The 275,214-nt window shown below is 42.2% G+C and overlaps 6 protein-coding genes and 1 non-coding gene across 13 annotated transcripts in view; 3 read left to right on the forward strand and 4 right to left on the reverse strand.

Moving 5' to 3' along the window:
- Positions 1–9,727: 9,727 nt before the first annotated feature.
- Positions 9,728–106,133, forward strand: obscnb (obscurin, cytoskeletal calmodulin and titin-interacting RhoGEF b). Of its 6 annotated transcripts, XM_055883582.1 has the most exons (78): positions 9,728–9,910; positions 17,482–18,580; positions 24,021–24,290; positions 24,675–24,935; positions 25,154–25,459; positions 25,675–25,941; positions 26,207–26,313; positions 26,540–26,708; positions 27,469–27,741; positions 27,949–28,227; positions 29,396–29,674; positions 29,978–30,247; positions 30,909–31,184; positions 31,595–31,876; positions 32,443–32,718; positions 33,562–33,837; positions 34,217–34,492; positions 34,792–35,061; positions 35,153–35,425; positions 35,561–35,827; positions 36,047–36,316; positions 36,900–37,169; positions 42,923–43,192; positions 43,304–43,416; positions 43,558–43,711; positions 46,693–46,854; positions 47,046–47,150; positions 47,992–48,258; positions 48,518–48,787; positions 48,968–49,234; positions 49,336–49,602; positions 49,720–49,986; positions 50,099–50,368; positions 50,591–50,860; positions 51,059–51,325; positions 55,763–56,029; positions 56,193–56,459; positions 58,357–58,623; positions 59,108–59,374; positions 67,304–67,570; positions 67,780–68,046; positions 68,196–68,462; positions 69,027–69,296; positions 71,884–72,147; positions 72,606–72,884; positions 73,393–73,650; positions 73,945–74,211; positions 77,157–77,423; positions 78,044–78,319; positions 78,468–78,740; positions 83,994–84,284; positions 84,533–84,805; positions 85,303–86,622; positions 90,429–90,710; positions 90,805–90,886; positions 91,782–91,903; positions 92,074–92,271; positions 92,427–92,459; positions 92,760–92,858; positions 93,060–93,278; positions 93,508–93,675; positions 94,566–94,622; positions 95,708–95,847; positions 96,160–96,360; positions 96,510–96,586; positions 96,821–96,991; positions 97,170–97,329; positions 97,473–97,589; positions 98,736–98,900; positions 99,141–99,299; positions 99,561–99,738; positions 100,241–100,354; positions 100,549–100,716; positions 101,060–101,162; positions 101,372–101,501; positions 101,911–102,004; positions 102,237–102,279; positions 102,923–106,133. In XM_055883582.1, exons 2-78 carry the CDS (start codon positions 17,491–17,493, stop codon positions 104,058–104,060), a joined length of 19,581 nt encoding a protein of 6,526 aa, XP_055739557.1. In that variant the 5' UTR covers positions 9,728–9,910; positions 17,482–17,490; the 3' UTR covers positions 104,061–106,133. The 6 variants fall into 6 exon arrangements, with proteins under 6 accessions (XP_055739557.1, XP_055739558.1, XP_055739559.1 ...); XM_055883583.1 differs by lacking the exon at positions 94,566–94,622; XM_055883584.1 differs by lacking the exon at positions 77,157–77,423.
- A 2,708-nt stretch (positions 106,134–108,841) lies between these two features.
- Positions 108,842–146,740, reverse strand: LOC129824166 (guanylate kinase-like). Its single transcript, XM_055883591.1, has 7 exons — positions 146,603–146,740; positions 111,896–112,009; positions 111,765–111,806; positions 111,370–111,605; positions 111,127–111,211; positions 110,929–111,014; positions 108,842–110,768 (listed from the first exon to the last, which is right to left on the reverse strand). Exons 1-7 carry the CDS (start codon positions 146,634–146,636, stop codon positions 110,733–110,735), a joined length of 633 nt encoding a protein of 210 aa, XP_055739566.1. The 5' UTR covers positions 146,637–146,740; the 3' UTR covers positions 108,842–110,732.
- A 23-nt stretch (positions 146,741–146,763) lies between these two features.
- LOC129824165 (multiple myeloma tumor-associated protein 2 homolog) lies at positions 146,764–161,218 on the forward strand. Its single transcript, XM_055883589.1, has 8 exons — positions 146,764–147,348; positions 150,186–150,339; positions 150,425–150,470; positions 150,771–150,853; positions 151,139–151,211; positions 156,191–156,279; positions 156,393–156,506; positions 160,552–161,218. Exons 1-8 carry the CDS (start codon positions 147,252–147,254, stop codon positions 160,805–160,807), a joined length of 912 nt encoding a protein of 303 aa, XP_055739564.1. The 5' UTR covers positions 146,764–147,251; the 3' UTR covers positions 160,808–161,218.
- Positions 161,219–162,391: 1,173 nt separating this feature from the next.
- On the reverse strand, positions 162,392–168,962 carry LOC129824167 (ADP-ribosylation factor 1-like). Of its 2 annotated transcripts, none has more exons than XM_055883593.1 (5): positions 168,777–168,962; positions 166,831–167,012; positions 166,530–166,640; positions 164,828–164,952; positions 162,392–164,653 (listed from the first exon to the last, which is right to left on the reverse strand). In XM_055883593.1, the coding sequence occupies exons 2-5, from the start codon at positions 166,973–166,975 to the stop codon at positions 164,492–164,494; spliced, it is 543 nt and encodes a 180-aa protein (XP_055739568.1). In that variant the 5' UTR covers positions 166,976–167,012; positions 168,777–168,962; the 3' UTR covers positions 162,392–164,491. The 2 variants fall into 2 exon arrangements, with proteins under 2 accessions (XP_055739568.1, XP_055739567.1); XM_055883592.1 differs by lacking the exon at positions 168,777–168,962 and adding an exon at positions 167,592–167,696.
- Positions 168,963–224,512: 55,550 nt separating this feature from the next.
- Positions 224,513–224,589, reverse strand: trnav-uac (transfer RNA valine (anticodon UAC)). The gene has a single exon. It is a non-coding gene; the product is annotated as a tRNA-Val (tRNA).
- Positions 224,590–227,324: 2,735 nt separating this feature from the next.
- LOC129824168 (protein Wnt-3a) lies at positions 227,325–262,087 on the reverse strand. The gene is made up of 4 exons (XM_055883594.1): positions 261,605–262,087; positions 242,374–242,612; positions 233,414–233,679; positions 227,325–233,258 (listed from the first exon to the last, which is right to left on the reverse strand). The coding sequence occupies exons 1-4, from the start codon at positions 261,697–261,699 to the stop codon at positions 232,779–232,781; spliced, it is 1,080 nt and encodes a 359-aa protein (XP_055739569.1). The 5' UTR covers positions 261,700–262,087; the 3' UTR covers positions 227,325–232,778.
- Positions 262,088–274,078: 11,991 nt separating this feature from the next.
- The window catches only part of LOC129824169 (protein Wnt-9a-like), a 30,236-nt gene continuing 29,100 nt past the window's right edge, over positions 274,079–275,214 (forward strand). Inside the window, exon 1 of the mRNA XM_055883596.1 lies at positions 274,079–274,325. Within this exon, the coding sequence (XP_055739571.1) occupies positions 274,123–274,325 (203 nt within the window). The 5' untranslated portion in view covers positions 274,079–274,122. The remainder of the gene's footprint in view (positions 274,326–275,214) is intronic.

Below are 275,214 nucleotides of genomic sequence, written 5' to 3' on the forward strand. Positions count from 1 at the left end.
ACCTACGTAACTGTGTCAAGTCTCCTCTTAATAACGGCAGGTTCTACACTGAGCGTACAAAACATTACAAACACTTGCTCTTTCCATGACATAGACTGACCAGATGAATCCAGTGAAAAGCTATGATCCCTTGATTGATGCCACTTGTTAAATCCACTTAAATCAGTGTAGATGAAGGGGAGGACTCAGGATGAAGAAGGATTTTTAAGCCTTGTAACAATTGAGACATGGATTGTGTATGTGTGGCATTCAGATGGTGAATTGGCAAGACAAAAGATTTTAGTGTGTTTGAACGGGGTATGGTAGTAAGTGCCAGGCGCACCGGTTTGAGTGTGCCAAGAACTGCAACGCTGCTGGGTTTTTCACGCTCAACAGTGTCCCACGTGTATCGAGAATGATCCACCACCCAAAGGACACACAGCCAACTTGACACAACTGTGGGAACCATTGGAGTCAACATGGGACATCATCACAGTGTAACGGTTTCGAAAAATGTAGAGTCCATACACCGACGAATCAAGGCTGTTCTGAGGGCAAAGGGGGGTGCAACTCAATACTAGGATGGCGTTCCTCATGTTTTATACTCTCAGTGTATATACGGTAGTACTCCTGCATAGTATACTGCTGGATCATCACGTGGGACTGTCTCATTCTCGCCACATCCTGGACATGCAGTGATATATTTAATCCTGTTATCTTGTCAAAAACACGTGCACGGTGCACTTTTGAACAGCCAACATGATACAGACTTGACCTCACTGTAGATGGCTGAGAGGTCGCTTGAAAGGCCAGAAGAGGGTCAGATCCTCTGCAACAAAGGCATTTCAACCACTTTGTGTCTTTGGAGAACACTTTTATCTTGTCTAAAACAACATGATAATTTAAAAAATCTATTTTTTTTCACACACATTCCCATTAAGTTGAAATCTACACATATAGATGTGTCATTATAAATAAACAGTCATTGAATATAGTTCATGGTAAAAACATCACAATGAAAAAAGGATACAAAGATACTGTAGGCAACATGTAACAGCACTGCTGTAGTATTTTCATTGAAGTTCTGCCTGGAGGTGTCACACAGTAGATAATACACTGCATTCGGGAAGTATTCAGACCCCTTGACTTTACCACATTTTGTTACATTACAGCCTTATTCTAAAATTGATTAAGGAGTTTTTTTCCCTCATCAATCTGCAGACAATACCCCATAATGACAAAGCAAAAACAGAACTTTGTTGAAGCACCTTTGGCAGCGATTACATCCTTCAATCTACTTGGGTATGACGCTACAGGCATGGCACACCTATATTTGGGGACTTTCCCCCATTCTTCTCTGCAGATCCTCTCAAGCTCTGTCAGGTTGGATGGGGAGTGTCACTACACAGCTGTTTCCAGGTCTCTCCAGAGATGTTCGATCGGATTCTTGTCTGGGCTCTTGCTTGGCCACTAAAGGACATTCAGAGACTTGTCCCAAAGCCACTCCTGTGTTGTCTTGGCTGTGTGCTTAGGGTTGTTGTCCTGTTGGAAGGTGAACCTTCGCCCCAGTCTGAGGTCCTGAGCGCTCTGGAGAAGGTTTTTTATCAAGGATCTCCCTGTACTTGCTCTGTTCATATTCGCTCAATCCTGACTAGCCTCCCAGTCCCTCCCACTGAAAAACATCCCTACAGCATGATGCTACCACCACCATGCTTCAGCGTAGGGATTGTGCCAGGTTTCCTCCAGACGTGATCCTTGGCATTCAGGCCAAAGAGTTCAATCTTGGTTTCATCAGACCAGATAATCTTGTTTCTCATGGTCTGAGAATCCTTTAGGTGCCTTTTGGCAAACTCCAAGTGGACTGTCATCTGCCTTTTACTGAGGGGTGGCTTCCGTCTGGCCACTCTACCATAAAGGCCTGATTGGTGGAGTGCTGCAGAGATGGTTGTGCTTGCTTAATGCACACACAATTATACTGTGATATTACCTTACAGATTAGTGTATTTACTATTCCTGTGATATGTGGTTGTCCCACCTAGCTATTTAAGATTAATGCAATAACTGTAATTCACTCTGGATAAGAGCATCTGCTAAATGACTAAAATGTCAAATGTAGTGCTTCTGATAATCTACTGTAATAATATACAGACACTTTTTATTGTTCAGAAGTACAACACATGGTCAGTATTACATTTATCCAAAGCATTGCATGTCTAAAAACAATCCACATAAAGTGACCCACAATTGGTTTGCGTGATTGTGATTGTGCAACTTTCAATTTCCATCTTGAGTTGTTATGATTGGGAATGTTATCAGAGCTGGCCTTGCATATAAAACCAGCCGGTCTAGAGCGGCATTGTAAATCTTTTCCACACCCCTCAGAAAAAATCAGCAAACGACCACCCCTTCTAAAGCAACTGAGGTGCCATTTGTCCCTTTACAATGCTGCACAGGTATGTCTGAGTGAAGGAAAAGATTCATGACATTGAAGTGTCGGTCTCATTAATAATAAATAATAACTGTTCATGTGCTGACAGTCTGTAATTCTAAAAGCAGATATAGTACAAATGTATTTAGTTTATGTGACCCTATCCAATTCACCTATCCCCAATCAGGGACAGTATTGGCATAAAAATGTACACATCTTGCCTTGTCACCGAAGCATAGTATTAGCCTTTGCATGACTGTCAGTTAACAATATTACTGACTCTGGTTTAATACTCAACATGAGTATTACATCTCTATATTACAGGGTCATATAAGACAGATTATTCTCAAGTTAGCTCAGGACATGCAGTAAAGACCAGAAGTCAGAATTCAAGTAGTCCGTGGCAACAGAGAGTTAGTAATGTCAAGATTACCCTCCGCTAGAGTTTCAGAGAGCTTAAATAAGAGCCATGGGAGGCCTCCTGCTGTTGTCAGTCACACAGTAAGCTAAGCAGAGCAGCCATGGGGGAAAGCCCACAGTGGGAGGGATACACTCTTAGAAAAATGGTTCCAAAAGTGTTCTTTGTCTGTCCCCATAGGATAACCCTTTTTTTGGTTCCAGGTAGAACCCTTTCGTGGAACCAAAATATAATAACATAATATGATTCTGCTTTGAACTATTTGGCCCTGCCTTTACTTTCTAAGATTGCAAGAATTAATTCTCAAGTGCATGACTCTATCACAACTCAAGACCGGTGAAACAGATCAGGATTGATTGATAGAATCAATGTAGATAAAGGCACATAATAGTTTATTTTGTTTGCTGACCCACCTCCTTTTATTATTATTTGTGTTTCTTTATTTGTGCCTATTGGCCTTGATTTATGGTTGGAACGCCTCTCTTCATTCCCAGAATGTTTCTGTGGTGGCAGTGCATTGGTGCTGTACAATTTTCGAGGTACAATACAATTTAATTGGCTGACCCTTCAGCACATACTGTATGTTACCGGCATTATAGTTGATGGGGTTATACAGTTGAAGTCGGAAGTTTACATACATGTCACGACTTCTGCCGAAGTCGGTTCCTCTCCTTGTTCGGGCAGTGTTCGGCGGTCGACGTCACCGGTCTTCTAGCCATCGCCGATCCATTTTTCATGTTCCATTTGTTTTGTCTTGTTTTCACACTCACCTGGTTTCAATTCCCTAATTACATGTTGTATATGTTCCCTCTGCTTCCCCCATGTCCTTGTCGGGAATTGTTTATTGTAAGTACGTGTGCATTGTGTGACTTGTGCGATATGGGTTTTGTTGCCCATGTGTTTGTTGTTTTTTGTATGCCGGTAGTTATGTTTATTAAACGGCTCCGGCTATTTACCAAGTTCTGCTCTCCTGCGTTTGACCTCACTGGGGTGCGTAACTCACCAGTTACGCACCCCTTACAATACACCTTAGCCAAATACATTTAAACTCAGTTTTTTAATAATTCCTGACATTTACTCCTTGTAAAAAATCCCCTGTTTTAGGTCAGTTAGGATCACCACTTCATGTTAAGAATGTGAAATGTCAGAATAATAGTAGAGAGAATTATTTTTTTCAGCTATAATTTAGTTCAATTAGTATTTGGTAGCATTACCTTGGGTCAAACGTTTCGGGGAGCCTTCCACAGGCTTCCCACAATAAGTTGGGTGAATTTTGGCCCATTCCTCCTGACAGAGCTGGTGTAACTGAGTCAGGTTTGTAGGCCTTCTTGCTCGCACACGCTTTTTCAGTTCTGCCCACACATTTTTTATTTGATTGAGGTCAGGGCTTTGTGATGGCCACTCCGATACCTTGACTTGTTGTCCTTAAGCCATTTTGACACAACTTTGGAAGTTTGCTTGGGGTCATGGTCCATTTGGAAGACTCATTTGCGATCAAGCTTTAACTTCCTGACTGATGTCTTGAGATGTTGCTTCAATATATCCACATAATTTTCTTTCCTCGTGATGCCATCTGTTTTGTGAAGTGCACCAGTCCCTCCTGCAGCAAAGCACCCCCACAACATGATGCTGCCTCCCCCTACTTCACGCTTGGGATGGTGTTCTTCGGCTTGCAAGCCTCCCACTTTTTTCCTCCAAACATAACGATGGTCATTATGGCCAAACAGTTCTATTTTTGTTTCATCAGACCAGAGGAAAGGACAAGGTCCTTTGCTGTTGTTCTGGGATTGATTTGCACTTTCGCACCAAAGTACATTAATCTCTAGGAGACAGAACGTGTCTCCTTCCTGAGCGGTATGACGGCTGCGTGGTCCCATGGTGTTTATACTTGCGTACTATTGTTTGTACAGATGAACGTGGTACCTTCAGGCATTTGGAAATTGCTCCCAAGGATGAACCAGACTTGTGGAGGTCCACATTTCTTTTCTGAGGTCTTAGTTGATTTCTTTTGATTTTCCCATGATGTCAAGCAAAGAGGGACTGGGTTTGAAGGTAGGCCTTGAAATACATCCACAGGTACACCTTCAATTGACTCAAATGATGTAAATTAGCCAATCAGAAGCTTCTAAAGCCAGGACATAATTTTCTGGAATTTCCCAATCTGTTTAAAGGCACAGTCAACTTAGTGTATGTAAACTTCTGACCCACTGGAATTGTGATACAGTGAATTATAAGTTGAATAATCGGTCTGTAAATAATTGCTGGAAAATTTACTTGTGTCATGCACAAAGTTGATGTCCTAACCGACTTGCCAAAACTATAGTTTGTTAACAAGAAATTTGTGGAGTGGTTGAAAAACGAGTTTAATTGACGCCAACCTAGGTGTATGTAAACTTCCGACTTCAACTGTATCTTTAATCCGATATTTGTAGAATAAAGCCCTATTTGCACTTGACTAGTGTTCCTAGAGAACATTGGTTATGTATTTGTGCTGTGTTGGAATTTATTTAAGTTATAATGCCAGAGAAGCTGGTGTTTGGAGGATATATTGGCACTGGTGTTGTTCGTCGAGGGTTGGCAAACCGTGTCAATATATCCTCCAAACACCAACTTTGAGGGCATTATCATTTTTATACAACTGGTTACCAACATATTCAAATAATGATTGAAATATTTTAATTAAACATTATTTCGATGAATTTATTTATGAATACTAGATTCAGCAAAAAAAAGAAACGTCCTCTCACCATCAACTGCGTTTATTTTCAGCGTAAATATTTTCATGTGTAAATATTTGTGTGAACATATTATATAACAAGATTCAAGAACTGAGACATAAACTGAACAAGTTCCACAGACATGTGACTAACATAAATTGAATAATATGTCCCTGAACAAAGGGACATATTCCACCAAGGCACCTGCAAGTTCCCGGACATTTCTGGGGGCAATGGCCCTAGCCCTCACCCTCCAATCCAACAGGTCCCAGACGTGCTCAAAGGGATTGAGATCCGGGCCCTCCGCTGGCCATGGCAGAACACTGGCATTCCTATCTTGCAGGAAATCACACACAGAACGAGCAGTATGGCTGGTGGCATTGTCATGCTGGAGGGTCATGTCAGGATGAGCTTGCAGGAAGGGTACCACATGAGGGAGGATGATGTCTTCCCTGTAACGCACAGCGTTGAAATTGCCTGCAATGACAACAAGCTCAGTCCGATGATGCTGTGACACACCACCCCAGACCATGACGGACCCTCCACCTCCAAATCAATCCCGCTCCAGAGTACAGGCCTCGGTGTAACGCTCATTACTTTGACAATAAATGCGAATCCAACCATCACCCCTGGTGAGACAAAACCGCGACTCATCAGTGAAGAGCAGTTTTTGCCATTCCTGTCTGGTCCAGCGATGGTGGGTTTGTGCCCATAGGCGACGTTGTTGCCGGTGATGTCTGGTGAGGACCTGCCTTATAACAGGCCTACAAGCCCTCAGTCCAGCCTCTCTCAGCCTATTGCAGACAGTCTGGGCACTGATGGAGGGATTGTTCATTTCTGGTGTAACTCGGGCAGTTGTTGCCATCCTTTACCTGTCCCGCAGGTGTGATGTTCGGATGTACCGATCCTGTGCAGGTGTTGTTACACGTGGTCTTCCACTGCGAGGACGATCAGCTGTCCATCCTGTCTCCCTGTAGTGCTGTCTTAGGCGTCTCACAGTACGGACATTGCAATGTATTGCCCTTGCCACATCTGTAGTCCTCACGCCTCCTTGCAGCATGCCTAAGGCACGTTCACGCAGATGAGCAGGGACCCTGGGCATCTTTCTTTTGATGTTTTTCAGAGTCAGTAGAAAGGCCTCTTCAGTGTCCTAAGTTTTCTTAACTGTGACCTTAATTGCCTACCGTCTCTAAGCTGTTAGTGTTTTAATGACCGTTCCACAGGTGCATGTTCATTAATTGTTTATGGTTCATTTAACAGGCATGGGAAACAGTGTTTAAGTCCTTTACAATGAAGATCTGTGAAGTTATTTGTATTTTATGAATTATCTTTGAAAGACAGGGTCCTGAAAAAGGGACGTTTCCTTTTTTGCTAAGTTTATTTAATCCTTCCACATCTAGGGTTGCTACCCAAGCTGGATGGTAGTTTGTTCTATCTGTTTGGTTGCTAGAGGCCTGGCATAGAAAATTTGCTCACTCGTCAGGACACTGTTGTTCAGAGGATCTAGCCAACAACACAGCTAACACAATCACTTCAATCTGAAGCTGGAAAGACTGCAAACTAGCTGCACTTCATTTCATTTTACCTTTTTCAATGGACATTTCTTTGTACATATCCATGAAAATTATGCCAGCTGATTCATGATTTCCATTGGCTGAGAAACACTGTGTAACGGCTGTTCTCCTCCTCTTCGTCCGAAGAGGAGGAGTAGAGATCAGACCAACATGCAGTGGGTTTAGAAAACATAATGAATTTATTAAACGACGAAGGCGAACACGAAACAACACTTGGAATAATTACAAAATAACAAAACGAACGAAGACAGACCTGAACTGGAGAACTTACAAATAACACGAAGAACGTACGAACAGGTATAGACTACAAACCAAAACGCTACAGTCCCGTGTGGTACAAACATACATACAGACACGGAAGACAACCACCCACAAACAAACAGTGTGAACACCCTACCTTTATATGGTTCCCAATCAGAGGAAACGACAAACACCTGTCTCTGATTGAGAACCATATAAGGCTAACTACCAATGGCCTAAACATAGAAACACAAAACATAGAATGCCCACCCCAACTCACGCCCTAACCAACTAAACACATACAAAAATAACAGACAACAGGTCAGGAACGTGACACACTGTCTGCCTGTCTGTCTCTTCCCTACCCCTGACAAGTTCATTATGAGACAGCTGGAGATCCAATTTGAATATTGAAACAATGTTAAAAATGTTGGATAATCAGACAGCAAGATTTATACAAATCTCCATAGTTGAAAACTAAAAAAACTAATGTGAGATAATGTCTAGATGCCTTTTATAGTAGAGATCAAGTTTTATAAAGTGCTTGGCTGGGCTGGTGAGACAGTGGATTGCACAGTCAGATTGAACAGAGTAAATAATCATTTTAATATCATAGCTTTAGCCGGTGGTAATTTGTCGAATGGACACCGGTTGGAATGCGGTTTTAACCAATAAGCATTCAGGATTAGACCCACCGGTTGTGATATATCCCAGAATGTAAATTATTCCAGAGGACGATTCGGACGGGATTCGTTTTTTCCAAACTGCCCCCGTAATGCTCTTTTTTATTTATCTATACATAAATGGACAGTTATGATGGAAGCCTCCAGGTTTTTTTCTAGGCCTGAAGATATCTCAACAAGTCAGGGCGAAAACTGGCTACACTGATAACTGGAGTGGAGTTCCCACATTTCGAAACCATCTTTGGTATAGTGTCCCAATGTTTTTTGAATTGAGGAAGTGTGATCATAATCATTAGGATATTTTAGCGATCCGCAGTAGAAGACGTTTTAAATGCCCCCCAGCCTTGTGAGCTAAACAGCACAATTGCACTTGACATGCGTCTTTAGGCTATGAATAAAACAGTGAACTCCCATTTTTTGATGATCCATTTGGTGGTGTATAATTTTAATGCGTACAAAACGTATAAACAAAAGCCTTCACTGTGAAAGTTGCAACACAATCTTGCAACACAAGTTGCATATAGGCTATGCGCAGAACTTCGTTCAATGTATCGAACCAGTTATTGTTTTCTTGCTCAAACCATGAGCAACACCTGTCAAACTCAGACATTTCTCTCAAAAAACAGGGATGGGGGCCTCCTGGGTGGCGCAGTGGTCTAATGCACTGCATCGCAGTGTGCCGCCAGAGACTCTGGGTTCGAGCATGGCTCTCGACCTTCGCCGAGCATGGCTCTCGACCTTCGCCGAGCATGGCTCTCGACCTTCGCCGAGCATGGCTCTCGACCTTCGCCGAGCATGGCTCTCGACCTTCGCCGAGCATGGCTCTCGACCTTCGAGTCCGTGCGGGTGTTGTAGCGATGAGACAAGACAGTAACTACCAGCAATTACTCCCACAAAAAGGGAGGTAACAAAAAAACAGGGATGATGATTTGCACAGAACTAGTATTATCAAAGGATCTTGGAGTTTGCCAAAAAACAGTAGGTTATTCTGGCTGGTATTACCCGACCTACCCAAAAGATCCCTTCCGAATAGGGCTAGACAGCTACTTCCATCCAATGAAATGGTCTTTCCTCTGATTTTTATACCAATTATTTGAATTGCTCTGTGGGTTGATTTGAATGAGTTTTGGTAAACTGCTCCAAATGGAGACAAGAGAATTTAGTGCTCTAGGCAATGCGTGCCTCTGTAGTTTTTTCTATTTTCATTTTTTTTCTGGAACTCAGTCGGAGTCTTAAATTACTGTTGAGAGTTAGAATAGTAGAGTACACAAAGTGCAATTTCGAAAATTGGTTGTCCATCAGTAGTTTTCCTCTTTTTATATGTCACTCACTGACAGCCACTCAATAAGCCCATGTCATTTTTTAAAATCGGTTAATTTGTCTAGCCAGCTATCTAAACTTGTAGTATTCATGGCCGAAAAATATCGCACAGGGTTGATTTTGATTTTGTTAGTCACTTTCATTCCGATATCATATAAACACGGCATGAGTAATGTTTCAGGATAGTCAGATAGATAACCTATAGCAGCCTGTCCAGACCCATGCTCCAGCACCTAGGCTATCTCTACATTAAATGACAAGTCTATTTTGGAATGGAGGCTGCACCAAAATAGGAATGTTAGCTATTTGGCATCATGAGGTACCACATTAGAAAAAAGAAAGCGTAGTCAACCACCCACGGCAGGAGACTGGGGGATGTTACACTTTCCTGGATACACAATCATCATTGTAGGGACATTGATACGCACCGGGCATACATTTATTGGATCTCAACGGCAAAGATTGGATTATTTTACGGACTGTAAAACCTTGTTGAAGTTTTAGTTCACATGTTTCAGCGCTTGTTTTATCAGAGTGGCTGAAGACTCAAGGTGAGCAAATCATTGCTGAAGTTGAACTAACCCAGTTCCCAGTTTAAGTAACCTAAAAGGACATTCAATTTGCAATCACTGATCAATTTATCATTTAATAAGGCATGAGTCATATATTTTTTGAATGGGAATCGAGTGTCGTCATTTTAGAGGAGTCGTGTTTATTAATGTGCTTTATGTTTGTGGTGGCAGTTTTACCTTCGCCAAAAAGTATGTTTTCATAACTTATTTATTTAATTATAATGAGCACTTTGTTGGTCCGAGAATACCGTCCGTAAAACGTTTTTGCCGACTATCTAGCCTACACAAAACCAACTACATAAAACATGTATGATCAATTTGCATAGGCTAATGGTATTGGCAAGTTTATTAAACAATATAGAATAAAGAAGCGTTTCCTTCAGTTGTGGTGCCCTATCAAAACAGTTGATCCCTCTTCGCTTCTACAAATGGCAATGGACAGAGACACGCGGCCCGACAGCTGAGGTTATTTTGGGTACAGGCAGCTCAGGGGAGTGAGGTGACAAAGATGGCAAATGTCACCCTTTCAAAGACACATATCTGTTCTATTTAACCGTGCTAAAACATAATTTGTCCCAATCTGGCGGTGCGTTGATGTCAGTTTAGCTTCGTCATTTCAACGTGGATAATTGACTAATATTTGTTTAAGATGTTGATCAATCAACAACCTATATTCACCCACTCAAAAAGACAGCCAAACGTTTGTTGAATTTCCATGTGTTATCACTCTGCTTTCAACCTTCTTAAAGCACAACCAAATTTCAATGGAAAAACAATGTCTGGTTTTTGGTTTAGTTGTCACCCAAATGTATATCACTGCGCTTTCAATCATTTAAAAGCAGAGTTAAAATGGGAATTCAATGTCAGATATGTTATTTTTTTACATAACAGATGAATGTGTTATCACTGTGGTTCATCTAATAGCAGAACCAAATTACCTGGATTGCAATTGAGATTAGCCTACATTAAAAGTACATAATGCTAGTAATCAATGAAGTTCGAGATTCTGCGCAGATTATTACAGGAATTGTGACCTATGCATGTTATCTTGAACATGCACGCTTTATATGATTACATTAGAAGAAATGTATAGTTAACAGTAACCTCAAAATGTGGCCATGGATGTGTTATTCATTGTAAAGTTGACTGTTACATTAGTTTGTAAAATGGCCTTAACTTTAGGGTATTTATCGGATTACAAAAGTAATATTGAATTGTGTTTGGTTGACAATGCAACCAAATATCAACGTTTAAAGGAGATGTATCTAGTGCTTGGAAAGTTTCATTTGAGCCAATGGCTTAATCCCATTCTTTAACTTGTATTTTCCGTTGAGTTGGAGATGTGAATCCAATATATCATTTGTTAACTTTAATAGTTAATTGGATATGTATTATAAGGTATTTATTGTATTTCAAAACTGATATTGTTTCAAGTTTCACATTTTGATGGTACTATGTACAGGATACACGTGGTATACACCATCCAACTAAATCCTTATTTGCAGGTTCCTTCTCGACAATGCAACAACAATAAGAAATATTAAAAGATAAGAATATGAACATAAAGTAAATGGTTCAGTAGAATAGAATAAACATTTTAGTATAATACAGGAAGGTACAATTTATAGTCCAATATTTACACATGACTTGTATCAGAGAATAGGGGGATTTGCAAGTGTTTAAATTGTGCAATAGTACATATGAGTCTGGTAACAGCAATTGTAAGGTGGGTATATGTAACAGTATAACTTTAAACCGTCCCCTCGCCCCGACACGGGCGCGAAAAGTGATGTAACTGATTGAAACGCTAGTAGCGCGTACCCGCTAACTAGCTAGCCATTTCACATCCGTTACATATATTACAGTGTTTCTGTGTCTGTCTGTGTGTGTGTGTGTGTGTGTGTGTGTGTGTGTGTGTGTGTGTGTGTGTGTGTGTGTGTGTGTGTGTGTGTGTGTGTGTGTGTGTGTGTGTGTGTGGATGTGAGTATATCCACACAGCCTTATACTAAAATTGATTAAATTGTTATTTTTCCTCATCAATCGACACATCATGACAAAACAAAAACAGGTTTCTAGATTCTTGCTAGCTTAAAAACTGAAATATCACATTTACATAAGTATTCAGACCCTTTTACTGTGTTGAAGCACCTTTGGCAGCGATTGCAGCCTCAACACTTCTTTTGTATGACTCTACAAGCTTGGCTCACCTGTATTTGGGGAGTTTCTCCTATTCTTCTCTGCAGATCCTCTCAAGCTCCGTCAGGTTGGATGGGGAGCGTTGCTGCACAGCTATTTTCTGGTCTCTCCAGAGATGTTTTTTTTTTTTTTTTTTTTTTGTATCCCATTTTCTCCCCAATTTTCGTGGTATCCAATCGCTAGTAATTACTACCTTGTCTCATCGCTACAACTCCCGTACGGGCTCGGGAGAGACGAAGGTCGAAAGCCATGCGTCCTCCGAAGCACAACCCAACCAGCCGTACTGCTTCTTAACACAGCGCGCCTCCAACCCGGAAGCCAGCCGCACCAATGTGTCGGAGGAAACACCGTGTACCTGGCCCCCTTGGTTGGCGCGCACTGCGCCCGGCCCGCCACAGGAGTCGCTGGAGCGCGATGAGACAAGGATATCCCTACCGGCCAAACCCTCCCTACCCTGGACGACGCTATGCCAATTGTGCGTCGCCCCACGGACCTCCCGGTCGCGGCCGGCTGGGACAGAGCCTGGGCGCGAACCCAGAGACTCTGGTGGCGCAGTTAGCACTGCGATGCAGTGCCCTAGACCACTGCGCCACCCGGGAGGCCCCTCTCCAGAGATGTTAGATCGGGTTCAAGTCCGGACTCTGGCTGGGCCACTCAAGGACGTTCAGAGACTTGTCCCTAAGCCACTCCTGCATTGTCTTGGCTGTGTGCTTATGTAACAGTATAGCTTCCGTCCCTCTCCTCGCTCCAACCTGGGCTCGAACCAGGGACCCTCTGCACACATCAACCACAGTCACTCACGAAGAATCGTTACCCATCACGCCACAAAAACCACGGCCCTTGCAGAGCAAGGGGAACAACTACTTCTAGGTCTCAGAGCGAGTGACATCACCGATTGAAACACTATTAGCGCGCACCACCGCTAACTAGCTAGCCATTTCACATCAGCCACACTTAGGGTCGTTGTCCTGTTGGAAGGTGAACCTTCGGCCCAGTCTGAGGTCCTGAGGGCTCTGGAGCAGGATTTCATCAAGGATCTTTCTGTACTTTGCTCCGTTCATCTTTGCCTTGATCGTGACTAGTCTCCAAGTCCCTGCTGCTGAAAAACATCCACACAGCATGATGCTGCCACCACCATGCTTCACAGTAGGTATGGTGCCAGGTTTCCTCCAGACGTGATCCTTGGCATTCAGGCTAAAGAGTTCAATCTTGGTTTCATCAGACCAGAGAATCTTGTTTCTCATGGTCTGAGATTCTTTAGGTGCCTTTTGGCTTACTCCAAGTGGGCTGTCATGGGCCTTTTACTGGGGAGTGGTTCCGTCTGGCCACTCTACCATAAAGGCCTGATTGGTGGAGTGCTGCAGAGATGATTGTCCTTCTGGAAGGTTCTCCCATCTCCACAGAGGAACTCAAGGAACTCACTCTGTCAGAGTGACCATTGGGTTCTTGGTCATTCTCATAGTCGCACATTTGGTAATACTCAGTGAAAACATCATAGGTAAGCAGGGCTGGGCTTGGTTAAAACCCTGGATGGTCTCTCGGGTGGCTTAGCGGTCTAAGGCACTGTTGCGGTGTCACTACAGCCTGGGGTTCTATCCCAGGCTGTGTCACAACCAGCCGTAACCGGGAGTCCCATACGGTGATACAATTGGCCCAGCATCGTCCGGTTTAGGGGAGGGTTTGGCCGGGGAGGGGGGGCTTTACTTGGCTCATTGAGCTCTAGCTACTCCTTGTGGCTGGCCGGGCGCCTGGAGGCTGACTTTGGTTGTCAGTTGAACAGTTTTCGTCCGACAAATTGGTATGGCTGGCTTCCGGGTTAAGTGTGCGGGTGTTAAGAAGCGAGGCTTGGTGGGTCATGTTTCGGAGGACGCATGACCTCTCCTGAGCCCGTTGGGGAGTTGCAGCGATGAGTCAAGATCGCATTTGGATATCACGAATTTGGGTTGGAAAAGGGGGGAAAATTACAACATAAAATAAAAAATAAAACCCTGAATGGTAGACCAAAGGGTAGCTCTATATAGATATATTCTCCAGTAGTAGGTGCTGCTCAACCTATAGTTTTTTATTCTGATAGTGGATATAATGTTGAAGAGCTGATGTTGTTTTTAAGGTACAAATTCAACATATGTTCATGTGAATATTCAGAAATCCATATAAAGACAATATGTACATTTTCCCACCAGTGGTGTTTCCACCAAACTGACTTCTTGCAGATAAAAGTCCGTGCTTAATGACTTTTGAGTTTTCATCTACCGATTAAAAATGTTAAGTTCATTTCCATCATGTTTCAACTCTACCGATAGTTTTGGCTCAAAAACGGTTGTGTTAAATAGCAAATGTGCATACTCTGGTCTTGGCATGTACGCTCCACCCAACAGCTCTCAGATGCAGTGCGGGTTGCTGTGCAGGTTGGCTAGTCTACATGATGAGATTATGATAGATAAAAGAGAGAATATTTTTATCTGTCAAACGGCAGCCAAGCATTGATCATGTCACCAGAATAAGTTTCTCAATATTTATTGGAAAGGAGCATCAAGCTCATCACCGTACACTTTCACCACCATGTGAAGTTCATCATAATTTATGTCTTCTGTAGCCTAATAAACTGCATGGTTTCCAGAGTCGTAGTGTGAGGATCACACACCATATTATCACGTGACTGCTTTCTAGATTGCTAGCTAAGATTTTGAAAGTATGATGTTGACAGGATCAGTCTAATCAAAGCTACGGTATATATAATATGATTTGACGTAATTTTATTTTGTGGCCAATGACCTTGAGCCTTCTTGGATAGGCACTTCTAATGTAAATCTATGGCAGCACCCAAGGGGCTTGAACTTCGAGTTCTCTTCGTAGATTTTGCGGTGACGTAGTGTTCCCATGAGTGACAGGACACTGAGCCAATCACGGCGCAACTAGAGAACGTTACCAACCCCTACGCTCCGTATTTTCCGCTGGCTTCCCCATCACCACAGAAAGCACTAAGCTAGGCTGAAACACCTACATTTTGCAGCTGCCTTACTCAAGAAAGCAAAAAAGAACCATGTTTCTATGCAGCTTTATTAACTCTATGATTGTTTGCGAAATTATATGTGACACGTATTAATGACAAAATAACAGGCACAATTTTTTTTTTTAAATGTGATGTTGTTACTCTGTATCACAGTGTTTTACATTTACATTTACATTTAAGTCATTTAGCAGACGCTCTTATCCAGAGCGACTTACAAATTGGTGCATTCACCTTATGACATCCAGTGGAACAGCCACTTTACAACAGTGCATCTATGGTTCTCTGTCCAGTGTTGGCAAATGTGCTTTACAAAATGATAAAAATGCAGATTGTTACATTGAATGTCACAATTTGATGTAACCTAGAAACATTATGTGCAATGTGTTCTTAAAAGTCACCAAATTTACAGCATGCTTTGTGTATTTTGTCGTTGAATTTTAAGTCAGCATTGTGTAGTGGTAATGTAATTGTAAACAGATAAAGTAAAGACCTGTAAAACAACTCTCTACTAGGCTGAGGGATTTGCTCTATAAATGTTTTAACTACTGAGATACTATTGTTATCTACAGAAGTCTGTAGATAACAAAAGGACATATTAATAAAAACAAATAGTTCCCACGTTATATTGAGATAACAACTTATTTAACTCATGATCACTACATAACAAAAGTTGTTTTATCGAGATCACAAAATAATTGTCTCGTGATCACAACTTAATAAAAGTTGTTTTGTGGAGATCAAGAGATAATCAAAGTACCACACATGATCCATTAATTTGTTCAGATGCATGATAACCACTTCATCAAGGAGCCCTGTCGCTGTGTTGACCCCATTTAAGCCCTGAACGATGCCTGACCAGCAGCCCTGTCTCCCAGGCTGTGTGCTGCACCCAAGACCACAGCCAATCGCATGCAAGGAACAAAGCAGCTAACTTGGCTAGTCTTGTGAGCTAGCTAGTTAGCTAGGTAGTCTCGTTAGCTAGGAAGAAAGCTAGCAAGCTAGTCTGTTATCTATGCTGGTTGTTAGCTTGCATAACTGATATGGCAGAGCCCCACCTGTTTTGAGCCACATGTGTTTAGCTAAAAAAATATATATAATATATAGAGTACCAGTCAAAGTTTGGACGTACCTACTAATTAAAAAATAAATAATTATGTTTACTATTTTCTACATTGTAGAATAATAGTGAAGACATCAAAACTATGAAATAACACATACGGAATCATGTAGTAACCAAAAAAGTGTTAAACAAATCAAAGCATATTTTATATATGAGATTATTCAAACTAGCCACCTTTTGCCTAGATGACAGGTTTGCACAATCTTGGCAACCTCTCAACCAGCTTCATGAGGTAGTCATCTGGAATGCATTTCAGAGGGATTAGATGCCCCAAGAGCTCTTACTTAGCTCAAGGTCAGGGACATTCAGTTTGCTAACATTCTAACTTATAAACTGATAATGAGCTCCAAACACAAATGAAAGCAGGATGTTAGCATGAAATGCACCATCCTTTAGTGTAGCAATCAATAAAAACATATGCGCTGATCCACTGTGGGCTTTGCCACCCCCCCAGCCATACAGTCCATCTATCATCAATGCGTCCACTCCTATTTAAGGAGTTTATCTCGTGATCTCAACAAAACAACATTTGTTATGCCGTGATCGTGAGAAAATTATCTTGTGATCTAGAAAAAACAACTTTTGTTATGTCGTGATCTTGAGATGAATAAGTTGGGATCTCAACATAACGAGATAATTCTTTTTTTATTAGTATGTCCTTTTTGAACCGTAGTAATCAGTCAACAATGCATATCTTACATTTTGTTGACTTCCATGGCAGACAGACTTCACTAAAAATATCTGAGCCATGTGTGACACATGTTAACACATTCTTCCAATTTCCTATGAAAACTATCTCAATTTGCAGCAAACAATTCACTCCATAGTGGCCCACTCAAACACATTATGCCTCTACGTGAGAACAAGGTTTTCCAAACCTTCAAGTCATTACTTCCTGGTGTAGTGTTATTACATGATCATGTTAGGCATTAGTGTCAGGCATGAGAAGGATGAGACACTAGAGGTCGTGTAGTGTCATACATGTGTGACATTGTAGTTCAAGAGGCAAGTGATTTAAATTATTGACAACAACAATAGAAGGACATTTTGCTTTTTTTGCCTCATGATCTTGATATATCTTAGTATTCTTCTATAAGTGTATCTATATTACCCTCACTTACTGGATATATTATTCTATACTTCTATATTCTATACTCATGTATTGATTCCTTTCAATTGTGTGTTACTATTCTAAATGGCATTATTTCCTTGGTAATCTAGGAACCAGTAATGGACCAGAACCTGTTTGGAGGGGCCCCCAGATTCCTCACGCGGCCCAAAGCGTTTGCAGTGTGCGTGGGCAAGGATGCCACTCTAAGCTGCACCATCGTGGGCAACCCCACCCTATTGATTACCTGGGAAAAGGAGAAGCTACGTCTGACCTCTGGGGGCCGCTTCAAGACGGTGGATGATGGTAATGTCTACCGCCTCACCATCTACGATCTAACCCTGGAAGACAGCGGCCAGTACATGTGCCGGGCCAAAAACAACGTCGGGGAGGCATACGCATGTGTAACCCTTCATGTAGGCCTCCCACAGGAGATGGTGGAGAGGGCCCCCGTCTTCATGGTCAAGCCTACCTCTGTACGCGTTGGCCTGGGGGGCGATGTGGTCTTCCACTGCCGGGTTGCTGCTTACCCAGAGTCTAAATTTGACTGGGATAAGGACGGGCGTTACCTAGCCGAGACAAACCGCATCAAGGTGTCCTCGGACGGCGACAGCAGCTCCCTGAGGATCCAGAGTGTGCGCAGCCTAGACAGCGGCACGTATACCTGCCGCGCCCAGAACTCGGTGGGCCGCTCGAACTCTGCCGCCACCTTGGTCATAGACACCCAGGACTCCCGTCACCTGGGCCAGGACAAGAGCACCTCCCTCCTCTCCCACATGCAGAAGCGTAAAGAAGGGATCTCCATTTACCGCACAGCAGAGACCCACAGCTCCTCTCACAACTCCACCATCACCTCTTCCACGGCCAACACTACGGTCACAGACGGGCTGAGCGGTCTGGATCTGGCCCACGGCAGCGCAGCACTGGTCAGCCAGCTACCCAAAAGCGTCTTTACCCGCACCTGCACGGTGACTGAGGGCAAGCATGCCAAGCTCAGCTGCTTCGTGACGGGTCACCCCAAGCCTCATATCATCTGGAGGAAGGATGGGGGGAACATCGGCGAGGGACGAAGGCACATCATGTATGAGGACCAGGCCGAGAATTTCATCCTCAAGATCCTGTACTGTAAGCAGAGCGACAATGGCCTGTACACCTGTAACGCCTCCAATATGGCTGGACAAACCTACAGCGCTGTGCTGGTGATTGTTAAAGGTAAGAAGAGCTTTTTTGAAACCTTTTGACAAGCTTGATATACAGTATGCTCACTGGTGTAGCACACGCCCCCGCAGCCCTCGTGGTTGGGGTTCCCCCGGAGGTCGGGCCTCCCCAGATAGCATATGAACACGTCATAAATCATGATTTCATTTTTTGGAATGATGAGAAATTAGCTTTTAAACTTCAGATTTTTCTCTCAGCCTCATGGCAAAATGTGTAAAATAGCACGAAATGAGCTATTAAACAGATTTTTGGGGGTCTATACCCCATTGCAAAAAAAAGTACAATGTTTTTGTTTTATTTTTTTGCAATGGGGGGACCTTGCGGGGGCCCCACTAAAATGCTCTACGCCACTGAATATGCTGTTTTGTTGGTTCAGTATTTCAATATACTGTAAATTATGTAAAATAGTGAATTTACTCTATGTTTGATCATTTCAATTTCTCCATTCTAAAATAAAATGTTGAGCATTAGTTTTTACATATCTCGCATTGCCATACTCCCAAGTCTACTTCATCAATAGGCTGCTGAGGAAAAAGTGAGGGTAGTTTTTCCATGAAATTATTCATGACACATGGAGGGACATGACAATGCTTGTCATGTAGGGAGATGACCCTCGATTAACTCTCATGGCTCTATATAAATTGCTGATACTAGACTAGTATATATATTATAAATATATATATTTAAATATAACTGTCTGCAATGCAAGCCTGCATAACAGTTTGTCATTCTTGTGATGTCAAGGTCCCCCTGTATTGGGCTTGTGTACTTCAAAACATTGGTTTCAAAGAGTGTATAAACATGCTAGCTAAAGGAATCTGAGGTTAACTGAGTGTTTCCCTTGAGATAGTGTATAATGTTATTCAGTCATGCTCTTTCTGAAATGAATCTCAACAAGTCTGTCTACACCAATGACTGTATATATGAATGGACAAAACCATCGATCACGTGACACCATTCATTCCTATGTAAAGACTCAATAGCGCATTTAAGATGGCGTCTCATGGAGACATAACATGCGCAGTTTGAGCTAGTCCAGGTAGTGGCGTTGCAGGCTAGCTCAGTTCTGCCCCTTTTCATTGAGTTAGATTGACAACAAAGATTGCCATTTCCCCATTCACTATAATGGGGAATCTTGTTTTGTGCAAACAATGCTTGCAGTACCGCTGTCAGCCTTGAATTTCATGACTTGATGTGCGGGGGCAGTCGTTCTCCCCTGGTCTACACTACCAGAATTAACCAAAGTAAGCTAAAACGTTCACCTGAGCACAGTTTTACTTTTCTCCAACATACTGTATACTTAAACTGCTCAACTAAGTGGTGGAATGCTGGCAGCGATATGAAGGAGGAGTGTTGTGTTTCATCTATTTTCTGCCGGTGATGAGTATTTCACAGTGGCTATTAGCCCGCTGTAACCCCCAGGCGCCAGGGCTAGGGTGACTTTCCATGAGCCACCCCTGATTGGCTAGAAGCCTGGAGCATGAATTATCAATGGCGGTTGTTAATCTCTGTCTCAATTTGACAGCGAGTGCAGAGCCCATGGCAGGCATTTGGTTGTGTCTGGTTATAATTGACGCCACATAATGGATACTCGACATGCCTGCCTTGTTGTTGTGTTGTTGTTTTATAAGATTTTGTCGGGGGATTTGCAAAGGTGAAGGGCTGTATCCCTCTGCCCTGTATGCACCAGTGTTCCTATTAATACCAGATCATTTGATAACCCCCCTGGGACGCAAGAAGCAACTTTGGAAAAGGTCATAATAGAAACCTACTCAGTAGTCAAAGTCCCAGCCAAACATTCAAAACACACACCTTTAGATGATACGATATGTGGAAAGATGAGAGCCAGCACATAAAGAATTACCCAAAATGTAAGTGAATATGATTTTCCCAAAAGCATAAGGCACTATTTTGAACCCATTGTAAATTGCCTTGTGAACTCATTCCATAATAAAGTAAACAGACAGTTACATCGTAGAGAACTAAAGCATTATTAAACAGTGGTGGAAAAAGTACTCAATTGTCATACTTGAGTAAAAGTAAAGATATCAAATCAAATCAAATTTATTTATGAAGCCCTTCTTACATAAGCTGATATCTCAAAGTGCTGTACAGAAACCCAGCCTAAACCCCCAAACAGAAAGCAATGCAGGTGTAGAAGCACGGTGGCTAGGAAAAACTCCCTAGAAAGGCCAGAAAATAGGAAGAAACCTAGAGAGTAACCAGACTATGAGGGGTGGCCAGTCCTATTCTGGCTGTGCCGGGTGGAGATTATAACAGAACATGGCCAAGATGTTCAAATGTTCATAGATGACCAGCAGGGTCAAATAATAATAACCACAGTGGTTGTCGAGGGTGCAACAGGTCAGCACCTCAGGAGTAAATGTCAGTTGGCTTTTCATAGCTGATCATTCAGAGTATCTCTACCGCTCCTGCTGTCTCTAGAGAGTTGAAAACAGCAGGTCTGGGACAGGTAGCACGTCCGGTGAACAGGTCAGGGTTCCATAGCCGCAGGCAGAACAGTTGAAACTGGAGCAGCAGCACGGCCAGGTGGACTGGGGACAGCAAGGAGTCATCAGGCCAGGTAGTCCTGAGGCATGGTCCTAGGGCTCAGGTCCTCCGAGAGAGAGAAAGAAAGAAAGAAAGAAAGAAAGAGAGAATTAGAGAGAGCATACTTAAATTCATACAAGACACCGGATAAGACAGGAGAAATACTCCAGATATAACAGACTGACCCTAGCACCCCGACACATATATACTACAGCATAAATACTGGAGGCGACGATACCCCCGGACAGGGCCAAACAGGCAGGATATAACTCACTTTGCCAAAGCACATCCCCCACACCACTAGAGGGATATCTTCAACCACCAACTTACTAGCCTGAGACAAGGCCGAGTATAGCCCACAAAGATCTCCGCCATGGCACAACCCAAAGGGGGTGCGTCAACCCGGACAGGAAAATCACGTCAGTGACTCAACCCACTCAAGATACCATTATAGAAAATGACTCAAGTAAAAGTGAAAGTCACCCAGTAAAATACTACTTGAGTAAAAGTCTAAAAGTTTTTGGTTTTAAATTTACTTAAGTATCAAAAGTAAATGGAATTGCTAAAATGCACTTAAGTATCAAAAGTAAAAGTATAAACCATTTCAAATTCCTTATATTAAGCAAACCTGGCGGCACAATTATTATTATTATTTTTTTACGGATAGCCAGGGGCACACTCCAACACTAATTTACAAACAAAACAATTGTGTTTTGTGAGTCCACCAGATCAGAGGTAGTAGGAATGATCAGGGATGTTCTCTTGATAAGTGTGTGAATTGAACCATTTTCCTGTCAAAATGTAACGAGTACTTTTGGGTGTCAGGGAAAATGTATGGAGTAAAAAGTACATTCTTTTATTTAGGAATGTAGTGAAGTAAAAGTAAAAGTTGGCAAAAATATAAATTGTAGAGTAAAGTACAGATACCCTAAAAAACGACTTAAGTAGTACTAACTTAAAACCTCTCTGGGATATGTGGGACGCTAGCGTCCCGCATGGCCAACATCCACTGAAAATGCAGAGCGCCAAAAATATCACACATGCAATACACCAAATTAAAGCTACACTTGTTGTGAATCCAGCCAATGTGTCAGATTTCAAAAAGGCTTTACGACGAAAGCACACCAAATGATTATGTTAGCATGAAAACGATTATGTTAGCATAAATAGCCACAGAAAAACACAGCCATTTTTCCAGCCAAAGAGAGGAGTCACAAAAAGCATAAATAGAGATAATATTAATCACTAAGGCATGTTCAGCTCATGGCAGACCTTACTCAATCCCCTCTTATTCGGCCCCACTTCACAGTAGAAGCATCAAACAAAGTTCTGAAGACTGTTAACATCTAGTGGAAGCCTTAGGAAGTGCAACATGACCAATATCCCACTGTATCTTCAATAGGGAATGAGTTGAAAAACGACCAACCTCAGATTTCCCACTTCCTGGTTGATTTTTTTCTCAGGTTTTTGCCTGCCATATGAGTTCTGTTATACTCACAGACATCATTCAAACAGTTTTAGAAACTTCAGAGTGTTTTCCATCCAAATCTACTAATAATATGCATATTCTAGCTTTTAGGACAGAGTAGCAGGCAGTTTACTCTGGGCGCATTTTTGTCCAAGCTATTCAATACTGCCCCCCTGTCCCAAAGAAGTTAAGTACTTTACACCAGTGTTATTAAGCCTAAATGGAGATGATTCCTTTTGTTTCTGTAATTTGCTCTCTAAGGATTGTACATGTTTTTTTATACCCTGAGTCATTTATTGGAGCCCATAGACAGCATAAATCATGTGTGTATCACATTTTTACACTTCTTGTTTGAGGTGGGTTGGTTTGAGATTATTGGGTTGTTAATGGATTACAGATGAAATACATAAGTGATTGAAGCTCTACTACTGTACACATACTTGTTTAAAGCGGTGCATGGAGTGTTCAGAGATACTGTAGATACATTAGCTAATTTAATTACTGGAGTCACTCACCTTTTGAAAATATTTCTGTAATCTTCCTGTGTCAGAGCCCAAGGCATTCTATGGTACAGTGTATTCAAAGAAAGACACCTTCATTGAATAGGCAAAAACAAAAAGAGATTGACTTTTTGAGCAATTGACTTATGTATTGATGGGGTTCACCTTGGGGTCATGATAGGGGCTGTACCAAATGATTGATGTATTATAATAATTGATTATGCTTATGTTGTATTAATAGAAGGGGAAGGGCTATAAGACCCGTCCCACACTACATTTATAGGGTCCTGGACTACAGATTAGCAATATATATATATGCATTATAAGGTTTAATATTGTTCCACAGTTCTTTTCTAGTCTCTGACTCTTATAAGAAACAGTCTGAGAGTTGTGTGAGTTATTGCAGTAAAAACAGGGTGTCTGTGAGAAAGCGCCTCAAGGCTAAAAGAGATTCATAGACACAGAACCCTGCAGGGGAGTAAAAGAGATAAGAGACTAGTCAGACATACCACTATAAAGCAACTTGGGGAGTGGAAAATTACTGCTGAGCCCTTAGAAAACACTCAAACGAATGTCTCTCCTGATGCATGGGCTTGGTCTCATGAGTAGAAGGTGTTGACGTAGGCAGTTACATCACTAGGGGTTGACTGCAAGCATATTAAAGCAACTTGGACCCATTCCTATTTTGCAGAACTTACTCGGAAACATGCGTGCTATGTTCCCGTTGTCAACTTCTGTCTGCAATTACATTCATTAATTAATGATTGAATTACTTAAAGATATTGTCTGATTGCTGATTTCACCCATAAGCAAATGATTGACAACGAACAAGGAACCTACCCCAACAGTATCTACCAATATGCATAACTTTCCTCACCTTTTGAGTATTATTCTGCGCTCTTCCCATGATCCTCAGAGCCCAAGGTGCCATTCAGGAGGAAGCTGCAGGATGTGGAGGTCCAGGAGAAGATGACGGCCATGCTGCTGTGTGAGGTGCCCGTTTCGGCTAGCCAGGCCAGCTGGTTCATGGAGGAGACACGTCTGGAGGACAGCTCCAAGTACTGCATGGAGGAGGAGGGGACCATGCGTCGCCTCACCATCCGCAATGTCACCACTAATGATGATGCCGTCTACATCTGCGAGATGAAGGAGGGGAGCCGCACCGTAGCCGAGCTCACTGTGCTGGGTACGAGAGCCATTTTCTTGTCTCTCTAGTCTTCTGACAACCTTCTGATGCATCCATTAACAGATAAGGCAACATCATCAACCTTGAGATCATTCCTACATATACTTTGATGGGAAACATGTAAGACAGAAGTTAACACTGCTTTAGTTTACAACGCCATGTTGTGCAGTCTTGTCAAGGAATAGGCATTACTGCATATTACTGTCAAACGATACTGTGAAAATACTGTCAAAACATTTAACGGTGCAAAGGGGTATCCAATTTCATTTATGACCTCCCCAGGGGACAATAACCTTGGTATTCAGTTTACACAGTGTTAGTGCTGCAGCGTTATAGACCACACTACACCTGCCCTTTGGTGACCCCTGTGCTTGTCACTTCCAGGGAACATCACTAAGAAGCTTCCCAGGAGGACTGTAGTGTCAGGGAGTGATACAGTGATCTTCTGCGTTGAGCTGGAGCACCCCAGTTCTGACGCCTACTGGACACGCAACGGCGAGCGTCTGAAGCCGGACACACGGATATCCATTGCCTGCACCCTCAGACAGTACACGCTAACCATCAGCCACTGCCAGGCCGACGACTCAGGAGAGGTGGCCTTTGTGGCTGGAGACTGCAAGACCTCCACACGATTCTCTGTCGCGGGTGAGCTACAGACATAGACCTAGAACACAGACTCAAAGCCCTTTTCCTATCACGACACTAAATAAGGGAATCCTAAATTAGAGTACACTTTTGAATAATCCCATCACAAAGGTTAACTCTTATGTTATGTACATTTGCAGATGCATCATATCACTTAGAATTATCTCAGGATGTGTCATACATACATAAGCCTAATCGAACTACATCTCCCTCCGCAGCTGCCAGAAAGCACCCTCCAGATCCCCCTATCGACGTGGTGGTGCGTAACAAGACCGACTCGTCCATCACCCTCCACTGGTCCCCCCCAGATAGTGACCGCCCCGTACCCATCAAAGGGTACATGGTAGAGAGGAGGAAGGTGGGTGCCCAGACCTGGCAGAGGTGCAATGGCATGGAGGTCAGCCCCTTTACTGAGATCACGATCCAGAATATCACAGAGGAGGCCAGCTACCAGTTCCGCATCTCCGCAGTCAACGACTACGGCCAGAGCCAATACATGGAGGTGCCTGGGACCTTCTACCTCGGTGAGACAGAGAAACATCTCATTATTATTACTCCCCCATGTGTCATTTATTTCTCTCCGTCTCAACAATACGAATAATAAACACGAAACCCCTAGCTGTGAGACAATACATCCTATAAACCACGCCCTCTCCAGAGTTTATCACTTCAGTAAAACCCCAGCATGCTGCTTTTGAATGAAGCATAAGGACGTGATTTATTTGACTGTTTCTTCCAGAGCCCTCTGCAGAGGTGAAGACAGGCCTGATGAACAGCACAGCCATCTCAGGCGAGGAGGCCTCCCTCTCCGTGGAGCTGTCTGCCGTGTGCTCTGGCTCCTGGTCTATCAACGGCCGCCTCCTGCGGAGTGGGGCTGACTACCTCATCACACGCCAAAAGACCACACATACGCTGACGATCCGAACTGTCTTGATGGAGATGAATGGAGCAGTGGTCAAATTTGTGGGCGGTGGCTCCGAGAGCACTTGTATACTCCACGTGAAGGGTAAGCACTGGAATAGAGAGCAATGCCAATAATAAGATCTGTGGGTTGAATGTGCATGTCTTCATTAGATTGATGCTTAGACTTGCCTTTATAGATGCTCTATATACAGTGTCTTTATGAGTCCTTTTGTATTCATGCTATATAAGCAGTTAGGAACCTCAGTTCCTAACTTCAGTCCCTCAGGTGTTTTCTGTTGGTAGACAGTCCTCATCGTTCCATTAGATTTTACACAAACAACAGCTACAGGTGAAACCTCTATTTGTAGCTCCAGCTATCCGGTTCACCAGTAAGTCCGCTCACACTGAGGTGGTGACCTGCAGCGCCCAGTCCTCCGCCCAGCTGACCACAGAGGTGTCCGATTATGATGCTCAGGTGTGTAGTGGGAAAAGTCCAGATGACAGAATTAATGCATGTGCAAAGTAATGCTTTATTGGTCTGTTAGGGTTAGGAAACTTAAAAGGGGTAGTGTAATAAATACCAAAATAACGTAACTCTTTAGAATTGTTCTGATTCAATTCACTGTGTTAATGAATGTGTTACGCTGACTCTTATGTGGGTTGTGTTCAGCCGAATTTGAACGTTTCCTCTAACTCTGTAGGTGGTCTGGATGAAGAATGGACGGGAGCTGAAGATGGGCAAGAAGTATGAGTGCATAAGCACCGACCGCAAGAGGATCCTGGTGGTGCACAATGTCACCGAAGAGGACACGGGAATCTATGAGTGTGTCTTAAATGAAGACCGAATGTCCCTGCAGCTTTCTCTAAAAGGTACAACAGTCGAAAGATCAAGAAAAAAGATTCACCTCAACTCCTGTAGTAATCTGTCATGCTAGAAAGAAGAAACCACTCCAATGAGTACATGTATACAACTTATTAATAACTTGTTGGCACCCGGTGGAAAGTGGAAACCTGGTACCTCAGATCCCCATATCCTTTCATTAGAGTTGCAGGAACAGCATATACTTTCACTGAACACCGTTTTTAATTTTTAATTTAAATAAAATAAAATAAATCTAAATCCAGTGGGTTAGTCAGACCCCGAGTCTTAAAGTGACACAGTGTATCAAATGGAACCTCTAACCTACATTGCCTACAGAAAGCCCCTCTCACACCACGTGACACACAGGGACAGACTGGGCTGTGACAGCTAACACCAGGTGGTAGTGAGTCGTCTAGCATGGAAAAGAGCTCTCTGTCATCCTGTAATAAAGTCCAATGTGTCACTGGTACCGTCCCCCATCTTCCAACCACGCACAGGCAGACACCCACTTATCATATGATGGTGTATGAAATGTAACTGTTTGATTATAATAGAATAATCCAGTATTTGAAAAAGCGAATAAATCATCACAGATAATTCTGTCATTGCATTATTTTTTTTCATATTCAATTCCATATGGTCCTTTGTTAACATTTAATTATAAATTTAAGGTTTCGATGGATTGCTGCCACATTTTTATGAATAAAAAAAGTGGACAATTCAAGTTTTTGTTCTTGATGACAAATCCCATCCCTGTTTCTCTTCCAGATGAAGCCAAGTTCCTGAACAAGCCCAGGGGTCCCATGGGGGTGGCGCCTGCCCTCAGCGGGGACCTTGAGTTGAACTGTGAGGTGTCGTCTGCAAGCGGGGTGGTGGTGTGGAGGAAGGATCAGACATTGGTCACTGAGGACCAAAGAACCACCATCGTCTCCAAAGGGACACAGAGGAGACTGGTCGTCAAGAATGTCAAGAAGAGTGACGAGGGACACTACTCCTGCGAGACAGTCGAGGACAAAGTCACATTCCAGGTCAAGATAAAAGGTAAGAGAGAAGGGAATGTCTGTCGAGCACACTGGACAAATAATATCATTGCATTTCAGTTTGTTTAATAACCTAGGCAAATCTACAAAAACCATTGGCCCTTCAGAATCCCAGACTGCCTATGCAAATATTGTTCCTGTTTTTAGTGTTCAACTCTAAAATAAAGGTTCCTGATTTTACTGTGCCATTCTATGGTTGTTCCCACAGAAGCCCAACAGGCAGTCTTCACCAACATGGACGCTGTACAGAAGGAGGTGAAAGTTACTCTCTCCCAGAAAGCCACTCTGAGCTGTGAAGTGTCCGACCCCAAGACAGAGGTGAAATGGTACAAGGATGGCAAGCTGCTGACTTCCAGTGAGACAGTCTCCACGGAGACAAAGGGCAGGAGTCGTCTGTTGATAGTAGACAAAATTGAGAAGAAGGATGCTGGAGATTACACCTGTGAGGCTAGAGCAGAGAAGCTGGTCTTTAAAATACATGTTTCAGGTAATATTCTGACTGTCTATTATCTGCTTTTGACAAAGGGTTGCTGGAGTGGTTGTCCATGTGCGAGTCATTCAAATGTAAAACATTTTCCCTCTCAGTCCTTGGAGATGGTTTGGAAAATGAACAACATTTGAATTGCTTCCGCTCTGCTCGTTATCTTAGAAATGTATGGTTGTTTTGTTAATTTCAATATGTTATAATTGAGAATGAAATCGGTGAGCTTATCAGATAAAACATGGTTTGTAGATTTTGGCTTTGAAGTTGTTTCATTGGGTGAATATCATGGCTTCTCAGGACACCTCAATGGTGCTCTGTGTCTGTCTCTGAAATATTAGAGTTGTCGGTGGTTGGCATGCTTAACTATCAGTCAATGCCACCCATGTCAATCAATCAATCAATCAATCAATCAATCAATCAATCAATCAATCAAATGTATTTATAAAGCCCTTTTTAAATCACCAGATGTCACAAAGTGCTTATACAGATACCCAGCCTAAATCCCCAAACAGCAAGCAATTTAGACATAGAAGCACAGTGGCTAGGAAAAACTCCCTAGAAAGGCAGGAACCTAGGAAGAAACTTAGAGCGGAACCAGGCTCTGAGGGGTGGCCAGTCCTCTTCTGGTTGTACCAGGTGGAGATTATAAGAGTATATGGCCATAAGCCCAGATCGTTATTCAAGTTGTTCAAACGCTCATAGATGACCAGCAGGGTCAAATATTAATCACAGTGGTTGTAGAGGGTGCAACAGGCCAGCACCTCAGGAGTAAATGTCAGTTGGCTTTTCATAGCCAAGCATTCAGAGGTTGAGACAGCAGATGTGATAGACAGGAAGGGAGAGAGGGAGAGGGCGAGAGAGAGGAGGGGAGGGAGAGAGAGGGTAAAAAAACAGCAGGTCTGGGACAAGGTAGCACATCCAGTGAACAGGTCAGGGTGCCATAGCCACAGGCAAAACAGCAGAAACTGGATCAGCAGCACGACCAGGTGGACTGGGTAACAGGACTGCCAGGAGTCATCAGGTCAGGCAGTCCTGAGGCATGATCCTAGGGCTCAGGTCCTCCAGGAAGGGAGAGAAAGAGAGAGAGACAGATGTCCAGAGTCGAAAGGTCATGTTTTTAGTGTTTAAACCCTTGTGATGCAACTTTGCCTCTCCATGATTGTTCCCTTAGAAACCCAACAGTCTGCTTTCTACAACAAGGAGTCTGTACAGAAGGAGGTGAAAGCTACTCTTTCCCAGAAAGCCACTCTGAGCTGTGAGGTGTCTGATACCAAGACAGAGGTGAAATGGTACAAGGATGGCAAGCTGCTGACTTCCAGTAAGACTGTCTCCATGGAGACAAAGGGCAAGACTCGTCAGCTGGTGATAGAGAAGGTGGAGAAGAAGGATGCTGGAGAGTACACCTGTGAGGTTGGAGCAGAGAAACAGGCCTTCAAGATACAGGTGGCAGGTATGAAAGCTGGTTGTCTATATTGATATCTCTCTCAAGGCTTTGGATGCTGAATGGTCCCCCCCCCCCAAAAAAAAAATGTTATATACTCAAGCCGATGTCCTCTGAATGCCTGTTTTTGTTGTAGATTTCTGTCTCTCGGTTTCATATTTGTGTCTATCTAAAACTATATTTGAATTGCTGGTTATTGACTCCCAGTCCCATGTATATCCTATGTAGAGATATGCTTCCTGTATTTTTTGTGTTCCACCCTAAATGAAGGGTTTCTAATATTACTGTGCCATTTCATGATTTCTCCTTCAGAGACTGCCTTCTCCAACAAGGAGTCTGTACAGAAGGAGGTGAAAGCTACTCTTTCCCAGAAAGCCACTCTGAGCTGTGAGGTGTCTGATACCAAGACAGAGGTGAAATGGTACAAGGATGGCAAGCTGCTGACTTCCAGTAAGACCGTCTCCATGGAGACAAAGGGAAAGACTCGTCAGCTGGTGATAGAGAAGGCGGAGAAGAAGGATGCTGGAGAGTACACCTGTGAGGTTGGAACGGAGAAACTGGTCTATAAGATTCAGGTGACAGGTAAGGAGGATCTACTCGCTGTCTGGTTTGCTTTTGCTGGAATGGTTGTCTGATATGCGCATTTGACATGTTTATCTTAGGAAAATATAACTGTTATATATTTATCTGTCCTCTGGGAAGCTTTGGCAAATGTACTGTTAAATTACATTTAGATTTAGTCTCAGTCAGAAACCAATGCCTATTTTGTTGTTGCCATAGTGTTAAAATTTCAATTTTAGGATTAGTTGATTCTATCAGACAAGGGGGTATACTGACAAGGGGGTATGATCTTAATTTGATCACCCTGTTGCATGACAACTTTCCTGCAATACAGGAAATGTGAAACTTGTAGTGTATTTGAAGTTGAAAAATGCTTTTAAAGTTTGTAATTTCCACTTCGACATTTCAGACTTTATTTTGCCTTACGAAAAATGTAGCAACCCCTACAAATAATTCCCATTTACTGTTGCTGCAGGATTATTTTCCTGCTGAAGCAAACTGGCAAAAATCCTACACCTGTATTTGGCGCATCAAGGTTGTTTCTTTGCTTGATTTGGCTCTGGTTGTTTTGACCTCTGGCTTGATATTGTTGCTTATTGGGACGTCTCACTGGTCTCTGCCCCTTCTGGCGCTGTGTGTCTATTCCCATTCTATATTTGAATTGCTAATGGTTGATTTACAGAAGCCCAGGCTGTCTTCTCCAACAAGGAGTCTGTACAGAAGGAGGTGAAAGCTACTCTTTCCCAGAAAGCCACTCTGAGCTGTGAGGTGTCTGATACCAAGACAGAGGTGAAATGGTACAAGGATGGCAAGCTGCTGACTTCCAGTAAGACTGTCTCCATGGAGACAAAGGGCAAGACTCGTCAGCTGGTGATAGAGAAGGTGGAGAAGAAGGATGCTGGAGAGTACACCTGTGAGGTTGGAGCAGAGAAACTGGTCTATAAGATTCAGGTGGCAGGTATGGATGTTTTGTAACTATTGGATTTACTGTCCGTCTATCGTCTGCTATAGGGCTTATAGTGGGAGGGATGGTTGTCCATATGCCTGTCCTAAAGATATTTATCCAATAAAACGTGTTTGACAAAGGTTCTTTCATTTGTTGAGTTGTCTTCCCAAGTTGATGTCTCCAGCAATCTGTGTTGCTGCTCTAGCTCATATTCTGTCTGAAAAGTCTCTTTCCATCTTTGTTGCATAGTTTGTTTGTCTCCGTATCATGTTAGAATTGTTGACTCCCGGTGTACGTTCTGTAGGTCATTGTCCCCATGTCTGTACAGGACAGTAAGGGATGTGTCCTGTGTTTGGTGTTGATACTGTTTGACCCTAAATGAAATATTTCTGCCATTGTGCCCCTCCATGATTGTTCATCAGAAGCACCACAGGCTGCATTCACCAACAAGGACTCTGTACAGAAGGAGGTGAAAGCTAATCTCTCACAGAAAGCCACTCTGAGCTGTGAGGTGTCCGACACCAAGACAGAGGTGAAATGGTACAAGGATGGCAAGCTGCTGACTTCCAGTAAGACCGTCTCCATGGAGACAAAGGGCAAGACTCGTAATCTAGTGATAGAAAAGATGGAGAAGAAGGATGGTGGAGAGTACACCTGTGAGGTGGGAACAGAAAAGCTGGACTTCAAGATACAGGTGACAGGAGGTAAGGAGGAGTTATTTTTTAGTTACATGCCATTTATGCTTTGGTTGCTGGAATGGTTGCCCATTTGTCTGTCCTACGAATTCACATTGTATTATTCTTATTTCAAGAAGAGATTTACAGTACCTAGTTCTGAGGAGATGTTAAGGGGCAGACACAGTTACATTTTTAGTTCTGTTTTTATCTTACAAACTTTCAGCTATTTTGTTATTTTCAAAGTGTCATAGGGACCATAGAATTTGTAAGTTCTATCTTACAAACAGATAGGTCTGGGGAGTTTTTTAATTGGTCGTTTTGATTCCTCACAACAATGTCCTTTTAATATTGTGTCTTGTTTGACTGATGTTGCTCATGGGGATATCGGAGTGCTCTGTTTCCTTGCTTGTTGTTCTGGTGTGTGTGTACGTCTCCATAAAGCATTTGAATTTCCGATGGTTGACTTTGCGAGGCTGCTCAATGTCCAATGCCTCCCGTATTTGTTCAGTCTACAGATATGGTTCCTGTTTTGATGTTATATTGAGTGAAAGGTTTTTCATTTCCATTATATCCTTCAACGGTTTCTCCTTCAGAAACTCAGGCTGCCTTCTACAACAAGGAGTCTGTACAAAAAGAGGTGAAAGCTACTCTCTCCCAGAAAGCCACTCTGAGCTGTGAGGTGTCTGATACCAAGACAGAGGTGAAATGGTACAAGGATGGCAAGCTGCTGACTTCCAGTAAGACCGTCTCCATGGAGACAAAGGGCAAGACTCGTCAGCTGGTGATAGAAAATGTGGAGAAGAAGGATGCTGGAGAGTACACCTGTGAGGTTGGAGCAGAGAAACTAGCCTTCAAGATTCAGATGGCAGGTAAGGACATATAAAAGTGCTGTCTATTATTGTTCCCCAGAAGGCTTTGGAGGCTAAATAGTTGTCAATATACACTGAGTGTACAAAACATTAGGAACACCTGCTATTTCCATGACGTAGACTGACAAGGTGAATCCAGGTGAAAGCTATGATCCCTTATTGATGTCACTTCAATTAGTGTAGATGAAGGGGAGGAGACATGTTAAAGAAGAATTTCTAAGCCTTCAGACAACTGAGACATGGATTGGGTATGTGTGCCATTCAGAGGTTGAATGGACAAAACAAAATATTTAAGTGCCTTTGAAAGGGGTATGACAGTAGGTGCCAGGTGCACCGGTTTAAGTGTGTCAAGAACTGCAATGCTGCTGGGTTTTTCACGCTCAACAGTTTCCTGTGTGTATCAAGAACGGTCCACCACCCAAAGGACATCCAGCCAACTTGACACAACTGTGGGAAGCCTTGGAGTCAACAATGGGCCAGTATCCCTATGGAACGCATTGTGGCTGTTCTGAGGGCAAAAGTGGGTGCAACTCAATATTAGGAAGGTGTTCCTAATGTTTTGTACACTCAGTGTATGTATTCTCTACATTGTCTATAAATGTTTTCCCTAAAGAAAATAGATATTATACTGTTGTGTTGTTTGATTGGTTTGAAATGTCTGTTTTGATTAATTGTCTTCTGCTTTAGAAATGCAGATGGTTAATTTATCTAGCAATTGTATATATTTATATCCTATGTGTCTGTTGTGTGTAAGATATGGTATCTGGTTTGGTTATTAGGATTATTTGACCTTGAATGTAATGTTTCTGGTACTACCATGCGTCTCCATTATTGTTTTCTCAGAAACTCAAGCAGCTTTCTCCAACAAGGAGTCTGTACAGAAGGAGGTACATGCTACTCTCTCCCAGAAAGCCACTCTGAGCTGTGAGGTGTCTGATACCAAGACTGAGGTGAAATGGTACAAGGACGGCAAACTTCTGACTACTAGCAAGACAGTTCATATGGAGACAAAGGGCAAGACTCGTCAATTGGTGTTGGACATTGTGGAGAAGAAGGATGCTGGCGAGTACACTTGTGAGGTTGGAGCAGAGAAAGTTGCCTTTAAGATACAGGCGGCAGGTAGGGACAATATGAAAGCTGGCTGTCTATTGATGTTTCTCTCAAGGTTTTGGTGGTTGAATGGTTGTGAATATACAGTGTGTGCTCTACATTGTCAACATGTGTTTTCTCCCAAGCGAAGAGATGTTATACCGTTGTCTATTATGATTGTTTTGTTCATGTTGATGTCTGATTTGTCTGTTTCTGTTTGTTGAATTGTCTTTGTCTCATAATGCTTGAGAAATGCTGATTTTTAACTTACTCTGGCAATATCACTTGATGTCTCCTTTGTCTGCCATGTACAAGATTATGTTAATTGTTTCTGATTTGGGGTTGGGATTGTTTTACCCTGAATTGGAGGTTTCTGATTTTACCATACCCTTGATTGATCCCCATTCAGAGGTCCAGGCTGCCTTCACCAACAAGGAGTTTGTACAGAAGGAGGTGAAAGCTACTCTTTCCCAGAAAGCCACTCTGAGCTGTGAGGTGTCTGATACCAAGACAGAGGTGAAATGGTACAAGGATGGCAAGCTGCTGACTTCCAGTAAAACCGTCTCCATGGAGACAAAGGGCAAGACTCGTCAGCTGGTGATAGAGAAGGTGGAGAAGAAGGATGGTGGAGAGTACACCTGTGAGGTTGGAGCAGAGCAACAGGCCTTCAAGATACAGGTGGCAGGTATGAAAGCTGGTTGTCTATATTGATATCTCTCTCAAGGCTTTGGATGCTGAATGGTCCCCCCCCCCAAAAAAATGTTTTATACTCAAGCCGATGTTCTCTGAATGCCTGTTTTTGTTGTAGATTTCTGTTTCTCGGTTTCATATTTGCGTCTATCTAAAACTATATTTGAATTGCTGGTTATTGACTCCCAGTCCCATGTATATCCTATGTAGAGATATGCTTCCTGTATTTTTTGTGTTCCACCCTAAATGAAGGGTTTCTAATATTACTGTGCCATTTCATGATTTCTCCTTCAGAGACTGCCTTCTCCAACAAGGAGTCTGTACAGAAGGAGGTGAAAGCTACTCTCTCCCAGAAAGCCACTCTGAGCTGTGAGGTGTCTGATACCAAGACAGAGGTGAAATGGTACAAGGATGGCAAGCTGCTGACTTCCAGTAAGACCGTCTCCATGGAGACAAAGGGCAAGACTCGTCAGCTGGTGATAGAGAAGGTGGAGAAGAAGGATGCTGGAGAGTACACCTGTGAGGTTGGAGCGGAGAAGTTGGCCTTCAAGATAGAGGTGGCAGGTAGGATGTCATTGACTTTCAACAATAGTTGTTGTACCCAAATGTCTTTGCTATCACCTCTATATTAACAAGTCTCCTTTTTTGTTTCTAGAATCCTCTGCCAAGTTTAAAAAAACTGCAGTGAAGGGTGCATGCAGTGTTCAAGCAAGTGAGAAGATTGTTTTGACCACTGAGTTGACTTCGGAGAGTGCCAGTGTTAAGTGGTTCAGGGACGGTGTGGAGTTGAAGGAGAGCTCTAAGTATGACATGAAGAGAGAGGGACATTCTCGTACCCTGATTGTGAAGTCCACTGAAGTCAAAGACAGTGGCACCTACTCATGCCACACTGCTGACGACAAGCTTGAGTTCAAAGTTCAAGTCAAGGGTTAGTTTGCTTTTCATTCGTCAGAACAATTGATTGACGGGCTAGTGTTGTATGTTTCTGTGAGTATAGTCAATACCTATGAAGATCCTACATATTCCATTTAGCTAATGAAATGCTGGCCATGTTTCCCTTCAGATTCACCGCTGAAGTTTGTGGTGCAGTTGCAGCCTGTAGTCACAGAGCTGGGTGGTACACTGACCCTGACCTGTGAAATGAACCGAGCCTTAGGGGACGTGCTCTGGCGCCACAACAGCTGTGAGGTCAAACCCGGCGGCAGGTTCTGTGTCAGCACTGATGGTCCCAAGCGGGTCTTTACTGTGACAGGAATGGCAAAAGAGGATGAGGGAGAATACAGCTGTGAATGCAAAGATGATAAGACCTCTGCCAAGGTCTCCACCAAAGGTAGCTGAGGCTTTGTTTTTATTAGATTTACAACTTGGTCACTGACTACTACAACATGAACTGTAGTTACAGACATATACAAGATACAGCATACAGTAGTTACAGACATATAGTCAAACACACTAGATGTTAAGCCATTTATTTCCATATTAACACATTTTCTGTGTTCCTGAGTCTAATTATGTCTCCAAATAATATATTATTTTCTGTCCTTTTCAGCACCCAGACTGGTGAAGCTGACTTCCAAGCTGAGCAACGTCGCTGCTGTGGAGGGGAAGGAGGCCATCTTCAAGTGTAGTGTCACCCCAGCTGACGTCAAAGTGAAATGGTTCTGCAACAACGTGCCCATCACTGCTGGGCCTAAATATAAGATTGAGCATGGGGGCACCAGCCACTCCCTCACCGTCACCTCAGTGAGTCAGGATGATGCTCAAGAGATCAGCATTGATGCAGAGGGCAAAACCTGCAGTGCTACCCTCCAAGTGCAACGTAAGAACCAACCTCCATTCGCTTTAAAGGTGCACTATTGAGAAATAGCTCCGCAAGTTCCTGTTTGATAAAATTCGAATAGTTTGCCTAATTTCAGTTTTATGTGACCAAAAGAGCAAGTATAGTGTAGAGAATCATTTTACCATCTAAACCGCTGTGTAATATCTTTTCCATAACCAAAAATATTGTATTTTCAACTGTTTGAAGCTGGTGTACAAAACCAGAAGTAAAAGATGCAAAAGCTAAACTTAAGAACGAGAAGCATAGAAACAGAACAGATGTACTGCTTCTTGGACTTGCTTTCAATGAGAATGACATCTATAATGCACATTTCTATGTGAATTTGGTCAGGTTGCCCAAAAAGTTACATATTGCAGCTTTAACACTTACAATATAAAAAATATGCACATTTCCCATGGATATGCTTCTGTTCTGTAAAATCCTCTGATTATCTTCATTGATTGATATACAATTACAGCCATTGTTTACAAAAATGTAGAAGCCTTCTAAGCAACTTTGCTTAGAAGGGCTACAGTTTTCAGAAAGGAGTTGTAATATCTGTGTTTTCTTTGTGCCCTGACAGTGGAGCCGGTGATGTTCAAGAAGAAGCTGGAGAATGTGATGGTGGTGGAGGAACAGAAGGAGGTGAAGCTGGAGGTAGAGCTGAGTAAACCCTCTAAAGAGGTCAGGTGGATGAAGAACAGCGTGGTGCTACAGCCTGGAGGCAACATGGAGATCAGGGTGGACGGAGCCAAGCAGACCCTGGTCTTTAAGAGTGTGACTACGGCCGATCGTGGCTACTACTCCTGTGAGACCCTGGACGACAAGACCCAGGCCAAACTCACAGTGGATGGTAAGTAAGAATGGTGTCCTATTTACAGCTGCGGTAGTTTTATGGTTATGTAGAGTACCGCCAGAAACTATTCACACCCCTTGACTTTTTCCACATTTTGTTGTGTTACAGCCTGCATTTTAAATGTATTAGATTTTGGTCACTGGCCTACACACAATACCCTATAATGTAAAAAATATATACACTGCTCAAAAAAATAAAGGGAACACTTAAACAACACAATGTAACTCCAAATCAATCACACTTCTGTGAAATCAAACTGTCCACTTAGGAAGCAACACTGATTGACAATAGATTTCACATGCTGTTGTGCAAATGGCATAGACAAAAGGTGGAAATTATAGGCAATTAGCAAGACACCCCCAAAAAAGGAGTGATTCTGCAGGTGGTGATCACAGACCACTTCTCAGTTCCTATGCTTCCTGGCTGATGTTTTGGTCACTTTTGAATGCTGGCGGTGCTCTCACTCTAGTGGTAGCATGAGACGGAGTCTACAACCCACACAAGTGGCTCAGGTAGTGCAGTTCATCCAGGATGGCACATCAATGCGAGCTGTGGCAAAAAGGTTTGCTGTGTCTGTCAGCGTAGTGTCCAGAGCATGGAGGCGCTACCAGGAGACAGGCCAGTACATCAGGAGACGTGGAGGAGGCCTTAGGAGGGCAACAACCCAGCAGCAGGACCGCTACCTCCGCCTTTGTGCAAGGAGGTGCACTGCCAGCGCCCTGCAAAATGACCTCCAGCAGGCCACAAATGTGCATGTGTCTGCTCAAATGGTCAGAAACAGACTCCATGAGGGTGGTATGAGGGCCCGACGTCCACAGGTGGGGGTTGTGCTTACAGCCCAACACCGTGCAGGACGTTTGGCATTTGCCAGAGAACACCAAGATTGGCAAATTCGCCACTGGCGCCCTGTGCTCTTCACAGATGAAAGCAGGTTCACACTGAGCACATGAGCACATGTGACAGACGTGACAGAGTCTGGAGACGCCATGGAGAACGTTCTGCTGCCTGCAACATCCTCCAGCATGACCGGTTTGGCGATGGGTCAGTCATGGTGTGGGGTGGCATTTCTTTGTGGGGCCGCACAGCCCTCCATGTGCTCGCCAGAGGTAGCCTGACTGCCAATAGGTACCGAGATGAGATCCTCAGAGCCCATGTGAGACCATATGCTGACACATGCACATTTGTGGCCTGCTGGAGGTCATTTTGTAGGGCTCTGGCAGTGCACCTCCTTGCACAAAGGCGGAGGTAGCGGTCCTGCTGCTGGGTTGTTGCCCTCCTACGGCCTCCTCCACGTCTCCTGATGTACTGGCCTGTCTCCTGGTAGCGCCTCCATGCTCTGGACACTACGCTGACAGACACAGCAAACCTTTTTGCCACAGCTCGCATTGATGTGCCATCCTGGATGAACTGCACTACCTGAGCCACTTGTGTGGGTTGTAGACTCCATCTCATGCTACCACTAGAGTGAGAGCACCGCCAGCATTCAAAAGTGACCAAAACATCAGCCAGGAAGCATAGGAACTGAGAAGTGGTCTGTGGTCACCACCTGCAGAATCACCATTTTTTGGGGTTGTCTTGCTAATTGCCTATAATTTCCACCTTTTGTCTATGCCATTTGCACAACAGCATGTGAAATGTATTGTCAATCAGTGTTGCTTCCTAAGTGGACAGTTTGATTTCACAGAAGTGTGATTGACTTGGAGTTATATTGTGTTGTTTAAGTGTTCCCTTTATTTTTTTGAGCAGTGTATATATATTTTGACAAATTAATAAAAAATGATAAGCTGAAATGTCTTTAGTCAATAAGTATTCAACCCCTTCTTATATGGTAAGCATAAATAAGTTCAGGAGTAAAAATTTGCTTAAAAAGTTACATAAGTTGCATGGACTCACTATGTGTGCAATAAAAGTGTTTAAAATCTCTTTGGGATAGGGGGCAGTATTTTCACGCCCGGATGAAAAGCGTGCCCAAAGTAAACTGCCTGCTACTCAGGCCCAGAAGCTAGGATATGCATGTAATTGGTAGATTTTCAATAGAAAACACTCTAAATTTATAAAACTGTTAAAATAATGTCTATGAGTATAACAGAACTTATTTGGCAGGCGAAACCCCGAGGACAAACCATCCAGGAATTTTATGTTTTGAGTTCACTGTGTTTTCTATTGGTTTTCTATGGGAAACTAGATTTATGAGGCGCCTGGTTGCAGTACCTATGGATTCCAGCAGAACATCTACCCTTAACGGGTTTGATTTTTGAATGACTACATCATCTCTGTAGCTCACACATACAGTACAGTACAGTTACCTGTATGGTCCCTCAGTCAAACAGTGAATTTCAAACACAGATTCAACCACAAAGACCAGGGAGGTTTTACAATCCTTTGTAAAGGGCAACTATTGGTAGATGTGTAAAACAAAAAAAGCATTGAATATATCCAATATATGCATTTGAGCATGGTAAAGTTATTATTTATGCTTTGGATGGTGTATCAATACACCCAGTCACTACAAAGATACAGCCGTCCTTCCTAACTCAGTTACCCGAGAGGAAGGAAACCACTCAGGGATTTCACCATTAGGCCAGTAACTGTGACAGAAAAAAACTGAGGATGGATCAACATTGTAGTTACTCCACAATGCTAACCTAATTGACATAGTAAAAAGAAGGAAGCCTGTACAGAATAAAAATATTCAAAAAAATGCATCCTGTTTGCAACAAGGCACTATAGTAATAATGCAAAAAATGTAGCAAAGCAATAAACTTTTTGACCTGAATACAAAGTGTTATGTTTGGGGAAAATCCAACTGAGTACCACTCTCCATTTTTTCAAGCATAGTGGTGGCTGCATCATGTGCTTGTAATCGTTAAGGACTGGGGAGTTTTTTCAGGATAAAAAATAAACTGAATTGAGCCAACCACAGGCAAAATCCTAGAAAACCTGTTTGAGTTTGATTTCCACCAGACACTGGGATATGATTTCACCTTTCAGCAGGACACAAGGCTTAAGCTGGAGTTGCTTACCAAGAAGACAGTGAATGTTCCCGAGTGGCCGAGTTAACGTTTTGACTTAAATCTGCTTGAAAATCTATGGCAAGACCTGAAAATGGATGTCTACGACCAATTTGACTGAGCTTGAAGAATTTTGACAATAATAATGGCCAAATGTTGCACAATCCAGGTGTGGTAACCAGAGTGTGAATTACACCATGACATTGGGGGGGGGGGGGGGGGGGGGGGGAAATTCGGGACATCTGAAATGGGTCTGAAACTGTCTCTGTGAAAAAACGGGATGGTCACCCTAACACACACTACCAATTTACTAGGCTAGGCTACAATGTATGTGTATTACCATAAACTTCAAATAGGCAGTAGCCAGTGACGTAGTGTAAAAAAATAACAATAATAGGTGAGTAAACTCTGATTACCGGTCACGGTGAAAAAATTCACTCTCCCTATGCTTTCAATGCATTTAATTTTTTAAAAGGTGGGTGAACGGTGTTTACTTGCGTTTACCCTCCACTAGGCCTACACCACTGCCTGTAGCCTACCCTCTCAGCCAACGCAATTTTAAACACATGAACACACGCAGAACAGGTAGCCTACATTCAATGTAATACATGAGTTGAACCAAAACATGTTTTACACCCTAGTTCATGAGTTAATACTTGGAGTCTTCACAGATCTTGTGACATAAAACACGACTTTTCTTTCCTTACATTTATGACGGTGTTATTTTTCATTATTTACCGTTTAACAATTGAAATAGAATATTGATCTTAAACCCTGTACCTATCATGGATCTTGGAGATCTCGGAAAATGCTCTGTAAGTGTAACTGTAACAGTCTAACTTCAGTCCCTATCCTTGCTCTTACCTGGGCTCGAACCAGGGACACTCTGCACACATCGACAACAGCCACCCTCAAAGCCGCGGCCCTTGCAGAGCAAGGGGAACCACTACTTCAAGGTCTCAGAGCGAGTGAGTGACGTCACCGATTGAAACGCTGTTAGCGCGCACCCCGCTAACTAGCTAGCCATTTCACATCGGTTACATAACTATGCCAACGTAAGATTTCATTATGTTTCACCGTTTAAAACAGTTCCCATGGGGACACAAATCCAAAATAATGTAGGCCTATCCCACTGCAAAATTGAAAGCTTCTAAACGAGAGTCAACTATAGGCCTACTGTCATTAACGTCTACTTGTTGGATGCACATTGATGTCTAGCTGTAGGCTAGCTGTCTAGTGATATTGTTGACCATCATCAGGTGATGCAGTAAAGAAAACAAATATTCATATAAAATAATAACGCTAAATAAGTGGTCTACTACTACAGGAGAATGGAGAACACCAGTACCAGAACACACCTGAGAAACAAAGCAATGAGTGCTCTATGTGTAAAGGTGTTCAGCTGAGACTAGCAGCGCTGCCACATATAAATAAATGGTTTAAACCATGAGAGAGAGGTGGGGGTATTTCGTTCTATTGGAAGGTTTTATTTTCATGTTTACCACTGTGCAACATATTTACCACTGCATTTTAAACAAATAGGAGAATGGTTAAATTAGCATTATTTAGAGACCCCACCCAAAGTCTGACTTTTGTTACATTTAGAGGAGCTAACGTCTCATTCAGGGTAGCTGAGGCCCCCCTGGTTCTCCTGTAATTTGCACCATGTGGAACGCTCTTAGAGACTTACCCAGAAAAACTCACAGCTGTAACCGCTGCCAAAGGCGATTCTAACATCATCGGACGTGCTACATTGTCATGCTGCTGCTCCAGTTTCAACTGTTCTGCCTGTGGCTATTGAACCCTGACCTGTTCACCAGACGTGCTACCTTGTCCCGAACCTGCTATTTTTGACCCTTTCTCTCCCTCTCTCTAGCTCTCCCTCTCTCTCTCTTCCTCTCTACCGCACCTGCTCTCTCGACCTCTGAATGCTCGGCTATGAAAATCCAACTGACATTTACTCCTGAGGTGCTGAACTGTTGCACCCTCTACAACCACTGTGATTATTGTTTGACCCTGCTGGTCATCTATGAACGTTTTAAACATCTTGAAGAACGATCTGGCCTTAATGGCCATGTACTCTTATAATCTCCACCCGGCACAGCCAGAAGAGAACTGGTCACCCCTCAGAACCTGCTTCCTCTCTAGGTTTCTTCCTAGGTTCCTGCCTTTCTAGGGAATTTTTCCTTGCCACTGTGCTTCTACTGTACATCTGCATTGGTTGCTTTATGGGGTTTTAGGCTGGGTATCTGCTGATGTAAAATAAGGGATTTATAAATGCATTTGATTTATTAACATGTATTGACTCAGGGGGTTGAATATGTATCTATGAAATACTTTTTTATTTAAAAAAAAATTGAATTTTTATTCCAATTTGAAATTTCAGAGCATTTTAGTAGATTGTTGACCAAAAAATGACAATTAAATCCCTTTTAATCCCACAACAAAATGTGGAAAAAGTCAAGGTTTGTGAATACTTTGATGGCACTGTACATGTATACAGTAATTACTATACCCCTATTGAGTATAGTAAGTCACAGACATTATTCTCTAATATTACATGCAGTTTGATAGAACATTTGATCCCCACCCAGATACTCAGACTATTTATATCTACAATTTCAGTGCCAAGAAGAGATGACTTAAAATGTACAGGACACTTACTGATGATGCTGTGTAGCCTATCATTTTATGCATATTCCAACACTCCTAAACATTCCCTCTGTCTGTATTTCACAGTGAAAAAGATTGAGGTGGTGAACGGCCTGCTGCCGGAGGTCAAGGCCCATGAGAAGGAGACAGTGACCCTAGAGGTGGAGCTCAGCCTGGCTGACGTGGAGGGCTCCTGGACCAGGGACAGCGTCAAGCTCAAGGCAGGGTCCAACTGCCGCATCACGGCCCTGGGAAAGAAGCACGCCCTCACACTATCCCAAATCAAGATGGAGGATGCAGGAACAATTGCCTTCCAAGCAGAGGGGGTCAAAACTTCTGCCAAACTCATTGTTACAGGTAGGTTATATCCATTTTCGACGAACAGTAAACTATTCATCGAGTTGAGTGCTAATTGAGGTGGCAGCTGTTATTTGAAGGTTGTGCTTATTGGTGTTGGGGGTTTCATAGAACCTGTGGCTATGATCTCTAAACCCATGGAGGATGTCAAAGCCCCAGAGAAGGAGAAGGCAACACTTGAGTGTGAGGTGTCCAGAACTAATGCTGAGGTCAAGTGGTTCAAGGTGAGAAAACATATTCCAGTATGTCATGGATCTGTAGTCATGAAAAGTGAGAAAGTGTTCAAAGTCAGCAATTTTATTTGCATAATTGCATAATTGTGTATACAATTAAGTCATTTTTACTAAAAGACCACTGTTTCTTAGGGTGACATGGAACTGAAACCAGGAAAGAACTTTCGCATCCTCTCCCAGGGGCGCACACGCAGCCTGCTAATCCACAAATGTTCACAAGAGGATGAGGGCATATACGTCTGCCAAACGTCTGATGACAACACATCAGCTAAACTCACTGTTCATGGTATGAGTCCCCATATGTTATTCATATGGTACAATACACTGTATATTATGCAGTCCAGTGATACTGATTGTGTAATGAAATGAAATAATTTTATAGGCTTGTCAATGATAGTTGTACAGTACTTTGTTGTACAGGTAGTTAAAAATAGTGCGTGTCACACTTTGAAATCCCCGACCTTCTTCTTACCAGATACGGTGGGGTCCGATCTTATTGACAGACTTGATAAAGATGAGCAAAATTGACTGTATAAAATAAATAATTAAAATGTTAAGCTATATTGTATGCTCCAAAAAAAATGAAAATATATTTATTTATACGAATACAATTGCTCAGAGAAATTGATTTTGTTTAACAAGTGATTAAAACAAATGTCAAAAAGGTGGGGGTCAAAATTATTGACACCCCTTTTTTCAATAACTGTCAATACCTCACCTTGCGAGGATAACGGCACGGAAGCTTTTTCAAAATTGTTTTATGAGAACACATTGACAGGGATCTTAGAAACATTCCTCAGAATCCTTCCAAAAAAAGGATAGCAAGAATCTGGAAGGATTCTGTACGTAGGAATGGTCTACGATCCCTTACAATTGAGAAATAATGTGACTAAACTGAATACAAAGAATAACAAACTATACTATAAAACAAAGACAATTGATATAAAGAATGATAGTAAAAAAATAAAAAAATTGGGACAAAAAGGCAAACTCCGCTCTATCATTCATTGAATCAGATGGCTCATTCACCACAAAACTCACTGATATTACCAACTACTTTAATGATTTTTCTATTGGCAAGTTTAGCAAACTTAGGCGTGGCATGCCAGCAACAAAGGTTGACACTACACATCCAAGTATAACTGACCAAATTATGAGTACTGTAAAGTGAGTGTGGAAGAGGTGAAAAAATATTGTCTATCAACAATGACAATCCACCGGGGTATGACAACGTGGATGGAAATTACTGAGGATAATAAGGTATGATATTGCCAATCCTATTTGCCATATCTTCAATCAAAGACTGATAGAAAGCGTGTGCCCTCAGTCATGGAGGGAAGCAAAAGTCATTCCGCTACCCAAGAATAGTAAAGCCCTCTTTACTGGCTTAAATAGTCAACCAATCATTTACATTTTTACATTTTAAGTCATTTAGCAGACGCTCTTATCCAGAGCGACTTACAAGTACATACATTCATACTTTTTTGTACTGGTTTTTTGTACTGGTCCCCCATGGGAAACGAACCCACAACCCTGGCGTTACCAATCAGCCTGTTACCAACCCTTAGTAAACTTTTGGAAAAAATTGTGTTTGACCAGATATAATGCTATTTTACAGTAAACAGATTGATAACAGACTTTCAGCATGCTTATAGTGAAGGATGTTCAACAAGCATAGCATTTACACAAATGACTGATGATTGGCTTAGAGAAATTGATGATCAAATTATTGTGAGAGCTGTTTTGTTAGACTTAAGTGCAGCTTTTGACATTATCGATCATAGCCTGCTGCTGGAAAAACGAATGTGCTAAATTGTGGATAAAGAGTTATCTGTCAGATAGTTTTCTTTAATGGAAGCCTCTCCAACATAATCCAGGTAGAATCAGGAATTCCCCAGGGCAGCTGTCTAGGCCCCTTACTTTTTCAATCTTTACTAATGACATGCCACTGGCTTTGAGTAAAGCCAGTGTGTCTAAGGAATGCGGATGACTCAACACTACACACGTCAGCTACTACAGCGACTGAAATTGAGCAAGTTGAGGTGTCTAAATTGCTTGGAGTAACACTGGATTGTAAACTGTCATGGTCAAAACATGTTGATACAACAGTAGCTAAGCTGGGGAGAAGTCTGTCCATAATAAAGCACTACTCTGCCTTCTTAACAACACTATCAACAAGGCAGGTCCTACAAGCCATAGTTTTGTCGCACCTGCCACAGAGGGACCTCGGAAAATTACAATTGGCTCAGAACAGGGCAGCACTGCTGGCCCTTAAATGTACACGGAGATCTAACATTTAATAATATACATGTCAATCTCTCATGGCTCAAGGTGGGGGAGAGATTGACTTTGTCACTACTTGTTTTTGTAAGAAGTGTTGACAAGCTGAATGCACCGAGCTGTCTGTTTGAACTACTGGCACACAGCTCCGCCACCCATGCATACCCTCCAAGACATGTCACCAAAGGTCTCTTCACAATACTCAAGTCCAGAACAGACTATGGGAGGCACACAGTACTACACAACGCAATGACTACACATAACTTTATTCCACATCAGGTAACTGATGCAAGCAGTCGAATCAGATTAAAAAAACAGATAAAAATACGCCTTATGGAACAGTGAAGACTGTGAAGAGACAAACACAGGTACAGACACACGCATACGCACACACACGCTAGCACACTCACTCTACACACACGTACAGTATATTGTAATATTGGTGTGTGGTGGTATTATACATTTTTTATTGTAGATATGTAGTGGTGAAATAATGTTATATGATGTACTGTTTAATCTTTTGTTTTATGTGTGATATAAGTGCCTTAATGTGTTTGGACCCCAGGAAGAGTGATGGGGATCCATAATAAATACAAATACAATGGGTTATTCAACTCATAAAAAGGCTCAGTGCTGTTATCCTTGCAAGGTGAGATATTGAAAACACGTGTCAATAATTTTGACCCCTTTTTTTTGCGAAAAAAATATATTACTTGTTAAACAAAATATCTTCGTCTAAGCAATTGTATTAGTTTAAAATAACATACTTTCACACTTTTTTCAGCCTACAATATAACACAGTATTTGAATAATTTATTTTATACAGTCATTTTTGCTAATCTTTATCAAGGGTGTGAATCATTTCAGACCCCACTATACATAGCTAAAAATCTATGTAAAAGAACGGCCATATTCCATTCAGCATTAGATGTGTTGAAGATTTTCTAATGTCTCTTTTTATTGTCTCTTGTGCTTCTCGCTCCACAGCCCGAGACATTCAAATAGTGAAGAAGCTTGAGGACGTGGAGGTGATGGAGAAGGAGAGCGCTTCGTTCTTCTGTGAGATCTCTCACGATGAAGTGGACTGCCAGTGGTTCAAAGGCAACACCAAACTCAAAGTCGGTGACAACATCAAGATGAGACAAGAGGGTGAGGAGAATACACACATTTGCCATACTTTCCAAACACATGTTTAGATGTCCATTTTTGTGATAAACACTCATACATTTTAGTAATACACCGTTTTTAAATAATTATCATTGATCAATTAGGACAAATTTACTATTTCAGTGTTTTAGCATTCAGTACTGTTCTTATAAGTTGCCTTCTTTCAATTAAAGGTAAAATCTATGTGCTGCTGTTTAAGTCGGTGACCCCAGAAGACGTGGCTGAGATTAAATTCACAGCTGAAAAGGCCTCTTCAACAGCCAAACTGACAGTGAAAGGTAAAGTCTATTTCCAGCATGCTTTCTCTATAGCATGGCATTTACGGCATGATTGCTAAGCGACATAGGCTATAATAATATATTCAGGTCAGCACATCACAATATACTGTACATAACAAATTCAAATAATTCACCAGCACTCATTAAACATGCCAATGGTGAACGCAGTTCTCTATCCATAACTCAAATCTGAAAAATATTATGTCAACTGATCCAGTTAGTCAATTGCTCAGCCAGTCAGACTGTCCTCTGTGTCTTCAGAGTTATTTTCCTGAGATTTCTTTTGGTTCAGCAGCCAAACGTCTGTGGGGATGATACTGCATTGGCCTCTTTTAGACCGGAATATTGGTGTTTTGTATCCCTGGCCAGAGGGCTACATCCTTAACAATTTGTAGAGGTTTCTCTGGGAATCCATGGTGCTGTCTTTCTTTGACGTATGGCTGCTATACATCCTCTGGGAACCTGAACCACAGAACCTAGATCCTAGGGTGACCTAACTACCCTCGGGAACTTTCTCTTCTGTTGTTTATGGTGATCCCTCTGTACCAGGCCAGGAATGTTAAGGTCATGCAGTGGCTATCTGAGCCCCTCAGGATGTTGGAGTTGATGGAAGACAGCACATGACAAATCACTGTTCCTTGGGAGAGCCTGTGGATGTGAATTGCACAGGGAGATGTGGAATTGTTTTCTTTGGCGTACTGACCCCTGTTGAGTACTTTCTGTTCCCTGTCTTAGTTTAGTGCTACTTACTGCTTTGATGTATGATAGTGTTTCGATATGTTTCTGTGGTACTGCTAAGTATGGCTTCCTTGTATTGATACGGTTGTTATTGTTACTGTAGAGCTCCCTGTCCAGTTTGTGAAGAAGCTCAGGGATAAGTTAGCCTTGTATACACACCGTGGGTTCTTGGAATGCCAAGTGTCCCGGGCCAGCGCCAAGGTCAAGTGGTACAAGAACAAGAAGGAGATCAAGCCCAGCAAGAAGCATGAGATCAGCAGCGAGGGTATATACCGCAAACTCACCATAAACGACGTGGGCTCGGATGATGAGGATACTTACACTTGTGACGCCATCGATGACAAGACATCCTGTAAACTTCTTGTGGAAGGTAACAGGAGGAAATCCAGGACATTGTCTATTGTAAACATGTAAGAATTTTCTTTGAAGTGTATTTTTATAAAGTATGATGTGGCTTTATAAAAATATACTTCCGAATCTCTTTTAGCACATATCAATACTTCAGGACACAGGACTACCAGTCAATGAGTGAATGGAAATAGCACTCTTAACAGATCCCTAAAGAGTGTAATTAAGAGTGATTTTACCTCAAGTATGACCTAAACCCTCTGTATCTGTGGTCCCTCTAGAGCAGGCCATCAGCATCGTACGGGAGCTAAGTGCCGTGGAAGTGACTGAGCCCTTTGCCGCCTTCTTCGAGGTGGAGATCAACATCGACTCAGTCAAGCCCCCCAAGTGGACCCTGAATGGTGTGGCCGTGCAGGAGAGCGTTGACGTGGAGATGGATAAGGAGGGCTCCATGCACCGCCTCACCTTTAAGAAGACCAAGGCGTCCATGACAGGACCTGTCCAGTTCATGGCTGGCAAGAGCAAGTCTGTGGCCCAGCTTACTGTCAAAGGTCAGAGGCTTCTCCATACACAGAACATGGAACCAAATGGTTATGTCAGACTACCATGTTCTCAGTGGGTATAGCTGGTTGAAATTACGTTATCATAAACAGATTAAAGTGGATTAGGAGCATGCTATATGACTTGCCTATGATCAGAGCTGTTTGTTCTTCTTATTCTCTCAACTACAGAGCGCCCTCTTGAGGTGGTAGAGCCCATTAAAGATATGACAGTCAAGGAGAAGGGCTCAGCCACTCTGAGCTGCAAGTTCTCCGCCGCACCCAAAGAGGTGAGCTGGTTCAAAGGGCAAACCCTCCTGGATGCTTCCGACAAGTACAACCTGAAACAGGACGCTGTGAGGGCTCAGCTGACCATACAGAAGCTGACTGGGGAAGACACTGGGGAGTACCGCTGTCTGTCGTGTGCTGCCGAGACCAAAGCCACTCTCACTGTAGAGGGTACGTTTTGTATCAGATTTCGGTGTTGATTTGACTTCAATGCTGATTGCTTTGCTGAGCGTTGATGGTTCAAATTAGATGTGTGCTGTGTGTTATTGCAGTTCGGAAAGTGGAGATCACCAAACACTTGGTGGACACAGAGGTGGATGAGGACAGTGACGCAGTGTTCACCTGTGAGATCAACTACACTGATGAGGAGGTGCAATGGCTACTCAAGGAAAAAGCACTCTTCTCCAACGAGGTCAACACCATCACACACATGGGCAAAGTGCACACGCTCACACTCAAGAATCTGGCACCTGAGGATGGGGGCACCATCATCTTCAAGGTTAGGGAAATCAAGGAAGGTGTGACCCTAAAAGTCAAAGGTAAGGACTCATGAGCTAATTTGGTCCAAGTGAAAATACTGTAGTGTGGAAGTGGGACTAAAGAATATGTTAAACATCTTTGACTGGTGCTTGTGATCTCAATTTGCATTCCTCCAGAGAAGCGTGCAGTGTTCCTCAAGTCTCTGGATGATGTGGTGGGAGAGGTGAAAGGTATGATCACCCTGGCTTGTGAGGTCTCCAAGCCCAGGGTCTCCCCCGCCTGGAGGAAAGATGGTACTATCCTTACCACTGGCTCTAAGTATGAGGTCCTGCATACAGGCAAGTCCCTGGGTCTGATCATCAAGGATGTTACCAAGGAAGACGCAGGGGAGTACAGCTGCGACCTGGGAACTGAGCTTTCCAAGTCAAAGGTCACTGTGAGAGGTGTGTATGACAAAGCTGCATACCTTGCAAACAAATTACTATAGTGTGCTGAAGCAGCAATTGTGTCATCGTGTCTTTGAAACAAAAACTTCTCCCTCCACCCTTTATGTAGACCTGAGCGTAGGTATCACCAAGCAGTTGAAGTCCGTGGAGGCGATGGAGGGAGAGACATGTAGCTTTCAGTGTATTCTGTCACGGGAAAGCACTGACGAGTGTTCCTGGACCTTCAATGGCCAGACCGTGGCTAACGAAGGACGCTTCCAGGTCTCCAGTACAGGTCGCAAGTACATGCTGGTTATCAAGGATGTGACACCAGCCGATGCTGGTGAGGTGGTCTTCAACATCAAGAACCTGAACTCCAAGACTACCTTAGCTGTTGAAGGTCAGACATCTTTACCAGTTGAGGTTCTAACGTCAATCTGCATGGGTTTTAGCGTTCATGGTTTTGAGACTTTGGTCAACTGATCCCTGAGGTTATCGCAAAGTTGGGTATGTAGACCATTGAGATAAAATATATCACATTTCTGAGTTTGTTTGTTGCATGTAATTGAAAGGAAATTGAGCCATCCTCAGAATTATAACAAATAATTGAAATTTGTTCCAGGCAAAGCTCAATCTGTATCACGGGAGCTGCAGAGCATTAGTGTAGTCTCAGGGGAGGATGCTGTGTTCACCTGTGAGGTCACACAGACCAGGGCCACTGTCCAGTGGGCCAAAGATGGGAAGGACATCAGGAAGAGTGAGAAGTATGAGATCAGTAAAGAGGAGAGGGTCATGAAGTTGACCGTCCACAGTGTCACTGTTCAGGACTCTGGGGAATATAGTTGTGAGGTTATCGGAGGGGCCACTACCAAGGCCAAGCTGGAGATCAAAGGTAAGTCTGACAAGTTCCCTTCACAGACACCTTCAATTGTTTAACGGTTGTTGATTACTGGATATTCATGTATCATTAACCATGAACTACCACTTTTAAACCGTGACTGCTTTTTAATGTTAATAAATAACAAAAAGTGTTCCCTCTCCTACCTCAATGCTCTCTGCTGTGCTCCTACCTGAATGTACCTTTCCTCAGAGCCAGTCCACAAGTTTACCAAGGAGCTTAAGGACAGCGAGGTGGAGGAGGAGGGCTCAGTGACCCTGCAGTGTGAGACAGCCCAGCCTGCCTCCAAGGCCACCTGGTCCAAGGGAGGCGTGGAGCTGAAGGCCGGGGGACGCTATGAGATGAGTCAGAAGGAGACCGTCCTCCACCTCACTATCAAACAGCTGGAGGAGAAAGACGGCGGCACTTACACCTGTGACGTGGGCACTGCGACGATGACGGCGAAGGTGACAGTCAAAGGTAAGACCTTGGTCTATATACAGTATAGATCTTTTCTTTATAGTGCTTTCAATTACTATGAGATCACCAAACAATTTATAGTGAATTGATATTACTTTTGACTGAAATTGTTGTATGGTTTTGCAAATTCCTACTGTATGTTAATAACTTTTTTTAATGTAGTAATTACAGACACTGAAAATGAAAGATTTGCTGACATGCTGACCGCAGTTTATAGCAGGGCACAGAGCTTTGAATTAATGTTGAGAATTTAGATGCTTCTTCAAAAATGTTTTGTGAGCGATTAGGTTGTCTCCGTCAACTTTTATTGATCGGTACTTGAATAATATTAGGAGTTATATGAGCAATAGTTTGTTTTTGAGATCTTGGAGCTGACATTTTAACATCTAGTAAGAATGACTCTCCTGCTTATCTTCTTGAACAGACAACATTCATACGTTGCAACTGTATTGACTGAGCATTATTCATGTCCCTTTGTTTTGCCTTATTATATGCTGAATGTTTTAACATTTGGGAGATCATTCCTTCCAACTGTCTAATCCCATTCTGGTTGGTGGACAGGACACACATTATGCTCAGAACAGCATGTGTCTCTTGTCTCTGCTTTCCGTCATGGTCTAAGATCTGTTTCATCCAGGTCAGACAGTGTTCATAGTGGAGCCACCCCAGGACGTTGAGTGTTTCAAGGGGGACCTGCCCTATCTGGCGCAGTGGTATCTAGACCAAATCCCTCTGCAGCCCACCCCCCTCAATGAGATCCAGGTATCTGAGGGGGGTTTCTACTCTCTCGCCGTGAGCGAGCTGACGCCTATGGACTCAGGCACCGTCTATGTGGTGATTGGGGATAAGAGAGCGTACGCCTCGCTAATGGTCAAAGGTAACTCCCATGGCCGGGGCCATGGTTCGAATTATGTGGAGGCTAGAGGGGGCTGGGCACTCTCATAACAATCCTGCCCCCTCCCCCTGTCCTATCTAGCAGATCTATAACTGTGGTAGAGACGAGAGACAGAAGTGCATCACTGCATTTTCTCTCTTCTTTAGTTTCTCTGAAATTGAAATGATACTTGCTTGACCATTAACGTCCATCTAGACTCGTCGTTGCAGTGTGCATTTTCAAATGCACAATTTATGCAATATCATAAGTGACCACGGCTGGTGTCCTCGATGCCTGTGGCACCATTCATACCATCAGATCTCAGTCAACCATTCTGTAATGATCTTTGTTGGTCTTGTTCATCATTCTCTCATCTTTGGGTCTATCATCCTCAGAGTAAAGAGAGAAAGATTAGATTATTGAAGGATGCATACTTTATGTACAGCGGCGTCCCTGATTCTTAGACTCTTAGATGTCCAGTTTATTAGCTCACCAGATTTCATCTATATTTTTTGTAGCCATCTATTTACCACCACAAACCGATGTTGGCACTAAGACCGCACTCGTCGAGCTGTATAAGGCCATAAGCAAACAAGAAAAAGCTCATCCAGATGCGGCGCTCCTAGTGGCCGGGGACATTATTGCCGGCAAACTTAAATCTGTTTTACCTAATTTCTACCAGCATGTCACATGCAACCAGAGGAAAAAAAACTAGACCACCTTTACTCCACACATAGAGGCACATACAAAGCTCTCTCTCGCCCTCTAATTGGCAAATCTGACCATAATTCTATCCTCCTGATTCCTGCTTACAAGCAAAAATTAAAGCAGGAAGTACCAGTGACTCACTCAATACGGAAATGGTCAGATGACTCGGATGCTACGCTACAGGACTGTTTTGCTAGCACAGACTGGAATATGTTCCGGGATTCATCCAATGGCATTGTGGCATATACGACCTCAGTCACCAGCTTCATCAATAAGTGCATCAACGACGTCATCCCCACAGTGACCGTACCTACATTTCCCAACCAGAAGCCATGGATTACAGGCAACATCCGTACCGAGCTAAAGGTTAGAGCTGCCGCTTTCAAGGAGCGGGACACATCTATCCGGATGCGTATAAGAAATCCCGCTATGCACTCAGATAATCCATCAAACAGGCAAAGTGTTAAAACAGGACAAATAATGACTCATACTACACCGGCTCTGACACTTGTAGGATATGGCAGGGCTTGCAAACTATTACGGACTACAAAGGGAAACCCTGCCGCAAGCTGCCCAGTGACACAAGCCTGCCAGACGGGCTAAATGCCTTTTATGCTCGCTTCGAGGCAAGCAACACTGAAGCATGCATGAGGGCACCAGCTGTTTCAGACGACTGTGTGATCACGCTCTCCGTAGCTGATGTGTGCAAGACCTTTAAACAGGTCAACATTCACAAGGTCGCGGGGCCAGACAGATTACCAGGATGTGTACTCAGAGCATGTGCGGACCAATTGGCAAGTGCCTTCACTGACATTTTCAATCTCTTCCTCTTCCTCAATCTCTTCCTCTTCCTGTAGTACCTACATGTTTCAAGCAGACCACCATAGTCCCTGTGCCCAAGAAAGTGAAGGTAACCTGCCTAAATGACTACCTCCCCGTAGCACTCACGTCGGTAGCCATGAAGTGCTTTGAAATGCTGGTCATGGCTCACATCAACACCATCATCCCAGAAACCCTAGACCCACTCCAATTTGCATACCGCCTCAACAGATCCACAGATGACTCAATCTCAATGGCACTCCACACTGCCCTTTCCCACCTGGACAAAAGGAACACCTATGTGAGAATGCGGTTCATTGACTACAGCTCAGCATTCAACACCATAGTGCCCTCAAAACTCATCACTAAGCTAAGGGCCATGGGACTAAACACCTCCCTCTGCAACTGGATCCTGGAATTCCTGACGGGCCGCCCCCATGTGGTAAGGGTTGGCAACAACACATCTGCCACACTGATCCTCAACAAGGGGGCCCCTCAGGGGTGCGTGCTTAGTCCCCTCCTCTACTCCCTGTTCACCCAAGATCGAGTGGCCAAGCACAACTCCAACACCATCATTACGTTTCCTGACAACACAACGGTGGTAGGACTGATCACCTTCATATGGAGAAGGTCAGAGACCTGGCAGTGTGGTGCCAGGAAAACAAAGGAGATGATCATGGACTACAGGAAAAGGAGGGCCGAACAGGCTCCCATTCACATCGACATGGCTGTAGTGGAGCGGGTTGAGAGTTTTAAGTTCCTTGGTGTCCTCATCACCAACAAACTATCATGGTCCAAACACACCAAGAAAGTTGTGAAGAGGGCACGGCCATGCCTTTTCCCCCTCCGGAGACTGAAAAGATTTGGCATGGGTCCCCAGATCCTCAAAAAGTTCTCCAGCTGCACCATCAAGAGCATCCTGACCAGTTGCATCACCGCCCGGTATGGCAACTGCCGTAAGGCACTACAAAGGGTAGTGCATACAGACCAGTACATCACTGTGTCCAAGCTTCCATCCAGGACCTATATACTAGACGGTGTCAGAGGAAGGCCCATAAAATTGTCAAAGACTCCAGTCACCAAAGTCATAGACTGTTCTCTCTGCTAGCGCACTGCAAGCGGTACCGGAGCTCCATGTCTAGGTCCTAAAGGCTCCTTAACACCTTCTACCCCCAAGCCATAAGACCGCTGTACAATTAATCAAATGCCCCCCCCCTTTGTTTTTACACTGCTGCTACTTGCTGTTTATTATCTTATTATCACTTTACCCATACCTACATGTACAAATTACCTCAACTAACCTGTACCCCTGCACATTGACTCGGTACCGGTACCCCCTGTATATAGTCTCGTTATTGTTATTTTACTTTTTTTTTAACTTTCGTTTATTTAATAAATATTTTCTTAACTCTATTTCTTGAACTGCATTTTTGGTTAAGGGCTTGTAAGTAAGCATTTCACGGTGAGGTTGTATTCAGGGCAAATAAAATTTGATTTGAAGTCACTCTGCTGTATTAGCATGTACGCTCGGTTTTACATCCAAGGTAATGAGTATGCTTCTATTGTGTCCTGGAAAATACTGCAGGGTCACAAACTAAGAAATTAATCCTATCTGAAAACTGTTCTGAATATTGTTAATGTGTAGATGGGTGCCTCAATGCAAAGGTATGTTGCATAAGTTCTGCCAAAAGCTCCAAAAATGCCTGTGTTTGTATGTTGCTGATCCTTTGTGTATTTTGGAAGGATTTCATTTTGTTTTGTGGTTGTGTTCAGCTGTGAAGGCCATGTTTATTGCATGTACTGGTTTGATTACCATCTTCGTTTAACAAGTGGTCTGTTTCATTGACCAACCCAACCATTGGAATCATATTTAGGTTCCAAAGGACAGCATGAAAAAATCTGGATCACTATCATCATCCATTACCCATTGTTCTCCACCATTTTGCTTCTGTTCCACTTCCATCACAACTGAGGATTTTAAAGAGAATGTTTTGCCTACTTGTTAATGAATTTGGGCCCGTTCGTCTTTTTTCTAGCCTTGCCTGCCAGCTTTAAACAAAAGCTGAAGAACCAGCAGGCCAAGGAAGGGGAGAGTGTCACTCTATGCTCTGTGTTATCCAAACCTGGGGCCAAGGTTCAGTGGAAGAAAGGCACTGAGCATCTCAAAGCTGGAGACAAATATGAGCTGAAACAAAAAGATGCCTACTGCGAGCTTCAGATAAAGCATCTGAATGTTGAAGACAGTGGAGATTACTCCTGTGAGTGTGGAGACCAGAAGACCACAGCGACTATAAACGTCAATGGTATGGATACCTAGTCTTGGTCAATGGGAATGTTGGGAAGTTTGTGTTTACAGGGGCTCAGTCAGTCAAAAATGATATATGTAATGTTATGTGTTGGTAGCATTATTTAGTTTTGTTATTGTAAATTCTGTATAATTGCATATTTAATCCAATGGTTTGTCAGCGTTACCTGTGACCTTCAAAAACAAGCTGGAGAGCCAGGAGGCTGAGGAGGGGGGCAGTGTTACCCTGCACTGTGAGCTCTCTAAACCTGGAGTCCCTGTGGAATGGAGGAAGGGAACACAGGTGCTGAAGTCTGGAGAAAAGTACCAGATGAAGCAGAAAGAATCTGTGAGTGAACTCCTGATCAGCAAAGTAGTACCAGAGGACAGTGGAGACTACAGCTGTGTGTGTGGAGACCAGAAGACTACAGCCGGTCTCAAGATAAAGGGTAGGAGGCAGATTGGTGTCATTGAATAGCTACTGTATGTTCTGCTGAAGTTGTTCTGTACTGTCTTTTTTCACTGCCGTTATCAAGGTTCAAGTGTGAATCAGTAGATTATTTTCAAGAAGTTGGTTTGGTATAACGGATTTGATTGTGTTGAGTAGTTGTCATCATGGCTTAAGGATCGGCGTCCCGTCAACAGGACAGTTGTAAATCATGCAGCGCGTTATGTCAAGATCGCAGATTTTAGAGAACAACAAAATGTCGGTACATATAAGTGTTTTACATCGTCTGAAAGCTTAAATTATTGTTAATATAACTGCACTGTCCAAATTACAGTAGCTACTACTGCGAAAAAATACCATGCTATTGTTTGAGGAGAGCTCCTAACAACAAAACACTTTTTCACCACGATAGGTTTGATACATTCACCTCTGAAGGTGAAATGTGTACTTACATTCTGAAATCTTGCTCTGATTTATCCTCCAAAGGGTCCCAGAGATACCATGAAGTGTCATTTTGTTAGATAAAATTATTTTTCATGTCCTAAAAAGGTCCATATAGCATGCACGATCGATTTTGTATTTCCACCCGTTCACACTCGTTTGCAACGAAAGGAATCTGTGAAAATCTCACCCTAAACGTTGTTTCAACGAGTCAAATCACGTTCGTATGTATTCCTCAGAGATCCTAGAAGGTAACAAGACTTCACTATGTCATTAGGGGTGTAGTATATCCTATAGGACACCATATCTGGTCAGAGAGCGACGCCTTCATGGCACGCTGATGACGTGGGCGGTCATCACTTGAACGACTGTATCTTTGTCAAATAAGCACCAATCGGGTCAAACAAAGCTAGCTAAATAGCCAATGATCTGGGCTTTACGGGAGTATCCAGAAACCATGTATATGTCATAAAATGTAGCTACTAACCTTGTACGACAGCATGCCTTTTCATTTAGGACAACAATTGTAAGAATATTCAGAGGTATGAAGTGATGAGAACTGGTTGTTTTGCAAATGTTGAACTTATAATATGGCTACTAATACTTCGAAAGCTAAATTAAAATTCCAAGTATATAGATTTGACGATTTTCTTGCAGAGAAATGTAATATGAATGCGAATGTCTCCTTCATGATTTGCCCAAATGTACCTGGGGACTTCACACTAAAAGTCTTGTCGTTCACTCATACTTCAAGTTATCCATCTGAAGCGTTTCACATACACTGCTGCCATCTTGTGGACACTATCGGAATTACAACCAGAGTGATAGCTAGAACTGTGACCTTTCTCTTGCATTTCAAAGATGGTGGTAGAAAAAGACATGTTGGTTTTTTATTTGTATTTTCTTCTACCGGATCTATTGTGTTATATTATCCTACATTCAATTCACATTTCCACAAACTTCAAAGTGTTTCCTTTCAAATGGTACCAAGATAATGCATATCCTTGTTTCAGGGCCTGAGCTACAGCCAGTTAGATTTGGGTTTGTCAGTTAGGCGAAAATTGAAAAAAAGGGGGCTATCCCTAAGAATAATTTTGTATGTTTTATGATTCAATGTCAGCAGCAACTTCTGCAATGCCTGAAAACCCAGTGGTTAAGCTTAGAAGTATTCCCAGACATTTTTCTCTAACTGTCTCTGTGTGTTATCTGTCTCTGTTCAGTTGATCTTTGTGTCTTTGTAGTCTTGTGTGTCTTCATTGTGCTGATCATGTTGTTAGTCTTTGTTAGTGATCATTCTGTCTCTGTTTCTGTGTTTCGGTTCATTATTGAAGTAGCTGATTTTTAAACTGTGCCATTCTCATGGTTTTAGAGGATGCACTCATGTCTGATTGCCTCGTATCATTGGTTAGGCATATTGTTTTTCAATGTATTTTATATGGTTTATTTTGAATCCCCAGCCCAACCTGTTACATTCAAACACAAACTGGAGAGCCAGGAGGCTGAGGAGGGGGGCAATGTTACCCTGCACTGTGAGCTCTCTAAACCTGGAGTCCCTGTGGAATGGAGGAAGGGAACACAGGTGCTGAAGTCTGGAGAAAAGTACCAGATGAAGCAGAAAGAATCTGTGAGTGAACTCCTGATCAGCAAAGTAGTACCAGAGGACAGTGGAGACTACAGCTGTGTGTGTGGAGACCAGAAGACTACAGCCGGTCTCAAGATTAAGGGTAGGAGAAAGACATGTAATAACTATTTATCATACTGTATATGCAAAGCTGTTGTGCTTTCATCTCCGCGACGCCCTGTTACTGGTATGCAATGTTTCAAATGGAAGTTCAGTGTTTTGTCAAGTAGAATGTTTATTTTTATTTTTTAACATATGGGTGTCCAGCAATTGTTGATTAGGATGTTCATTTATTGGTTGACTTTGGCATGTTTTAGGAAATGTTATGTGTGTCTTTGTTTCTATCTCTGGGTTGTATCTTTGTGTCTGTGGGTAGTCTGTTTCAGTGTTGTCTGTGAGTTTTTGTCTGTATTGGTTTGAGTCATGGTGTTACAGATTGGTTGTCTCTATAATTTGTTTGTATTTGTATTGCTTTGTTCCTTGCTCCTTTGTGGGTGTTCCATTGACTATGCTACAGTGATTTTAGTTGTTCGTTTAAAAAAAATAGTTTAATTCAAAACTAACCACCTAATGGTTCGGTTCCACAGCCCAACTTGTGACCTTCAAACACAAACTGGAGAGCCAGGAGGCTGAGGAGGGGGGCAGTGTTACCCTGCACTGTGAGCTCTCTAAACCTGGAGTCCCTGTGGAATGGAGGAAGGGAACACAGGTGCTGAAGTCTGGAGAAAAGTACCAGATGAAGCAGAAAGAATCTGTGAGTGAACTCCTGATCAGCAAAGTACTACCAGAGGACAGTGGAGACTACAGCTGTGTGTGTGGAGACCAGAAGACTACAGCCAGTCTCAAGATAAAGGGTAAGAGAAAATTGATACATTCAGAAGTGCCTTTGTCACTTAATACATTTTAATTGAATATCACAAAAATGTTCTTATGTTCACAGGTGTAACCTTTGTTGTACTGTATTGAATGTTGTCTTCAAATTCATTATTTGTTTCTGTTTGTTTCTGTCATTTTATATGTGTTCTGAAATGGAGGAATGGTGAAGGCAAATAACCTTTTACTAAAATAAGGACAAATATTCAGGAAAATGCTACTTATCACCTTGGTGCATTTGAACGACAGTTGTGTTGGGCTTCATATTTGAACTCCGATGACATTATTTGCCGTTCATTTAATGAGCAAGGGACTTTGATGAGTACAAACACTGTTATCTCTATGTATTCTTCCTCAAGGTCAAATCATATGGGATGATATATAGGTCAACTTGAATCCCATCATATTGCGAAAAGCTTCCCACCATCGTAGCCCTAAAGGGTGAATGTTACACCAGCTGTGTTCTTAGTAGACTTGCAGTTATATTGTTTGCCTTGCCATTCAGTTGGATGTTTTATCACAGCTGTGAAGCCCCCAGCTACCCCAGCAGGATACCAAACTGGAAGAAGGTAGGGAGGGAAATGGACATGGAGAACCGTTTAGTTGTCTGCTTTCACTTACCATATGTGCAGTTTGTGTTGCTGCTTGGTCCTGATGATGGTGTTGATAGTCTTCGACGTCCTTTTACAGTGAGTGCATATGTCACTATGCTACAAGTTTGTTGTGGTTTGTTTGTTGAGCTAAAAAAAGGAAACAAGATGGGCATCTTTTTATAATTTGGATCAGTGTTGTAAACTGCTCTCTGTATTCTGTTTGCAGTCAATCCACATGTTCTTGAGTCTTTGCTCCGTTACTTCCGCTGTTCGCGGTTTTAAAGAAATCTCTTTATTTAAGACTTGTGTGGTACGTCCTTTGTTGCCAGTTGGTTCGGTATATCCCTCTGTTGGCTGTTTTTCTGTTACGGTCGATCTTGTCATCAAAGGTTTGGTTATGAGGTTTTGTATTCGAAGTTCAATGTTTTAATCGCAGCTCTGAAGCCTACAGCTCTTCCAGTAACTCCCAAACAGGAGGAGCCACAGAAGGAAGAAGGTAGGGAAGGACAAGGAGATCACGTTTGGTGTACTGCTTGGCCCTCTGTCTTCATGGTATGTCTGTAAGTGTTTTGTTGCTGTTAGTTTGTGCCGCTGTTGAATATTTTACTGTATGAGGGAAGATTTCTTCTCCCGCTTTATTTGTTGTTCATACTCTGGATGAATTTTCGAATGGCCTGAGGCGTTCTCTCTGTAGAGCTTTTCATCTGTAAGTTCATGTCAGGCTATGTGTCAGGTGTCAAGTTGTGTGGGCATTATTATGTTCTTTATGGTTGCTCATGTATGCTCCATCCATGTTGTCTGATGGTTTTCAGTTACTTTATTTGTTACGCATATTCTGGATACTGACTAGTATGAATCATCTGAGTTACAGGTGTAATTTCATATGTCTAGTGTCTGGAGACAGGTATCTCTGAGGTATCTCTACAGATTGTGCTCCGTCTCCTTTGTCAATCAAGGGCGTAGGGCGGTACTATTATAGTAATTTGCTTCTGATTAGCCAGCTGTAGTTTATTTTATCTGTCAAGAATAAACCCTTAACCAGGTTATAACTGAGTCTTAGAAACAGATATATACTACAGATAGTGTTTATTGCTGGGGTCCATCTTTCTATGTTTTAGGTGTGTATGTAAACCTTGTCTGTTCACAATGTCACTTTAGCTTAGTGGCCTGTCCTTGTTTTGCAGTCTCTGCTTCCCTTTGTGGGCTTGCCTTTTGTGAGCATACTCAGCTTAGAGTTGGATCTAAAGTGAAATGTTTCAACCCCCAGCTCCTCCAATCACTTCCAAACAACAGGAAACCAAAGAGCCCCAGAAGGCAACCGTAGAAAAGAAGACAGCGGTAGAATCCCATGGTAGGACAAGATGAGATATGCTCTCTGTTGAGATCCTTCTGGAGTTTAGCTATAGAATATTGAGTTATTTGTCGTAGCTTTGAAGCCTGCTGTTCCTGCTGCACTCAAATCAGAACCCCAGAAGGAAAAGACAGTTGAAAAGACAAATATTTCTGGTTACTTGTTGAAGAATGTTTTTTTTTTCTTTCTTTTTTCCCCCCACCTTTATTTAACCAGGTAGGCTAGTTGAGAACAAGTGATCATTTGCAACTGTGGCCTGGCCAAGATAAAGCAAAGCAGTTCGACACATACAACAACACCGAGTTTCACATGGAATAAACAAATATACAATCAATAATACAGTAGAAAAATCTATATGCTTTCATGTGCAATTGAGGTAGGATAAGAAAGGTAAGGCAATAAATAGCCCATGGTGACAAAGTAATTACAATATAGCAATTAAACACTGGAATGGTAGATGTGCAGAAGATGAATGTGCAAGTAGAGATACTGGGGTGCAAAGGAGCAAGATAAATAAATACAGTATGGTGATGAGGTAGATTGGATGGGCTATTTACAGATGAGCTATGTACAGGTTCAGTGATCTGTGAGCTGCTCTGACAGCTGGTGCTTAAAGCTAGTGAGGGAGGTAAGAGTCTCCAGCTTCAGAGATTTTTGCAGTTCGTTCCAGTCATTGGCAGCAGAGAACTGGAAGGAGAGGCGACCAGTGAGATATACCTGCTGGAGCGCGTGCTACGGGTGGGTGCTGCTATGGTGACCAGTGAGCTGAGATAAGTTTGGGCTTTACCTAGCAAAGACTTGTAGATGACCTGGAGCCAGTGGGTTTGGCGACGAGTATGGAGCGAGAGCCAGCCAACGAGAGCATACAGGTCGCAGTGGTGGGTAGTATATGGGGCTTTGGTGACAAAACGGATGGCACTGTGATAGACTACATCCAATTTGCTGAGTAGAGTGTTGGAGGCTATTTTGTAAATAGTTATTATGGTGTTTTGTAATAGTCTCTAAGCCTGTGGCCCTATTGCTCCTGCCACGCCCAAAACGGAGCCTCAGAAGGAGAGAAGAGGACCATGGTAGAGAAGAAGACCATGGTAGAAGCCTCTGGTAGAAAAAGATGAGCTACACTATTTATGCAAATGTATGTGGACACCCCTTCAAATTAGTGGATTTGGCTATTTCAGCCACACCCGTTCGTTTCTGACAGGTGTATAAAATCGAGCACACAGCCATGCAATCTCCATAGACAAACCTTAGCAGTAGAATGACCTTAGGATGCCACCTTTCCAACAAGTCAGTTTGTCAAATTTCTGCCCTGATAGAGCTGCCGGGGTCAACTGTAAGTGCTGTTATTGTGAAGTGGAAACATCTAGGAGCAACAACAACTCAGCTGCGAAGTGGTACAGTGGGCCACACAAGCTCACAGGACGGGACCACCGAGTGCTGAACAACACTCACTTCCGAGTTCCAAACTGCCTTTGGAAGCAATGTCAGCACCAGAACTGTTAGTCGGGAGCTTCATGAAATGGGTTTCCATGGCCGAGCAGGGCTCTTTTTAATGGTTCGGGCTAGGCCCCTTAGTTCCAGTGAAGGGAAATCTTAACACTACAACATACAATGACATTCTAGATGATTCTGTGCTTCCAACTTTGTGGCAACAGTTTGGGGAAGGCCCTTTCCTGTTTCAGCATGACAGCATGACAATGCCCCCATGCACAAAGCGAGGTGCATACAGAAATGGTTTGTCGAGATCGGTATGGAAGAACTTGACTGGCCTCATAGAGCCCTGACATCAACCCCATCGAACACCTTTGGGATGAATTGGAATGCCGACTGCGAGCCAGGCCTAATCACCCAACATCGGTGCCCGACCTCAGTATCGCTCTTGTGGCTGAACGGAAGCAAGTCCCCGCATCAATGTTCCAACATCTGGTGGATAGTCTTCCTAGAAGAGTGGAGGCTGTTATAGCAGCAGAGGGCGAACCAACTCCATATTATTGCCCATGATTTTGGAATGAGATGTTCGACGAGCAGGTTTCCACATATTTTTTATCATGTAGTGTATCTCTTGTTCGTTGAGCTCATACCTTTTTTTCTAGTGGGTCTGTTGAGCTCATACCTTTTTTCTAGTGGGTCTGTTGAGCTCATACCTTTTTTTCTAGTGGGTATGTTGAGCTCATACCTTTTTTTCTAGTGGGTCTGTTGAGCTCATACCTTTTTTTCTAGTGGGTCTGTTGAGCTCATACCTTTTTTTCTAGTGGGTCTGTTGAGCTCATACCTTTTTTTCTAGTGGGTCTGTTGAGCTCATACCTTTTTTTCTAGTGGGTCTGTTGAGCTCATACCTTTTTTCTAGTGGGTCTGTTGAGCTCATACCTTTTTTTCAAGTGGGTATGTTGAGCTCATACTTTTTTTCTCGCGGGTAAATGTTGTAGTCACATGAACTGCTACCTCTTTTGTCAATCTGTTCAAGTGAACATTTGTGGCTTTAGCATTGTGTGGCTCATTTTTTGCTGGTCTTTTGGTGTAGTCTCTTAGCCTGCTGCTCCTACCACCCCTAAACCGGAATCCCAGAAGGATGAGACGGTACAAAAAAGACAGATCTATTGCCTGTTGAGCTCATAATCTACCTGTGCATTGTGTTGCATTCACGTAGGATCTGGTGCTGTTAGGCCAACTTAATAAGCTGTTTTATCATTGTGGCTCATTTTCTAGGTCTCTGCTTCATTTTGTGGTCTTGTCCAGGTGTTGAAGTTAAGTTAAGGCTACCCCCCGAATTCGCTACATTGGTGTCCGAAGTGGGATGGCACCCCTGAGGCCATTGGAGAGGTGTGTACACATGAGGGACTTGGTATAGAGAAGCGTGGGGACACACTCTCCCAAGGAACGGGGTAATGTAGCGACCTCAAAGGATATATATATATTTTTTTAATGTATGTCTCCGAGCGATGTTCTATCGATTCCCAGGGTAATTTCATGTTTTCATGTGTATCTGAGCTATTGCCGTTCAAGCAGGTAGAAATTCGACCAGTATGACGTAGCATTACAATAAAGCTGCTTTCACCACACTGGAAGTTAATAGAAATACGACTTTGAGATCGCAAAAACGTCTATCATACATGTTAGATTTCAATACTGGCCAATGTCATAATGCGGGAGGTTGTCTTTTCTCGAATGAGCCATTGATCATATTTCTCTGATATTTCTACCTCGATAAATGTGTAATTTAACAGATGGTCCACCACATTTCTCCTACAGTATTTGTCTGCCTCTTCAGTCCAGAGTGCATTTCATGGTGTCGTTGCATGGCCGTTGTGAATGTCAGGCTCCACTCTGTGCGACATATCAACCTGTTGGTTGAACATGGTGAGATTGTAGACTCCTATATTGATAGTGCAGTTTTAGGCGATTTTACAACTAGCTACTTCACATGCTGATATTTACTTTGGTATTATTGTGTGTAGCTACATTTGCTTGCTAGCTAGCTAGCCAGACAGCCCATAAAGAGAGCATTGCATTGTGGGTTGTATAGTCGACTTGAGCTGCAACAGATTTCCACAATGATTTTCACATGTTGCTATTATAACGACAAAATAAAACAATGGTTCACAAAAAAAATATCTCACATATTACTGTTATTTAACATTGTAAAATGTAGAAATTTGTGGTTTGGGTGGATTTTTCCTTTAAACCAACACCTAGCGACACCCTCAAGGAGTTTGACCTCTTGGTGTAACGGTTAAGGTATAGGTTTGACGGTCGCTGGACCTGAGTTCGAGTCGAGGCTACCCCAAAATTCACTACCGTATGTAGGGGAATGTGGGGTAAGGTGAGCCAAAGGGTTAAATTAAGCCACACTTTTTTTCATGATGCTTGTATCTAAACCAAAGAAAAATCATTTTAAGATTGTTCTATATATCAGTTGGGGTCTCTATGAGGTCTTAAACCTAACATGGAAGTGGATCCTTGTAGCTGTGTGGGCTAATATAGTCAAAATGTTTGCCTTAGGTTAAGTTGAGCCATTGGTAGAGCCAATGGCAAGTTGAGCAAATGTATGTATTTTCTTCCCAGGATCAATGTAAGGCATTATCGCTGGGATATGAGTTAACAACAGGGCTTGGCCTAAAACTGCAAGTGTTTTTAAAAAATGACATAGTGCCTCCCGGGTGGCGCAGTGGTCTAGGGCACTGCATCGCAGTGCTAACTGCGCCACCAGAGTCTCTGGGTTCGCACCCAGGCTCTGTCGCAGCCGGCCGCAACCGGGAGGTCCGTGGGGCGATGCACAATTGGCATAGCGTCGTCCGGGGTAGGGAGGGTTTGGCCGGTAGGGATATCCTTGTCTCATCGCGCTCCAGCGACTCCTGTGGCGGGCCGGGCGCAGTGCGCGCCAACCAAGGGGGCCAGGTACACGGTGTTTCCTCCGACACATTGGTGCGGCTGGCTTCCGGGTTGGAGGCGCGCTGTGTTAAGAAGCAGTACGGCTGGTTGGGTTGTGCTTCGGAGGACGCATGGCTTTCGACCTTCGTCTCTCCCGAGCCCGTACGGGAGTTGTAGCGATGAGACAAGGTAGTAATTACTAGCGATTGGATACCATGAAAATTGGGGAGAAAATAAGATAAAAAATAAAATAAAATAAAAAAAATGACAGTGTTTGTTAGGTGTTAAAACATGCTTAGTGTTATTCTGCTCGTTGCCAGTGTTCTTCTGCTGTAGCCTATAGTTTGTATTTGTCAACAAGTGCATTGTTCATTGTTCATAATGAGCGGGCAGAATTTGTTGAATTTGGGCTGTGTGTTTGCTCATGTGCATTTTTAAATGCAAAAGTTATTAAACTCCTATTGTATCTGTAATAGTTTCTATTCATTCCATCTTTCAGTCGACAAAGTACACTCTTTATTGAAAAAATATTCTGTTGATTTTGGCACATTGCTACAAGTATTGTTTTGACTGGATAATTTGCGATGCTTCTAAATGATAGTCGATAGAAAGGAGCCTACACTGACGGTTGTCATGTGAATAGGTAAGATGTGTAGATCTGTGGACATTGGGCTTTGTTCGATTCCGTCTGGTTCGCTCAGGTGCGCAATTTTAAAGTTATGTTATGAAAAGGAAACGGTGGTAAAAGCCTGTGGTAGGAAAGGACACGCTTTCTGTTTCAGTAGCTTGCAGTTGTGGTGTATATATTTTTTTTCTTGCCCTTAAATGGGAAGCTACCGTAGGTCTTTATTTTGTTGTCTTTTCAAATAAAATGTTATTTGTCACATGCTACGTAAACAACATGAGTAGACTAACAGTGAAATGCTTACTTACGGATCCTTTTCCAACAACGCAGAGCTAAACAAAGATTAAAAAAATACACACAGAAATAGTGTAAATAAATACACAGTGAATAACGGATAAGAATAACGAGTAAAAAATAACATGGTGATATACAGGGAATACCAGTCCTGAGTTGAAGTGCAGGGCGACGAGGTAATTGAGGTAGCTATGTACATACTGAATACTGTAGGTTGGGGTAAAGTGGGGTAAATTACTAGGCAACAGGATAGATTTAGCTTTGTTGTCTATTGTTGACCTTGCAGGAGTGTACTTGTTGTGGATTCTTTGTAGTTTGATTCTGATATTCTAATGGTATTCTGCATACAAAATATCAAATTTAGTCAGAGACCAGGACTCTTCATGCAGTGCTGTACACAAATCATCTTGGTTATGTGTAAACCCATAGTTCAAATCTCACTTCCAAGGTGGTGGTGGTGGGTCACACACCAAATCCTTTTTACAGCTGCTGGTCTGGACTGATGGACACCAAGCAGAGGAGAGTGCATATATAAATGGTCATTGAAAGTGTTTACCATACATAGAGACATCGTTCCATTGGGAACATCTTCACCATATGGTTTAGCAATATCTCTTTTTGAGGCATTGTAACAGTGAATGCAGCCTGCAGATACTTTTTTAACCCTTTAATTTCTCAGCTCTTCCAGTCATATTCAAACAAGATCTGCAGAGTCAGGAGGTTGAAGAGGGGGGCAGTGTTACCCTGCACTGTGAGCTCTCTAAACCTGGGGTCCCTGTGGAATGGGGGAAGGGAACACAGGTCCTGCAGTCTGGAGCAAAGTACCAGATGAAGCAGAAAGATTGCAGTGTGGAACTCCAAGTCTGTGATTTGAAACCTGAAGACACAGGAAGCTACCACTGCAGGACTGGAGACACAGAGAGCTCAGCATACCTGAAAGTCAATGGTAGGATGATGAAGACCTTTTCACTGCTGCCCCGTTCCTCACTAGCACAACACTTAAACTGGAGCACCACATGTATTAACAATAAACAGTTAGTCAAAGTTAAAGTTATGGAACAAAACAGTTACCTTGGAATAATGCCTACCATTTTTTATTAAAGCTTTTTGGATCTGTAGACTTATAATTCATTTTTGGGGATTTTTATTTGTCAGCTCTCCCAGTCATTTTCACTAAAGAGCTGCAGAACCAACAGGCTGAAGAGGGGGGCAGTGTTACCCTGCACTGTGAGCTTTCTAAACCTGGGCTCCCTGTGGAATGGAGGAAGGGGGAGGTGGGTCTTTGCCCCTGTGCCAAGTATGAAATCATCCAGGAAGGGCACAGCGCTAGGCTAGTCATCCAAAACTTAGACCCAGAAGACTCAGGCAGCTACACCTGTGACAGTGGTGACCGGAAAACCACAGCACACCTTGCTGTGAAGGGTAGGCTGAGAAAAAAAGTATTCTGTTTTAGCAGTTGTGCTGTTTTGAAACCAAATTCCTTTGTGTATTAATTGTGGTTTGGGGGCATAATTCTGCTCTCAAAACGTTTCACTATCTCACCTCTCCCAACCTCTACCGTTCTTACCTAGCCCTGCCCGTTTACTTCAAAACTCGACTACAGAATCTAGAGTGGAACGCAGGTGAGATCGCCATCCTCCGCTGTGAGATCACCAAGCCTGGGGCCAGCGTTGTCTGGAGCCGGGGCGACAGGGTCCTGGAATCTAACAACAAGTATCAGCTGAAACAGGAAGGGGACATTGTGAAGCTTATCATCTATAGCCTACAAGGGGCTGACTCTGGGGAGTATATCTGTGACACAGGTTACCAGAAGACCTCCTCCATGCTCACTGTACAGGGTAGGGAACAAGATGAAAGTCTGCTATTGTCTTCTGTCATTCTTCTCAATCATTCTCTCTACACACCTCTTGAATCATGGCACTTATCTTCTAATTCACTCTATCCCTACCAACCACTTTCCATCCTGAGAGATTCCCACAAGACTAATGTCACGCTAGGCTTTAGAGGACCAAAGGCCTTAAAGGGCACGGAATTAAGGCTTGGGGATCTTCATACTTTTCTTCAGTCACTTAAAACTTCCTATGTCCTTCATACCCTTCACGCATCTTCCTCTACACTTCTACCGTCATAACCATTCCACATGAGCGCTCTGCTGTTAAGGGAAATGGTCTGTCTCACACTTCCATTTCATCTGTTTTCTGTGTTGACAGGAGCAACCTTGTGTCTTTTTCACAACCGTACTCTTAACAGTTGTCTCTGTACTGTAACTGTACTGAGTGTACATGGAAAGGTGCCCTATTTCTGTTGGCACCTAACCATTAACACCATATAGACATTAGCTGTCCTTTAGAGAAAGATTCACATCTAGCCAGTAACAACACATGACTGGCTTTATCAAACAGACGTGGAGGTGACCATAGTGAAGGTCTTGAACAGCTGTTCGGTGCACGAGGGGGAGGATGTCCACTTTGAGTGCCATCTGTCCCACGTTGATGCCAAGGAGGTCCAGTGGAAGCTTGCGGACGTCCCTCTGCAGAACAATGAAATGAACCTGATCCGTGCCCAGGGCAAGGTGCACAGCCTCACCCTCAGGGGGGTCACCCAGGCCGACTCAGGCACAGTCACCTTCACCGTGGGTCACCATACCTCCACCGCAAGCCTGACCGTCCGAGGTAAGGAGCCAAAACCCGTTTTATACCCTGTCTGTTTAAGATAAGGGGTACATTAGGCCTATTTATATATATATATATATATATTTATATATGTATATATATATATATACATATATATATATATACATACATACATACATACATACAATTGAAGTCGGAAGTTTACATACACTTAGGTTGGAGTCATTAAAACTTGTTTTTCAACCACTCCACAAACTTCTTGTTATCAAACTATAGTTTTGGAAAGTCGGTTAGGACATCTACTTTATGCATGACACAAGTAATTTTTCCAACAATTCGAGTGGGTCAAAAGTTTACATACACTAAGATGACTGTGCCTTTAAACAGCTTGGAAAATTCCAGAAAATTATGTCATAGCTTTAGAAGCTTCTGATAGGCTAAGACCTCAGATTTTTTTTTATAGAACTCCACAAGTCTGGTTCATCTTTGGGAGCAATTTCCAAACGCCTGAAGGTACCACGTTCATATGTACAAGCAATAGTACGCAAGTATAAACACCATGGGACGTGTTCTGTCTCCTAGAGAAAAAAGTCCTTGGGTGCAAAAAGTGCAAATCAATTCCAGAACAACAGCAAAGGAGCTTGTGAAGATGCTGGAAGAAACAGGTACAAAAGTATCTATATCCACAGTAAAACGAGTCCTATATCAACATAACCTGAAAGGCCGCTCAGCAAGGAAGAAGCCACTGTTTCCAAAACTGCCATAAAAAAGCCAGACTATGGTTTGCAACGGCACATGGGGACAAAGAACATACTTTTTGTCCTCTGGTCTGATGAAACAAAAATAGAACTGTTTGGCCATAATGACCATCGTTATGTTTGGAGGAAAAATGGGGATGCTTGCAAGCCGAAGAACACCATCCCAACCGTGAAACATGGGGGTGGCAGCATCATGTTGTGGGGTGCTTTACTGCAAGAGGGACTGGTGTACTTCACAAAATAGATGGCATCATGAGGAAAGAAAATTATGTGGATATATTGAAGCAACATCTCAAGACATCAGTCAGGAAGTTAAAGCTTGGTCGCAAATGGGTCTTCCAAATGGAATGACCCCAAGCATGTTTCCAAAGTTGTGGTAAAATGGCTTAAGGTCAACAAAGTCAAGGTATTGGAGTGGCCATCACAAAGCCCTGACCTCAATCCTACAGAAAATGTGTGGGCAGAACTGAAAAAGCACGTGCGATCAAGGAGGCCTACAAACCTGACTCAGTTACACCAGCTCTGTCAGGAGGAATGGGCCAAAATTCACCCAACATATTGTGGGAAGCTTGTGGAAGGTTACCCAAAACGTTTGACCCAAGTTAAACAATTTAAAAGCAATGCTACCAAATACGAATTGAGTGTATGTAAACTTCTGACCCACTGGGAATGTGACAAAATAAATAAAGGTTGAAATAAATCATTCTCTCTACTATTATTCTGACATTTCACATTCTTAAAATAAAGTAGTGATCCTAACTGACCTAAGACAGGGAATGTTTACTTGGATTAAATGTCAGGAATTGTGAAAAACAGAGTTTAAATGTATTTAGCTAAGGTGTATGTAAACTTCTGACTTCAACTGTATGTCATCTTATGTAAATGGTGACTGTATATAGTCTAAGGTGAGGGGTTATATACTATATATAGACTCATGTACAGTATGAGTCTGCTGATCAGTACAAACCCTTTTCCATTCTTTCCTAATACTTGGAGCCATTCTGAATCAACAAGTCTGTTGATCACCTCTTATCCTCTCCCATTGTACCCGATACCTGGATCCCTTTTGTACATTCCAAACCCGTTTCATAGCCTGACCATCCAAGGTAAAGGGTACATATACTGTATAGTCTGAGGTAAGCGGTTATATAATATATGTATAATATGAGTCTCTTAATCACTCACCTTTACTAGACCTAACCATTTTACCTCAATTCCCGGAGTCCATTCCAAACTCATTTTACAGCCTGACTGTCCAAGGTAAGAGGTGCATATACCCATATAATGAAAGTAAAGGGCACTTATACTGTAAAGTCTGAGGTAAGGGGTTATATAATGTATGTCTCCTAGTCACTCAACTTTACTAGGCCTAACCATTTTTTATTGAACCTTTGTTTAACTAGGCAAGTCAGTTAAGAACAAATTCTTATTTACAATGACGGCCTAGGAACAGTAGGTTAACTGCCTTGTTCAGGGGCAGAACGACAGATTTTTACCTTGTCAGCTCGGGGATTTGATCTAGCAACCCATTCTGGATCTCTCAATTCATGGTCATCTTGTTGTGGACATCGATTGGTAAAGCGGTGCATGCCATTGGTAGGCCACTTGTTCATTTCACTCACATTACAGAATAGCAAGAAACAATAAATCTCCCTGTTTTTGTCCTTTGAGACCTATGCTATTTGAAACCTATAGTGGATAAACGTTTTTCTAGCAAATGCTTTTAAATGTTGTACTGAATGTTTCCTTTCAAGATATTGGATGTGCTTGAATGTCCGTCCCGTCCGTGTCCACTCCCTAAACAGTTTAACGTCTCCATCCATCCTAACCTTGTGGCGGTCTGTATCTATCTTGCTGTGTCCCGGCAGGGGCCCCTGTGGTGTTCAAGAAGGAGCTGGAGAGCCAGGAAGCAGTGGAAGGAGGCAGTGTTTCCCTGACCTGTGAGATCAGTGCTGATGGCAAGGTGACCTGGAGAAGGGGCTCTGTGCTCCTCACCCAGGGGGAGAAGTATTCCATGGAGCACACAGGTTCTACCTACATCCTGATTGTTCACAAGTTAAAGGTTGAAGATGCTGGAGAGTACACCTGCGATACCGGGGATAAGCAGAGCACAGCCACCCTGATAGTCAAAGGTAATGAAACGTACTGGTTTGCTGTCACTCTACATTATCCTCTGCTTTCATTCTGTGTGCCAACATACTAAGACTATGCATTTGTGTTGGTTTTGCTGTCATATTCAGACCTATACTGTGTATTTTGTCAGAGATCATTTTTTTGTACTTATGTCTACCTTCCTACACGTTAGCCATCACGTAGGAAGTGAAAATGTGTTTTTGTGTAATATTGTACTCTTTAATTGAGAAAGAATTCTAAACATTGAGTAGACAAAAAATAACCTCAGCAAACTCCATGAACTGGTGTTTCCTGGAGTGCAATTGTCCATCCTCTTTATATCTCACTTTTAAATCAGGATACCAATGGTGGTGCTCTAATGCCTGAGTGTTTCACCTTAATGAATCCCCTGGGAAACCCTGACCCTGGGAACCTTTAGATCTCTCACTCCCCCATCATCACATTCATTCACCTCCAGAGTCTGTACGCATCACTCGGGAGCTGCACGACATCACAGTGACCACCGGGCAGAATGCTGTCTTTGCGTGTGAGTTGTCCCAGGAGGGCGTGACCAACGGAGAGTGGTGGCTGGGCGATAACCTCCTCCAGAACAACGACCTGAACCAGATGACCTGCCAGGGCCGGGTACACCGGCTGACACTGCAGATGGTCACCCCCGATGAATCAGGGGACGTGGCGTTTGTGGTGGGCGAGGAGAAGACCGTTGCTTGCCTACTGGTGGAAGAGAAGCCCAAAGGTAATAGAGACGTTAACGGAGATGTTAAAGATGGCCTCCTAGTCCTCCCCCATCTCCATCTCTCCATCTCTGTCTTCCATCAAACAGCTTTGTCTTGGCACGTTAGAACACCGTCTGTTCATCTGCTGTGCGGCATCATCCATTCCATTCCATCCTTTCTTTAGACGTGTGTTGGTCATCCTCCTGCCTTTCCTTTTTATAGCATCTCTGTCTTTAAAGATACTATAAAATGAAGTTGACAACAAGACGTTTGTCGCTGATATAAACATATCACTCTGCTGACTTCAGTATCAATTTGACTATCAATTAAGTGATGCATGCCTAATGGACATAGTCTTTGTGGTTATCATTGGCATGCTACTGTAAGATCATACAAGAGATTGTAGACCTGTGGAAAAAGAGACACATTAAATACTGCACATATAAAAACCATACAAGTTTGACATATGACACTTGACACTCAAAGTGCATTACACTGTACTTAGCTTGGGATTTCCCATATCTACAGCCTTAATCCTTGAGAAGCCTCACGATACAGTGGCCTTGGAGGGTGAGACAGTCACCCTGTCCTGCACTGTCTCCGACCCCACGGCAACCGTCACCTGGAGCAGGAATGATGTGGCTATCAAAGCAGGACTCAAGTACGACCTGCGGAAGAATGGAGCTCTCCTGCAGCTGCGCATCCACAACCTGGAGATGGAGGACTCTGGAACCTACTGCTGCGATACCGGGGATGCACAGTGCACCGTCACCTTGATTGTGGAAGGTAAAGAATGATGCCGGCACTATAAAAGTTTGGACCCTCTACACTGCATCTAATACCACAAAATAGTTACCAGCCCAATCCTCACAGTGAATGCTCTGGATCAAGATAAACTCAGGATGAGTTCCCCCACAATATTCTTCTTGACTGTTTTGCCCTCTACAAACTACCATGCACCGAGTCTTCCATCAACATACACTAACAGAGCCATCTTACTCCCCTGTCCACGCCGGCCACTGTCACCTACACTTTACGTCCTCTGTCCAACACATATGTCATGTCTCTTACTTCCACCAGGTGCCCCGGCATTCTTTCAGAAAGAGCTGAAGAACCAGGAAGCCCAGGAGGGTGATGATATCACTCTGCACTGTGAGCTCTCCAAGGCGGGCACTCACGTGGAGTGGAGGAAGGGAGGCATGGTCCTCCAGGCTGGTAAGAAGTACGAGATGAGGCAGGAGGGCTGCGTTCAGGAGCTCCACATTCGCAACCTGGAGCCAGAGGACAACGGCTACTACACCTGTGATGCTGGAGACCAGCTCACCACGGCGTCAGTGGCAGTGCAAGGTATAATGTCACTACGCCATCTGTCTCTGACAGTGTTCATTTTTGTATGGTCTGGTCTTTTCTTTTCTCAAGGATGAAGGAATTAATTCCTAACGGTTTTAGATCGTCATTGTGGTTTCAACAAGTGTACTGTATGTTATGTCAGCAAGTTAAAGATGATCAGTTGTAGGATGTCATTTTGAAGTTTCCAGTCTTGATGGAATACATATGGTTAAAGGGATAGTTCACCAAATTACAAAGTGACACGTTGGTTTCCTAACCCTATAAGCATGGTATGACATGGTATGACAGTAATCCATGCTTTGGTTTAGTTTCCCTGGCACCCTTTCCACATGCTAACATTTAAGCATTAGTGGCACAAATCCCATTGGCATTTTTCGCGCATTATGTCACATCAGCTGAACAAACTATAGATTGTATCATGGAATGTGTAGGGAATAAATAACACAATGAAGTGTGTAAGAATGCTTGCCTACTTAAAGTCAAAGTTTAAATGAGGAATGAGACAGGTCAAGGTCAAAGTCATCTTTATTATCGCAAAGCATCAATGCTCATTATTCACACACACTGGGGGACTGTCAATGAAAGATTTTTGTTATACTTTTGGTGTACTTTTTCCTCTATAAAAAAATCCACACTGAAAATTGTGATTAGATACAATTTTAAATTCTGATATTTATTTCATTTTCAGAGTGACCACCAGAGCAATTTCAATCAATTACAGCTATACATTAGGAAACCGCATTGGTAGTACACTAAGAATGTCTACTCTTTTCTCACGTTTTGTCCAAGGCTAATGTTATTCTTGACAGTTTTATGTAGGCGTTCTCAAAAGAGTTCAAAACTCCTCAGTAGTGGGAATGACTAGATCAGTAGGTAATGACTTTTTGTTCCTCATCCATGCATGCTTTCATGCATGAACATACATTTGAGTAATTTCACTAATAGAATTAGAATGAGAGTTTTCATGCTGTGTACTTTAGATGAGACCAAAACATACCGGCTGGTACGGCATTAGATGAGGTTTCCACCAGTTTCTTAGTGATATGCAGCAAGCGCTATGCTAGTCAATGAGGATTCACACCCTCAGTTCAATTGTGTAGCTATACTTTTAGCTAATAATGGCAAATGGTACATAACAGTTGTGGTTTACAGATACACAGTATCTACAATAATCGGAATAGAGTAGGACTGGTGGACATACACTGAACAAAAATATAAATGCAACATATGAAGTGTTGGTTTTCATGAGCTGAAAGAAAAGATCACAGAAATGTTCTATACGCACAAAAAGTTTATTTCTCTCAAATTTTGTACACAAACAAGTTTATATCCCTGTTGGTGAGCATTTCTCCTTTGCCACGATAATCCATCCACCTGACAGGTGTGGCATATCAAGAAGCTGATTAAACAGCATGATCATTACACAGGTGCACCTTGTGCTGGGGAAAATAAAGGCCACTCTAAAATGTCTAGTTTTGTTACACAACACAATGCTACAGATGTCTGAAGTTTTGAGGGAGCGTGCAGTCAGCATGCTGACTGCAGGAATGTCCACCAGAGCTGTTGCCAGAGAATTCAGTGTTCAAGCCGCCTCCAACGTTGTTTTAGAGAATTTGGCAGTACGTCCAACCGTCCAACCGTCCAACCGGCCTCACAACCACAGATCACACCAGCCCAGTAACCACACCAGCCCAGGACCTCCACATCCGGTTTCTTCTGCCCTGGGATTTCTGTCTATAATAAAGCCTTTTTGTGGGGAAAAACTAATTCTGATCGGCTAGGCCTGGCTAGGCCTGGCTCCTCAGTGGGAGCCAGTCGCAAGACTGGGCAGGGGCGCCGCCATGGGTGGGCCTAGGGGGGCATAGGCCCACCCACTTGGGAGCCAGGCCCACCCATGGCGGCGCCCCTGCCCAGTCTTGTGAAATCAATAGATTAGGGCCTAATGAATTTATTTCAATTGACTGATTTCCATATATGAACTGTAACTCAGTAAAATCTTAGAAATTATTATATGTTATATTTTTGTTCAGTATATTTTAGTCATAATGTACAGTTCTAGCAAGCATCCACTATAATATTATTCAGAATTATTGAAATCTTATCTGCCTACGGTAGTATACTCACATTGAAATAGATTGCATATGATGTAGTTTTAATAATTTTGTGGCAGTATGTGTGATGTATGATTGTTGTTAAGAAGTAATGTGTGCACATTAGTTCAAAAATAACAAAAGACAACGTGTGCACTGAGTGTTTTACAGAGTATTTTAACTAAGCTTGGCTTTGACCTTGTAGTCCTGTGGCTTCAGTAGGAGAGATTTGACCTGAAAACAAACGTTTGCTGCTGTATGAAGAGAAGCAGCAGTAGTTGGGCAGTGCTGCTCCATCCATCCACCCTGGCCGGCCACTTTCCCTTATTTACTCTCAGCCTCACCACCCTGCAATGCACCGCCCCTAGCCTGCCTAAAACCAAAACTCTCTAACCCTTCCTGCCTTTGCTCTGTAAGGCATCTCTAGCCACCCATTGGCATATTTCCCCTGTCTCATTGGTTGGTTAGTGGGCAGTAGTTGTGTCCAACCCCCCCTGCCTCTTGAGACATTTTGGCTTTTCACTCCCCCTTCAGTTTGGAGTAACAAAAACAACTGTCACAGTGTAAACATTCACATTCTGTATCTAAGTACATACTGTATTTGATGTACTGTGGATCAAGGCAACTCTATGCACATTACTAAAATGCTAAGCCACCTCTGATACCACCAGTAAATCTATGATGTATACAATTTCTCCAATGGGGATAAATAAAGTTAATTCAATTAAAAGTAAAATAAACCAAAATACTTCAAGGTGTACTGGAGTGTTTATAAAGCCCAGGTGTCGTTCTTCGCCATGTCAGTCATGATGACCTTGTCATATGACCCTTGACCACTGCCCCCACTCTCAGAACCCACAGTAGAGGTGGTGAGCGAGATGCAGGACCTTTGTGTGGCTGAGGACCAGCCGGCTGAGTTCATCTGCCAGTACTCCCGGCCGGTCCAGGCCCAGTGGAAAAGAAACGGGCGGCCATTGCAGCCTGACGGCAGGAGGGTGGTAGTGGAGCAGGACTGGACCGTGGCTCGCTTGTACATTAGCCACGTGTCCACTGAGGACATGGGGACGTACTCCTGTGAGGCAGAGGGGACCTGCGTGGTCGCCTCACTGGAGGTGGAAGGTGAGCTTCTCTTCTCTTAGGAAAGAGTACCTAGCTACCCTCCCCTCCCCATGAGCTTCAAACTATCTTTATTTCTGCTGTTTTTATTGTTGTGTTCAGTTATGATTAGCAGATAGCAATTTGAAGCAGGTCTTTTTTTAATCATTATTTTATTATTGTTTTATGTATGCAATCTTTCCCCCACCCCTCTTTTGCACTCAACCCAGCCAGGCAAAGCAAAATGAGAAATGTGCATGGCTTTTAAACCATGACACCTGATCAGGAAAAACTCTGGGCCCTAGTTATAGCGATCAACGAGGGCTCAGAGATTCTCATGATCAGGTCACATGGACAGGAAAATGGCCCTAGTGTCAAAATGGATATCAGAATGTTCAAAACAAAGCTTCCTAAAACTGACCGAAGACTATGTAATTTCATGCAGGTTGGCTGGTTTTCATTGTGAGTTTCAGCTTGAATACTAGCAAGTGTCTAGCAATAAAAAATCCACTTGTCCAACAGGCCAACGTGAACATAAAATCCCCACCAACAGTGGGGAAAAGGCTTGTTTTATGACACATTCTCCCCTCTCAGTTAAAGCTATTATCTTACAGTAAACCCTGCTCTCCTCTTCTCCCCTATAGCCAAACCCATAGAAATCCTCCAGGGCCTGGAGAACATGGACACCATCGACGGCGGCGAGGCCCTGTTCGAGTGCTCGATCTCTCGTTGTGAGATCAAAGACAGCTGCTGGCTCATTGACGGCAAGCCGGTGAAGGATTCGCCAACCACTGAGATTGTGTCCTTCGAGAGTGGCCGCCGCCACCTGCTGCTGCTAAAGGATCTGCACGTCGGGGACAACTGCAAAGTGACCTTCCAGGCTGGCACCGCATCGACCTCCGCCCTGCTCAACGTCAAAGGTTTCTCACCCCCTTATGTTTGTTTGTCAGGAAGTTAGTTATTGTTTTTGTGAAGCCTGGTCTTATGGTGAACAATACTGTGACATACTACAGCTGAAAATAAGGGAGAACTGCCATATATGATATGAAGTGGCTTTTGTGTGCGTAGGCTGGCAGCTGGATGTGGTGAGCGGTCTGGAGGATAAGGTAGCTGTGGTGGGAGAGAAGGTAGAGTTCAGCTGCATACTGACTGAGCCTGTGCCTAAAGCGGAGGTAGCCTGGTACTCTAACGGAGCCGAGCTAAAGAATGATAACACCTGGGCCATGCAGGCTGACGGTTGCTCCTACCACCTGGTGCTGAGACAGGCCCCAGCCATGCCACCACAGGAGATCACCTTTGCTGCCAGGGATGCCATTTCCATGGCCAAGCTCACTGTCATCAGTAAGTGTGTGATCTCACTACAATGCATTTGAATAGAAAGTTAGCAAAAATACGTACGATCTTGCTACCATGGAAAGATAAATGCCTGTCTATTTGTGGAAAAATCACCCTCAGTAATTATTTAGTAATATCCCAGTTTTCCTATTTACTTATGGCTCTGCCTACACCAAACAACTTATTTTTGAAATTAAATGAACAAAATGTTTTAAACTTTATTTGAAACGGCAAGCCAGACAAAATAAACTGGCCTATTTACAGTAGCAGTCAAAAGTTTGGACACACCTACTCATTCAAAGGTATTTCTTTATTTTTACTATTTTCTACATTGTAGAATAATAGTGAAGACATCAGAGCTATGAAATCACACATTTGGAATTTTGTAGTAACCAATAAAGTGTGTAACAAATCTAAATATATTGTATATTTCAGATTATTCAAAGTAGCCACCCTTTGCCTTGATGACAGCTTTGCACACTCTTGGCATTCTTTCAACCAGCTTTATGAGGTAGTCACCTGGAATGCATTTCAATCAACAGGTGTGCCTTGTTAAAAGTTAATTTGTGGCATTTCTTTCATTCCTAAAGCATTTGAGTCAATCAGTTGTGTTGTGACAAGGTTGGGTGGTATACAGAAGATAGCCCTATTTTGTAAAAGACCAAGTCCATATTATGGAAAGAACAGCTCAAATAAGCAAAGAGAGACGACAGTCCATCATTACTTTAATTAAGATGTAAAGGTCAGTCAATGTGGAAAACTTCAAGAACTTTGAAAGTTTCTTCAAAGTGCATTTGTAAAAACCATCAAGCGCTATGATGAACCTGGCTCTCATGAGGACCGCCACAGGAAAGGAAGACTCAGAGTTAACTCTGATGTATAGGATAAGTTCATTACAGTTAACTGCACCTCAGATTACAGCCCAAATAAATTATTCACAGAGTTCAAGTAACAGACACATCTCAACATCAACTGTTCAGAGGAGACTGTGTGAATCAGGCCTTCATGGTCGAATTGCTGCAACAACAAAAAACACTACTAAAGGACATCAATAAGAATTAGAGACTTGCTTGGGCCAAGAAACACGAGTAATGGACATTAGACCAGTGGAAATCTGTTCTTTTGCCTGATGAGTCCAAATTGAAGATTTTTGGTTCCAACCGCCGTGTCTTTGTGAGACACAGAGTAGGTGAATGGATGATCTCTGCATGTGTGGTTCCCACCGTGAAGCACGGAGGAGGAGGTGTGATGGTGTGGGGGTTATTTGCTGGTGACACTATCTGTGATTTATTTAGAATTCAAGGCACACTTAACCAGTATGGCTACCACAGCATTCTGCAGCGATACGCCATCCCATCTAGTTTTCGCATAGTGGGACTATCATTTGTTTTTCAACAGGACAATGACCCAACACACCTCCAGGCTGTGTAGAGGCTATTTGACCAAGAAGGAGAGTAATGGAGTGCTGCATCATGACCTGGCCTTCACAATAATCCAACCTCAAACCAATTGAGATGGTTTGGTATGAGTTGGACCGCAGAGTAAAGGAAAAGCAGCCAACAAGTGCTCAGCATATGTGGGAACTCCTTCAAGACTGGTGTAAAAACATTCAATTTGAAGCTGGTTGAGAGAATGCCAAGAGCTGTCATAAAGGCAAAGGGTGGCTACTTTGAAGAATCTAAAATCTGAAATGTATTTTGATTTGTTTAGCACTTTTTTAGTTACTACATGATTCCATATGTGTTATTTCATAGTTTTGATGTCTTTACTATTATTCTACAATGTAGAAAGTAGTAAAAATAAAGAAAAACCCTTGATTGAATAAATGTCCAAACTTTTGACTAGTACTGTATATAATGAATATGTAAAAGGCTGAAATGAATAAATATTCAAGCATTGAACCTCTCACGAAAGACTTCAGTCACACAAAAATTGTATTTAATCCGAACTGGTTTTCCATCAGATTAGTAAAAATGTCTCTCCCAGTATTAAAATTGTTATTTTTCCCTTTTTACAGATTATATCCTCTCACTTTCAGTTATTTAAAATGAAATGATCTCCAGAATATCGCAATTTTTTTAAACAAGCCATAGAAAGCTGGTTGCATTTTCTGTTTAATCCACCAGAAAAGACAGAACAAATCTTACAACAAATATTATGGTTAAACACAAACATACGTTCTAATAGATTTTTTTTTAAACATTATTTTAGTGAGAGAAAAAAACAATAAACTTTGTTAATTATAACATTAATAGAACTGGTGGAGTTGTCACACAAAAATATATGGAAATGTCTGCTCTATCCAAAATTATAACCAACTGATTGCAGCGTTACCGCAAAAATGGAAGAGGCAAGTAGAAGGGGGAGAAAGTAAGGACCTTGTCTGCCGGCACTACATTAAAGACCAAAATTGGTTAAAGAAAATTGTGATAAATAAAGAAGTATACCAGTTTCATTTAAGGACCAAACAATTGACAGCTGCACCATACAAGTTGGAAAATAGTTGGGATGAGATTTTCAATGTGCCGATTTCATGGCACGTGGTTTATGAACTGACACACAAACCAACGCTGGATTCAAAACAGAGTTTTTCAATATAAATTAGTATACAAAATTCTTCCAACTAATATAATGTTATGTACATGACGGATACAACCATTCTAGCTCTGCAGACGTTGCTGTGAAGAGACAGAATCATTAGATCACTTGTTTTGGTTCTGCCCATATGTAGCTTGTTTTTGGTCGCAGGTTCAGCAATGGCTGAAGAATTGCAACATATACCTGGAGTTAACTCTGTAAATAGCACTGTTGAGTGACTTGAAAAGCAATAGTCAATCGATCAATAATATAATAATACGCTTAGTAAAAAATGTAATCTTTCATTTACAATCTGTTGAAACTATGAGAATGATTCAGAATTTATAAGGCAATTAGGAAACTGGATGGTTTTCAGAGATAATGGGAGGGGTGGAGGGTAGCTCAAAGGGGGACTAAAAACAAATAAAAGAAGATAACTAATGTACAATATACTGTGTTTATAAAATGTATATAGTATGTATATACTGGAAGCAGAAGCCCAAGTATTGTTTTCCCCAAATATATGGGAGATTGGAAATGATGCCTACAATTACATAGATTTTCAAAATGTATTGTACCTTTTTTTAACTAGGCAAGTCAGTTAAGAACAAATTCTTATTTACAATGACAGCCTAGGAACAGTGGGTTAACTGCCTTGTCAGGGGCAGAACGACAGATTTTTACCTTGTCAGTTTAGGGATTTGATCTAGCAAATTTTCGGCTACTGGGCCAACGCTCTAACCACTAGGCTACCTGCCGCCCGCAACAGAACCCACAATCTATCTGCAATATTAAAGCTGATCTTCCTCACTGTGTGTTTGGACTAGATACACCTGCGTCCAATACCAGGTCAATTTTACCGGTTTTAAACTTCTTAATTGTTGCCCTAATGGTGGTATATAAATTATGTTTGCAAAGTTTTTGTACCTATTGCCTGATTTGTGAAGGTCAGCAACCATTTGTCTCTTCATTTGTGAGCTCTTTGCCTTTTCCCATGCTGATGAATGACAAAGGAATTTTACACACCTGTCAACTCATTTTTATACCCCAGTGAAACGGGAAGCCACAATATAGTTCCTTAAACTGAGATTAACTTAAAACGTTGAATGGTTTCATTTTATTTATAAAATCTTTAGGGGTGCTTGTTAAAAAAATATATTTCTGAGCAATTGTATTATACAGTGCATTAGGAAGGTAATCAGGACTCTTGACTTTTTCCACATTTTGTTACGTTACATCCTTATTCTTATTTAAATTCTCATCAATCTACACACAATACCCCATAATGACAAAACCAAAACAGGTTTTTAGAAATGTTTACAAAAAATAACTTTATAAAAACTCTGACCCTTTACTCAGTACTTTGTTTAATAAGCACCTTTGGCAGCTATTACAGCCTCAAGTCTTCTTGGGTATAAACGCTACAAGCTTTGCACACCTGTATTTGGGGAGTTTCTCTCATTCTTCTCTGAAGATTCTCTCAAGCTCTGTCAGTTTGGATGGGAGTGTCACTGCATATCTGTTTTCAGGTCTCTCCAGAGATGTTTGATCGGGTTCAAGTCCGGGCTCTGGCTGGGTCACTCAAGGACATTCAAAGACTTGTCCCGATGCCACTCCTGCATTGTCTTGGCCGTGTGCTTAGAGTCGTTGTCTTGTTGCCCCAGTCTGAGGTCCTGAGTGCTCCGGAGCAGGTTTTCATCAAGGATCTCTCTGTACTTTGCTCCGTTCATCTTTCATTCGATCCTGACTAGTATCTGCCACTGAAAAACATCCCCACAGCATGATGTTGCCACCACAATGCTTCACTTTAGGGATGGTGCCAGGTTTCCTCCAGACGTGATGTTTGGCATTCAGGCCAAAGAGTTCAATCTTAGTTTCATCAGACCAGAGAATCTTGTCTTTTAGGTACCTTTTGGCAAAGTCCAAGCGGGCTGTCATGTGGATTTTAATGAGGAGCGGCCAGCTCTAGGAAGAGTCTTTGTGGGTTCCAAACTTCTTCCCTTTAAGAACGATGGAGGCCACTGTGTTCTTGGGGAACTTCAACGCTGCAGAATTATTTTGGTACCCTTCCCCAGATCTGTGCCTCGACACAGTCCTGTCAGGGAGCTCTACGGACAATTCCTTCGACCTCATGGCTTGGTTTTTGCTCTGACATGCACTGTCAACTGTGGGACCTTATATAGAAAGGTGTTGCCTTTTTTTACCCCAGGTGGAATCCAATTAAGTTGTATAAACATCAAGGAGGATCAATGGAAACAGGATGCATCTGAGCTCAATTTCGAGTCTCATAGCAAAGGGTCTGAACACTTATGTAAATAAGGGATTTCTGTTTTTTATTTTTATTATGTGTAGATTGATGAGGACATTTTTTATTTAATCAATTTTCGAATAAGGCTGTAACATGACAAAATATGGGAAAAGTCAAGGGGTCTGAATACTTTCCGAATGCACTGTAAATATTGTATTTTTTTGAGTATACAGTATAGCTCAGAATTTGAATGATTTATATTTATACAGTCTTTTTTGCTCGTCTTTAACAAAGGCGCCAATCATTTTGGACCAGACTGTAGCTTTCTCCAGGGAAGTGAAATGCAATCTTTTTAAGTCCATTCCCCTCTCTTTCTCCTATTCATCTCTCTTTAAACCCACCACTGACCTATTCTCCCTCCCTTCCTTATATAGCCGTTCCAGACCCCCCGGAGGACCCAGAGCTGGTCAGTAAGCATAAACAGGGGGTGACCCTGTCCTGGTTCACACCTCTCAGCGATGGAGGCAGCCCCATTTTGGGTTACAGGGTGGAGATGAGGCTGGCGGACAGCGCCCTCTGGCTTCCGTGCCATGCAGAGCCTGTGTGTAACACAGAGTTCTCTGTGGATAACCTCATCCCAGGGAGCGGCTACAGGTTCAGGGTGGCAGCTATCAACCGAGCTGGGACTGGAGAACCTGTCCAGCTGCCTCAGACCGTTCAGCTGGGTGAGTTGGCTATATGATGCGCTCAAACCTGAGCCAAACAAATATATTTCTATATGGCTCTGTCTCAAGCCCAGCATGTTGAACAACATACTTATAACCTAGTCCTAGATAATGTATGTGTTAGTTACATAATTTGCATACAACCCAGGTGAGTGCAAAACATTTTCCGTTGGCATGAATTGTCTATGTAGTGTCCCATTTATTGGAAAAAATATATAAATCGATCGATCAATTGTTTTGTTCCACAGAGGCTCCAATCACAGTTACCCAGCAGTTGGCCAGTCCAGACTTGCAGGAGGGTAAGATGGCCCGTGTGGAGTGCCAGCTCTCTGCTGCGGGCAGCTCGGTCACCTGGCTCAGAGACAACAAGGAGCTGGAGTTTGGGGTCAAATACCAGGTCACCATCGAGGGCAAGACACAAGTGCTGCTGATCAAAGACTTTGAGTCTGCTGACCAGGGCGTGTACACCTGTGTGGCCTCAGACGAGGCAGAAAGCTCCATTAATCTCAACCTACCAACAGGTACAGACTCCCAAACAAGACAGAATATTATACCCTGTAACTTGGTAATTCCATCTGCTGACATTTATTTATTGTGAAATTTGTAAGCTATTTTCCTCAAACCAAACTGGAAGCTTGGTGGAGAGGTGTTTGTTATTTAAGGGGTAAGTTAAGGTAAGTTGGTCAGCTAGTCCTAGCAGATAGTGATGGTGAGCTCATTCCTCAAAAAGATGTGTGGACACACTTCTCCTATCAGAAAATAATCTAGTCCCACAGTTATTTACCACTACATGATCAAAGTTCTTACAAGTGTGTGTGTGTGTGTGTGTGTGTGTGTGTGTGTGTGTGTGTGTGTGTGTGTGTGTGTGTGTGTGTGTGTGTGTGTGTGTGTGTGTGTGTGTGTGTGTGTGTGTGTGTGTGTGTGTGTGTGTGTGTGTGTGTGTTTTGGGGCTGCTATACTATAGATGTTACAGGTGTCAGTTTGCTGCAAATAACATTCCATTGTGCCCTGGTTGTAGGTGGAGATGGGGTTAACTTGGAGGGGGCCCAGCCCAGCCTGCCTCCTGAGGCTGCCTCCGAGGGTGATGTCCACGCGCTGTGGGAGGCCCTGGCCAAGAAACGCCGCATGAGCCGAGAGCCCACCCTCGACTCCATCTCTGAGCTGCCTGATGAGGAGGACAAGGAGCCGAAAACACCCAAGGAGCCAGTCAAGGAGAAGAAAGCCCCAGAGAAGGTGAACGAAAAGGAGAAGGTTGTGGAGCCTGTCATCATCGCAAAGAAGAAGGAGTTGGATACCAATCTACACACCAGCTCTGAGGATGAGTCCAGGGTTCCAACGCTGGTGTCCTACCTGAAGAAGAGCAGCAAGTCCTCCTTCTCTGCATCCGACCAGACAGAGTCCATCTCAACTGAGAAGTTCTATGCACAGACCTCAGTGCAACAGACCACAGTCCTACAGACCTCATCTTCGGGACAGAAGATCACAGCACAGACCACAGAGATCACTGAGTGCGGAAGTGAGGAGGTTGAAGAAAAGGGGCTGCTGGATGCTGCTGTCAAGATCCAGGCTGCGTTCAAGGGCTACAAGTCCTGCAAGGACATGTGTCCAGTCTTCAAGGATGTCTTCAAGGACCAGACCAAGGAGCCCAATGGCACCATCCACCTGGAGTGCGTGGTTGAGGGCAAGCCCGACAAGGTGCGCTGGCTGAAGGACGGCGAGCCCCTTGTGGACAGCAAACACCATCACATCGACATCTACAACGATGGCACCTGCTCTCTGGTAATCACCGCCGTTACCACCAAGGACACGGGCATCTACACATGTGAGGTCACCAACAAGTTTGGCGTGACCATCCACAGCGGCAAGGTGACAGTAGGCTCGGCACGGGAGGCATCTGGAAGGAGGCCCCTGACCATGGGCTACAGCGCTGACAGCGAGGCGGAGAGCTCGTCTGCAGAAAGCGAGATGGATGAGTCTCTGAGGCAGGCCAGCAAACGGCTTCGCCGCCTCCTCCGCACACGCCTTCCGGCCACGTCGGAGGAGGAGTCGTTCGTCAGCTGTGATGATGAGGCTGAGCTGCAGGCCCCCGAGCCCAAATCGTACCGTGAGGACGAGCGCTACCTCTACATCCGCTTTGACACGCGGTCTGAGGCACAGGTGGCGTCGCTGCACTTTCAGGAGATGTTCACTGCCCAGGGGATGCGTGTGGAGACCACCATCCAGGAGGCAGGACCTCTCAAAGTGGAGCTGCGCATCATGAAGATGGGATACACCCAAGATGGCTCTGCAACACCCACACAGGAGAAGCAGCTGCCCGCGTTCATGACAGGAGCCCCTGGTAGGAAAACACGAGAGTAGGGGAGACCTCGGACGAAAGTAACAGTTTTTTTCCAAATTACTCAGAGTTCGATAGACCTAGAGACACCATATTTTATTACAAACAACTTATATATGTCCTCTAGCATTAGCAATTGTAATTTAATTTCTAGGGTATGTGAGTTTAAATGAAATAGACACAGAACAGAGCTACTTTTGTAGCTGCCGGCGGGGCGGGAGTAACACAATCTTTCTTATCTACATGTTTCTGGTTTGTAATGCTCTTCCTTTCAACAAATGTACTATCAGCCATAATTTAATGTTTGTATCGATTTTAATAATTGATGCTCTAGGTTTGAAATGTATGAAAATTAACCATGTGTCAACATCGCAATGTTGCACAAACACAGTATTTTGCTTTACAATATTAATCGGACTACAATGGATCATATAATAGCTATATTATGCATAATTTTCTCATCACATTTGAATCCACCTGGAGTGTGTGGCGGAGGGCAAGCTTGACAAGGTGCACTGGCTGATGGATGGCGAGCAACCAATCAGGTGCGCTCCAGATGTCCTTGTCATGCTCACTCCTCGTGTCTTGATAGAATGATTGTTTTTATTCTCTTCACGAAGGGTAAACTCAATATGCTTATCACGTTTCAATGGCTTGACACAAGGCAATTGACCCCCAGAGTCATAAATGTATTTATTTTTAACCAGAAACCCGTCGATAAAAGCTTTACGTGAGAAGCTGACCATCAAGTCAATTGATTAAGGCATAATTCTATTGATGTTTTTTACTTACATCGTTCAAAACCACTTTTTGTTGATAACTTGACGTAACATGGTCGGACTGGGCAGTGTTTCTAGCTTCTGTGTTATCTGAGAAAATGGCCGTGTTACTTTCATCCCGGCTCTCCCCTACTCTTACTGTATATACTGTATTAGATCGTTTGAAAATCATTTGGAATTAAATAGTAATTTAATGACTATTCAATTCAATTATTTTGTAGCCCATTCCATTCAGTATGAAAAATTAACAAGTTAAAACACAAAAAATACTTTGTAATTCAGGGAAGGTCATATTGATTTTTATTCAATAAATGTATGACAGTGTTTATTTTGCTCAAATAATATAATCCACGTTTCAATGTGTTTTAATTCCCCTAAAAATTTCTCATTAATGGGAGCTTTTGCTTTTTAGCTAAGACGTAAGTTTGTACTTGCTAAATGAATGTTCACGTTGTCCTCATCCAGCCTTTCATCCTGCTTTTCCTTGTGTGTTCCGTGTGATTACTACTGTTAGCTTGGTGTGTGGCTTAATGTTAGGTTTCTCTTACCAAAAAGTAGGTATTTCAGTCTTGTCAATGTGTGGTTTATTTGATATGTTTGTTTTGGATGTAGTGTTTTTATGTTCTCAATTTTGTCCCAAACATTTGTGTTTGTTTGTCTTTGTTGTAATTTAATAGTTGCTTCAATTTCCCTAACAATTTCTCTTTTTGCCCACCTCTTTCCAGTATTGACACACTGTATCCATTCATTCTATCTCTCTATTGACACTTTCCTTCCATTCAACTCTCCTTTACCCACTTCATTCCAGTATTGACACAATCCTTTCCGTCCATTTATCCTCATGTTGTACTGCCTGCCATCACACCCTTTCATTATGTGTGCTTTTCGTTGCTGTATTGTAAGAGCACATATTTATACAGAAAGAAAAATCACTATCAGTAAGAATTACACATGGAATACCAGTGGATTTAAAGTAACTGTCGAGTGAAAATCTAATTTTTAAAAGTTTAAAACTTGTCTTATTCTCATGTTTGTGGCCAAAGCATAAATTGGAGAAAAAAACACTTAAAAAACCCCACCTCAAACTTGTATCTCCAAAAGACCATTAATATGGTAATACAGTAATATTATCATCCTTTTTATTTGGATGATGTCATCCTGCCTCATTGGTTGAGCTGACCAATCAGCTATTTACTCACATGAATATTTTTAATGACCGGTATACTGTGCCTTCGGAAAGTATTCAGACCCCTTGACTTTTTCCACATTTTCTTACGTTACAGCCTTATAAATACATGTTTTCCCCAGCAATCTACCCACAATACCCCAGCATGACAAAGTGAAAACACATTTTTGCAAGTTTATAATCAAATAAAACAGAACCTTATTTACATAAGTATTCAGACCCTTTGCTACGAGACTCAAAATTGAGTTCCGGTGCATCCTATTTCCATTGATCATCCTTGAGGTGTTTCTACAACTTGATTGGAGTCCACCTGTGGTGAATTCAATTGATTGGACATGATTTGGAAAAGCACACACCTGCCTATATAAGGTCCCACAGTTGACAGTGCATGTCAGAGCAAAAACCAAACCATGATGTCGGAGGAATTGTCCATAGAGCACACAGTCGAGACAGGATTATGTCGAGGCACAGATCTGGGGAAGGGTACCAAAAACATTCTGCAGCATTGAAGGTCCCAAAGAGCACAATGGCTTCCATCATTCTTAAATGGAAGAAGTTTGGAAGCACCCAGACTCTTCCTAGAGCTGGCCGCCCGAACAAACTGAGCAATCGAGGGAAGGGAGGGCCTCTGTCAGGGAGGTGGCCAAGAACCCAATGGTCACTTTAACAGAGCTTTAGAATTTCTCCGTGGAGATGGGAGAACCTTTCAGAAGGACAACCATCTCTGCAGCACTCCACCATTCAGGCCTTTATGGTAGTGGCCAGACGGAAGTCACTCCTCAGTAAAAGGCACATGACAACCCGCTTAGAGTTTGCCAAAAGGCACTTAAAGACTCTCAGACCATGAGAAACACGAATCTCTGCTCTGATGAAATCAAGATTGAACTCTTTCGCCTGAATCGAAATCCTGGCACCATCCCTACGGTGAAGCATGGTGGTGGCAGCATCATGTTGTGGGGATGTTTTTCAGCAGACTGGGAGACGAGTCGGCATCAAGGCAAAGATAAACGGAGCAAAGTACAGAGAGATCCTTGATGAAAACCTGCTCCAGAGCGCTCAGGACCTCAGACTGGGCAAAGGTTCACCTTCCGACAGGCCAACGACCCTAAGCACACAGCAAAGACAACATAGGAGTGGCTTCAGGACAAGTCTCTGAATGTCCTTGAGTGGCCCAGCCAGAGCCTGGACTTGAACCCGATCAAACATCTCTGGAGAGACCTGAAAATAGCTGTGCAGCAACACTCCCCATCCAACCTGACAGAGCTTGAGAGGATCTGCAGAGAAGAGTGGGAGTAAGTCCCCAAATATAGGTGCGCCAAGCTTGTAGCGTCATACCCAAGAAGACTCGATGCTGTAATCGGTGTCTAAGGTGCTTCAACGAAGTACTGAGTAAAGGGTCTGAATACTTGTAAATGTGGTATTTTAGTTTTTGAAAAACCTGTTTTTGCTTCGTCATTATGGGGTATTGTGTGTAGATTGATGAGGGGAAAAAACGATTTAATCAATTTAAGAATAAGGCTGTAACGTAACAAAATGTGGGAAAAGCCAAGAGGTCTGAATACTTTCCGAAGGCACTGTACGCCCACACCATTCTGTTGTTGGGGTATGCCCACACCATTCCAACACAGAAAATATGCTTTTTAACATACTTAATTAAACATTTAAAAAGTATACATTTGAAAGTATTTGACTCTTATTGTAATTAATTATAGGTCATACACTATTTTATAGAAATCTTGAAACACTGGACAGTTACTTTAAACTCCTGCATAATTAAAAAAACTCCTAACCTATTGTTGTGCCTAACTGATTGCCCCTCTCCCCTGTCCCTGTCTCTCCCCCAGCGGCCCCAGTCTTCCTGACCGAACTCCAGAGCCAGGACGTGCTTGACGGTTACCCGGTCAGCTTTGACTGCGTGGTGATCGGAAAGCCTACACCCAGCGTGCGTTGGTTCAAGGACGGGAAGCTCCTGGAGGAGAATGACCACTACATGATCAACGAGGACCACGAGGGCTGCCACCAGCTCATCATCACCACTGTGCTGCCTTCTGACATGGGCGTCTACCGCTGCATGGCCGAGAACACCAGTGGCATTGCTGCCACTAAGGCTGAGCTCAGGGTTGACAGTGAGTACAGAAAATATTTGATTGATTGATTGGTTGGTTGCTTAATTGATGGATTGATTGCGTGTCATTGTGTAATACATCTCTCTTTCCTCAGTGTCTTGCAGTTCAGACTACGATACTGCAGCTGATGCCACTGAGACAGGCTCCTACATCAGCGCCAAGGGCTACATGTCAAGGTGAATGAGAGAACCAGCGAACAAGGCCTTTGACTTTGACTTCAACCTTCGTTACAATTCAAACCTGATTCCTAATAGTACCTGAAACGTTTCACTGGTCGTTTTACTCCTTTACTGTGTTAGGTTCTTATTTTTCAGAGTAAATAACCCATGGACACTAGAGAAGATTTAACCAAGTTTAATTATTCCCAAAGGTTCTGTACAGCTGTAACCAGACAACCCAACATTTGTCCCATCCAGATATTTCTATCCCACTCCCTCTCTCCAATCCTTACAGTTTACTTGCACATGATCATCTGATAATTTATCACTCCAGTGTTAATCTGCTAAATTGTAATTATTCGCTCCTATGGCCTATTTATTGCCTACCTCCTCATGCCTTTTGCACACATTGTACACATTTTTTCTTTTTTTTCCTACTATGTTATTGACTTGTTTATTGTTTACTCCATGTGTAACTCTGTGTTGTTGTCTGTTCACACTGCTATGCTTTATCTTGGCCAGGTCGCAGTTGCAAATGAGAACTTGTTCTCAACTAGCCTACCTGGTTAAATAAAGGTGAAATAAAAGAAAATAACAAAAAATGCCCAACAGGAAGGTAACCAGATACTACCCTGATTACTCCCTTAAGGGGAACTGACCTCACCCCTCATTTGCTGACCTCAACCCCTCCTTCACCTAGTCCACAGATATCCATCTGTCTTCCCTATATCAATACGTCGCTCTCCTCTCCTTCATCAAACACATTCCAAAGCCTTCTGGCTTTCTACGGAGAACCCTTAACTTTCTCCTTTGATTCTATGCTTCTTCTCTATTATTTATTTAATATCTCAGTGTTCAAAATGTCGAACCCAACAACTGACAGCTTTACTCTCCGCCTATCTTCTCCCCTCAGGGAAACGGAAGCGTTTGAGTCTGTGGCAGAGGATGAGCAGATGCCACAAGTACTGGATGAGCTCCATGATGTGCACGTCAGCCCAGGCTCACCCATTGCTAAGATGCAGCTGAAAGTCAAAGGTTGGTCTGTGGGTTACTCTCCACCACTTCTGTATTAATCACACCAAGACCCTGCTAGACTACATTGCCTCTGCACAGGAACGTCAGAGGTCCATTCCATAAGCTAAATAAAGAGGAATTACTGCCCCCCAGGGTAAGTTAGTTGTTTACTTTCCGTTGATATTTCCCAGGTTTCCCCGCGCCCAGAGTGTACTGGTTCAAGGACGGTATCACGCTGCGTTCATCAGACAGGATCCTGCTGCTGGACAAGAGAAACGTCCACAGTCTGGAGGTCCTGGAGGTGAAGAGGGAGGATACAGGAGAGTACTCTGCCTACATCAGCAACGCTGCTGGATCAGCATACTCCTCTGCTAGGATACTGGTTCTGGGTAGGTCTACTCATGACTGAAAGGTTTATATTGAGAGGGATCCCTGTCTTCTACTTTGGATAAAGTCTTTAGTCTACATTGCGATGTGCATGTTATTTTATACACAACACAACATTCTTGTGTTTCCCGAATTCATGATGACCCTCTTTCAACAGGTCCAGGAGAGCTCCCACCTGTAGAAAAGCACGGTATGGAATTATCATTAAATAATACCAATTGATTCATTTATTGATTGATTCTTACGCTGCTACCTATTTAGTTTTTTACATTTGACATGTTAGTCATTTAGCAGACGCTCTGATCCAGAGCAACTTATTGGAGCAATTTGTCATCTAGTTCGGCTCAGGGATTCGAACCAGCAACTGTTGGTTACTGGCCCAACGCTCTTAACCGCCCAGGCTACCTGCGCCCCAATAACATGTCACACTGTTCTGAATTGTGAGCTATGTGATGATGACACTGTTCTGCATCCATGTTTTACTTCCTAGATCCCAAGGTGCCTCTGGTGCCGCCACGGTTCCTGGAGAAGTTTAGCAACAGGAAGGTGAAACAGGGAGCCAGTGTCACCCTGTCAGTCAGAGTGGAAGGTACTATATCCACAACACTCTTCTCTTTTGCCAGGACCAGAATCAGTGTCATATGTGAGATACAGTATGCTTCCACAAAGGATATGGTCATTCATCATACAAAAATACATGCCAGTCCACAGACTGCTGTTAGGAGAGACTATTCATCATACAACATGCATGTGAATACCGAAGTCCCGCTGTCTTTCTCACCTCTCCAAGGTTCTCCCACCCCCATGGTGACGTGGCTGAAAGAGGAGTCTGCTGAGGACGTGTTGTGGATCAAGCCAGACACTAAGGGCTATAAGGTGGCCAGGTCTGGGCGCCAACACAGCCTCATCCTCATGGATGCGGGTTCTGAGCACGCCGGCACCTACACCTGCATAGCCACCAACAGGGCCGGCCAGTCCATCTGCACTGCCCACTTTGAGGTAGAGGATGGTAAGAAACGGAAGACTATACTGTTCTTGTTTGTTTGTTTGGATTCCCATTAGCTGTTACAAAAGCAATAGCTAGTCTTCCTTGGGGTCCCCAATACATATTATGTAATAGGAAAACATAATGATGCATGCTTTTGTAATCATTATAATATATATAATAATGAGGTACGTGGCAGATGGCAAGTTCTAATGTGAAACATTCCTAATGTATTATCTGCTATCTGTCGTAGCGCCACGACCAAAGGAAGAGACCAAAATCCCTCTGGGTATTACTGTCAGCCCTCCAGAGGAGGATGCTGGCAGAAAAATGCCTTATCTAGGTGAAGTTGGAACAGAAGAGTTTCTTATGAAGCTCACCTCTCAGATCACAGAGATGGTATCTGCCAAGATCAGCCAAGGTGAGTACAAATGTGTCACGGACTGTTCCATCAAATCTCCAAAATAGAGGACAGTGAGAACATTTTCTTTAAATAAATGTTCTTCCACTATTCATGTGGATTTAAGGTAAAGTAAATGCACTTTGTGATTTGATTTGAATTTATTTTGAATTGATGTGTTACCTTTAATTTGCCTCTAGTTACTTATAGAATAGGTCATTTAAAATGAATATTTTCAATATTAATAACTGGGAAGTAATGGTGGAATAGTCCTGATGTATTGGAAAGGTTGCTGTGTGTGCTTTTATTGCAGGCAAAAACATTTGCATCTGTACATCTCTGGTAATACAGAGTATGTGCTTATAGTGTTTTATAGCATAATAAAAATATATACATTGCCATTGATGAACTCTAAATTCAAATTGAATATATGCATTGCCTTTGTAATTTTGTAATTATGTCATAAACACTATAAGCTATATGTCATAACACTTCATAACAGTTTATGTCATGTTATGACATGTTACTCTCATCCCACATGCAGTCCATTAGCCACAGTGCCAGCTAACATGCCAACGTTCGTTGGATACAGCTGCACTGCTGCGTCAGTGGATATGTCAGTTCCTAATAGATCGTTATGCAGGCTGTAAGAATGAACAGCTCAAAGGAAATGTCATGCACACTGCCTCTCGCTGCTTGCAATTTCCTTTGTGTTTCTATAAGCAACGATGCCTTTGTCTCTTTCTTTGCACTCACTAATGCTTGTCTTGCGTGTGTTTTGAGCGACGTGTGGATTCCTACACCCTTTCTTCCCTTACGACTGTCCTGCCTTCATTTCATCATCCTTCCCCCCTCCATCCATCCATTAATTCACTCACGTGCTCTCATCCAATCGTTAATCTGTTATTCAGACAGCGCACAGAACCATCAAGTGCTCCAGTGGATGAAATCATGGCCCAAAGCCTCCAGTATGTATCTACAGTACATCAAGATCTCAGTTACTCTCACTGAAAGCCATACATTCTTTCCACAAGTTAGTCAGTGTCGCTTTTGATCTGCTTCTTGACGTTGAAGCTTATGCTCTGTTCTCTTCTCCGCATCTGTCTTCACCTGTCTTACTTGGAATTATTTCATTTAAAAGAGGAGTACTTGGCATGAAACAACAAGGGGTTAGAAAATGACATCCCTCTGTTCATGCTGCACGACAGTGAGGATATCTTGGCTATCGCCTGAGGTGATGACTTGTGGAAATAATGTACTGGTATTATTCTTTGTCTAAGATGGCATTAAGATACAGTATTTCACAGTTGAAGACAGTTACACCTGAACACATTTTGAGACAAAACGGCCCAGATTCCATTGTAAAGTGGTGGACAAAGCTGTCATCAAAACAGTTCCATCATTCTCAGTATATATGATAAATGTGTATATACGTGATCAAATATCTCTCCCTTTATGTTTTTGCGCTCCATGATATTTATTTGATGCATGAGTAGAATACGTTTTGTATTGGCTAAGCAAGTAACTGTGATTACCTGAGCATATGATTCAAATGGCTTTGAATTGATACTCAGCATAGCATATACTGTAGCTGGAGGACATGCCGACACTCAGACATGTATGGACAGTACTTCAGACCACACGTCTTATTTGTACAGCATCTTATGCATGCATCTGGAAAACTAACTAGTTTGTAATAGTGAAAACTATTAAATCAAATGACTTGTGCAGTAGCAGCAAAACTGTTGATGGTACTAATGTGTAGCTTAGCTAACCTTTTGGGGAATCTTAATAATTAATTGTACTGACTCAGATACAGTTTTGACATTGATAGTAAAATATATAAAATATCCACCTTATTTTCTGGGTCAAGAAGCCAAAGCTACACATTCCAGGTGGTCTGTGGGTATTTCAGTGTCCAATTTCCCCTTCTGTGAATGTGTGTACAGTATTTAGGCCAATGTCTATACTGGGTTATGTGGAGATGTGTGTGTATTGTATGTTCTCCTGGCTGTCTCCCTCTGAACCCCCCTCCTCCCCCTCACTGCCCCAGCCTCACTACGTGTCCCGGGAGGCGATAGCGACGATGAGACCAAAACACCCTCCGCCTCGCCCCATCACGGCCGCTCTCGCCCCAGCTCCATTCTCGCAGACTCCTCCTCTGAGTCTGACGACCCTGATGCCAGGGGAGAGGTATGGAACCATAGAAGGAAAATCCGTCATTCCAGTTCACTCATTCTGAGTTTTCTCTAATGACACTGGAATGGGTCTATTTTCCTTCAAGTTCTTTCTCTTTCTGATATTTTTGATTGGATTTGGCTAGAGAATACTTACTTGACTTATTCCTTTTAGCTCCTAGTGCAGCAAAGAGCCTCAACTGGCCTGCATCTCCAGCGAACCCAGTTCTGGGCAAATCTCTTATAAATACAAGTCACTCTGTCAATGTGAGCACTTAGAAGCATGCTAGTTATAGAATTTGTGTCTGATGTCCTCCTTCTTCTACAGATGTTTGACATCTATGTGGCTACGGCTGACTACAACCCCACCATCCCCAACAAAGAGACCATTTCCCTGAAGGAGGGCCAGTATGTTGAGGTTCTGGATTCGGCACATCCACTCAAATGGCTGGTCCGGACCAAACCAACCAAAACCACCCCATCCCGCCAGGGCTGGGTCTCGCCTGCCTACCTGGACAAGAAACTCAAGGTTTGTTTCAAGATCTAAGTAATTGATTTAGTACCAATATTGTACATCTAAATCTCCCCGTTTCCTGTTAATTCTATTCTACTCTCTCGCCACTTATTTTTGTTAAATGTTATTATGTTCTTAATGTTATTTAAACTATTGTGGGCTAGCTGTCTGCTGATGCTGGTGATGTCCCAGAGACAGGTGGAGAAGAGGTCTCAGAAGGAGAGTACAAAAGAAGACTACTGTGAGTCTAGACCTTCTCACACAATCTTCTATTAGTACCAAAACTTAACCTGAGACTCGACTTTTCATAACTAAGACACTCAGTAAATCAACTCAATGAGATAATTAATGTCAAATAAATGTTTGTTACATTCACAGATCATGAGGATTTGGTCCTGTGTTGTGCCCAAGCAAGAAACACCACCACACTCAAGGGCAAACCATAATATATCTCTAATGCTCTGTCTTCCCCCAGCCAACTGATCCAGGACATGATCAACAGCGAGGCAGAGTTTGTCAAAGAGATGGACTTCTTCACCTCCCACCACGTCAAGCATGTGGAGAGCCCCGACACCCCATCTGACATCACCAGCCAGAAGGAGGCCATATTCAGGAACATCAACGAGATCAAGGCCTTCCATAGCGAGTAAGTACAGCTGGCCTGTTTTTAAACAGCAACTTTTTATCGATTAATGAAGCCTTCATAAGCCCTTTATAATGCCTGAATAGAAATCACCTAACTGGTTGTATTGTATTGATGTTTTACCGTTATGTACTACCAATATGCTGCTAAATGAATTGACCCCATAATGTGTGTTGTGCAGGTTCATGTTCCCTAAGTTGCGCGAGTGCGACACAGATGACGACGTGGCCATGCGGTTCCTGAGGAGCGGGGAGGGCTTTGAGAAATACCTCCAGTACCTTGTAGGCCAGCAAAAGGCAGAGGCCGCTATCAGTGACAAGACCGTACACCACTTCTTCAAGGCAAGTGAACCCTTCACAAATACTGTTAACACAAATGGTCATAAATGTGTTTGTGTTGTCATCTTTGTTTATATAATGGCTTGCTGATGTAAGGCTAATAATGGCCACATTTCTAAACCTTGCTGTCTATGTCTTTGTCACAGAAGTACACAGACAAACAGCAGGCCAGTGCCGACCCTGCTGAAGGGCCTGTATTGAGCATTAATGCCTACCTACAGAAACCTCTGGACAGAATCCAGAAGTACAAGGCCTCACTCAAGGTGAGCGATCACCCTTTAATGCTGTAAATAGGGGATTGGATATTTCTTTATTGTCTGATTTTCACAGATATTTACTTTACATACAAGAGGGTGCACTGTGATATGGTAAGAGACATGGCATAGGCCAGACATAACATCAAACATACACATTCATGAAAAAACGAAACAAGAAGGACAGTTTAAGGATTAGCCCCTTTTTTCAATTTTAGCCTAAAATGATATATCCAAATCTAACTGCCTGTAGTTCGGGCCCTGAAGCAAGGATATGCATATTATTAGTACCATTTGAAAGGAACACTTTGAAGTTTATGGAAATGTGAAAGGAATGTAGTAGAATATAGCACAATAGATCTGGTAAAAGATAATACAAAGAAAAAACCAACTGTTCTTTTGTATTTTTTTGTACAATCTTTGAAATTCAAGAGAAAGGTCATGATGTATTATTCCAGCCCAAGTGCAATTTAGAGTTCAGTGTATGTGCAAAGTTTTAGACTGATCCATTGAATCATTGCATTTCTGTTCAAAATGTTGTATCAAGACTGCCCAAATGTGCCTAATTTGTTTATTAATAACTTTTCATGTTCAAAATTGTGCACTCTCCTCAAACAATAGAATGGTATTCTTTCATTGTTATAGCTACTGTAAATTGGACAGTGCAGTTAGATTAACAAGCATTTTTAAGCTTTCTGCCAATATCAGAAATGTCTATGTCCTGGGAAATGTTCTTGTTTCTTACATTCTCATGCTAATTGCATTAGCCTATGTCCCGTGGAAGGTTTACCCCTCCCTTCCACATTACATAGCTGTCCTTCCTATACTCAATGTTGCACATCGCCTTAATGTCCAAGGTCCCTGAGGGTCGCACATAATGTTATTGTACAACCCTAGCGTTTCAATTTCAATTATTATTTTACACAGTTAGTTATATTTAATGTATCACATTTCACTATTGCCCGTTCCCGAATGAGTGAATCTATCCCTATTCTCTGTTCTTACCACACGTGCACAATTCCACACAGTATGGAATGAATGCACCAGAGCCGGGATTACCATGTTTTTATAATATGAAAATGTACTCATTAGAATCTTGTTGGAATATTACTGTTATTATTCATCTTAAATAGTTGTGCCCATTTTTGTGACTAGGAGCTGATCAGGAACAAGGCCAGGAACGGTCAGAACTGCTGCCTGCTGGAAGAGGCCTATGCCATGGTTTCATCACTGCCTCAGCGTTCAGAGAACACACACCACGTCTCCATGATAGAGAACTACCCTGCCACTCTGGATGTATTGGGGGAGCCCATCAGACAGGTAACTCATCTGGAAATAATGTCACAGTGTCCTATTGAGGTCAGAATACCTATTTTACAAGAGAAACCTGACCAAAAGGACAGCGCCAGTAAAACCATAGACTGAATGATGCCCACTTTGGGAATTGGAGTCTTTGACTAAGGACTTACATATTAGAGCTACTGTATCAGTTGGGGCCTAAATAGTCTAATTTGGCTGGGGTCGATGTGTGGTGAGTTGTGATGTTGTGTTTTGTGACAGGGACCCTTCATGATGTGGGAGGGTGCACCTGGGGTCAGGTCCTCCTCCAGAGGTCACCGTCGACACGCGTTCCTCTTCAAAAACTATGTCATCATCTGCAAATCCAAGAGAGACTCCAACACAGACACCCAGGGTTACGTCTTTAAGAACATGATGAAGGTAATATTATGTTGATTGCTCTTTCGGTTATACTTCAGATCTCTCAGCATGGCCATCCACTGAAGCAAGGCACTAAAGAAATACCATAAAATTCCAATCAGGTATTCAGGGTTGACATTGTAAAAGATTCTTGCTGGTGGAGAGAATATATCGTCGTTGTCACTCTTCCTATGACATAGAAAGGATTTACAAACAGAATAAATAAAGTCAATAATTTGTCTCGAGGATGACTACTGTTTATCGGTCTGTCTGCCTCCTTAGCTGAACAACATAGACGTGAATGAGACAGTGGAGGGTGACGACCGGGCCTTTGAGATCTGGCACGAGCGCGAGGACTCTGTCAGGAAGTACACGCTTCAGGCTCGCACCGTCATCATCAAGAACTCCTGGCTGCGAGACCTCAGGGAGCTGCAGCAGCGCTACACCATGCCCGGCTGGAGTGAGTCTGACACATACTGTACATTCACTCAGATCCACCCGTCACACACACATTCACTCAGATCCACCCGTCACACACACATTCACTCAGATCCACCCGACACACACACATTCACTCAGATCAATGTATGTAGCCATGTTATTTTTTACTCGTCATTTTTATTTGTTATTCACGGTCACTATTTCTATTTTTTGTGACATGTTTTATCTTATCTTTAACTCTGCAATGTTTGAAAAGGACCCGTAAGTAAGCATTTTACTGTTAGTCTACGAAGCATGTTACGAATAACATTTGATTAGAGATCCACCCGACACACACAGTAGACAAACAGAGAGGCATAGTTTGACGACACAGCACATTGTGATCTAACGTTTACCACCAACCAAGTATATTTCACAAACTATAAAATTGCATACCATTATTTGACCGGTAATTTAATCAAATGTGTCATCCCTCCACTCAGGATAGATTGATGTGTAAATTCATCCCTCTATCTGTCCAGGTATGCCTGACTTTGATGAGCTTCTGGCTGACTGCACAGCGGAGCTGGGACAGACAGTGAAACTGGCCTGCAAGGTTACTGGAATACCCAAACCTGTGGTCACCTGGTACAAGGGTAAAAGACGCACCAGCGAGACCACTGTGTATACGCAATATGTGTGTGTGTGTGTGTGTTTGGAGTTCTAGAATATCAATGAACTACATACAGTAACATACACGACACGTTTGGTTTTCTCCACATACTGTGGTCACACTGCATTAATGTAGAAACATCTCATGTGTTAACACTGTTTCCTTCTCTGATGACAGATGGGCATGCGGTGGAGGCCGACCCTCACCACATCATCATCGAGGACCCTGACGGTTCCTGCACCCTGATCCTGGACAACATGACAGCTGATGACTCTGGACAGTACATGTGCTTCGCCACTAGCACCGCAGGCAACGCCAGCACCCTGGGGAAGATCACTGTCCAAGGTCAGTCTCCATTACAGAGGGGATATGACACTAACATTGGGCTTGAACTTGCGAAAGTGAATATAGCAGACTACTCATGAGAATCATGGATATTCATCAGAGGAGGCTGGTGGGAAGAGCTTTAGGAGGACGGGCTCATTGTAACGGCTGGAATGGAATAAATGGTTTCCATATGTTTGATGTGTTTGATACCGTTACTTTTATTCTATTCCAGCCATTACAATGAGCCCGTCCTCCTATAGCTCCTCCCAGCAGCTTATAGTGAGGGATACTTTGCTTGTCCAGGATGATAATTGTCATTCTTATGAGAGAAGAACACTTTTTAAGAGTGTGTGTGTTGTAGTGCCTCCTCGTTTCGTGAACAAGATGAGGAATGCTGTCTTTACCGTTGGTGAGGATGCTCAGTTCTCCTGCACCATCCAGAGCGCCCCCAGCCCCAAGATCAGGTACAGTACACCCCACCACACCCCTCTGATAGGCTCTTCAAACGGACAACTTTTTAATTACATCGGACTGTGGCATTTGTTTCTTCTTACTGCCGTCATTATGTTACCCATTCTTAATGGTTAACAAGTATACATAAGATGAAGAATAAGTATTGAAATACACCTTTTTGAGAGCTCTCAATAAACCGTTTTGTGTGTTTTCTGGCCAGGTGGTTCAAAGAGGGTAGGCTGCTGACTGACCAGGAGAAGTATCAGACCTACAGTGAGTCCCGTAGTGGAGTACTGGTCCTGGTCATTAAAGGCCCTACAGAGAGAGACCTGGGACATTACGAATGTGAGGTAGGCCTATAATTCACCACACCTCAGTTAAAGAATATAGGGCCTGTTCCCCAGGCAGATAACGCCTAGTATTGGACTGAAATGTACTTTCAATAGACATTCTTAATTCAGGACTAGGCTTAATCTGGGTCCAGGAAACCATTCCATACATTTGTAAAACACTGGACTTGCAAGCCACCTCACCGGAATTGCTGCCAACCTAAGTGTATCACTTGTGAATGATCAATATAAATGAAAACAATTGAGATAAATAGTAGAAGTAACATGTAACAGTGTTGACATGCTTTGGATGTTTTGCATCCAATGCTTTGCTCTTTCTAAAGAGGTTTGTTTTCATGAGAAATGACCGTGATATGATGAAGCCATTGGTTAAGTAACCCTAACGTATTCTCCTCCCTGCCCATCCCAGTTGTCTAATCGACTGGGCAGTGCTAGGTGTGCAGCTGATCTGTGCCTTCCTTCTGCTGTGACTAGGAGAGGAGAGCAGGCGATCACCATCGAAGGTAGGACTACTCCCTTTCATACATATACCGTGGTGCATTAGTTTAATAATTTTCCTATTTTACCAGGTACTTAAACTGTAGAGAATGTATGCTTTATGCCACAATAATTCAAAGAAAAATACGTACCATCAGTTCATCAACAATTTAGATACTGTAGTCTTTTGTCATAAACATTAGCTAGCTATTTATTTGTCTGGCTAACTCCATAAGCCCCATCCTGCTTTCCTTGTAGTCACCGAGCAGGAGACTAAAATACCAAAGAAAACCATCATCATGTAAGTGTGACCAGCTTATGAAGCAGGCTAGAAGAAGCATGTATACTTGTGCGTATCCCCATTTGGCCTCTGCATGCATGGCCATGCAGTATTTGAACCCTGAGTGTGAGAGGGACTCAACCCCAAATATAGCTTCCAAGGAGCCGGTATATTGAATGCGCATAGTTGTCATTCATCTTTTTTTTATGTCTAGTCGTTTTCCTTAACTCATGAACCATCGCAGGCAAAGCCTCTCATGACATGTTTGTATGAGTAGACAAGACTCCATTTTGCTCTCTCTGTGTGTATGTACACGCTAATTAACACCTTGCCTATGTAGGCCTAGTGTGAAAACAGCATGCAAACAAGCTGTTCTATTCCTCACACACCTTCTCTGCTGTCTCTCTCATACCATCTGTGCTATTCCTCTCACACCTCCTCTGCTGTCTCTCTCTCATACCCACTGTGCTGTGTCCCTGTCGTTCTGACCCTGAGCAAGGCAATTTACCCATTGTTCCACGGGCGCCGAAGACGTGGATGTCGATTAAGGCATCCCTCCGCACCTCTGATTCAGAGGGGTTGGGTTAAATGCGGAAGACACGTTTCAGTTGAATGCATTCAGTTGTACAACTGACTAGGTATCCCCCTTTCCTTTTCCCTCCAGAGAGGAGACCATAACCACGGTGGTGAAGAACACCCGTATGAAGCGTCGTGGCCTGTCTCAATCTGGGTTCAACCGCTCCCAAACCTCCACCCCAGATCTCCCCACCACCCCCACCGGCACGGCCAGGCAGAGGAGGCAGGCTTCCGCCAACAGGAAGACCACCATCCCCACCCTGTACGTCACGGAGCCCGAGGGGGGCGCAGGGGCCCGGGCTGCGGAGAACAAGTGGGTGGAGGTAGAGGAAATAATTGAGTACAAGGTCAACAAGTCACCCAGGCCCTCCAGGAGAGGTGTCTCCCCAGCCGGGTCGGAGCGGGCGCACACCCCCTCCTCCACCCGGCCACAGAGGTCCGCAAACCCTAACACCAACAACAACAACAACCTGGTAGAACTGCAGAACCACTCCGAGCTGCAGGGGGCACAGCCTCTGTACTGGGACGATGAGGAGGAGGAGGATGTTGACGTGGCTGTGGATGGGTCCGAGGTCGCACATGGAATCAGTGGAAAGGCCTACGAGGTCTCCTCGCTTCTAATTCCTAACGACCATGAACACGAAGAGGATGAGGCCTGGCTAGAGGAGCAGCAAGAGGCTTTCATCACAGAACCGGATGACGACGACAACACACCCAGGAAGCTGGAGCCTAAGATCCTGACCCAGTGCGGTCGCGTCCTCACCCTGGAGGACCTGGAGGACTACGTCCCCAGGGAGGGGGAGACCTACGGCTCCTCCAACACCCGTTCATCACCTCCCGAGAGGCCCTGCGAGATCTCAGTTCTCCAGAGGGAGATTGGCGGCTCTGCTGTGGGCCAGCCGGTGCTGCTCAATGTAGGGAGGCCTGTAGTGATGCCTAGGGAGAGCCCCAGGCCGGGCTTCTTCAGCCGCTTTAGAGATCACCTCTCAGGAAGCATGTTCTCCCCGGCCGGCCCCCACCACAACTACCACCCCAGCGGAGGTCAGTCCAGGAGGGAGATTCCCATCCAGGTCAGCCACGCCAAGCTAGAGATCAAGCCGTTGTACTGCTCTGAGGTGCAGAGAGTGGAGGGAGTGCAGCAGAGCTACAAAACCAAAGTCTACACGTCAGTGGGCAAGCCAGTCACTCTTCAGATTAGCAAGAATAACCCGTATCAAAACCAATAATTTAGTGTGTGAAAATAAGTAGCTGGATTAGAACCAAGCAGATTGTTGTTATTCTGTGATACGTACAATAGCCCTTTTAGTCTTAAATGGGAACATTTCTAGTTAAGTGTTAAAAAGCATATTCTAACATTGCATTTTACTGCAAATGGCGAATCATTCCATTTTCAAGCAACCCGGCTAAAAGTAAAATGCAGACACAGGAAATTAGTCGTTTGGTCAGCCAGAAAGTGGATTTTAAAGGACAAACATCAAAAGGGGTTGGATATGTTAAGGCTAAATGATTTCCGAACGCCATTGTATACTATCCAGCCTTCAATTTATTGCAGCCTTTCTTGCCACAAATTTGATAAAAAATACAATAATTATGAGTGTTGTAACATGGATTGACACTATTTTCAAGTTCAAAACTCCATTTCCTTTACCCTCAAGCGACAGATGTTTATAATTTTAACTCGTTGATGTTAAACTTCTGTCCTGTAGGAGAACATCAGTGTACAGCACTATACACTAAGTGTACAAAACATTAGGAATACCTTCCTAATGTTGAGTTGCACCCCCTTTTGCCATCAGAACAGCTTCTATTTGTCGGGGCATGGACTCTACAAGGTGTCGACAGAGTTCCTCAGGGATGCTGCCCCATGTTGGCCAAAATGCTTCCCACAGTTGTCAAGTTGGTTGGATGTCCTTTGGGTGGTGGACCATTGTTGATACACACCTGAAACTGTTGAGCGTGAAATCCAGCAGCGTTGCCATTCTTGAGACTCAAACGTGTGCCTGGCACCTACTACCATACCCCGTACAAAGGTACTTAAATCTTCTGTCTTGCCCATTCACCCTCTGAATGGCACACATACACAATCCATGTCTCAGTTGTCTCGAGGCTTAGAAATCCTTCTTTAACCCGTCTCCTCCCCTTCATCTACACTGATTGACATCAATAAGGGATCAGTCTATGCCATGGTGTTCCTAATATTTTGTACACTCAGTGTATGTCTCTCTGTTGTTTCCAGCTGAAGTTTAATGAACAAAGAATATCCACCTTGACTTGTAGCATATCAGTTTGTACATAGGCTAACTCCTGTGAAAGGAGAAACTGTTTGTGTTCTCGAACAGTAACTGACCAAACCAATGACTTCAGCAACAAAGATGGTATTGTACAGTAAAGAGCAGTCAGATTTGAAATGTTACAGAGAAGTTGTAATTCTGGAATCCAACCCAAAAAGAATAACTTTGACAAGATGATAGGAGTATAAGAGATTTGATTAGTGAAGTTGCTGAATTGTGTGACACGTTGACAATGTTCTCTTAATAGCAGACACATGGATCATTGAATTGTACTTCAGATTGGGTACTCTGTCCTCCTATGCAGAAGAAAGTCTCAAATGTTTTAAACATTTCTAAATGGTCAATTATATGTTGTGCAGAGTTGATACATTTACATGAACTGTATATCACTTGTGGTGTGGAATGATCTAGGTCTATGATTGTGTTATACAGGTCTCATATAAAAGGGTATCAATTTACTTCAGGTTATATACATCCAAAACATGAAGCCATATAGGATAATTAATCTTGTCCTGGGTCATTTGTTTTATAGAAAGCCAACTCTTCATTGTCAGTTTATTGAGAGCAATGAACAGTGGATTGACTTTAGACAATTTTAAAAGTATTTGTGATTACTTTGGAGTAAAATGTAATTAAAATATGTTTAGAAAAGTGACAGCATGATATGTATTAGCTGTTTGAAAGCTGATTTGAGTGTTCATCAGATTAACACTGTCATTTCAATCCTTTATTCGGTTCAGGTGAGAGCAGTTGCATAGTTAGGTGTGAGTCATTGATCACACTGGATTTAAGAACTTTGTTGCAATATCATGTTTTAAATAGTGAATTACTGTTTCCCAAAGTAAGTGTGTTTTATTTTTGTTTTATGTTATTTTAAACGTATTGTAGAAGCATTGAAATACTTGTTTGCTGTAAGAAATTCAACATAAAGCACAAAGGGTTTGACTGCACACGTTTAGTTAATAAAAATAAATGTTTAATATACCTAAATAAATGAATTGCAACTGATGAACATGATCGGCCTGTTTTATTCACTCCTGGTGAACGTGTGGGTTGGTTTATATCAGGGTTGGACAATTCCAGTCCTCCAGGACCAGAGGGGTAGGCACACTTTTCCCCATCCCTAGCAAACACAGCTGATTAAACTAATTACATTCTAAAACTGAAGATCATGATTAGTTGATTGTTGGAACCAGGATTGTTTGCTGGGGTTGGGGCAAAAGTGTGACACCAATCAGGTCCCCCCCCCCCCTCCTATACCTTAAAATTAAAAAATAAGTCAATACATGATGTGTCCTCCATAAATTACATTGCTCTTTTCAGAGCGCCCCACAGACACCATAATCAATTCATAAGTTAACCTATAGCATTCATTCTCCCCTTTGAGAACACAACTCTCTGAAACACGCACACGTTGGCGAAATTCACTTGCATTTCTTTAGTGGTCTGACTTATACTTTATTTCTCAAGAAAAGCAAAATGTTTATTTTTTGGTTTCTATTTTTTAACAATCTCTCTCTCGCATTTCTCCCCCCCCCCCCCCCCCCCCCTGTTTATATAAGATATAAACTCAGCAAAAAAAGAAACGTCCCTTTTTCAGGACCCTGTCTTTCAAAGATAATTCATAAAAATCGAAATAACTTCACAGATCTTCATTGTAAAGGGGTTAAAACACTGTTTCCCATGCTTGTTCAATGAACCATTAACAATTAATGAACATGCACCTGTGGAACGGTTGTTAAGACACTAACAGCTTACAGACGGTAGGCAATTAAGGTCAGTTATGAAAGACACTAAAGAGGCCTTTCTACTGACTATGAAAAACACCAAAAGAAAGATGCTCATCTGCGTGAATGTGCCTTAGGCATGCTGCAAGGAGGCATGAGGACTGCAGATGTGGCCAGGGCAATAAAATGTTCGTACTGTGAGACGCCTAAGAAAGCGCTACAGGGAGACAGGACGGATAGCTGATCGTCCTCGCAGTGGCAGACCATGTGTAACAACACCTGCACAGGATCGGTACATCCAAACATCACACCTGTGGGACAGGTACAGGATGGCAACAACTGCCCGAGTTACACCAGGAACGCACAATCTCCATCAGTGCTCAGACTGTCCGCAATAGGCTGAGAGAGGCTGGACTGAGGGCTTGTAGGCCTGTTGTAAGGCAGGTTCTCACCAGACATGCCCGGCAACAACGTTGCCTATGGGCACAAACCCACCGTCGCTGGACCAGACAGGACTGGCAAAAAGTGCTCTTCACTGACGAGTCGTGGTTTTGTCTCACCAGGGGTGATGGTCGGATTCGCGTTTATCGTCGAAAGAATGAGCGTTACACCGAGGCCTGTACTCTGGAGCGGGATCGATTTGGAGGTGGAGGGTCCATCATGGTCTGGGGCGGTGTGTCACAGCATTATCGGACTGAGCTTGTTGTCATTGCAGGCAATCTCAACGCTGTGCGTTACAGGGAAGACATCCTTCTTCCCTCATGTGGTACCCTTCCTGCAGGCTCAGCCTGACATGACCCTCCAGCATGACAATGCCACCAGCCATACTGCTCGTTGTGTGTGTGATTTCTTGCAAGACAGGAATGTCAGTGTTCTGCCATGGCCAGCAAAGCGCCCGGATATCAATCCCATTGAGCACGTCTGGGACCTGTTGGATCGGAGGGTGAGGGCTAGGGCCATTCCCCCCCAGAAATGTCCGGGAACTTGCAGGTGCCTTGGTGGAAGAGTGGGGTAACATCTCACAGCAAGAACAAATCTGGTGCAGTCCATGAGGAGGAGATGCACTACAGGACTTAATGTAGCTGGTGACCACACCAGATACTGACTGCTACTTTTGATTTTGACCCCCCCCCCTCCCTCTTTGTTTAGGGACACATTGTTCATCACGTCTGTGGAACTTCAGTTTATGTCTCAGTTGTTGAACCTTATGTTCATACAAATATTTACACGTTAAGTTTGCTGAAAATAAATGCAGTTGACAGTGAGGATGTTTTTTTTTTTGCTGAGTTTTGAAGTGTAGGGCTAAGAAATACTAGCCAGAATTAGGAGTCAACAATGGTAGCTCTAACTATTGATTACATATTTCAGGTCAGGTGCTTGGCCTTCAACCTGCCATAATTCTGCCATAATGTTCAGCAAATCATTGGCTGTTTTCAGTTACTGATTGAAAACTGGATCACTACGTGTTAGGTGAGAAATATCGGTTAATTGAATGATTTGAATATTCCGCCCTGAAACATATGGAAGTGATTAGAATGTACAACATCATAATCAATAAATGTGTAGTCTAAAGACAATATGTCTTCATGGTATTATAAACACAGACTGTCTGAGCTTGGTGCCGACCTGACTAGAGATTTGGGAGAACAGGGAGTGTGTGTCAAGGACAAGGTCACTAATCTCTGGCGGCTGGGTAGCAGGACATGTGTGTGCGTCTGTTTCTATGTGTGTGTTCGTCTGTTTGTGTGTGTGTGTATGGTTGTGTGAATGTGTGAGTGAGAAAATTAATTGTATTCTTGACTTTAGAACGTTCTCTGAATAAACTGTACTAACCTTTTGTATAAGCTGAGTCTTTGACTAATTATTATTATACCCATGGTCTTACAAACCTTGGGAATTGGTCAGAGCTATTGATTGATTGTTATTATCATTGGGATTGGAAATTCTCTTATCACTACGTGTAGAAAATAAAACGATATCAAGGCAATATAGTTTCATTATTTGACTTTACTACAGTTGTAAAACACATACATAAAATGTTACTAGACATACATATTTGTAAAACAAGGACTTGAAGGCTGGGTGAATTGTCAATATCTGGCCAATGTAAACAATTATACATGCAAAGCAGGGCTTCAATCTGCATCGGTGAAGTTCAGCTTTATAGCGTGATTTAGAATGAAAGGCAACGTTTCCGCTTTAGTGGAGACTGCATTCACGGTAAACGCTGCATATGTCAGCTCAATCGTAAATGACCTTAAATTCTATCAATGAATCTAACGCTTCAGCTTTAGACTGAATCAAGCCTTAAATCATCGAAAGGTTGGTTAGTGAAAAAGTCAAATATGTTTCATTAAGTAATTTGTGCAAAGTAATGAATTTCATGTTCAAAGGGAGATCAAATACAAAGGACAAGCAGTGGCACAGTAGTCATGGGCCACAGTAGCCTATGTCAAATAAAAAAGTTACTAATGCACTCAATTTGGCTTGTGAATGGAAGTTGCCTTGTAAAACAAGGCATGTCAAACTACAAACTTAAAAGACATCAAAAGCTGCTGAGACAATGTAGCCTTTTTTAAGACCGGTTTTGTTGAATTCAATGTAGCCAGTTTCAAGTAAAGCCGATGCTCCGTGTGCTTAGTTCTAAGCTTTTCTTCATTCTCCTTTAAGGACGGACACTATTTGCTCCAGTTATTTAAATATGCCATTGATCTTTTATTCTCATTCAATTGTTTTCTGTCCAAAAGAACCCGCTGCATATTATACTACAGGTGAGATTTGTAAAATAATGATGTATACAAAACATATACAATATAAAAGTTTCACGCCTGTACAACAGTGAACAAAAATCGATCCGGAGCAAGTCGTGGTCTCAGGAAGTGCAGCTTCCTGTATAGCTGTTCTAGTGATCAACATGATTGTAAATCCTAATTGGCAATCTGTTGTTTTATTGGTAAATTAAGTAATTCTATCATTTCAATAGTATGGTAAAAACCTACAGGGAAACTTCAAACATGGATTGCTTCACACACACAAGGATCCCTAGCAAACAGCAGCTACAGTAAGTTCCTGAGATCAGCTATTGAATGTATATGAATGGATGGGGCTTCCCTGTATGACTATGCAAGGGCCAGAGTTAGCTAGTGCCCAAGCCCTTGGCATTGTGATTGGTTGTTAGCTGCTCTGTGTTGACAATACTGTTAGCCAACAATCGCTCTTAAAAGGAATGAAAGGCCTGGGCCTCTCCCTACTCTTTACCTTTCTGGCTATAGCTGTGGAACCGTGTTGTGGCTAATGACAACCAACGCATTTCCGTACAACCACATTTTCAGGTCAGTTCTGCTAGACAGGAACAGAACAGCAATGTTCCGAAGCTGTACTGACAGGGCTAGACTTCGGGGCAAGCCATGACATTTGCGAACATACCATACAAGTATCCACTCTTGCTGAACACTAGGTGGAATGGGTCTTGTTATTATGGTCAGAGTGAATACAAATAGAATGCTTAGGGGCTATAATACTGGTAGATGCACAGAAGAATGACTTGGCGGCAGAAACTCCTGTGTGCAGTACTCCTTCATAGTAAAATAAAACAAGGTTAACTATTAATGGAGTATTTTTCTTTGTGGATCAAAATACAACAACTTTGAAGCTGACCACCAGCCAAATAAATAAATACAGCAAAATAGTTCACTTCTATCTTCCAAATATGTAAAAAGATATTCCTGCGCACTCAGAAGGCTACCATCTGTGGTTCGGGCCAAGGCAGGTTGTCTTTAGTTCCTTCCAACACCGGTATCTGACGGAATGTTCAGGATTGGAATAGGAGGGCTGCCATTTTGTAAGGAGTGGCCAGGATGGCTGTCAGGTTTCTCGTCGCTTAAGACAAGTTGTTTTTCTGAACTTTTTTGATTTCCTGAAGAAAGAAAGTAAGTAGGTTTGAGGATGACATTTTGGAGATGGTGAAAATCAACTGACATATCTATTAATGATTTACTGACAAATATCTATTACGTTAAATGGTGCATATGGCCCAGTCCATCATACCCAGCTCTGTTATGTCGCTACAAACTCACCTCAATAAGGGCGTCTTTCAACTTCCCATAGGCATTGTCGAGATTATCATTGACAATGACAAGGTCAAATATGCCAGGTTCCTTGCCTGAAAGATCAGGGGAACCGTTTTAGACAACATCCTTCAAGAACTTCTCAACATTTCATTTATAAACATACAACTCTGTTTTAGGCCAAAGTCTCTCCAGAATCAGACTCACTTATCTCCATGTCCACCTGAGCAGCATCTAAACGTTTCTGGAGGCTCTCCTCTGACTCAGTATTTCTGTCCCTTAAACGTTTCTCCTAAAATGCCAAAATGTCAGAGGGAGATCATCATGGGTGGGTTAGCGTTAGATCAGGAGTTACTACACTTTTATAACCATATTGTACTTATATAACCAATTCTACACAAGTTAAACATGACCCTGGTACACCATTTTATATTGCCTCCTGGCTCTCACCAGTATGTTCATGGACGGAGGCTGGATGGAGATGTAGATGGGGTTGAGGTCTGTCGTCTTGACAGCCCTAACTCCCTGCATGTCGATGTCCAGGATGCAGATCAGGTTCTTGTCTTTAACGGCCTGCACCGAGGCCTTGCTCGTCCCGTACATGTTCCCCGAAAACACTGCGCTCTCAATGAACTCCCCTTTGTCGATGCTGGCCTGCATATACTCCCTTGTAACATAATGGTAATCTGAAACAACAATTTCCATGTTAAAACGTTGGTTATTGAAAAATAATAAAGACACAGGGGACAGCATAGGTCGCCCAAAGATGGTTGAAGCTAATTAAAGTGATGCAACAGGAGGATTGAGCACAAGTGTCTATTTTGGAGTTTAAAAACCCTACCTACCTTTGCCATTCTCTTCACCAGGACGAGGGCTCCTTGTTGTATCTAAAGGATGAGAGCACACAATTAGATATTTTATTTCTGTAACTGACACTTTACACAGTTAACAGGGGACTGGTGCAGAGCACACTTACGCGAGACGCTGAAGCCAAACACGCCCTCGTACTCCTTGAGCAGGTTCTTGAGCAGCGTGCTCTTCCCAGCCCCTGACGGGCCACTCAGCACCACTGGCCTGGGTCCTGCCATAGCTGGGGGAGAGGAGGAGGAGAGACAGGGTAAGATGAGAGAACACAACAGAGTGGTTACATCATGTCTTCATGGCATGAGTTATGTAACGAGACAAACGGTTGGAACTGGTGTCATGAGGAGAAATGGCCCAGCGCAGCAGCTGTCATTCTTGAGATTAAAAACATACCTAGGCTTATCCTTTATTCACATGATGAAACTAGTAAATCTCTAGTTGCCTTTATTCAAATAGTGGTGTAATACACCTGGTCTAAACAACACCACAAATAGGCCCAAGGGCTGAATATGACAAACCAGGTATCCTATTAAAACTGATGAATTGGTGATTCTGCAGTACACATCCTAAGCAAGACTAGTTTGACCAAATATCCCCAACACCTACAGTGGTTATCATGTCCTGTTAGGCCGTTACCACGGCACCACCATGGAACAATCTAATCGGAGAGCCTAAAATGACTCTGCTACTTCCAATTGCAAGGCAGAAGAAGTGATTTCAGTACAGCTTTTCAGTCTGGAATGACTGTTTAAAATCTGCAATATGTAAACTTTTGGACAACCTGAACAAATTTGCATAGAAATGTGAGCTCTCGATCTGTCATTCTCATTGAAAGCAAGCCTAAGAAGCGGTAAAACTGTTCTACGTGCCGATCTCATTATACTCGTAATTGTATCCGTTCTATCACACTTGATACTCGTAAATCGGAAAACCCAGAAGTGCGCTTTAAATGCCGGTAAAGCCTATACCTCAAGTGCACTCTCTCTCAGAGGGCATTAGTATGTTGCTTCACGCATTCATTAATATGGTCAGTAATGCACAAGGCTGAGTACTTATTTTTACAGTGTAAAGATAGGAATACTAGAGAACATTTTACACTACACCTATTCAAACAGAGATAGAGAGGGCAGTTATTATACCTTGAGAAGATACAGACAAGAAATCCTCAACAGTTTTAGACAAATAAACAAGTTAGGACCAAAACAACATTAGAAAATTCCAATGGAAGTCAGGGAGGCTGAACTCTGATATTACACAGGTACTTAAGGAGTGGGAGAATGTCACGGTTCATGAATCCACTGCCTCCTTTTCTCTCTCTCTCGCTCTCTCTCTCCCGTGTTTGTGTGGGCGTGGTTCCCAATCTCGGCTTGATTGTCTGCGCCAGCTGGAATCACTTAGCTTCCCTTTATATGTTCTGTAACCAGTGTTTCTTGTTGTCAGATCGTTGTTTTCTTCCCTGAGGTTGTGTCGTGTGTTCGTGCTCATTCTCTCGTCGCCCCTGTGTGGATTATCTTCTGTGCTCCTTCCTACCCATCCGGACACACTCCCCTGGATTTCTCTGCACGCTATCAAGGAAGATACACCTTAGTCCCTGGGTCGGATTCCGTCTGAGTACAGTCTGTCTGTCCTGTTGCTGTTGTAAACTGTATTCATTAAACCATCGTTGCTTGCATCTTGCATCCGCCTCTGTATTGTCACAGAACGATCTGACCAGAACATGGATGCAGCGAGTTCAACGAGTCTGACCGAATTCATTTCCCGCAGTATCACGAGAATGGATCAACAAGAGGAGAACATCTCCAGCACAGGTCGGGCAGTGCAAGCCATTGCGACGCAGGTATCCCAGCTGACCCAACAATTACAACATCTGGGGGGTCTCGCTGCGCCACCTACACCGGTAGTTCAACCCGCCCCGCCAGAGCCGGATTCCCAGCTAGAGCCACGGCTACCGACACCAGAGGGTTATTCAGGTGATCCTGACTATTGCAGAGCTTTTCTGACGAGATGTTCCATGCATTTCTCGTTGCAGCCACGGACCTTCAACCGTGAACAGTCTAAGGTAGCATTCGTACTCACACTGCTATCAGGCAAAGCGGCCCTTTGGGGATCGGCGGTGTGGGCGAACCAGGACCCATGCTGCACCTCTTTCCAGACACTCTCCGAGGAGATGAGAAGGGTCTTCGATCGGGCCGTGGCGGGTAGGGAGGCGGCCAGACTACTCGCTGACCTTCGCCAAGGAGACCGGTCAGTATCGGAATACTCCATTCAATTCCGCACTCTGGCCGCAGAATGTCAGTGGAACGAGGAGGCGCAGTGGGACATGTTCCTGCATGGGCTGGAGGACCGGATCCAGAAGGAGATTTATGTTCTGGACCTTCCCAGGAGTTTAAATGGACTAGTGGAACTAGCATTGAGGGTCGACGCTCGTCTGAGTCGTATTGGCCGCCGAGCATGCCCTAACAGACCGTATAACAACACGGAGGGTTGGCATGCCAGCAGCGGGAACACGGCCAGTTCAGCCTCCGCTCACGAACCCATGCAGGTGGGGAGAGCTCGCCTCTCCCGGGAGGAGAGGGAGAGGCGGGGATCCCAAGGACTTTGTCTCTACTGTGGTAGAGCGGGCCACTTTATCCACTCCTGTCCGGTAAAAGATCAGGCCCGGTAGTAAGTATGAGGCTACTATCGGGTGGTGTCACCACAGAGAAGACCTCATCATCTACTCTCCTCCCGGTAAGACTAAGATGGGCCACCCACACGCACGACACCCAAGCTTTACTGGACTCAGGAGCAGAGGGTAATTTCATGGACTTCAAGCTCGCTCACAAACTCCAGATTCCTATCACCTCACTCACGCACAAGATATCCGTCAACGCTCTCAATGGTCAAGAACTCCCCAACATTTCTCACACCACTGAACCTATCACACTCATCACTTCTGGCAATCACACTGAGACACTATCATTTCTACTCATGGACTCACCCCTTGCACCATTAGTTCTCGGCCATCCTTGGCTCACCCAACACAACCCCAGAGTTGACTGGGGTCATAACTCTATATCCATGTGGAGTAACAAGTGTCTTGAGTCCTGTTTAGTGTCTGCTTGTTCATCGGTGTCTGATTCTGTGTTTCTAGAGGAGGCAGTGGATTTGTCTAACGTGCCCGTTGAATACCTCGACCTGAAGGAGGTGTTCAGTAAGTCCCGTGCTGCTTCTCTTCCTCCGCATCGTCCCTATGACTGTGCAATAGAATTATTGCCAGGTGAGTCTCCGCCTAAAGGCAAGTTATATTCACTCTCTGTTCCTGAGAGAGAGGCTATGGAGAGATACATCTCTGATTCTCTGGCATCTGGATTCATTCGTCCTTCCTCTTCTCCAGCGGGGGCGGGGTTCTTCTTTGTGGGGAAGAAGGACGGATCTCTGCGTCCTTGCATTGATTACCGTGGGTTGAATAACATCACAGTGAAGAATACCTATCCCTTACCGTTGATGTCCTCAGCCTTTGAAAGGTTACAGGGAGCATCCGTGTTCACTAAGTTGGATTTACGTAATGCTTATCATTTGGTTCGCATAAGGAGGGGGGACGAATGGAAGACCGCGTTTAACACCCCCAGAGTGCACTTCGAGTATTTGGTCATGCCTTTTGGGTTATCCAACTCCCCAGCGGTTTTCCAGGCACTCGTCAATGACGTGCTGAGAGATATGATTGATCAGTTCATATATGTTTACCTGGATGACATACTGATTTTTTCTTCTTCTCTCCAGGAACACGTTCAGCACGTCAGACGAGTGCTTCAGAGGTTGTTGGAGAATGGACTTTTTGTCAAGGCGGAAAAATGCATTTTCCATGCACAATCCGTTCCATTCTTAGGTTACATCGTCTCGACTGAAGGTATTCGCATGGATCCTGACAAGGTTAAGGCTGTGGTGGATTGGCCAAGCCCAGATTCCCGTAAGGCCCTACAGAGGTTTCTGGGATTCGCCAATTTCTACCGGCGTTTTGTTCGCAATTTTAGCCAGATAGTCGCTTCTCTTACCGCCTTAACCTCCCCCAGAGTGACGTTCAGGTGGTCCGATGCAGCCGAGGCTGCATTCACCAAACTCAAGAGCCGCTTTGTTTCGGCTCCCATCCTCATAGCTCCCGATCCCTCGCGTCAGTTCGTGGTGGAGGTGGACGCTTCAGAGGTGGGGGTAGGTGCGGTACTTTCCCAACGTTCCTCTTCTGACGACAAGATGCACCCTTGCGTGTTCCTTTCCCATCGGTTATCACCTGCGGAACGCAACTACGACATTGGCAACAGAGAGTTGTTGGCAGTGAAGTTAGCACTGGAGGAGTGGCGCCATTGGTTAGAGGGTTCGGGGGTACCTTTTATAGTTTGGACCGATCACAAGAATTTGGAATATATCAGAACCGCCAAACGACTCAACTCCAGGCAGGCGCGGTGGGCACTCTTTTTCGGACGTTTTGACTTCTCTCTCTCGTATCGCCCGGGTTCCAAGAATGTCAAACCCGATTCCCTTTCTCGTATTTTTGACCATTCCGAACGTCCATCCACTCCCGAGTGCATCCTACCCGGGACCCTAGTGGTCTCCACTCTCACATGGGAGGTTGAATCGAGGGTCAAAACAGCCTTAGAAGGAGTAGAGCCTCCGCCCGGTTGCCCACCTAATCGGTTGTTTGTGCCGGAGGGGTGTCGGTCCGATGTTATTCGGTGGGGGCATTGCTCCAACGTAGCGTGTCATCCAGGAGTCAGATGCACTAGCTTTTTGGTTAAGCAACGCTTTTGGTGGCCACTGATGGCTCGTGACATTCGCAGTTTTGTTTTGGCTTGTTCGGTTTGTGCCACTGGGAAGACTTCTAATCGACCCCCAGATGGGTTACTCCAACCGCTGTCGGTCCCTTCGAGACCCTGGTCCCACATCGCGCTAGATTTTGTTACCGCCCTCCCGCCCTCCCAGGGCAAGACGGTTGTTTTGACCGTGGTGGACCGGTTCTCTAAGGCAGCTCATTTTATTCCCTTGCCTAAATTACCATCTGCCAAGGAGACAGCGGTAACTGTCGTGGATCACGTTTTTCGCTTACATGGCCTGCCGATGGACGTAGTTTCTGACAGGGGGCCCCAATTTGTGTCCAAGTTTTGGCAAGAGTTTTGTAGGTTACTGGGAGCGAGTGTCAGTCTGTCTTCAGGGTTTCATCCCCAGAGCAACGGTCAAACGGAGAGGGCCAACCAAGATTTGGAGAGAGTGTTGCGATGTTTGGTTTCTAAGAATCCCTCTTCCTGGAGTCAACAACTCTCTATGGTTGAGTACGCTCACAATTCGTTGCCAGTGGCAGCCACGGGTCTCTCTCCGTTTGAGTGTAGTTTAGGTTACCAGCCACCTATCTTTCCCAGTACGGAGTCCGAGGTTACTGTTCCCTCCGCTCACGCTTTCATCCAGAGGTGCCGTCACACATGGAGCAGAGCCCGTGAGACTCTTCTCCGGGTGGGGGCGCGCACCAAGGCTAAGGCTGATCGCCACCGGTCGAAGCCTCCGGTATACGTCATTGGTGAAAGAGTGTGGCTTTCTACTAAGAACATTCCACTCCGATCCGTTTCGAACAAACTTGCTCCCAAATTTATTGGTCCGTTCAAAGTCACCAGGATCATTAGTCCGGTGGCGGTCCGGCTCAAGCTTCCTCCGGCGTATAGGAGAATTCACCCTACCTTTCATGTGTCTAAAATAAAACCTGTGTTTCAGGCACGCATTAACCCGCCGGTCCCTGTTCCCCCGCCGCCACGATTTGTTGATGGGGAACCCACCTTTTCTGTCAATCGTATTTTGGACTCTAGAAGGAGGGGACGCGGATTCCAGTACCTGGTGGACTGGGAGGGTTACGGTCCGGAGGAGAGAAGTTGGGTACCTGCTAGGGACATTCTGGATCACTCCCTTATCGATGATTTCAAATCGACAGGTAAATTTGCCTGGGAACGCCAAGAGGCGTTCCTAGGGGGGGGGTATTGTCACGGTTCATGAATCCACTGCCTCCTTTTCTCTCTCTCTCTCTCTCGCTCTCGTGTTTGTGTGGGCGTGGTTCCCAATCTCGGCTTGATTGTCTGCGCCAGCTGGAATCACTTAGCTTCCCTTTATATGTTCTGTAACCAGTGTTTCTTGTTGTCAGATCGTTGTTTTCTTCCCTGAGGTTGTGTCGTGTGTTCGTGCTCATTCTCTCGTCGCCCCTGTGTGGATTATCTTCTGTGCTCCTTCCTACCCATCCGGACACACTCCCCTGGATTTCTCTGCACGCTATCAAGGAAGATACACCTTAGTCCCTGGGTCGGATTCCGTCTGAGTACAGTCTGTCTGTCCTGTTGCTGTTGTAAACTGTATTCATTAAACCATCGTTGCTTGCATCTTGCATCCGCCTCTGTATTGTCACAGAGAAGGGGTTTGCTAGTTTGTTCTTAGTTAACGAAAATGTGGCATATTTTGAGGAAGATTTTTTATAAAGACATTTTCCCTGAGAACTAAAATGGAAATCAATGTTAGAACCCACACACACATGTACAGTTGAAGTCGGAAGTTTACATACACTTAAGTTGGAATCATTAAAACTCGTTTTCAATCACTCCACAAATTTCTTGTTAACAAACTATAGTTTTGGCAAGTCGGTTAGGATATCTACATTGTGCATGACAAGTAATTTTTTCAACAATTGTTTAGACCGATTATTTCACTGTATCACAATTCCAATGGGTCAGAAGTTTACATAAACTAAGTTGACTGTGCTTTTAAACAGCTTGGAAAATTCCAGAAAATGAAGTCATGGCTTTAGAAGCTTCTGATAGGCTAATTGACATCATTTGAGTCAATTGGAGGTGTACCTGTGGATGTATTTCAAGGCCTACCTTCAAACTCAGTGCCTCTTTGCTTGACATCATGTGAAAATCTAAATAAATCCGCCAAGACCTGAGAAAATAAATACAATTGTAGACCTCCACAAGTCTGGTTCATCCTTGGGAGCAATTTCCAAATGCCTGAAGGTACCACTTTCATCTGTACAAACAATAGTGCGCAAGTATAAACACCATTGGACCACGCAGACGCCATACCGCTCAGGAAGGAGACGCGTTCTGTCTCCTAGAGATGAACGTACTTTGGTGTGAAAAGTGCAATCAATCCCAGAACAACAGCAAAGGACCTTGAAGATGCTGGAGGAAACAGGTACAAAAGTATCTATATCCACAGTAAAACGAGTCCTATACTGACATAGCCTGAAAGGCCGCTCAGCAAGGAAGAAGCCATTTCTCCAAAACCGCCATAAAAAAGCCAGACTACAGTTTGCAACTGCACATGGGGACAAAGATTGTACTTTTTGGAGAAATGTGGTCTTGTTCTGATGAAACAAATAGAACTGTTTGGTCATAATGACCATCATTATTTTTGGAGGAAAAGGGGGGAGGCTTGCAAGCCGAAGAACACCATCTCAACCGCGAAGCACAGGGGTGGAAACATCATGTTGTGGGGGTGCTTTGCTGCAGGAGGGACTGGTGCACTTCACAAAATAGATGAAATCATGAGGAAGGAAAATGATGTGGATATATTGAAGCTACATCTCAAGACATCAGTCAGGAAGTTAAAGCTTGGTAGCAAATGGGTCTTCCAAATGGACAATGACCATGTATACTTCCAAAGTTGTGGCAAAATGACCTAAGGACAACAAAAAGTCAAGATATTGGAGTGGCCATCACAAAGCCCTGACCTTAATCCTATTGAAAATGTGTGGGCAGAACTGAAAAAGCGTGTGCGAGCAAGGAGGCCTACAAACCTGACTCAGTTACACCAGCTCTGTCAGGAGGAATGGGTCAAAATTCACCCGAAACATTTGACCCAAGTTAAACAATTTAAAGGCAATACTACCAAATACTAATTGAGTGCATGTAAACTTTTGACTCACTGGGAATGTGATGTCAGAATAATAGTAAAGTGATTTATTTATTTCATTTCACATTCTTAAAATAAAAAGTGGTGATCCTAACTGATCTAAAACAGGGAATTTTTACTAGGACTAAATGTCAGGAATTGTAAAAAACTGAGTTTAAATGTATTTGGCTAAGGTGTATTTCAACTGTACACACACAAGGAGCTGTCTGTGGCAGAAGTTAAGGTGATTGACGCAGCAAACAATGGGAACGCGTTTGGCATTGATGAACTACCTAATGAAGTTTTAAATCTCCTTAATTAACTGATGTGTAGAAAATCATATAGGACATTTGTTTTGAGTACAGTATACTGCCATCTACCTGGTATAAGTCTATAGTGAATCCCATTCCCAAATCTTCGTAAAAAGACCAGAGTGCCACTGAATTATAGGGGCATAAGTTTATTGAGTACGGTTTATAAAATATATTCATTCATTCTCCACCAATAGGCTAATGACCTTTTAGGAGAATCAAAACATTCTGGTGGAAGAACAAAATGATTTTTTTGTGTGAATCCAGAGCCTGTATAGATCATATCTTCTCGATCTGTACAATAATAAGAAATAGATTACACAAAGACTACTTTTGCATGTTTCATTGATTTCGCAAATAGGGATCTTTTAGCCTATAGTTTGGTAAAGACGGGTTGACCTTATCACACAATCCAGTCTCTTTACAAAGTACCAATTGCTTGTGTGCGTGTTAATGAATATGGTACAGATTGGTTTCCCACATCCTCGGGTGTAAAACAAGGAGACACCTTATCACCGACTCTGCCATGTTATGTAATGATTTGGCAAAAGAAATGCAACAGTTAAATATTGGAGTAAGATATGATGAAATGCTAAGTATCCTTTTACATGCTGATATTATTTTGATGGCAGAAACTGAACAAGACCTGAAGAACATGTTATTATGTGCAGTCAATTTGTGTGACAAAAAAAAAGAAGAAGACAGAATGCATTTTAGAAAACCAGGTACTAAGAGAAGTATTTTTCATTTTTTTGGTGTAAACATTGAGTTTACTAGAAATTATAAATATTTGGGTCTTTTGATTGATGAACATAATTACCTTTCTATACGGAACATCTTCCCTGGCCGACTCAGCAAATAGAGCTCTTAGGGGAGTTATATGAAGAAAAAAAAACCCCTCAAAGATATTGGTTATGATACGTATTCCAAACTGTATCAGACATGTGTGTCTCCTGTTCTGGACTATTTACTGTTCTGGACTATTTAGCAGGAGTGTGGGGTGCTAAGAGGTATCTCAAAAACAAACATGTCCATAACAGAGCAGTACGTAACTTTTTACGTGTCCACAAGTTTGCAACTATACTTGCAATAACTGGGGACATAGGCTGTGAGTTGAGATGGAAGGCGTGTATGGTGAGACTGGAATATGCCAACTGCCAGAATAGCTAGCAAAGTTTTTCAAATGGGATCTATCCACATTTACATTTAAGTCATTTAGCAGACGCTCTTATCCAGAGCAACTTACAAGTACATACATTCATACTTTTTTTGTACTGGCCCCCCGTGGGAATCGAACCCACAACCCTGGCGTTGCAAGCGCCATGCTCTACCAAATGAGCCACATCCCATAGGGGGAGCCTGGGCAACTCAAATGTCGGACCTTTTTCAACATTCTGACTGAACATCTGTACAATAACCAAATAAAGGAAGAAGACATCAATATTATTTTAACTGTTGATACAATGAAGAAAAAAAATGGGTGGAGATTAATCATAAACCCAAATTGAGAACCTTTTGTTTGATTAAGGGTGAATTCGTGTGTGAGAGATACATTATGTATAACCTACCTAAAAGCAAGAGATCGCTATGTGCTCAGGTGAGATCAGGGATATTGCCTCTGCGTATTGAAACAGGTGAGATCAGGGATATTGCCTCTGCGTATTGAAAACAGATCAGATCAAGACTATTGCCTCTGTGTATTGAAAACAGGTCGGTATAGAGGTGAAATTTAAGAGGAAAGACTACGTAACTATTGTGACCTTGAAGAAATCGAGAACAAAACCCATTTTACCCTCTATTTTTTCAAGTTACATAGACTTTCTACCACGATAAACAATTGCTCTTATTCCAGAAAGCACACCAGATATACCTGGCATTGTGTGGCTGAGTGATGAGAAGAAACTGAAATGTTTGTCCATTGTGTATTTCTGTTTGAGGAATATTTAGATAAAAGCTGGAATAAAATAAGAAGTGCTGCCTATAATTAAATTGTAAAAATATTTAGCGTCTATGTGGTAAATGGTACGTGTGTATATAGATTGTGTATAGGCTTGTCTCCCATATGAATCTTCTTTGTGCCAGACTGGGTTCAAAAGCCTTCCATTTCATTTTTCTGTATATAGTGATATTTATTGTTTGGATAACCTTATTTACTTTTATGTATTGATTTTTACATTTTAATTTTTTCACTCTTTATGCGATGCGCAATACAGAAAACACCGGAAGAATTATCACCGCGTGAATTAATGTAATGTTTGTGTCAATTAAACCCATAAAGGATGGGTTGCCAATTGGCGATTTGACCAAAAAAATACAATTCATACAAAATAAAAAGCATTCATTCACACACATTGCAACCCCGACAGACGACAATGCACAATTGACTTAATTAGTCCTATTCAATGATCAACGAGATAGGCTATTTATTAGCCGGATGCATGGCTGGGTACATTTATTCCAGACAGAGATTTAGATGAAGGTAGGCTAATTCACTTGACCCATATATTATTTCACTTGCAAGAGCAACATTCTTGCCTGACATTCGTAAATCAAGATAAACAATATACAATTGTCATTTTCAGTGGCGACCCATCATGCAGGGCTGGGTTAGAGCCCCACCGGTTTTGAACCCCACCTGTTTAGCTAGGGCCATATAAAACATTGTCACCCGTTTTAAAATTGTATATTTTTTTTTTGTTGCCCGTTTTGCATGTTATTTTGGCATTAACACGTGTAAAGTAAAAAATAAAATCTTTAAATTAATAAAACGCATACAAACATGGTCTCGGTTTCCCTTTCTTAAAGGCATCTGCAAAATGCAGGTGTTTCAGCCTAGCTCAGTGCTTTCTGTGGTGGTGCAGCAGCCAGCGGAAAATACGGAGCATAGGGGTTGGTAATGTTCTCTAGTGCCGTGATTGGCTCAGTGTTCTGTCACTCATGGGGACAGTAGTCACTGCAAAATCTACAGGAAGAGCTCGTAAATTCAAGCCCTTTGGGTGCTGCCATTGAGTTACATTAGAAGTGCCCATCCAAGAAGGCTCAAGGTTATGGTCCACAGATAAAATGACATCAAATCACATTAGATCTACCGCAGCTTTGATTGGATAACATACTTTCAAAATCTTAGCTAGCAGTCATCATGAATCAAGTCAACAATTTACTGGAAAATCCTTGTCATATGAAGAGAAATTACAGATAAAATGTAATGTGCTCATCGGCCATAAACATTACACAACAAGTTGGAAAACACATTCAACAATGAGTGGTTTGGAAGTCATTTTCCAAGCATACAAATGTATTGGGCCATCAAAGGTTGAATATTGGCCATGCTGTCAATCCAGAATGACTTCTGCACAGTTAAAAACTGGAAACGTGAAATCTCAGACTTCAGTGAGTTCAAGACAACTGGAAAGTGGGGAAAAAACAAGATCAGACTGGGAAAATATATTTTGAAAGGTCATCCAACTCTATGTCAGGAACCCAGGCCTCTTTCTAGAGCGCTGACCTGAAGATCACTGGTGTCATGATTCAACATTGTTGTTGTCACCCCCCCAGAGTTCCCAGTTGCCTGAAAGCACCATAACTTCAGAGAATGCCAGACTTTGATGAGATTTGCCCACAAGGGACCAACGCACCACCTTCCTGTTCAAGTGAGCACAGCACAACAAGGTGAGTCCAAACATGTCTTGTATGCTGCTGCATAAATTATGTAATATGCATACTGTAGCTTAGAAAGTAGATTAATTGAAATGGATTGCCTCTTATCCGCTCTTCGTCCCCTTATGCCACAGTTCGTACATCTCAATTGTCAGTAGAAACCACATTTGTTTCGGCAAGTCTGCAATATCAGCTGTTTTTTTTATAAAGGCAGTACATGAGGCTGAATTAACTGTTTCGCTGCCAGACAAGGCTCCGCTGAAGAAAAAAGCTCTGCTGTTGGGACAACTTTAAGTAGGCTCTAACAGTTTGTGGGCACAGTTAGTCACCGTTATAGTGTTATGGATGTATTATTTAGTGTTGTGTCTTGTCTAGTGGCTTTGCTGCCATGTATACAAATTACAATTGGGGTGATCGACCACCAACAATTACATGCTAAAAATTGCCAATGGCCTTTTATTTCTCCTAATGATATGTCGCTCGGTAAACATGCCTATGCGAGAATAAATAATAATAGCAAGCATCGGCTTTGATCACGACAATGACAGACGTCGTCAGGACAGACAAGGTAGGTCTACCAAACAATGTCGAGTAGACAGACAAAAACAACCATATGGCCTCAGCAAATTCGTCTGGAAATAACTAAATTGAACAACAATGACTAGCTACGGATCGTACACGTTAGAAGATGAAATTTGTGCCCTGAGACGAGTGAGTGAAACAGAGCTGCGCGTGTCCGTATTGGGAATTGAGAGCAGTTTGTTGTAATCCAATCGTTGCAGCAGGCTCAATCGATACCCCGCCCGTTTCTTTACAGACAGAATAACTAGCCAATAGTTGTTTAGAGCACGCAGCTCTTTACACTGTTTGAGTGAGAGCGAGAAATGCTGGCAGCTGAAAATAGTTTTCCGATCAGTTAAATTACAACAAAAATACTCGTGTCAAAATCTTATTCGGAAAATTCTCCATATCAGTTATGATACTCATTTTGTCCGAGTACTCAGCACAACCCTAATTTCTATACTTCCCGTTCTTAAGGTTAGTTTTTGCATATTTTACTTTCGGTTTTGTACACCAGATTCAAACAGCTGAAAATACAAAAAATGTTTTAGTTATGGAAGATGTATTTTCACAGCGGTTTCGATGGCACAATTACTCTAATCTCTACATAATTACTGCCGGTTTAGTCTCAAACTGAAATTAAGCAAACTATTTAGTTAACCATATTGGCTAAAGTCGCTCTTCCTCCTTACCTTTGGTCACCGTCAGTAGACTTGTGAGTGAGGGAGCTGGGTGAGCAACAGGATGTGTGAGGACAGAATAGGAAAGTGAATTGAGCAGCACGATTATATGCTGAAGCCTGGGGCCAGTCAAATGTGTTTGTGGTGGCAGACTGTATGAACGCACGCGCAAACATAGTGAAACCAAATCGTTAATACCTCCAATCACCTCTCAGTACACAGTTTAAACCCTGGCCATCAATTTGTGACATACCTGAAAGAAGGCTATCGCTAGGTTGTCTGTAGGCCTGGGGTGTCAGACGACCCTTGGCCATTATATGAGTGCATTCAGAAAGTATTCAGACCACTTGACCTTTTCCACAATTTGTTACAATACAGCCTTATTCTAAAATGGATTAAATATTCCCCCCCCCCCCCCCCTCAATCTACACACAATAACAAAGTGAGAACAGTTTTAGACATTTTTGCAAATGTATATAAAATAAACTGGAATATCACATTTACATAAGTATTCAGACCCTTTACTCAGTACTTTGTTGAAGCACCTTTGGCAGTGATTACAGCCTCAGGTCTGACGCTACAAGCCTGGCACACCTGTATTTGGGGAGTATCTCCCATTCTTCTCTGCAGATCCTCTCAAACTGTCAGGTTGGATGGGGAGCGTCGCTGCACAACTATTTTCAGGTGTCTCCAGAGATGTTTGATCGGGTTCTAGTCCCTGCCGCTGAAAAACATTCCCCACAGCATGATACCACTACCATGCTTCACCGTAGGGATGGTGCCAGGTTAACTCCAGACGTGATGCTTGGCATTCAGGCCAAAGAGTTCAATCTTGGTTTCATCAACTCCAAGCGGACTGTCATGTGCCTTTTACTGAGAAGTGGCTTCCGTCTGGCCACTCTACTATAAAGACCTGATTGATGGAGTGCTGCAGAGGTGGTTGTCCTTCTGGAAGGTTCTCCCATCTCCACAGAGGAACTCTAGAGCTCTATCAAATCAAATTGTATTAGTCACATGCGCCGAATACAACCTGAGTAGACTTTAGTGAAATGCATACTTACAAGCCCCTAACCAACAATGCAGTTAAAAAAACCATAATAAGGAACAAGTAATTAAAGAGCAGCAGTAAAATAACAATAGCGAGACTATATACACGGGGGTACCGGTACAGAGTCAATGTGCGGGGGCACCGGTTAGTCGAGTTAATATGTACATGTAGGTAGAGTTATTAAAGTGACTATGCATAGATAGAGTAGCAGCAGTGTGTGTGTGTGTGTGTGTGTGTGTGTGGGGGGGGGGGGGGATTGCATTGCAAAACCATTGTTTTGCAATGCAAACAGTCTGGGTAGCCATTTGATTAGATGTTCAGGAGTCTTATGGCTTGGGGGTAGAAGCTGTTTAGAAGCCTCCTGGACACAGACTTGGCACTCCGGTACCGCTTGCCATGCGGTAACGGAGAGAACAGTCTATGACTTGGGTGACTGGAGTCTGACAATTTGTAGGGCCTTCCTCTGACACCGCCTGGTATAGAAGTCCTGGATGGCAGGAAGCTTGGCCCCAGTGATGTACTGGGCCCTACACACTACCCTATGAGGTGCCTTGCGGTCAAAGGCCGAGCAATTGCCATACCAGGTAGTGGTTCAACCAGTCAGGATGCTCTCAATGGTGCAGCTTTAGAACCTTTTGAGGATGAGGACCCATGCCAAATCTTTTCAGTCTCCTGAGTGGGAATATGTTTTATCGTGCCCTCTTCACGACTGTCTTGGTGTACTTGGACCATGTTAGTTTGTTGGTGATGAGAGCTTCAAGTTCCTTGGAGTCCACAACCTGCTCCGTAGATGAGAATGGGGGAGTGCTCAGTCCTCCTTTTCCTGTAGTCAACATGATCAAGACAAAGGAGATGATTGTGGAGGGAGAGGTTGTTGTCCTGGCACCACACGGCCAGGTCTCTGACCTCCTCCATATAGGCTGTCTTGTTGTTGATCAAGCCAACCACTGTTGTGTCATCAGCAAACTTGATAGTGTTGGAGTCGTTCGTGCCTGGCCGTGCAGTCATGAGTGAACAGGGAGTACAGGAGGGGACTGAGCACGCACCCTTGAGGGTCCCCCATCAGAGGGTCCCCCATCAGCGTGGTGGATGTGTTGTTACCTACCCTTACCACCTGGAGGTGGCCTGTCAAGAATTCCAGGATCCAGTTGCAGAGGGAGGCATTTAGTCCCAGGATCCTTAGCTTATTGATGAGCTTTGAGGGCACTATGGTGTTGAACGCTGAGCTGTAGTCATGAACAGCATTCTCACATTGGTGTTCCTTTTGTCCAGGTGGGAAAGGGCAGTGTGGAGTGCAATAGAGATGGTATCATCTGTGGATCTGTTAGGGCGGTATGCAAATTGGAGTGGGTCTAGGGTTTCTGGGATAATGGTGTTGATGTGAGCCATGACCAGCCTTTCAAAGCACTTAATGGCTACAGATGTGAGTGCTACGGGTCTGTAGTCATTTAGGCAGGTTACCTTAGTGTTCTTGGGCACAGGGACTATGGTGGTCTGCTTAAAAGGATCGGCATCCCGTCAACGGGACAGTTGTAAGTCATGCAGCGCGTTATGTCAAGATCGCAGATTTTAGAGAAACAAATGTCGGTACATATGTCTTATATCGTCTGAAAGCTTAAATTCTTGTTAATTTAACGGCACTGTCCAATTTACAGTAGCTATTACTGCAAAAAAATGCCATGCTATTGTTTGAGAGCTCCTAACAGAACAGTTTTTCACCGCGATAGGTTTGATAAATTCAACTCTGAAGGTGAAATGTGTACTTACATTCTGAAATCTTGCTCTGATTTAATCACCCAACAGGGTCCCAGAGATAACATGAAGTGTCGTTTTGTTAGATAAAATCCTTTTTCATTTCCTAAAAAAAGGTCCATATAGCATGAACGATCGATTTTGTATTTCCACTCCCACTCGTTCAATTTGCAATGAAAGTAATCTGTGAACATCTCACCCTAAACTTTGTTTCAACTAGTCAAATCACATTCGTATCTATTCCTCTGAGATCCTAGAAGGTAACAAGACTTCATTATATCATTAGGGGTGTAGTATATCCTATAGGACACCATATTTGGTCAGAGAGCGACGCCTTCATGGCACGCCGATGACGCGGGCGGCCATCACTTGAACGACTGTATCTTTGTCAAATAAGCACCAATCGGGGTCAAACAAAGCTAGCTAAATAGCCAATGAGCTGGGCTTTACGGGAGTAACCGGAAACCATGTAAATGTCGTAAAAAGTAGCTTCTAACCTTGTACAACAGCATGCCTTTTCATTTTGGACAAAAATAATAAGGATATTCAGAGTTATGAAAACGGGTTATTTTGTAAATGTTGAACTTATAATATGACTACTAATACTTGGAAAGCTGAATCAAAGTCCAAGTAAACAGATTTGACAATATTCTTGCAGAAAAATTTAATATGAATGCAAATGTCTCCTTCACGATTTGCCCAAATGTACATGGGGACTTCACACTAAAAGTCATGAGGATCAGTCATACACCAAGTTATCCATCTGAAACGTTCACACTGCTGCCAGCTTGTGGACACTATCGGAATTACAACCAGAGAGATGGCTATAACAGTGATCTTTCACTTGTCTACACTGCATTTCTGATCAATTTGATGTTATTTAAAAATGTACAACAACAATCTGCTTTTCTAAGTGACCCCAAACATAAACGGTAGTGAACATGCATACCACAGTATCAGTCAAAAGTTGACACCTACTCATTCCAGGGTTTCTTTATTTTTTATATTTTCTATATTTTCATTGTAGAATAATAGAAGACGAACTATTAGACAATATGTAAAATACATTTTAAAAAGTGTTAAATCGAAATGTATTTTATATTTGAGACTAAAAAGACGCCACCCTTTGCTTTGATGACAGCTTTGCCGACTTTTTAAATTTCTTAACAAATATCAACTAACAAAAGAGGAATAGTCACATGCAAACAAGCATACAAACTATTTACATTGCCAGAAATCCTAAACAAACAAATCATATTCATTAATAATACAAGTTAATTGCCTTTTTGTTTTTCATTTTAGTTAAAGTAGTGCCATAATGTTTAAATTCATTTATAAAGTGAATAAAGTTTGGTTTTGAATTAGACCATTTGCATTTGTGAATATGAAATGTCCTAGTATTATTAGCAGTTTAATTAAATATACTCGATCTTTATCTATGTCAGAATTTCTGAAATAAATCATATCAAAACCATGAAATAATACAACCGGTTCTATTTTTTTGTAATGAAATTCTGTATGTCAATCCCCATTTTTGTTTTACTATATAGGCAAAAAACAAATGCAAAATGGTCTCCTTCTCCATTCCACAGACATCACAGTTCTAGTCAATATTCAGCTTGAATCTTTCCAAAACATGTAACATTTTAAATTAAACTTCCATTACTTTGTTACTGATACAATATTTGTTAGCAATTTTCCATGCTTTCCCCAATTGTATATCACCATAGATATTTGAGCAAAAGAATCTTGCTGAGGGAATTGTAGTATCACAAACAATTGATGTTAATATTGCCAATGAATATATTTATGTAAATCTATGTTACTTACATCAACCACAGAGGAATTTAAAAGAGACAACCCCCCTTGGAATCGCATCAAAAACAATTGCATATTCTTTCGGGGTTATTGGAATTTTAATCTTATCAAGAAATTCCCCACATGAGTAGATATCCATCCTCTTCCAATAACTGACCAATCAAAATAATTTTATTCTCAAACCACTTATTTTTAAATCGTATATCTTTGTTGTTCCATAAAAAGTATCTGTGAGGGGAAAAATTGTGTTTATACACTAACATCCAAGCTAAAATTGCCTGCTTATGGAATTTGGCCAACTTTACTGGGATGTTATCAACATCAAAATTACATCGAAGCAAAAATTCTAAACCACCAACAGTGTCAAATAAATACTTAGGGAAGACATTCCAAATACGTTTCTGGTTCTTAACATACTTCAGAATCCAATTTATTTTAAAAGTATTATTTAGAGTATTGAAATCTAAAACCTCAAGACCTCCTTGTTCTTGGGTATTAGTGAGAATATATTTTCGTAGATAGTGAGGCTTGTTCCATCAAATCAAATTATAAAGAATCTTATAAGTCCTTTACAATTTTAGGGGGTAAGTCAAGTGATAACGAGACATAAACCTAATAAAACCCGACCGTATAACGAAATATCTCTCATCAACCAGAGGTTCAATTTCATCTATGTTTTTCTCAATAATGGGGTTAAAGTTCAATTCACTCCTTTTTCATCCTTGCATATAACAATTCCAAGATAAGTAACCTTATCTTTAATTGGGATACCATATACTTCCTGTAAAACACAATCCTTGAGTGGAAATAAGACTGACTTCTTGATATAAATGTTCAAACCCGAAAACTAAGGAAAAGTCTTCAATACTGGAAACTGCTTTAGAAACCTCATTCCTGTCTCTTAGAAATATGGTGGTATCAGCCATTTGACATAGTTTAAATTCATTGCCAAGTGCTGAAACACCTTGAAAATTCCCTTTCTTGATATGAAGAGCCATAATTTCAGTAACCAATAAAAATAAAAATGGACTAATTGGGCAGCCTTGCCTAATGCCATGGCCAATATCAAATCTTTGGATGTCCCGTGAGCTAATTTTACAGAGCTAGTACAACCACTATATAAAGTTTGGACTGCTTTCAAAAAAAGTAACCAAACCCCAAAATACATATTGCTTTGAACATAAACTCATTGTTCTACAGTGTCAAAAGCTTCATAAAAATCAAACATAAGAAAACTATCAAGGATGAGGTCATAATAGTCAATCATATCTAAGATCAACCTGATGTTATTACTAATGTGTCGATCTAGAAGAAAAAGAAACGCACACCTATTTAGGCGAGGTGCTGGCTAACGGAGTAGAAAACTTTAAAATAAAGGAGAGCCGCACACTCTAGGAGCTCAGATGCAAAAACATTTAATATCCAACATTGACAGGCAAGCTGTCTTCATCAGGGTATAATCACCAACACTGCAGGGTGACTCGTTTATATAGTGTCAAAAGACACACAGGTGTCTAATCATGGCCAAGTGTGGCCTAATATCATTGGTTAATTCTCAAATATTAAAATTGCATACAAAGAACAGCATACAAAAAAGAAAATGGATAGCATACGATCATAGATTCATTTTAGACTACACAAGCTTAAACAATTACAATGGCAGTCACAATAATCACAAGAATGGCTTCAGATCAAAGTCTACGTTGAGACCGAAGGGAGCAAGGGTCTTTAAGTTAAAGATCCAGGCAGCCTCTCGTTTTAACAATAAATGATCAAGGTCACCCCCTCTCCTAGGGAGGGTGACATGTTCGATGCCAATATAACGCAGAGACGAACTCGAGCGGTGTGCTTCCAAAAAGTGAGCCGCAACTGGGTAAGTCGAGTTTTTGCACGTAATGGTGCTACGATGCTCCGAGATACGTACTTTTAATTCGCGCTTTGTTTTACCCACATAATTTTTACCACAAGGACAAGTTATAAGATAAATAACTGCCTTAGTGGAGCACGTAATAACACCTTTGATTAGGATCGAAGGTGTTTGAAGGATCTACATTTATGAGTGCCATTGCATTGAGTACAGCCATTACACTGGTAGTTTCCATCCAGTAGGGGCGCAAATAGACGTTGTTCAGGAATATCTTGGGGTGGTAAATCAGTGTACCAATTGGTCTCTGAGATTTCTGCCCCGCGAGAATACGACCAAGGGAAGGTCCGAAAACACATTACCGAGATTATCATCGGATTTTAGAATGTGCCAATGTTTGTGAACAATTCCCTTAATTTGTTCAGAGCACTTTGAATAGCGGGTAGTTAGAAAGCAAGAATGCGTCTTTTTGCGAGACTGACCTTGAAAAAGGTCATGTTTTGTTTTGGATTTTCTCAATGGCAATATTAATCTGATCAAATTTGTACCCCTCCTTAAATTTTATTCGCGTCTCAGCCATATTTCTGTCAATCTGATTGTTTTTTGCAAATTCTTTTGATTCGACAGAATTGGCTGTAGGGCAAACTATTTTTCAAGGGAAGTGGGTGACAACTGTCAGCCCTCAACAAACTGTTACGATCAGTAGGTTTCCTGTAAAGATCAGTGTATAGAACATTATTTTCACACAAGATCAAGAACTGATTTGACGTGTATCAGATTGCATAGTAAATCTCAAATGTTCAGAAAAGCATAAAACGCCTGGAGCTGTTTTGCGTCACCCCTCCATAGAACAAAAATATCATCAATATACTGTTTCCAAATAATGATGTTAGGCAAGAAAACATTTTTGAGAGGATTGAAAATAGACTTTCTCCATGTAACCCACATACAAATTAGCATAGTTAGGAGCCATGGGGATCCCATAGCAGTACCCTTCGTCTGAATAAAGAAATCATTTAGAAACATTAAGTAGTTGTGTGTGAGTACTATTTCAGCCAATGTTATAATGCAGGCACTGGAAGGTAGTTCATTAGGGTCACGTTGCAGAAGAAAATGTTCCATAGCTTCAATACCGCCCTCGTGTGGAATATTTGTGTATAAGGACTCAACATCAAAAGTAACTAACAAGGTATTCTCAGGGAGAGGATCAAGAGATTCTATGATAGAGATCATACTGCTGGTGTCCTTTACAAAGGAGGGGAGCTGTTCTGCGAGTAGTCTAATAAAAAAAAAAGTAAACAAAAGTAGATAGAGGGGCCGTTACTGCATCAATGCCCGCTACAATAGGGGCCGTTACTGCATCAATGCCCGCTACAATAGGGGCCGTTACTGCATCAATGCCCGCTACAATAGGGGCCGTTACTGCATCAATGCCCGCTACAATAGGGGCCGTTACTGCATCAATGCCCGCTACAATAGGGCGCCCTGGAGGTTTTGTAACATACTTGTGGAATTTCGGCAAAGTATAGAAAGTGGTAATTTTAGGGTGTTAATCTGACCAGAACTTAAATACCCATCTAGGACAGTCAAGATAGTGTTCTGAAATTGGGAAGTGGGGTCACTTCTGAGTTTCTTGTAAAAGGTGTTGTCAAGTAGTTGTCTATGACACTCATTTACATAAACTGTTCTATCCATGAGTACAACCGACCCACCCTTATCAGCAGGGCGGGTAAGGACTGATGTATCGGATTGTAAATCAAGCAAAGCCTGTTTTTCATCCTTAGGTAAATTATGGAAAGATTTGGACTCCTGTTTGTTCTTAAGGAGATGAGCAACATCTTTTTCAACAAGTCTGCAATATCTCAATAGAGTGATTATGATTGGCTGGAGGTATAAAATAACTCTTGCTTCTAAAAGGAGTCGGAGTATGTGCAGGTGAGCAACATACTGGTTCAATAGAAATGGCAGGATTAGGGGAACTAAAGTATTCCCTTAAAACGGATGTTTCTAAAAAAACATGTCTACCTTGACATCAAAATCGTTGCACTGGGTTGTAGGCACAACAGATAACCCTTTATTAAGCAAAGAGACATGGGCAGGGGTCTATATCTTGCTTGATAAATTAACGACAGTCCCGTGGGTTCTGGGACCGTGTGAATGCGGCATCTCGTCGATGCGCGTGCCTGCGGCCACCTCCGCTCTTCCGCCGGCACAGTCTCTCATTGAATAAAAAAAAACTGCCACTGGAAGCCGATGAGGCGCTGGTTGTAGAGTGTTGGTCAGACGGGGGTGGATCGAAGTAAGCGTCATCCCCCCTGCGTCTGCCATGGAGAGGAGGAGCAGGACCTCCTTTGTCAACGTTTCTCCAGAAGTAGACTTTATCCTCGGCCTTGTCTTTTTTGTCTTGGTTGAATTTCTTGATTTTAAGTTCCTTTATTTCTGTAGACAACTTGTCCTGGAGCGCTTGGTTCGTTTTCATCAGTTCATTGAATATGCCATCATCATTAACAGCTATTTGTAGAGCTGTGCGTTTGTCTTTAAATCGTGTTATCCATTTCAATAAAATCCTTTTTCAACTGGTCAACAATTAATGTCATTAAATCAATAGAGCATTTGTTCAGGATGGCACACCAGCGCTCACAGAAATCATCTGTGTCACAATGATGGTTCTTTTTGCCACCTGAGTCCCCGTGGAAAAATGCCTTGACGCACATAATCACTAGGTGACTGACTATATGTATATGCATTCTCGTCTGGTGCTTAGATAAATGTAAGCTCTTTCGAGAGATAAGAATTACCTCCCGGCATGTCAAAAAGAGACTCCGAAACAATGATTTTATTACACTCCCTTTGGCTATATTCAAAGTAATCTTGCATGGGTCTATGACCAGTGTCAGGAAAAGAATTATCATTCGGCATCGTTTGAGTTTTTTTTGTCAGTAGGGTACTGTTTACTGGGTCACAGAACAATCTAGAAGAAAATTACTAATGTGTCGACCATGCATAAAACCAGATTGATGAAGAACAATTATATGATGCAAGCCTTGTTCCAACCTCTTAGCAAATACAAGGGCAAATCATTTCCCATCATTATTCAACAGGCTAATGGGTCTCCAGTTGTCTATATAAAAGAGTATCCTTATTAGGGTTGGGAATCAAAGTAATTACACCTTGCTTTAAGGAAGCCGGTAACCCGTTTTCTACTGATTCTTAAAACATAGCAAGGAGGAAAGGAATCAGTTTATCATTGAATGCTTTATAAAACTCACTTATTAAACCATAATTTCCAGGGGACCTATTGTCCTTAAGCCTTTAAATAGTCTTCTCAATTTCAGATAACTCAAGACAAAAATCATTATCCATCTTCTTAGCAATGTTTGCTACATTGTCTAAGAAAAGATCCATATTGGAGGTTGACTGGGCTGATGTTGCCCAGTTTTACCAGAATCTGTATACATGCTGAGAGATTTATTTTGGATTTTCATTGGGAGTATCATTAATTTAAATATGTAAGTCTTTTCGCCTGCCCTTTTTTCTAAATTAAAGAAATATTTTGTATTTCTCTCCCTCTTCGTCTTGATCTTACAAACGCTCCCCAGGCCTTTTCCTCGTAGATACAGTCTAACTGCATTTGCAATGAAGATAGTTCAGTTTTTTTTAGTATAATCCATTATTCCCTTTGTCATATTCTTTCTCTCTTGACACAAGCAATTTCCTTCCCCATTGAAAAAGCCAAAAACCTTATCAAATTTCATTAGCTCCCAGTAACTTGCAAACTTATTTATAACAGGCACAAGTCCAGTATTTATCAATAATTCTTAATACTTCCTTCTTAAATACTTAATTCTATAGAGTCTTGTTCATTTCCCAGTAACTAACTTTTTTTGTTGACAAACCATGCATATTTATCTTTGAGATCCCTTTGTGGTCTGTTACAGTCCCGAATGAACCATTGATTTTTAATCAACCTTGTCAGCCATATCTTCAGATATCAGCCAGAAATCAATATGGGATTGTACAGATAAAATCTTTGATACACAATGTAAACATAATCTTATCTGGGTTTTTATGTCTCCAAATATCTAGACACCTAACCTTAGACATATATTCCTTATCTCACAAACATAATTGCTATCCATCTAGATTATCATGTGATACTGTATTAAAATCTCCACCCCATATTACTTTGGCCAATGGAAATTTAGACAATTTTACTTATTTTCCTCAATGTCTCTAAATAAAATACAGTTACTTGACTTGTTATTGGAAGCATACATATTTACAACAATGAATTGAACGTGGTTGACATCTACCAATAGTATAATCCATCTCCCTGTATTATCTGCTTCATGACTCAATACATGGCCCTTAAAGTTGCATTTTAAAATAGCGACACCTGCTGACCGATTCGTACCAAATATCATTCCCCCATTGGCACTTCCAAAACGCAGTATCTGTGGAACAGGCATGAGTTTCTTGAATGAAATAAAAGTCGGCACTCTTACAACACAAAAACAAAGATTTCCTTTTCAAAATATTACAGATTCCCTTGGCATTAATAGAAAAAACAGAAATGGATATTTAATATCACAGTGGCTATATGAAGAATATTAAACTTGTGTACGTTCACATGAATTGGGTTCTCACAAAAAGAAAAGTTCTTACTAGTTGCAAATTTAAAAAAAAGAGTTATTTGCACCAAGCAAGTGGTTGAGATATATATATACACACACATACATAAATTGCAAATAACATTGTAGCATAGATTGGTAAAACGAATAACCACCAAGCTAACATTAAGTGTCAGTGCGAATTTCCCTGCCATAAAAAAAAAAGTTTGGCTCACACAAACAATGCGCTTTCCTCAAGAAATATAAAGTTTTATCAGATGCAAATTCAACTCATTCCTGCATAACTCACTTGATAAATCCAACAGTCAGTCAAGTTAACAAGCTAGGCGTCAGCGTGAATTTCCCTTCTATTAACAAAAGCCTTGGCTAGTGCAAAGTATGCACATTTCCTTCCTTGCTCTCTCAAATCGTCGGCCAGACGATTCCGAGCTCCTTTATCAAATGCTGTCAGATCCTCCTTGAACCTCAGGTTGTTCTTTCTAAATAGTCATTTTTCTTTGCACTTTTCCATGTCATATCCCTCGATGTCCTGGAGTTTAATCTCACCACTGGTTGTGGTGGCTGGTTGTTTTCCCCATATCTCAGCCTACCCAGGCGGTGCACTACATCCAGAGAACCTGCAACAACATTTCGCTCCTCCTTCGGGACCATTGCCCTGTCTTTCACTCTTGCTTTGATGTTCTCGTCAGATTTTTCTGCTATTCCATAAATTTCGAAGATTCCATCTCCAACTATACCGGTCATTCTCGTTTACCTTTGACTCCATTTCAGTGAGTTTTCTCCTGCTTTGCAACCTGAATGTTCAATGTTGCGTTCTGCTGCTTCAGAGTTTTTACTTCCTCAGCATTGAAATCAATTGATTTCTTCAGGTTAACAATACTGACAGTGTTCTTTTTCACCAAATCCATGTAATCTGCGCTCTCTTTGATTTTAGCTGTGAGGATGCGGACGGTGTTGTCCTGTAGCTGGCTCATTGATGGTTCACTTCTCAGCTTCTTTGGAAGTTGATCCTTGGTTGGGGTATTTGGGTATGAATCACATTCACCACCTTTTTTTACACTGCAGGCATATGAGTGAGTTTCAACAATGCCTCTTTTCTCCTTGGAAGTTTCAACATCCATTATCTCAGCAACAGTTTGGTCATGTCCTGATTCCATGCTACTAGCCATGAAGACGTTAGCAGGCTAACTTAACTACACACGCTGAAACTTTGATAGCTAGCTTGTTCGTTGGAAATCGTCAAAACTATATTTCAAGGGTCTGATTAATTAGAAAATTATTCAAAATAGCTACATTGTATGGTTAGATATAATTTGTGAAAAAACAAATTGCAACTGCAGTCTAAAACTATAAACTTTGAAAACCATAAAATTGTTCCTCAACTAGAAATGTTACACCCTCTCATGCCGCCATCTTGAGCACCACCCTTTACAGGCTCTTGGCATTCTCTAAATTAGCTTCATGAGGTAATCACCTGGAATGTATTTCAATTAACAGGCGTGCCTTGTGAAAAGTTAATTTGTGGAATTTCTTTCCTTAATGCGTTTGAGCCATTCAGTTGTCTTGTGACAAGGTAGGGGTGGTATACAGAAAATAGCCCTATTTGGTAAAAGTCCAAGTCCATATTATGGCAAGAACAGCTCAAATAAGCAAAGAGAAACAACAGTCCATCATTACTTTAGACATGGAGGTCCGTCAATGCAGAACATTAAGAACTTTGAAAGTTTCATCAAGTGCAGTCGCAAAAACCATCAAGCGCTATGATGAAACGGTCTCATGTGGACCGCCACAGGAAAGGAAGACCCAGAGTTACCTCTGCTGCAGGGGATAAGTTCATTAGAGTTACCAGCCTCAGAAATTGCTGACACCTCAACATCAACTGTTCAGAGGAGACTGCGTGAATCAGTCCTTCATAGTTGAATTGCTGCAAAGAAACCACTACTAAAGGACACCAATAAGGAGCAGAGACTTGCTTGGGTCATGAAACACGAGAAATGGACATTAGACCTGTGGAAATCTATCCTTTGGTCTGATGAGTCCAAATTTGAGATTTTTGGGTCAAACAGTCGTGGCTTTGTGAGACGCAGAGTAGATAAACGATTGATCTTCGCATGTGTAGTTCCCACTGAAGCATGGAGGTGGTGTGATGGTGCTTAGCTGGTGACACTGATTTATTTAGAATTCAAGGCACACTTAACCAGCATGGCTACCACAGCATTCTGCAACGATATGCCATCCCATCTGGTTTGCGCTTAGTTGGACTATACTTTGTTTCTCAACAGGACAATGATTCCACACACCTCCAGGCTGTGTAAGGGCTATTTGACCAAGAAGGAGAGTGGAGTGCTGCATCAGATGACCTGGCCTCCACAATCACCCAACCTCAACCCAATTGAGATGGTTTGGGATGCGCTGGACCGCAGAGTAAAAATGGTTGAGAGAATGCCAAGAATGTGCAAAGCTGTCATCAAGGCAAAGGGTGGCTACTTTGAAGAATATAAAATATATTTTGATTTGTTTAACCTTTTTTGGTGACAACACACAAGGAATCATGTAATTTCATAGTTTTGATGTCTACTATTCTACAATGTAGGAAATAGTAAATAAAAGAAAAACCTTGAATGAGTAGGTGTTCTAAAACCTTTGCCTGGTAGTGTGTGCGTGTGTGTATATACAGTGCCTTGCAAAACTATTCACCCCCCTTGGCGTTTTCCTTATTTTGTTGCATTACAACCTGTTATATATTTTTTTATTTGGATTTCATGTAATGAACATACACAAAATAGTCCAAATTGGTCAAGTGGAGAGAAAAAATAAAACTTGTAAATAAAAAGTGGTGCGTGCATATCTATTCACCCACTTTGCTATGAAGCCCCTAAATAAGATATGCTGCAACCAATTACCTTCAGAAGTCACATAATTAGTTAAATAAAGTCCACCTGTGTGCAATCGAAGTGTCACATGATCTCAGTATATACGCTGCTCAAAAAAATAAAGGGAACACTTAAACAACACAATGTAACTCCAAGTCAATCACACTTCTGTGAAATCAAACTGTCCACTTAGGAAGCAACACTGATTGACAATAAATTTCACATGCTGTTGTGCAAATGGAATAGACACAAGGTGGAAATTATAGGCAATTAGCAAGACGCCCCCAAAAAAGGAGTAATTCTGCAGGTGGCGACCACAGACCACTTCTCAGTTCCTATGCTTCCTGGCTGATGTTTTGGTCACTTTTGAATGCTGGCGGTGCTCTCACTCTAGTGGTAGCATGAGACGGAGTCTACAACCCACACAAGTGGCTCAGGTAGTGCAGTTCATCCAGGATGGCACATCAATGCGAGCTGTGGCAAAAAGGTTTGCTGTGTCTGTCAGCGTAGTGTCCAGAGCATGGAGGCGCTACCAGGAGACAGGCCAGTACATCAGGAGACGTGGAGGAGGGCAACAACCCAGCAGCAGGACCGCTACCTCCGCCTTTGTGCAAGGAGGAGCACTGCCAGAGCCCTGCAAAATGACCTCCAGCAGGCCACAAATGTGCATGTGTCTGCTCAAACGGTCAGAAACAGACTCCATGAGGGTGGTATGAGGGCCCGAAGTCCACAGGTGGGGTTTGTGCTTACAGCCCAACACCGTGCAGGACGTTTGGCATTTGCCAGAGAACACCAAGATTGGCAAATTCTCCACTGGCGCCCTGTGCTCTTCACAGATGAAAGCAGGTTCACACTGAGCACATGAGCACATGTGACAGACGTGACAGTCTGGAGACGCCGTGGAGAACATTCTGCTGCCTGCAACATCCTCCAGCATGACCGGTTTGGCGGTGGGTCAGTCATGGTGTGGGGTGGCATTTCTTTGGGGGGCCGCACAGCCCTCCATGTGCTCGCCAGAGGTAGCCGGACTGCCATTAGGTACCGAGATGAAATCCTCAGACCCCTTGTGAGACCATATGCTGGTGCGGTTGGCCCTGGGTTCCTCCTAATGCAAGACAATGCTAAACCTCATGTGGCTGGAGTGTGTCAGCAGTTCCTGCAAGAGGAAGGCATTGATGCTATGGACTGGCCCGCCCGTTCCCCAGACCTGAATCCAATTGAGCACATCTGGGACGTCATGTCTCGCTCCATCCACCAACGCCACGTTGCACCACAGACTGTCCAGGAGTTGGCGGATGCTTTAGTTCAGGTCTGGGAGGAGATCCCTCAGGAGACCATCCGCCACCTCATCAGGAGCATGCCCAGGCGTTGTAGGGAGGTCATACAGGCACGTGGAGGCCACACACACTACTGAGCCTCATTTTGACTTGTTTTAAGGACATTACATCAAAGTTGGATCAGCCTGTAGTGTGGTCTTCCACTTTAATTTTGAGTGTGACTCCAAATCCAGACCTCCATGGGTTGATAAATTTGATTTCCATTGATAATTTGTGTGATTTTGTTGTCAGCACATTCACCTATGTAAAGAAAAAAGTATTTAATAAGAATATTTAATTCATTCAGATCTAGGATGTGTTATTTTAGTGTTCCCTTTATTTTTTTTGAGCAGTATATATATATATATATATATATATATATATATATATATATATATATATATATATATATATATATATATATATATATATGGGATGCAATGGGCCCACAGTTCGGTATGCATCACAGTTTGTGGACCACGGTAACGGTTTCTGTATCTTTACATGTAAGAACAAAATAAAAACACATCACCCTTAAACAATTAACTCTTTATTTTGCCTATAGGCAAAGCTTTCCATTCGGAAAAATGACAGCATGACTGACTAGGCCTGTTTTCTGTCTCTACTGTATGAAATCAAGGGGAGAAAGGGAAAGGGGAGAAAAAAACATTAACACCCCTACTCTTACAATAAGTGCCATGGGATCTTTAATCTTTAATGACCTCAGAGAGTCAGGACACCCGTTTAACGTCCCATCCGAAAGACGGCACCCTACACAGGGCAGTGTCCCCAATCACTGCCCTGGGGCATTGGGATATTTTTTTTAGACCAGAGGAAAGAGTGCCTCCTACTGGCCCTCCAACACCACTTCCAGCAGCATCTGGTCTCCCATCCAGGGACTGACCAGGACCAACCCTGCTTAGCTTCAGAAGCAAGCCAGCAGTGGTATGCAGGGTGGTATGCTGCTGGCTAAACATTGCAAACATATGAAGACCTAGCCGATATCTCATAAATTACTAAATAAAGGCCTATTCATTCCACAAAATAGGCATATTGCATCTCACTCTTAAACAACCATGCCATCTACACATTGCTAGTCTATAGGCTACTTGCTGAACAGTCAGTGGGTTAGGGTAGATACACAAAAATAACACTCGATGCGGATGACGTGTCATATTTAGCTATAGTGCTGCCTCCTCCGCATAAATATATAGATGCTAATTTAAGAGGAACTAGAGATATCTGCAGAAAAAGGAGTTTGTAATAATAGCCATGTAGCCTATGAATCCATAAGCTAATTTCCATACTTAAAAAAAAAAAAATCTCTTGTAATAGGCTAATCAGACCTGAGAAACCCAGCTTCAGCTTAACCCAATCCTCGGGTCACCCCCTGCGAGAAAAAAATCCATGCACCAAGGTTTTTCCTGACAACTGCAGGTGACAGGCATTCATTCATTCTCCACCACCTCTTCAATATTTAAACCACAAACAAATGGACAGCTCCTTTCAATGCCAGAATCAGAGTAATGGGCTTAACTCTGGGATGTAGAGTCACACTATTTTCTGTCCATATGTTGTTGTGACAGACTGGATATAAACCATATTGTTAATGTCATGCCTAATAAAGTAACCGCAACATTGGCCATCCATATAAATCTAGCTTTTTCTTACTTACAATCAGAATACCAGCCAGAAATTGTGAATTTCCAAAGAAGGTGACAAGTTATGAAAATAATCTTTAACACATTCTATGGATCCACGATAAATTGGTAGGCATATCGGAATCGGCCGACATTACCTAAAAATGCCAACGTCGGCATGATGTCTAGTTAAACGCCGATGTGCAAAACTGATATCAAAGCTGACGTGCATACCTATATAAAGTAGGTAGATGACGTCATGACGCCACAAAAAAAAGACAGCGCTACACAGAACAAAAGCAAAAAAATACTTAGCACACACTTCCAACAACTAAACAAGTTCACGTCACTTGAAAGAGTAAGAATATTTCAGCGAGACAACTAAGGCAAAATCCACTAACGCCAAGATAATGGTATTCATTGCCCTTGACAATCAACCATTCTCTGTTGTGGATGATGTTGGCTTTTGCCGACTGGTCGAGCACCTCGAGCCCCGGTACACACTGCCAAGTAGACGCTATTTTTCAGATGCTGCCCTACTGGAGTTACACATTGTTGAAACGCACATCTATGAGCTACTTGCTATGGACGTCACTGCTATTAGCTTTACGACTGACATTCGGACCAGCGATGTCAGCCCCATGAGCATGCTGAGTCTGACAGCACAGTGGGTCGACGAGGACTTCGTACTGAGGAAAGCCGTATTGCATGCTCAAGAATGTGCTGGTTTTCATACCGCTGCTGCCATTGCAATGGCATTTGAGAACATGAACACACTCCTAGCGCCATTTGAACAACTGACTCAAGAAATAAGCTAATCAACTGCGTCTGCAGCAGACACGATACCCTCTGTCATGGCATTGAAACGCCTTCAACAAAACTGCCGACAGACCGTGGGGTTAAAACTTGCAAAAGTACTCGAGGCTGTGAACAAGCGATTCAGTGGCATTCTCTCTGAGCCTCTACTGTGTTGCCACCATGCTCGATGCTAGGTACAAGGACCGCTACTTTGATGCAGACAAGAAACAGGGTTTACGTGAAATGTTAGACACAGCTGGACAAGATGGAAACGGACACAGTGACAGTGCGCACCGAGGAAGAGAGGCCACGGACAGACAGAGCTGAAACTTCACTGCTTGACATGTATGATGAAATCCCGGTTGAGAATGAAACGACTGAACAAATGAATGAAACAGCACAGCAAGTAAGTGAAAGAAATGTTTTGTTTTGATTCTGTTTTACTGGTAATGGGGACATACGTAAATGCCAACAATAACTTTTTGGTCAGTGTGTGTGTTTCAACTATTTAACTGTACTAGAATGCTTAAAAGGCCACAAATGTTAAAAACAATCGGTTATTGTTATAGTTTTTTTTGTGGGGGGGGCAAGGAAAATATCATTTATCGGCCAAAAATTTCATATCTGTGCATCGCTAACACATTCCAAAAGAATTGGGTCTACAACGTCACCATACATAGGATGAGCCTATAAGATTTCCGTAACACCACTTTTCAAATGTGACAGAAAACAAGGGGTGCATGTGAGTTACATTTACATTTAAGTCATTTAGCAGACGCTCTTATCCAGAGCGACTTACAAATTGGAGTTGACTACAGGCATGCGATAAAGCTAATTCAAAAGGTTACAGGAAACTGTCTGCATGCCATTACAGATTTGGCATTAGGTTTACTAAGACAGTTGCTCCTTCTATGCTGTTCCACAGCATGTGATCGGTCCTTGCCAGATAGTGAACTTTCGTCATGTAAAATCAGTTGGCTCTTAAATTTCATTAGGCTACTACTGATTAGTAGTTAATGCAGTCAGCAATATGAACAAAGTGTTCAGCCATGTAAGATAGCCTACACACGTGGAATCTATACATTTAACCTTTATTTAACTAGGCATGTCAGTGAAAGTCAAATTCTTATTTACAATGGCGGTTTACCAGGGAACAGCGTGTTAACTGCCTTCAGGGGCAGAACGACATATTTTTACCTTGTCAGCTCGGTGATTCGATCCAGCAACCTTTTGGTTACTGGCCCAACGCTCTAACCACTAGCCTACCTGCCGCCCCCCCCAAAAAAGGGAGGTGTCGTAGAATTACAACAATAATGTTAATCACATTACTTTTATATTAGAACGTATTCCTATATTAGTACATTCACACTGTCTGTTTTTCTGAGAGCAAACAGAATTGGGTTCTTAGAACTATCATGAGTCTGTTAACGCTGACAGTAGATTTACGATGGCTTGGTGGTAACCTAAAGACTGCATTCCATTCTATGATTAGTGTGTGTGCCTGTCTGTCGGTGCCAGGGAGACCCAATCTCCAGTTTATTTATTCCATATGGAAGGTTAACACTGGACTTAATCATTTGAGGGAATGACCTAGTGTCCTAGGTTACATTAGTATTTCTGTATAAAAAAAAAGCAGTAAATTAACTAGAGGCAGATATTTGGCGGCATGTAAATCTTGATGTTTGTTGCATGAGATCACAATGTACCTTTCGTATAATTTCTATATCTGTTCTTCGTCACAAGGACTCAGGAACACTATACAGTTGTAACCTAACCCTGTTTATTTGGACCTGAAGTCTACACCATTGGGTGACTGTTAACATGCCATTACTGCAGTAATAAATAAAGTTAAATTGTTTTGAAGAAATCCAAGTCTCATTTGATTAGAATAATTCCACCACAGAGGATATGCTTAACTTTAAAATCAGGGGTGAAAGTATTTTAATTTCTTCCCAGTACATGGACTTCCTATGTGTGCACGTGCTTTTATTTAAACATTTTATGGGCCTAATAATAGAATTACATATAGAATCCCTATTAATTTAATAGGATCCCTATGGGCTTAATGGTCAAGATTTGTTGTTTAACTTTTAAAATGTATTAGCCTACCTTTTAATGTGTCAAACACAACCAGTCATGATGTTTTCATCTGATAGTCAAACAGTTACTTCATAAGGCTCATGTAGACTACCTGCACACATTACTCAGGGACAGCGGCATTTCAGGGGGTGGAATAGTTTAAGCCTCATTTAGATTTGTTTCTGCTTATAATGTATGACATTTGGTAGGCATTTATTTTAATCAACTTGTCTATAATTAGATATATTCAGCTTATCTGTTGTCATTACTTGATGCTCAACAGGTTTTTCCAAACTCGGTCCTGGGGCCCCCGGGAGTCACGTTAATGCAGAATTCTGCGTTTTTCACGCAGAAAAAAAGAGGCATACGATATCTTGCTGCGTTTTATAAACGCAGATCAAAAAAATGTTTCTTATTGTCATTTCTGCTCAGAACCAGACTAATGTTGTGCTTCAGTTATACTTCTCCACTTGGATGAGAAATCACAAACTGGCATTCTACCATCAGACGGCACTGACTGATATGTAGCTACTTTTCTCAGTGTTTCTCTGGTAAAATTAACTTAGGAAATGTAGTTGGCTACACTCTATCTATGATAAACATTAGAAATATGGCAATGCAAAAAATACATTGCTTTTTCATTGTAAGCTCATTTACTTGGCTGTGGCCGTTAACAAGTGCAACGTTATTTGGTTTTCATGAAAATGTAGCTATTTTCTGCCGAACGTGTTGCACAAATGTATTTTCTGTTAAGGAAAAAATGCATGTGAAGTGGTTTCAAATGAAGGTCTGCATTTTGAAAACGCAAATTTCTGAACTCCTAACATGACCCCTTACACTACACAGCTGACTATAATACTCAAAGCTTGATGATGAGACGGTTATTTGAATCAGCTGTGTTTAGTTTTTTTTGCCCTAGCACATGCACCCAGTGGGGGCCCCAGGACCGAGTTAGGGAAACCCTGGTCTAGAATACAAAATAAAGCCTTGCTCACCAGAATGTCATAAATCGATAGAATTATCAATGCATCATCAACAATCTAGTTGACTTGGGAAAAGTGATTTCATTTCCTCTTCACTCACGGAGCGAGGGCATTTAGGGACCAGGGAGATTTCCATATGACATCAGTTTGACCGGTTAAGGAACTGAAAAGATGTGAAAACGATAAAACACATTTCCTATAGTATTTCACTCTTTCATTAGGCCTAAACAAGTTTTGCAACCTGAATTGATGCGTACACTGCTGTCCACGCACTTATCTCTGCCTTGGCAAAATGTCTATGTTACCATTGAACCACCCCACATTTTGGAGCGTATTCCACATCTATTTGTGAATTTTTCGTGTGACTTACATGCGGTAATGATAAATAGTCAAATAGATTCCAAGAGAACTGTAGACTGCATACCCCCACTATTGCTCTTGCTGATACTTCATACCAAACCGTTCCATCTTATTTTCACCCCTGACAATAATCTAAAAACCATATTGCATGAGAAGGTCCTAGAATCCATATTTTATGCAGTTAAAATAAGGCACTTTTTTCCCCATTCAACAATAAAGCAGACAAAAGCATATTGTCCCCTATAATAAAAATAGGTGTCAAAACGATGACACCTAATTTAGGCACCACTTATAATATTAAGTGGTGCCTATAGCAGGTTGGACTTCTAATAGCTGTGTGGGAGAGGGTAGATGATTACGTAAACAAGACTTTTTTAAATTTAAGAATTAGAACGCAAACATCAACTTCTGTCAAATGGAACACGGATTGACCAATGTGTATGGCCTGTGTGACAGACTGGCTAGCTAGCTTCTTCAGTGATGAGAGGGAAACAGCAGGGCTAATGACACCTTTTATAAACTAGCGGTCAAAATAGTATATCATCCTACCTGAGAAGAGCCTGAAGAAATACCTCATATACATCTGCAATGACTGCGGTCCAAGATCTCAATAATGTCTCCAAGGCGTCTTCTCCATATTATGTCTACCTTGTGTGAGAGCCATTACAGATTGAGTTTGACGTCATCATCACGAGCCAAATAAACGAGTAATTCGTGAGCGTTTAGACCGCATGCTATACATAGACTTCCACAGCTCGTCTGGCAATCTACAACCAAATCAATGTTTAAAGCTGACATAGAAAAATAATAGAATTGTGTGATAAACGTGTTTTACAGTGGTAGCAGATTTTGCATTGCGAACTGTGCGTAATGAACGCCCCCAGCTAAATTAGCCATCTGCGCGCATACTGATCGTGCAAACGCCAGAGAAACAAAGCAGTTTGCAACGGTGTTGTGTACTTTGTTTTTCAAAAGTTTAGCTAGCTAAATTTCTTATACTAAAGGCTACTCAACGTGCTTCTAACGTTAGCTTGCTATATAATCCAAGTGCTAGCTTTCTCGCCCGAGGCGAACGTGGAAGAGAACCAACCTGGCAGGACAGTCAGAAGGAAACTCCCTGGATGCAGATCAATACAGGGCCTAGCGCGCACGTGTAAACAAGCCTTTCATCGTTTAGCTTTATTAAAACTCTGAAATAATGTTTGGTGCCTCGAGATCTGGGGGTGTAAGGGGAGGGCAAGACCAGTTCAACTGGGACGATGTGAAAGGCGATAAACACAGGGAAAACTACCTCGGTAAGTGGAGTAAAATGGGCATCCACCCATCGTCAACGACAGTGCGGTGCTTCAGTAGCTGTCAAGTTAACTATATTCGCCTTGCGAATTACTAGCCAACTGTTAAATCGGTCAATTTTATATACTAGTTAGATGCGTGTAAGTGTCAATGTATAATCAATCATGTAACTAACAATAGTAACGTTACCTTGTAAACATTTCTCAATGCCACGTTCTTACCTTTTTCCTTATTGTAGTCCCTCATTACATTGCTTGTGAGTAACTCAGTATCTGCCTGAAACCTACTTTTGGTAAACCTAGTTATGTCGAACTTGAGAAAGTCAAACGCGCACAGCTGACCCCATTATTTAATACTGGCAAGGTCCATGGAGCGGCACGCACACTCTACTGCAGTTGGTCAGGGAATGTGATGCTGCCAGCTACGTAGCTAGTAGGCGCACATATATAGCTTGCTATGAGATGAAGTAACCATAAATACACACTATACTGAAATATAAACGCAACAATTTCATTGATTTTACTGAGTTAGTTCATATGAGAAAATCATTCAAATTAAATAAACTCATTAGGCCTTAATCTATGGATTGCACATGGCTGGGAATACAAATATGCATCTGTTGGTCAGATACAGTACCTTAAAAGAATGGGCCTCAGGATTTCTTCACTGCCACATTTTCTGAAACGTGTTGGAGGCAGTTTATGGTTGAATAATTAACATTCAATTATCTGGCAACAGTTATGGTGGGCAGTCAGCATGCCAATTGCACACTCCCTCAAAACTTGAGCCATCGGTGGCATTGTGTTGTATGTCAAAACTGCACATTTTAGTGGCCATTTTAGTGCACCTGTGTAATGATCACGCTGTTTAATCAGCTTCTTGATATGCCGTATCTGTCAGGTGGATGGATTATCTTGGCAAAGGACAAGTGCTCACGAACAGGGTTGTAAACAAATTTGTACACAGCATTTGAGAGAAATACGTTTTTGTGCATATTGAACATTTTTGGGATCTTTTATTTCAGCTCAAGAAGCATGGCACCAACACTTTACATGTTCTGTTTATATTTTTGTTCAGTGTACATGGCCAAAAGTATGTGGACAGTCCTTCAAATGAGTGGATTCGGCTATTTCAGCCACACCTGAAATCGAGCACCCAGCTATGCAATCTCCATAGACAAATGTTGGCAGTAGAATGGCCTGTACTGAAAAGCTCAGTGACTTTCAACTTTGCACCGTCATAGGATGCCACCTTTTCAACAAGTCAGTTCATCAAATGTCTGCCCTGCTAGTGCTGTTATTGTGAAGTGGATATGTCTAGGAGCAACAACGGCACAGCCGCGAAGTGGTAGGCCACACAAGCTCACAGAACAGGACCGCTGAAGCGAGTAAAAATCGTCTGTCCTTGGTTGCAACACTCACTACCGAGTTCCAAACTGACGTTGCCTCTGGAAGAATGTTCAGCACAAGAACTGTTCGGGAGCTTCATGAAATGGGTTTCCATGGCTGAGCAGCCGCATGCAAGCCTAAGATCACCATGCGCAATGCCAAGCGTCGACAGGAGTGGTGTAAAGCTCGCCGCCATTGAACTCTGGAGCAGTGGAAACACATTTCCTTGGAGTGATGAATCACGCTTCATCATCTGGCCGTCCAACGGACACATTTGGGTTTGGCGGATGTCAGGAGAATGCTAGCCTGCACCAATGCATAGTGTCAACTGTAAAGTTTGGTGGAGGAGGAATGATGGTCTTGGGCTGTTTTTCATGGTTTGGCTAGACCCCATTGTTTCAGTGAAGGGAAATCTTAACGCAACAACATATGTCATTCTAGACGATTCTGTGCTTCCAACTTCGTGGAAACAGTTTGGGGAAAGCCCTTTCCTGTTTCAGTATGACAATGCCCCCATGCACAAAGCAAGGTCCATACATAAATGGTTTGTTGAGATCAGTGTGGAAGAACTTGACTGGCCTGCACACAGCCCTGACCTCAACCCCATCGACCACCTTTGGGATGATTTGCAACACTGACTGTGAGCCAGGCCTAATCGCCCAACATAAGTCCCCGACCTCACTAATTCTCTTGTGGCTTTATGGAAGTCCCTGCAGGTTTGTTCCAACATCTAGTGGAAAGCCTTCCCAGAAGAGTGGAGGCTGTTATAGCAACAAAGGGGGGACCATCTCTATATTAATGTCCATGATTTTGGAATGAGAAGTTTGACGAACAGGTGTCCACATACTTCTGACCATGTATGTATGTGTGTGTAAGGTATGCATGTATATATGTATGAATTGACTGACCTGAAACGCTGTACAATTTTGAGATGTTCTCCAAATTAATACACTGGTCACGATAACTATTTTTCTAAGATTTTACAACACTGCAGCCTGTTGCAAAATCTTTGATTTTTAGATATCATCCTCAGTAAGAATAGTTATGATAATCACTTCTGTGTTTGGAAAATCAAACATAATTAAACTTCACGTATAACTTAATTATTAAAGCCATGTCACTTTAACCATATCTACATGTACATACTACCTCAATCAGCCCGACTAACCGGTGTCTGTATTTAGCCTCGCTACTTTTATAGCCTCGCTACTGTATATAGCCTTGCTACTGTTATTTTTCACTGTCTTTTTACTGTTGTTTTTGTTATTTTACTTACCTATTGTTCACCTAATACCTTTTTTGCACTATTGGTTAGAGCCTGTAAGTAAGCATTTTACTGTAAGGTCTACCCTTTGTATTCGGCGCATGTAACAAATAAACTTTGATTTGATTTGGGCATGCATGCTTGCATTTTAAGTATAGTTACATCTCTGTTATTGTATCATCCCCAGGGAACTCTCTTATGGCACCAGTGGGGCGATGGCAGAAAGGCAAAGATCTGACGTGGTATGCCAAAGACAAAAAAGGCGTTGTCAAGCCTATGTCAAGAGAAGAGGAGCTTGCCACTGTGAAAGCAGCAGAGCAAGAGGCACTGATGGCTGCCCTGTAAGAGGAACATCACACAAAAATAAGAACCTTACAGAAATATTAGAATAAAATGTAAAGCTAATGTCTTATTCTGTGTTTTCAGAGGCCACAAGAATATAAAGAGACAACCAACTGGCCTGACCAAAGAGGTGCTTCTTTTTTTCCTTCATAGTGTTTTTGAGACACATTTGTATTATGTGCTAGATTGTATGTTTTGGATCACAAACATGTCTTTGTTTTATAATGTCACAACTGCATTAGAACAGGGAAGATAACGTTTCAATAAATCACATTTATTTAGATGTTTTTTTTTGCAGTTGTCACAGTGATTTACAGTAACTAGACCAGATCCCAAGTAGCAAGCATAATCCATTTCCAATCAAATTTGATCATACATTTTAGGGATGAGAACATGATTGCTTTAATTCCAATTGCAATGTTCCCAACAGGACCTTGCAGATGTGTGCAGGAGGGAGGATGTGGAAGCTGAGGACAGAGATGTGGATAGAGTCTCAGGCCTTGGAAGCTCTGGGTAACTGACTGCTATTTGCAAAAATGTTAGGCTCTGATTCTGTATTACAGTAGGCGATTTCACCAACAAGAGATTAATGGTTTTGGGGCCACTATGGCTCTTGAGTTGTTTATGTATCCTCAGTTTAGAGATGTTTATTTTCTAAGCATTATCGCTCTTTAGAATCTATTTTTGTAGTCCATGGCTGAGTATCCCCTTAAAATTCCAAATGGAGAAAAAAAGTGCTTGCCATATTGGATTGGAGTGTACTAGTTGAGTAATTATTCATATGTTTTCTGTCATCAGTGCAACGTCACGGAAAATGGTGTTCTCCCAAAAGGAGAAGGAAGCTGCCAAAATTGGCTTGTCAGTCTTCACAGTAAGTTTATTTTCATGCTCTCTGTGTAGAACATTCAAACTCAGTTTAGCTATCCAGTATAGTACACAACAACATGTTGGTGTGTTAATCCATGTGTGTTAGCTACACATTTGTAGCCCAGTGGCATTTAAGATCAGGGAGGACACTTCTTTTTTTTTTTTGATGAGCATGACCGTATTTCTATTACAGCATATTGAATGACTGTCAATCATATTCCATTCACCCGGCACAAAGTATCATCGATAGGTTTAGGCTACTACATAATACTTAAATTTGCCCTATATTCATAATGAGGTTGTTACAAACTAGCCTACAAATGAAAGTTTGAGAGACAAATTGGTGTATTCAAGGTGACAGTGACAGACAGACATTCAATACCTAGCCTGCATCTAGCTGATCTGGGGCGTAATCATTTGTCCAAACAGTTGCAAAATGTTCAGTTTTGCAACTAAGATTAGTTTCTATTGGTCAAATTCAGGTAGGTCCATCCCATTTCGTTCCGCTTGCTTCCATTTAAGAAATCCATGATTCTAAAATGGATTGTCTACTCAGGGAAGGAGCTAGACATACAAAGGTGTAGCATGCATGAAAATCTAATATTTTCTGAGATTCCTGAGGACGCATCCAATAATCCAGAAGGCATGATCAGAGAATTCATGCAATCCACCTTGAAACTTCCTCTAGAGACTAAATAAGGTGGCTTTCCACCGTGTACACAGACTTGGAGCTCGGCGCAACAAGACCAAAGGTACCCGACCGATCATTGCAGAATTTGAACACCACCAACAATTGGAGCTGATCAAAAGCAGGGGAAGGGGCCTCAAAGAGACCAAATTCAGTCTCAATGACCAATTTCCACAGGAGATAAACAAACGTCTCAAGAGACTATCCTGTACAGAGGCAACAGAGGGAGAGGGGTAAGCGTGCCTTTCTCATTGTGGACAAACGCTTTATAGATGGACAGCTATTCCCGAGACAGCTCCATAACACCATGGCTGTACTAAATTCTACAGGGACTTCAGGTTACAAAAAAAAAGAAAGTAACGTTATGGGAACTGTAAAAATATCTGAACACTGAAGTGGATATGAACATACATGTATTCAATTACATGTTCACTTACACATACGGACTAATACATACACATATACACTTGATCTCGCTATCTTCTCTTTCTCTCTTTTCTCCCTCTCACCTCTCTCGATTGTCAAGAACTGTTCTATAATTGAATGTTTCTTTTTTATCTTTTTGTCTTTTTCTACATGTTTACAACAAGCAAGGGGAAGATATCAGATTAGGGACATTGGGGAATAATAACATTGAATGGGATACATTTGTACTGTAGTGAAGCTGTCTAGTAATGCAAGGTCTCTCATGATCATGTGGAAATGCTGGGATGTGTTTTTCAATGATGTTAAAGGTATGATGTAACTATGATGGTGATACAATATGGATTACAATTATCATCATGAATATTAAGGCTATACGCACTACATGTTAAACACATAGACACTCAACCATGCAAATTGGCCACGTTATTATTTATTTGGACATCACACATTATAGTCTTACTCTTATACAGACATCGTACACACTCACTAAATCACATCCATTATCATACACATCAACTTACTCAGATATACTACACACATATCTTGTCTCAATTTTCTAACATCGGTGGCATGGGCTCACAGGCAAACAGACAAGGGCATAAAACATATATTGCTAAAACCAATTTTTTAAATTCTAAATATCAGACATTTGAAAGCTCTAGTTTTGACCATCATAATACCTCTGATGGCAGTACAAGCATTAATTATGGTCAATTTACACTGAGAATAGTATCTAGTTATGGTAAGGGTGAAATAAGTATAGCCAGTTGTAATTGTAACGGTTTAGCAGAGTATTAAAAAGAGATCAGTCTTTATGTGGCTAAAAGAAAAGGAATATAACATACTGTTTACAGGAAACTCACTCTACATCCTTAGATTAAGTTGTGTGGGAAAAAGAATGGGGTGGTGAAATAATTTTCTGTCACGGACAAAGGAACTCAAAAGGTGTGATGATATTAATTTAACAAAAATGGATGTGCAAATAGTTAGGAATGATTCGCAAGGAAGGTGGATCTTTTTTAATATGAAAGTGGACGAAAAAGGGATTTGGCTTATTAATTTATATGGTAAAAATCAGAATGATCCATACTTCTTCGAAAATATTTATACCAATTTATTGAACTTATAGGCAACAAATTATCAAATAATTATGGTAGGAGACTATAACACAGTGTTAAGTTCCTCAATGGACCATAAAGGAAATCGCAAATATTATGGACACATTAGAAATAGTGGATTTTTGGAGAATAAAAAACCCAGACCTAGTGAGATATACATGGAGGAGACTTAATCAAGCTAGTCGTCTTGACTACTTTCTTGTCTCTTTTTCTCTTGCATCAAAGGTTAAAAAAGTTTTAATAGGAGACAGAATGCGATCGGATCATCATCTAATTGGCCTTCACATAGCTCTTATAGAATTTCCATGTGGACGGGTATATCGGAAATTTAATCAACGTTTACTGGAGGGCAACTTATTTTTAACTAAGACAAAATAATTTATAACAGAATTTTTCCAGTATAATATAGGAACAGCAAATCCACTTGTTGTTTGGGATACCTTTTAAATGTACCTTCAAAGAAAGGTCAGTCAATTCAATATTCATCAATAATAAAAAAGCAGTTTCTGGCTAACGAGACAAGACTAACAAGGGAAATACATGAACTAATACTACAGGTAGATGGCAATAAAATACTACAGAGATACAAAATAAGTTAGAGGAAAAAGAACTTGAACTTATTCAAGAACGATCTAGTGTAATCTATTACAAAAATAAAGCAAATTGGATGGAATATGTCAAAAAATGCACAAAATTCTTCCTGAATCTCCAACACAGGAACGCTAACAAAAATAATTTGCAGAAACTCGTTACAAAGACGGAGTCATCTATGATTCTCCGAATGATGTTTTAAAAGGGGAAGCTAAACATTTTAAGCAGATGTTCTCTTTTCCATCTCATCCTCTCCCACTGAATGAAGATTACGGTTAGGAATTCTTTCCAAATAATATAAACATTTGAAAATGAACAAATGTACAGAAAGATCAGTGCAAAGGCCAAATTACAGAGAACTTTGAGGCTATTAAATCGTTTCAGTCTGGAAAATCCCCAGGGCTTGATGGCATACCGGTGTAAGTATATTGAGCCTTTTTTTATATACTCAACTCCATTGTTAGCTTGTTTTAACTACTCCTATAGAAATGGTAGTCTGTCAGGTACTCAGTAGGATGGTCTGATTTCACTATTATTCAAACAAGTTTAAAGACTGTCTATCTAAAACAAAATGGAGGCCCCTTACACTTCAATTTTGTGATGCAAAAATACTAGTGAAATGCATAGCACTCAGAATTAAAAGGGTTTTACCAGGTATTGTTCATCCTGATCAGGGTTTTTTACATGGACGATACATTGGAGATAATATACGACAACTACTAGAAATAATAGAACATTATGAAACCTCTAAGAAGCCAGGCCTGGTATTTATAGCGGATTTTGAAAAGGCTTTTGATAAAGTAAGACTGGATTTTTAAAATAAATGCCAGTTTTTTTCCTTCAATTTCAGTGATTCTCTTATAAAAATGTGTCAAAGTAATGTATAGCAACCCCTGGTGTAAAATAGTAAATAACGGCTACTTCTCAGTTTGGAATTGTCAAGAGGAGTTAAACAAGGGTGTCCGCTGTCACCATATCTATTCGCTATGGCCATCTAAATGCTAGCTATTAAAATTAGATCCAATGACAACATTGAGGATAAGAAATCCAAGGTTTAAAAACAAAGGTGTCCATGTATACCGATGACTCAAGTTTTATATTAAGTCCGCAAGCTAGATCCCTGCAATGTCTCATTGAAGATCTAGATAGGTTTTAGTCCAGAAAAGTTCATTATGATAAGTGTACAATAATACGTATTGGATCTTTAAAAAAAGACAACTTTTACATTACCCTGCAGTTTACCTATAAAATGGGCTGACGGTGAAGTAGACATCCTTGGTATTTATATCACAAAATATATAAATGAATTTCAATAGAAAACTTGTAAAAATAGACAAGATCTTGCAGCCGTGGAGAGGTAAATACCTGTCTATTTATGGGAAAATTGCCCTGATTAACTCCATAGTCAAATCTGTTTACTCACGTTCTTATGGCACTGCCTACTCCTGATGATTCGTTTTTTCAAATCATATGACCAAAAATATTTTGCTTTATCTGGGATGCTAAACCAGACAAAATAAAGCGTGCCTGTCTATATAATGAATATGAATTGGATGGGTTGAGTTTATTAAATATAAAAGCGAAATTTTTACTTGAACCCTAAATGGTTCTCAAGTAGATTACTAAGAAAAGCTCATCCATTGTTTAAAGTGGTAGCTAGCTGTAGCTTATGCTTTGAGTATTGGATTAATTCTCTGATCCTTTGATTGGATAGACATGTCAGTTTATGCTGCAAGCGCTCTGATAGGTTGGAGGACATCGTCCGGAAGTTGTCATAACTGTGTACGTCTATGAAAGGGGGTGAGAACCATGAGCCTCCTAGGTTTTGTTATGAAATCAATGTACCCAGAGGAGGATGGAAAATAACTGTCCTCCGGCTACACTATTGAACTATCCCAGAAGATGCTGTTGAGGCTACTATAGACATTCATTGCAAAACAGTGTTTTAATTAGTTATTTGGTGACGTTAATATATTTATTATAGTTGTATCTAAAAAGAATAACTTTACATTTTTATGAAATTCACTGAGTATGATGGTCCCCTTGTTCCTCTGAGGAGCCGCCACTGGTGTAGCTACATGATTTATACAGCTTAAGAATTGATGCTGTAATAGAAATGTTATATGATTATGGTCATAATGGAGAGCATTATTTTCACAGCACCATAAAACAGAAGGGAAGTCTGGAAGCCAGGAAGCCTCCGCCAGAAAGATGTCTGAGAACACAGAGAAACAGGACATGGATCAAAGGTAACGTCTTATTGAGCACATATTGTGTTGACAATCGATTCCCTGAGGTACATTTCTTCCATTACTGTCTAAACAAAAAATTTATAATAGTCCGTTATACTTTCCCATCATAGACATGAGAGCAGCAAAAAGAAGAAAAAGGAAAAGAGAAAAAAAAAGGAAAAGAAGAAGAAAAGGCAGAGAAGAGACTCTTCCTCCTCATCAGATTCAGACAATGACAGTAAAAGGTTAGTATGTTTCTGCCTTTTTAACCTGCAGGTTATTTGTACATATTATGCCTTTTTTTAATGATAATACAACATTTATCACAAGAAACTGTGAACAGTACATGGCGCCGACAGAGATGGTGGCCTCGCGTTCTTAGGAAACTGCAGTATTTCGTTTTTTTAAATGTATTATTTCTTACACTGTTACCCCAGGAAATCTTAAGTCTTATTACATACAGCCAGGAAGAACTATTGGATATAAGAGCAATGTCAACTTACAAACATTACGACCAGGAATACAACTTTCCCGAAGCGGATCCTCTGTTTGGACCACCACCCAGGACAATGGATCGGATCCCAGTAGGCGACCCAAAACAACTGCGCCGCAGACGGAGCGGTCTTCTGGTCAGGCTCCGTAGATGTGCACATCGCTCACCGCTCCTGAGTATACTACTCGCCAATGTCCAGTCTCTTGACAACAAGGTAGATGAAATTCGAGCAAGGGTTGCCTTTCAGAGATTGTAACATTCTCTGTTTCACGGAAACATGGCTCACTCGGGATACGTTATCAGAGTCGGTACAGCCACCCGGTTTCTTCACGCTTCGCGCTGACAGAAACATCTCTGGTAAGAAGGGCGGGTATGCCTAATGATTAACGAGTCGTGGTGTGATCATAACAACATACAGGAACTCTAGTCCTTTTGTTCACCTGACCTAGAATTCCTTACTATCAAATGCTGACCGCATTATCTACCAAGTGAATTCTCTTCGATTATAATCGCAGCCGTGTATATCCCCCCCCAAGCAGACACCTCGACGGCCCTGAAAGAACTTCATTGGACTCTATGTAAACTGGAAACCACATATCCTGAGGCTGCATTTATTGTAGCTGGGGGTTTTAACAAAGCTAATCTGAAAACAAGGTTCCCTAAATTTTATCAGCATATCGAATGCCCGACCCGGGCTGGCAGCATTCTGGATCATTGCTACTCTAACTTCCGCGACGCATACAAAGCCCTCCCTCACCCTCCTTTCGGCAAATCTGACCACGACTCCATTTTGCTGCTCCCAGCCTATAGACAGAAACTAAAACAGGGAACGCCCGTGCTCAGGTCTGTTCAACGCTGGTCCGACCAATCTGATTCCACGCTTCAAAATTTCTACGATCACGTGGACTGGGATATGTTCCGGATAGCCTCAGACAACAACATTGATGTATACGCTGATTCTGTGAGCGAGTTTATTAGCAAGTGCATATGTGATGTTATACCCACGGTGACTTTTAAAACCTTCCCCAACCAGAAACCGTGTATTGATGGCAGCATTCGAGCAAAACTGAAAGCGTGAATCACTGGTTTTAATCATGGCAAGGCGACCGGAAACATGACCGAATGCAAACAGTGTAGCTTTTCCCTCCACAAGGCAATCAAACAAGCTAAGCATCAGCATAGAGACAAAGTAGTCGCAATTCAACGGCTCAGACACAAGACGTATGTAGCAGGGTCTACAGTCAATCACGGAGTACAGGGGGAAAAAACAGCCCCGTTGTGGACACCGACGTCTTGCTCCAGACAAACTAAACAACTTCTTTGCTCGCTTTGAGGACAATACAGTGCCACTGACAAAGCCCGCTACCAAAACCGGCGAGCTGTCCTTCACCGCAGCCAACGTGAGTAAAACATTTAAACGTGTTAACCCTTGCAACCCTTGCACGGCATCCCTAGCAGCGTCCTCAGACCATGTGCAGACCAGCTGGCTGGTGTGTTTACAAACATATTCAATCAATCCCTATCCCAGTCTGCTGTTCCCACATGCTTCAAGAGGGCCACCATTGTTCCTGTTCCAAAGAAAGCTAAGGTAACTGAGCTAAATGACTATCGCCCCATAGCACTCACTTCCGTCTTCATGAAGTGCTTTGAGAGACTAGTCAAGGATCATATCACCTCCACCCTACCTGACACCCTAGACCTACTCCAATTTGCTTACCGCCCCAATAGGTCCACAGACGACACAATCACATTGCCCTAATCCATCTGGACAAGAGGAATACCTATGTAAGAATGATGTTCATCGATTACAGCTCAGCAATTAACACCATAGTACCCTCAAAACTCGTCATTAAGCTCGAGACTCTGGGTCTCGACCCCCGCCCTGTGCAACTGGGTCCTGGACTTTCTGACGGGCTACCCCCAGGTGATGAGGGTAGGAAACATCTCCACCCCGCTGATCCTCAACACTGGGGCCCCACAAGCGTGCGTTCGAAACCTTCTCCTGTACTCCCTGTTCACCCATGACTGCGTGGCCATGCACGCCTCCAACTCAATCATCAAGTTTGCAGACGACACTACAGTGGTAGGCTTGATTACCAACAACGACGAGATGGCCTACAGGGAGGAGGTGAGGGTCCTCGGAGTGTGGTGTCAGGAAAATAACCTCACACTCAACGTCAACAAAACAATGGAGATGATCGTGGACTTCAGGAAACATCAGAGGGAGCACCCCCATATCCATATAGACGGGACACTAGTGGAGAAGGTGTAAAGTTTTAAGTTCCTCGGCGTACACATCACGGACAAACTGAAATGGTCCACCCACACAGACAGCGTGGTGAAGAAGGCGCAACAGCGCCTCTTCAACCTCAGGAGGCTGAAGAAATTTGGCTTGTCGCCAAAAACACTCACAAACCTTTACAAATGCACAATCGAGAGCATCCTGTCGGGCTGTATCACTGCCTGGTATGGCAACTGCTCCGCCCACAACCGTAAGGCTCTCCAGAGGGTAGTGAGGTCTGCACAACGCATAACCAGGGGCAAACTACCTGCCCTCCAGGACACCTACACCACCCGATGTCACAGGAAGGCCAAAAAGATAATCAAGGACAACAACCACCCGAGCCACTGTCTGTTCACCCCGCTATCATCCAGAAGACGAGGTCAGTACAGGTGCATCAAAGCTGGGACCGAGAGACTGAAAAACAGCTTCTATCTCAAGGCCATCAGACTGTTAAACAGCCATTACTAACATTGAGTGGCTGCTGCCAACATACTGACTCAAATCTCTAGCCACTTTTAATAATTAAAAATTGGATGTAATAAATGTATCACTAGTCACTTAAACAATGCTACTTTATATAATGTTTACATACCCTACATTACTCTTCTCATATGTATATACTGTACTCTATACCATATATTGCATCTTGCCTATGCCGCACGGCCATCGCTCATCCATATATTTATATGTACATATTCTTATTTATTCCTTTACACTTGTGTGTATAAGGTAGTTGTTGTGAAATTGTTAGATTACTTGTTAGATATTACTGCACTGTCGGAACTAGAAGCACAAGCATTTCGCTACACTCGCATTAACATCTGCTAACCATGTGTATGTGACCAACAAAATTTGATTTGACACAAGTCCTAATAATGCTACAAGACAAGTCTTTGCACTAGAGGGCGCTAAATCACTGTTGCAGGGGGAGGTGGAGCTGGTTTTTGGTTCCATCTCAAAAGCTGTGTTTTTGTGCCAAACTTCAAAAGTTCTGTCAACCATTAAACTTTGTATGCTTGGTCGAAATATAGAACAGGTTGTAGCTACCCTTACTAAGGATGTGTCCGTTAATGTGTCCAGCTGCTTAATTAGGTGGTACTACAGGACAATGATGAACAAGGTGTCTTAGGATGTTTAGCAACAGGAAGAGGTAGTCTTTTGAAATTTTAAAATGGGTGTAGGGTTGATTTGAACTGAGTGAATGCATCATCCAGCCCATGTAATGCTTATCTTGTTTTTTGGGGGGGTGGGACAGGGGAGGCCTTATTATTCTCTTATGGAACCCAGATAGTTATCATCCTCATAGATGAGGTAAAGGTTTGTATCATAACATTAAGTGTATCTCTGCTTTATCTCCCTCAGCCAGCTCTCACAACAGCTTACTTCGACCCCCACCTACTAGTCCCAATCATTGACTCTGTGTGTGTGTGTGTGTGTGTGTGTGTGTGTGTGTGTGTGTGTGTGTGTGTGTGTGTGTGTGTGTGTGTGTGTGTGTGTGTGTGTTACTCCTCAGGCACAGAAAGGACCACCATCATCATAATCCATCATGCCTCAGTCAGACTGGAGCCAGACCCCATGACAGCCATTCAAGGGGGGGGCCAAAGGGCGAGCGCCACCCCTCCTCCTCCCAACGACGCCAGCAGAGGCATGACACAGACTCCTCCGACAGGGGGTCCCCTGTCCCCCGTCACCGTGCTAGCCACAAGGCAGCCCCTGCTGCTCCTACACAAAGCCACAGGCGGCGCCATGACACAGACTCGGACGATTAAGTTCCCCCCTAACCCCACAATCAGACACACGCAGAGGGAGAGGAGCCCTCTAGTCCACAGCAGAGCAGCTTGACTGGTCTATGGACTGTCCTCATGTACCTCTGGACTGGACTCAGTGGGCTGTGTTTGAGAACAGTGTGTCAATCTGTAGGCTACTCCTCAAACCACCCGCAGGCTTGTGGCCTTGTTGGAACTGATCGTCGTTTTTATCTGTTGAATTTGTGTCTTGGTTATCTTTTTCTGAACCAGCACAAATGTATTTTATGATCTAGCTACCAAAATTGAAGTACATTTTGCCACTATTCATGCAAGTAAATCAGAGACTACTAAGTACTGAAAGCAAGATAAGTAGATGTGTACTTCGTGCTGAAATTAAGTTACTGTCAATAAAAACTATTGCTGTTCAAAATATTTCATTCTGGTGTCACACTTGCCCATACCACCACCAGCTTAAAAAAAAAAAAAAAAAAAAATGTGGGCCAACAACTGTTTGTCACCTCCTATTTGGTTTGTCTCTCTTGGTCATGTTGAAAATCCTCTCATTCCAATGCTTATAGTCTCCAATACCCCTCTCCATCCCACTGTGCCTGCTGCACTACTCAGCAGCTTTGCTCCTTTTCTTTCCTCCATCAAGCCAGAACTCCTTTGTCCCCATCCCTCCATTCTGTTCTAGGTTCAGCTCCCTGCCTCCCTGGCTGTGGTGAGATACCATTGGAATGCACTCCAGTGGTCATAATGGAGTGTAGTGTTTGCGTTTGCCTTGAATTGGCTCTGAAAGGGGCATTCTGCTGGCTGGCACCTGGGGGTGCACTAAAAAGAGCAAGGCATTCACAAAGGAAAGTGCAAAAAACCAGGCTGGTCCTTTATATGGCCGAGTACCGTTAGGACCACCACACACAAACCAAGATGATGGACCAGCAGGAGAGGAGGCAGAGACAAAGCCATCCTCTAAGGGACCTGAGAGTCCCACCCCTCCCTCTTCTACCATACTCTCCTGCCATATTTTATAGGCTTGGCTGCGTTAACCATGGCAGCCTAATCAACCTGAAAGAGCGTTGTCCTAGATTGCTCCCCAATTATTGCCTGCCTCCCCCCTGGTGCAGACTCCAACATAACAGACATACAAGGACAGGCCCCACTATCTCCATTTGTCACTTACTCAACACCAGTTTTGGGTAGTTAGTTGGCTGTCATCACCTTTGACTAACCTACTCCCTTAGTCCCAGGTCATGGGGTGAGAGTAGTTGGGTGTGATTGAGGATTTGGGGCAAGAGAGTGTCGGAGGCTGTGACACCAAAGTACAGGCCATGTCCATTTTTAGAGGATGTGAAGTCATTTTGAATTCAAACAGTCAATGGAGGCTTGATTTAACTTTTAGGCATGGGGCAGGGCCAGTTTCTAACTTGAAAGTTAATATTTAATATGTGAACAGAAATACACTATTTGCTTCGCGACAGTTGGTAGATTCATTCAGATACATGTTGCCTTCCTTGGTTTGATCCAAGGAGATAAGAGGTTAATGATGTAATGTCAGCATGATCAAATCCAATTTACATTTCACTACACAAAGAGAAACAGAACATGTAAACGTTATCTAATTGCTTTAATTACAGTGCTTTTCTCAAAAAAATTAACTGAAACTTTACATTAAAAAACCTGTTTAGACATTTTGGTAAAGAGATTAACAATGTTTTCAACAAAGGTTCAAACAATCAGTTTAAAATCAAGAGAAGTTGTTTTAATCCAACGCCTTTAAAAAAACACTAAGACCTTTCCATAGCACTCTGGTGGACAGGGCTGGGGTCAATTCAGGAATCAAAATTAAATAAAATGCATCTATTTTCCACAACTTGAACTGTGGAGTAGAAGCATTTTGAAAGTTTATTACAATCAAGTTTCGAATTCACTTCCTGAATTGACTGCCTTCAATTCAATCCCAGCCCTGCTGGTGGAATAACACCCAAAACCTTTTGATAAGAAGCTCAAAGGTTCGTAATAGAACAGCATGTTTCTTTGACATGAGGACAAAAGTATACGTCAGAACTTGCCAAGGACAACATGAGCTGCAAAGGAGAGAAGATACTAGCACTAATTTAAAAAATGTGGAGCTCATACAGATTTCTTATTGCCACTGACACATGATACATGCCTCATTCCAAGACAATTAATATACTTTTATCATTTTCAATAAAAAGGCATGAAAACAACATCTTGAGGTCATAATGGAGGCTAATGCAGTACATCCGAATTTAGGCCTATAACTATTTTGTCATACCAGTGCATCACATAGCATACACCTTAAGTTATAGGGTTGTTGTGGCGCTAAGTCATTGTGATGAGGATGTTGAGGAAATCAAAGCATCCCAACCCTTGAGCACCTGCAGTTGACAGGAGGGGTAACGACAGAATGCTTGTGCAGACTAAAAATGTAAACAATCAATTAGCTAGTCCCGCTGACAATCAAAGTGTATTTGAGATAGATTCTGCATAGGATATGGGATTATTATAGCAAATGGATAGGCAGGAAGGAATTCTGCTTCTTTAGGCATTGTGAAGATCTGTTGATTTGTGCAGAATCTGTGAATCTCTAACATGCACGTGTTGCTCGCCAACAAGACCAACATACGGACCACATCCTGCACTTCTTTTGCTATTAAATTCAGGTTCATTGCGACAAAGGCAGTACACGTGATTATTAACCTAAGCCGCTGTCATACAAACAATGCTGAACAGACACCGCTGCACCTCTGTTCATCATAAAGCAGGTGAATGATGACTCAGGAACAGACTGCATGGCAGCCACTTCTCAAAATGATATGGCACACAACAAAAGCTGGTAAGTGTTGACAAGACTTTTCGACTTTGAAGCTCACGAGCTGTTTTAGGCTTCATCTCAAGAACATTCTCACAGTACAACTAGTTAATGCCAGTGTTTTGCTAAATGGTATTTTGGGAGAGCAGGTTATTGTAGCATTGAGGTATTAAACCATAATTGTTTCAAGTAGTGCATCTGTATATATGCATTATTCAGAACCCCCCCCCCCCCCGAAAAAAAAAATGTAACGCTCCTTCTTACAGTACAAATTATCAGCTGACGTATAATGCAAAGTCATTAAATGTTAGGTTAAGCAATGGGGTCCCATGATAGCTGGTTTATTTATTTATTTTTACCTCCTTTTTCCATTTACTACACACGAGTATGTCTACCCAAGGGCCAAGAAGAGGAAATAACCAAGGTTGATTTTTGTAAGTGTGCAATAAGCTGCCTCATAACCCCCCCCCCAGAAATTGACTATTTACATTAAATAAGAAACCCTGACAGTTTTCCAAGATTGGGTTATTATCCCTCCTGGCCCATATGGTGTATTGTTGTAACTAGAGATGAGAAATGAGGGCAGCTTTCCAGTAGGTACGTTTTGACAAAAGTAGCTCAATTTGCAACATCAGAAGAGTACAAACAAGGGTAGAGAGATAGTGTTACCCTTTTCACACTACTAAACCGAGCCAAACTGAGCCATGCCGAGCTGTACTGCATCCGCCTGGTTACTCATCTACCACAGTTGCTAGAACCTTTCTGGAAAAGAAAATGTGAAAGGAAATCATCCGAGCCACTGTACGGTTTGGGTCGGCAGGATAGTGTGAAAACGGTATATGTGAGTTGAGGATGACAGCAGATGATTAGGCCTATTTCTGGTTTTTTAACTGATTAGACAACCAATCCAGTCCTTCATAGAGACCGTCTCCGCTGGTGGCACAGGTGGCCTGGATGTACCAGTTTCTATGGCGGAGGGAGTGCAGTCCCAGCTTGTCTGTGATTTCGGCCGCATTCATAGCATTTGGGAGGTCCTGAAAAGAGACATTTTCCCATTATGAGACAAAAGCCAAGCCAGGGAAGGACATCCAAAGTATATTACAGGGGTGTTTATGTAGTCATTTCTATATTATTAAGACAAAAAAATGCAAGTCAGCTGCTTTTAGGCATCATACACTGGATAATTGAGATAAAAAAATGTAGGATACCTGTTTGTTAGCGAATACTAATAAGACTGCCTCTCGTAGTTCATCCTCTGCCAACATTCTCATCAGTTCTTCACGGGCTTCATTCACTCGCTCTCTGTCATTGCTGTCCACAACAAAGATAAGACCTGAAAAACACCCCGAGAGAAAAACAGGAACATTTTGAGTCACCTGACTTGCCTCTACAGGCTCGACATTAGTGCTTGCCCTCTTGTCCAGGACAAGTTTTTTTTTAAATAGTCGGACAAGAAGTATATAGATTTAAGTTGTCCGAATGGACAAGTAAAACAATTGTAAAAATTATCACAAAAATGACAATATCAAACAATTATCCTATTACGATCAGAGAGGCTAACATTTGAATACTATTCAAATCTATTTTTCAATGTACACCAATAAAAAAGTCTACATGTCAAAATGTAGGTGATATGTCCAAACCAATGCTAACTTAAGTGAGGTGCCAGAAAATGTAGACAAACTTTAATGAGACTTTTAATTACATAAATATAGGTTAAAAGACAGCCACGTTTGACAAATATAATAAAGGATAATTAACATTAACGTCTAAAGGCATGATTCTGTTGAGATACTTAAGGCAGTTAATTCAGATCAAATGGTCACAAGACGGGAGAGTGAAGGACAGTGCTTGTTGCACCTGCCTTGAATCTGAGCGAAGTGGTCAGCATTTTGAAACTATTTAACCACAAACTTAATTGTTTAAGACCTGGACATTTTATGAAACATGTCTTACCTTATTTCAAAGTAGCCCGGTCAAAATATCACCATAGTAATGTTGAGGAAATTATTTTATAAACACTTATTATGCCATTGAAATCAGCCTTTTTCTCATGTTCTATTAGTTTTGAAATCAACATAATTTTATTGTCCAGCAGCCAAAGGTATAATCCTAGTCATATTAGTAACCCATGCTAGTTGATGCATCTTTATATCTACCATTTTAATTTCGAAATTATATTTTCCTCCTGGTCAGATGAAACCGCTCACCAGTGCGGTGTTCTTTTGAGAACAAGTGTATTCCCGCTAATTGCATTTTGGAACATTTGCGTGTAGTCTACAGCCATGTGTGTATTGTTTAGCTTATAATACGAAGAAATAAAACAATCAACATTTTAAGCTAAACGGTCTGATCGTTGCAACAGCCTCATTGCTTTAATTTTTTTATTTTTTTAAGTGGTTGTAAGAATTTTGGATCAGTCGTCCCATAACTGTCCCAGAGTCTGTTGAACCGTATATGTCTTTTTTAAATCTTCCCAGGGATGACCATACACCCTTAATTTCGAGCCCTGGAGGGAATTATTTTATAAAGACATTTGGCATTTGGTTGTAATTGTAATGTTGCAATATTTTATAGGCTACCATGGGTGGCGAACAATCCTCCAGGAGAGCCTTAAAGGGGCATTGTTGTAATTTGAGACAGGCTTGAATAGGTAAAGAAGCCATAAGGCAGAGTGTAGCCTACATTTTTGTCTGATTCTGTATGTTAAAAAGTTTGTAATGCATGTTATTTTGTAAAGTGGTTCCTTGCATCATACAATGGGCAAGTGACTTCAGCTTTTGAAAAAAAAAAAAAATCTGTCTTACTTGTCAAAAGCACAAGTGGCTAAAAAGTTAATGCCAAGCCCTGCTCTAGTCTGTTCACCCCTTTGACAGGAGTGAAATGACTTGCTGTCTGCACATAACTTACCCTGTGTGTTCTGGAAGTAATGACGCCACAACGGTCGAATTTTGTCTTGACCGCCTACATCCCATACTGTAAAACTTATGTTCTTGTACTCAACTGTCTCAACATTAAAACCTGAGTGGAGGAGAGAAGATATTAATAACCTGTACAACCTATTGGAGGCAAAACATTAACATGTCTAGGGGGAATGAATTATGCTGTTTTTAATTTAAAAAATGAACTCTCAATGATACACAAAATATAATATACATACAAACTGGGCTGACAACATTTAGGCCTACATAACACCAGTACTACTACTTACCTATAGTTGGAATGGTTGTTACAATTTCTCCAAGTTTTAACTTGTACAGGATTGTTGTTTTACCAGCAGCATCGAGACCCACCATGAGGATCCTCATCTCTTTCTTGCCAAATGCTTTAAAGAGACTTGCAAATAAATTCCCCATAGTGACGATGGGGGATTCAACTTTGTCAGAAGGAAAACTAGAAAACAAGAGAAAAAACAATCAGCTTTGTAACAGTCAGTGTGTATTTTTGTGCTGCCAATTATAGGTTAACCCAAATTTTTAGGCAATTATGAGTTGTTCAATATGCCTAGTTTAGAAACTTGCTGACAAGTTATTTTTTAAACTAGCAAGATAAATTCTAACAGGAAGCTAGGGAGCTAGCTAACATGTAACGTTAGCTAGCGTCAACTGTTACAGTTAGGTTACGTTAACTATCTAGCGTTATACAAATCATTTATATACTATCCAGTTGAATAAAGGAAGACAGCCATCGTGTACAAAACTGTCTTGCAGTGATTTGAAATTAGACAAACAGCTAGCTATAAGTTAGCTCTCTACTTAGCTAAACTAGCTAGCTGGATGTTTTGCTAGCGACGTTAGCAAGTGGAGCCCAGCTAAGTTAGCCTAGCCAGCCACCTGGCAAGTTTTTTCCATAACTTTTTAACTAGCTAGACGCCATGAAATGAATCCATTTTACGTTATATAGCTACTTAGAAAATAAAAACCATTTAAAATATGACTATTATCATATTCAAACATCAAGAGTATAAATTACAGTTGTTTTCAATTCTTTCCTCTTCAAGGCGTTTCCTTCCTCAAGATGGCGATTATTATTTGGTCACGTCAGAGCTTCCAGAATTACTTCCGTGAAACGGCAGAAACAGAGCCTTTGGCATATGGCCAGAGAGGAAGAGGGATCACTCGAACTACAATCGGTCTTCTCCAGCAGATGGCGTTTTTCTTATTTTTTCGCTCACCAAGCAAGGAGTTTTTGTATGGAGATCAATGAGTCGAATTTGGTCAACAAAATATCGATTGGCTTATTTGTTACAAGAGGGTTATTTGATCAAAAATACGTTTTGTAATGCTCAGGTTGTTATGAGTGTACTGATATAAGTAGGACACATGACATCCTGTCATCTTTTAGACGAAAACACTTTATATGTTTTGAGGGGTGGCAGGTAGCTTAGTTGTTAGAGTGTTGGACTAGTTAACGAAAGGTTGCAAGATCGAATCCCCGAGCTGACAAGGTAAAAATCTGTCGTTCTGCCCCTGAACAAGGCAATTAACCCACTGTTCCTAGGCTGTCATTGAAAATAAGAATTTGTTCTTAACTGACTGGCCTACTTAAATAAAAAAATATCAGAGTTGTGCCTGTTAGTGCATCCCTGTATCCTTCAGATGTCTTTACCCTAAACTCAAGCTTAGCCATAAGCCTTACCAAACCTTAACCATTTAAAATGTCAACTTCAATTGGGTTGGGACATCCCAAAGATTCCTGATAGCAAGAACCACTGTGGTTGCCCTCTCATTGGCTAGAATGGTTTGTCTTCTTCTGTGAGGTTTAACGGCAGTTGGCATATCATTTATCTTGCATTACCGCCACCAACAACACAGATCTACTACTCACAGGGATCCTTGACCAAACCATCCTCCTCTACTTCTGCCTCTCTCACACCGGACACTTCCGATCTCCAGCAACATGGGCACCCCTACAGTTGACACAACTTTTTCCACTGAAACTACACATTCCTCTGTCCCATGCCCTCCTGCACACTTCCCACATTTTGGAATCTCCCTCCTGACATGCTTGCAACATGACCATACTCGTGGTACCTGAAACACCTCAGTGGGTTCTGCACAAAAGCTCTAACAGGATAACTGATATATCCTAACATGACTTTGTCAAGTAAAGACTGATTCAGAACTAAAAAGGGCAGACAGGGACTTCTCTACTTACCCACGCTCATCCACCAGGTTTGCGTCTCACCAAACAGTGGTTGTTACAAACACTGCAAATCTTCACCTTCCATTGCTCCTCCTCTGCATTTAACGCTGCCCCAGAAATCACTCCTTTCAATGGCGCCCTGTTCATAAGAGCAAAGCAAGAAATCGATCTTGCCCCGAGTTGCGTGACATGATTCGCCCACTCCTCCTGGGCAGAAGAAACACACACAGATATATCACAGAAGTCTTGAACACTAAACAAAGAACAAACACGCACAAAACCATGTGGGAACTAGATGGTTAAATAGGGAATAAATTATAATGTAATGGGAACCAGGTGTGTACAATCAAGACAAAACAAATGGAAAAAGAAAAGTCGATCGGTGGCAGCTAGAAAGCTGGTGACGACGACCGCCGAACGCAGCCCGAAAAAGGAGAGGCACCAACTTCGGCGGAAGTGGTGACAGTACCCCCCCTGACCCGCGGCTCCAGCAGCGTGCCGACACTGGCCTCGGGGACAACCCGGAGGACGAGGCGCAGGGCGATCCGGGTGAAGACGGTGAAATTCCTGCAGTAAGGAAGGGTCCAGGATGTCCTCCACCGGCACACAGCATCTCTCCTCCGGACCGTACCCCTCCCACTCCACGAGGTACTGAAGGCCCCTCACCCGACGCCTTGAGTTCATGATGGCTCGCACAGTATACGCCGGGGCCCCTCCCGCACCTCAGACTGCTGGAGTGGACCAGCCACCACCGGCCTGAGGAGAGGCACATGGAACGAGGGGTTAATACGGTAATCAGGGGGAAGCTGTAACCTATAACATACCTCGTTTAGTCTCCTCAGGACATTAAATGGCACCACAAACAGCGGACCCAGCTTCTGGCAGGGCAGGCGAAGGGGCAGGTTTCGGGTCGAGAGCCAGACTCGGTCCCCCGGTGCATACACCGGGGCCTCACTGCGGTGGTGGTCGGCGCTTGCCTTCTGTCACCTGATGGCCCGTTGCAGGTGCACATGGGCAGCGTCCCATGTCTCCTCTGAGCGCCAAAACCATTCATCCACCGCATGTGCCTCGATCTGGCTCTGATGCCACGGTGCAAGGACCGGCTGATAACCTAGTACACACTGAAACAGAGACAGGTTAGTGGAGGAGTGGCGGAGGGAGTTTTGGGCCATCTCTGCCCAGGGGATGAAAGCCCCCCACTCCCCTGGCCGGTCCTGGCAATAGGACCCGCAGAAACCTACCCACATCCTGGTTAACTCTCTCCACCTGCTCATTACTCTCGGGGTGAAACCCTGAGGTCAGGCGTTCCATGAACGCCCTCCAGACCCTCGACCCCTGATCAGACACTATATCCTCAGGCACCCCGTAGTGCCGGAAGACGTGTGTAAACAGGGCCTCCGCAGTCTGTAGGGCCGTAGGGAGACCGGGCAAAGGAAGTAGACGGCAGGACCTTGTGACGGAGGAAGATCCGTCACGAAATCCACCGATAGGTGTGACCACGGCCGTTGTGGAACGGGTAGGGGTTGTAATTTCCCTCTGGGCAGGTGTCTAGGTGCCTTGCACTGGGCGCACACCGAGCAGGAGGAAACATAAACCCTCACGTCCTTAGCTAAAGTGGGCCACCAGTACTTCCCACTAAGACATCGCACTGTCCGAGTGATACCAGGATGACCAGAGAAGGGTGACATGTGGGCCCAACAGATCAATCGATCATGGACATCAAACGGAACGTACAGACGCCCAACTGGACACAGGGTGGGAGTGGGCTCCGCACGTAACGCCTGTTCGATGTCCGCGTCAACCTCCCATACCACCGGTGCCACCAGGCAAGAAGCCAGATGTATGGGAGTGGGATCCGTGTACCGCTCCTTTGTGTCATACATCCGGGACAGTGTGTCTGCCTTAGCGTTCTGGGAACCTGGTCTGTAGGATAGGGTGAAAACAAAACGGGTGAAAAACATGGCCCACCTTGCCTGGCGAGGGTTCATTCTCCTCGCTGCCCGGATGTAGTCCAGACTACGGGGGTCAGTCCAAATGAGAAAAGGGTGTTTAGCCCCCTCAAGCCAATGCATCCACGCCTTCAGAGCCCTGACAACAGCCAACAGCTCCCGGGCCCCCACATCATAGTTTCGCTCTGCCGGACTGAGCTTCTTCGAAAAGAAAGCACAGGGGCGGAGCTTTGGTGGCGTACCCGAGCGCTGAGACAGCATTACATTACATTTAAGTCATTTAGCAGACGCTCTTATCCAGAGCGACTTACAAATTGGAAAGTTCATACATATTCATCCTGGTCCCCCCGTGGGAATTGAACCCTGGTCCCCCCGTGGGAATTGAACCCACAACCCTGACGTTGCAAGCGCCATGCTCTACCAACTGAGCCACACGGGACCCGGCAGAGCTCCTATCCCAGCCTCAGACGCATCCACCTCTACTATGAATGCCAAGGAGGGATCAGGATGAGCCAGCACAGGAGCCGGGGTAAACAGAGCCTTCAGGTGACCAAAAGCTCTGTCCTCTCCAGCTGACCACTGCAGTCGCACCGGTCCCCCCTTCAGCAAGGAGGTAATGGGAGCCGCTACCTGACCAAAGCCCCGGATAAACCTCCGGTAGTAGTTGGCAAACCCTAAGAACCGCTGCACCTCCTTTACCGTGGTTGGAGTCGGCCAATTACGCACGGCTGAAATGCGGTCATTCTCCATCTCCACCCCTGACACGGACAGGCGGTACCCTAGGAAGGAGACGTACTGTTGGAAGAACAGACATTTCTCAGCCTTGACGTACAGGTCATGCTCCAACAGTCGACCAAGCACTTTGCGCACCAGGAACACATGCTCGGCGCGTGTAGCGGAGTATATTAGAATGTCATCTATATACACCACTACACTCTGCCCGTGCAGGTCCCTGACAATCTCGTCTACAAAGGATTGGAAGACTGATTGAGCATTCATCAACCCGTACGGCATGCCGAGGTACTCATAGTGCCCAGAGGTGGTACTAAATGCCGTCTTCCACTCATTTCCCACCCGGATACGCACCAGGTTGTAAGCGCTCCTGAGATCCAATTTGGTGAAGAAGCGCGCCCCGTGCAATGACTCGGTCACACTGGCTATGAGAGGCAGCGGGTAACTATACTTCACCGTGATCTGATTTATACCTCTATAGTCAATTAACGGGCGTAAACCTCCATCCTTCTTCTTCACAAAAAAGAAACTTGAGGAGGCAGGTGAAGTGGAAGGCCGAATGTATCCCTGTCCCAGAGATTCGGAGACATATGTTTCCATAGCTGCCGTCTCCTCCTGTGACAGAGGATACACGTGACTCCTGGGAAGTGCTGCGTCTACCAGGAGATTTATCGCACAATCCCCCTGTCGATGGGGTGGTAATTGAGTCGCCTTCTTTTTACAGAAGGCGAGTGCCAAATCGGCATATTCAGGGAGGATGTGCATGGTGGAGACCTGGTTTGGACTCTCCACCGTAGTTGCACCTATGGAAACACCTATACACCTCCCTGAGCACTGACGTGACCATCCCTTGAGAGCCCTCTGTTGCCACGAAATAGTGGGGTCATGATCGGCCAACCAGGGAAGCCCCAACACCACAGGAAACGCAGGAGAATCGATCAGGAAGAGACTAATTCTCTCCCCATGACCCTCCTGCGTTATCATACATAGTGGAGCTGTGATCTCCCTAATCAGGCCCGACCCTAACGGACGATTATCTAAGGCATGTACAGGGAAGGGCACATCAACAGGAACAATAGGGATTCCTAATCTAAGTGCAAATGAACGGTCAATAAAGTTCCCAGCTGGGCCTGAATCTACTAGCGCCTTATGCTGGGAATGCGGGGAAAACTCAGGAAATTCTATACATACACACATGTGCGCAACAGGGAGCTCTGGGTGAGTCGGGTGCCTACTCACCTGGGATGATCCACCAGTGCCCTGCCTGCTGCCTCGACTCCCTGGGAACCTCTCCAGCACCGACCAGCAATGTGCCCTCTGACGTTTTGCCTGTTTGATTGCCTTATGGAGGGCATAACTGGACAATTTGTATTCAATCCTATTCCCAGTCACCTTGCCGTGGTTAAATGCAATGGTTCACTCTTTCAGTTTTGCGTGAATGCTGCCATCTATCCACGTTTTTTGGATTGGATAGGTTTTAATCATCACAGTGGGAACAACATCCCATGAATGCTTCCTGATTAACTCATTCACCATGTCAGTTTATACCTCAACGTTATTCTCAGAGGCAACCCGGAGCATGTCCCTGTCCGTGTGGTCAAAACAGTCTTGAAGCATGGATTCCGAATAGTCAGACCAGCGTTGTATAGACCTTAGCACGAATACTTCCTGTTTGAGAATCTGCCTATAGGTTAGGAGGAGCAAAATGGAGTTGTGATCTGATTTACCAAAGGGAGGTTGGTGGAGGGTCTTGTAGCCATCCTGGAAGGGAGAGTAACAATGGTTGAGAGTTTTTGAAGGGCGACTACTGCAGGCGATGTGTTGAAATAACTTCGGTAGCGTTTTCCCAGATTTGCTTTATTAAAGTCCCCAGCTATAATAAATGTGGCTTCAGGATATGAAAAACCAGCTGGCAGTATAGTTTTGTGTGTGTGTGTGTCTGTGTGTGTGTATGTTGGAGTGTCAGTGTAGTTTGTGATGGTGTGTGGTTAGAGTCCAGTGAGTGTACATCGAGCCTGTGTAAGAGAGTCAGTGCAAAAAATTATAATAGATAAGAATAAAATAATGGGGTCAATGCAAATAGCCCGGGTATCCATTTGATTATCTAGCAGTGTTATTACAAGTCTTATTGAAACATTCAGTGAAACTTATAAACAAAAAATCGAAATAACCTATATTTTCCATTTTCAGTAAATTAAAGGGAAATTTAAAAAAAAATCAACTTCATCATCTCCAGCACCACCCCAACATTAACATACTGTATGTGAAAATTCCACATTTCTATGTTTTGTAGTCAACAAAATGTTTCCAATGACATCATCAACCAATTAGTAGACAATTGGTAGGCAATTATTAGGTAATGCCTTCTCACAATTGGTCAAAATCACATGATGCACACCAATGATCTTTTTACTACAAAACATAGAAACGCACTATTTTCACATACAGTATGGGGTGGTGCTGGAGATGATGAATATGAAGTTGAACAATTTTTACGTTTCCCTTTAATAAAACCTCCCAGTAAAACGTTCTCAGAACATCCTTGCAACCTAAAAATGTACGTTCCCAGAAAGTAAAAAAATAAAATAACTTTATGTTTTACTGGTCAGGAAACTTATGGATTCAATCCCAGAATGAATGGCAAACCAGAAATGTGCATTCCCACAACTTCCAAGGAACCAAATGTGTTAGCTGGGAGACTTGGAGCAACCACCACCAGGGACAAGTGAACATTGACCACAACTTTTCTCCAACCCTGAGCACTCGCTGGAGGGGAACTGTTAGCCATATCCTCCTCAATTTCCTCCACCTTAACAGGAATCACACTAAGGTATTTTCTCAATTACATTTGCTTACCTCATGCGTCCTCCCTCTTACTTTTGAAAAATGTAACATGTAAAATGTAATCGAGGAAAGGCGGTGAGCAGAGGAAACGTGAAAGAAAATGTGCTTGTGTATGAAATGAGACCCTCCTTCACTCAGCATGACAATGGTAGTCAGCTTGAATGTGACCTCACAACATGGTTGAGAAGAATCTCCTCCCTCTCACAGGTCAATGTGAAACGTGTCAGGTAAATCAAAACCTGACACTCAAACAACCTTACGCTCAGCCTGCTGAGTAACCACAACCTCCTCAACTGTGGAAAATAACATCTCAGATAAAAGAACAAAATACTCACTGACAATCTCTGACTTCAACAGATCACTTGGGGGAACCAACTCCTTTTTCAGACCACAAATAGAACCTATTGGCCCAGTGTCACTCAACCCCCAAAATAATGTCTCCCTTAAATTGACACTCGAATCAACCTCCTCCTCAACCTGCAGAGGGCACACTACATCACATATCCTTGCCCAGAAGGTCTCAGAGACACAAGAATCACCACCTTCACTAGCGAGAAACAAGTCCTTGGAACCACTGTTTAGTTTGGCAAAGAATGTTTCCTCCAAGTCCCGACACAAATCATCCTCCTCCCTATCTGGTTTGCTATCAGCACTCTTCAGACCCTGAGTAACAAAACACACTGGGGATACCACGAAATGCTCCTTGAGAGACTCCGCCCATTGACCCATCTGACTTGTCACTGGGGTTACCCAAACCTGATCACTTAGGGAAACTAGCTCATCACTCTGATCACAGGTGGAAACTGGTTTAGTAACACGACTGTCTGACTGACTGGCAACACTAACTTTCTCCCCTCTATGCTGCCCTTCATTCATCTTCTGTTTCAACTCCTCTGCTATTTCATCCTTTTTGCCACCTGATCTAACTGATCCCTCTTTACGTTGAGAAAACCCCAACTATCTTCTACCTCAGCACAAAATACTGTTGGCTCAAACGCCCCCATAGTAAAAAGAAGTAAGCCAAACCGAACCAATAAATCAACTGACAAAAGTCAGTTTGCCACTAGCTCACCACTAAGCAACCAATACATGCACTCGCTCCAAGCCCCAGAGATAACCACTCCTACCGGGCAAAAAACAAACCAGGATGCCATGTACAAAAGCTACAAACCATAGCAAAAGTTAGCCACTAGCCTACTGCTAACACAAGCAATCGCGATCGGGAGACCTATGAGGCAGCGCATAATTGGTCCAGCATCGTCCGGGTTAGGGGAGGGTTTGGCCTGACGGGATTTCCTTGTCCCATCACACTCTAGCGACTCCTTGTTGCAGGCCGTGCGCCTGCAAGCTGACTTCGGTTGTCAGCTGGACGGTGTTTCCTCCGACACACTGGTGCGACTGGCTTCTGGGTTAAGTGAGCAGTGTGTTAAGAAACAGTGCGGCTTTGCAGGGTCATTTTTCAGAGGACACATTGGCGCTCAACCTTCACCTCTCTTGAGTCCATAGGAGAGTTGCAATGGGACAAGACTGTAACTACCATTTGGATTTCACGAAATTGGGGAGAAAAAGGGGTAAAACTACAACAACAAAAAAATAAGAAATAATAATAATAACACATCTGTTAACATTTATTCCAGATGAACCCCCATATCTTATGAAACAAATAACTAGCATTGGCATAAAAGCCCATTTATGCTTGATCTTAAAATGTGGTTGGAGGCGCCGTATGGATAGTGTGATGCAATCGCGAAGCCTCCGGTGGCATGCAGAGGCCAAATTGAGCTCCATACCGCATCTCCGTGCGCTGCCCAAATGTTATATCAATGCTGAGGGATTGACCATGCAGTTTCTCTGGACCACCACGAGGTCGGAGCTTGAAGACTTTACCGATAACTGTGGTGCCAGGGCTTTTAACTTTGCTTTAGCTTATGGATAAATGTTTATTGGTAGGCATATTTGGTCATAATTTTCTCATGTTAAGCATAACATTTCACAAACCTACACACAGTGACGCAATGCTGACATTTGTAGACTGCTGGTAATAATACAATTACTTTTTCAGTAAATAAAGTTGGAAATTCGAACACTGCAGATTGTAAAATAAGTGTTTGATGCAACAGCATACTAATCAGCGACCCATTTGTTTTTTGTATATACAGTGCCTTCGGAAAGTATTCAGACCCCTTGACTTTTTCCACATTTTGTTAATAATACAGTCAGTCCACCCTACAAAACCCTACCTTACTAGGGATTGTTTCATTATGCAGTGTACTATCTATGGCTTTATACCGTATTTAGCTGCTATTTATATACTTTTTATAAAAATTACACATCAAATAGCCTAACAATGAGGGAAAAAGTAGTCAGCTTGAGGATAAATTCAGCCACAATTTATTGTTGAACTCGTCTTTGTCCGGCTAAAATAGCCCACACAAATGGGCTGCAATATTCAAGGTAAATGAAATCAAATTTGAGAGACTCCCCTGGTGTCCTGAAGACCTCCTATTTTGTGTGCAAATGTTTTCACCACGGCCTGTAGGTCCAGGTTGGGGGCCCGACTGTTTTCAATACTGAGTATTGCCAACCCAGACAGTCTTTCCTGAGACATTGTGCATTATATGTCCATTGTGCTGCACACAATTTAAATGTAGTCTTGAATGATGCATGCCAAAATATACCAGAGATAAGGGAATGTTGATATTGCAACCACACAACTCAAATGCCGGCTCACCATGTATGAACGATCTCGCAAACAGATTTTTTTGTTCAAGCCCTCAAGAACTGTTGTCTGCTAAAGATAAAGATCGGTTTGCATCTGCCAATTTATTGTCTGTCCAGTATCCAGACGACCTGTCCCCAGAGCTTCATATACAGTTAATCTCTTTACATAACGTGTTGTGGCTGGCAATTAAGGAGAATGAGAGGCCCTATTAAAGATGTTACAGAACTGTTGTATTCAAAGCACAACTGCCTTCAATCCAGCTGTGTTTTCCATCCCTGTAACTGTCGCCTTTGCATTTCCTGAAACTAAAACTTATAAAGAACTACCTAAGAAGCATTAGGGTTTCGGTCTGATATAAGCTTCAGATCACCTGAGTAAGCTCCACTCATTGCACTGGCAAAGTCATAGCCTTGACCATGGTATTTGTTCACTGATATCCCCTTCCTTATACTTTCAATCAGTTTATTTATTATTTTGAACCTTCTCAGTCAAAGTATTGAAGCCCAAGAAACAAACACTTACCTTCCTAGTACATATTGAAATTAAAAAAGTTTATGAAGGACTTTTTTGAGGTTTGCTTGCAGGGGCTGTGGGGGTGTCCGTTAGGCCATTGATAACTAGTTTACTTGTTTTGCTGAAATTGTTATATCTAGAGGTCTTATGCCTATATACAGTTGAAGTCGGAAGATTACATACACTTAGGTTGGAGTAATATAATTTGTTTTTCAACCACTCCGCAAATTTCTTGTTAACAAACTATAGTTTTGGCAAGTTGGTTAGGACATCTACTTTGTGCATGACACAAGTCATTTTTCCAACAATTGTTTACTGACAGATTATTTCACTTATAATTCACTGTATCACAATTCCAGTGGGTCAGAAGTTTACATGAACTAAGTTGACTGTGCCTTTAAACAGATTGGGAAATTCCAGAAAATGATGTCATGGCTTTAGAAGCTTTTGATAGGCTAAATTACATAATTTGAGTCAATTGGAGGTGTACCTGTGGATGTATTTCAAAGCCTACCTTCAAACTAAAATTGTAGACCTCCACAAGTCTGGTTCATCCTTGGGAGCAATTTACAAATGCCTGAAGGTACCCCGTTCATCTGTACAAACAATAGTACGCAAGTATAAACACCATGGGACCACGCAGCTGTCATACCGCTTAGGAAGGAGACACATTCTGTCTCCTAGAGATGAACGTACTTTGGTGCGAAAGTGCAAATAAATCCCAGAACAACAGCAAAGGACCTTGTGAAGATGCTGGAGGAAACAGGTACAAAGTATCTATATCCACAGTCAAACGAGTCCTATATCGACATAACCTGAAAGGCAGCTCAGCAAGGAAGAAGCCACTGCTCTAAAACCGCCATAAAAAAGCCAGACTATGGTTTGCAACTGCACATGGGAACAAAGATCGTACTTTTTGGAGAAATGTCCTCTGGTCTGATGAAACAAAAATAGACCTAACAAAAATAGAAATCCAAAGAAAATATGGGTAATAATTTCTTTACTTTTTCAGCATCAGACCTGCCTAATTCTCACTTGAAACATAGTTTTTGTGTTTAGTAGTGTCACGCCCTGACCTTAGTTATCTATGTTTTCTTTCTTATTTTGGTTAGGTCAGGATGTGACTAGGGTGGGTATGCTAGTTTTGTCTTGTCTAGGGTTTTTGTATATCTAGGGGTTTTGTATGTCTAGGTGTCTATGTCTTTGATTGGGGACCATATTTAGGTAGCCATTTTCCCTTGGGTATTTGTGGGTTCTTGTCTATGTGTAGTTGCCTGTTCAGCACTCAGTTGTATATCTTCACGGTTCGTTTCGTTATTTTGTTAGTTTTGTTCAGTGTTCAATTTTGTATTAAAGAAGAATGTACGAATACCACGCTGCGCCTTGGTCTCCTCCTTTTGACGGCTGTGACAAATAGGCTAAATTACACATTCTGTTGTGTAATTTGTAGTCTATGACATTTCAGATTTACATATAATATTCACTAACTAGTTTTTAAAATAACCTCAATTTAAACTACGGTATATCCAGTGTGAAGTAATTGGAAGCTTGGTGAACTATATTTTCTGAGTAGCTTCCCCAACACGGATTGTTATTTGTTCAGATGATGATGAAACATACATATGTATAAAAAGGAAAAATACAGAATGCATGCACAAACTAAAGACTCAAAAACAAATGAAAGGCCTCAGGGCCACCAAAAAAAACCAGCAACCTCATCACTATGCCAGCTGAGATGCTGATTTGCCTAACTGTATGCTAACAGTGAGGGATTAGATTATCTGGCCAGGGTTAACGCCGGTAGGAGCAGTAGCGGTGCGTGTGTAAAATCACAAGGAAAGCCAAGCGCCTCGAAAAAGGCCATATTACAACATATGTGTTGTGATAATTGTTTGCTCTGTAAATCCTGCTAGTTCATATTCCTTGCGACCGTGACATATAGGCCTAAAGGCTGAGACAATAAGAAGACATAGTGGCAGAATAAATTCAACCTTTGTTTCATCACAAAACGGTAGTGTCACGATCGTCTTCTGGTGAAAGAGTGGACCAAGGCGCAGCGTGATACGAATAGATCTTCCCTTTTATTGACGAAGATGAACACGAAACGAAAACACTTTTACAAACTAACAAAAACAACAGTGACACTACAAAACGAAAGTGCAGCCACAAGCTACTAACGTTTAGACATAGAGAATTACCCACAACCTGCCTAATGCCTATGGCTGCCTTAAATATGGCTCCCAATCAGAGACAACGGAAGACAGCTGTCTCTGATTGAGAACCACTCAGGCAACCATAGACATACCTAAACACCTACACTGAACACAACCCCATCAACTCTACCAAAACCCCCTAGACAATACAAACACCCTTGACTAGACAAAAACACACAAACATCCCCCATGTCACACCCTGACCTAACTAAAATAAAGAAAACAAAGGTAACTAAGGCCAGGGCGTGACAGGTAGAGCAACCTCTGTCCAGTGAAGTTCACAAAGCATATTGCATGTAACAAACAGCTACATGACCTACAGCATGGTCAAGCAAGTTATTAATGTTTCCGACATTTTCCAACTACTAAAAAACTATTGATTTAGAACCACTGAGAATTATACCAGCACCAGTTCAACTTCAACATTTAAACATCATCAAATCACCTATTCTTAGTCTAATACAGTACAACTAAAAGATACCAAAAACAATTTAGTTCAATCAATGTAAGCTACATATGATGTGGCTGTCGATGGTTCTTGTCACACCCTGACCTGTTTCACCTGTCTTTGTGCTTGTCTCCACCCCCCTCCCAGGTGTCGCCCATCTTCCCCATTATTCCCAGTGTATTTATACCTGTGTTTTCTGTTTGTCTGTTGCTAGTTCGTCTTGTCTCGTCAAGCCTACTAACGTTTTTCCCCTACTGAGCCTGCCTGCCGTTCTGTACCTTGTGACCCTGGCCTGGATTACTGACCTCTGCCTGCCCTGACCCTGAGTCTGCCTGCCGTTCTGTACCTTTCGGACTCTGCTCTGGATAACTGACCTCTGCCTGCCCTTGACCTGTTGTTTGCCTGCCCCCTGTTTATGTGATAAACAGTTTTTCTCTTTACTGTCTGCATCTGAGTCTTCTCCTGAGCCGTGATCGTTCGGATTTCTGTGTGTGTGTATGTGTGTTCTTGCGTGCGTGCGTTCGTTCGTGGAAGTAGAAAAACTTGTTGACTCACCCTACTTGTAGAGAAACGCCAATGCCACCCTCTCTCTTTCATGTTGATTATACAGTACACACTTTTATTTTTTGTTGTCCTAGGCTAACTGGCTAAAATGCTTGCTCGCTAGCTTAACTTCCTTTTATGGGCATCTTTAGCTAGTTAACATTAGCCTCCTACATCTAGCTACAAATTGAATTTCCATCCTCTCATTCCAGGGGCACAATGTAAGAATTTATGGTTGGATCAGAATCACCGATATAATCATTGGCCAGTATGGAGAATTAAGTAAAACCACAAGTCTAAATCTAAGTCCCTATCTCCTTCAATGGCAAATTTAGGAAACTACTAATTTTAGTTGGCTAGCCACCGGTGGACAACAACACAAGATGCTACAATTCAAGTTGTTTCTGTCTACAACGTGTTGCTCTCGTCTCGATGTGATGTGATTGGAGTGAAGCCAAATCCAAACTGGGTTCCCATGACACTTTCTTTCGGTGCGCCAGGACCATTCACAGCTGAGCACGCTCAGTTTAGCACAACACTGATTAGCTATTATTTTTTTATTTTTTTTATCAAGGGAGGCCAAATGCTCACTGGCTTCCCTTGCATTCAATGCTACGGGTGGCAACAATGTCATACTCTTTTTGACCAGACAGCATCAGATAGATGGCCTACACATACAGAGACAAGGAGGCACTATTTCACTCGCTCAGGTGCTTTCTCCTGTGAGATACTTTCAGCCTCTTGCAAATTGAAGGAAAATTATGAAACACAGAGAGACGAAAGATGAATTATTTAATATATATATATTTTTGGTAGCACTTCATAACCATGTCATAATATGTCATAACAGCTGACATAACTTGTCATAACCTGTCATAATATGGTTATAACACTGTCATGACCCATATATTTACACATGGATTACAGGCAATATCCGGATTAAATTCTGGGAAAAAAGGCAAACTCAACAGATGGATCATTCATCACAAAATCAACTACTTTAATGATTTTTTTCATTGGCAAGATTAGCAAATTTAGGCAGAACATGCCAGCAACAACGTCCAAGTATATCTGACCAAATTATGAAAGACAAGCATTGTCCTTTTAAATTCTGTAAAGTTGTGGAAGAGGTGAAAAAATTATTGTTGTCTATCAACAGTGACAAGCCTCTGGGGTCTGACAAATTGAATAGAAAATTACTGAGGATAATAGTGGACGATATTGCCACATCTTCAATTTAAGTCTACTAGAAAGTGTGTGTCCTCAGGCTTGGAGGGAAGCAAAGTCATTCCGCTACCTAAGAATAGTAAAGGCCCTTTACTGGTTAAAATAGCCAACCAATCAACCTGTTACCAACCCTTAGTAAACTTTTGGAAAAAATTGTGTTTGACCAGATACAATGCTATTTTACAGTAAACAAATTGACAACAAACTTTCAGCACGCTCATAGGGAAGGACATTCAACAAGCACAGCACTTACACAAATGACTGATGATTGGCTGAGAGAAATTGATGATAAAAGATTGTGGGGGCTGTTTTGTAAGACTTCATTGTGGCCTTTGACATTATCGATCATAGTATGCTGCTGGCAAAACTTATGTGATGGCTTTACACCCCCTGCTATATTGTGGATAAAGAGTTAACTGTCTAACGTAACACAGAGGGTGTTCTTTAATGGAAGCCTCTCCAACATAATCCAGGTAGAATCAGGAATTACCCAAGTCAGCTGTCTAGGCCCATTACTTTTTTCAATCTTTACTAATGAATTGCCATTGGCCTTGAGGAAAGCCAGAATGTCTATGTATTCGGATGACTCAACACTATACATGTCAGCTACTACAGTGACTGAAATGACTGCAACACTTAACAAAGAGTTTCAGAGTGGGTGGCAAAGAATAAGTTAGTCTTAAATATTTCTAAAACTAAAAGCATTGTATTTGGGATAAATCATTCACTAAACCCTAAACCTCAACTAAATATTGTAATAAACAATGTGGAAATTGAGCAAGTTGAGGTGATTAAACTGCTTGGAGTTTCCCTGGATTGTAAACTGTCATGGTCAAAACATATTGATACAACAGTAGCTAAGATGTCCATGATAAGGCGCTACTCTACCTTCTAGACAGCACTATCAACAAGGCAGGTCCTACAGGCCCTAGTTTTGTCGCACCTGGACTACTGTTCAGTCGTGTGGTCAAGTGCCACAAAAAAGGACTGCAATTTGTTCAGAAAAGGGCAGCAAGGCTGGCCCTTGGATGTACACAGAGAGCTAATATTATTAATATGCATGTCAATCTCTCCTGGCTCAAAGTGGAGGAGAGATTGACTTCATCACTGCTTGTATTTATGAGAGGTATTGACATGTTGAATGCACCGAGCTGTCTGTTTGAACTACTGGCACACAGCTCAGACACCCATGCATACCCCACAAGACATGCCACAAGAGTTCTCTTCACATTCCTCAAGTCCAGAACAGACTATGGAAGGCGCACAGTACTAAATAGAGCCATGACTACATGGAACTCTTTTCCACATCAAGTAACTCATGCAAGCAGTAAAATTTGATTTAAAAAACAGAGAAAAAAACAGCTTGTGGAACATCGGGGACTGTAAAGCAACACAAACGTAGACACATGCATACACACACACACACACACACACACACACACACACACACACACACACACACACACACACACACACACACACACACACACACACACACACACACACACACACACACACACACACACACACACACACACACACACACACACGCGATAGCATACGCACTATACACACACATACACATGGATTTTGTACTGTATATATGTGGTAGTGGTGGAGTAGGGCTCTGAGGGCACACAGTCTGTGAATGTATTGTAACGTTTTAAAAATTGTATAAACTGCCTTAATTTTGCTGGACCCCAGGAAGAGTAGCTGCTGCCTTGGCATGTATTTATTATGGGGATCCATAATAAATACAAAATACAAATACAAATGTTACAGGCAACATCCGCATCGAGCTAAGGCTAGAGTTGCAACTTTCCAGGAGCGGGACAATAATCCGGATGCTTATATGAAATCCCGCTATGCCCTCAGACAAACCATCAAGCAAGCAAAGTGTCAATACAGTATTGAGATTGAATCCTACTACACCGGCTCTGATGCTCGTCGGATGTGGCAGGGCTTGAAAACTATTACGGACTACAAAGGGAAACCCAGACGTGAGCTGCCCAGTGATGCGAGCCTACCAGACGAGCTAAATGATTACCGTCCAGTAGCACTCACGTTGGTAGCCATGACGTGCTTTGAAAAGCTGATCATAGCTCAAATCAACAGCATCCTCCCAGATACCCTAGACCCACTCCAATTCGCATACCGCTCAACAGATCCACAGATGACGCAATCTCAATTGCACTCCACACTGACCTTTCCCACCTGGACAAAAGGAACACCTATGTGAGAATGCTATTCATTGACTACAGCTCAGGGCTTCAAGACCATAGTGCCTACAAAGCTCATTGCTAAGCTAAGGACCCTGGGACTAAACACCTCCCTCTGCAACTGGATCCTGGACATCCTGACGGACCGCCCACAGGTGGTAAGGGTAGGAAACAACACATCTGCCATGCTGATCCTCAACACTGGGGCCCCTCAGGGGTGTGTACTTAGTCCCCTCATGTACTCCCTGTTCACCCACGACTGCGTGGCCAAACACGACTCCAACACCATCATTAAGTTTGCTGACGACACAACAGTGGTAGGCCTGATCACCGACAACGATGAGACAGCCTATAGGAAGGAGGTCAGAGACCTGGCAGTGTGGTGCCAGGAAAACAACCTCTCAGAACAACCTCACCAAACAGGTCCCCATTAACATTGACGGGGCTGTAGTGGAGCGGGTCGAGAGTTTCAGGTTCCTTGGTGTCCACATCACCAACAAACTATCATGGTCCGAACACCAGGACAAGACAGTCATGAAGAGGGCACGACAACACCTTTTCCCCCTCAGGAGACAGAAAAGATTTGACAAGGGTCCCCAGATCCTCAAAAAGTTCTACACCTGCACGATCGAGCGCATCCTGTGACGGGTTGCATCACCACCTCGTATGACAACTGCTCGACATCTGACCGTAAGGCTCTACAGAGGGTAGTGCGTACGGCCCAGAACATCACTGGGGCCAATCTTCCTGCCATCCAGGACCTATATACTAGGCGTTGTCAGAGGAAAGCCCAAAAAATTGGCAGAGACTCCAGTCACCCAAGTCATATTCTGTTTTCTTTGCTACCGCACGGCAAGCAGTACCGGAGCGCCAAGTCTAGGACCTAAAGGCTCCTTAACAGCTTCTACCCCCAAGCCATAAGACTGCTGAACAATTAATCAAATGGCCACCTGACTATTTACATTGCCCCTCCCCCATTTGTATTGTACACTGCTGCTACTAGCTGTTAATCCATGCATAGTCACTTCACCCCTACCTACATGTACAAATTACCTTGACTAACCTGTACCCCCGCACATTGACTCGGTACCGGTACCCCCTGTATATAGCCTCGTTATTCTTATTTTATTGTGTTACTTTTAATTATTTTTTACTTTAGTTTATTTGGTAAATGTTTTCTTAACTCTTTCTTGAACTGCACTGTTGGTTAAGGACTTGTAAGTAACCATTTTATGGTAAGGTCTACACTTCTTGTATTCGGCGCATGTGACAAAAATAAAGTTGGATTTGATTTGATGTTGTGACATATATTGTGTTATTTTATGACAGGTTATGACACCTACATAAGACTGTCAAAACCCACATTTATTCAAATTAGTTTTTTCCAGAAGTTTACTTTTGTTTAAAAGTTTGTTTCTAAAATCCTTTGTCATTGTTGTAATACATTTTTTACAGTCATGTTTTTTTCATCATATTTTAAATAACTTGTAGAAAATACACTATCACACTGTCATGAATCGTTATGACCATGCTGTGTCACTTTACTTGGACTAAGAAAATGCACTTTATGACACTGTTAAGATGCATTATGACCATCATAATCATATAAGCCAGATAGGCTATTACGTACAAGCCCTTATATCAGTCATCAATCAAAAAGAGGGTGTCTTGTCCTGTTTATGAAATTGGCTCCTGCATTCGTCAAAGCCATCAGCAACACAGCATTGGGGTGGGTGCATGTCTGACATCAGTCTACGCAATTACAATGATAATTTATTATGGTCAATTAAAAAACATACTGTTGTTACGTAGGCTATGGTTTAATGGAATGTTTTGCCTTATGAGGTAGTTTTGTGGGTTTTGACACTCTTATGTAGGTGTCATAACCAGCCATAAAATAACGCAATATATGTCACAACAGATCTAAATATATGTGTCATGACAGTGTTATGGCCAAATTATAACAGGTTATGAGAAGTTATGTCAGCTGTTATTACATATTATGACATGGTTATGACCTTGTCATAATGTGTTATGAAGCTGGGTGTCAAGTAAATTGTTACCCTTTTTTTCCCTTTGGAAGCTATAAATACACGCCACTGGGTGGGAGGAGTTTTCACTGGATGATTACATTCATTTTGGAACCAGGCTGCCTCCCATGCCTGAGCAAGGTGCCCTGTTCAAAGCCTGCAGCAAAGTCGTTTCAAAACAAAAATTACGTAGACTAGGCTAGTTTAAGATTGTGGAGTAATGAGTTGGATTCTGTGTTTTCACATGCAAAAGTGATTGCTTTTGATAAAAACGCTTTATCTGCCTACCCAAAGAAAACTAGCTAGAAAATTCAAACATACATTTTATGGAAAAGAGATGTATGTTTTCTGGACAATGCACCATGCTGTTTTGTTGGTAACATGACCAAGTGGCGCAGATAACTTTTCTCTTTGAGAAGGGCACTCCTCCCTCACCGCTTTTGCCCGTTCAGGTCACGGGCCATAGACCTGTACACCGTGGCTTAGGTTAATAGAACTCCCTCACTAAACTACACCCCCCCCCCATATCATAACAGTTAGCATTTGGCAACCAGGCAAACTAAACCATGGATTACTGTTCTACCTTGTCACTAGACTGCATACAGGGTAAGGAAACCAATATGTCATTTTATAATTTGAACCACATTTTTTTTACCTATTGATGTGCCATTTTAGAAGTGTTTATGTATGTATGTATATATATGTATTTTATAAACAAGTCCTCTTCCTGGACTGCTAGTGCTACGAGCTAACGTTTTCCTTTTCTGTTAAACTATGCACACAACACCAGCACCCCATCAACTTTGAAAAGGGTCAGACTCAAGAATAAGTTTGCATTCAGTGCATTCTGCAGTAATTCACTCTGACCAGTGGAAGCTTCTGAGGGGGAGACGGCTCATAATAATGGATAGAAAGGAGTGAACGAATGTGCATCAAACACACGGAACCCATGTGGAACCCATGATACATTTACGCTCATTCCGCTCCATCCATTACCATGAGCCTGTCCTCCCCAATTAAGGTGTCACCAACCTCCTGTGACTCTGAAATAATTCATTCTGCCATAGACTTCCGTAGACTAGGCCGACAGAACTTCAAGTGACTTCACCAAAGGCCAGATAGGACTACTGTGCCCTCAAGATCCAGACCAAGGTTAAAAAGACATATCTGAGATCTAGCTCATCTGTATTCACACCCAGCACATTGCAAGACTATCAGTTTGTGCATGTGTTAACAGGTTTTGTTTCAATATTTCCATTCTAGGCCATTGCAAACCCTCCTGTGTTCCTATAAAGCTTAGCCACAGGGCAGATTGAGTTACAACACTGACATGTCTGATAAGGCAGAACAAGATGATGTAACGCTAACCAAGACATACACTGTTTATAAAACACATACAGTCATAAACACATGAATATTATTCCAATTCAACATTTTCATTATCAGACTGATGGACATTGGTTTTCCTAGTACTCCAGTGTACAAATAATAATATAAGCACTTTCAGAAGAAGGCCATGGGGTGGTGGTGCTGTCGCTATAAAAGATCCTTGTTTCTTTCTGTACATGCCCTCCCTGTCTTGCCTCCCAGGTGTTGGAGTGAGGAGAGAAATGAAACTCACTTTTACCCTTGATATTGCCAGCACTGTTGCTTACAAAACAATAGCACATAGGCCTTTTCATGTGGGCAGATCTGCAGTGCCAATCGGGGGCATTTGAGGGCTGTCTTCCAGACACTTGGCTTTTCATCATGTCTGTCTTCTCACGGTCTCAGTGTGAGACCAGGGTAGCTCAGCTGTTGCCATTATGGGGGTGGAGTACAGAGGCCCAGCCAGCCAACCCGGCCCAGAATTGCCCCTCTCTTTTTTTCATGGCAAGACCTTGTCTACTTACTAACTTACAACAAAACAATGTCCTCTGTGTGCCTGTGAGACAGGTGTGCATGCACTGACAATAGAGGCTAATGTGAGCAAGCAAAAAGATGTCATGGTGTCAATGGAAAAAGCAATGAGAACATAATGCCTCTACGACAGGGTTGGTTGCAAGAATAGATCTATGAGTTCATTTTCTATTACTTGCTATTCTATTCATAACCCAATTGTCAAGTGTGAGTTGGTTCCATTTCAAAAGAGAGCAAATTGTGAACGTGTTATTAACAGTGGCTTGCTTGGCATTTTTCCTATTTTGTTGCCTTACAACCTGGAATTAAAATGGATTTTTGGGGGGGTTGCATCATTTGATTTACACAACAAGCCTACCACTTTGAAGATGCAAAATATATATTTTTCGTGAAACAAGCAAGAAATAAGACAAAAAAACTGAAAACTTGATCGTGCATAACTATTCACCCCCCAAAGTCAATACTTTGTCGAGCCACCTTTTGCAGCAATTACAACTGCATGTCTCTTGGGATATGTCTCTATAAGCTTGGCACATCTAGCCACTGGGATTTTTGCCAATTCTTCAAGGCAATACTGCTCCAGCTCCTTCAAGTTGGATGGGTTCTGCTGGTGTACAGCAATCTTTAAGTCATTCTACAGATTCTCAATTGGATTGAAGTCTGGGATTTGACTAGGCCATTCCAATACATTTAAATGTTCCCCTTAAACCACTCAAGTGTTGCTTTAGCAGTATGCTTAGGGTCATTGTCCTGCTGGAAGGGGAACCTCCATCCCAGTCTCAAATCTCTGGAAGGCTGAAACAGGTTTCCCTCAAGAATTTCCCTGTATTTAGCACCATTCATCATTCCTTCAATTCTGACCAGTTTCCCAGTCCCTGCTGATGAAAAACATCCCCAAAGCATGATGCTGCTACCACCATGCTTCACTGTGGGGATGGTGTTCTCGGGATGATGAGAGGTGTTGGGTTTGCGCCAGACATAGTGTTTTCCTTGATGGCCAAAAAGCTCAATTTCATTCTCATCTAACCAGAGAACTTTCTTCCATATGTTTGGGGAGTCTCCCACATGCCTTTTGGCAAATATTTTTTTCTTTAAGCGATGGCTTTTTTCTGACCACTCTTCCATAAAGCCCAGCTCTGTGGAGTGTACGGCTTATAGTGGTCCTATGGACAGATACTCCAATCTCCGCTGTGGATCTTTGCAGCTCCTTCAGGGTTATCTTTGGTCTCTTTGTTGGCTCTCTGATTAATGACCTCCTTGCCTGGTCTGTGAGTTTTGGTGGGCGGCCTTCTCTAGGCAGGTTTGTTGTGGTGCCTTATTCTTTCAAATTTTTAATAACGGATTTAATGGTGCTCCATGGGATGTTCAAAGTTTCGGATATTTTTTTATAACCCAACCCTGATCTTTACTTCTCCACAACTTTGTCCCTGACCTGTTTGGAGAGCTCCTTGGTCTTCATATTGCCGCTTGCTTGGTCGTGCACCTTGCTTAGTGGTGTTGCAGACTCTGGGGCCTTTCAGAACAGGTTTGTATATACTGAGATCATGTGACACTTAGATTGCACACAGGTGGACTTTATTTAAATAATTATGTGACTTCTGAAGGTAATTGGTTGCACAAGATCTTATTTAGGGGCTTCATAGCAAAGGGGGTGAATACATATGCACGTACCACTTTTCCGTTTTGAATTTTTTTGATTTTTTTCACACAAAATATTTTTTACATTTCACTTCACCAATTTGCACTATTTTGTGTATGTCCATTACATGAAATCCAAATAAAAATCCATGTCACGTTCCTGACCTGTTTTCTGTTAGTGTTTGTATGTAAGTGTGGTGTTGGTTTTGTGCTTCACGTTATTCTGGACTGTGTTCATTTTCCCCCGTGTCTGGGGTAGTTTATAGTGGACTCCCAGTGTGTTAGTAGGGTGGCCTATTTTGTTACGTGTTCATTAAAGAACATTTGTAATTGCACTTGCTGCTCCTTTGCTTTTCCTTCACACTCCGACACCCAGGCCTTACAATCCATTTAAATTCCAGGTTGTAATGCAACAAAATAGGAAAAACGCCAAGGCACTGTACATTCTGATGTATGCACAGTATGTTGTCTGTTTGTATATTATGTTTTCATGTTTATAGAGTTACCAGCATGGGCATTGTCTTATGTCCGATAGCGCATTGATTCTGACTGAGGGACCTGTGTCGAGGAGGAGTAACGCCATCTGACGTAAGACAATGGGCGTGTTGCTCTGCCAAGGAGTTGCTTAAGCATGCCAGATCTAACAACGCCTGGATAGGTATTTTACGTATCAGCTAACCACATCATATGTTAGAAAAAACTGTCAGTCGATGACACAGTCGATAACGTGGCACGCAACCATTGGTTGATGCATGCAACATCTGAGCAGGGTAGCGCGACCAATTCCTCCCTGGGGACTGCAGATGCAAGTAACGCGGCAAGTAGCTTTGTAATTTTTACATTTTCTGGACTTTTTTGAATGGTCTTCAATGGGCAAACACGTAGTGCATTGTTCTTCAGCGCAAAAACTTAATGAAAGGCATCTGGCAGAAGTAAATTCATCCACAAACGCAAATATATTTTTTATATATCTTATATGACCGTGTTTTCATGAATTTGATATAATCATCAAGCCCATTCAAAAGACCAAGGACATGAACACGAAGTATGTCGTAGGAAAGCGTCATTTGCACATGAACTAAATCTGGTGCAATGCAGCACTTCTCAATTCTGAGACGTATGTTTTTGTTGTACATTGTCCCTGTCCAAATAAACGTATTAAAGACAAGAAAATAAAATACAAGAAAATAAATTCAGTCTGAAGATTTCCAAGGGACGGGATAGGGATATTCTCTAGGTCTGCTAAAGATAATTAAATTCACGCTATTTTGATTGTAGTTTGTTGTGCATTTCACATAGGCCTGTATTTATGTGACAGGAATTTCAAAAATGTGGTCCCTAACAATTTTTCAAATTCACTTCCTCAGATTCACGGTCATATAACCAGGGTCAACCATGTCTGCCTCTTCCCCAATAGAGAGGGCAGCGCCTGGGACTCAGGGAGGGAGCAGCAGGGGAGAAAGTGGGTCTGTGGTTGGTGGAGGACCACACAACGAAGCCTCCTCATAATGCTTTCTCACTACGGGAATCTTAATTTGTGGTTTTGCCCTGCCAAATGCCTGGGGAAGAAAACCTTTCAGCATATTTTTGTTTCGCAGGCAACCACTGTAGTCTTCACTTGTAAAGGAGTGCTGTGTTTTGTCTGCAATATGTTTTTCTTCTGAATGGTTGTGGTTTGACTGTTCTAATTATGCAGGACTGAGCCAAATCAATCTAACATTTTTCTAATTTGGCCTTTCATTTTCTTTTGTTCCTTTCCTCATATCTCAGTTTTACTTTTGAGACCAAGATCAAGAGTATCACTATTTATTTCAGGGGACATGTCCACTCTGCCATTTTTTATATAGTTAAGCCTATATGTATTCCCATTCAAATGGGGCACTAATATGTTCAAAAAGGTATCTCTTTCTTTAGTGACCAAATATTAATAATATCTATTTGCCTTATATATTGAGTTTTGTCTGCATGATTTCATCAGGATAAATTGCAAACTGGAATAGGTCAAATCCAAATGTTTTAAGATCAGGTTTAGGCCTAAAGATTTTATCAAAAACAAACATGATGATTTCAATTGTTAGCATCACAGATGTTTGTAATTAGAGCTTATCTGTTTTTGACAGTGGCGTTAACAAATTTTGGCAGTGGCACTGGAAAATTTTTAAAGATCACAACAAGTGAAAAACATTGGCTATACACTGAGTGTACAAAACATTAGGAACACCTGCTCTTTCCATGACATAGGTGCATCCAGGTGAAAGTTATGATCCCTTTTTGATGTCACTTGTTAAATCCACTTCAATCAGTGTAGATGAAGGGGAAGAGACAGGTTGAAAAAGGATTTTAAAGCCTTGAGACAATTGAGACATGGATTGTGTAAGTATGCTATTCAGAGGGTGAATGGGCAAGACAAACTGCCTTTGAATGGGGTATGGTAGTATGTGCCAGGCGCACCGGCTTGAGTGTGTCAAGAACTGCAATGCGGCTGGGAATTTTCACTCTCAACAGTTTCCTGTGTGTATCAAGAATGGTCCACCACCCAAAGGACATCCAGCCAACTTGACACAACTGTGCGAAGCATTGGAGTCAACTTAGGCCAGCATCCCTGTGGAACGCTGTCGACACCTTGTAGAGTCAATGCCCCGACAAATGGAGGCTGTTCTGAGAGCAAAAGGGGATGCAACTCAATATGAGGAAGGTGTTCCTAATGTTTTGTACACTCAGTGTAAATTCATCTGCTTTAGGTAGCCTACTGGTATAAACCCAGCTCTGCATACATAAGCGATTATCTTCAAAAGTGACTGGGATTTCCCAAGTAATAAGCTACTGTTGACTACCTAGTTGAAAAAATGGAAAGCATACTTAAAAAAAAAATTGCACTAGCTAAGACTACTGGGCACTCAGCTCTTTTTATTTTTAAATTGAGACACTGATTCAAGTAAGTGATTTTGTATTTTCCTGACTGCTTATGGGCAATTCCACGATAACGGAATTACACTTTGTGCCAAACAAAGAATATTGATTTCAAAGTTTAACAATCCATACAACTCTATGCACAAGGACTACTTTGAATAATTTCCAATGCAAAATTGGGAGAAAAAAATGGATTTAGTGGAAGAACTGGGCAGATGCCAACATCAGAAAATCAATTATGGTAAAATGTCCCTCAGGTTTTTATGTGACCACGTTTTCCAAAGACCCAAAGACTATTAAATATCTACTCCAAATGAATATTCATAGGATTCCTGCAGAAACAGTGGGGTGTCAGCTATGACATGACACTTTGAGGTTATCGAACTACAATAAGTGAAGTGGATTTACATCCTGTAACGCAATTATGGTAACAGAATTACGTCATGGGTCCTTGATCTGTACTACATAGAAATGCTCAATGGACATGAATGTCATTCTCCTCATGTGTCACGAGTTTGGACATCACAGGGCAGCACAGCAGAGCACAGTAGAGTACAGTGCAGGACAATACAACACAGCAGAGCAGAGCAGAGCAGAGTAGAGTATGGTAGGGTAGATTAGAGCTCAGCAGAGTACAGCAGAGTACAGTACAGTACAGTACAGTACAGTACAGTACAGTAGATTATTGTTCAGTACAGCAGAGAACAGTAACATATATTGTACTGTACTGTACTATACTCTACTCTACTTTACTCTACTCTATTGTACTGCACTACTGTATTGTATTGGACGGTACACAATTGTGCTCTACTCACTGTACTGTACTGTATTGTACTGTACTGTATTGTGTTATGTGTTGTGTGGTACTGTACTATACCGTGCTCTATTCACTGTACAGTACTGTGCTGTACTGTACTCAGTGCTATACTGTATTGTACTGTATTGTGCTGTACCCTACTGTGCTCTACTTACTGTACTGTATTGTACTATCCAAACCTGTGAAAGATACGTCTATGATACAGTAGGTTCAGATTTAGTCTGGTCCGGTCCGCCTGTCGATGTTAACTTCAAGGCCAGGGTGGGCTGACCAAAATTCAACTACTTTTCAATGTCCATGGATGTCCGGTGTCAGTCAGTGTTCAGTGGGTGAGGATGCTGGTTAAAGTAAATGGAAAGAGAGGGGGCTCATGGGTAGGTGTCACTAAGAGCTGGGAGAGGTGACAATAACTGGAGAGTGAGAAAGGCAGAGAGAGAGAGAGAAAAAGAGGGAGGGAGAGAGAGAGGGAGGAGTTGTCCAGACTATTTTAACACTCTTGGTTTGACAACCAGATGACAGAAAGAGAAAGAAAACAGTGGAAGAGAGGACAGTAGCAGGTGATCCAACTGTAGTTTGTGACCACTATTATTTGACATTGTAGCCAAGTCAGTTGCAGTAATTCCGTTAATGGTTTTTGGTAAGTCCTACGAGTTTTAATCACTTAATAATTTAAATCAGTAAAAACACAAACTAATTGACAGGTCTACCTTTACTTGTTACTTCTGTGAACTTTCATTAACCTCCCTCCTCATGAGGGAGAAGAAATTAGAACATACAGTTGAAGTCGGAAGTTTACATACACCACTTTATTTTAAGAATGTGAAATGTCAAAATAATAGTAAAGAGAATGATTTATTTCAGCTTTTTTTCTTTCATCACATTCCCAGTGGGTCAGAAGTTTACATACACTCAATTAGTATTTGGTAGCATTGCCTTTAAATTGTTTAACTTGGGTTAAAAGTTTCAGGTAGCCTTCCACAAGCTTCCCACAGTAAGTTGGGTGAATTTTGGCCCATTCCTCCTGACAGAGCTGGTGTAAGTGAGTCAGGTTTGTAGGCCTCCTTGCTCGCACACGCTTTTTCAGTTCTGTCCACAAATGTTCTATAGGGTTGAGGTCAGGGCTTTGTGACAGACACTCAAATACCTTGACTTTGTTGTCCTTAAGTCATTTTGCCACAACTTTGGAAGTATGCGTGGGGTCATTATCCATTTGGAAGACCCATTTGCAACCAAGCTTTAACTTCCTGACTGATGTCTTGAGATGTTGCTTCAATATATCCACATAATTTTCTTTCCTCATGATGCTAACCATTTTTCTGAAGTGCACCAGTCCCTCCTGCAGCAAAGCACCCCCACAACATGATGCTTCCACCCCGTGCTTCACGGTTGGGATAGTGTTCTTCGGCTTGCAAGCCTCCCCCTTTTTCCTCCAAACATTTGGATGATACTTATTTTCCACCATAATTTGCAAATAAATTAATTAAAAATCCTACAATGTGATTTTCTGGATTTTACTTTCTCATTTTGTCTGTCATAGTTGAAGTGTACCTATGATGAAAATTACAGGCCTCTCTCATCTTTTTAAGTGGGAGAACTTGCACAATTGGTGGCTGACTAAATACTTTTTTGCCCCACTGTATATACTGTTGTACCTGTTTCCTCCAGCATCTTCACAAGTTCCTTTGCTGTTGTTCTGGAATTGATTTGCACTTTTCGCACCAAAGTACTTTCATCTCTAGGAGACAGAACAGGTCTCCTTCCTGACCGGTATGATGGCTGCGTGGTCCCATGGTCTTTATACTTGTGTACTATTGTTTGTACAGATGAACGGGGTACATTCAGGCATTTGGAAATTGCTCCCAAGGATGAACCAGACTTGTGGAGGTCTACAATTTTTTTCTGAGATCTTGGCTGATTTCTTTCGATTTTCCCATGATGTCAAGCAAAGAGGCACTGAGTTTGAAGGTAGGCCTTGAAATACATCCACAGGTACACCTCCAAATTACTCAAATGATGTCATTTAGCCTATCAAAAGCTTCTAAAGCCATGACATCATTTTCTGGAATTGTCCAAGCTGTGTAAACTTCTGACCCACTGGATTTGTGATACAGTGAATTAAAAGTGAAATCATTTGTCTGTAAACAACTGTTTGAAAAATGACTTGTGTCATGCACAAAGTAGATGTCCTAACTGACTTGCTAAACTATAGTTTGTTATCAAGATATTTGTGGAGTGGTTGAAAAACAAGTTTTACTAATGACTCCAACCTAAGTGTATGTAAACTTCCGACTTCAACTGTATCTTAAAGATATGTGTGTTTTTGGTAATGGAATTACAAGGCACAAGGCAATAGTATTATTTCATAAACTTACAGAAGGTAAACAATTTCTCCAAAACTAAATATAAGTGTTGATAGTTGACAGGGGTCTTTGCTTCAACATTATTGTGCTCTAATGTATTTCTAATACATTTTAAGACCTTTTCTGCTAGATGTTTTCTAAGACCTCTTATCCATCTGTTTATTCAGAAATCAAAGCCTTTACCTATGCCTACTTTTTAACATTTACATTTTTACATTTAAGTCATTTAGCAGACGCTCTTATCCAGAGCGACTTACAAATTGGTGCATTCACCTAATGACATCCAGTGGAACAACCACTTTACAATAGTGCATCTAAATCTTTTAAGGGGGGGGGGGGGGCAGAAGGATTGCTTTAAGATGGAAAAAGGTTGAAAGATGTATCTATGCTAAAATATAGACTCTTGGCTTTCATCTGACATCAATTGGAATTTCACATGATGGAAATGCCCTTGTACAAAACAGCTCCAACCAAACAGGTCTGTGCAATACAAGTAACAGTGATTTAATGTTTTCATTACTTTTGGTTTCTGTCATAGCTGTGTTCCTATTTTAAGTGAACTATTCAGCTTTAATTAGTTACAATTACTTCGGCCGTTACATCCAAACATGCTGTAAGGCCAGAACAGAACGGATATATTTAAAGACACGAAAAGCAGCCAACATTCCTCTTTACAATGCGGCTATGTAAAAGTCCACCAAGTCAAATTTATACATAGGGGGTAGGCTATGTTTCTTTGTGGAACACACAGTCTTGCAAACAACTTTCATCAATACTATGGTTCAGTTATTGGGGTTCTAATTAACAAAACCAGGCTGAATAAGGAATACTATCGCAATGCTTGAATTTCACAATGCTTACATTTGAACAACAAGTCAATGCAAATCTTGCATTGAAGCTCCCTCCCAACCCATGCATCAATACAGTGTGATTCTAACACCCTCAGTACAGTGAAAGCAGTCAATCGGTTAGCCTCAGCCTGCTACTGTGTGGTCCTCCACATAACTAGCACGCAGGAGTGTGATTAGACAGACAGTAGGGAAGGAACCGAACAGAGGCCTCAACAGCAATGTATGCTATGTGACTCCTATATCTTCCTAGCCTGTAGAGTTTGGCTGATTTCCTAATTCCTATCCCAAGACCACATTTAGCACATCCAACAACAAAACACTGTTTGTCTTTGCTTGCTTCCAAATGGAACCAATGACAGTCGGTCAGTCGCACCCTCCACATACAGTGCATTCGGAAAGTATTCAGACCTCTTGACTTTTTACACATTTTGTTACGTTGCAGCCTTATTATAAAATGGATTACGTAGTTTTTCCCCCACATCAATCGACACACAATACAACATAATGACAAAGTTAATTTTACATTTTTGCAAATCTAGTGAAATTAATAAACAGAATATCACATTTACATAAGTATTCAGACCCTTTGCTATGAGACTCGAAATTGAGCTCAGGTGCATCCTGTTTCCATTGATCATCCTTGAAATGTTTCAACAACTTGATTGGAGTCCACCTGGGGTAAACTCAATTGATTGGACATGATTTGGAAAGGCACACACCTGTCTATATAAGGTCCCACAGTTGACAGGGCATGTCAGAGCAAACACCAAGCCATGAGGTCGAAGGAATTGTCCGTAGATCTCCGAGAAAGGATTGTGTCGAGGCACAGATCTGGGGAAGGGTTCCAAAACATTTTTGCAGCATTGAAGGTCCCAAGAGCATAGTTGCCTCCATCATTCGTAAATGGAAGAAGTTCGGAACCACCAAGACTCTTCCTAGAGCTGGCCGCCTGGCCAAACTGAGCAATTGGGGGGGAAGGGCCTTGGTCAAGGAGGTGACCAAGAACCCTATGGTTACTCTGACAGAGCTGCAGAGTTCCTCTGTGGAGATTGGAAAAACTTCCAGAAGGACAAACATCTCTGCAGCACTCTACCAATCAGGCCTTTATTGTAGAGTGGCCAGATGGAAGCCACTCCTCAGTAAAAGGCACATGACAGCCCGCTTGGAATTTGCCAAAAGGCACCTAAAGGACTCTCAGACCATGAGAAACAAGATTCTCTGGTTTAATGAAACCAAGATTGAACTCCTTTGCCTGAATGCCAAGCTTCACGTCTGGAGTAAACTTTGCACCATCCCTATGGTGAAGCATGGTGGTGGCAGCATCATGCTGTGGGAATATTTTTCAGCTGCAGGGACTGGGAGACTAGTCAGGATCAAGGAAAAGATGAATGGGGCAAAGTACAAAGAGATCCTTGATGAAAACCTGCTCCAGAGCGCTCAGGACCTCAGACTGGGGTAAAAGTTCACCTTCCAATAGGACAATGACCCTAAGCACACAGCCAAGAGAAAGCAGGAGTGGCTTCGGGACAAATCTCTGAATGTCCTCGAGTGGCCCAGCCAATGCCCGGACTTGAACCCGATCGAACATCTCTGGAGAGACCTGAAAATAGCTGTGCAGCAACGCTCCCCATCCAACCTGACAGAGCTTGAGAGGATATGCAGAGAAGAATGGGAGAAACTCCCCAAATACAAGTGTACCAAGCTTGTAGCATCATACCCAAGACGACTTGAGGCTGTAATCGCTGCCAAAGGTGCTTCAACAAAGTACTAAGTAAAGCGTCTGAATACTTATGTAAATGTGATATTATACAAAAATTGAAAACCTGCTTTTGCTTTGACATTATGGGGTATTGTATCCAGATTGATGAGGGGAAAAAACTTTTTAATCAATTTTAGAATAAGGCTGAAACATAACAAAATTAGGAAAAAGTCAAGGGGTCTGAATACTTTCCGAATACATTGTATATCCCCAGTCAGTTGATCTACAGACACGGTGAGTAAGACAGAGCACAGGGGCAGGTAATGATGTTTGACAGGTCGGGTTAGGGGGAAACAACTGCATGGCATCCAGTCAAATATACATATTTCATTTTTTTCATCTTGTCAATAAGCCAAGATGCCACTAGGACGGACGTGAGAGCAGAGCAATCACTATTTCCCTGCAGGTTTTGAAATAACAAAATAACAAGCTGCAGTCGATGCTTGAAATAGTCTTTGTAAAGCTAGTATATAAATTGGGGAATATGTATGTTAAAATATATATGTAATTTAGCAGACACTTTTATCCAAAGCAACTTACAGTCATGCGCGCATACATTTTATGTATGGTTGGTCCCAGGAATCAATCCCACTACCCTGGCGTTTCAAGCACCATGCTCTACCATCTGAGCTCCAAAGGACCACTGGTGCCTCATTCTGCATGAGCCTCATTCTCAATTTATGACAACATTTATTTTTCAGAAATGTATTTTTCAATCTAATATTATCCCTCAATCAATTGCTCAATCAAAACACGTGTATCAATAATGTTTATCAATATTACTCACTGCATCATGAATAGAAATACCAAAATGCCACAGACAGTGCTAAATTATTTTATTTTGTTTGGGTAAAATCTATTAACTTTCAAACTGTATGTGGGAGAAAAGTTATTCATATCATATATACATAGTCATCTGAAAGTAATATAAAAAAGTTTATAAATGTTCATTTTCGACATACCACGACCTGGTTTCAGTAGGCGAGATCCTGCAGACATCCTCCCATAGTCCGGTCATACAGGTCCATAAGAGCGGTAGCATCCATATTTTGGGATTCTTCCTCATCGCTTCATAACTGTCTAAAGAGTGACAGTTCAGATGTGTGGACAGCCTGTTACAACTTGAGATATTACAGGGCGTATATCTTACACCCGCCCTTCGGAAAAAACACACTCACAAACACAAACAAATACGAATTTGCGCACACACACACACACACACACACACACACACACACACACACACACACACACACACACACACACACACACACACACACACACACACACACACACACACACACACACACACACACACACACGCGCGCGCGCTCGTCAATGTCTTCCCCATATCATCCTTTTGTGACAGGAGACTGGGCCCGAGCAAGGACAGTAAGGCCCCCAAGAGTTACTGTCTACTACACACGCTGTAGGCTACATATGACCATGGGAAATGTTGAAGTAGCGTCTTCAGCTTAGGTCATCAACCCTGGATGTGTTATTCATGTAGCTGAGTCATTCATGCCCAAATCAAAGCAAATTTATGGGTGACCAGGCAGGGAGTCGGCAGGGCTAGTCAGCAGTGTCTGAATGGAGGAAGGTGGCCAGCGGGCTGAACAGAACAGGCTTCCCTCGCTGTAGGAAGTGGGTATGGGACTCAGTAGGGGGCAGCCGTACTCCCCTCTGAGATGAGGCCTGGAGAGAATAAACAATCTCAGTAAGGGACTTGGGAACAGTGGACTTTTGTGTCAGTGTGTGTGTGTGTGTGTGTGTGTGTGTGTGTGTGTGTGTGTGTGTGTGTGTGTGTGTGTGTGTGTGTGTGTGTGTGTGTGTGTGTGTGTGTGTGTGTGTGTGTGTGTGTGTGTGTGTGTGTGTCAGGGGGGTATTTTGTCATCAGCAGATGCATAGTAGTCCTTCAGAGTTTGAAACATTAGAGAAGAGAGACAGTCTGTGTATGGATGGAGCCCATGCATATCCCTCTCTGGGAGGGCTAGACATGGGTTCGAGGATGGAGGTTGGGGCAAATAATTAAAATCATAATAATGATGACAATAGAAACTTTATGGAGTGGAGTGGTCCAATGGGGCCACCAATAGGCTTCCCTGTGAGCAGTACAATGGAGCGAGAGAAGGCCAATCCATGCTGGAATACAGACGAACAGGCATTGGATGCCTCCCTCTGCTCCTGATGTGCCGGAATATTGGCCCGGGCCAATTCCCGAAAGGGAATCGGGTGTGTGGGACAGGAAACAAACCGAACATTATTACCACGACCCACATGGTTGCCGTGAGAGGATCCATGCTGGCTTTACCCCGTTGGCAACGATCGCCACTGGGCACCCTACCCCACGCCTCTCACAGTAGGGGGCGCCATAGAGAGAGGCGGTGCGGGGCAAAGGATAAATGTGCACCATGGTGTCGGCTGCCAATCACCTTTGTGTGGCGATTGTCGGTGGCCTGAAAAGGTCGTTAAGGGGATTTACATAACATTTAGTATACTCCGCCTTGGGTGCGTAACGAAATGTGTGGTACCACGTTGAGGGTGCTCCATTGCACAGAGAACCCTCATCTTCGATGAGATTTTGATGACGAATTGTGCAAAGAAGAAGACATGATGAAGTAAACCAATTGCTGTACACAAGTATCACCATAAATGTAATATTGTCATCAAAAGAAATTGGGTTTTTAGGGGTTTGGATAAGATTCTCACAGTTACACCAAGAAGCCAATGCAGACCACTCAGCACAATAAAACAAGAGCACTTATTCTAAATCATGTTTGGGGACTGAAGACAGCAGTCCATTCTCCACCCTAACTTCTGCGAATATATGAGGAAGCGATTCCATATAGCAGATGCAAAAAATAATATATTGTAGAACGTATCTACTAATCAGTAACATTTGCTTGTTGGCGCTAATTTGGTCCACATTAATTCCACATTGGTTCTGAATGGGGAAAAGGAGGGGTGGTTGTGTGGGCCATTGGAGCCATGGGGGACATCTACTAGGGACATGTGTGACGGATGATTGAGACAAGCACTTTAATGATACACTTCCTCAGGGAGAAGCGGGGCCATGTATTATCAACCATATCATGGGCATTGTGGGCCATGATGTAAGATGTGTGTGTTGGCGAGCGATGTGTGAGAGTTCACATGGCACTCTGTGTCATTGCCAAAGAGGTCAGATTTCTTGGCCAAAGGGGTCAGATTTCTTGGAGTAGTTTTTCAGACTCTGTTTGACCTCCGTTGCAGTGTGCAGAAATGTACTGTTTTTCTGAGTTGAGAATATGCACTCAGGTCATCATGTGGCCAATATTCATAAACCTGACAATACCATCAACAATAGTTGAGGTTAATCAAAGAGAGGGAGAATTTTGTTTTTTCTTCTCAGTGGTCTCCGTTTGAAGTTTGTCCCTGTTCGTCTGCCATAAACAGTACCTGAATGATGACTAGAGAAAGAATAAAGGATGCCCCACCCTGTACCTTCAGTTTGCCATGATTCAATCAAAGACTCTGTAGAGGAGGCATCAAAGGTAAGATGTTAACCTGTTCCACCTTGGGCTAGATCATTTGTTGGAATGTAATAGCATGTCGGTGCACAGACTGAGGAGGGCAGAGAGACCCAGTGCCAATTGAAAGCCTGTGGCATCAAAGGTACCTTCTGCCTTCAACAACATCGATGCCAAATTATTTGTAACCAACCCTCATTCAAGCCTCCGTCAGACTGACAGGGTGAATGTGAGTGGGTCTGGACAGAGAGAGAGGGGGAGAGAGAGAGAGAGAGAGAGAGAGAGAGAGAGAGAGAGAGAGAGAGAGAGAGAGAGAGAGAGAGAGAGAGAGGGAGAGAGAGAGAGAGAGAGAGATGCTGACAGAGCCAACACGCTCACAACATATCACTCTAAGGTGGTCTGGGGCTGGGCTGTCTGGGGTATGGGTCTGTGTTGCTACTGACAACTTTCCTGGAGGTGTTGTGTTTCCTTGGTGTGTATGTATGTCCATCAGTGATATAATAAAGCCAGAGGCTATAGATTATTTCAAATTGTGTTTGGAATGTGATTATTGTTTGTGTATATATATATTTTTTAATTTAACTTGGCAAGTCAGTTGAGAACAAATTCTTATATACAATGACGGCCTACACCGGCCAAACCCGGACGACGCTGGGCCAATTGTGTAGCCTTAGTACATCTGGTATGTCATCTTGGTAAATGGACAGTACACCGTGATGGAATTAGTGTCGTTTCTAAAACAATCCAAATAGTTGCGGTAGTGCAGAAAATACACCTATAATTATCTGACAGAAGTTGAATCAGGGATTTCTTCCCAGCATGTCATCCAGCCAGTGTACTTTGTGGAATCAACAGAACCATAATTCTTTGTTATCAAGAGAGGACTTCTCTCTCTCGCCAGTATTCTCCCAATCCCCGTGAGTTCTGTTGCTTGATGTATTTTTCCCACTTTGTGTGTGTGTGTTGTTCCAGAGCGGTGCACACCTGTCTACCTCAAGGCTAAATAGGCCACAGTGAGCAGTCTCTCATTGCTGGCTGGAACTGCAGCTCCGCGAGAAGTAATACATTAGAGGGCTTGTCATTTTGCTTTATTGAAGCCCTCTGACAACCCATTAGACACTTAGCAGGGTCAGAGGTGTCAACCTGCTCTGACTGACAGATGGAGGGAGGGATGGACAGATCATGACACAGACGAATTGGTCTGCTCCCTAAGTCAACTACCAGCTCCTACCCTGGGGCTCCTCGGCACACAATCGGGAGAGCTGGACATACTTTGTATCACATTTTATTCCACTTTTTGGCACAGAAAAATGGAAAACAAGGTCATACAATACTTACAGTGTTATAAAGCGTTAGACTTAGAACACAGGGCAGTGTAACGTGGCCTTACATTCCTGTTGGTTTTTCGTTATCCTTTATAATTGCATCTCAAAAGAAGGACAGCAAATTAAAAAGGAATGCAAACATATTTGCAATTGTGTGTGTGCGTGTGTGTTTTTTTCAATCTATTTAAGAGTGAAAATGAGTAACTAATTAGCATATGATTTCAGGTATGACAAGAGGCCGTGTGTGTGTTGCACGGTCCGGACCACCAAACTGCAGACAATTTGGATGAAACTGCATTGGATGGAAATAATGGCACAAAGCAGTCTAAAGTCTCAAATCCTTGTTAAGACCCTCCATCTTTCAAACTAAACTGGATCACACCAAGAATCTCTTATTCTTTTATCCTGTCTAGATCCTCTAATCCTCCAGCCATTTTCCATCCCTTTCTCCTTTTCTCATTTCAAACGAGCAACTGTTTGGTTGTCCGGCATTGGAACGTTGAGAATTTGTCCCCTCTTCCATGAAAAGAAAAGTAACTATATTGACGAGAAAAAAGGGAAAAGAGAGGAACTGCTTGGCAGAGCTAAGAATGCAACTGGATCTGTTTAAGTGTGATAATGAGGTGTTTTCTCTGCTCGGAGCTTGTATTGACATGGAGACTAATGATTTCCACACAGTAAAACACTGAGGGAATAATGTGGAGGGTTGGGAAAGACAACACGCAGTGATTACACTTGTAGACAATCCAAGATGCTTAACTACTACTATATTGCTTGAAATGAGACAAGAAGTCAGTCAATCACAGACTGACCCATACACTTCCAGGACATAAACATTTAAATGCCCGTTTTAAAAATGGCAAAAAGTTTATTTGAAAAAATAAAACGTATAAAAATGATGACCATTTCAATTACTTTCTAGACAGAAAATATGCAACTGATGAATAGGTAACTTAGCAGTGATGTCATGATGTCAGAACCGGCAATGGTGGAAAGACAATCAGTGATATTGGGACATTGAGAAGAGATGAGAGAAATAGAAAAGTAAGGCTCTTTTTGGTTATGTACCTCCCTCCATTCTTAGATTTTCCAATATGAGAAATAATGCAATCTATGTTAACCCCTCCCCCCTTCCTTAATGGGGACTGCGGAGGGGGGGCACCCCAATGGGCACAGGAGGGGTGAGGGGGGGGGGGGGGGGGCTGGGAGGGGGGGGGGGGGGGGGGGGGCACCCCAATAAAAACAGCACTAAAATGCAATTATAGCGCTGTGAAGAATGGGACTTGTCAGTAATTTGCTGGCTAAAACCAAGGAGATTGCAGGTCTGGGGCAGCTTGGAATTCTGAGCCTGTGTGGGAAAAGCAGTGGGAAGGCAGGCAGCGCCCTTTGTGAGGTAATTACTGGAACTAGCAGAGGCCAGCGCCAGTCCCTGCTAATGATAACCCCTCTACTGGGGGACTCCCCATGCTAGTCACCTTGTCATTGATACACCCTATCGGGGACACACACGCACAGACGCATGCACACATGCACACATGCACACACACTTTATGCATGGACAGCCGTAAGGACAGCGTGCACGCTCCCACACATAATCAGTATTGACAACATTTTAAAACATAAATTCACATAAATCCTGCTGTAATATTGTAAGTAGTCTCGTATGGTGATTTAGAGCACAGAAAATGTCTATCTTAGTTGTGTTTTACGCAGTATATTTTTGTAACTAATTGGTTTACAGATGTAGAATCTTAATTTGAGCCTGTTCAGTACAGCAGGAAAATAATCCTGCAGCAACAGAACGTGTGAATGCTTATGTGGATAATAATTAATAGACATTTTTGTACAGGTTTATACATTTTCTGTTTGGGCAAATCAAGTCTGAATTTTCAAAGTGGAAATTACAAACTTTACAAGACTATTAAAAACTCAAATACACTAAAACTTTGCATTTCCTGCTTTGCATGAAAATGATCATCAACAAAAGAGATCCTACATCTGAACCTGTTCAGTTACTACAGATGCAAGTGATCTTAATAGGAAACGTCTCTGCCATGAGCTGCAGTACAGGGTCCTTGTTGAATGAATGACTGAATACATGAATGAACCCATGTTGTCCCACATTGATGAGACCAACTGAGAGGAAATCCATGCACAGGGTTGGGTAGGTTACTTTATACTGTAATACATTATAGTTACTAGTTACCTTTCCAAAATTGTAATCAGTAAGGTAACTTCTGGATTACCCAAACTCAGTAATGTAATCTAATTATTTTCCCCTTAAGAGGCATTAGAAGAAGATAAAAAGAATCCATCCAACGCATTTCATCATATTGGTCTCTGACTTGTGGTCAGACAAACTTAAACTTGCACCTTTTTTCAATGCTGATTTGAATGTCATTGAGAATACAGAAAGGTGTTTTTGTTGTTGTTGCAAACATCCTTTCTAAATTTAAACCTAATTCAATAAGTAATCATCTAGTTTTTCAAAAGTATCTGTAGTCTTTTTGCTGGTGACATGCTGTAACTGATTGCAGAAAAAAATGTAATCAGATTACATGTAATCAGTTAATCCCCAACCTTGTCCATGCATGTCATACCTGTTGAACTGCTTCAGGTTAGGGGGTGAAAAGGTGACTGATCATGTCTGCTCCCACCTCCCTGCCCCGCATCCTACCTTGGTCCTAGCTGACCTTTTGTCAACCCCCCCCACACACACACACACACACACACACACACACACACACACACACACACACACACACACACACACACACACACACACACACACACACACACACACACACACACACACACACACACACACACCAACCTCCAGACTGCCTTTACAGTAGCACACACACACACACACACACACACACACACACACACACACACACACACACACACACACACACACACACACACACACACACACACACACACACACACACACACACACGCACATCTCACATCATTAGCATCCCCCTTGCTATTATCCTCCCCACATTTGTAAAGTACAAAGGTGGCAAAATTCCTTTGTTCACAACAAGCACTTCAAAAGAAAGAAGAATGGTCTACAGGTGCCACAGCTCTCCTGATTGTTGCTCTCATCTGTAGAAAGCCAGGGGATAGCCCCAACCAGCTCATTCAGGGCAGGTGACACACTTCTCATGTTTCCCCTCCATGGCTGTAAAATATTAAATTGGCTAGTGCCATGATTGCCACAACTAAAGCTATAAGATATTTCACAGCAACAGAACAGAGGCATTTGTATCAGCAACTAAGTCCCCATCCAGTAAAAAGTTACCATATAAACCTAAACATATGAAGATACTTCTATAATATTTCGGCCCTGGGCCTAGTCTAGATTTAATGGTGGAATGCGATTGTGTTGATTGTTTATCTTAAAGTACTGTTAACACTCAGTAATCAGGTTTGTGTGAGAAGCAACACATGTCTATGTTTAACCTAAAGGAAGTGTTTGAAATCACATCTTTGACTTGTTGCAATTGGATATATATATATTGACCAAACCAGGGTATATACACTGCTCAAAAAAATAAAGGGAACACTTAAACAACACAATGTAACTCCAAGTCAATCACACTTCTGTGAAATCAAACTGTCCACTTAGGAAGCAACACTGATTGACAATAAATTTCACATGCTGTTGTGCAAATGGAATAGACAAAGGGTGGAAATTATAGGCAATTAGCAAGACACCCCCAAAAAAGGAATGGTTCTGCAGGTGGTGAACACAGACCACTTCTCAGTTCCTATGCTTCCTGGCTGATGTTTTGGTCACTTTTGAATGCTGGCGGTGCTCTCACTCTAGTGGTAGCATGAGACGGAGTCTACAACCCACACAAGTGGCTCAGGTAGTGCAGTTCATCCAGGATGGCACATCAATGCGAGCTGTGGCAAAAAGGTTTGCTGTGTCTGTCAGCGTAGTGTCCAGAGCATGGAGGCGCTACCAGGAGACAGGCCAGTACATCAGGAGACGTGGAGGAGGCCGTAGGAGGGCAACAACCCAGCAGCAGGACCGCTACCTCCGCCTTTGTGCAAGGAGGTGCACTGCCAGAGCCCTGAAAAATGACCTCCAGCAGGCCACAAATGTGCATGTGTCAGCATATGGTCTCACAAGGGGTCTGAGGATCTCATCTTGGTACCTAATGGCAGTCAGGCTACCTCTGGCGAGCACATGGAGGGCTGTGCGGCCCCACAAAGAAATGCCACCCCACACCATGACTGACCCACCGCCAAACCGGTCATGCTGGAGAACGTTCTCCACGGCGTCTCCAGACTCTGTCACGTCTGTCACATGTGTTCATGTGCTCAGTGTGAACCTGCTTTCATCTGTGAAGAGCACAGGGCGCCAGTGGCGAATTTGCCAATCTTTGTGTTCTCTGGCAAATGCCAAACGTCCTGCACGGTGTTGGGCTGTAAGCACAACCCCCACCTGTGGACGTCGGGCCCTCATACCACCCTCATGGAGTCTGTTTCGGACCGTTTGAGCAGACACATGCACATTTGTGGCCTGCTGGAGGTCATTTTGCAGGGCTCTGGCAGTGCACCTCCTTGCACAAAGGCGGAGGTAGCGGTCCTGGGTTGTTGCCCTCCTACGGTCTCCTCCACGTCTCCTGATGTACTGGCCTCTCTCCTGGTAGCGCCTTCATGCTCTGGACACTACGCTGACAGACACAGCAAACCTTTTTGCCACAGCTCGCATTGATGTGCCATCCTGGATGAGCTGCACTACCTGAGCCACTTGTGTGGGTTGTAGACTCCGTCTCATGCTACCACTAGAGTGAAAGCACCGCCAGCATTCAAAAGTGACCAAAACATCAGCCAGGAAGCATAGGAACTGAGAAGTGATGTGTGGTCACCACCTGCAGAACCATTCCTTTTTTGGGGGTGTCTTACTAATTGCCTATAATTTCCACCTTTTGTCTATTCCATTTGCACAACAGCATGTGAAATTTATTGTCAATCAGTGTTGCTTCCTAAGTGGACAGTTTGATTTCACAGAAGTGTGATTGACTTGGAGTTACATTGTGTTGTTTAAGTGTTCCCTTTATTTTTTTGAGCAGTGTATATTGCTTGCAAGTGATAATCTTTTGCACTTCCATATTCTAAAGACATTTACTGTAGGCCTCAACAATACTCACACCTCAATCTAGCATTATCAACATAGTTTACCTTACAAGTGTAGAATAATGAGTTAGTCTATAATCATGCCGTTATGTCACTCACTGCTTTGCTCAAAGCTGGTGTGTGGAAGTTTAGTGAATGTGGAGCAATATTGCACTGGATCTGAAACACACATGCACATCAACAGATTTACTTCAAAGTCCTAACCATAGTGAAATGTCCACACATTCAAGTAGCCTGCTCTGTACATCCATTATTGTGGCAGATGTAGGAGATACGAATAGTGCTTTGACGACCACATTCTTTCCCAACTTGCTGTTCAATGTCAGGAATTAGTCCCATTGCTATGAAATGCCATCAGCAAGGGTTCAAATCTCATCTAGTCAGGTAGAAGTGTTGATTTGATTCAATCATAGGCCCCATTCCCACTAGGGGATCCAGAGTCTAAGGCACTGCATCGCAGGGCTAGAAGCGTCACTACAGACCCTGGTTTGGTCTCAGGCTGTATCACAGTTAAATAAAAAATATATAAAACAGGAGATATAAAGGAGAGTCTGAGGAGCAGGGTGACGGATGTGACTTCTACTTTCAATTCAGATGACATCCTTGTCTTACCTTTCATTGTGGATGGCAACAATGACATTTTTGGTCCACAGCTGAAATGGACCTTACATACAGTAGCCACTAGCTAGTAAGGACAAACTATTCCACAATAACCAGGTTTTCAACTAAACTTTTTATGAAAATAAAGTACATGTGGGATAAATAATGTAATGACAGGCCTGATAGAAAAAAAATTCTGTAAACTTTCAACATTTTGGGAAACCAAGATATGCTAGAGAAGGTGGGATGGATTTGTGTCATAAAATGAATTATGCAGGAAATGTTGGTGGAAAAGCTTGTATGAGCAAATGTTCATATAATTATGCGATGACATGTTGTGTGGTCCTTCCACTATGAGTCGTCAGAAAACACATGCAGTTTATTAGGCTACAGATGAAATAAATGATGATGAACTTCACAGTGGTGAAAGTGCAAGGTGATGAGCTTGATGCTACTTTCCAATCAACATTCTGGTGTCAGGATCATCGATGCTTGGCTGATATTTGACAAATAACAATAATATCGCACTTTTTTCAATAATAATTTCGTCATGTAGGCTATAAATACGCTCAGCCAACAGTGCACCGATAGCACTGTTTGCTAGAGCGCACACGCCAATACTAGAGCGGACACACGCTATATAAGCCCCCCCCAAATTGTGGGAAAACCATCAGTTGAAAATGTGTTTTTAACCCATTTAACTTCTATTCTTTATTCTGTCCGTGGGAATATAGCCGTAAAATGTATTTCTATGTGCAGTATGTCCCACGCAAATACTTTTATCTGCAACAAGTCATTTTGATGGAAACACATCTCAAGTGGGAAAATGCGCGTATTGTTTTTATCCGGATTTTTAGAACATTCGCATGAAAATCTGTCGCCAATTGGATGGAAATTTAGCTAATGACAGAAAGTTTTCTGGAAAACAAATTATAATTTTGAATAAAGCAACCAAACTATATTACACTATTGAATAATGCAACAATTCACAAGCAGGTACGGTACGTGCAGACAATTAAAGGGTTTATTTTCCTGCCTGAAGGCTACACTCATTACATTTGAGCATCAAGACAAAAGCACAGAGTTGCTATAACAGCAAGTCTTCATCAAGTAACATTAACCTATCAAAAATGAACGATTAACCCTCTAAAAGTACCTGACAACATTACAACTAACCAGGCTTAATTTTTATCAATATCATGCAAATCATTACATGTGGTAAAAACAAATTGCAGCTGAAAACATGGGTATAAGTGAATTCACTCCAAGGAGCTGTATTATATGGAAGCTCATTTCCGCCACCAAAATAATACAATAACATAAAAATAGATCATGATTTGTCAACTATTAGTCTGCGCTTCAGTCTGATCAACTGTAGCCTACTGATAACAACCACAGCTGCAGGTAGCCTATGCTGCAGGTAGCCTACTCTAATTCCATCTGGGCCTGGCCAGGGGAAACATACCATCATGTTTTTATAACCTAAGCTATGTATTTATAGCCTAAAATAGGCCCATTCATTTGTGATCTGAGAAAATGTAAATTTGATCAAATTTGGTGTATATTCCCTCTTCGGGTGGCTAGTCTACCTAGAGCTTTTTAATCAAACAATAACAACACAATAGTGATGACATACAGTATGAGTAGCGTTTTAATTACTGATGCAAAGGCCTACATGGTGTAACCCTGCAAACAGCAAGCACTGTTTGTTTTTGGTTTGTTTTTGTCAAATCCCAGTTGTTGTCTCTTTGTCTGTGTAAATGTGTCCAGGAGTAAAACAAACTAACAGCATATGACCTGATCGTAGCCCATATACATTTTATTTATATATTTTTTACAGCTGATTTAATACTATGTCATATGCTACAACTAAGGTCCGGAGGCAGGAAAAACTCTGGGCCCCAGGAAAACAATTCCCCCCACCACCCCAGGACCTGTGGCGCCACCTCTGAAATCACCACACAGTGTTACAAATGAAAAAACATATCCTGTTCGTATGATCTACATTTGACATGTTTCTGGTGGTGGGGATGAGCTTCCATGGTTTACGTGGCTCATTGCAGCTGGCAGCTACTGCGACAATTTCAGATTGTAACAGGCTGTTACTGCAATTTCAGGTAAAAACTCATTAAAATAAGTCTCAAATATTAGGAAAATGTCAATACATTTCAGCTGTTTCAAAAAACTTTGCTCTGCTATTACCATTTATACTGTAGGAGTGTTGGCTCAACCAGACAATACAGTTTACACTACGTCGCTTCAAGGGGGGCAATTGTTAGCTAGTGGCATGCGCTACCGCCATAGCAAGTATGCAAGTTTACATTTGAGTTTTATGTGTAGCTGACGGTATTTTTACAAAAATTATAATAAGTGTGAAGAGGCTCTTAGATGATCAAATCAATATTTCTTTGACACTCTTATGAATTATAAGTGCACTATGATACTAGCTATTACATATGTAACAGTGGAGGCTCCTCAGAGGAGGAAGGGGAGGATCATCCTCCTCAGTGAAATTTCATTTAAAATACATTGTGAAACACTAAAAAAGTTATCCTTTTTAGATAAAACTATACTAAATATATTCATATGTCACAAAATAATTGATTAAAACACACTGTTTTGCAATGAAGGTCTATAGTAACTTCAACAGCACTCTCTGGGGTAGCACCATGGTGTAGCCAGAGGACAGCTAGCTTCTGTCCTCCTCTGGGTACATTGACTTCAATACAAGACTTAGGAGGCTCGTAGGCCTCACCCCTTCCATAGACCTACATGGTAATTTTGACCACTTCCGGAGGACAACCTTCAACCAATTAAAGCTTTTGCAGTATGAACTGACATGTTGTCCATCCAATCGTAATATTAGGATCAGAGAATGAGCCTAGTGTGTTGTTTTGGGGTTATGCCGCAGATCATTAGGGGGGGGGGGGGTTCTATTTGTTGAGAAGACTGGTGAGTTGGTGGCATTATTAAATAGAGATTGAAAAAGGATAGTTGAGCATTTTTGGGATATTATTAAATTCAAATTAGTTTCTTCGAATTACAGGAGACTGAGGAGGTAGATTATAAATTGTTTTCTTTGTTTTAGATCTTTCTTTTTGTGCTATTTCAGTTTGCCTTGCTAACTTCAGTAGCTAGCTAGCTAGCTACCAGCTTGAGTGTGCAGTTTTCGCCCCCAACACTACCGCAAATTTGGTTGACTTTTTGTTGAAGAACCCCTTTCATTCTCTGGGGTACACAGAAAAGGTGCGAATTAAAAGCGAGGGTCGACCTCTGCCTGAGATCAGTTTCATGAAGAAGGATGAGAAGGTGAGTGCGTTCAACACCACCTGGTATCAAAGCCGCCTATATCGCTGGCCTTGCCTGCTTTTTGGAAAGTTTGAGTCTTGGGCGAAAGGGGGGGGTACAGTGACCTGAAGAACATTGTTCAGTTAAACTGCAAAACAAAAGCAGGGAGCATTTAAATGTTCACATCAGATTCAAGCTTGTGGGAAAAAGCAGCATCTATCATGATGAAGATCTGCGTATTCAAACTGCACAACACAACAAGAAAGTAAGAGGAAAAAGGTTTGTTCTCAATCAGCTTTTTAACACCACTGCGTTTTCGGGTATGCAAGAATTGGCTTTGAGAGGACATGACTAGAGGGAAAGTTCCGCTAACAAGTGCAACTACTAGGAGCTTGCAGCGGTAATTGCACGTTGCTTTACTTTCTGAACACATGGTACTTTCTGTCTTTTCTGGGATGTCGAAATCAATTCAAAATTGCCCCACCACTCTGGGACCTATGGTGCCACCAATCTACTTGCAGTTGTCAGTTATCGTCAGGTATGTGGATGATCAGGGCTTGATTCAGGAATGTTTCTTGGGCTACTTTGATGTGTCAACTGGGCGAGATGTGCAGTCTGTGTTTGACTTTATGAATTTTGAGATGTCTGAGTTGAACTTCATGGAGAAACTTGGAACGATGGCACTGCTGTAATGGAATGTATCTGCTATTTGTATTTCCAGCTAAGTCCCCTCATGTTTCCTGATTAAGAGGTGATGTCTACTCCACTCCACTACCATTCTCAACATTCTCCTGACATGAACTGAAGCCACGTCTCATGTGCCCGCTTATCCACTGGCACATTGAATGTTTCCCTTCCAAATACTGTGAGTACCGCTATCAATATTCTCTCATTACTGTATGTAGAGTCAATCACATACACAATCACATTATTACACACCAATGATTTTACTCCTTGCTTGGACTAATTTATTCTTAGCTCTTTTGTCTAACTGTGTAGTGTCTTGTGTTAGTGCATTTTTGTCTTCCCAGTCAAATCCTGTTCTTCCCTCAGTGGAAGAGTTGGGCTCTTCTCCAACACCATCCATGCATGATGAGCCTGTCCTGCACTGAATCCTATGAACACCTCAACCCCTGTCCTGCACTGAAGTCAAGCCCCTGAATACCTCAACTCATACCTCACCCTCATTCCATCTCTGCAGTGATCCCTTCCCAACGCTGTGTAAGTAGCCCTCTCATTCCAATTCCCCATAACATTCTACTATAAATGTCTTTATTAAATGGTTTAGGTTTAAATAATTAGTCTTTGACGATTCTTTAAACACTTTTTCGTCTAGGTGCGTTCCCGCGACAATACCGTGGGTATCCCATCCTCCTCCATTTTTCAAGTCACCAGCCTCCACTGATGTACAGTGTTAACAAAACAATAAATACAAAATTGTCAAAAGCCATAGCCATCGACCACCCTCCCCAGGCCAACCACAACAACAAGAACAACATCTCAATGTGATCTGTATGCAAATATGACGTTAAGGAATCCATGCTACATTGTTTGAACATCAAAAGGTTTTAAGAAAAGTGAGACATGGCCTGGGACTGTTGAAAGTAAAGTGTGACTTTAGCCAGTGGGAGTGTTTTGCATCATGTCACTTGTAGAGGACAGGCTTTGTGTCAGACAACCACAGCACCCCAACCACTATATATCGTGCCCCAGTCTACCTACCCCTCCAGAATACCACAGCTTTATTGAAATGCATGGGATGGGGACGGGACTCCCTCTATTGTGAATCCCTGGCTTTTCTCTCTCTCTCTCTGTATCCGACAACAGCAAAAACAGGAAATCAAATCAGGTGGAGGGCACTGATTGCAATTAGGACCATTGTCTCCCATTTATATGGTTATTGGGATTTGCCACTTGAGGGTCTAGCCGTGTCAAAGTTCTCACAGTCAGGATGCCAGCTCTCATAGCTGGAGCCGCTGTATCCTCCTCTGGCAACTATCTGCTAACAAGGTACGTCTCACGTGGGTGACAATGCAGTTAGGTGGCTCTGGTGGAAGAGAAGGGAGGGAAGGGCCCATTTCCCCCCTCTGTGTTGCTGCAGGGGAGTTTCTGTCAGTCCTCTGATCTCTCTGTTGTTTGGTTGTTTCAGGTTTTGCATTAGGTTTTCTGGTCCTTTTCAGTCAATGTGAAAAGTGGAAGAATCAAAGTGTGTGGAAAGATTGAGCTATACTGATCTGGACTGTAAGTAATCTACTCTGTCTCTAGCTGCAAAACTGCTATCGTCTTGAGGGGGCACACACAAGTGAATGTTACGAGACAAACAACAGTGCTTTCTTGAATCTTTATGAACTGCCATCATTCCTTCATTAATGTATTCCTGGACCCCCAGGCCTATGAAGAACTTATGAATGACAGCCAGCTATACAGTTTGAGTTAGGAGACAAATGAATCCACATGAATATGAACAGAAAGGAATAGGTATCATAGTTGCCTGGCTATATTGTAGCCATTCCTCTCAGAGGGGGGTTGTGTATCAATCTTATTATTTTATAATGGGGTTAGATAGCACTGAGCCCTGGCCTCTGGTGGTGACATTGTTGTGGGTATGAAAGAGTATCAGGGGTCCGGTCGGGGCTTCGGGGCTGAGCTGGAGCACTGGTGGGCTCTATTCATCAGATCACCCTCTCTAATCTATCTACCCCCAGATCAGATCAGCGCTCTCTCCTCCCAAAGCGCTCTCTCTCTCTCTCTCTCCCTCTCTCTCTCTCTCTCTCTCTCTCTCTGCCTCTCTCTCTCCCTCTGCCTCTCCACCTTTCTCTCTCCCTCTCTCTGCCTCTCTCCTTTTCTCTCTCTCCTGTGAAAAGCCAAGGATAACGACAGCATTGTCCCTCCGCTTGTGGACTTTTCCCAGATTCTAATTGTACCAACTCATCCGGATTTTAATCTCTGGCATTTTAAGCATTCAACTTTATTAATTTGTTTTGTGTTGTCTATAGTCTCCCCCATCAGCAGGAGATGACCATGGATGATACAATGACCTTCAGGCATATGAAAGGGCATCTCAAGGGATTAGGTCCATCCAGTCTCAATGTACTTTTGTCTGCCTGTTGCGATAGTTATTGTGAAGGACCCACTGAGGCTGGCTGCATTTGTCTGTCCAGCCAGTCAGCGCATCGATTCAGTGAGGCATCTTATCCATCTTATCCCCTTTACAAGTGAACAGGTAGTTTGGCATTTGGCATGCCAAAAGGCAGTTTTGTAGATATGTAGATATGTAGATATGTCATCTTCATAGTTCTCAGGCAGTGACCAGGTAAGATACAGCTGAGGAGGAACAGAGACATTGTCTACCGTTGTTAGAAATGAGAAATAAAGGTTTACCATGATCGCCCTTTCACTAAACCCTCTCTGAATGCTTTAAAAAATAACAAGTGACCCTCCCCTATACCCCAAATAATAATTAAAACATAAAGTGGACATCAGAGAACATGCCTACCGTTTACCCTCACATCTAGGAGAGACCAGAGCACGGCTCTCCAACCCTGTTTCTGAAGAGCTACCGTCCTGTAGGTTTTCACTCCAACCCTGTTTCTGAAGAGCTACCGTCCTGTAGGTTTTCACTCCAACCCTGTTTCTGAAGAGCTACTGTCCTGTAGGTTTTCACTCCAACCCTGTTTCTGAAGAGCTACCGTCCTGTAGGTTTTCACTCCAACCCTGTTTCTGAAGAGCTACCGTCTTGTAGGTTTTCACTCCAACCCTGTTTCTGAAGAGCTACCGTCTTGTAGGTTTTCACTCCAACCCTGTTTCTGAAGAGCTACCGTCCTGTAGGTTTTCACTCCAACCCTGTTTCTGAAGAGCTACCGTCCTGTAGGTTTTCACTCCAACCCTGTTTCTGAAGAGCTACCGTCCTGTAGGTTTTCACTCCAACCCTGTTTCTGAAGAGCTACCGTCCTGTAGGTTTTCACTCCAACCCTGTTTCTGAAGAGCTACCGTCCTGTAGGTTTTCACTCCAACCCTGTTTCTGAAGAGCTACCGTCCTGTAGGTTTTCACTCCAACCCTAATCTAGTGCACCTGATTCTAATAATTAGCTGGATGATAAGCTGAACCAGGTTAGTTACAACTGGGGTTGGAGCGAAAACCAACAGCAGGGTAGCTCTCCAGGAACAGGGTTGGGGAGCCCTGGACTAGAGCTTTAGCTATGTTATTCTTCCTGTAGGCATTTAAGGGCAAATTAGCCATTTTGATAGTGTGCAGGGCTGCTTGCCAGAAGGTTGTGGGTTCACAGACCACCACAGACAAGAGCAGGGGTGAAAAGATCTCCTTTGCATTGAATTAATCTATTATCGTATTTGCGGGTCAGAGAAAAATGCAATTCTACGTAATTTTACATGTCTGGAGACCTTAGCAGAATATTTTGTTAATACCACACAAATTACCAAAATGACAGGCTTAGAATGGGCAGATAGGCCTATGCGTTCATCTTATCAAATTTTTCCAAATCTACAGTGTCTTCAGAAAGTATTCACACCCCTTGACTTTTTCCACATTTTGTTGTGTTACAGCCTGAAATTAAAATGGATTAAATTGAGATTTTCTGTCACTGGCCTACACAAAATACCCCATAATGTCAAGGTGAGATGATGTTTTTCGTAATTTTTACAAATTAACTCAAAATAAAAAGCTGAAATGTCTTGAGGTAATTAGTATTCAATCCCTTTGTTATGGCAAGCCTAACTATGTTCAAGAGTAAAAATGTGTTTAACAAGATAATAAGATAAGATAATAAGTTGCATGGACTCACTCTGTGTGCAATAATAGTGTTTAACATGATTTTTGAATGACTACCTCATCTCTGGACCCCACACATACAATTATCTGTAAGGTCCCTCAGTCAAGCAGTGAATTCAAACATAGATTCAACCACAAAGACCAGGGAGGTTTTCCAGTGTCATGCAAAGGAGGGCACGTATTGGTAGATGGGTAAAAAAAACTGACATTGAATATCTCTTTCAACATGGTGAAATTATTATTTACACTTTGGATGGTGTATAAATACACCCAGCCACTACAAAGATATAGGCGTCCTTCCTAACTAAGGTGCCGCAGAAGAAGGATACCGCTCAGGGATTTTACCATGAAGCCAGTTACAGAGTTTAATGGTTGTCATAGGAGAAAACTGAGGATGAATCAACAACATTGTAGTTACTCCACAATACTAACCAAATTGACATAGTGAAAAGAAGGATGGTGTACCGAATAAAAAATATTCCAAAACATACATCCTGTTTGCAACAAGGCACTAAAGTAATACTGCAAAAAATGAGGCAAAACAATAAACTTTTTAGCCTGAATATAAAGTGTTATGTTTGGTGCAAATCCAGTACAACACATTACTGAGAACCACTCTCCATATTTATAAGCATAGTGGTGTCTGCATTATGTTATGGGTATGCTTGTAATCATTAAGGACTGGGGACTTTTTCAGGATAAAAAATAAACGGTTAAGCGCAAGCAAAATCCTAGAGGAAAACCTTCTTCAGTCTGCTTTCCACCAGACACTGGGAGATTAAATCACCTTTCAGCAGGACAGTAAGCTAAAACACAAGGCCAAATCTTAACTGGAGTTGCTTACCAAGAAGACAGTAAAAATGTTTTCTAGCAATGACCAACAACCAATTTGATAGAGTTTGAAGAATTTAGAAAAAAATGATGGGCAAATATTGTACAATCCAGGTGTGCAAAGCTCTTATAGACTTTCCCAGAAAGACTCACAGCTGTAATATACTGCCAAATGTGATTCTAACATGTATTGACTCAGGGGTGTGAATATTTATGCAAATGAGATATTTCTGCATTCCATTTTCAATAAATGTCCAAGAAGCCAAGAGGAATGAATACTTTCTGAAGGCACTGTCTTGTTTGCAACGAAACTGTTGCTGTTTGCAAATCATTAAATCAGAGATGTCATGATGAATCTAAGCATCCCACTGGGCGCAGACATCAGTTCAACGTCTATTTTTGATTTACATTTGGTTGAGTTGTCAGCTGATGCGAATTCAATGTGAAATCAACTCAAAACATCAGCATAGTATTGGATTTAGGTTCAAAGTTATGTGAAAAAATATAAAATTCCCTTACATTGATTACTTTTTGGACATTCAAATCAAATTGTATTTGTCACATGCGCCGAATACAACAGGTATTAACAACAATGCAGTTTTAAGAAAAATAAGTGTTAGGAAAGAATTTACTAAAATAAACTGAAGTTTAAAAAAAATACATATATATGTATATAAAATAGAAAAACAACAAATAATTAAAGAGCAACAATAAAATAACAGTAACAAGGTGGGTACCGGTACAGATGAGAGGTCAATGAGAGGGGGCACAGGTTAGTCGAGGTAATTTAAGGTAATATGAACATGTAGGTAAAGTGACTATGCATAGATAATAAACAGAAAGTAGCAGCAGCGTAAAAATTGGGCTGAGGGTGTACCGCTTGCCGTGCGATACCAGAGAGAACAGTCTATGACTGGCAGGACTCTTTGGCAATTTTTAGGGCCTTCCTCTTCCTCTCCTCCTCGCCTTCCTAGAGGTCCTGGATGGCAGGAAGCATGGCCCCAGTGATGTACTGTGGCCTCATGCATGTCAACATCAGAAGCCTCCTCCCTAAGTTTGGCTTACTCACCGCTTTAGCACACTCTGCCAACCCTGATGTCCTTGCCGTGTCTGAATCCTGGCTTAGGAAGGCCACCAAAAATTCTGAGATTGCCATACCCAACTATAACACTTTCCGTCAAGATAGAATTGCCAAAGGGAGAGGAGTTGCAATCTACTGCAGAGATAGCCTGCAAAGTTCGGTCATACTTTCCAGGTCTATGCCCAAACAGTTCGAACTTCTAATTTTAAAAATGAATCTCTCCAGAAATAAGTCTCTCACTGTTGCTGCCTGCTACCGACCCCCCTCAGCTCCCAGCTGTGCCCTGGACACCATCTGTGAATTGATCACTCCCCATCTAGCTTCAGAGTTTGTTCTGCTAGGTGACCTAAACTGGGATATGCTTAACACCCCGGCAGTCCTACAATCTAAGCTAGATGCCCTCAATCTCACACAAATCATCAAGGAACCCACCAGGTACAACCCTAAATCCGTAAACATGGGCACCCTAATACATTTACATTTACATTTTAGTCATTTAGCAGACGCTCTTATCCAGAGCGACTTACAGTAGAGTGCATACATTTTTATACTGAGACAAGGATATCCCTACCTGCCAAACCCTCCCTAACCCGGACGACGCTATGCCAATTGTGCGTCGCCCCACGGACCTCCCGGTTGCGGCCGGCTGCGACAGAGCCTGGGCGTGAACCCAGAGACTCTGGTGGCGCAGCTAGCACTGCGATGCAGTGGCCTAGACCACTGCGCCACCCGGGAGGTGGCATTACCCTGACCAACTTGCCCTCCAAATACACCTCTGCTGTCTTCAATCAAGATCTCAGCGATCACTGCCTCATTGCCTGTATCAGCTACGGGTCCACTGTCAAACGACCACCCCTCATCACTGTCAAACGCTCCCTAAAACACTTCTGCGAGCAGGCCTTTCTAATCGACCTGGCCCGGGTACCCTGGAAGGATATTGACCTCATCCCGTCAGTTGAGGATGCCTGGTCATTCTTTAAAAGTTACTTCCTCACCATATTAGACAAGCATGCTCCGCTCAAAAAATGCAGAACTAAGAACAGATATAGCCCTTGGTTCACTCCAGACCTGACTGCCCTCAACCAGCACAAAAACATCCTGTGGCGAACTGCAATAGCATCGAAGAGCCCCCGCGATATGCAACTGTTCAGGGAAGTCAGGAACCAACACACGCAGTCAGTCAGGAAAGCAAAGGCCAGAAATTTGCATCCTATAGCTCTAACTCCAAAATGTTCTGGGATACTGTAAAGTCCATGGAGAACAAGAGCACCTCCCCACAGCTGCCCACTGCACTGAGGCTAGGTAACACGGTCACCACCGATAAATCCGTGATAATCGAAAACTTCAACAAGCATTTCTCAACGGCTGGCCATGCCTTCCTCCTGGCGACTCCAACTTTGGCCAACAGCCCCCCCCCCCCCCCCCCCCCCCCCCCCCGCTGCTACTCGCCCAAGCCTCCCCAGCTTCTCCTTTACCCAAATCCAGATAGCAGATGTTCTGAAAGAGCTGGAAAACCTGGACCCATACAAATCAGCTGGGCTTGACAATCTGGACCCCCTATTTCTGAAACTGTCCGCCGCCATTGTCGCACCCCCTATTACCAGCCTGTTCAACCTCTCCTTCGTATCATCTGAGATCCCCAAGGATTGGAAAGCTGCTGCGGTCATCCCCCTCTTCAAAGGGGGAGACACCCTGGACCCAAACTGTTACAGACCTATATCCATCCTGCCCTGCCTATCTAAGGTCTTCGAAAGCCAAGTCAACAAACAGATCACTGACCATCTCGAATCCCACCGTACCTTCTCCGCTGTGCAATCCGGTTTCCGAGCCGGTCACGGGTGCACCTCAGCCACGCTCAAGGTACTAAACGATATCATAAACGCCATCGATAAAAGACAGTACTGTGCAGCCGTCTTCATCGACCTGGCCAAGGCTTTCGACTCTGTCAATCACCATATTCTTATCGGCAGACTCAGTAGCCTCGGTTTTTCTAATGACTGCCTTGCCTGGTTCAACAACTACTTAGCAGACAGAGTTCAGTGTGTCAAATCGGAGGGCATGCTGTCCGGTCCTCTGGCAGTCTCTATGGGGGTACCTCAGGGTTCAATTCTCGGGCCGACTCTTTTCTCTGTATATATCAATGATGTTGCTCTTGCTGCGGGCGATTCTCTGATCCACCTCTACGCAGACGACACCATTCTGTATACTTCTGGCCCTTCCTTGGACACTGTGCTATCTAACCTCCAAACGAGCTTCAATGCCATACAACACTCCTTCCGTGGCCTCCAATTGCTCTTAAACGCTAGTAAAACCAAATGCATGCTTTTCAACCGTTCCCTGCCTGCACCCGCACGCCCGACTAGCATCACCACCCTGGACGGTTCCGATCTAGAATATGTGGACATCTATAAGTACCTAGGTGTCTGGCTAGACTGTCTGGCTAGACTGCTCTCCTTCCAGACTCATATCAAACATCTCCAATCCAAAATCAAATCTAGAGTCGGCTTTCTATTTCGCAACAAAGCCTCCTTCACTCACGCCGCCAAACTTACCCTAGTAAAACTGACTATCCTACCGATCCTCGACTTCGGCGATGTCATCTACAAAATAGATGAATTATATTCATGAAATGACGTGTGGGGTGGAGGGGTGGGGTCTACTAAGCTAATATATACATTTTTTTAAGATGGTCATACCAAAGATCCTTTAGATATTTGATGTTGAATTTTATGACCCCTGTAGGTAAAAACAATTTTTTAAATAAAAAAATGATTTGATGAAACATTGAATTTGGCCTTACTGCTCTTAGCCCATAGAAACACATTGAATAACACATTCATACACGCCAAAACAGATAGTCAAAACATTTATCAAAAGAAAGTATGGTTTCAGGTGTCTGAAATGTATCTGACAGATGCATCAGGATGTTTTTCTTTACATCCGTAACCCTTGTCCCAAAAAATACTATTAATTTTCATCCATTTTTTTACTAGCTTTTACCGGGTTACCTTGAGGTGAGTCCTGTGAAGCTTGTGGGTGTCGTAGAGCAAAACAGATAACACTTTTGTTAGAGTCTTAGCTTTAGAGAATAGTTTCTAGTACAAACCGTTCGGTCACTACAGACATTTTCGTGAGAAGGCAGATTTTTGGGATGTCCCCCGATCTGACAAACACCGCTGTCGCTCTGCCACCTTCCACCGCAGATTGGGAAGGCCGACATCGGCGGATGCAGTGGATTAAGATGCAGCCCATGCAAAAAACTGGGTTAGCAACTGGGTCCTAGATATCCTGACGGGCCGACCCCAGGTGGTGACCGTAGGCAACAACACCTCCGCCACGCTGATCCTCAACATGGGGGCCCCCCAGGGGTGTGTTCTTGGCCCCCTCTTGTACTCCCTGTTCACCCATGACTGCATGGCCACGCACGACTCCAACTAAATCATCAAGTATGCTGACGACACAACAGTGGTAGGCCTGATAACCAACAACAGCTTATTTAGGTTAAGTTGTCACCTAATTGTGTATCACTGCACTTTAAATACTTAAAAGCACAACACAGTTCAAATGGGAATACAATGACATATATTTTGTTCATGTATACAACAACTGAATGTACACATCTAATAACAACCAAATTACCTGAATTGCAGTTGAGTACATGGTGCACGTGATCAATGCTGTTCAAGATTCTGGGCAGATTATTAAAGCAATTGTGAAGAACCCCACAGACCTGCGATCTTGAACATGCATACTTTCAATGATTACATAAGAAGACATTATAGTTACAGTAACCTCCAAATGTCGCCATGGATATGTTGCTCATTTTAAGGTTGAATAAATACTCTTACTTCAGTTTGTAGTCTTAACCAAACTGTGTTTGGTTGACAACGCAACCAAATATCAACATGTAGCCATTCCATGCAGTCAAATGACCAAATCGCCCTCTAGTGGCCTCATGGTTGGAATGTTATTAATATTTTTCATCATTTCATAATTAATCCCCACAAAGAATAATACGCTGAAAATCTGGTGTTTCTATGTCAAACGGTTTTGTTATATTTCAGTATTCTGTGATGTATATGAAGTGTAATATTGGGATGCAAAGTCAAGATTGAATACATTTCAACTCTATATCTGACATGGTACAGGTGTGTTCTTTTTTTTGAGCCCATAACCATGTGTGTGAGGTGTATACTTGTGTTTCAAAGTAAATTTGTTTAAGACTACCAAGAAACACTCTGTGTGACTCTCATTTAGCCCACTGCAGTAATTAAAGGAGATGTATCTATACGGCTTGGATAGCTCCATCTGTGCCACCGGCTTAATCCTATTCTTTAACTTTTATTTTTAGTTGAGTTGGAGATGTGAATCCAACATATCCTTTGTTAACTTGTTGTCAAGTTAATAGGCTATTTACTGCATTTCAAAAGTGATATTGAATTGTGTTTGGTTGTCAACGCAACCAAATAGCAACATTTGAAGGAGTCTATCTTCTGCTTTGATAGTTCCATCCAGGAATTAGAATAATAGAATGGGCTCGGCTTTTCAAGAAAACTAACATTGAGACATTATGGTCTGTTTACATATATTTTACAGCCTTTTTATACAGACCTTTGTTTTACAAAACCTGTATATACTGAATTATATGACAATATTTTAGGATAATATTTTAGGATAACAATAATTGGTTATTTTGTGGCTGGTTATGACACCTACATGACACCTACATGAGCTTGGCAAAACCCACAAAACCTACCACACAATGCTCTGTTGCTGATGACTGGGATGAATGTAGCAGCATGACAAGACACTCTCTTTTTGACTGATAACTATCATAAGGGAATGTACCTGAGAGGTCTATTTGGCTTATATGATTATGATGGTCATAATGCTTCTTGACAGTGTCATAAAGTGTATAATTCCTAGTTCAAGTAAAGTGATACATGATGGTCATAATGCTTCATGACAGTGTCATAGTGTATTTTCTAAGTTATTTAAAATATGATGAAAAAACGTGACTCTAAGGAATTCATTACAACAACAAAGGATTTAAGTAACAAACTTTTAAACGAAAGGAAGATTCTTGACAGGGGAAAAACTAATTTGAATAAATGTGGGTTTTGACACTATTATGTCGGTGTCATAATCAGCCATAAAATAACACAATATATATCACAACAGATGTAAATATATGGGTCATGACAGTGTTATGACCATATTGTGACAGGTTATGACAAGTTATGTCAGCTGTTATGACATATTATGACATGGTTATGACCTTGTCATAACGTGTTATGACACTGTGTGTCAAGTCATACCATAAAAAAAAAAACAATTCACAAACTACTGCACTGGGCTTTTACTAGTATTAGTGGACCGATATAGACGTCTGTAGCGTCAGCTTGGTAAAAAAGGAAGATGTTTAATTAAGAACCTTAACCAAATTGGAAAGTTCATACATATTCATCCTGGTCCCCCCATGGGTATTGAACCCTGGTCCCCCCGTGGGAATTGAACCCACAACCCTGGCGTTGTAAGCGCCATGCTCTACCAACTGAGCCACACGGGACCACTTATCTTGCAGGATTCAATAGTTGGAACTGTAAGAGTTGTTCCCCTGCCCCTTTCTCTGCTATTGTCATTCTAATGGTATCCAGAAACAACAAAACCCGTCCTCAAACATTAGCATCAAAAGGTGCAAAGTTATGGGCGAAGACACAAAACATCCACGTCAACATCTTGATCAAATAACATGGAAAACAACCAGTTTTTGTGCAGTATTAATTTACCATCCTTAAATGTACGTTATTGTACATAGTTTGGTCATCTAGGTTTGTACCTGTAGACTTTCCATCACCATGAAGAAAAACAATGACCAGTACAGTAATTGAGTACTTTGAGACATCAAGTGATTTGTGATGATGTGGCTAAGTTTATAGAGCATGGCCCTTGCAGTGCTAGGGTTGTGGGTTCAATTCCCAGAGGGGACCAGTAAGGAAATGACTCAGTAAGTTACTCTGGATAAGAGCGTCTATGGAAAAGAAGTAAAGAGACCATTTCAGTTTTCACATAGAAATAAGTTGCATTTGCAAAGTATTTAAAGAAACTGGAAAACATATATCAAGCAAGTATTTTTATATTCCACAAGTATTATTAGATTCACTTTTTTGTTGAGTCTGATAATTATCAGACTTAAGTTACAGATGCTGGTAAACACTCAAATACATTTGTTTCGTTTTTTTTAAATCACAAAAGTAGTGCACTGGGCCTTTAGTGGTCCAGTATTAGAGAACTGATATAGATGTCTTCAGCTCGGCCAATTCTTTTGATGTTTCATCAAATTGATCAATCTTCTCCTCTCTCCAAAGTTTGGAATTTTTACTGTATCTCTATGCTCAATGCTGCAATATAGTGAATGAAAAAACAGTATTCTGGAGACCTGTCTTGTTGTTTCTGTAATGCCAGATGCATCCATCCTGCACATGGTAAGATTTTAGGCGAGAAAGAAAACAGTGTGATCTGTTTTACGGCCAGATTTCTTTTTTGTTTATTTTCTCTGTTTTTACAGTTGTCATCAGTCAAGCATGATTTCACCTCTACATGAGTCAACATCATTTTTAGGAATGGGGTGGTGACAGGACTGCCTTCACTGTTAAATCAGTCAATTGAAAATAATTCAGTAGACCCTAATCTATGGATTTCATGACTGGGAATACAGATATGCATCTGTTGGTCAAAGATTCCTTTAAAAAAAGGTAGGGGCGTGGATCAGAAAACCAGTCAGCATCTGCTGTGACCACAATTTGCCTCATGCAGCGTTACACTCCTTCTCATCGAGTTGATCAGGCTGTTGATTGTGGTCTGTGGAATGTTGTCCCACTCCTCTTCAATGGCTGTGCGAAGTTGCTGAATATTGGCAGGAATTAGAACACGTTGTCGTACACAGCTATCCAGAGCATCCCAAACATGCTCAATGGGTGACATGTCTGGTGAGTATGCAGGCCATGGAAGAACTGGTAAATTTTTAGCTTCCAGGAATTGTGTACAGATACTTACGACATGGGGCTGTGCATTATCATGCAGAAACATGAGGTGACGGTGGCAGAACAATGGCACGACAATGGGCCTCAGGATCTCGTCACGGTATCTCTGTGCATTCAAATTGCCATCGGTAAAATGCAATTGTGTTCATTGTCCATACCTATGTCTACCCATACCATAACCCTAACCCCACCATGGGGAACTCTGTTCACAACGTTGACATCAGTAAACCGTCGCTCACACGACGCCATGGAAGAGGAGTGGGACAATATTCCACAGGCCACAATCAACAAACAGCATGATCAACTCTATGAAAAGCAGATGTGTCGTGTTGTCTGCTATCTGCCCTGTACAGATGAAACCGGGATTCATCCATGAAGAGCACACTTCTACCGCATGCCAGTGGCCATCGAAGGTGAGCATTTGCCCACTGAAGTCGGTTACGATGCCGAACTACGGTCAGGTCAAGATCTGGTGAGGATGACGAGCATGCAGATGAGCTTCCCTGATACGGTTTCTGACAGTTTGTTCAGACAATCTTTGGTTGTGCAGACAATCTTTGGTTGTGCAAACCCACAGTTTCAACAGCTGTCTGGGTGGCTGGTCTCAGAGAATTCCGCAAGTGAAGAAGCGGAAGATGTGGATGGTTACACGTGGTCAGTGGTTGAGAAGTCGGTTGGACATACTGTCAAATTCTCTAAAACAATGTTGGAGGAGGCTTATGGTAGAGAAATTAACGTTAAATTATTTGGCAACAGCTCTGGTGGACATTCTTGCAGTCAGTTTGCCAATTGCACGCTCCCTCAACTTGAGACATCTGTGGCAATGTTTTGTGTTTACAAAACTACACATCTTTTATTGTCCCCAGCACAAGGTGCACCTGTGTAATGATCATGCTGTTTATTCAGCTTCTTGATATGCCACAGCTGTTAGGTGGATGGATTATCTTGGCAAAGAAGAAATGCTCACTAACAGGGATGTAAACAAATTTGTACTCAACATTTGAGAGAAATAAGCTTTTTGTGCATATGGAACATTTCTGGGATCTTTTATTTCAAAACATGTGACCAACACGTTACATATATTTTTTTTTGTTCACTGTAAACACGTTTGTGGCTGATGGAAAGAGGATGGTGACATGGAAGTACCCCACCCACACTGTTACCAATCATTCTGCATGGAAATGTGTATCCTATGAGACTAGGCCTATATAGAAAAAAATGAATTTAAAGTGACTCCATGTTTGTAGTTTTTATGTTGTTTTATTATGTTATTATAAAGTTAACATCTATCAATCTAGTACAGACAATAGAACAAACAGTATCCTGTGTACAATCAGTTTTAAAACAGACATTGAGGTAAAACTGTTACAGTGCTACAAGTAACAACACTGTCTCGAAAAAGGATTTTATCTGCAAATATATACTCTTACTTACTAATATATACACTTACGGTAAAATAAATAATCATAAAAACATCAGACTTTAGAAATCCATAAAAACACAAAAACTAATTTGTACAAAACTTTGGATTTAAAGACCATAAGAAAACGTTTATAACATCAGCAAATTGCAAATTTGCAAATTTACACAGACAGACAGACAGACAGACAGACAGACAGACAGACAGGCAGGCAGGCAGGCAGACAGACAGACAGACAGACAGACAGACAAACAGACAGACAGACAGGCAGGCAGGCAGGCAGGCAGGCAGACAGACAGACAGACAGACAGACAGACAGACAGACAGACAGACAGACAGACAGACAGACAGACAGACAGACAGACAAAACATTAAATGAAATATAAATGCAGAAAAGCACATCTGGTATCAACAATGGTTGCTCAGTAGTTTATCATAGTCAAAAAGTCATATAATGTGAACCGTGATAGGGTCAATGTATGAGGAATGTCTAAGTCTATGGAAGATGGACATGGTGAGAGCTACACATGCCTGAGACAGAAAATATATAGTTGACTATTTCATTAACCATCAACCTTTACTATTTCTCAGGAGCTTCTGGAACCAGCAACACTATTGCTGAAGTTCTTTGCTCCTTATGGTCTTCATAACTTCTGATTTAAGGTTCAGTAGTGTAATTTTTGTTCTGCAAAAGGTATGAATATTATTTTGCATTTGGTCTCACATGATATAGGTGTACTGATGTACAGTAGACCTGTGAAACAGGTGTCAGATTTGTCCAAGCAATGAGTAGTTCATCTAAGCAAATGCTCTACATAATTGTGAATCAACAGTTGGACCAGTCAATACATGATTCCCCAACCAAAACAAAGAATAGCAAACAATACTTATCAAAATATGTCTATTTGGTTAATGTACATACATGTCTATGCTGTCTATATGCAAAATGAACTAATTAGTAGAAAACTTCACATTGTTGTTCAAACTAAGTCTAAACACTTTCTTTCATAGAAAGAATAATAACATACATAAACATACAGTTCCTTATGAAAGTATTCTCACCGCTTGATCTTTTCCACATTTTGTTGTGTTACAGCCTGAATTTGAAATGGATTAAATTGAGATTTGTTTGTCACACACAATACCACATAAAGTCAAAGTGGAATATTATATATATTTTTTTACCAATTCATTCAAAATGAAGAGCTGAAATGTCTAGAGCCAATGAGTATCCAACCCCTTGGTGAAGCATGGTGAAGTTATTAAGTACACTTTGGATGGTGTATCAATACACCCAGTCACACCCAGTCACTACAAAGATACAGGCGTCGTTCCTAACTCAGTTGCTGGAGAGGAAAGAAACCACTCAGGGATTTCACCATGAGGCCAATGGTGACTTTAAAACAGTTACAGAGTTTAATGGCTGTGATAGTGGAAAACTGAGCGTTGATCAACAACATTGTAGTTACTCCACAATACTAACCTAATTGACAGAGTGAAAAGAAGGAAGCCTGTACATAATAAAAATATTCCAAAACATGCATCCTGTTTGCAACAAGGCACTAAAGTAATACTGCAAGAAATGAGGCAAAGCATTTAACTTTTTGTACTGAATACAAAGTGTTATGTTTGGGGCAAATCCAACACAACACATTACTGAGTACCACTGCATATTTTCAAGCATAGTGGTTTTCCTAGAGGAAAGGCTGTGGTGTATTCAACAAGGGAAATAGTTTGCAAATGTTGGCTAACGTTAGCTGACATATTCCGTTTGTTTTGTGTTAGCCGCGATCATTCGCTAACGTTAGCTAACAGTCTGAGAAGATAGTGTGCGGCAAACATAAGTGTCTGTTTCGGGTCTAAAATGCCGCTGAAATAATGAAGAGGCCATGTATAATTTCTACTATATTTAGTAAGAATAGCTAAGTCGTTTTTAGGTTGAATATTGTCGCTAAAAAGCCACAGTAATCCTTACAAAAAGTAGCTGTTTGATATTTCACCATAACATTTTTGAATGTTCATTAAAATCGTTCAACTGAAATTGTTACTCTGGCAACATGTTCCCTGCAAACAGAAGCCATGTTGAACTCGCCTTTGATTCAGTCTGCTTTCCAACAGACACTGGGAGATGAATTCACCTTTCAGTAGGACAATAACCTAAAGCACAAGGCCAAATCTACATTGGAGATGCTTACCAAGAAGACAGTGAATGTTCTTCAGTGGCCAATTTACAATTTTGACTTAAATCTGCTTGAAATTCTATGGCAAGTCCCGAAAATATTTGTTTCTAGCTTCAGCTTCTTCAATGATCAACATTCAATTTGACAGAGCTTGAAGAATGTTGAAAAAAATTATGGGCAAATATTGTACAATCCAGGCATGCAAAGCTCTTAGAGACTTACCCAGAAAGACTCACAGCTGTAATCACTGCCAAAGGTGATTATAACATGTATTGACTCAGGGGTGTGAATACTTATGGAAATTAGATATTTCTGTATTTCATTTTCATTACATTTGCTATATTTAAAACATATATTTTCACTTTGCCATTATTGGGTATTGTGTGTAGATGGGTGAGAAAAAAATATATTTATAATTCAAACTGTAACACAACAAAATGTGGAATAAGTCAAGAAATATGAATACTTTCTGAAGGCACTGTACATACATACATGTTAATAATTAGCAGCATACAAAGGGGAAAGTCTTGATAGTTTCAGTGATGCTGCTATTTCTATGGTTGGAGGAGAAAGAATAAGCCAGGAATCAGAATCAGATACACAGTTTTTGGTCATTGTTTTACAGCAACTGCATCTGGGTTACCACTTGCCATCAGATTGCTGTTCATGACATACAAAGTATACGCTGAGGAGCATTTCAGATTACAATAAGTAATAGCTTACAGATAACATAGCATACGTGCATTCATGGGCATAACAAAAAAACTGAATTATTCTAGTGGGCAATTCCCTTTCACAAACGTTCATTCTCAAACACTAAATAGCATGGGTTTGTCTGCACCAGGTCACGTGGTGATATACACACTGTGTTTCTGTGAACGTTACTAACACTGATAAAAACGAGGAGAATAAGCTTCGTACTCTTCAACTAGACACAAGTGCTGAACTTTCAAACTCACTTTAGACTGACCACCTGATGCTCCTCCAGCTGAAAGTAATTTGTCTTTGGGCTATACTTTGTTTTATCATCGACCGTACTGTGGCCAAACCTCTTGTAGCAAAGTTCCGATGATACATTTATATTACAATGTATAGGGATAAACGTCAATGCTTTCTTAATATTCTTAATTTCAAACCTGTTGTTTGGTTGATTTGTGCTCATGGGCTTTTTGAGATCAGAATAATCCCAATTAATACCACAGATAAAAAAAGCCAGAGGATTTGAGAATACATGAAATGTAAAAACAACAATCACTTAGGTACAATTGCATTCTAACCCCAACATTAGTAACAAGTTAACACTAGATCTATATTTAACATAAAAAATCCCATTCACTCAGTCGAAAAGTTAGTTACCACTTAAATATCACAAATGTTGAGTAGAACATGTGCTCTTGAGTGTATCAATAGCTAGGTTTCCATCCAATTGATGACAGATTTTCATGCGAATATTCTAAAATATGCATAAATAAAATATGCAAATTTTCCCACCAGATATGTGTTTCCATCAAATTGACTTGTTGCAGATAAAAGTCTGTACGTGATGACGTAGTACACATAAAACATACTCTCGCGGTTGAATTCCCATACAAGTTAAATGGGTTTCAATCACATTTTCAACTCTACTGATCGTTTTGTCACAAAAAATGTTGCGTTATATAGCGAATGTGCCTACTCTGGTATTGGCACGTGTGCTCTAGCCAACAGCTACAGATACAATGTGGGTATAGCCTACATGATGAGATTATTATGGACAAAATAGCAGATTATTTTTATTTGTCAAACGGTAGCCAAGCATCGATCATCATGTCACCAGAATAAGTATCTTGATATTTATTGGAAAGGAGCATCAAGCTCATCACGGTGCGCTTTCAACCCCCTGTGAACTTTTTTAATCTGAAGCCTAATAAATGGCATTCTTTTCCAAGTCGTATTGGGAGGACCACACAACAAGTCGTCTCCAAGATAAAAGCATTTCCACTGCCATTTCTTTGCATCATTAATTTTAGCAACACAAAAAGTTTGCACATTGTCTAAAGTATTTTGTTTTGTCGACATTTGGAAAGTTTACCGGCAAATGTGCTGTTTCCTTCAGGCCTTTCATTACATTTTTATATCCGACATAAACTTTAAGCAAATAAAAAGGTTGGATGGAAACCTGGTTATGGTAATACAAAGTTGAGAACATAGCTCAGAAATGTTGTTTTTTGTAGATATATAAACTCATACGCATTTTATTTAAAAAATAACACCATGAGGGTGGCGAGCAGAGAGTACCACAGAATATTTTGAAAAATATTGTTGTCACTATCTGGGCAAGCGGCAAAGTCCAATTTCTACCATTTATCTTCCTCAAATCTGATTTTAAATCTGAACCTAACCCAAACTTTAACCATGCTGCTAACCTTATGCCTAACCGTAACCTTGAATTAAGATAAAAAATATACATTTTGTTTTCATACATTTTTACAATATAGCCAATTTTTACTTTGCTGCTGGCCTATCTAGTGGGAAAAGAAAAATATGACATGTTCATCATAGATTGTATGGTGTCCCAAAGGTTTAGACAGTGCTGTTCTGCTCTACATGAAGGTGACGACACAGAGTACACAGATAATTCACCAATATGGTGCTTGTTAACAGCACAGTTTATATAGCCCGTATAAAACCTACAGTTCTCTTTTCTTGTGTCAGGAAACCAATACCTTGAAACACCTTTCTGGAAATCACTTGAAGTCCCTCCTTGGCTACAATCAGCCCACTCTGTAATGGTCTCCTCTTTTGCCTCTATCGATGAGATGGTGTTCATCAACATCATCAACATCATCATGTTGTTTGTCTGAATGGAGCCTCCATGGGTGCACCTCTGTGTTCTAGAACTACCTCAGCATTCTAAGACAGAGGCTGAATCCACTGCATCACATGACAGGCGGCTATATTTTTTTGCCTATTAGCTGACTGTACTATAGCTGAGTCGGTTAACGCTTGATCAAAGTCAAATCAAAGCCTCTCAAGTTCTCTGAGCCCGACTCGTACAGTAGCTTCTTTTTATATGTTGAAGTCTTAAAAAAAAAAAATTGGGGTGAGGTGCGGAAAGAGTGGTGCCAGAGGCCCTATCTATTTGCAGGTGTGAACATCGTAGACTCGAACACACTCCTGGCAGCTGACGTAGCAGCACCAATGGAAGATACAGTGGCACTTCTCCTTCCGTTTCTCCGTCTGGGTGTTGTGTCCCCGGCCACAGCACAGCAAGTCGCAGCCGTCGATGCCGTGCGACGTCAAGTTACAGGTGCGATCGCGTGTCCCGAACGAGCCTGTTTCTGGGTTGGGTTCGCAGAAGTTGGGCGAGCTCTCATAGTAGACCAGGTCTCGCTCCGTGGGTGGTTTGAAGAAGTTGTACTTGCTTCTCAACGTCTCCACCCAGCCACGGGACTCCTTGTGCTTCTCCACCACCATCTCTGAAGCACTGTCATACTTGTCCTTCATGTAGTCTCCAATCACTCTGAAGTCAGGCTGGGACCACCAGCACGTCTTCACCTCACAGCTGCCTGACAGGCCGTGGCACTTACACTTCAGAAACATGTTGTCATTCAGAGACTGAGGGAGAGATAGACGCAGGGATGCAATTATTTTAATGAATGTTAAGTCTAACTAACACTTGGGGATCTTTATGAATGTTTAATCCATAAGGCTGATATTATCAGTGATGCAGAGAGAGAGAGAGAGAGAGAGAGAGAGAGAAAATGTCTCACTGTTCGTCCCGCCTCGTTGTTGTGGCGGTTCATGGCGGAGCGCGCATCAGGCCGGTTCTCACGGGCGTCTGCAAACTCCCGGGACACCATACTGCCGAACTCCACGTCCTCGCTGCAGCCGCCCCACTTCCAGCCCTCGCCGGGCGGACCCTTGTGGCGCGTGTCACAACCACAGATGGTGGCCGAACCCTCCGCACAAGACCGTGTCACCGCGAACGCCACACCAGCTGATGCGATGGCATGAACGAATGCTGACTCACGCGTGGCTGTAAAGAGAGGGAGAAGTAGATGTCAGATTTATATTTCTATCGTATGGGTGCATTCTTACAGACGTGAACAACCACATAGGTCTTTACGCAGCGCTGCTTGTAAGCAGCTCAGTTCATGTGTGAAGGATCTCTGTTTGTGAATGAGTATAGTTCATACAGATGTAGGATCTAAATTTGATCACTCTTTTGGGGCTGCAAATTTTCCCACAAAGCAGGAAATGCAAAAATGTAGTGTATTTCAGTTTTAAAAATGTCTTCTAAAGTTTGCAATTTCCACTTTGAAATTTCAGACTTGATTTGCCCTGACGAGAAATGTATCAACCCCTACAAACATGTCCATTAAATGTCCATCATAAATGTCCATCAATGTCCATCATAATAATCCTGTCACACCCTGGCCATAGAGAGGCTTTTATTCTCTATTTGGTTAGGCCAGGGTGTGACTAGGGTGGGCATTCTAGTTTCTTTATTTCTGTTTTCTATTTCTTTGTGTTTGGCCGGTTGTGGTTCTCAATCAGAGGCAGCTGTCTATCGTTGTCTCTGATTGGTAATCATACTTAGGCAGCCTTTTCCCACCTGTGTTTTGTGGGTAGTTGTTTTCTGTATAGTTTTACTTACCTTACAGAACTGTTCATTTTTCTCTTTGTCATTTTTGTTCTAGTGTTCTGATTTAATAAAATATCATGAACACGTACCACGCTGCGCTTTGGTCCAGTCATTTTCAGGAAGAGGATCGTGACAAATCCACATTTCCTGTTGCTGAAGGATTATTTTCCTGCGGTAGCAAACCAGCTCAAATTAAGATCCTACATCTATATGGTTTACATACAGGTCCATACATCTGAAACCATGGCAGTGCATAGAATGATAAATTGTTACCAATAACTTTGCTGGAATGTACCCATTAATGTATCTCAAAAAGCACGTAGGACTTCAGATCAGTGTCTACCGAACGATGATGCTGGCACCTGCTACTTTTCTGTACTGTCCTGTATAATACTATATAATACTGTAAATGTCACACATCAACCCTACCAAGGCAAATATTCAATTTACGTAATCATTAGGCCACGCTTGTTCATGAAACAATACTCCATCAAGCTCCGATCCATACACATTCCATAGACAGTGTCATTGACATCTGCAATGTATGACTAAGTTGATTGCCATGCCAATACACTTCAATCCAATCCAATCTGATCTGTTTGAGCAATCAAGGACAGTCATCTGTCTTGGGTGTGTGTGCGTGTGGTGAGAGAGGGAGGGAGAGTGCAAGCGATAGAGGGAGGGAGGTCTCTGTCTGTCTGACATAGTTTACTGATGACTCATCATCAGAAACTTCCAGGGAGATGAGAGGAAGAGACAGGCCTGACAGGACTATAATTAACAGACTCAATTAAGCTTTTGAAAGGTTAGGAAAATGGCCTCACACTATAAGACTAAGCCGAGACACAACAGGGAGAAAGAGAGAGAGAGAGAGAGAGAGAGAGAGAGAGAGAGAGAGAGAGAGAGAGAGAGAGAGAGAGAGAGAGAGAGAGAGAGAGAGAGAGAGAGAGAGAGAGAGAGAGAGAGAGAGAGAGAGAGAGAGAGAGAGAAAGAGAGAGAGAGAGAGAGAGAGGGGGAAGGTTCAGGGATGTGTCGTACATGTCAAACTATAACCATTTAATATGAGGTGCAATGTTTCACTGAGGTCTCGTTGACGTTCCACTGTCCCTGATTTTTACAGGATCCCTTATGACAGGAAGGATTCCCTGGATATATGTGCTTAGGTCTTGTATGGTCTTGCACAATGACAAGAACAGAGAGACAGCCAGGGAGAGAGGGTAGTAAAGGGGAAGAGAGCGAGAGGAACAGGGAAAAGGAGAGCAAAAGGATGACGGGAGGGAAAATGAGAGAAAGAGTGAGAGAGTTGGACAAGAAACGGAAAAAAGAGAGCGAAAAAGGGAGGGAGTTGGAGAGGGAGAGAAAGAGTGAACAAGTTGGGGGGGAGAGTGAGAGAGAGATAAGTAAATGACTATGGGGAGTAGGTACTGTGTGAGCTCCTCCCAGGCTGCAGGTTTCAACCAGTTTGAGGAATAAGGGGCATTAAGAACAATGATGCAACAGAGGTTTACTGGCATCCATTCTCCATCACACCCTCCCTTAGCAGGACTGTACCAAGCACTATTATAGTTTACTCTGGGATGTCGCATCTCAGCATTGAAACTAAAGGCTTTCGCATGCTTCGGTTCGGCTGGTGCCTAGACGAACTCAGCTAGGCACCGAATGAGTGTGGACGCACACTCCCTTAAAAGACCTTCGCTTGAAAAACAAGATTTATTTTATTTCAATTTAAAAAAGTGCCAATGGTATTTTGTCCATCTTGAGACGCTGTAGCCAGTATACACTTCCTCAACATAGTCAGAAATAATCGTAAATAAGTCAAGAAATCTGTCATTCATTTTGATGTTTTGCCCAGTAGATGTTAGTCATGCGATTTTTCATTTAACTAAGATGTTTGGTGCAGTATTTCTGAAGTGAAAAAATGTGCATGAAAACGAGTCGTCTATCATTGAACGACAACAATCACTTCATTGAAGAATCCCTACTATTGACCAATGACCGATGAAGGGGCGTAGACTTCGGCTACCGAAGTACTCCAAAAGAATTTGGGGTGTGCACGAACATCATTAAAACGAACCTAATACCAAAATGTGTCACAAAATGTGACCAAAGTGTCGTCATAATATATGCACAAACTGTTTCAAATGGGAAGGATGAGGACGACTTAACAGTCTAGTATAGATTAGTTGAACATCTATAGTCCAGTTGACATGTTACTGAGAGTTTATTGAGTATCTATAGATGGACTATCCAAAGAAGTGTTACCCATCCTTATCCCCAGTATCTCTAATATCCTTTGCAGGTCCTTGCTCATAATGTTTTGATATTGTGTGATATATGTACGCCGCGGATGGGGGGGAAAACAGAATAAAAACAGAATAAAGGGCTAATCTATTTGCTTGAACCCCATCAGAAAATGTCTTCCTTTGAAATGGACAGATAGAACTTTACAAATGACAGCATAGTTAATGTTGACCGTCTTCTTATTCCATTACCCTGAAGCAGTCACTAGGTGGTGGCTGGTAGTTGGAGGTATGAATGGTCTAAAGCTTGGGAGGGTGTCTTTCCTATTTTATTATCAGGAAGCCAATAAACCACGGGTCAAACCCTTACGGCTTACTGACAATGATGCCGCGGAGCAAAGAAAGGGGGGGAGAGGAGCGAGAAATGGAGGGATGAGACCAAAAGAAAGGAAAATAAGATCTCTGGGGACAAGATGAGAAAAAGAAGGAGAGAGAGAAAAAAGAACTAGGTCCTGACATCTAGGGGTGGGTGGTGGGTGGGACAGACCAGGGCTTACCTGGAACAGAATGTGTCGGGGGGTGCCCAGCCTAAGTGGACTGATTACTTGTGACCCCCCCTATCATAGTTTGCCGGACCCTGGCATGGCAAGTGGTCCCAACGACCTGCTGGGGGGCTGAATCCCCTATTGTGCTGCCACTGTCACGCCGCGTTAGCCCCACAATGGCCCCAGATATTTTATATGAATTCTGCCCTCGCCAGTGATTAGTGGGGACCAAGTTAAGTCATAGCAACAGAGAACTATGCGTTGGCCAGACCCCGCATGTCGGCAGACTGGGAAATCCCTATTCAAATGGTTTAATAAAACAATCTAAAGGGCGTGTGAATGGGGAAAAGCGCTTTCTCTCCCGGCTTAATCTCATGGTTGCGGAGATATTGTGCTCCGAGCAGCGCCCAGTGGGGTGCGGGGCTAAGGTCCCCCCATCAACTCCATTTACCACACCCATTCTTTCTTTCTTAGCCAGAGTTAATGATATTATGGTGCGCTAACCTCACCTCCCCCAGCATGGAGAAACATGCACTTTATGAAAAGCAGGGCCCTCTTAGCACATCCTAAACTGTAACACTTTCTCATCCTGAGGTCAGGGGTCATAACCTGAATGCCCTGACTGACCTTTTCACTGCTTGGTTTAGTTGAGGCATTACGCACCTAGGAGAAGCATATAAAGTGCATCATTTGAACGCATTGAAATTTGAACACCTAGAATATAGAAGCAGATGCACTGCCTTTATTTTCCATCTAAGACAGTTATTTTTTATATATCAGTCCATCAATCAAGTAAAAATATCCTGATTCTCCAACTCTTGTGACTATGGTTGTCAGTGGCACATTATTCTCGAGAGTATTGCAGTACTATAAAGTCCAACTGTGAAATGACTACCTGAACTATAATTCAAAATCGGGACAGTACCACATATTATTGCTAATTGTGAGTCAATATCATATTCACTTACAGGTATTACATAATGGAGACCTAGCCTATCAGAAAGACACTCAATATCTTTTTCATCCATTTAATCCACTGGTGTGACTAACAGTGCATGTTTATACCTGTGAGACTGAGCTTTTGTGTCTGTGTTCGTGTGACTGTCTGTCCACTCCTGTTGGCCTTCCCTGTTCTAAGCAACTCTATCAGTCACACTAGGCTAGGGTTTGGCTACTTCTCCTACTCCAAGTGTGCCAAACAAGCTCTCCAACGAATGTCCCTGTCCTGTCCGACGCACGCGCACACGCACACACGCACGCACACACGCACACACACACACACACACACACACACACACACACACACACACACACACACACACACACACACACACACACACACACACACACACACACACACACACACACACACACACACACACTGAGAACACCTGCACAGTTTGCATCCCCTTTCATCACAGACAGATTCCAGCGGCACATGTTTTGACACTTTGGTTAATGTAAATGAATGAGTGCTGACGCAGACATAGCCTGGAGGTATGCTAGGCCCTGTGACAAGGGCAGGGCGGGCGGAGAGTGGAGAGAGAGAGAGAGAAAGAGAAAGAGGAGGGAGAGAGAGAGAGAGGGAGAGAGAGAGAGAGAGGGAGAGAGAGAGAGAGAGGGAGAGAGAGAGAGAGGGAGAGAGAGAGAGAGAGGGAGAGAGAGAGAGAGGGAGAGAGAGAGAGAGGGAGAGAGAGAGGGAGAGAGAGCGACAGAGTGAAAGAGACGAAAAGACCTCAGGAAGAGCTCCAGTTTAACGTGAGGGAGAAAGATAACTGGCTGCCCATAATCTCTGTCATGCTTCTCGGATAGGGATGGTTCCACATGCATTCATGTAAACAAATGATGGAAAACACCAAGGAAAACTCGTCCCAAAACCGAATAGACCCGAATACTATGTAGAACGTTTGCATAACAGCACATCTGCATGATACTGTTTGTTTGATGTGTACTGAACAAAAGGAGAGATAGTGAGAGGGTGTGATCAGTACAACGGGTTGTTGCCAGAACCAGCAATAACTCACTCAGTGTTTCAGGGAATTTTATAACCTTTGTGTCTATTCAAATAAGTGTATTCTTCTGTCATACACTGAGTGTACAAAGCATTTCCATGACATAGACTGACCAGGTGAATCCAGGTGAAAGCTTTAATCCCTTACTGATGTCACCTTAAATCCACTTCAATCACTATAGATGAAGGAGAAGAGACAGGGTAAAGAAGCATTTTCAAGCCTTGAGACAATGAAGACATAGATTGTCTGGCTCGAGGGTGATTGGGCAAGGATTTGAGGATGACTGGGCAAGACAAAAGATTTAGGTGCCTTTGAAGGGGGTATGATAGTAGGTGCCAGACGCACCGGTTTGAGTGTGTCAAGAACTGCAACGCTGCAGTTTTTAACGCTCAACCGTCTTTAACGCTCAACAGTTCCATGTGTATATCAAGAATGGTCTACCACCCAAAGCACATCCAGTCAATGTGAAGCATGGGAATCAACATGGGCCAGCATCCCTGTGGAACGCTTTTGACACCTTGTAGAGTCTATGCCCTGACAAATTGAGGCTGTTCTGCGGGTAGAAGGGGTTACAACTCAATATTAGGAAGATGTTCCTAATGTTTTGTAACCTCAGTGTATAAATCCATTCTAAATCACACATATTTGCCTTCAATCATCCTTTCCCTACCTAAGTGATGCCATATACAGTAGGTTATGTATCTGAAGGAGCAAACTTGAGTCCTGCTCTTTCCTCAGCTTTGCCTGGAAGCTGTTCAGGGGGATGCCTGCCAATAAACTGGTTAAGACAAGGGATTGGTATTAATAGGCTAACTAACAGATAGGTGCAAAGCTTTTGAGGCCTATGGTTCCTTTCAGCCTTTCTCCCAATAAAAAAGCCTAAGGAGGAAACAAACACACATCCGTCTGCTCAGCAGAAAAACAGAACAGACACTAGCCTTGCCGGGGGACAATGGACCCGATGCACAGACAAATACAAGCATCAATCAAAGCAAATGAAATGAGAAACTTCTCCCTTACTAAGCCCTATCAAAAGACCCTGAGCCCCGCCAGTCACTCTCCCCGGACCCTGACAAAGACACTTAATCCAACCACTTTGACCTCTCACGTTTTTAAGGGCTTCACTGACCTTAATCCAATCAAAATGATTTACTAAAGCCCCCCCAGACCCAAAGAGTAGCCTGGCCCGGCTGCCTCTCTCCCCACCTCCCCTTTCCACCCAGTGCCCCTGCAATTTAGACAAGGAGGGAGAGAAGCCATGGGGGTGATGTGGAGGTATTTACACCACAATGAGGCCAGGGACTGTGAACCCCTATCATTACCCACCTACTTGAGCTCAAGCCTTCTCCATCAATGTAACAACTGGCTCAAGAGTTTATTAAAAGCAATTGCCCCAACTAACCCCACATCCCACTCTAGTAAACATCAGTCTTTTCCAAACCCAGTTGACAGGTTAAGACCCCCCCTCTCTTTTTCCTCTTCCCCCTCTCCTCTCCATTACCTCTCCATGCTCCTCTCTGCTCATCCTCTACCCTTGACTACTGGCAACTAATCCCAGGGTCACAGTGCAACAGTGTGGAGACAGAGAATCCACTAGCTTCATGATATGACAGCTGAATAATACAAGGATGAACATTTTTTGAGTACAATATGGGTGCTTCTTCTTCGGTTAACTTAATCTCAAATAGAGATGATGGAACACAAACGAGAAAACGTCATTTTCTGCTTGAATTTCATTTATAAGGTCTGACTTCATCCCTAAGGGGGGGGGGGGGGGGGGGGGGGGCTTGAAGGGGATTCCCTTCCAGAGAAAATTCCAACAAAAGACAACATTCTCCACCCAAAGTGTGTATACACATCATTTCATCTGTTCAAACAGTTCATAGCTGAGTGACTCTCACAAGTCTATTTGAACAAGGATTTTAATTGCATATGATACTCTCTCTCTCTCTCACACACACACACACACACACACACACACACACACACACACACACACACACACACACACACACACACACACACACACACACACACACACACACACACACACACACACACACACACACACACACACACACACACACACACACACACACACACACACACTGATTGAGGCAGGATGGAGTTAAAACAGTTGTTTGTTTGATCTATCAACTAACAACCTAATATAACAACAACTTACAACACAATGGTCTTATTCTATCCTCTCAATATCAACACCAGTTGCAGCCCTGATTAAAGTGAGTGGTAGAGTTTTAGTCGAGACAGGGATCGGTATTGTTTCTCATTTGAAATGCCAAGCATTACCAACATTGACAGGCAAGGAAATGATTATCGTACACTAGTATTCTTTCAAGAACTTGGGAACAGGTACAGGGAAAACACTCACTGCATGTATTCAAGTCATGCAGGAAAATACTTTGGTTGTCACTTGTATTATACAGCACAGTAATGTTTTTTCTAATGTAGCAAACGGGTTTAAGACTTGGTTCTCGCAGTTAAGACTTGGTTCTCAAGTGTTATTAAATGTATAATGTAGGCTGTCACCCATAGCCGTCCTGTTCTGTGGATGAGTAGCCCAGTAGGAGAAATGCTTTATTATAGTGCCTATTTCTCTCAAGATATGTTGTTACCTTTGTCAAGCACTGGTCCAAAAATGGCTAGTTTGCAGTGTTTTATGAGCAGCGGTGGAAAAAGTACCCAACTGTCATACTTGAGTAAAAGTAAAGATACCTCAATAGAAAATTACGCAAGTAAAAGTAAGTCACCCAGGAAAATTCTACTTGAGTAAAAGTCTAAAAGTATTTGGTTGAAAATATACTTAAGTATCAAAAGTAAATGTATAAATGATTTCAAATTCCTTATATTTAGCAAACCAGATGGCACCATTTTCTTGTTTGCACGGAAAGCCACGGGCACACTCCAACATTCAGACATCATTTACAACGAAGCATGTGTGTTTCGTGAGTCCGCCAGATCAGAGGCAGCAGGGATGACCAGGGATGTTCTCTTGATAAGTGCGTGAATTTGACTCTTTTCCTGTCCTGCTAAGCATTCAAAATGTAACGAGTACTTTTGGGTGTCAAGGAAAATGTAAAAAGAACAATATTTTCTTAAGGAATGTAGAGAAGTAAAAGTAAAAGTAGTCAAAAATATAAATAGTAAAGTACAGATACCCCCCAAAAATACTTTAGTAGTACTTTTAAGTATTTTTACTTAAGTACTTTACACCACTGTTTATGAGTGTATCCTGTATTCTCTTATAATTATATTACCATACATTACCTTTGTCCAGCACTGGTCCGAAGATGGCCTTGTCGTTGATGGTGGTGCAGTTCCAACGACGGCCCCTGAATTGATGCTGGCACTCCTGGATGCCGATCTTCACACCTTCTGCCACACTGGGCATGATCTCCACATAGTTCCGGCAGAATCGCAGCTGCTTGGGCACCAGGCCAGGAATGGAGCCGCACAGGATGGGCTGGGAGCCCAGGGACGAGTACTGGTGGCCCACCGCTAGGGACCTGCATGGGGAGAGAGGAGGCAGTGACATGATATACTGACTGCTCGTGTGTGTCTCTCTTTCTTTGTGTGTGTATGTTGTGTTTATGTGTGTACATGCAGTGTGTGTGTGTGTGTGTGTATCAGATGTTACCATTAAGCATCAATGCCTTATCCCTCTATCTATCCCCTCTGTAGCCACCTGGCCTTTGTGTGGATTTAAACCGCAGTCCCAGTGCTATACCCCACAAAGGTAACCGCGCCACGAGGAAAGATGAAAGTCCCCCCGTGAACCCATAGTGGTTCATAGACCTCTAGGTTGACAACTTGGAAACTCCACCTTGTTATTACAGAAAACCACAACTTTTTTAAAGTGTCCACACGCTAAACAGGCCCTTGACTTAGGGTAATGAGGGTACAACTGTACATTGAGACTTCAGACGGATGTATTAATTACATCCATCCATCCATCCCCCTTTCTCTTTGAGGACGGATATTCTGGGATGCAACAAGTGCAAACTTGATTGTTCTCTGATAATATCTTTCTGTCTGTGTGTGTGTGTCTTTCAATTAAGGTGTTAACATCGCTCGTAACCATGGAAATGTGACAACTATCTCGGTGCTGTGTCATCTCATGTTATGTCATTGGTACTTTTGAAGAAGACTTTTGAAGCAGCATGCTGTAATTGTAATTGTTTGATCCAAAGAACGCACCAGTCAATCTAGCTCCAGTCAGTTTGAATTTGCACTGTTTTGTACAGTGGCCTACTACTGTCAGTGGGAGGGTCGAGAGTGGGAGGATGACAACCATCCAATGAGGATAAAAGGAAGCATGTACATAAGCATGAAATGAGATTAAATGATGGCCACTATGTTCTAACAACAGCTGATACACGTTATTGTCCCCACGGGGGGGAACTATTTTGGACACATTGATAGCAAATATATTTCACTTCGATTATCCATTCCACAATATATGTGCTTGGTTGATATCCTACTGTATTTCACCCTTGTATTACAATATATTAATAAGATACACTCAGACCACACTCATGCACTTCCACATCAAGCTTTTAACATACAGTATTTTCCTTCACTCCTCACTCACTGTTCCTCTGCTCTGTACCTCATAATCCATCACATTGTTTTCATTTAGCCACCATGCATTTATTTCCATTCACCCTCTCCCAGAGTACTACACACAGTTAGGGTTAATTCCATTCCAGTTACTATCCATCGTTGTCAGCTCAGGTAAATACAGCTCACAGAGACGATAGGATTGGATAAACCTCATTCTATGAATGGGATTGTTATACTAATCAATTCACCATTTTTATTTTTATTTTTTATTTTACCGTTATTTTACCAGGTAAGTTGACTGAGAACACGTTCTCATTTGCAGCAACGACCTGGGGAATAGTTACAGGGGAGAGGAGGGGGATGAATGAGCCAATTGTAAACCATGAATAAAAACGTATTATATTACAATCGTAACATAACCTTTGATCTAATAACTGACTTCCTATTGTCATTGGCAAGGCAACTACTGCATAGTAGCAACAAGTTTCTTGTTGGCACTCCAGTCAACAGCTCCTTCTGCAGTAAACTCAGTCCTCCCTGAAGCTGCTATTGATGACAGTAATCTGGCGATCCACGTCTGAGTGATTTGGCCATTATGACAGAGACAGACAGTGCAGTGTTTGTTTGCACAGTGATCTGCTCCAACCTCCAACAGTAGAACAAGGGAATTTTACACTCATCCAAAATAACAGGAGCTGGACAAAAAGAAGATCAAGTACATAGAAAGAAGGGATATCCGCTCACTGTTTTTGACACTCCCAAACGTGGCTCCGACAGTAGGCCTCAAGCCAGAGCAGGTGGGAGCAGGCAGGACTTGTGCAGCTCAATTATCTCACTATCTGTTGACCTGGGCAACGATGTTAAAGAAGTAATCACTCTGTGATCACAACAACAAGATTATCATACAGAGCCAGAGTCTCACCCCAGGCATTTCTAAATTCCACTCTAAAAAAGAGATGATTTAACCGTATCACTCTACACTGAGAGGTTTACCAGAGACGTCGTAGCATTGAGATTGTCATTAGAACCATCTTACGATGTATCTTTAGTAGCCAAACTGTTTCGCAGAGGCTTCGTTAGTAACGTTGCTCTTAAAAACGTTTGCACATCTACAGGTGATCCAGACACTTGTAGAGCAGCTAAAGTGCATCGTTAGATGCTTTATGCCCTTCTGCGTGACTTTACTCACAGAAGATCTCCGTTAAACATATAATCAAGATGTGTAGGCTAGGCATCTGTCTGACTGTAAGCTCCAATAACTTCAGAACGAAGTTGACTACTAATACAAAGTGCCAAAGTATTTGCAATTACTACAAACAAGTGACAGACAACATAATGCTTCAAATGAAAACTGAGAAAACGACATTAAAAGATAAATAGGCTCCATGGGCCTATATATTTCAATCATATTGAGTTTTATTTTTGCCACTAGGCTACTGCCTGTCATTTTTGCCTCAATATGCTTCATGATGTGTGACAAGACGTGTGCAATTAGTGCATTATTATTGGGTAAGCATGTTAAGCCGCCTCAATATTTGTAGCCACAGATTATAATACGTGTCTAAGAGCTGATCCCTCGTCAGTACTGTGGAATAATTCTAATATTAAGGTAAGATTTGAGTGCGGTAGGCTGATCCGAGAGCAGTGTTGCTTTTCTGTCGATCCTACCAGTGACGACAAATGGCTAAAGACGCACTTAGCGAACGTTCTCTCTGCGTGATTGTTCCGGGAAACACTTAAAAACGTTGCCTCGGAAATAACGATGCGACTGGTCCAATCATCGTAATGCTTAAGTTACATTGCAACTGGAGAACCGAGACCCAGGTCGTCCCTGAGAGACAGGCTGACCTTGTGTACCAGACGTTTGCGTCGCAAATCAAGTCAACGTAGCAGATATATTGTTTGCTCTAACAAATGAAGCTTAACTGAATACACCCAGTCTCATGCGTCTGCCTTCAACCTCTTGTCTGTAGCCTACGTACGTCAATGGGTTACCGAGTAAGTGTAGCCATTTAGTACTTTCCAAAGTATATCCCCGAGCAAATGGCGGAGCAATGTGTCATGCTCACTTTAAAGGCTTTCCCATATTATTTTCCTTGGCTCAGAGACATGACTAGACCTCTGGTTAATCATATATGAGAAATACAAAAAGAAAGACAGGGGGGAAACAGGCTCTAAAAGTGTCTGAGAGGATATCAAGTCCTCACGGCCTGCACATTGTCTGCAATACATATGAACGAAAGCAAGCACGTCAGTAAACAAGGAAACTCCTATTCCAAATTGACCTCTCTTTGGCGCTTGTCAATCCGCACCCTAAGGCGCTAACCTGAGCACAGCAGACCTCGCACAACAGAAACCCGAGTCCACATCACAACCCGCCGCAGACACTTGCTCCTAATAGCCATAACATGTAGAGCAGGAATGTGATGACTTCTGAACCATGCCAAGTGAAACCAGCAACACAAGTACAGCCCCCTCCGCAAGTGTGAGCAGATAAGATCTTGTCTGGGAAAGACTGAGGGAGGAAGAAGGGAAAACAAGTGGCACAGCTTTTAATTTGACCTGTAGACGTTCTGTTCTGCCAGGAAGAACTTGTGAATGTCTCTGTGGGTGTTGAGTGAGGTCAGCAGGTGTAAGAAAACAAACAGCGGCATGGTTCCAACCTATCCAGCTAGCTACACAGATACTGTACTACTGTATATGTTTTTATCTCACGATTGTGCTGCGCTTCTTTTTGTATTGCATTATGCTGTTCCCCATGCCTGATAATATGGTTATACTATTTTAGGTGTTACCTGTTGATTCCTGTTTGACCATATATGAGTAGGGTTAAAGCTAGTATTGTATGACTACTGTGTGAGTGTATACTGTAGATGATCAGATCAGAACAGGCCAGACAGACAAACAGAACCTGCCTGGACAATACACACAGTCATAAGTCTCAGGACGTACAGGCGCGGCACTAGTTTCAGCACAGAGGGAGTGGGGTGCTCTCCAGGCGCCCTTCTGACCAGATCATTTAAAAAATGAATTTTTTATTTTTTTTATTTCACCTTTATTTAACCAGGTAGGCTAGTTGAGAACAAGTTCTCATTTGCAACTGCGACCTGGCCAAGATAAAGCATAGCAGTGTGAACAGACAACACAGAGTTACACATGGAGTAAACAATAAACAAGTCAATAACATGGTAGAAAAAAGAGAATCTATATACAATGTGTGCAAAAGGCATGAGGTAGGCAATAAATCGAATAATTACAATTTAGCAGATTAACACTGGAGTGATAAATCATCAGATGAACATGTGCAAGAAGAGATACTGGTGTGCAAAAGAGCAGAAAAGTAAATAAATAAAAGCAGTATGGGGGGTGAGGTAGGTAAATTGGGTGGGTAGTTTACAGATGGACTATGTACAGCTGCAGCGATCGGTTAGCTGCTCGGATAGCAGATTTTTAAAGTTGTTGAGGGAGATAAAAGTCTCCAACTTCAGAGATTTTTGCAATTCGTTCCAGTCGCAGGCAGCAGAGAACTGGAAGGAAAGGCGTCCAAATGAGGTTTTAGCTTTAGGGATGATCAGTGAGATACACCTGCTGGAGCGGGTGCTGCGGGTGGGTGTAGCCATCGTGACCAGTGAACTGAGATAAGGCGGCACTTTACCTAGCATAGCCTTGTAGATGACCTGGAGCCAGTGGGTCTGACGACGAACATGTAGCGAGGGCCAGCCGACTAGGGCATACAGGTCGCAGTGGTGGGTCGTATAAGGTGCTTTAGTAACAAAACGAATGGCACTGTGATAAACTGCGTCCAGTTTGCTGAGTAGAGTGTTGGAAGCTATTTTGTAGATGACATCGCCGAAGTCGAGGATCGGTAGGATAGTCAGTTTTACTAGGGTAAGTTTGGCGGCGTGAGTGAAGGAGGCTTTGTTGCGGAATAGAAAGCCGATTCTTGATTTGATTTTGGATTGGAGATGTTTGATATGAGTCTAGCCGATATGGCCGATCATAAACGCAAATTAGGCATCAACACTAAGGATGTCAACAGTTAACCGTTAGTTGGTTAACTGCTGAAAATAAATTTGACAGGTCAAGCTTATCGGTCTACAGGTTAAATTGCATGATTTAGTGGAATTAAATGTGTGTCTTTTTGTTAGTTCGTCATGTTTCTTATTTATCACATGCGCATCGCATACAGAGCCTATTGGAAAAACCCTGTCTCGTAGTGAGCGCTCACACTGCCCAGCTCCTGGGCGAAAACTGGGTTTTGATTTCTAAAAATTAGGAGGAACCACCTTTCCATTGCTACTGGGCCTATTTTACATACATAGATAACAGGGATAATTTTGACCCCAAAAAAGAAACTATTGGAAAAAGTAACAATCATAGCAAAATATCAAACTTTATTTTCATCAAAACATCCTTAGACATGTAAATAATGTTATCTGAAATAAAATATAACCAATACATTTGATTAGCATATTCTGGAAAATCGAAAATATTTTTTTTTCTCTTAATAAATAATGAGCATCTCTTTTCCAAAGTGCAGTCCACACTAGTACTAAAAATCTGATTTACCATAATTTGATAGTAGTATCATTTAGTTTTTAGAATTTTGAAACAAAGATGAATTGTGTCTTATTTATGTGTTAAAAACGGGGCGGTACACCAACATTTGAAATATACTTAATTTTATTTTCAAAACATTATTCAACCATTTATCCTGAGAGAAATGACCAAAAATATGGCTTAGTTTTTCTTTATTTACTTACCCCACAGCCAGCATTAGCATCGCTGCTAGTGAAACAATGGGAGTGGTAGGGCCTATGGAAGGAAGCTTCAAAAAGCATGCACAAATCCTCAGTCACTTCAAACCAAATGTTATAACAACCCAAATACCATAACAAGTTGCACATATAGACTATTAGAGGATAGGAATTCTGGTATTTATATAACATTTTCCATGGAATAACTATTGTTTTCAGAGGGTAGCTGGTTTCTGCAATACAGTTCTACTAAGTATTTATACCACTGAAATATTGTAAGAGCTATTTTGACCTCAACTAAGCAATACCCCTTGATTTATTCCACATTTTGTTGTGTTAGAGCCTGAATTCAAAATGTAGTAAATTGATTTATTTTCTCACTTATCTACACGCAATACCCCATAATGATATAGTGAAAACATGTTTAAGAAATTTTAGAACATGTATTGAAAATGAAATACAGACATTTCTAATTTACATAAGTATTCACACCCCTCAGTCACTATTTTGTAGAAGCACCTTTAGCTGCGATAACAGCTGTGAGACTTTCTGCATAAGTCACTATGAGCTTTCCACACCTGGATTGGGCAACAAAAAAACTAAATTCTTCAAGCTCTGTCAAATTGGTCATTACTCATTGCTAGACAACCATTTTCAAAACTTGCCATATAATTTTTCAAGTAGATTTCAGTCAAAACTAACTCGGCCACTCAGGATCATTCACTGTCTTCTTGGCAAGCAACTCCAGTGTAGATCTGGCCTTGGGTTTTAGGTTATTGCACTGCTGGAAAATGAATTAGTCTCCTAGTGTCTGGTGGAAAGCAATCTGAACCAGGATTTCTTCTAGGATTTTGCCTGTCCTTATTTTTTATCCTGAAAATCTCCTCAGTCCTTAATGATTACAAGCATACCAATAACATGATGCAGCCACCCTTATGCTTGAAAATATGGAGAGTGGTACTCAGTAATGTGTTGTATTGGATTTTCCCCAAACATAAACCTTTGTATTCAGGGCAAAAAGTGAATTGCTTTGCCACTTTTTTTTGCAGTATTACTTTAGTGCCTTGTTGCAAACCGGAATGCATGTTTTGGAATATTTTCATTCTGTACCAGCTTCCTTCATTTCACTCATTTAGGTTAGCATTGTGGAGAAACTACAATGTTGTTGATCCATCCTCAGTTTTCTCTTATCACAGCCATTAAACTCTGTAACTGTTTTAAAGTCACTATTGGCCTCATGGTGAATACCCTGAGGGGTTTCCTTCCTCTCTGGAAACCTGCATCTTTGTAGTGACTGGGTGTATTGATACACCATCCAAAGTGTAATTAATACACCACTCATGATTAATACACCATGCTCAAAGGGATATTCAATGTCTGCGTTTTTATTTTTACCAATAGGTGTCCTTCTTTGCGAGGCATTAGAAAACCTCCCTGGTCTTTGTGGTTGAATCTGTGTTTGAAATTCACTGCTCGACTTAGGGCATTTACAGATAATTGTATGTGTGGGGTACAGAGATGAGGTAGTCATTCAAAAATCATGTTTAACACTATTATTGCACACAGAGTGAGTCCATGCAACTTATTATGTGACTTGTTAAGCACATTTTTCTCCTGAACTTATTTACGCTTGTCATAACAATGGGGTTGAATACTTATTGACTCAAAACATTTCTGCTGTTCATTTTTAATTAATTTGTAAAAATGTTGAAAAATAATTCCACTTTGACATTATGGGTTATTGTGTTAGGCCAGTGACAAAATCTTAATTTAATACATTTTAAATTCAGGCTGTAACACAATAAAATGTGGAAAAAGTTAAGAGGTGTGAATACTTTCTGAAGGCACTTAACGTAAATGTCTGTGTTTACACAGGCAACCCAATTCTGATCTTTTTTTTTCTTTTGACCAATCAGATAAGTTCTGAAAAAGATCTGATGTGAAAAGATCTGATGTGATTGGTCAAAATGAAAAATATAAGCATTGGGCTGCCTGTGTAAAAACAGTCAAATAATCCTACTTACTTTTGAAGCACATCTCCTGTTAAAATACATCACTTTCCCTTTTTTTCTGTGCCACCAAATGTTTGCATATACTGCGAAAGTTGCCAGGTTGTTAGTAGGGCAGCACGATATGGGGAAAAAAGGACTGTGCTGTGATGTCTTACATTAATTGTGTGTCTTTCTAATCGCATAATATCCACAGTTTGTAAGCTAGCTAGTTGGGCTCCTGAGGTGCACAGCGGTCTAAGGCACTGCATCTCAGTGTTAGAGGGGTCACTACAGACACCCTGGTTCGACTCCAGGCTATATCACAACCGGCCATGATTGGGAGTCCCATAGGACAGTACACAATTGGCGCAGCAATAAGAATTTCTTCTTTACTGACTTGCCTAGTTAAATAAAGGTTACATAAAAAAAATATTATTATTTTCCTAAGAGTATTATTATATTGTTGATTGATTGACTATAGCATATGCAATGAAATTGGTCGCACTTTAGAGCCCTGTCTACGCCCCATGGCAAAATGTGTAGAATTGCAGGAAATTAACTCAAAAACGTAATTTTTTCCCTCTACGTCATCAAGAGGGGGGCCACTAAAATATTTTCCCCGCCAGGTAGGGGGTCCCCCAAACAAGATTTCACTGAGGGCCCCCTAACGGCTCGGGTTGGCTTTGGTTGAAGGCAGTCTACATGGTGAGAAGATATACTTAATTTTTTTAATCCTGGAAGTTTAACTTCCTAGCCTATTTACAAGGGATGTCTTACCTTGCTTCAAAGTGGCCTAGCCAAAATCCAACCGTAGAAACATTTAGGGAATTATTGTATAGGCCGTGGTCACTCCGGAAACCTCTTTGTCCAAGATAAGGATCCGGATCATGTTCTGCGCATGTGTTATTATACGCACACATTTTTTATACGTAGCTGCTTCTGACACTGCCCCAATCCTTTGACGTTTCTCTCTTTACTCACCCTCTTCTTAACCATGATGACGTAGCCTATGTGTCTGCCTTATCTTTCTTAACAGCTGAAATAAAAACCCCTGTGGCAATTTGAATGAACATTCCAAAAGAGATATAGCCTATTATGAAGGCTACAACCTTCCCTGTCTGTTGCAATGAATATTGCAGTTGCACAAGCAGGAAGCAGTCCCTACACATTGCAAAAACAGTAATTGTTTTGTGTGATGACGTAGGCTATAGTTGCTGCCATATTGTAGCCACTAGCCACAGTTACTGAAAAAAGAACACCATTACTTTGACTGCCTGTCTACCTCCTGCTGAGCGAATGTTTGCAATGATGATGAAAAAAATAACATTACAACACTAATTAGGTGTCACTCCCCACTTGAGTTTTGCATTGGAGTAAAAACGATCTGTGTTTTAGCAACACAACACACAACACATAGGCTCTAAATTGCTATTTAGCTTCTCAATGATCATGGAAGTACAGCACGAGTAGACTACCTACTGTAGCTGTTCCACCTCTGGGCAGCGAAGGTTCTAGGCAGCCAAGCATGTATCCGGACTGGTAACCAGAGTCTGACAGTGGGCAAGTTTATTCTGCATTTAACCTAACTCCCCTCCTGAAAAATAACATGAAATCGTGCTTATGCTTAATAGCCTATTCTTCTACAATAGTTTGAACATGTTGACCATGTCTTTTGTGTACAACATGGAGTTCTGTAGGCTACACCAGACAAAGGCGTACATGGCTGATCAAGGAGGGGGAAGCAGCAGCTACGTAGTCAGCATTGTGAGCTCAGCTACATAAAACAATCTGGAAGGAGGGGGAGACGGTACAGAGTGGTCAGCAGCTATGTAAAAAAAAAAATGCGCACATGTGCAGAAATCTCAGTGACTCTAGCTATAGCAAATCGGGATCCCGAAAATCTGGAATCCCACTCTGTATTTTATAAAGACTTCCTGACATGCCATTGAAAGCAACTTTTCTCTCAGGTTCTATTGGTTTTCATATCAACGTTTTTTCTTTGTCCAGAGGCCAAAGTCACCATCTTAGTCATATTAGCAACCCATCCTAGTTGCATCTTTAGACTTCACCTCTTTCAATGTTTCTAATGGAGATTTTCACCTCTGTCACATGAAACCACTCGTATCAGTTGAGCTTTAGAATGGTGTTTTTCCGATAATTGCGTTTTGGTCCAAGGCCATGCAGGGGGCCCCTCAAGGGGGTATAGCGACAGACACAGCTGTACATTGCTTTATAAAATAACCAACACCAGCTCAGACAAATTCCAGGATTTGATGAAAATATATTATACATGATATAATATTTATCCATTTTGCCATGATTTATAGTGTTAAATAATGTTTTTTCTTTATTTCTATTTTTTTTGTATATGCAAGAACAGGGGGCCCCTTACAGGGCCCCTATAGGTGTGTGGGCCCTAGGGCGGTCAGACCCATGGCCCTCACGCTAGCTCTGCTTCTGAGGACGTCCTATACAGGCTGAGTGATTCAGGTCACCTCTATTACTGTTAGGAAGTAGGAGGAGATGAAGTGGGGAAAGCTTCAACCATATGATTTATGGATTTATTACAGAGGTAGACTATGGAGTACATGGTGTTATTGAGTACTAACAAATACATATTTTACATGCTGTACAACTCCATGTAAGATATATGGAGTTTGTGGTCTTAAGTTGAATGCAAAATGTTTTCATTTATTAGTAAATTGTTCCTCCTTGTAATTCCTAGATCTAACTTCTAATGTGAACTAAATTCCTCTCTGTGTTCCTGTCTCTATAATATAATATGCTGTCTACCAGCCTGGTCTCAGAGCAAAACATATTATATTTTACAAAAATCTGTGCTACTCCATTTAGTATGATATGTTACTGTACATTAGGTTACATTACTTGATCTGTTTAGTATGATATATTATGTTCGATAATACAGTAGGTAAGAAACAAAAGGACAGTGTTTGGTTAGGGTGGCTGGGTGGGTGTATAACGCAAACTTCTAGCAACCCAAAGGTAGGGTGATTGCCTCGCCTGTTTCACCAACTACTTCTCTGATCGAGTTCAGTGTGTCAAATCGGAGGGTCTGTTGTCCGGACCTCTGGCAGTCTCTATGGGGGTGCCACAGGGTTCAATTCCTGGACCAACTCTCTTCTCTGTATACATCAATGATGTCGCTCTTGCTGCTGGTGAGTCTCTGATCCACCTCTACGCAGACGACACTATTCTGTATACTTCTGGCCCTTCTTTTGACACTGTGTTAACAACCCTCCAGGCGAGCTTCAATGCCATACAACTCTCCTTCCGTGGCCTCCAACTGCTCTTAAATACAAGTAAAACTAAATGCATGCTCTTCAACCGATCGCTGCCTGCACCTGCCCGCCTGTCCAACATCACTACTCTGGACGGCTCTGACTTAGAATATGTGGACAACTACAAATACCTAAGTGTCTGGTTAGACTGTAAACTCTCCTTCCAGACTCACATCAAACATCTCCAATCCAAAGTTAAATCTAGAATTGGCTTCCTATTCCGCAACAAAGCATCCTTCACTCATGCTGCCAAACATACCCTTGAAAAACTGACCATCCTACCAATCCTCGACTTCGGTGATGTCATTTACAAAATAGCCTCCAAAACCCTACTCAATAAATTGGATGCAGTCTATCACAGTGCCATCCGTTTTGTCACCAAAGCCCCATATACATACCCACCACTGCGACCTGTACACTCTCGTTGGCTGGCCCTCGCTTCATACTCGTCGCCAAACCCACTGGCTCCAGGTCATCTACAAGACCCTGCTAGGTAAAGTCCCCCCTTATCTCAGCTCGCTGGTCACCATAGCAGCACCTACCTGTAGCACGCGCTCCAGCAGGTATATCTCTCTGGTCACCCCCAAAACCAATTCTTCCTTTGGCCGCCTCTCCTTCCAGTTCTCTGCTGCCAATGACTGGAACGAACTACAAAAATCTCTGAAACTGGAAACACTTATCTCCCTCACTAGCTTTAAGCACCAGCTGTCAGAGCAGCTCATAGATTACTGCACCTGTACATAGCCCATCTATAATTTAGCCCAAACAACTACCTCTTTACCTACTGTATTTATTTATTTATTTTGCTCCTTTGCACCCCATTATTTCTATCTCTACTTTGCACTTTCTTCCACTGCAAACCAACCATTCCAGTGTTTTTTTACTTGCTATATTGTATTTACTTCGCCACCATGGCCTTTTTTTATATTTTTATATATTTATATATATATTTTGTTTGCCTTCACCTCCCTTATCTCACCTCACTTGCTCACATTGTATATAGACTTATTTTTCACTGTATTATTGACTGTATGTTTGTTTTACTCCATGTGTAACTATGTGTTGTTGTATGTGTCGAACTGCTTCGCTTTATCTTGGCCAGGTCGCAATTGTAAATGAGAACGTGTTCTCAATTTGCCTACCTGGTTAAATAAAGGGGAAATAAATAAATAAAATAAAGGGTGTTCAAACCTCATCTTAGACAGCGCAAACTTCTAGCAACCCAAAGGTGGTGTGTTCAAACCTCATCACAGACAATATTAACATTTTAGCTGATGTAATGTAACATAACGTAAAGTAACATATCATACTAAATGGAGGGGCACAGATTTTAGTCAAATATAATTTGTTTTGCTCTGAGACCAGGTTGTATACTGTATACTGCCAGCAGCACCATATCACCAAGTACAATTCTGGGTATGTGTGAATGTGCTTAGCGATTAAACGTGATTCAGATTACAAAGGTTATTTCTATTTTCTCATAGGTAAAGAATGAATCATGTGTCTTATACCAGATTCCTGTAATGTTCCTTACCACTTGCCACTGAGAAGACAAAAACCTTTCCTCTAGGTGAAACTCAAACAAAACCAAGACGATTGAGGATTCATATAAACCTTGCCTGTGTCGTCTCCATAAGCAGCAGCTGCATGTTATCATCAGAAATACACACACAAGAGAAAATAATAGATATCATGTTTGATTCTAGTCTCAGTCAGTATAGATCTTTCCTCCTCTCATTTAACTGTATCCAGCCTAGGTTTAATGCATATTTCAGCAAGCCCAAGCAGGGTACCGTAGAATTACCACTTTACTCTTGCAGGCCCTGGGGCTTTGGAGCCGACTTTGACATCAAGAGAGCACGTTTGGGAAAAGGAATGTGCGGCAAGCTTTCACCTCCAGGTATTTATCTTTTAAGGTGGGGTGGGGTGATGTGTGTGTGTGTGGGGGGGGGGGGGGGGGGGGGGGGGGTGCAGTCAGGCTGAGCCATGACAGGTCGAGGAGTTAGAGAGACATGAACCTGTGTTGGTCGAGACCCACATCCTCAGCCAATCCTCAGCCAATCCTCAGCCAATCCTCAGCCAATCCTCCACCATTGTACATTCTAACCATTCTAACTCCAAGCAGCATTCAGGCACCAGCTTCTGCCAACAAACCTCCACAAAGCGACTTTTCATCATAATAATATCTGTCAGTTCTTGGATGATTGACAGTTCTTTGCAAAAGTAAAGACACGTTTAGTGAGAGGAGTTAAAAGGCGCTTATTGTTCAACAGCAGGGTGTTATGTAAAAAATTGGGTTAACCCTTCGGTTGTGTTCGTTTCATGTTAATTAATTCTGTGTTCCCGGTCCAAAATAACCGCCCCATTACAGCTGATTATAAATCCATATTTATACATATATTATCACCTAATGTTGTGTTAGATCTTTTTATCAACTTAAGTTCTTGTGAACATTACAGGTTTTGAACTTCTATTTGCTATTTATGGCCTGTAGGCCTCATTGACCTAAGCTCATACAACTCGATTTTGAGTAAAACAAAGTATAATGTATGGATTATTTTGACTATAACAAATACTCAGATGAAACATATTGTGCTATTTATCACAGACTACTTTGTGTCAAAGTTTAACAAGGACTCTCCTCCTCACCAGTGTCATGATCAAAGATATGATCAAGAGCCTCACATACAGTATATAATTTGGTCATTGTGCCACAGAATGAATTGTGAGCAAGGCCTCAATAAGCTTTATATACCAGAGCTGCAAGAAAAGTTCAATATATTATTGAAACAATGTTGCGATTGTTTGTGAGAATGCCAACAGGTGTGGTTCCCGTGGGGGTTGCCATGGAAGCCAAGAAGGGGAGTGAGGTGTGTGTGTGTGTGTGTGTGTGTGTGTGTGTGTGTGTGTGTGTGTGTGTGTGTGTGTGTGTGTGTGTGTGTGTGTGTGTGAGTGTGTGTGTGTGTGTGTGTGTGTGTGTGTGTGTGTGTGTGTGTGTGTGTGTGTGTGTGTGTGTGTGTGTGTGTGTGTGTGTGTGTGTGTGTGTGTGTGTGTGTGTGCGTACTCAAACACACATGCTTGTGGGGGTCTGGGAGAGGAAGTGTGTCAATTTGATGAATGGGAATGTGCCTGAACTCAATTTTATACACTAATTGTAGTCTCACCCATTCATTTCTAATGACCGGTCAATTTTGTCATGGAACCTCATGGAACCTTATGACAATCAGATTAATTGAACTACATTTTTCAGAGAGAAAACTTGTAAATCCATCCAATTCGACCGGAAAACAGCAGAAGGGTTAAGTTACAGTACCATGAAACACAAGGCTATTTTAGCTTCTTATCTCACTCTTTAGGTATAGGTATCTAGTTTCCATTAAGCCAGAATGAATCAACACTCAATATTACGTAAAGTATGCAGAGTTCAATGGTGACTTCACTTCAGCTTCTTATAGCCTGGTGCTGCAGATTCAGCTGAGCTTTGTTTCTATTGGTAGAGGTGACACAATAAGCCCAGAGAACGCTCAGTGGCATCTTTGGACTTGCTCGCCTCTATTTTGCTTTCGTCGTTGCACTCTTGCCCAGATTGAATCAGTGCTCTGACCCACCCACCAATAGCAAATCATAAACACACAAGTTGATGACTTTATTTTGGTGCCAGAGGCTGTTTGCTGTGACCAAATGGAAGCCTGCCATCTTCTGTCAGTCATCATGACTGGTTCTGGTGTTTTGATACAATCTTGGCCCCACAAAAAAGAAATTCAAAAGACAGCTCTTTTATGATCGAAAAAGAGAGGGTGAATGACTATGTACTGTGGGTTGTACATAACTGTCACTTTGATTCTGGTGGAACTCAGGGAACAGCCCTCTCTGTCAGCATTGTATTAGACCAGTGTTTCCCAAACCTCTCCTTGAGTAGCCACAGCTAGTTCTACCTACAGTGCCTTCAGGAAGTATTCACACCCTTTGACATTTTCCACATTTTGTTGTGTTATAGCCTCAATTTAAAATTGATTAAATTGAGATTTTGTGTCACTGGCCTACACACAATACCCCATAATGTCAAATAATACTCATAATATCGTTTAATATGATTTGTAAATGACTACCTCATCTGTGTACCCCACACATACAATTAATTATCTGTAAGGTCCCTCAGTCGAGCAGTGAATTTCAAACACAGATCCAACCACAAAGACTAGGGTGATTTTCCAATACCTCGCAAAGAAGGGCACCTATAGAAAAAAGGAGACATCGAACATCCCTTTGAGCATGGTGAAGTTATTAATTACACTTTGGATGATGTATCAGTACACCCAGTCACTACAAAGATACAGGTGTCCTTCCTAACAGTCGCCAGAGAGGAATGAAACCACTCAGGGATTTCACCAAGAGGCCAATGGGACTTTAAAACAGTTACAGAGTTTAATGGCTGTGATAGGAGAAAACTGAGGATGGATCAACAACATTGTAGTTACTCCACAATACTAACCCCATTCACAGTGAAAAGAAGGAAGCCTGTACAGAATACAAATATTCCAAAACATGCATCCTTTTTGCAACAAGGCATTAAAGTGATACTGCAAAAAATTGGCAAAGCAATTAACTTTTTGTCCTGAATACAAAGAGTTAGGTTATGAGGCAAAGCCAATACAACACATTACTGAGTACCACTCTTCATATTTTCAAGCATAATTGTGTCTGCATCATGTTATGGGTATGCTTGTAATCTTTTGAGGATAAAAAATAAACGGAATGGAGATAAGCACATGCAAAATCCTATAGGAAAACCTGGTTCAGTTTGCTTTCGACCAAACACTGGGTGATGAATTAACCTTTCAGCAGGACAATAACCTAAAACACAAGGCCAAATCTACACTGGTGTTCTTTGCCAAGAAGACCATGAATGTTCCTGAGTGTCTGAGTTACAGTTTTGACTGAAATATACTTGAAAATATATGGCAAGACCTGAAAATGGTTGTCTAGCAATGATCATCAACTAGCTTGAATTGTTTTAATAAGAATAATGGGCAAATGTTGCACAATCCATGTGTGGAAAGCTCTTAGAGACTTACCCAGATAGACTTATAGCTGTAATCACTGCCAAAGGTGATTCTACAAAGTATTGACTCAGGGGTGTGAATACTTATGCAAATGAGATATTTCTGAATTTCATTTTCAATAAATGTGCAAACATTTCTAAAAATATGTTTTCACTTTGTCATTGTTGTCTGTAGATGGGTGAGAAAAAACAACAACAATTCCATAAAGTTTTAATTCAGTCTGTAACAAAACAAAATATGGAATAAGGCCCAGTGCAATCAAAAACTTGATTTCCTGTGTTTTATAATATATTTCCACACTATGAGGTTGGAATAATACTGTGAAATAGTGAAATTTATGATAATTCCCTTTTAGTGTAAGAGCGGTTTGAAAATACATTTCTGCCTGTATTGGTGGGAATATGTGTTGGCCTTCCATGGTGACATCACTATGCAGTAAATTAGTTAATACACCAATAAGAAAGGTAGTTCCAAACCTCTCTGCAAATAACAGCTCATTTTCAGTTTTCCCCTCCCCACTCAGACCACTCCTAGACATTCCTATCAAAATTATTGTTTGAGAAATTGCCCTTTGCTAAAAAGCTATTTTTTGTAGCTTTTTTTGTAGCTTTTTTGTACGGAACTTAATTGTTACTCAGAAATTATTTGATATTGAGATAAAAACAGCTGATCAATGGCTTGATGATTATCACCAGTTGAATCGGGTACTGGTATTGGTATAGATCAAATAGGGGAACGTCTGGGGGATACTCTACGAAAGGTTGGCGAAAAACAGAAGTAGACCATTAGATTTCTCCCCACAGAATGAACCCATCCTGATTTTGTCCAGGCTTTCCCAGCCCTGGGTCTAAGAGTAGGAGTGCTGATCTAGGACTAGAGAGCCCACCACTGTTTATGATGGATTTCTGTCCAGCTGAGCATGTAATTAGATTCTCATCAGTATTACCACCAGGAGACCTATTAGCTGAAATAAGTGCAGGACACAGCATCTTTAATATTTCATAGGAAAATATTGATTTGTTGAAAGATGCAGTGTGTGATTGGTGAAATGCAAACCTGTAGTACATTTCTTGGGACTGAGGATCTCAGATCTAGGACTGTGTCTATTCTGTAGCATCCCCTATCTTCTGGCTCTAATGCCTCTGAGCTGCAGAATCTGATAAATGTCTGCCCTCTCTAGGGAAGATGAGTTGTTCAACAAGAGGGTTCCACAAGCCTTTCTATGAAATCCATCCTAGAGGTGAGTGAATGGAATTCACATTCATCCAATTTTCCATCCTCCAACTGCACCTTTCCATAATTTGTTATTTCTCAGTTTGATCAGCTGACTTCAACAGTCCACCTAATGCCCAGTTGGCTCAAATCCCACTCTTTTCTTTCATCATTTTTTTTCAACAGAAATCAATCATTTATCAATTAAAGCTCCTCCAGTGGCCTGTCAGTCAATCTACTTAAATTCCAAATGTGACTTCAATCGTGATAATATTATAACATGCAATAGGTCTACGCAATAACTCGGAAAACAGTTCATATTTTGTCAAGAGATGACAACAGACAGCTCTTATCTTTAAAATAAAACATTCGGTCAACTATGGATTATTTAGAATCAAAAGAAAAGTACAGTTGAAAATCTCCCATCCTAATTTCCACAGTCTGGGAATGGGCAATTGGGTTTCATTAATTTTCCAACTGACCCCCAACTCAAGGCTTGAAGGCATCCCTCACCTAGCCTACTGCTTAACACAATAAGATGTCAAAGGGAATTTGACTGTTTGGGAAATGATCAACATCAGTGCCATAAGAAGACCAATAAATGACATTTGATTATTTGTCTATGGAGACCAAATAAAACTGTAGTTAATGAAGCATCGTTGAAAGTGGCTGAATCAGTGGCTGAAGCTCTATCCAAATAATTGTAGTATAGCCTCTATCTCATGGGGTGACACAACTGCATTGCAAAACATAACTGATAGGCCAATTTCAATTGAATAGTTGGGAAATAATCAATATTCTTAATAGTGAAATCCGTTTATTAAATGCGTATTTAAAGGATTCGTTTCATGATATCAAAAAAAATCATTGAGATTACTAGGAAATGTACATTTTGCGTATACATTGTCTGATGAAAGTAATAATGGGAAGGAAAGTAAACTGCACGTATTTTGTTGAATTATGATTCCACATTATTCCTCTTATTATTAGATATTAATCTCATTCAAATAATAGCATTAATTCATTTTGATTCCTAAAAAATGTACCTTTCCCTTTTCCCACTGCCTCTCTCATAAACGAATGTATTCTGCACCTGCCATTAGGCCTATGTCTATCATCGAATATTGAATCAAGTAGAACGGAGCATCACCTCTTTTTAACTTCTTTTTAACCTATGTCATGCTGAAACTAGTTTGCACAAAAATGTTTTACTTTGCATAACCAGTCTGTGTCGGTATTATACCCTTGTTTCCGCACTGTGTGCACTTTGAAATCAATAGTGTCATTGACTCACGTGCATTTTTTTCCTTCATACAATTTCACTTGACTAGCTTTGTAACCCATCTTCACGATTCCGTCTCAGCTTGTTAACGTCGATATCAACTGTCCGTTGACAGGGTCAATTAGACCGGTATGATAGGCTACAACTTAATTGCCAGGGTGACCAGCGTTGGAAACCACATGCTGATATTAGCCTATCCTTTCAAAGAAACCAACTGAAAGCAACAATAAATGAACATAACGTACTGTATATTGTTGAAATAACAGGTAGGCATAACAATCCTATGATATTGCAGAATTTAAGTTAAAAGTAGAGTGAAATGTAAACTTACCACCAGATAGGGTAACTTGGTATGGCATGCGTAAGCCCACAAAGAAACAGGAAACATCCAAGGTATATCATCCTTAAAAAGGTTTCGCTAAACATCTTCACCAGATACACGCGCGCTCATACGCGCACACTCGTTTTTCAATGAGAGAAAAAACTAAACAATCTGCGCTGCTTACCAAAATGTCTCACCTTGTCCTAAAACTAGTGATAGGTTAGAGAAACAGTATTTTGCGACTAGTCATGGCAGAACACAGGAGCCAAATATTAAAAGTTAAAACCAGCTTGCTTTTAGGACCCAATCAGCAGGTACTGCCAAAGGGGAAATTCTGGTGATAGCTGTTCGTTCCCTTGCGCGCGCTCTTTGCCTGAGTCAGTTAGGCTGAACGCAAACACAAGAATGAGCCCATTTTAAGAAGATAATGTTTTAGTGCTCATTAAGACGTGGTCGCATTGGCATGCTGTGTGTGATATATAATGTTGTTTAAAGGAGAAGAGGGAGGGTCCGAGGTCTTTTAAATAGACATCGGAACCCCCGTGGATTGGGTAGCTATAACAACCTGTCCGGATTTCACTCCCTGGTTTGAAGCTGCTAAAATGCAGAAATAAATATGTGTGAATTGCTTGAGCCCCGCTATTCAGTTTTCTAATCCTTCATTTGTCCCCTGTATGTCATTATGGATGCATCTACATACACCTGAGAAGTTGTTTTGTAAGTGATGAGCTGAGTACTAAAAACGTGGAACTTTAACTTGCAGATGTAGTTATATCATTACTCCCAAATTAGTACCTCAAAGCATATTTGCATGATCCTTAGAATTTTCCTTCTACTATTATACCCATTCAGATAGCCTATGTTCTAGAAAAAATTGATGTAACGAATTTGGGTTATTTTTGAAAGATGGTATATGTAATTATATCCGTCAGTTATCCATATTATGTGACTATATTTTGTCATTTCTGCAGCATTTGACAACATGCTTACTTTTTACACATTGTGATATCTGTTGTAATTGCGATGTTAGGGTTGCTTGAAAGCTTTTGGTTCTTATCGATTGACTTTCACATAATTAATGCCATTTATCTAATTTATAATGACAAAAGTATAGGCCTACAAGAGAGAAATGCATTTCGGGTGTACAAATAGTATCATCAAATATCTGCAAATAAGGAACCATCTAATCTGGAATCGAATATTGTTCACTTTACAGATTAGAATAGAATTTGTACTATTGGCGAGATAAACCATACATTTTTTTAAATGAACTGTCCATACGCGTATGTCGGGCTATCTATGTACTTCATGTTCTATGTACTTCATGTCTTTGCAACATGAAGTACATATGGTTGCCTGTCCCTAGCTGTGCTGAGTTTAAATGACATGGTCTTGTATTTCCTCTCTCTCAATGTCAAGTGGCAGTTGATATGTGATCTAATAGGAAGTGGACTAGTCCTCATTCCCCATTGATATGCACTCACTGATGCATATCTTCGTTCTAACTATATTCTTGTGGTGATTGTTTAAATTAATAGCTTAACATCGACCTATAGTTGCACGGACTGTCATGTTAAAGTGAACTCACACTGAAATAAGCTTTGAATTGACGAGAAAGGGGAACCAAGTTGTAGTAGACTACAACTGGCTAAAATGCCAAGCAAATGGATTCAACTCAAATCTAATGTCACCCATTTAAATTATATATTTCCTGCAGCAGTTTTATCCCGTTTTACACATTTTCTATACACAATAAACAAACGGACTTTTTTGAAACCGCAATAAGATACACATTTTTTTGTGAATCCAACATGAATGAATTTAATGACGGACTTTATTCTTGTTCATCAATACGTTTATTATGGATGTGTTGCCTTATACAAATGTATGTTGGTTAATATAATGTGATACACAATCACATTCATCAATCAGTTGATTCACGAATTCATTAACTCCACCCCTCACTCACTTATAAATGTATTTCATTATCATTTCAAAAGCCCCCAAACCCCGAGCCGTCAGAAGTAGGATGAGCCGTCTGAAGAGGCACTACCCCCAGCTACGTTACATTCTCAGCGTGAAACATTTGGTTCTATCGCCATCTTGTGGACATTGAGCGTGCTATGAACTCAGTGCATTTTTATAAGGAGCAGGAGGGGCACAACCACTCAGCAGACAGACAGGGGACCAAACGGATCAACAGCTTTTATCAGGAAGATAATGTCACTGTAGTAGGACCTCCAGACATACACTGCTTAGAACGGGCTGCAGAAACGTTCCTCTTCTCAATGATTGCTCTTGCATGCATCCTAAACTGTCTTTATCCAGTACACTACAGTTGATCACTTGATTGACTCAGAATACTTTGTGGTTTAGTTCTGATGAGCCAATAGGGTCTCGTTGATAGACAAGACAATAGGTCACAATTTCTCCGCAGGAAAGTGATTCCTTCCTTTAATACTATTTATCAAAACAAAATAATTTGTGTTGAAAATTGTTGTTCTTGCTCTTGGTGAGTTATATTTAACTATGAACACGCGAATAAACACCATATTTCTGATACTTTGAAATACGTCTATAAACAGCCTCTCTTGAAACGTAGTTTGAAGCCAAGGTGGTCAGCAGCTGCAGCTAGAGAGGGCTACAGGTGCAGAGAGAACCAGGTGCCAAACCTGCCTAGTATAGACGGGGAAATCTGGAAGCAGGCAGAAGGAAGGGGGTACTGACCATATGTCAATGGGTACTGGCAGGGAGGAAGTGTGAACGATGCCTTTTTTCCAACTGCTGTCAGCATTGGCATGCGGTCTAAGTCAGGGGTGGTGAGGAAAACACATGTCTTCTCAGTTTACAGTAATAGTATGGCATGTCATGTGAATGTCTGTGCAGTGTAACTGCCCAGCCAGGTGACGATCACACCATTTACATTGCATGAAGTCTGTGTGATATGATTTTGCCATTATTAGTCTTTAAGAATCAGCTTGCGTACAAGCACAGCGAAATGTCAGATTGACGTCATGGTTGAAGTGTTGAACCCTCCAAGTCCTCGCTGCCCCTCAGCTTTACTAAAGAATGATGAATGTTTACTGAGTTGAAATAACAGATCGAATCATGTTTCAGATTACCAGTCGTTCTTAGTATAGTTAGCTACTATGTAGTTACTTTTTAATATACACAAACAGTATCGGTGCAAGTTGATTTAAAGTGTGACCCTGTCCTCTCTTCCGTGGGTGTCATACATCCGTCTTTGTTGCTACTTTTCCGGCAGCAGCAGTGCTAGCCTATTCCGTTTTTCCTCAGAGGGGAACAGAAGCGACATTGTGTCAGTTGGCCATTATGGCACCTCTATGTGGTCAGGGTGACCTCACTGCCATGATGATGTCATCCAGCATGATGTCAAGGCCAAGCCATGTCCATAGCAGTGAGTGACCCTGGCCAGTCAGCCCTATATGTATCCCTGGTTGCACATGGCTCATTCAGCCTCTCGTTGACAAAAGACAGCAGCGCACACTATAATGACATGACTTTAGAAAAATCGAATCAATCATACTTTTTATTTTCATTACTAATGTGATTCTTTAGCTGGGGCATGAAAATAAACGTTTACACTGTGTTATTCAGACATGGAGATTTAGACGCGTTAGTTGATTCCATAGACATACTGTACACATGTTCATACACATCATTAGTTTATTCTAACAACACGATTCTTTGCATTCATTCAGAGCGCCTACAGTCAATCCGTTATGCATTCACAGAACAGCGACATGCCACTGTTATTTAACTATAACTCACAGGTGTACAAAGTAAGAATTATTGCAGTGAGGACATTTTTCTCTTTCTTTTCCCGGTTTTCATTTCTCTCTGCAGTTTGACGGTCTATTAATGTTCATGTTTCAGTCTACATTGACTCATAGACTGGAATATCTGCTTTATTTGCTATCCAGGGAAAATAACCCAATAGCTGGGTGGGCGATCTGAGTATTTTTGTAGCGCACATGAATAAGATTAATTGTGCAAGTATGTCAACCACTAGATGTCAGCATTGTGTAATGAAATCATAGTTTTACCTCTCATTGAGTATTGTTCTGTTGTGTTTCCTTGTCTCCTTTTGTTATATAGACTATGTTACGATTACTGGCAACAATTATCGGACATAAAACAAACAGATCTGACAATCAATAGTGGATAATTAAGTATTTGCTCATTTCCTTGCAACAGAGTATGTTCTCTAACAAAGAGATATTAAAGTATGATTTTTTTTTACAGACAAGATAACAAAACAAAAGGTCAAGCTACAAGTCTAGCCAAACTGCATGTCAATCACCAACTCCCCAAAATTGGTTTCAGGTTCAGTTACAAAACCATACTTATGCAAAATCAGCATTCAAACACAAACATTGACAACTACAACGGCAATTGACCAAGATGTGTACAGTGTCCCATCTGAGCTGTAACGGCACGGTCAAATGTTTCTTGTCTGGAACACAATTCCACTATGTCCTGACTGTGAGTGAGTTCAAATGCAGTCAACAGGAACACATAGCAGCGGGCCAGGCCAGGGAGACCCAACCTATTGATTAAATACAGTCAGCCATTCCTCCAGTGCTGCTGCTCTGTTTACATTACAAAGTTCCCAAGGAAAAGAGAGAAGGGAGTTAGCTGTGCCTTGATAAGTGTCAATCTAAGTCAGGACACACCCCAAGGAGAAGCTCAGCTCACACCTGGAAACTACCCATCAATTTCCCCTTCACTTAAAGACATGGGAAACGCTGCTCCTTCTCGGCAGGATAGGCGCTGCCATTGGTTTTGGCACCACTATGTCTCCCTCTGAGGTCCGGCCCTAGCCTTTTGAGGGTCCTAGGCGAGATTTGGTCGGGGGGCCCCTCTACCTTGCGGGCAAAACATTTTAGTGGCTACCCTCTTAATAGAGGAGAGAAACGTTTTAAGTTCAAAGGGCTAATTGAGTGACTGTCAGTGACTGACAGAATATTAATAAGACACATCATTGAAGGTGACCTCCACTCTGGACACATCCTCTCTGGACAGTCTCTAGGACAGTAGAGTCACCAACATCTGTGGACTGGATGTGTATGACATCATACTATGTCAGGACGGATGGACAAGGTCGTGGCCGTTGTACTTCCAGTTTCTGAGGACTAAGGACACAAATTGACAGGCAGGCATGTGTGTGTGTGTGTGTGTGTGTGTGTGTGTGTGTGTGTGTGTGTGTGTGTGTGTGTGTGTGTGTGTGTGTGTGTGTGTGTGTGTGTGTGTGTGTGTATGTGTCAGGATGATCTATGATCCGGATGGGTGGGAAGGGAGGGAAGCTGTAGGTAGCATGTATAGCCTCACTCCGCCCATTGCTATGCCCTTTATCTGCATGTGTCGCCGTAGCCCTGGCCTTTGATCACTGGGCTCTTCCTCTAAGGCACTTGGACAGTTGTGTCAGAGCTGAGGTCACAGATAAAGCAGTGGAGTGTCTGAACAGGAGAGTCAGTCAGTGGAGGTTTTGACATCACAGGAACACCCTCCCTGTCAACTCAGGACAGAATGGCTTTCATCAACTGCAGCTTGTCAGGACGGACATAGGGAGCGGGGACACAGGCATCTCTCCTCCACGTATTCTACCTCCCTCTCTCCTGCCTCCCTCCCTCTCTCCCTCCCTCTCTCCTGCCTCCCTCCCTCTCTCCCTCCCTCCCTACAGACAATGACACTATCTCCGGGTCATCCCAGCTCATCATTGCTGACTAAGAGAGACACCAATGACCACAGCTGTTCCTTTAGTTATTCAAAAAGGAAAACTAAAACAGAATCATGTCAACACCATAACACATTCCAATGGATACACATTAACTCTATAAAATAAAATAAAATGACTTACTGTTTAACATCCCGCAATGTTCAATGCTTTTTCCTGTTTCAAAAATGTACTTGGGGGCTCAAGAGAGTAAAGGCAAATAGCAGATCATAGAGATTTGTTACTCTGTATACATGGTTTACCCTGAGTGTTCACTGTTTGCTTGACAACCACTGAACTGATCATATCTTGTGGTTTTGGTGCATAACTGAATAATATCTAAGTCCGATGGGGGTCAATGCAAATTACAGACTGTATGTTCTGGGTTTATAATGCACAACGAGTAACACTTGCTTGAAACGGAATGTAGTCAATTGAGTGAATTGTCCATTTAAACAAAGCCAAACGTTAAGACAGTGTTTCGTTAATAAATAGACCTTTGAAATACGACATCAACTTGTCAAACATGCTTTGTTGTTGCGCTTCCTAGGCTAACCCGCATACAGTGTAATTCTCTACTGTCTACGATAACGTACTGAAATATGGACTTTGTTAAACTAAGATCAAACTTTACTATCACGAGGAAATGTTTAATCTCGCAATGTTGATGTTGTTATTCTTTGCTTAGGAAGAATAACAAGGCAAAGAAAGGCGAGCACTTTCAGTTGAACTCAACCCTCACTCAAAAACATTGCAGTGCTCCATTAGCGAAGTCTCCATAGCAAGGTGTCATTTAAACAGGGATTTTCGAGAATGGACATGCCACTACATGCACATACAATTTGGCTCAAGTATGTCATAACATTTCACTAGAACATGTGCAGGGACCATGAGTTACATGTCACAAATGAAGTCTTGGGATTAAGTTCCATTAAGGTATTCATTGGGACTGGAGAGCTCCCACTTTATGCTGCTATATAACCTACTGTATTATCTTAAAAGCTATAGACAATCTATATATATATATATACAGCACCAGTCAAAAGTTTGGACACAATTACTCTTTCAAGGGTTCGAAATTGTAGAATAATAGTGAAGACATCAAAACTATGAAATAACACATATGGAATCATGTAGTAACCCAAAAAGTGTTAACCAAATCAAAATACATTTTATTTTTGAGATTCTTCAAAGTAGTCACCCTTTGCCTTGATGACAGCTTTGCACACTCTTGGCAGTCTCCAAACCAGCTTCATGATGTAGTCACCTGGAATGCATTTCAATTAACAGGTGTGCCTTGTTAAATTTCTTTCCTTTGTTTGAGCCAATCAATTGTGTTGTGACAAGGTAGGGATAGTATACAGAAGATAGCCCTATTTGGTAAAATACCAAGTCCATATTATGGCAAGAACAGCTCAAATAAGTGAAATGACAGTCCATCATCACTTTAAGACATGAAGGTCAGTCAATCTAGAAAATTTCAAGAACTTTGAAAGTTTCTTCAAGTGCAGTCGCAAAAACCATCAGCAGAAGTAACTCTGGGTCTTCATTTCTTGTGGCAGTCCTTATGAGAGCCAGTTTCATCATAGCGCTTGATGGTTTTTGCGACTGCACTTGAAGAAACTTTCAAACCCTGGAATGAGTACTGTAGGTGTGTCCAATCAATCTGGAAAATGTCAAGAACTTTGAAAATTTCTTCAAGTGCAGTCGCAAAAACCATCAGCAGAAGTAACTCTGGGTCTTCATTTCTTGTGGCAGTCCTTATGAGAGCCAGTTTCATCATAGCGCTTGATGGTTTTTGCGACTGCACTTGAAGAAACTTTCAAACCCTGGAATGAGTACTGTAGGTGTGTCCAATCAATCTGGAAAATGTCAAGAACTTTGAAAATTTCTTCAAGTGCAGTCGCAAAAACCATCAAGTGCTATGATGAAACTGGTTCTCATGAGGACCGCCAAAGGAAAGGAAGACCCAGAGTTACCTCTGTTGCAGAGGATAAGTTCATTAGAGTTACCAGCCTCAGAAATTGATGCCCAAATGAATGCTTCATGGAGTTCAAGTAACAGACACACCTCAACATCAACTGTTCAGAGGAGTGCGTGAATCAGGCCTTCATGGTCGAATTGCTGCAAAAAAAAAACTACTAAAGTACACCAATAAGAAGAAGAGACTTGCTTGGGCCAAGAAACACGAGCAATGGACATTAGACCAGTGGATACCTGTCCTTGGATCTGAAGAGTTCAAACTGGAGATTTTTGGTTCCAACCGCCGTGTCTTTGTGAGACGCAGAGTAGGTGAATGGATGATCTCCACATGTGTGGTTCCCACCGTGAAGCATGAAGAGGAGGGGTGATGGTGTGGGGGTGCTTTGCTGGTGACACTGTTGGTTATTTATTTAGAATTCAAGGTACACTTAACCAGCATGGCTACCACAGCATTCTGCAGTGATACGCCAAGTCATCTTGTTTGCGCTTAGTGGGACTATCATTTGTTTTTCAACAGGATAATGACCCAAAACACACCTCCAGGCTGTGTAAGGGCTATTTGACCAAGAAGGAGAGTAATGGAGTGCTGCATCAGATGACCTGGCCTCCACAATCACCCAACCTCAACACAATTGAGATGGTTTGGGATGAGTTGGACCGCAGAGTGAAGGAAAAGCAGCCAACAAGTGCTCAGCATATGTGGGAACTCCTTCAATAATGTTGGAAAAACATTCCATGTGAAGCCGGCTGAGAAAATGCCAAGAGTGTGCAAAGCTGTCATCAAGGCAAAGGTTGGCTACTTTGAAGAATATCAAATGCAAAATATATTTTGATTTGTTTAATACTTTTTTCGTTACTACGTGATTCCATATGTGTTATTTCATAGTTTTAATGTCTTCACTATTATTCTACAACGTAGAAAATAGTACAAAAATAAAGAAAAACCCTTGAATGAGTAGGTGTGTCCAAACTTTTTACTAGTACTGTATAAAAGCACTTTGTGACAACTGCTGATGTAAAAAGGGCTTTATAAAATAAATGTGCTAGAATTTAATTAGTGTACAGATTCTACAGTACTGTCCCATTTAGAAAAATATCAACAAAGACCTCTGCATAATCTGTATACTACATGTATAGTGAGCTACAGCTCTGATGTTAATTCCAGTATTTGTTATAGTAAGATTTCATTTTTTACCTTTACTTCATTACGTAATACATGCCAGAAACCTGTACTGTGAATAAGTACATCATTGGGGAGTTCAGATGATGAGGTGAAGTTGCATGTGGGAGATCCTGGTGATGTCACTAATTTACAACAGAACTAAATACCTGTTGCCTGGTTACACTACTCCAAATCCAGGCCCCCTAGATTGATTACAGTATTTGTTATGATATTCAATCAAGTCTGCAGGTCTGTGGTTAAATAATGTGTAATTAACAGAGTTGGTGAGGGTATCTCCCCTCCCCCCACATAGTTACCTCACTCCTCCCCAGTTAGCAGTGTTAGGTAAGTGGATGAGTTATGTCATTTAGAGTGTACCCAGGGACACAATCAAAACAATCCAGGGATTGACAGTGCATGTATTGCCGTTTCAAAAACAACAGTTACTTATCCGGTTCCGAAGGAAGAGTGACTGGCTGGCTGGTCCTGAGAACTGCACAGTGCACATGGTGCGACCCGAACAACCGGACGCCTGAAACAGCAGTGAGCGCAGACGCACCGTCAGCCTACATCCCAAGCCACAAATTATGTCTGGGGCATGGAAAAGATCTTGTGGGCTGGCCGGGCAGAGTAGGGGTGGTGAGCGCAAGAGAGGAGGTTGGTGGTGGTGGTCGCAGAGCCGGATTGGACGGATATGGTATCAAGACAAGGTCAGAGCAAGGCTAATATGCAAGAGACTGGAAGTACTGTAGTAGTACTAGAACCCTATGTTAGAACTTCTCTGGCGTGTCCTGAGCTCACTGTTTCAGTCGCAGGACTGACAAAGGACAAACTGTTGAGGGCATCTACTGTGGGCATCAGTTTTGTCTGAAAAAGATGCATATAGTCTACACATGTTAAGATATCTGGGGCCATGTAAACATCGTCCATCGGGTTTAGGTTTAGCCTGTGCTGAAAGAAATACCTCGAACTTCATCAACATCCTACAGCACATTCCAGCTCATTTGAATAGTCTGTGCTCAGAAGTGCTTCTAACCTCAATGCCCAGAGGAAACCCATTGTAATTGCAAAGAAATGCAACACTGCAGGCTAACTCCTAATCCTGTCTGAGTATTGTAGTCACACTATGAGTTGAGACCAGGTTGGCTTTTTCACAAGAAAAGACAAAAGCTACACCCGCATTTAGTTACGGATACCTTTCACGTGCTATTTGATATTTCGACATACAAAATCATTTATATTAGTCACGTTCCTCAATGCAAAACGCATAACAAATTGATGAAAAAATTCAGTCAGGCATCATATCCGCCATATCAGAGGTGTGTGTGTGTGTGTGAGAGAGAGAGAGAGAGAGAGATTAAAGTCAAGAGGGGTAAAGAACAGAGGAGTAGGGTAGAGTAGTTGCAACAAGTTTAAGGGAAAAGTACTGACACACACAAACACACACCAGAGAAGGACTGTTTTCCTGGTTTCTCAGCCTGGTGTAATGAGAAGGGCGAGCATTTAACTTAAGCAGGGTGTGGGAATCAATTACCCCACTCGCCAGACATGCAGAACCAGTGGGTAATGCCTGCCAGGATTACTGTTCATTCTTGTCATGTACTGTAGCCGACGAACCCTCCAGCTGATCTCCTTTAAACCAGGTGTTAATAAGAAGCAGACCACGGACCTCTCTCTTACTGGGGCGCAGATTCAGAACTGAACTGACTGAAAAAAGTGGGATGCAAGTGGACACCTGTATGTAATCATACCAAGCAACACAAAAACGAAACGACGATCCTAATCATGCAATGTATTGATTATGTATGTAAAATTATGACCACGGATGTTTCTATTATGCAACCGAATACTATAGATCGGCATAGAAGTACCAGAACGAGCATAGACAATCTTTTCCTAAGCATGCTTGCCAAAATCCTATTGATTTATGGCTTTGAGTATGAATTTGTGCTTACTAATAAAAGGTTCCATCTTCTGCTCTTGCGAAATATTAGCCTAAAGAAATATGCTTTGCACATGCAGTTGCGAACTACAAATGAACCGTACTTAGTTCAGTTTGTACCTAGTTCAGTTCAAACTTAGTTAAGTTTTCTTCTCTTGTGAGAAATAACACTGAAAAGGATATTCCACAAATGCTATAGGCACATACACTGATCTTTGATGTAGGTGGAGAATATTTAACCAAAAATAATGAATAATGGTTACACTGTCTGTGATATATTATGCTTTCGCTATACATATGCAGGCCAGCTGCCGGCTTCTGCAGGTGATCTAAACAATGTTTCTCTCCATGTAGACAATACATTCACTTTTGGAAGCAGAGCAACATGGGGGATTATATTTGTTCATAATGTCTTTTTGACAGATTTTCCCAGCGCCAGAACACATTTTGAATGAGCATATAGGTCCAACTGAGAGTACAAAACATTAAGAACACCTGCTCTTTCCATGACAGACTGACCAGGTGAACCCAGATAATCACCTATGATCCCTTATTGATATCACTTCTTAAATCCACTTCAATCAGAGTAGATGAAGGGGAGGAGACAGGTTAAAGAAGGATTTTCAAGCCGTGAGACAATTGAGACATGGATTGTGTATGTGTTCCATTCAGAGGGTGAATGAGCAAGACAAAATATTGAAGTGCCTTTGAACGGGGCATGGTAGTAGGTACCGGGCACTTTGGTTTGTTCTAAGATCTGCAACGCTGCTGGGTTTGTCACGCTCAACCGTTTCCCGTGTGTATCAAGAATGGTACACCACCCAAAGGACATCCAGCAAACTTGACACAACCTGGAAATCATTGGAGGGGGGGCCATCTCAATATTAGTAAGGTGTTCCTAATTTTTGGTATACTCAGTGTAGTCACTGCTACACAGAATACTGTGGCAATAGAAGTGATGATTCAGTGAAAAATAGGTAACGCATAAACTTTTCCAAGCCAAGCCATTTAGAAGTGTAGGCTAAGCTACATACAACTATTGCACAACCCCTAGCCCCTAAAGGCTAGCTTGCCATTCCAGAAATGACATGTCATTGACCAATTGGCAGTAAAAACAAAGGATATAGCAGACTGACACCTCTGCTCAGCTGACCTCAGTTAGCATGCTGCACAACGACTACTGGACACCTTCCAACACAGAGGGACAGCTCATGAATGTCAAAATCAGGTGTTGTTGACTTCACTAGCCTATACCTCTAAGGTCCTAAACATGCTCTTGGCAAGTTCACCCAGTTTCACAGAGTTCATTAGGCCTACTGTCTGTATGCAAGGCAATTACTCCATAAAAATAATATTGTTGGGTTATAACAAATACTTTGAAATTAGAAGGTCTATTGTCAGTCTGTAAAGTAAGGCTGTGGTTGTGTGTGCACGCGCACATTTGGAAACATTTTACAATATCATTGCTTTCAAAATGTATAATATTGAATATTGAACATAATGTATAATTATCATCTCTAACAATCAGCTCCACAAAGCAAGCCCTCTCTCTCTCTCTCTCTCTCTCTCTCTCTCTCTCTCTCTCTCTCTCTCTCTCTCTCTCTCTCTCTCTCTCTCTCTCTCTGTCTCTGTCTCTCTCTGTATCTCTCTGTATCTCTCCGTTACCCTCTCCTCTCTCCCTCACTCAGACTTGCTCTCTGCTAATGGGAGGAGCGCAGAATTCTTCCCTGTATAAGAAGTGCCGAACGTACAACAAGGGATTTTACACAGCTACTCAGGAGAAACGAAATGATCTGCCTTGGAGCCGAAGCAAAATGCTGGATGGACACCTACTCCTGGGATGGTTATCGTTCACAGTTATAGTGTACCTTTTCAACTTGCCCGGACCGACCACAGCGTATTTCGGGTAGGCACTGGATCCATCCACATGTTCATGACACTGTCATTGATTTGAGTTTGTTACGAGACATGTCATGCGCTCTTAGATCAACTTTGATAGACCGGATAAATTACGTTACTCATATTAGCCTACCGTTCATTGAAATGTTTCTACTTTCGTATCGCGTAGTCCTAAATATGGCAGAAAATAATAAGTATCCAATGAAACTTACATTCATCACTGTTGATGTTTCCTCTCAAATCAAATGCGGTGCAAATGAATCAGATACTAGTGTCCTTGTAGCTACGTTGTGATTTGTTTTAAGTATCAGTATCTGTAACGTTGTTGCATAGAACTGTCAGTTCAACAGCACCTGTGTAGCGCAGTAGGCTGTCACAACCGCTGGTGAGAGCAGGTTGACGTGAGATGATTCCGTCGCGTTGAAATGGTTGATTTGACTGACCAGTGTAATAGGTCAGGCTACCGAAAGTATATGCCGAAGCAGATTTTTAAGGGGATAGGGAGGGGTTGGGGGTTCTCAAACACACTTAGAATTAGTGGTGCCTCAAGGAACACCTGGAGTTCCAAGGAACAATAGCTGGTCAGTGGTTCATATTTGCATCTTCCATTAGTTGAGGGGTTCTTGGAGGAACCTTTAATGTTTCAGTGTGGCGAAGGGTGTTCCTGGAGGAACCCTGGACTGGAGGTTTGCCTTAGTAGCGGTATGTCTTTTAGATACATCTATTTTGGCCACCCATTAGAGTAAATGTCATTCCTGTTCTGTTGTATTGTCATTACATGTTAATGATGAACACTGACACTTTTGTAGCTTCAACTTGCTGCATACAGAGGTGTATGAGTTCCTATGCAAATCCCCCAGTTGGAATGGTTAATGCTTTATTACTACATGTAATCA

Source organism: Salvelinus fontinalis, chromosome 26, assembly GCF_029448725.1.
Source record: "Salvelinus fontinalis isolate EN_2023a chromosome 26, ASM2944872v1, whole genome shotgun sequence".
NCBI classification, from domain to species: Eukaryota; Metazoa; Chordata; class Actinopteri; order Salmoniformes; family Salmonidae; genus Salvelinus; species Salvelinus fontinalis.

What these genes read in the sequence shown, in the direction of transcription:
- LOC129824167 (XM_055883593.1), bottom strand. Translation starts at nt 166,975, where the DNA reads ATGGGGAATTTATTTGCAAGTCTCTTTAAAGCATTTGGCAAGAAAGAG. An exon ending in AACAACCATTCCAACTATAG is followed by an intron (nt 166,641 to 166,830) that starts GTAAGTAGTAGT and finishes TCCTCCACTCAG; the next exon opens with GTTTTAATGTTGAGACAGTT. An exon ending in TTACTTCCAGAACACACAGG is followed by an intron (nt 164,953 to 166,529) that starts GTAAGTTATGTG and finishes GGTGTTTTTCAG; the next exon opens with GTCTTATCTTTGTTGTGGAC.
- obscnb (XM_055883582.1), top strand. Translation starts at nt 17,491, where the DNA reads ATGGACCAGAACCTGTTTGGAGGGGCCCCCAGATTCCTCACGCGGCCC. An exon ending in TGTGCTGGTGATTGTTAAAG is followed by an intron (nt 18,581 to 24,020) that starts GTAAGAAGAGCT and finishes CATGATCCTCAG; the next exon opens with AGCCCAAGGTGCCATTCAGG. An exon ending in GCCAAGGGCTACATGTCAAG is followed by an intron (nt 90,887 to 91,781) that starts GTGAATGAGAGA and finishes TTCTCCCCTCAG; the next exon opens with GGAAACGGAAGCGTTTGAGT.
- LOC129824166 (XM_055883591.1), bottom strand. Translation starts at nt 146,636, where the DNA reads ATGTATATGAGGTATTTCTTCAGGCTCTTCTCAG. An exon ending in TGGTGAAGAGAATGGCAAAG is followed by an intron (nt 111,606 to 111,764) that starts GTAGGTAGGGTT and finishes TTGTTGTTTCAG; the next exon opens with ATTACCATTATGTTACAAGG. An exon ending in TGAAAGACGCCCTTATTGAG is followed by an intron (nt 110,769 to 110,928) that starts GTGAGTTTGTAG and finishes TTCTTTCTTCAG; the next exon opens with GAAATCAAAAAAGTTCAGAA.
- LOC129824168 (XM_055883594.1), bottom strand. Translation starts at nt 261,699, where the DNA reads ATGTTTAGCGAAACCTTTTTAAGGATGATATACCTTGGATGTTTCCTG. An exon ending in CCAAGTTACCCTATCTGGTG is followed by an intron (nt 242,613 to 261,604) that starts GTAAGTTTACAT and finishes CTCCCCATGCAG; the next exon opens with GTCCCTAGCGGTGGGCCACC. An exon ending in ACAACGAGGCGGGACGAACA is followed by an intron (nt 233,259 to 233,413) that starts GTGAGACATTTT and finishes TCTCTCCCTCAG; the next exon opens with TCTCTGAATGACAACATGTT.
- LOC129824165 (XM_055883589.1), top strand. Translation starts at nt 147,252, where the DNA reads ATGTTTGGTGCCTCGAGATCTGGGGGTGTAAGGGGAGGGCAAGACCAG. An exon ending in TTGGCTTGTCAGTCTTCACA is followed by an intron (nt 151,212 to 156,190) that starts GTAAGTTTATTT and finishes TTATTTTCACAG; the next exon opens with CACCATAAAACAGAAGGGAA. An exon ending in AAACAGGACATGGATCAAAG is followed by an intron (nt 156,280 to 156,392) that starts GTAACGTCTTAT and finishes TTCCCATCATAG; the next exon opens with ACATGAGAGCAGCAAAAAGA.